Here is a 288,358-nt window from a genome sequence, read left to right as displayed (position 1 = left end):
GATGTCTCCAACAAGAACATTTTCAAAGTGAATGGGCAGAGATTGAAACCGTTCCTTGAACCACTTCCGCCTGACATTGAGGCAACCGATCTGGAGGATCCCGTCTGTGCGTCCTGATTGGTCCACCCTTGTACATAAACCAGGTTGAACGTTCCATTTTATTTTATGTTTTTCCTTTTCTGTACAATTCTTTCTTTTGCACTATTTCAACATTGAGGACACTGTTTAATTTAGGTTTAGGGGTGATAATCAGTATATACCCTTATAACATTCTATAATTGAAAACAAAACTCCTCCCTCTTTTTGAAAAAATGAAAAATCAAAATAAAAAATTAAAAAATGAAAAAAATCATAAAAATGGAGCTCATTTACCTTGAAAGGTTGACTCTTGTGCAAATATGTAATTTTTAGGAGTCTTAGTCTAGATATTTAGGCACCCCTGATTCTAGCACAATTCACATAGTGATAAGAAACTTGCACGCGCACGATCTACCAATACATGTATAGCCTCATCCTTGAGGTGTTCTATCGGAAGTTTTAGTTGCCAATCACTTTAGAATACTGAACGAAACTTGACTAGCTTGTTCTTTGGTTGGTTGGGATAGAAGGTGGAGGTTACATTAAGAAAAACAACCATCGAATTTAACTGGGTGCATCAAAAAGGGCTACCTCTTGCGAAGTGTCATGTAATTTTTTGTTTCTTTTTCCTTGTGTATCAAAAGTGTTTCCTTATTCCAAAAAAAAAAAAAAAAAATCAGAAAAATACAAAAAAAAAAAAAAAAAAAAAATCAAGTATTCAAATTCCATTTGTGTCATGTAAAGAAAATAGTTCTCTCTTATCCAAAAATAAAAGAGAGTAGTCAATGTAAATAAGAGTCATGTAAAGAGTCATCTTTTGTTTTATTGTAATAAGCAAGGAAGGGTGTATGCCATTGATGTACAACGCGAGTAATTGTGAAATACCCCAACTCATTCACAATTCTCGTAAAGTCCGGACAGCTAGCTAGATTTCGACCTCAGTTCTTAGCCTGAGAAACTATCTCTTGGTGATTAGTAGTCATAACATCGATCTTTCTTTACACATGTGTAGATACACTTTACACTCTTATCACATGTCTTTATTTGTTATCAGTGCTAGGATTGTGCCTTAGATAGCTAGATTGACATCTCCATTTTGCTGTGAGCTTAAACTGTCTTGCACATGTCACATTTGATGGAATCTGAGCTCATATTTTGTCCTAGAACTTTGTAGGTACGTTCTAAGCAAACCTTCACGAGACTTCACTCGTCCACTAGGGACACTTAGTGGTTTAAAAGGCTTAGTGCATACGCTAAATGCATTCGAGAGACCAGCGACAGTGGTATAGGTAGGATTTCCTTAGTTTTGTTTTACTTGAGGACAAGTAAAATTCAGGTTTGGGGGTATTTGATGAGTGCTAAAAAGTGCATATTTCTATATATTTTTCTTGGCATTTAACTCATCTTTTGTGCATTAATTCTACATTTTATCCCATATTCTGTATTTTCATTGTTTTCAAGAATAAATATTTTTATTAATTAATTTTGCATTTTTAGGTAATAAATAAAGTTTGGATGAATAGCGGAGCGAAAAGAGCAGAAAAGTAGTGAAAAGCCGGGAGGAATTACACAAGGAAGTCGCGAAGAATGTTGTGCACAAGACCAAAAGGCTAGAAGTGGGCTTGAAGAGGAAGAATTGTTCTTAAACAAGATATGGGCTTGGCATACCCAAGGCCCAAAACCCTCACCCAAACCCATTACCAATATCCATACCCGCATTCATCTTCAGCCGTCAGATTGGATCATCTCAGCATCCTACGGTCGCTTCATCGTCGTGCATCGAAGTCTGAAGCTCCTGTCAAACACTACAACACCTAACTCCATCTTGGACCGTCAGTTTTGATGTATTCCATATCCAACGGTCGCTCCACATCCATTTACATCACATCGTTGGATCTTTCCCTCATCCTATCATCCTACGGATTCCCCTCACAAAACATCGAGATTTGATGGGTCTGCTCAACACCCAAACAACCAAATACCCTATACCCAAAACAAACACACCCTAGCCAAAACCCATCGAGCCATCTCCTTCTTCCCCTCTTCTGCAACAGCGACGCTGTCTCCATCACCACCACCATAACCCACAAATCACTCAACCACCACCACTCGAGCCATCATCACTTCTAACAACCAAGACCTACCTTTCTAGCCACTTATAACATCACCTCCTAATCGTTTCATCTCACAGGAACCCTAGGTTAGGAGTTGATGAAATAGGTGAGGTTAGAGGATAAATCGAAGGCATGGGTAGCATCAGCAGACGACAAGGAAGCATGGGTGAGAGCTATCAATCGTTTTCAGAGATTAGGTAAGGATTTTTTGTAAAACCCTAATTTCATAAATTGGGGATTTTTGGGGAAAGTTAGTGTACGTCTAATTAGGGGCATGGGTGAAAGTTCTCGAGTAGTTTTCAATGTATTAGGTGATTTAATCTCACTTTTTGTTAGAACCCTAGTTCACTGTTTTGGGGATTTTAGGTTAAAAATTATTGTTTGTATAAATAGATGTGTGGGTGTGTAATAGAATCATCCTGGGCTAGCCAGTGAACAACATGCTTTGAGTTATAAATTTTACTTCTTAAAAATTGCAATATTAATTTGATACTTGATATATTTTCACCTTGACTGTGTATGTTGTTATGATGATATTTTTGAGTATGTCTACACCTGTGAAGATGATGATAATGGTCATGTATATGTTCTAGTTTCATCTGCTAGGGATTTGAGGAAGCCTTAACTTACTGTTATGTATTACACTATGATTATGTTGTTCTTGATTTATAAACAAGTTTAGGAAAGAATCAAAGTTAGTAAATCATCATTCTACTCTCACATTGTATGTTATGAATACATGGTATGTTATGAATACATTGTAGTTAGACTTATAGCATGTTGATAAAACTACAACTCATGTTCAACCAGACCACTCTTAATCCTTAGACTAGTTGTGTCTTAACCAAGACAATTAGTGCTTTGGAGTCATACTTTAGTTGATTTGATCTTTCTATAGGAGAAACTCCTTAGATGTAGAGAACCAAGAATGGAATCTTAATCCTTGCATCTTATAAGGCAAGAATAGCATAATCTAGTGAATACATGGTGTAAGTTAGAGGTGGACTTAATAACCCTAGTAACTCAATCCTTTTTATCAACTTTTGTCACTAGCTCCTTTGAATTCAGTTAACTTTTGAAACTTAGAGAACTTTAGCAAATCCTCCAAGTCACTGTGGACAAAACCCTTATTTACTTTTTCTTGCTTCAACTTCCCTGTGCACTTGCAGGCTATTTTAGGTACTTCTTTTCCTTTCTACCAATCTCTTATTACTATAATTGAAAATATGTTTTCATTTTCTGTTGTTACCATTAGAACTGATAATGGTGGAGAATTTCTCAATAAACGTCTTCATCAATTTTGTTCTGAAAAAGGCATAACTCATGAAATGTCTTGTCCCCATACACCTGAGCAGAATGGTGTTGCTGAGGTCAAGCACAAACACCTTATTGGTGTCACTAGAACTCTTTTGTTTCAATCTGGTTTACCCATCTCTTTTTGGGTTGAAGCTCTCCGCACAACTAATTATCTTATCAATAGATTACCTACTAGAGCCATTTCTTTTCAAACACCATATGAGCTGCTATTCAACAAACCAACTGATTACAACTTCTTAAAAGTATTTGGTTGTGCTTACTTTCCTTGTCTCAAGCCTTATACAACTAGCAAACTTGAACCTAGGAGCAAACAATGTATTTTTATTGGATACAGTCTGAGTCACAAAGGCTATAGATGTTTTGATCCAGTAACTAACACTATATGCATTTCTAGACATGTCTCATTCAATGAGTCTTCTTTTCCATATCAAAGTGTTGTTGCTTCATCTATTATTCCTTATTCAACTGTTTCATTGTCTGATTCTCCATCACTTTCACAAGCATCTTCTAAACCTAAGATTGCATCTCCCATAGTTACAACGAATGATCATAGCATGACTACTAGGGGAAAGAATGACATTTATACTCCCAAATCTTACTATGCTTCTAAACATCCTCTGCTTGTTTCTTATATATCTAGAGTACCAACTTGTATTTATGAAGCAAAGAAAGAATCAGTTTGGAATGTAGCCTTAGTGGAAGAATATACAGCCTTACAGAATGCAGGTACATGGTCACTTGTTCCTCGAGTTGATGGTCACAATATTGTTGGTTGTAAATGGGTGTTTAGAGTAAAACAAAATCCAGATGGGAGTATAGATAAATTCAAGACTAGACTTGTAGCTAAAGGTTATCATCAACAACATGGGATGGACTTTGATGAAACTTTCAGTCCAATGGAAAAGCCAACTACAATCAGACTTATCTTATCCATGGCTGTTCAGTTTAATTGGTTCATTCATCAGCTTGATGTGAGCAATGCTTTTCTTCATGGAGAGGTCAAGGAAACAGTTTACATGTCCCAGCCTCCAGGCTTTGTGGATAAGTACAAACCTAATCATGTATGTCTCTTGCATAAAGCCATCTATGGCCTCAAACATGCCCCAAGAGCATGGTATGATAAACTCAGCTCAGCTCTTATATCTCTTAATTTCAATAACTCAATTGCCGACTCTTCTTTGTTTGTTCATAAGGATGGTGAACAGCTCACAGTTTCCCTAGTGTATGTGGATGACATTATGCTTACAGGTTCTTCAGCAAATTTCTTGAAGTTTGTCATTACTCAGCTTCAGTTGCGATTTCCTATAAAAGATTTGGGTTCCATACATTATTTTTTGGGTCTTGAAATCACCAGAACCTGCAAACTCTCTATTTCTATCTCAGACCAAGTATGCTCTTGATTTACTTCTCAAATTTCACATGGAAGGGGCCAAGGCTTGTAACACACCACTTTCACCTTCTACTAAACTTTTAAAAACTGATGGAGTTCTTCTTGAGAATCCAACTGAGTATAGGTCACTTGTGGGAGCTCTGCAGTATCTAACTTGGACAAGGCCAAAGATATCCTTTGCTGTTAATTTGGTATGCCAACATATGCAACATCCTAGAGACACTCATATGGCTGCAACTAAACGCATCCTCAGATATGTAAAGGGAACTTTGAACTTCGGTCTACATTTCACAAAAGGAACAAGTTTCTTGTTAGGATTTTCAGATGCAGATTGGGATGGCTGCATAGATGATAGAAGATCAACAGGAGGTTACTGTATTTTTCTTGGCTCTAATGTGATATCCTGGTCATCTAAGAAGCAATCAACTATTTCCAGATCCAGTACAGAGGCAGAGTACAGGACCTTGGCTTACAGTGTTGCTGAAGTTGTTTGGATTTGTTTTCTACTTCAAGATCTTCATGTTCTGCTGCCTGGTATTCCCAGATTAGGGTGTGACAACATCAGTTCTATATCCTTAGCTTCTACTCCAGTCATGCACTCAAGGATGAAACATGTGCATTTGGATTATCACTTCATCAGGAAATTGGTTCAGTCAAAAGCTCTTGATGTGTTTTATGTTAACACTATTGACAAGATTGTTGATATTTTCATTAAAAGTCTACATGCTCCCAGATTTGGTTCTCTCAGAGACAAGCTTCATGTGGTTGCTTCACCCATTCGCTTGAGGGGGGATAATAACATGCTAACCAGTGGTGAAGGTTAAGCTAGTGTTGCAGTGCAGGTTAAAAAAGTGTTTCATGTGTTAGTCAGCTGAGCTGTTACTGATCTGTCAATGACCTATCACTCTCTCACACGTGTAACAGTTATGATTCGTTTGTGAATCTTCTTCATATATACTCTGTAATATACATACAATAACTGTAGGAATCAATTTTACTCTGCAGAGAGTTTTCTCTCTTTCATTAATGAATGCACTACCACTATTACTTACTTGTCGAGTATCAACACAGAGATTAGCGTATTCATCAGGATCCAACGACATCGCTATCGATTTGGGTTTTTTTTAGAAGAGAAAGAAGAAGAAAAAAAACAACAGAGTATAGATAAAGAAAGTTTAGGGCTTTTTTGTGTTAAGAAATAATTCAGGGAGGAATTAGCTATGGAGTTTTGGTTTTATACGAAGAATAGAAAGTAGCGATTAGGAAACTCAGAGACTCCCTAGTGAAGTAGGAATAAATACAAGTGTTGGTTCGGAGAAGAGACTTGGGAATCGGACGAGTTTAGGAATTTCCGAAATAGAAATTGCTTTCTTTCCCGCTTAAGCGTGTCCTGACCAGCTGTATCTTCGGAAGCAAAAATCAGACGGTGAGAATAACATACATACCACCAATTGATAAGGGGCTACCTAATTGGTTTTCATTTTCCACAGAATTTGTTAAAAAAAAGTACTGCCATGTTTAAACCATCTAGAGGAAGAGACTGTAACTTTTGCTCAACTAGTAAATCAATTCCAAACCAGTTAGTCATGGTGGATGAAGCATGGAGGAAGACAACTGAGCAAGCTCTTTGTTTGAACTAGAGTCATTTCAGTGTAGGCATTCATAGCTTGTCTCTGGAAGCTGCGGAAAACGCTGCAATAACAATGTCAAACCTTTGGTCCATTGACTGCTACCTGCAATCGTAAGCATAAAAGAACAAACATAACAACCAGAAGAGAAGTCGAACAAAAGGTTCCAGTTAACCCGAAACCACTCTGAATCCCGAAACAATATTAGAAAACTTACAAATCAATGCACTCTAAAAAGTCTCAATCACCATATTTTGGTCGAAATTCATCATAGCTATAACAAATTATGACGATAAATAGTAAAGTGTGTTTGGTTCTTAGATTATGTACAATATATATATATATGTATGTACAAGCACTGAAGGCGAAATAGTTTCTTTCTATATGCAAACAACCATATTGTTAACCATTTCGCTTCGGTTTTCTACTAATTTCTGCGTATTGGCCTCCCATCAGCTGCAAAACTTCTTCCCATAAACCTTCTGATGAAGAACATGACAAACTCTCCCATATCAGATTAGGGCTAGTGGCAGCTAAAACCCAGAAACCTGATTCAATCTCCTCTCTTAGCTGATTCATTTGCCAACCAGCATATCCAACAAAGAATCTAAAATCCTGAGGTTTAAGAATCCCTTTCTTTACTAAGCCTGCAGCTTCATCTAACCTGTTTCTAGCACCATAACAAAGGCCAGGAATGACCATTTCCAACCCAAGGCTTTGCGAACTTTCACCTGTACTTAACAAAAACATGCTAGCCTCAAGTGGACCACCAAAGTGCAAAAAACAATCTGCAAATGTGGTAGCTAATTTTTGATTAGTGGGATTCATGTCTTTAATTCTTTTCTGAAGTGGGCGGTTGATGACCAATCCGAAGGGTCCCTGGCGCGGATCTGTGTTTCCCGATCTAAGGAGAAACACTACAGTTCTTTCAAAGGTTTGAACACCATCAAGCTTCTCAGTTGCAACCAAGACACAACCATTTTCCAGTGCAGAAAGTGGGTGGGACCATTTTGAACCAAGCGGCATGGAGGATATACTTGAGCCCCCTTCTTGGGGAGTAGATCCAGAATCCACAACGAGTACCTGCATAAAAATTTCATGGCTTACTTTTTCATATCTTGAAATGTCTATTTTGTTGTTGGAACCTGTTCATTTTGATTGAACCTTCTAAAAATTTGCTTGAGTGCAATTATACTAAATGAACCATAGGGTCATAAAAGATGATTGTTATGTATGAGACACCGTATTTCTTTTTCTAACAACTAAAAAGTGTGCTTTTACTGAATAATAAAAAAAAAGGAAATCTAACAGGTTAATGAAACCGAATGGTACAAATACTAATTGTTCCTCACAAGGAAGACATTCATAGACCAAATAGTGTAAGAGTTCTGATAAAATGACCTTTTCAAGAAACTAATGAACTTTGGTGAATCTGTGATATCGATCTACAGCACACCAAAAAGTTCCCACTTATGTGGGGTGATCTCCTGATTTATTTTCTCTTGGAAACTCTAATAGGTTCCCTTTATTTGTTTCATATGTAAATATGACTAGTATTAAAAGAGATATAAACCCGGAAACACTTACCTCCTTTCTAGCAACAAAACCTGCTCTGACGGTCCTCCAGTCTAATTTTCCACGATTTGTTCCCTTTGAACCATCATCTGGAATAGATTGATCACCACTTTCTGTAATAAATTCAGTCTGAGAACAAACTTATTTGGAAACAAATTCTACACTAAATTACACATTGGTATTTGGTATGATATACTTATACAGCCTTGTCTAGATTTAACTTTATTGAACGTTATAAGAGAGACGTGTCCACTGCCCATAATCTAAAATTGCTTGAAATTTGGTGTGGTTATCAGCACCAACATCTATGCATAAATGCCAACCCTAACAATATTAGTTCAAGTAATCTTATTGGATGAAGCAAGGAAAGGTCTCCTAATTACCAAAGAGAAAAGTGTTCACTGATGAAGTGTATCTAACTCCCACAAGAGTAGTCCCAAGGGAACATTAGAGTAACTCTTACAGGTCAAACAGTATGGGCAAAAAAACAGCAACATCATCACTAAGGATAAAACATTCACAGCAAAACAATAAGAACAACAACCAAAAACGACCTGGGTCATTTTAACACAAACAAAAATAGTATCACAGAATCTGTAAAAGAAAATATTTTGTACATGTCAAACTCACCAAGCGAATCTACCAAAATGTTCCAAAACTCACTAAAACTTGCCAAACCCTGAAGCCTCCCTCCATTGGACAGATACAGGACTAGAATAGCATGATTATGAGCGGCGTCTATTATTATTTTTTTGATCCTTTTTCCCTGCCTTGTGCGACCTGTTGTCCACCCTATAAATTATCCGCCCTTTACTTGAATCATAACGATGATCTACTTCGATTTCAACTCTATCTCCCACTAATATCATAATTCTATTATCTCTGATTTTGGCTGAAATATAACCTAAAATCAAACTTTGGATGTTCGGAACATACCATTAGGAAGTGATTCAGTAATCAAACCTTGATGAATGCATTTTCCTTTGTTCATTTTCACTTTCACAACTTGTCCACCACCAGCTTCGATTACCTTTTCCTCTGCCCAAGCTTTTACATCGGTCTTTGGCAACTCAAACTGTTTTGGATGTTTAGGTTTGTTTGATTTGTGGAAGTAATCGTTGTTGTCTTTTGTTTGTCCGCCTCCTATTGTGATTGCTCTGATGGTGTTTGAAATCCTTCCAGTAGGTCTAAAACTAACAGACCTGGGTGGTGAGTGAAAACTAGCATTCGATGATGATGGGAATGGAAGCGATTGACTGATCAGATTTGCTATCGACATTTCTTTTAATTATAAGCTGGAACTTGAATGATCAAAGATTGGGTCCGGGTATATTAGAGGATTTGACTCTAATGAATCGCATCATAAACTCTCAATCGGAATCAGATGGCGAAATTTAAAGGTAGAAGAAAAGAACATCAGAACCTTAGAGAGATTCTGGCCGTGGATATATCTAAAATTGCTTGCAATCAGCACCAACATCTATGCCGACCCTAACAATATCAGTCCACAAGAGTACTCCCAAGGAAAGATTTAGAGTAACTCTTACAGGTCAAACCGTATGGGCAAAAGAAAATAAAAACAGCAACATCAACTCTTTGAACTAATAGCATTTACTTACATAATAATCACAAGCCATCTTAAATTCTTAACCTAAGGTAACATGACTGTTAAGAAGCAAAAATGCTTAAATACTTGGTCCACAAAATAAAAGGATCATGCATGAGTCATATAGCAGTTTACTAGGAATTTGTTTGATGGAGCAAGCAAGTGTAATCTTCTTGAATTGCATGAGCTTATTCGAGATATTACAATCATACGACTGGAGAAAGAAAGAAACAAAATCTAATCTACAAGATTAGATATTTAAGGGGAAAATGAAATTTCTTACCACCGGAAATGTGACTATCATCATTCTCCTCCCTTGTAGCTCTTACAATCAGTGATCGATTAGCAGGGAAAACTTTGACTTTTTTAGATACAGATTTAATATACCGAACAGGATTTTTATCTTCAAATTGAGTAAATCCAATCACCCTTATTGAATTATAAGAAAAGGGTTTTCGAATCATTGAATTTCTATGTGAAAAAGTAGCAATTGAAGGTGCTTGATTATAGTAATTGTTTACATGAAGAGAAGACGAAGAAACGTCCATGATCATACTTTGAAGCTGAAAATGAAGAATAAGAAAAAGAAGGTATTGTTTGGTAGGAATTTTATTGGCATATGTGGTTGTTTTTTGTTTTCCAATTCACATCAAAACGTTAGAAACAATGAAAGGGAAAGAAGTAAAGGCAAGGAACCACTTTTTCTAACCGACGGTTCACCAGCGTATTTAACACTACCATAATTCTGCTTAACATATAAAAAATGTAAAGTTCAAAGACCCTGTTGAGTTTCACTTTCAGTAGTAAATGCATGAAAGATTGTGGTCTAAGCTCCCAGCGGGGTTAGAGAAAATGCAACATTCTCAGAGTCAGTTAGTACTCGTGAGATATAGACTGAAACAGAGGCTTTGAATCTTTCCATTCTGGCAACCATAACATATTCTTTTTTCAGTTAGTCAGTGACTAAATGGACAAAGTCTAGATACCCTTTAATAATTTCAAAACTGGATTGATAATAGAGAGTAGACGATATTGATACTGTAAAAGAGAGGCCTAAATAAATGTTCGTGCAAGGAGAATGAGAAAGAAAAGAAAGCCAAGATCTAAACCTAAATAAATTCTGGTTTCTTACATCTAAATTCAGTTTTCAATCATATCAATTTAATTTAGACATGTATAGTGGCCCAAGCCTAGAACTTGAACTGTAAAACATCAGTTCGGTATAGTGAGAAAAATTAAAACTTTTTAGGCTCCAACCATTTGAGGCTCTAGATAATGCCTGGCTGGCCTAGTCTATAAGACTGCTCTGCCTAACACCTTACAAAAACTGGCAAGCTCCAGAAGCCCTCACCACCACCTCTTTCAAACATATTGTCAACCAAACATCCCTATAGAAGTACACAACTCACTACTTCTGGAAGGTTACCTCATCAGTTCTAATTTACAACTCATCGTGAGGATCGCGTGGTTGCTCATCGTCATTTGATGATGCAGTTGGTTCATCTTTGGAGGAATTCTCCTCAGAAGACGAGTTCTCAGTTTTTGGCTTCTCATTCTTGCTATCAGTTTCATTCTTCGGTGGTTTCTCAACCTTTGGCTTTGGTTTAGGGATCTTGTTCAAAGTTGCAACCTACATGAATTCAAGTCAGGGACTCTAAATAAGAAAAATTGAGAAAAAAGAAGTCGAGAGTTTTGATATATTTCAACTTAGGGAAAGAGAATTTGCTTACTGTAGTGTATACAAAAAGAATTTTACATTACCTTATCCCTGAGACTAAACACTTTGTCGTACACGTCTTCGGATGAAAATGCTGGTGTGTTAAACAGAGAAGTTCTGCAATGAAAGCAAGTTATTAGCAACAGATGAAGGCCTCCCCAGCATGCAGGATTAGTTCACTAATTTCATTGAAGACTGAAAAGTGCTATCACAAAACTATTAAGAAACACATACTTTTTCTGTTCAGTCTCCTTATCTGCCAACCATTTCTTGAACTTCTCAGCCTCACTTTGAACCTGAAAATATTATGGATCGCTTGAAAAGACTATCCAAGATATCCCTAGATAAAGCTAGAACAGAGAATCGAGAAGGCTGAAAGATGAGATGCTGATAGAATACCTCATCGATTTTCTCTTTTGGAAGCCAAGATTTGTTTTTCTCCCAATCACTTACAATCTGCATAATATGCAAAAAAATTCCTAGATTTAGTGCTGCTGAAAACAGTATCAGGTTAATATCGAAACACTGATTATATTTATAATTGTAAGAAAATTTAAGGACACTTCAAAGGAATAGCTACTGTGGAAGTGCCGATCATAAAAATAAAAAATGCATCAATTTTGGGTTGTATCTGTTGACTTTTCTTTTGCACAATCATGTTCAGCTTAACTTATTCTTTACTTAGTTTTATCTAGCCAGATTAATAATAAGCCGGATTAAAATAAAGCTCTGATCAAGTGTTTAAGATTAACTTAAGGGTAAGATATACTTTAGGTGTCTACCCGATCCTGATGGAAAGGTAGGATGACACATGGCTGTTGACTAAGACTCTATTCGAGCATGAGGAAATAGAAGTAGAAGTCCATGGCATAAACCTAGTAGCAAAGAAATAAATACTATGTATGACAGAGCTGTAGAACGTGGTTGTACTGTTTAAGATGTTTATTATGTTGAAGAACTTACATGAGATAAATCTGATTCTGCAAGATATGAGGTGATAATGGATATAAGGATAACATATGCGCTCTAGTTTAAGCTAATAAAAAATCATGTTCAGGTCCTGAATTATTTGTCCTAAACTGTTACTATTTTATTTTCTATGATACTTTGATCACCAAACTTCACAGCTGATCAACTAAGATCTACTCGAAACTTGAAATCCGGGTTTCAGACCAAGTACACTAAAATATTAAACGTAACTACTATTTTTGTGATGACCAAAAGCACACAGAATTGATGTGCTAATTCTTTTGAGTTCGACAAGGAACATCCTAGGCAACAAATGCACAAAGATCCAATTGGATTTTGTGTTCCAAATGCTCCAAACATAAAGCAAAAACTTAAGCTTCCAACCACCAGTTGACAGCCTAGATTATGACCAAGTACACAACCACTGAGGAACCATACTCAGACCTCGATATAACACTTCATCAACATGATCTAAAATTCTAATGACGGACGTTAATTGTTCAATCTGTTTTCTTATTCTTCTTTTGAACAATTGGCTAATACACCAAATGCACCTAAGTAGACAGATATATATAATTTCTACTCTTTAGGTTATCAGTTAATCACACAGATTCAAAGAGTTCTTACCTGTTGAAGTTCGGTAAGGTATATTCGAGCATGCTCAGATGCAGTTGGCCGTTCAGTAAGCTCACTCAATCTGCATAAAAAGTCGATATTTAAATACGTCCTTAGCACGCAATAGCATTAAGAAGATTTAAATGCAGCAACTAAACATTACTAACCTGAAAAATATGGGGTCGTATTTAGCTTTTAATAAACCAAGACGTTCTGTGAACTCTGCTGCAGAAGCATCTTCCCCATCAGTATACAACCATTCTTGCACCTGCAATATAAAACATCATAACATTAAAGAAAGAAAAAAGAAGAAAAAACAAAGTCGAGGGAGACAATAAAGGTTAGCAACGCAAGCATTGACTAACCTCTTCAAGCTTTTCGATCAAAGATTGGCGTTCCTCCTTGGTTGATATTTTCTCAATATCTTCGGCTGAATCGAGCTGGTATAAATAAAATGTCAGTAATGGAAGACTAACCAAGTAAGGTTACTGAATTGAATAAAATAAACTGACTGAAGAACATTGAAAGGAAAGGCGGAGCTAAAATTTGGAGGAAAAAAAAAAGTAGCGCTAGTTTTGTTTCGATAAAGGAATGCTAAAACTGCCCAAGATAATTGCTCCAAAAAGTAGCGCTAGTTTTGTTTCTATAAAGGTTTATTTTATTTTATTTGAATATTAAAAGGTTAATCTTTTCACTGATAAATGATAGTCTGGCCCGGAACTTCATTAAGAACTATTAAACCATGACACTGCTTTGAGGAGGAAATCAAAACGCATTACTAAGTTATGATTCAGGAGTTTCAGACCTTTTCTCTAGCAGTATAAACAAAGCTTTCCAAGTTATTCTTCAACTCTGCAGTTCTTCTACGCTCAGCATCCTTCTTATCCAGAGCATCCAACCTAGATTTAGCTTGAGATAGTGATTCATCCGACAGCAGCATTCCAGGGCCCAGAGGCTTCTCAATAATCTACAGTTATAAATTGGAAAACAGTAATTAGATGGAATTAACAACCGCTTCCAGACTGACACCGAGGTAAGGAGTATTAGAGACACCAATCACAACCAACTTCAGATGTTGAAAAGTTGTTAAATTTAGGTCATTATTGTAAAAGGGTGAGTAATATAAATTTAGAGGTAGCTATCCAGTTTGCACCTTTAGCGGTACCCTAAATGTTCTCTTCTTCAGCTTCTTTTCTGTTTCTATTTTTTCTTCACCATTGGAGCTGGATGTTTCATTACTACCACTATCTAAATTGCCAACGGTTTTGCTGTCTTCTGCTGAGCTCGTAGAGCCGGCATTAGTTGATGTGTTCGGAATCACAGTGGTTGAATTCTCGACAGTCAAGTTCTTTTTGGGAACATCTACCCATTCTGAAATCTCGACAGTAGCATCTGCTCGATCTAGAGAAAGTATTCCACTTCGACTGAGAGAGAAATGAAGATTTGCCTTGATTGGAGCAGAAAGATTGCGAGATGAATACCTAGAGAAACCAGAAAAGTAAGACGCTATACTTACTTTAAAGCATGTTCCAAAAGAATTACACCTCATACACTTCCTACAACTAAGCAAAGGTACAAAGACAGTTTAATTTAGTTATAATTCCATAAGTTGATTCTCTTACTTCTCACTGGCATCTGCCAAACCAGATACGGTGTAGTGCGCGAACTTATCAGAAGAAACCCCTGGTGGTAAGGCGCCTCCACTCTCATAACTGAGTGAAACCTCAAAATCCTTGTTATGGTTAATGGACCTGAAAAGCTGAATGACAGGACATAAGGATTGTTAGAAAGATGTCAAATGGTATGTCTCACCATCTGCTATGTCAGATCTAGTAAAAGTACTTCAAAACCATAAAAGTCCTACCTTGATAGGAAGTTTCTTCATACGTTGTACAAGTAACTCTTTAGTACTGTCACCTTCAATACCATGTAACTCCATTGTAAAACCATATGAAGAACCCTCAATCATTCCTAGCTTGCGGTTCAATTTAATGCCATCACTTAAGTTTGCGGCATGAAGCGCTGCACCAAGTACTATAGCTTCATCAGCATCCAGATGTTTGTCCAGATCATTTCTTCCAAGATATTCCTGAAGCTTAGCCTGAAATAAGGGGAACAAAAACCATATGAAGAACCATCAATTGCTCCTAGCTTGCCTATCAACTTGTTAACCAATGGCACTTGAAGTGAATCCTACTCTACAAATGCAAAGTGGAGCTAATAATATACCATACAGTAAATATACTGACCTGTAATTTTGGCACCCGAGTGTTACCACCTATGAGTTCTACTGCATATACATCATCAATCTTTAGACCAGAATTTTTGATCACTTCTTTCAGAGGAGTCAGAGATTGTTCCCAGAGGTCTCCACAGAGTTCTTCAAATTTCTCACGAGTTATTGAACTCCTGAAGAAGGGTAAGTAATTGACATCAACTGATTAGAAAACGATTAGAAAACAGAAGTAATTAATCAATGGAATTTTGCATGATCCTACAATAACCACTACAAGTTTAAAATTAAGAATCTGCGATTACTAGAGAAAACTCAAAGTCGAAGACATTTGGGTTTTTAATTAACTTCAGTATACAGTAGAGGAACTTCTTTGACCTTCATAAAGTGGCCTTTAGTGCTAGTTATTGTTTCACATATGGTATAGTTTTTCAAACATAACAGAGAAATTTTTACTTAAGATTTCCATGAAGTTGCTAACCTGAAATCGCGATCGTCATGAAGTGATTCAACTGATATTGGAGCCATTGTATTTGCACTTAAGATTTCCTTTGTGCGTTTAACCTGTTTTTTCAGTTTAGCCATTCCCTTGGGGAATTTCCGTACATCAAATCCACCTCCAACTTGATTATTGAACTCATCAGCAAAGTACTCGACTAATCGCATTTCCATATTTCTCCCCCCAAGATCTGTGTTCCAACTAACATCCTTTACCTGTGATAAGGGTTACAGGTTTCTAATAAGGGTTACATAAATCAACCAATTATATTTAGTGATGACAAAAAATCAAATCTCCTCAGAACTAATTATATTTCTAATAAGGGTTACATGTTTCATAAGATAACGAGGCAACTCCAATCATAACATGAAAGAAATGGAACAAACAACGGAGCACAAGCCACAAGGTAACAACAAGAATGCAAAAAACCAAAATGGTATGGACTGAGACGATATGGGAGTAAAATAGATACGTTACAGAGTACCCCGAATACACACAGAATTGTTTCAATGTGATTATTGCAATATTTTGTAACCCTAATCTAAAATGCAGCTAACCAAATAAGCACACAGAAGATATTAGTTACTTCTGATAAGTTAAATCGCTATATACTATGTCCATAATCCACTTAGTTTCCCTTGCAAAAATGAAGTTTTTTCACAAGAAAATCCATGTAACATTAACAACTGTCATGTTATCACCCAAAATTCACCAAACCAACAACAAGACATCTAAGCAGACATAAACAAAATACTCCTGACAAACAAAATAAAAACTTCATAACTGCAAGGCAACAAGATTTTTACCTGAAATTGGTTAACTGAGACTGTTTTCCCAAACTCCTTGGTGTTATATGCCGAAAAGTAAACAAGAGTAGCATAAGTAGTACTTGAACCCATATCATAGAACACAACATGTCGTGATTGATTAGAAAAATCTTTATCAATTCCATATTGTAGAGCAGCACCAGAATGTTCATTAATAAGAGCCAACACATTAATATTAGCTAACTGAGCAGCTTGAAGTAAACCTCTACGTTCAGCTTGACCAAAAAATGGAGGAACACTAATCACAACATCTTTAACCTTCAATTTGGTCTGTAATTCAGATAAACTCATACCATAACTAAGAATCATAGCTACAAATTCCTCAGGAGAATAAACCGTACCATCATCAGTTTTAATTCCAACACTTCCTCTTGAATCTTCAACTACATCAAATGGTAAATATAATGAATCAACTAAATTTTTAACATAGCTATAAGGTTTACCAATCATATCACGAACTTGTGAATAAACTTTATCAGGATATCTAGCTATAATCCCTGAAGCTTCTTCGCCTATTAATCGATCACCATTCGTGAATGCGACTAATGCTGGTGATTTCCTTTTTGACATTTCATTAATAGCTATTGAGATTGGTATATGACCTGGTTTTAGATTTACTACTGCTACTTTCATCCATTCTGAACCTAGATCTATACTTGATACTGCTGATTCTGATTCAAATGGAAAGAAACTGATTAATATGAAAAATGAAATTATGAACCCTGATTTTAACCAGACCGTTGCCATCATGGATCTGGTGGCTTCCAATTTTCTAGCAAAAAAGAACTTCAATTTGAATCCTCTGATGAAGACGAAGACGACCAACAACTAATTTCGTAACTGGTCTTCTTTCTCGTTTCCCTTTTTATATAAAAAAAAAACAGATTTTGAGATTTATTATTTATTTATTTATAAAAATAAAATCGATCGAAATTACTAAAGAGTGAAATTCACGTTCTAGAATTTAGTGTTGTTCTGGTCTGGGTTTAACGAAACGAAAGTGAAAATATGACGTGGTATCTTAGGTGGTGTATGATGTGGCGGATGATTATTGGTTGATTTATGTTCTGCCACATCATTACTGCGCTTTTCTATCTAGTCCTGGTTTTAGGACTCGATGAATCGGTTTTTAGTATATTCCGAGTTTAGCTTAAGTGGTCAAATTTGGCATCACTGACGTGTGAGCAAAATTTTTATTGGCCAACGATAACAATTATTACCACAGATCAATTAAGCGCTGCTAGATTCAGTGCCTAAGAACATTACCGGTGATTTATTTCAGCTCAAACAAAGAGGCTAAACTTTCCCAGAGCATTACTGCCAGAGTAAAAATTCAGTGAACTATTGTTATTTACTTGCAACTAAATGTTGTTGATAGATTCTGATACCCACTTCTTGAGTAGTTACAGAGACTATAGACTTACAGAAGGCAATCTTGTTTCATTATTTATTCAGATTGTTCTCTCTTATATTGGCATACAACACACGAAATTACATCAAGGTGTGAACAGGCAAGATTGATGTTTAAAGAACATGATTAAGTGCTCTCGTATCATTGGGTGATGGTGTATGGTTGTCTTAAAAGATTGACTGCCTGTTTAACTTGAATCAGTACCAAATTGCTTCTTAATGTCTTTGAATGAAACAGTAGCTGTGCCCCTCTTTTTCGCTTTCTGCTGCGATGGATGTTCCTTCCACCCTGTCATGTAGATCACCTACAATGCCAAACCACATAAAAAGAAAATGTTTAAGGGGAAACCATCTAGTATAAGATTATAAGGAACAATCCTCACTCGGATTTGAATAATCACTTTAAATGACCGTTTAACACCAACTGCAAGAAAACAAAAAGTTCGAGCAGAAGAACAAAGTAGGAATCTATATTCAATGATTCAAACATAATCAAAACAGATCTGCTGATTTTTGTCTGGCCATTTCAGTTTTAAGAAGCATCAATTTCAGTAAGCTAGACCAAATTGTTGAGCTTGACAATGCAGACAACAGTGTGATCAGATTATGTTTTCCTGCTAACTAACAAATTTACAATGAACACACAACTAATAAACCACCTGAAAAGTTGCGGGTATGGTTCCATCCTCAGCTCCAAACATCGACTGGTAGACAGAAGCAGTTGCCAATGCTGTTTCTCTATTTAATAACTATATCCATTTGCAGATAACAAAAAGTCAATGATGCGGCTGAGCTTTTCCAATACCAATCCAGAATTTAGGGAACACACTCACAGTATTCCTTTGCCAAAGAGCATTTGTTTCTCCCATTGCACGCAAATGTTCAATCAAGTCCAGAGCTATCACATAACGAAAATATGTATGAAATAATAAGGTTCGGTTGACGCAATATTGGTGTGACTAGCTCACTGGAACTGGAATAAGAAAGTTGTGGGGATACTCACCGCTTTCATATCTAACGGTGTATTGATCAACATCAACACCTGGAAGTGCAAAGCCGGCCCTTGTCAAAAGATTGCCAGCATCTCGCACCTAAACACGAGACACAAAAAGATACATGCTTGTAAACACAACAGCACAAAAATCAGTGCAGTGACAAACTAGAACCTAACAAAATAACAAATATGTCCCACTAAGATCACATTTCAGAATTATGGTGGTATTTACCTGTGCCAAAGGAGAAAGTCGTGGACTAATACCTCCCTCACGCTCAATTTGTGCTGCAGTGCATGCTATCCTTAGCTCCCTAATTGTTATCCCATTTAGAAGGCAAAAGGAAAACTGTTACACATCACAGATTTTCGAGCGAGCAAAAAGATTTTGGATAGGAAATAATCGAAGTACTTTAATGTTTCTCCACCAAGAATAGATGCAAGAAAAAGTCCATCAGGCTTCAACGCCAATCTGCACTGTCATAAACGTTTCAACTATTAAAGTGGTTAAAACATGTATATGCCCTTAAATATATGTGTGGAAATGTATTGTTACCATGGTTATACTGCCTTAAGATAACGCATGGATATCATCCAACAGTTGAATTCTTTAGACAATAGATAGTATCACCACCATGTTAATTATCCTAAAATATTAAATTATCCTAAAACTTAGACCACGTCTGTTAATAAGAATGCACTACCCATTAGATATCACCCCATAAGAATGCAAGTTTAGAGTGACCTGGTTTTTAATGGAGATGATTTTTATGATTAGGATATTGTTCTAAAAAGAAAATAAGACATCAAATAATTTCCAAGCGTGCCCACCAAGAGTTATAATGTGGTCCACTTGTAGTGGTATATCTAGATCTATTCGAAATTTAGATATCGATATACCACAACAAGTTGTCTAAACAGATAACAGAACTCGGCACTTCCGAAGAAGAAGATAGTTATTCACCCGAGCATAATATAAAATGCTTTTGCAACAGGGTATATAAGTGTACATACTTGTATCATCGCTCCTGGGAGATCATTTGTCCAATGAAGGCCCAAGCAACTGATCACCAGATCAAGAGAGCTTAAAAAATAAAATTTGTTAATGAATCAGTTGATGCATAAGAGATAAATATGAAAATCAAATAAAATATTAAATCTAGCTACTTTCCACTAAGCATACTTTTCCTGTAAGGGCAAGAACTCTTCATCACCAACCAGAAAAGAGGTTTCTATGCTGTCAGTAGATAAATCTGGCTCAGCATCTTTGCATAATTTAACCATGTCAAAAGATGCATCCATCATAATGAGTTTTTCAATGCCGCCTGAAATGAAACAGAGAAAAGACTTATCTCACTGCCATCAAGATATTCTTCTCTATTAAGGTACGACAAACAAAATGTATGCAAAGAGAGAATATATTGGAAAGATATATGATGTCCATCTCCAGAGAGAGAGAGAGGAAAAAAAATGAGTTATTTAAGCTCCAACAAACTCTCACCACGCCCACGTAACAACCGCCTAATAGCTTCCAAGGAGCCCCCCATATTTAGTGCTGTAGGAAATGTCCTCTTGCAATCCTGACGAAAGGTAAGCAATAAACAACTAAGTGACAACATTACAGAACTCAACACTTCAGGAGATGAAGATAGTTATTCGGACGTAACTCCGAACTCGTTTCTTGGATAATTACAGTCCAAGACCAGGTACAAAAGTAGAATGCTGAAATACATGCTTTTGATCATACATTTTAACCTATATATAAACTGAAGTACAACAAAGTAGGTAAGCAACTGAATAAATACCTCCAAACGATCAAGCATGTTTTCAGCAATTGTATCAACAAAAGGATCCTTGCGGCTCATCAACCATGCAGCTCGGTCACGCTAATAAGTAAAAGAACCAAACAACAATTACAAATTCGGACACCACGAAGATAATCAGATTTTATAAGATAACAAAAAGAGTTGAGCATGCATTGCGCAAAATTGGTATATCAATCTATGGCATAGATGAAAACATTTGGAGGTTGGAGCACTCTATTGAATCCATAAATCTTATAACAATCACATGAACCAAAACATCAATATATCAAACTCTCTAGTCTTCAGATAAATGATTCTTCTGTTGAATACTAGTGAGCACTTTATCTACACATGATTCATAACTATGTGAAGTTTTGCCATACTTGTACAAATTATGATTCACCAATCCATTTAAGTTAATAAACTAAGTAAGCAGTAAACTCATTTCAAACAAATATGGTGTTCATTGTAAGACATTGTCATAATTTGTTTTCAGTCCCAAACTATACGTCCTAAAACCCTAATAAATTGACACATTCAGAAACCTCTTCTCTTAAAAAGAATCACAGATAGGTGATGAGAAAACATATTAGCTAACAATTGATTCATCTAATGTTTTATCTACTTGCTAATAGCTCAGAGATAGAGAGAGAGACTAACTTGTCTGAATTTGAGCTGCCGATCAAAGATCTTAGGCCTAGAACTCTCGAAGCTATCTCCGCTGTTAGTACAGTACGAAGCTGATCTCCTCCTTAGAATCGTAGAAATGGATTTCGCCATTGATGAACCCCCTCTCATTTTTCTTCAATTCGGACTTTAGGTTTAAAATTTGACTTTCAGAGTGGAGAAATGGTGTCTAGTCTAGTGAGGAAACTGGGAAGAGTCAGAATAGAACAAAAAGAAAATGCGGGTATGCATCAGTTGGCCCTATTTGTTGGCACGGCCAGTACATTAGATAAAAAAAGACCCAGAGTGTAATAAATGGTCCTTGACACTGGCATTATTATGAAATTTAATGACAAATTTATAGAAAATCCTGAGAAAAAAATAAAGAAAACAATTACACATTCTTATAAAGGCTTGGCTGAAATGAAGTGCTCAAGGGCAAAATGGCTTTCCAGAGGTCTCTCTGTGACTAGGAATGGTGAAATGTCTCAACCTTCCTTCCTGTATCTTCATGTAGCCTTCGCATAAAAATGCCATTGAAAATTTATCTTCCACGACTCTATTCACATCATGCACAAAAACATCAGTCTCCCCTTCTTCTCTGTTTCTTGCCATCATCCCAGCGGTGTATATCGCACTCATCCTTCCTGGTGCTTCCTCGTGATACCCGGTCGGAGCATCAACCATGATTAAATCCCATTCTATTTCATAAATCTCATTTGGCATTCCTTTTAGAGATAGTTGGCAGGCAGAATGTCTTGGATCACCTACTAATTTGCATTCGTCGCGTTTGGCAAGTCCCATCAAATTGTCTGCCTGGTTAACTTTGTGGTCGTACTCGACGTGGTAAGATTCTAACATCGAGAACCTCTCTTTAATCTGTTCAATCCACGACTTGTCTTCTTCTAGAAAAACTGTCCGTCCACCGTGATTTAATGTGCTCCACATTAGACTGTCATGGCCTAAACCAAAGACTAGAAAGTTGCATGGAGATTTCTTTTCTAGTATTTTAGCGGTAACTGAAATCTCGCTATATGTTTGTTGAGGTGTGATGTTTGAGGTTGAGTAATGCATTAGAGCTTCCGCAATGGTTGATGGGATTTTGTTGCAGGTTTTTATGGGTTGATCAGAAGATGGGCACTTCGTTCTTGGTTTTACTACTTCAATGGAATTTGATTCTTTTGATGTTCCATTTCGTGAAATTGAAGTTGAATCTTGTGGCGAAGATGAGAAATTTGTTCTTAAGATGAAAATGAGAAGAAAAGCAAGAAAGATACCGAGAATGGTTAGTTTAAGGTTGGAGGGCAAGTTGGTTTTGGATGGTCTCATCATTTGATAAGGTGTATGTGCAACTGAAAGAGAACGAGTGGAGCTGCAGCTAGATTGAATCAAATGATTGTGAAGAAAAATTTGAAGTTGAAGGTCAGATTATATAAAACTTTATGTATTGAACTGGAGACCGCAGGCGGTAGTAGAGTGTAGAGATGACTTGAAGTTGAAGGAGAGTTGATGATGAGGATTGAGGAGAGTCTATTCATTGCTTTGGCTTTATATTATATGGAGTCGTAGATTGGCAGCAAAGAAAACATTAGATGCTTGAGAAAGACATAATAACGACTAAAGGGTTCTTATCGGTGGAGTGTAAAAGTATATATAATACTACTTTTTTAGGTATTTGGTGGAGCTAATTGATGTGATTTTTGAATGATGTTGTAGTAGTAATAGGTTCGTTGAGACTTGTGAAAGCAAAAGATTTTAGATTTATAAAACTTGAAAATAGAAAACTTATTACAAAATTAATTTCAAGATATTAAAAATAACCAAGACACCGATTCCACTATCACACATGAATAAATTACGGTAAATAATCAAAAACTCTAATTATCTTCTAAGTCCATTATTTCTTAATTCACAAATAATTAGGCATATTCTCAAACATTAATTGTATTCCCTAAGCATAGATTATCTAAACAAAGTATAACCTATCAAATTGAATCACAAGTAATTAAGAAAATCATGCAAACAATTTAAAACTCTGCAAAGCAGTGATTGAGTGAATTATAAATTATAAATTAGAGAGAATAAAATAGTTACCAATTATTCATGCGTGAATAGCTTCCTCATTGCCTTGGTTGTGGGAGAATTAGCTCATCATCATGTTGGAAACACACCCAAAATTCATTTTTATTGCTCAAAGGGTGTTTACAAAGATGAAATGGAGAAAAACTATTAAAAACCGGGTTTGTAACAGTTGTAAGTGTTACAAACAGAACTGTTACAGAGAACGATATATGTAAACTGTCACTGATGCTGTAGCATACGACCCTCACCCCTCTGTCGTTGTCACTGTTGATAAACGAGTGTTTCTGTGGGTCTTTTGTTCTTCGTGTTCTTCACAGCAGCAGAATTGGTGATTTCTGTAACTTGATTTTCTCGACTCTGTGATGCTCTGTAATCTCCCAAACTCTCCGTCACTCCGTTCTATGACCACCGAAACACTCTTTATATACTATACAGGGCCTAAAAATCGCTGTAATAACTCCATATAATCTTCATTAACTCTGTTTATTCTCTTCTTCCTGTCACGGGAATAATTTCCTTTTGCAGCTCCTACACGCGTCTTCATGTACTCTGTACACTCCCAACAGCATCATACACGCTCCATAAGAGTTTTAGCACGCTGAAAATACACACAGACCTTCTCAAAATATCGCAGAAGTTTCCCGAGAATGTGCTTGCCATGTTTAGTCGAGATTACATGAAATCTTCCCCTCTGATCGAATTCAAAGCACTTACCAATCCTGTTGTGATGTAATAGGCTGGTATATATCCAAACTAAGAGAAAAATCTAATGGAATCTCGTCCGAATCAGTGCCAGAAGAAATCGCAGGTGACTTGGTTAACTCTCCCTGTTTCACTTCGAACGGAATATCCAGCCTAAACACCCATAACACGCTTGTCTGTCCCAAAGGATTAAACCCATTTGATTACAGCCCTTTAATCTCACTGAAACAAGGTCAAATCGCAAACCCTAATATTGTTCTTCCGCTGCCAAATTTCCCGCCAAATTCTGTTGTTTAAATGTGGAAGAAGAAGGTCGCCCCCTATCCGTCTGTGGAGTGCAAATAGTAGGTGTCAAACTGAGGTGCCCCTTATCCAAAAATGAGAGTCTAAATAACACGTTCCTCCGGGTGCTTTAGACAATTTTTCGAGCTGATTTTTCCAAAAATGTTTATTTCCAAAAATACATAAAAACACAATATTAGTACAAAAATCGAGTTCTAACAAAACAGACATCGATGACAAATCAGACACAGAAATGTGTCTATCACTAATTCTGGTCTGGTGGAAGCAGAACTGAAAATGATTATACAAAAGAAATTAGTACTCCCCACCAAAAGATTAGAAGGGTTGGAACTGGGTTGCACCGACGCGGACGCAGACAGTATAAAATTCTCAAAAAACTAGGACGCTGACACGTATATACATATTATATTTACATATTATTTATATATACAATTATGTATTTATACAACAAAGTCAGGTATTTCGTTCCTAAAAATTAGAAAATGATGCTACATGCCCAACTAAGGGTATACATGATGTCATTTCCAATAACAAAACCCTAATAAAGACGTAAGCCTGTGTTTGATAACAGAGAAAGGAAACAATTTCATGGAATCAGTTTCCCGGGGGAGGCAAGGAAAGACTTTCCATGGAATTCCACGGAATTGAGTTTAAAACATACTTTAGGCCATGCTTTTATTGCAATTCCATGGAAACATATTTTTGACCAAACGACGGAAAACACGCTATTTTCATGGAAAGATGGTTAATTCCATGGAATTAATTCCTATCAAACACAGCCTAAATGATTGATCTAAATGTTTGTCTTTCTTCATTTAGTTAATAATAGTAAAAATAAAGGAAAAAGTTTAATTGAAAATGAAAAAAAAGACGCGTCAAACTCGAATTATTAGTGCGTCCATATCACGCGCGCGGGACATGCAAATTAGTGCGTCGGACACGCTTTGTGTCAGCGTCTCACACGCGTCCCATATCTGACGAGAGTCGGACGCGAACACTACTCAGAAAATGGAGCGTCTGGGCAACCCAGGTTGGGAGTCCTTTTATGACCATTTTTTATCGAAGAAAGCTTAACGTAAATTTGAAATTTCATAAAGAATTTGCAATTTCATAAAAATAATTGATTCTCCTATCGTCGTACAGGAAAGGACAAGAGTACCCTTATAATTAAAAACTACTTCCTTAATTATCCTCATCTCTATTTATATTCACGGCTACCACTTTTAGTCCAATTATTATAATTTCCTATACTTCCCATTTTCCTAGGGTGAAAGTGATACTTTCACCTAGTATCAGAAAAATTGATACTTTGGCGCCATGTCAGAAAAAGTGATATTTTCGCGCCGCGTTAGGAAAAGTGACACTTTCACTCCGTGTTGGAAAAATGATACTTTCACAGTTTCACTCCGTGTCAGGAAAAATGATACTTTCATTTCATGTCAGGAAAAGTGATACTTTCACACCGTCTCAGGAAAAATGATCTTTCACGCCGTGTTAGGAAAAATGATATTTTCATTCTGTGTTATCAAAAGTGATATGCCTAAATATATCATTCAAAAAAAATGCATAACGAATTAAGGAGCGACCACAAAGGATGCATAATAGTTTATACCGTCGTATTTTGGTTCATGCCTCCATTAACTTGGTCATGCAACCACTAAAACGATGTATATGCCTCAAAAATAACATTCCAACAAAAAACAGATGTATAATGCGCTATGCAGTCGACGGTGTTTCGTTTTTCTTCGGTCGGCCCTCCCCACCGTGGCAGCGATGTTCTAGTCTGAAAACGCAGGGGTACCATAATACACCACCAACCTTTTTTTAGGCAATCTGTATGGACAAACTCAATACAACTTCGAGAACTCAATTAAGGAATAATATCTAGAGTTATATCTCTCTCTTTTTTGAAATTAGAACGTTTACAGAACAAATTCCGTGAACCTAATTACAAAGAGATTACTTGGACTGTATTAAAGACCAATATCCAAGAATCAATCAAGTCGTATCCAACAAACTAGGTCGGATGTATCTACTATGATTGATTAACGCACAACCTGTGATATTTCAATTATAAAGATAAGAAACATAATGCGGAAAAAGAAATAACACAGACACCAGAAGTTTTGTTAACGAGGAAACCGCAAATGCAGAAAAACCCCAAGACTTAGTCCAGATTGAACACCAAACTGTATTAAGACGCTACAGACACTATCCTACTACCAATTAACTTCAAACGGGAATGTAGTTGAGCCATAAAGGTATCCCACCGATTAAGGTATATTCCCGCTCCTTACGCCTCTTGAATCCCAACAGGACTCTGCGCAATTGATTCCCTTAGCTGATGTCACACCAACTAAGAGTTGTGTTTGTACCATGAGTAAAATTGCCACATATAGGGCCGTAATGTTGCATGGGCCAATGTAGCTGTCATCCAATCCCGCTAACCAGTCAACCAAAGCAGCCCACCATCCTGCCCAGTATTACAAAGACCGGTCAATGGTCAAAGTCAATGCTCGGTCAACGGTGAAAGTCAACTGTTGGTCAACTGTCAAAGTCAGGTTGCACGTCGCACCTCTATATAATTTTCAGTCATATTGCCAGCAGTGCTGCTAACCAATTTCTAGCCAAGTACTTTGTCGCACGTCCAACCAGTTTCTAGTCATGCTGCTAGATGTGATGCTAACCAGTTTCCATCCATGTTGCCAGATGCGCTGTCAGCCAGTCTCCATCCATACTACCAGCCCATTATGCCTATCAATCATCAATCCAGTATGCCAGCATGTAGAATTAATTCTGGAGGCATGAATGAGCAGTTTCATGCAGAATTTAACATGGAGGCGTGAATGAGCAGTTTCATGCAGAATTTAACATGGAGGCATGAATGAGCAGTTTCATGCAGAATTAAACAGGGAGGCATGAATGATCAGTTAATGCCATTTAAATTTATATTGAAATTAGGTATTCAATTGTATAAATAGGGATGTCATGAGGGAAGAGAAGAGGTGCGAGCAATGAGAGAAAAATGCTATTGTAATTCTAATATCAATAAAATACCACTCCCCAAGGATTCGTCCGTGGATGTGGGCAAACCATGCCGAACCACGTTAAATTTGTCTATGTCATTCTTGACTATTTTCTGTTATTATCACTTGTTAGAGCATTGCTCGGTCGAACTCGTATGCGTTGCTATCTCAAGCATGTTTGTCAATGTTAGTGATCAAAACTATAAGTCTTGATTTCTAGTCTACTATAGCTAAGGTCTCGGACTAGGATAGAAAGTGCAGTTGAGCTCAAGAACTCCATGGAAATCATCACACAAGACGAAGGAATACTCAAGGAACCGGTGGATATTCATCAACTAAAATTTATGTGCATACTTGAACTTATCTATCACTCAAAAGTCTATCTACTATATCTCCTATCTTGAGACAAAAGTCGTTTTGCTATATAGACTTAGATTATACACATTTGGTATTTCGAGTCGAGTTTATCTCGCCTATCTATTTATTGAAACATGTGTTGGTAAGCTTTCGCTTTAACCAAGTTCATCTATACCTAGTGACGAAAGTCATGATATGTTTCAATCACTTAGAAAATTACTCTGACGAAAAATGGTTTGTGAATAACGACTATATAACGTCCTCTGAGAATGGTTCAATGATTGAAATGAGAGTTTAGACTATATAATTATTATTGCGGAAACACATATATGTATAAGTCATATTCCTTGAACCAAAGTTTGCGAACTTTGTTGATCAAGAGAACCGAAGTTGTTTGCATAGTTTGCGAACTCAGTCTGTGAACTCAGTCCGCGAACTGGCGGAGGTTCTTGTCCGAGAATATGTGCGGGAGTTTTGAAAACTTACTCAACAAGATCAGTCCACGAACTCAGTCCGTGAACTGGCGAAGTTCTCAAACCCGAGAATTTCTGCTGGAGTTTATGAACTCCTTCCGGGAACTTAAGTCCGCGAACCCAGTCCGCAAACTTGAGTAGGTTATGTCTAAAAACGATTGTTCTTGAACTCATCTTTATATTGATTAAGGAATGATTTTGCAAACCGTGGCTATAAAGTTCATGAACGGATTCTAGTGAATCAAATCGTTTTTGCTTCGATTGTGTCTTGTGAAGTTGCATAAGTTCTAAGCAATTGAACAACTCTCTAACTAGTTCATTTGAGTCATTTGAACTAGTTATGATGAATAAGAATATGGTTGATATGAAAGTAATCATATGGCTAACTGTTTGGTTAACTATTTTTGAACCAACTAATGTACAAGTTTGGGTACAGTTACACGAACCTAAAAACATGCATTGCATGTGTGTATAACAAGTTATGTTTTCGATCTAACGGTTGATAAATATTAGCTTGAATCTAATCAGGTTTTCATCTAACGGTGAATATTGAATGCTTTGTTACTAAGCTAACATTGATTCCAAACCCTGATTTGAAAGACTATATTAGGGAGAACTCTTAAAACTGGGAAACCTAATCCCCACACTTTATATGTGATACTAGTTATAGCTAGAGTCGATTCTCCTTTAACCCTCTGGTTTTCTTTTCTCAAACCGGGTTAACGACTTAAAGACTTCATTGGGATTGTGAATCCAGACCGATACTACTTTCTCGTAGTTGTGTGATCTGATCTTGCTATTTCTATCGTACGAGTACAATTGAAATAATTGGCTTGAGATTTCTATCTCCGATAGGCAAGATAAAAAGTAATCACAAACATCTTCGTCTCATCGTTTGTGATTCCATAATAACTTTTTTCGCTAGTCGATTAAGTTTATTATGAGGTGATTGATAATTCTAGGATGTTCTTCGGGAATATAAGTCCGTGTTATTAATTGGTTCCCGTTCACCTTGATTTATCAAAAGATGGAACAAAACTCATAGGTATATTCGTGGGAGACTGATTTATCTATTACAATAGACTTTTCTGTGTGATACAAATTTGTTTATTAAAGTCTTCGATTTTGGGTTGAAGCAACTCTTAGTTGTGGGTGAGATCAGCTAAGGGAATCAAGTGCGTAGTATGCTGCTGGGATCAGAGACGTATGGAGCATCAATGTACCTTGGATCAATGTGAGATTGATTGGGGTTCAACTACAGTCCAAATCGAAGTTAGTTTGTAGTAGGCTAATGTATGTAGCGGCATAATACAGTGTGTGTTCAATCTGGACTAGGTCCCGGGGTTTTTCTGCATTTGCGGTTTCCTCGTTAACAAAATTATGGTGTCTGTGTTATTTCTATTCCGCATTATATTGTGTTATATACCTGAAATATCACAGGTTGCGCATCGTTCAATAAATTAGAATATCCGACCTTTTGGGTTGTTGATTTAAATTGATTGACACTTAGATATTGGTCTTTGGTATCATCCAAGTTATCTCTCTTTGATAAAAACTCGCATATTTCTATTTGCTTGAGTATAGATCAAATCGAGAGATTGAGATATAAACTCTTTGATATACTTTTCTCTAGATTGAGTCTGACTGTCTAGTTGATTCTATAGAAAGTATATTGGAGTTTGTCCATACAGATTGCTAAGTGAAATATTGGGTGCGGTTGTTGTAGCCCCGCTTTTTCAATTGGTATCAGAGCAGGCAAACACGGTAAAGACCTTATAAGTCTGTGTTTGTAGCGATCTAATTATGGACGAGTCTATCTCTAATAACGTACCAGTTCATAAATTACCAGATGATTCTAAAAGCTTGGATTCACCTGAGACAACCGTCACATCTAACTCAATATCTAAACATTCTCTTGACGTAAAAACTGTTGATTGGGAAACTCTTCTAGAAGAACAGTTGGATGAACTTTCTGATGAAGGTGATTCAGATATTGATAGAGATGTTGATGAGGAAGTCTCAGAGTATGTTAAGTTTTTGGATTCATGGAATATGAACAAGATTACAACTTCTCATGTCACACCTCTTCTGACTCCTCTCTGTCGAGAAAAAAAGAAATTGAGAAGATGTTACGCAGGTGTTTATTTTTCGAATCGTTCTAATGAATCGATCCTCAAGGATTCTGAGGAAAACCTACGTATGAAGTCACTTGAATATGATAGTCTTTGTGAAAAGTACTTTTTGTTGGAAGAAAAACTTGCAGAATCTGAAGAAAGGTTTAACTCTCAACAAATTAGTTTTGATGACAGAGAAAGTGTTTGTCTCGCTCGAGAAAAACCCCTCGAGGCTGATTTAGCTGCTGCTCTTAATAAAATCAAGATGCTGGAAGATGACTTGAAAAAGTTCAATACTAGTTCAAGAAATTAACCACTATGCTAAGAGCAAGTAAAAATCATCCTGATACACGAGGATTGGGCTATAAGGGAATAGATGCTCCAAGTATTAGCAAAGAGGTAAAATTTTTCAAGGCTAGTGATTCTTCTCAACAAAAGGTTTCCACTGATGGAAAAAGTGAGATACCTTCACCGGAAGTTAAGGTTCAAAAGATCAAAGTTTATCAACCTCCAAATTTAGCACACACAGATCGAGGTAAGAACATTCCCTATGTTTGCCACTTTTGCGGAAATAAAGGTCACCTGGAAAGGAGATGTCGTTTCCGTGTAAGGAATGAGAAACTTCATGATGTTCTTGTTTGGGAATCACAAGAAGTTGTGAAACCAAGATCATATATTAAGACTGATCCTCTTAACGTTACAGGTTGTAACTGTCCAACCTTTAGGCAAAGGAATCAGTGCTATGATAAACCTAGATTTTCCTATAAACGTTGTACGAATCTTTTTCACAATCATAATGGTTATCAAAAGGATAACTTCGTAAAGATAAAGACAAGATCAGATACTCCCAATTGGAGAAAGACTAACTTGCAAAAGAATAGTCAATCTAATTCTCTTCCGAGAATTCTAGAAGAGAGTAATGAGAAGAAGGTTATGGTCGTTCCTAAACGCACTCAGAAGTGGATACCAAAGAAAGTCAATGATGCTTTGAGTGTGAAAAGAAATGATCTTCCAGAAAATTCCATGACTATGGAGAAGGCAATATCCATGATGTTGGAACTTAACAAGTTTTTTGGAAAAATGGAACTGGATGTGAAAGGTTCTAAAAGCGATCTCTGTCATGATAATCCAAAGGTCACTTGTGGTGAGAAAGACATTGTTCACCCCAACACAACTTGATTGTGTTTTAAGTACATCCTCACCAAGGAATGCCTTGTTATGTATACGGTGAGGGACGCACGAGAATTGGGGCACACAGATTATGTTCGGTAAGGCTGTAGAATTCAACTGGATTCTTCTAAAAAGGTATGTCTATAAAACTGAGCAAGATTTGTGTTTTTTTGATCCATGTACCTTGATTATTGTTCATTTCTACCTAACTTGATCTGTGTCTAAGGTTCTTAAGTGTTTAGGTTTGAAAGTAGTAGTTCGAGATGTTTGGACTCCATGGTACTCATACCTGGTATATATGCTTACCATCGTTTAAAATCAAACTCCAGGCATTTAAGTTCGCAAACCCGTGTGCATACTTGCCTGTAGACGTCGATATTCGGTGAACATGTTTTGGCCATAACTTCCTCGTCCGAACACGGATTGACCTAATTCTTTTTGCATTATCTTCCTCTTTCAATTATCTTCAAAATGGATATGAGAATTCTTTAATTTGGATGAGATAAGATTGGTTTTTGTCCCTTCTCTTGTTTTTGAGTGTTTTGCTCCGTTTCACCGCTCTTGTTCCACTTCTTTTAGACTTGGGCACTTGGATTTTTGGAGTACTATTATTCTAAGCTCATTTGTATCTTTTACAAGAATGTTGTTGGTGAATCATAAAGAAGGAAGTTCAAGAATGGATAGTAGCTCGCTTTACTATGGGATTCTTGAATGTTCACAATAATTTTTTGTGAACAACGGTGCATGGTTGCAATGACTTTGTATGTTCTTATTTGTTAAGAAAATATTTTTATACGCCTTTGGTAGCTATTCTTGGTGTAAATCCGGGCGAAAAAGATTGATTCTACCCTCTAGGGACAAATCATCTTATATGTGCATTACGAGTTTGTCTTGATACCTAGTAAACTTCTTATGAGAATTTATTCTTTTTTTTGAGAAGGATAAATAGAGTTTGGAATAGCCATTATTGTGATTACACATATCTATATCCAACGTTTCCATCTTCTTGTTTTTAGATTTACTTGTTTAAATTCTAAAATTGTTTGGAAGATGATTTTGCAGTATTAATCTTTATGGTTTTATATATTGCAATATTTTTATGGGATATGTGTGTTTACATCCGTGAACTTGATTGTCCCATACCTTGTCAAAAGTAAAGTCTTTCGTAAGTCGATATTTACATATTGATAAAAGAATGAATGGACTTTTGACAAGTACAAAAGTTAAGCCTATTATGTCAATTATTGATGGAAGATAGGTTAAAATCTTTTCTTTGCAAGGATTATGTCTATTGTATGTCTTTATGCAAATAATGATGGAAAACAGAATGAATCCTTGTGTATTCCGCATTATTGATCTTCCCTGATCCATATTTTTGTGTATTACTGTGAGGCTCCGTAATGTGTCTTATGTTGAGCACTTAACGACCAAGCTGATTATTTTATGATTAGCTTTGTTGTTGTTCCGTAAGGTACTTTATGTCGAGCATAATCAACTAAATTAATCATCTTGTTTGGTTATTTAGTTAAGGCTCCATAAGGTTTCTTATGTTTGAGCATTCTTGACTGGGTTGATTGTTTTTCATGATTAACTTAGTCATTGCTCCATAATTTCTCTTATGTTGAGTATGACCAATTAAATTGATTACTTTTTGTAGTTAATTTGTTTGTGTATTCCGGTTAGATTATTTATGAGTTTTCTTGTGATTAATCTAATGGAGTAAATTTGAGTCTCCATAAGTTCTCTTATGTTGAGCATTTCTGATTAAATCAATTATAGGTTCTCTTGTGGTTAATTTAATTGAGTATTTTTGGATTCAAATTCATATTCGTATGAGATTTGTTATGTCCAAAGAAATCCTTCTTTTCTTTTGAAATTAAGGTCGCTCTTGTTGTTCTTTCGGGAATGACATTTTATGGGGGAGAGTTCTTAATTGAACTTGTGCTTAATTGCCATATCTTTGTGGAGAGTGCAGCCGTGGAATATTATAGGGGTTATCTTGTATCTTTAAACTCCTTGATGAATGCATTTAGCTTCGGCTTTATGATTGCATCTAATGAACAAGTTGATACATGCTTTCTTTTGGTCATGAAATGTCTCTTTCGGAAATTTCATTAGGATCCCGTTCTTGTACCTTTGCCAATTTTATTGAAAAAAAGGGGGAGAATTATATGTAGTTCACACTACAAATACATATGGTTTTCGGATCATTATGTAAGGGGGAGTGGTTTCCATGTGAGATGGAGTATTGACTAAGAGGGAGTGATACATATCACCATAGTATTGTTGTCAAAGTTGTGATACAATTGAACTTTGATACTGCATAATGATATTATGTCACTGTACAACAATGATCGAGAACTCTGTTTTCTCATTGTTATAGCTACGGATTGTCAACAACGATGATGCTAAAATTACAACCTTTGGGATCATTGGATTACTTGGAAGTGACGAAGATTTCGAGTAATGTTGAAGATTATGCATGTGGAATAGGAGCTTCAAAAATGTATTTAACTTTTTTGTATTCCATATGTATTAATAGTTTTGCCACTAAAACTGACAAAGGGGGAGATTGTTAGAGCATTGCTCGGTCGAACTCGCATGCGTTGCTATCTCAAGCATGTTTGTCAATGTTAGTGATCAAAACTATAAGTCTTGATTTCTAGTCTACTATAGCTAAGGTCTCGAAATAGGATAGAAAGTGTACTTGAGCTCAAGAACTCCATGGAAATCATCATACAAGACGAAGGACTACTCAAGGAACCGGTGGATCTTCATCAACTAAAAGGTATGTGGAGACTTGAACTTATCTATCACTCAAAAGTATATTTACTCTATCTCCTATCTTGAGACAAAAGTCGTTTTGCTACATAGACTTAGATTATACACATTTGGCATTTCGAGCCGAGTTTATCTCGCCTATCTATTTCTCGAAATATGTGTTGGTAAGCTTTCGCTTTAACCAAGTTCATCTTTACCTAGTGACAAAAGTCATGATATGTTTCAATCACTTTGAAAATTGCTCTGACGAAAAATGGTTTGAGAATAACAACTATATAACGTCCTCTGAGAATGTTTCAATGATTGAAATGAGAGTTTAGACTATATAACCATTGATGGATATAAGAATTGTTGTGGAACACATATATGTATAATTCATATTCCTTGAACCAAAGTTTGCGAACTTTATTGATCAAGAGAACCGGAGTTGTTTCCACAGTTTGCGAACTCAGTCCGCGAACTGGCGGAGGTTCTCGTCCGAGAATATCTGCTGGAGTTTTGAAAACTCGCTCAGCAAGATCAGTCCGCGAACTGGAGAAGTTCTCAAACCCAAGAATTTCTGCTGGAGTTTATAAACTCCTTCCGGGAACTTAAGTCTGCGAACCCAGTCCGCGAACTTGAGTAGGTTATGTCTAAAAACGATTGTTCCTGAACTCATCTTTATATTGATTAAGGAATTCTTTTGCAAACTGTGGATATAAAGTTCATGAACCGATTCGAGTGAATCAAATCGTTTTTGCTTCGATTGTGTCTTGTGAAGTTGCATAAGATCTAAGCAATTGAACAACTCTCTAACTAGTTCATTTGAGTCATTTGAACTAGTTATGGTGAAGAAGAATATGGTTGATATGAAAGTAATCATATGGCTAACCATTTGGTTAACTATTGTTGAACCAACTAATGTACAAGTTTGGGTACGGTTGCACGAACCTAGAAACGTGCATTTCATGTGTGTATAACAAGCTATGTTTTCGATCTAATGGTTGATAAATATTAGGTGGAACCTAATCAGGTTTTCATCTAACGGTGAATATTGAATGCTTTGTTACTAAGCTAACAGTGATTGCAAACCCTGATTTGAAAGACTATATAAGGGAAAACTCTTGCAACTGGGAAACCTAATCCCCACACTTTACGTGTGATACTAGTTGTAGCTAGAGTGGATTCTCCTCTAACCTTCTGGTTTTCTTTTCTCAAACCGGGTTAACGACTTAAAGACTTCATTGGGATTGTGAAGTTAGACCGATACTACTTTCTCGTAGTTGTGTGATCTGATCTTGTTGTTTCTATCGTACGAGTACAATTGAAATAATTGGCTTAAGATTTCTATCTCCGATAGGCAAGATAAAAAGTAATCATAAATATCTTCGTCTCATCTTTTGTGATTCCGCAATAACTTGTTTCGCTAGTCGATTAAGTTTATTGTGAGGTGATTGATAATTCTAGGTTGTTCTTCGGGAATATAAGTCCAGGTTATTAATTGGTTCCTCTTCACCTTGATTTATCAAAAGACAGAACAAAACTCATAGGTATATTCGTGGGAGACGGATTTATCTATTACAATAGAATTTTCTGTGTGATACAGATTTGTTTATTAAAGTCTTCGATTTTGGGTTGAAGAAACTCTTAGTTGTGGGTGAGATCATCTAAGGGAATCAAGTGCGTAGTATCATGCTGAGATCAGAGACGTAGGGAGCATAACTGTACCTTGAATCAGAGTGAGATTGATTGGGGTTCAACTACAGTCCAGACCGAAGTTAGTTTGTAGTAGGCTAGTGTATGTAGCGGCATAACACAGTGTGTGTTCAATCTGGACTAGATCCCGGGGTTTTTCTGCATTTGTGGTTTCCTCGTTAACAAAATTCTGGTGTCTGTGTTATTTCTATTCCGCATTATATTGTGTTATATAATTGAAATATCACAGGTTGTGCGTTATTCAATCAATTAGAATATCCGACCTTTTGGGTTGTTGATTTAAATTTATCGACACTTGGATATTGGTCTTTGGTACCATCCACGTTATCTCTATTTAATAAAGACTCGCAGATTTCTATTTGCTTGAGTATAGATCAAATCGAGAGATTGAGATATAAAATCTTTGATATACTTTTCTCTAGATTGAGTGCGACAGAGTAGCAATTTCCAGCCAAGTACTCTGTCGCACTTCCAACCAGTTTCTAGCCATGCTGCTAGATGTGCTGCTAACCAGTTTCCATCCATGTTGCCAGATGCGCTGTCAGCCAGTCTCCATCCATACTACCAGCCCATTATGACTATCAATCATCAATCCAGTATGCCAGCATGCAGAATTAATTTTGGAGGCATGAATGAGCAGTTTCATGCAGAATTTAACATGGAGGCGTGAATGAGCAGTTTCATGCAGAATTTAACATGGAGGCATGAATGAGCAGTTTCATGCAGAATTAAACAGTGAGGCATGAATGATAAGTTAATGCCATTTAAGTTTATATTGAAATTAGGTATTCAACTGTATAAATAGGGAGGTCCCGAGGGAAGAGAAGAGGGGCGAGCATTATATTGTGTTATATAATTGAAATATCACAGGTTGTGCGTTGTTCAATCAATTAGAATATCTGACCTTTTGGGTTGTTGATTTAAATTGATTGACACTTAGATATTGGTCTTTGGTATCATCCAAGTTATCTCTCTTTGATAAAAACTCGCATATTTCTATTTGCTTGAGTATAGATCAAATCGAGAGATTGAGATATAAACTCTTTGATATACTTTTCTCTAGATTGAGTCTGACTGTCTAGTTGATTCTCTAGAAAGTATATTGGAGTTTGTCCATACAGATTGCTAAGATAAATATTGGGTGTGGTTGTTGTACCCCCGCATTTTCAGCCCTGTTTTCATCAACAACACCAAAATCATCGTGTTTAGTGCTTGGAAATATTTCTGGGTGCAAACATTGGCGCCGACTAAGGGGATTACGATAAAAGTGATCGTGTTTTCCCGTTGAGAAAAGTAGTTCTGGAAGCTTCAAAATCAGATGTTCTGGAAGCTTCAAAATCAGATTCATGATAAAGCAGTTTGGATGCCGTTAAAAACCATTACTGCAGTCCAGTTTGATCGCAATTGTAACAGCCCAGCTGATCACAGCTGCTGCAGGCCATATAATCGCAGTTACTGCAGTCCAGTTGATCGTAACTGTTGCAATCCAGATTCGCGGTTCGAGATTTGCAGAAACTATTATCTTCGGAAACCACTAAAACTGCATCATTACAAAGACTGATAAAACCGGTCCCAGGACGTTCGGTACCCACGATAAAAGATGGCGTAAAAATATCATCAAAGTTGTTTCAGTATATTCGATCCGCAACACGATTTGGTCCAATTTTGATTTCAATCGTTGCAGTCCAGCTCATCGCAGCTGCTGCAGTCCAGTTGATCGCAACTGCTCCAGTCCAGCTTCACAGTCGCAAGCCACCAAAATTGACTCACTGCAAAGATCGCTAAAACTGTTGGCGGGATGTTCGATCCACAACATGTTCAAGTCCAAGTTTGTCTAGTTTCCCGCATCTCTATGCGCTTGCAAACCCTAGGGAAAACTTTCAGAAAAAAGAAAAAATAAATAAAAATCAGGAGAAAGCCGGCGGCCATTCCTGTAATCGTTGCTGAAAGCCTAAAACAAAGATCGGTTGCAGGAGGTCTAAAACGCGAGTCAGTTGCAGAAGATCTAAAACACCCACGAGTTACTGAAAGTATAGAAAGGAACAGTTGCTAAAAGTCTAAAGCAACGCACAGTTGAAGAAAGTTTTTAACAAAAAAAAAACGACGTCAAAGGTCGGCGACCACCACGTCAGAGTCTTCTTCACCCACTTTAGTCGTGTCATCGTGCCACGTCAATGATCAACATGTGACACGTCAGCATCTGATCCAGTCAGCGGCTTCCACATCAGCATCTTGATCCAGTCAGCGACCGCCACGTCAGCAACCACACATCAGCAGCAAGGGCGTGCCACGTCAGCAACAAGAGCATACCACGTCAGCATCCGGTCCAGTCAACGACTGCCATGTCAGCAGCTTGATCCAGTCAGCGACCGCCATGTCAGTATGGTATTCCAGTCAACAACGACACATCAGCATCAAGGGCGTGCCATGTCAACAGCAAGAGCATGCCATGTCAGCATCCGGTCCAATCAGCGACTGCCACGTCAGCAACTTGATCCAGTCAGTGACCACCACGTCAGCTAGTTCAGTCAGCAACGCCACATCAGCACCAAGGGCGTGCCACGTCAGCGGAAAGAGCATGCCACATCAGCATCTTCGGTCCAGTCAGCATTGTCATGTCAGTCACGGCACGCGCACTTTAGGGAATCTTGTTTCGTCAATAACTTCTTCGTTTTAAGTCCGAATGTAGTGATATTTGGCTCATCGGAATCGTTTTTCAATTCCCTACAACATGGAGGTGAAAATCATGGGTTTGAAAAAATTTATTTTTTGAGGTTTCGAGCGGCGACGTCACACACGGTCACCGACTACCATCAAGTGAAAACTACATATCATATTCGATGTTCGCGAACACTGTTGCATCGAGTCACATGTTCGGTACTAGTTAACACTGTTGCAGTCCAGTTGATCGAACTAGCGTAGTCCAGTTATCCTCAAGAATGCTACAGTCCAGTTGATCGTAACCGCTGCAGTCCAGTTTTTATCATAACTGTTGCTTTCTAGTCCAGCTGACAAATCTAGTTGCCGAGTCAAGCTGAGACGCTAAAGAAGCAACACTAGTCATCGTCGCTGGAAAACATCAACATAGCCAGTGGTCATCCTAATCACCTCATAAACGAAGTCGCAATAACACTTTTAATATGGTACGTATACAATTTACATATTTTCGCATCTTTTCATATAATCATTCATAATTTTATTCAATGGGACACCTACAATGTGGATAGCATTTTCTCACGAGGAGATGCACACATTTCAATTCTGCGCGCATCTGGAATAGTGGGATTCCCCCCCCCCCCTCCCCGCATGAATTCCAGATAGCATACGGCTTCAAAATTTCATGCGCGAGTAAAATGCAGCAAGGAAGTGCACCCTTGTGCGAGCATTGAGCAACATGAAAATCACTATCTTATGGGGTGAGTTGCATATCACTTTAATGTGACTGACCATCACTTGGGGGCGAGATATGTAACACCTCATGGTGTAAAATAACTCTCTTGGGGCGAGCTGCGTAACACTCCATACGCTTGGGGGCGAGTTACATAGCACCTAAATGCAATGCGGAATTCAGCTTCTGAAAATTGAAACAAAAGTTAACCCAAACTTCTTAATCCTCCAACGAGTTACAGGATTAAGAGGGGGCGAGCATACACCCTAATATTTTGACGCAATTATTGCAATCAGTAATATTAAACTGCTACAGCTAAGTTGATCGAACTGTTGTAATTCAGTTTCTAAGCAACTGCTGCACTCATTTGGACGCAACTGATGCAGTCCAGTTTTGCTCAGCCATTCTGTACTCAGTTGGACGCAACTGATGCAGTCTGGTTTTATTTATAACTGTTACACCCAGGTTTATCGAACTGTTTAAGTATAATCCATCAGCAGCTGCTGCAGTCCAGCTGATCGAAGCTGCTGCAGTCCATCTCTGCTTGTATCTTCTGCAGTGCAGCATTGCTCACTTCTCCTGCAGTCCAGCTGACCGCAGCTGCTGCAATGCAGTCTTGATCGTCGCTGCTGCAGTTCAGCTGATCGAAGCTATTACAGTCCAGCTATGTTCGCAGTTCCTGCAGTCCAGCTGACCGCAGCTGCTGCAGTGCAGTCTTGCTCGTCGCTACTGCATTTCAGCTGATCGCAGCTGCTGCAGTCCAGCAATGTTCGCAACTCCTGCAGTCCAGCTGACCGCAGCTGCTGCAGTACAGTCTTGCTCGGCGCTGCTGCATTTCAGCTGGTCGAAGCTGATGCAGTCCAGCTATGTTCGCAGCTCCTGCAGTCCAATATGATCACAACTCATGCAGTCCAGCTTTGCTCAAAGCTGTTACCACCCTGTTTTGCTCATTACTGCAGAGGACAGTTTTTTCTGTGGGCGTCGCAGTCCAGTTTACCACAATAACTGCAATCCAGTTCCGCATCAACTATTGTGATCTAGTCGACATCGCTGTTGCTATCCTGATTCATATAACTATTGAAGACATATAAAGATCAATGTCACATCCATTAGCACAGCCAAGACCATTGGAGGTCCAACGACACACAAAGTCTGTTACCATCTCAACTACTAAAGGGTCACACCCTTTCGCTCGCAACTACCGCGGCTCAGTCCATAATTGACAGCAACTTAATACCAACAGCTACTACTACCTAGTTTGGTCGGAAATTACTGACTGTCTGCAAATTCAAGTTTCTTTTACAACAACAGCTCACACAGATTCCAGCCGAGTGACGTCAAATATAACTCATCTTTTCCAAACAAAAGTTACTAGTCAATTTCTGCGCAACTACCATAGTTCATTTTACATCAACATTTACGGCTCACTTTCAACACCACTCTTCCGTTGCAGTCCAGTTCAGCCTTCAGTCCTGTTTTTGCATACAACAATGGCTCATACTCAATTGTTTTCCACCGATCTTCCAATTGCAATAGCCTCACTTGGGGGCGACTTGGTTACGTTTTCCACAATCAATGAAGGTTGTTTTCTTTGCGCTTTAACAACAATAATTTACTCTTGAGGGGGTCTTGATTTCCACAAATGAACAAGGAAGGTCGTCATTTACTTCAAACGATAATAATCCACACTTGAAGGCGAATTTTATCATAGTCTGTTAATACAAAATGGAAAACTAACTTCTTAACCCCGCAACAATTTGTAGGTTAAGAGGGGGCGATGTTTGTACCATGAGTAAAATTGCCACATATAGGGCCAGAATGTTGCCTGGGCCACTGTTCAGCTGTCATCCAAGCCCGCTAACCAGTCAACCAAAGCATCCCACCAGCCTGCCCAGTATTACAAATACCGGTCAATGGTCAAAGTCAATGCTCAGTCAATGGTCAAAGTCAACCGTTGGTCAACTGTCAAAGTCAGGTTGAACGTCGCGCCTCTATCCAATTTTCGATCATGTTCCCAGCAGGGCTGCTAACCAATTTCCAGCCAAGTACTCTGTCGCACTGCCAACCAGTTTCTAGCCATGCTGCCAGATGTGCTGCTAACCAGTTTCCAGCCATGTTGCCAGATGCGCTGTCAGCCAGTCTCTATCCATACTGTCATCCCATTATGCCTATCAATCATCAATCCAGTATGCCAGCATGCAGAATTAATTCTAGAGGCATGAATGAGCAGTTTCATGCAGAATTTAACATGGAGGCATGAATGAGCAGTTTCATGCAGAATTAAACAGGGAGGCATGAATGATCAGTTAATGTCATTTAAGTTTATATTGAAATTAGGTATTCAACTGTATAAATACGGAGGTCTGAGGGAAGATAAGAGGGGCGAGCAATGAGAGAAAACTTCCACTGTAATTCTAATATCAATAAAATACCACTCCCCAAGGGGATTCGTCCGTGGATGTAGGCAAACCATGTCGAACCACGTTAAATTTGTGTCTGTCATTCTTGACTATTTTCTGTTATTAGCCCTGTTTTCATCAACAACACCAAAATCATCGTGTTTAGTGCCTGGAAATATTTCTGGGTGCAAACAAGTTGCTTCAACTCAATTGAAGACTTTAAACCGAATCTTCCTCTCACGGATTAAGCATATATATGATTTCCTTATATAATCAAATATTTTGATAAAAGGTGTGGAAATCGATAGCAATAGACAAAGTCTATCTAACCTCAAAATTCGGACTTATGCAACCTGAAGTGCAGCCTAGATTATTATTCACCACATACAAGTATAAAACTTGTGGAATCAACAAAGTTTGAGATGAAGAGAACTTTGATGATTTCTATCTATATTGATCGAGTGAGCAGCTCAACAATCGATGAAGATCAGGATACTCGAGTTATCAAGAGAAGATAACTGGACCTGGCTTCACGAATCCCTTTGAAGACTTTGTAGTCGCTAAACCCTAAAAGGGTTTGGAAGAGGACGACTCTAGACACAACTAGGACACACCAAAAAGTAGTGCCGGGATTCAAAGGTCTCAATTGCTTGAAGTTCCCCTTTATAGACATTAAAGTATGGGTTGATTTAGGTTTAAGTTAAGATAGCTTTGGAACCAAGCAATCAATATCCACCATTAGATGAATCTTTGAATCTGATTTACATAAAAAATATATACACTCAGGGTAGGTGAAACCGTAACCGAACCGTGTATAAACACTATGTTCAACATGGTTATCCTAAACTAGACGATTTGAAAATAAAAGCTTAATACTCATTTTCATGAACACTTAAGACATTAATCTTGAATCACAATTAGAGCTGGCAAACAAGCTAAAACCCGCGGGTTAACCCGTGCCCGACCCGTAAAAACCCGAACCCGGCTCGGCTGGTTTCTAAACAAGCCGGGTTCGGGTTGGAGAAATGCCGGCTTGTGAATAAACGGGTTAACCCGTCCTGCCCCGTGAAACCGCGGGTACAACCCGTAGACCCGTCCACAATAACTAATTAGTAATTTTTATATAATCCTGTCCGTCGGATTATCTAGGGTTAATCACATCCACACGATTAAGGTATAAAAGGCGAAACCCTAAAACTAAATGAAGAGATATCTTTCTTTTTTATCTCTCCCTTTTCTTCTTCTGCTCCTCCTTGCCGCTCCTTCCCTTCTTCTGCGTTCTTCAGTTGTGAATTGAATCTCGGATAAACAATGAATCATTTGGCACGATTCTCTGGAAGTTGGATAATCTTTGGATACTGAGAACCAAGTTGAATCTTTGGAAAAATCAAGGCACATACTGTTTTCTCGCTCAAACGGAGACCGGACTCTGTCCCTCTCTCAGAATATCAAGAATCTCAAAAACCCTTAAATCCATTCTTTCACAGGAAATCCCATTTCTCCTATCCATCAAATCCCTAAAACCGCTTAACCTCCATTACTCTTTAGGTTTTAGGGTTCATCTCTCAGTAATAAAATGCTTCTTTTCTGAGAGTATTATTCAACTACTAAGAGTTTTCCCAATTTCCTACTGTAATATTTGGAGTAAAATCAAGATTCACAAACAAATTTACGGTGAGCAATTCCATTTTAATTGTCATTTTCTTCTTGTATTCATCACATAATTTTCTGAGTTTCCCTGTTAAATTTAATTTCTTTGAGTAACAATGTTCTTTGAATTAATAGAAGTAGGGGTTTATCTTGAATCTTGTGAATTGGAAAAAAAAAGTATGGATTGAATTCTTAGACTGTTCATGGTTTTGTTATTCTTTATTTGATAAGATTCTGTGTGTTTCCATAACTTCTTGTATGTTGATGATAACTGTTTGTTTAAATTCCCCAAAGAGACATTATGATCATTCTTTATAGTTTGTGTTAGTTCTGGGTTTTGTGATAGAATTATAATAGGGTTTAATGTGATGAAATCATGAAATTTTGTAGTGATTGAATTCATTTTGTTTTAGATTTATGGTTGTGTTTGTTGAATTCCCTACTGTAATTTTGATGGTAGCTGATGTTTAGACTCGTTTCTACAGGTTAGTAGTGTGTGTTTGAGAACTTTCAAGTGTACTGATTTAAACTCGAGTCTGGCTGAATTCTAGGAAAGTTTCATTGCCTCGTCCACAGCCAGTTAATCGGTGAAGCTGTTGCTACCGGTGGTTGTCTACAGATCTGCAGACGAAGATGAACATGGAATCGGGGTTTGCTGTTGTTTGAAATGCATGTACTATAATAGTTTTGTTGGATGTATATGTATTTTTCAATTTCTGTTTATGTAATTTTCGATTTCTGGCGAGTTGACTCAACAAAAACCAGTTAACCCGTGAGCACCCGTGAACCCGCAAGCTTTACCCGGGACGGGCGCGGGTCGGATAAATGACCACCCGTGAAGAATTTCAACCCGCAAGCTTAGGCTTGTATTAACCCGTAACCCGCGGGTTGGTCACAAGCCAACCCCGTCCCGCCCGTTTGCCAGCTCTAATCACAATCATGTGATCAAATAATTATATAGCGTTTTTAGAGATTTAATGAAATGTTAATTATCTCATGGAAATAATTTAATCGCACTTGAATACAATCAACATGGTTAGTAGATGTACAAGTATAAATACCATTGTCGTTCGTGACTCAGGTCAGTCAGAGTACGTGTACCGGTTTGTAAACATTTAACCAAACCTAGCTCATAAAACTATTTAGGCATTTGTACCGGTTTGGATATCTTAAGACTACTACCTATTCCGGAGTCCACATAAATTTTTATTTTTGTGCGCCGGTATGGATACTTAAACGAAGTTCAGGAATACATAACTTTTCAGGTATGGGCCGGTATGAATATTAATGCGGTTCCCTAACCACAGTTCCTTTACGGTTTGCATATGGGTATGAATACCAATCTGGTTCACGAGTTAAACGTATTTTCACATGTTATGCATAAGTATATGTGTATCACAAATTTGTAAGTTGATATATAAATACTTTGCTGCTACGTGTACAAGTACATGTATTACGTTTCATATTTATAACAGTTTTCCCACTTTGTAAGACTGATAGCACTGTCTTGTATCTGAATCTATGGTAGTTATATATTTCTCTCTAAATCGATTCAAAACATTCTCGAATAACATCAATGACACATATTACTATTCCAGGCTATTTTCGAATGATAAGACTTGAATCATGATTTTGTTTCGAACAATAAATTTTCCTTAACCGAAATTCATCAAGTATGAACAAATGTTCATTAAGCTTAGTCATTATATTTCGAGAACTAATTATCAAGATAAACTTGACTCGAAATTCTTGTCTATCCATGATAGTCTAATTAGTTATGTGACATCGTCTCAAATGATAGAAAGTGAATATAACTTGAGAAATATGTGGTTCAGTCTTCACTTACCTTTTGTTGATGAAGTTCTCCAAAATCTTCGGTTGATCTTCGCCTTCAAACGGTAGAATGCAATGATGACTTCTGTAATCCACTGTTTCTCAACTACATTTCTATCCTAGTCCGAAATTAAGATATAGTTTTGACAACTAAATTTGACAACAAGATTGAGATAGAAACACTTGTAAGTTCGACCGAGCAATGCTCTAACAATCTCCCTTTATTCAATTTTAGTGACAAAACTATGTCGGTGTCACTGTAGTACAATGGTAAAGTCATTGGGTGATGATACCAGTGACCTGAGTTCAAACTCGCCAGCACCAAATTCTTTACCGATCAAAAAAAATATAGTGACAAAACTATAAAGATACGTATACATCATGTCTTGATTTCCTTGGTTTCTTCAACTCCTTGAACTCTGTTGTTGAAGATCCGTATCCATAGCTATAACAACTTTTGAAAACAAATATTCTCAATTGTCGTCATACAGAAACATAGTATTATTACTTCTCCAAAGTACAATTGTATCCAAATCTGAAGTAATACTATGGTGATATGTTTCTCCCCGTTAATCAATACTTACAGATTTTGCATAATTGGTGAAACATATAGATTATTGATTCACTCCCCCTTACATAATGATTCGTCAACATATGTATGTAGTATGAAACTACTAAATATTTCTCCCCCTTTTTGTCAACAAAATTGGCAAAGGTACGAAAATCATGGGGTCGTAATGAATACAATCAAAAGATATATGTCAAGTTTTAAGGAAGTTGGAGATACTACGTTATAACATAGTTAAAATACAACTCCTCATATCAACTTTATTTAGATGATATCACATAGTAAAAATACATATCGTCTATCTAGGAGATTTAAGATACAAGCATCCCTTTAAAGTTCCACAGCCACACACCCAACAAAAATATAGCAATTAAGCACAAGTTCATTTAATAACTCTCCCCCATTTGATGTCATTCCCAAGAGAACAACACGAGTGACCTTGCTTTATGAAAAATAAGGATTTTGTTGGACATTAACAAATCGCATGGATTTGTATCCGAGAATCGACTTAAAATAATCTCAACGCCAGTTACGGACAAAAAGATAATTTTGATCGATATGACTCAACATAAGAAAATCTAACGGAGTGTGTCAGGCACTACAAACATAGAAGTGTGATGACTAGTAGATCAATACTACGAGAAAATTAACGAAGAGTTTGTTCTATTTTCAGTTTATTAAAAAAACATAATACATTTAACTTCTGAGCATATGTGAAATATCAGCTCGATTCACAAAAAACGTAAAGGCACATATATTTCATAAGACATTGAGAAATACACAAGAATATACGTGGGGATCAAGTATTGCTATCATCTTATCTAAGAAACGAACTTGTAAATAACATACAAGTTGATTTGCTTCTTAGAAGGAAAGTTCATTCTTTTCCACCGGGATTTACACCAAGAATAGCTACCAAAAGCGTATAAGCAGATTTTCTTGACAAAGAAGAAAATGCACATATTTATAAATATATAACTCATTAAGAATCGTGCATCATATGTTCACATATAAACTAAGGAGGTCGTGAACGTTCAAGCAATAACCGAGTTCAATAACACTCAAGACTTAAACTATGAATCATGATCAAAAGAGATTTAGTGATCAAAGTTTTCTTAGAAGTGTTAGAGAGTGTTTTTATAATGCCAAACATATTATATAAAAAGTTTGTATATATGCATCTGAAAAATGTTTGGAAGGAACCCGACCCTAAGTTACGAAAGAAAGACCTAAAAAATAGTTAGTGAATCTTGGCCCTCATGGTACACGTACCAGTATGTGTACCATCCTTTTTAAAAAAAGTCCAGAAACCTTTTAGTACGTATACTAGTATGCATACCCCTTGGTTCACGAAATTCATAGTTTTCATGGTACATGTACCTGTATGTGTACCTCATGTATACATCGATATTCGATCAACTTGTTTTGTCCATAACTTTTTCGTACGAACTCAGAATGACCTCATTCTTTTTGTATTCTCTTTGTAATTGAATTCTCTTCAAGATGGTGATGATAAATCTTTAATTTGAATGAGTTAAGCTTGGTATTTGGCTTGTCTCTTTATTTTGAGCATCTTTGTTCCACTTCTTCCACTTTTCTTCGACTCGGGGACTTGGATACTTGCAATACTTCTATTCTTAGATATTTTTAGCACTTTGTAGCTACTTTTCGAATGATTCACCTAATAGAGACAAATAAGAGAAAACAAGAGTAATAACAAGAATACATGCAAGAATAACAGCGAACATGATATGTGCGCCCTAATTCTTCTGCCTTCATCACTGATTCACTGTATTCATACCAGGGCATTTCTTGGTGAGGATGTACTTTTAACACAATCAAGTTGTGTTGGGGTGAAAAATGTCTTGCTCACCACAGGTGGTTGAAACAAATTTTTCTGCATCTATGGATTTTTCACCATCTACAGTTTTTGGCATATTTCGTTTCTTCTTCCACCAATTCTTGCGTTGCACTTTTGGATTATCATGAAAGAGATCACTTTTTGACCCATTCATATCTAAATTCATCTTTCCCAAGAAATTTTTAACTTCCAAAATCATAGATTTTGCCTTTTCCATAGTCATGGAATTTTCCGGGAGATCATTCCTTTTCACACTCAATGCATCATTGACTTTCTTTGGTACCCACTTCTGAGTGTGTTTAGGAACAACCGAAACCTTCTTCCCATTATTCTCTACAAGATTTCTCGAAAGAAAATCGAATTGACTATTCTTTTGCGAGTTAGCATTTCTCCAATTGGGAGCATCAGATGTTGTCTTTGTCTTTACAACGATATCCTTTTGATAACCATTACAATTGTGAAAAAGGCTTTGTATAACATTTATAGGAAAATATAGGTTTATCACAGCACTGATTCCTTTTCTTAGTCAGAAATCAGCTTTTTCGACGGACCATGTCTGTCGTTAATAAGGATTATTGACAGTCCCATGCCGTCGAAGGTCTCATCGTATAAGGTGTAGAAAACGTTAATGATGGCGATATACTGTCGATAATTTCCAATAATAAACTACAGGCTTTACCTGTCAATAATCTTTGACGGGCAGGACTCGTCAATAATTCTAATATCCAACTGCAGCCGCTACGACGTTTTTGATAATGGTATAAATAGAGTGTTTTTGTAGCTTAATTTGTAAATAAAAGTAATAACATGGACTCTGAACATTTTTAACTCAACTTTTATTCTGACATATATTAATAAATTTCAATCCCATACAAATACTTTGTCGAAAAAGAAAACAGAAAAACCTAGTTTATTGCCAAAAAGGCCTGGCACTTTGTTTCTGCCAATCCATAACACCACCAAGCTTTCCACATCTTCATCATATAATTACGCATATCTGTTGGATATTTCTTTGACAATTACACTACATACATGTTCATTTACACCATCAACAACAGGAATAGAAAGAACAAAAGCATCATCATATCATAATGTTCATGCTAAATATCAGGCGAAATTACTGGACGAGGTGCAACTAAGATAATACGGAACTGGAAACCTTCCATGTCTTCAGGTCCCGGACGGGATACTGATGATGGAGGTGCTTGTACAGTTTAACTGCCTAGTTCTATCCGGGATCCAACATCGTAAGTCCACAGAACTACAACATTCATAATTAAGCTCGATACTAGTATAGATGTATATGAAATTAAGCGAATTGCACGGATTGATCCCTACACACATTGAAATGATAGAAAAAAAATGACCTGGGAAATCCTACATATTGCTTGGTCAAATGAAAATGGCAGGCCTACGGACTAAATAAATTGAATTGAACACAAGATAGATTGAATTGAACACAAGATAGATAAACAGATATATATTAAGGAAGGAGTTAGAATATATTACAATATGATAAGATTAATTGACAAGTTTTGTGCTCAATCGGTAAAAAGCCCTTAAATGCCTACAATTAACAAACAACATCCATCGAAAAATGTTTTATACCTACACAAATAGGTTATAACTTGAAGTTAGTACCTAGACTCAGGTACCCGAAAAATGAGGTGAACACTTACAATTCCCCGAGTTCTATATAGTTGGATCGGCTCCATGTAGGCTAATTAGATGAAGTACCCTAATAAAAAATAAAAAACAAAAAAATAAACAACAATGACAATGACAATGACAATCATGATCATTATTGACAACAAAACTTTCCTTGTTACTATTGCAATACTTACGATCTACGCAATCGCTTAAGCTTTCCATGAGATAATATCCCTCCATGTTGCACATTTGACAAGTTTCTGAAAAATCCCATTAACTTTAATCTGTAAGAAAGATCCTAGCATCAGTTGAAAAACATAACATAAAGCAGATATTACTACTAGCAGATGGAAGTTAAAAAAAATCAACTTACATCCACCCAAATTTTCATTTAGTAATCAACTCATCTGGAACTTATCTAGCATAACTTTCACGCAAGGACAAAATCATTCCAAACATCAAATTGAAAATGGAATAATATAACGTATTTGATCAGACCATAAGAATTAGAACCAAAATCTCGACTCACCTATTAGAAGTATTGCCGCAGTTTAGCTTCACCAATTTACATTTGAAAGATATACATAATTATTACTGAAAGTACGCCACTTACTCTGGGAGTACGTCGAAGACTTTATTTGTTCTTTAGAGTCCGTCAAGTTTTTTCTGGAATTACAATTCCACACACAAAAAATTACCACCCAGAATGATCCATTATATTCTGAGAATAGCAGCCTAAAGTCTGGAAAGTGAACATTATCCACACTAAGTCCAAACTAAGCTACCTAATCTATAGACCGAAGAGTAGACATCCATTCCCTAGTGTGCAGCTGATCGCCACTCCAATTTCAGACTTACTCAATACATTTCAACATAATGGTAATCAATCATGTTCCACTGAGCACAGAACGTCAATTTAGAATAACAGGAGAACCAGGCACAGAACTGGGCACACACCAATTATAGCACGGAGCACCAATCATGTTCCACTAGTTATAATTAAGCACACTAATTATAATTAAGCACACTAAATGTAAACAATATAAATATTAGTCCTACCTTCAACCAAAAATAGGAGAACTGAGATCATGGGTTTCCAAATCCTAATTTAGGATACATCAAAATGAAAATTTCCTTAACCTTGATAAACTAAAAGTAAAGAAAATAAAATCTTAAAAATAACTTCAAAATGGAACCTTAGATTTTAACTTGACTGCATTTATCCCATTGCAAATCGATGTAAAACAAGTACAGCGCAGATATAAGAGAATTGAGAAACTAAGCCCTATAAATCAACACAACACAACACAAGATGGGAAGAAAGTAAGAAATCTAACCTTCGAGATAGAGGAAGAGAGATCACTTTATTAGGGATTAAAGTGTTGTGAGATGGAGGAAGAGAGATCAATCTTAGTAAAAACCCTAGATAAAAATTTAAAAAAAAAAATCGGAGTCATTATCGACATGAGTTTTATAATCAAAATGATCAAGTTTTCGATCAATTACCTTCTGAGACATAACATTTGGAGATCCAACAGTAGCAGCAACATAATGATCCGTTGAAGAATTGATACGAAAAAATGGTACATAACGCATTTCAATACCTCTATCACTTTCTTCTCCTTCTTCTTCGTCTTCCATGAATTTCTTTACTGGTAATGCTGATTATCAATTGTTAAATCACAAAATCCATTGATATCAACTACAAATTTCCCTCTCGATTTCTCGCTTTCTGTACATCTAGGGTTTTGAGGAAGAGGGATCGAAGTGCGGCATGAGAGAGAAGAAGGAATGAAATGAGTTTGTGATTTTTAGGGCTTCCATTTCTCGAAATGAAAATACTCATATTTGTTAAGCCCGTCGAAAATCGAAGCCCAATAATGGATTTGTTGCGTGTGGATTTTCAACAAAGGTCAAAACCGTAAAATCATGATACTGCATGTTTCTGACACGGTTTCAAAAATACACGTGACGATTCATATTTTACGAGCCATGATGCATATGTCACTCGAAAGGCCTCTCTGGAGCGTTCGATGCTGCTCATTTCATCATGACCTCTATGTAGAATAACATAATTGGGCGGCTCTCCGTATGATTGAGAACTTAACGCCTTCAGGACGTCGGTGATACTCATTGTTCCCTGACTACATAGAGAGACCCGCCTCTACATAGAAGAACGATTGGGAGCTTCACCGTATGATTGAGAGCTTAACACCTTCAGGACGTCGGTGACACTCACTGTTCCCTGACTATGTAGAGAGACCGTGTATAGATTCAGGCGGCTCTCCATACATAATTGTTGAGAGGTCTAAACGCCTTCAGGACGTCGGAAACACTCTATGTTCCCTGACTATACACCTTTCATAACGGGTATGACGCTTTAACTGGCTAATATCCCTTCTGCAATAGATTAATTCTACTGTGACATTCACCACTAAATTCCTAGAAGATAATCTATTTTATCTCATTACTCTGATTTCATTATCGAATCCACGGATGATCTTATGGAATGGTAATAGATAATTTTATTACTCTGATTCTATGGTCGAATCCACAATCTCATGGAATGGTAATACTCGTTTTATTATTCCGAATCCATGGTCGAATCCATGGCTGATCCTATGGATTGATAATAAATAAGTACTCACCTTTATTACTCAGTTTCATGCATCATTCTCCACTGAATTTCATAAATTAGTAATAAATACTCAACAACAGGGCATCCAGACTATCACTGAGTAGGCCCTGAAATGGTGCAAGTGTACTCGACAATGATGCACGAACGAGCACCCAAATGCACGAACGAGCATTTGAAAATACGGACAAATGAGGAATCCTACACAAAATAGGAGAGAGAAAATAATATAAAAATAATAAAGAGGCGTCTAGGGACCGGGCCCACTCTCCGGCCGGTCATGCCACCATGGACGGTCCCCCACGCCTCTTCCCTTTATTTTTATTATTTTCTTATTTTCATGAACCCATGAAAACTCCTTCATTCGAGCAACTTTCCTTATTTGAGCAAAACTCACGGTTTCTCTAAATTTTCATTGTTTCATGAGAAATAATAATAAAATAGGAAAAGGTGTCGCAGGACCTGGCAACCTAGCAGGCCGGCCATTCCCTAGCCGTGGCCTTTCCCACACCTTACAATCCCTAGTCTTTCATAATTATTATTTCCCTCATCTCATGAAACTCCTCCCTTTGAGCAAAAAATCATGATTTCTTCATATTTTCTCAAATATTGCTCAAACCATGAAAAAGGCCAAAAAGTCAAACAGTCACATGACCGACTAGGCTATTCATGAAAAATATTAAAATATCGTTATTCTAATATTTTCAAAATATTGATGAAACGAGCAAAGTTCTACTTGCTTATTCCAGCAGAATCAAGAATTTCAGTCAAGGATCAAACTCTTCTGAAAATCCAAGATATTTCTCAAACGCACATCAGAAAATACTGAAACCCTCACGACTGAGACACGAACATTATGGTGACACGAGAATGCTCCCTTAACCAACCAAGGCCGTCCCTAAGGCTTGCAAGGAGCCTGTCCCACATGTTTTCATAACTTTGACCTAATTTGAGCAATCGCTGATATTGGGTCCAAACTCTTTCCAACCAACTTGGAATTTGCTCAAACGACCATCACCTGGTCCCACGACCACCAAGGGTCGGTCACATGCCCTCTTGGTCGGTCTCTCACTTCTCCATAAGTTAGGTTTTATCACCTAATGCTCAATCGAGCACTATTTCAATAAATGATTAAACCTGCATTTAATCATCTCTCCATCAATTGGTCAACAAACCATGATGCAGGCTCACACGAGCATCTGAGCACTATATGGACGTTCAATTATCCATGTAGCCAGTCCCCTTCACTCAGTAATTTATTTTCAATAAATCACCAATTGATCAAAATTAGGGTTTCGAACTGAATGCTCTGCAAATCACGATTTTGAGCAAGTTTGAATACCAATAATTTTATGTTGATCCAGTAATCAACATCCTAATTAATTATATAATATTTGGTCCACCTACCAATATTTTAATTAATATTTTATTTGGTCACGCTACCGAGCAATATTTGCTCAATTCATCAATATTGGTTCAACTATCAATTCATCATGGGTAATATTCGCTCAGAGCAATATTTTCCTAATTTATCAATATTCATCGTGTTGAGTTATTTATCAACATTTATTCAGGAACTCCACACAATCATCAAAGATATTAAACCTGAAACCCAAATTTTCACTCATTCCTCACCATTAATATCTCAGTGAAACTGCTTAACTCTCAACTTACTCTCTCTGTTCGTTATTTTTTCTTTTGAATGCCAGAAAAGGAAAACGTATTGAGAAAAAGAAGCAAATACATGCGCTCTAAATTGCTTACACGTGTCGAGTTTCAAACGTGTAAATAATCTAACTAACGCGTGTTAACAATTTAATGGATTGGTTCTCTGACTGTTTTGACTAACGGGTTGTTGATAGGGTATCAAATTTTCAGTGAAGTAGTTCACTATAGTTGATCTGGATATTACTAACTTGACATTTTGTTTGTGTTTGATCTTTGATGGGATTTGATGCAGTATTCAACTATAGCCCTCAAGCCCACAACGTAGTTCGGGTAAACGCGTTGGGATACAGATCATGCAAGACTCCAAAGGGTTCACAAGTGTTCAGGTCAGGGAAAGATCAGATCAAGCTCCAAAAGGGTGCAAATTACTTCATCTGCAACTTCGTTGGTCACTGTGAATCTAACATGAAGATTTCTGTCACCGCTATGTAATCTGTTTTACAGTAGTATGTTTCCATCTGCACTATGTTTTACGGATTAAGACATAAGAAGAGTAGCTATAAAATGAATCAATCCCCACTACTAGGAGAGAAAGAGAGACTGTGTAGTCTATGAGCTAGATGAGTACTACTGATGAAATAAAATCTATTATTAAAGAAATTATGGCTGCTGTTTTTATTAATTTTCGCTGATCGAAAAAGAAGTCTTGTCTGGTATAAATGCGCATTTGACATGGCTTAGCTACCTATGCAGCTATGCTATTTACATTATCGCCTTTCATGATTTCAGTTCAACCACAACTCAGATCCATCCAGAAGTCTCACGCACCAGTTTTTTTAAAAAATGTCCCATAGGAGAAATCGGGGAATTCTATAACAGCTCAACTGAGAGTAGTAACACAACCAAAAAGTAGAGTGAACCAATTTGTCAATTTTATTTGTCAAAGTTTTGACCTGTATTTCACATAGATGAATTAGGCTGGTCCATGGCCAAGGGCACCTTTCAGAATGTGACATATATAGGACGTGATTGTGGCTTAGGTCGGTTAAAATGATGAGTGGAAATAACAAAATCCCTACACCCTGAGAAGCAAGTTACATCGGGGCAGTTCACGAAGGAGTGGACCAACAATGTTTAATATTAGATGTGACTGTACTAAGATTAGCGTGCAATATGACACCATTGGATAGTGCTGGGGCAATTTTTTGGGCAGTGATCAAATTGGCATTAGAAACTCCAGCAAAGATGCTGTCAGCGTAATCACAACATGGCAGGAACTTTTGCAACATTACGGACCGTCCACAGATGTGCAGATTGAGATCATACGGAAATTTGAAGAGATCTGCTTAGAGTTTGCCCAAGATTATGCTCCGGCGTTTGATAGAATTTTGCAGGAACTGTGTGAGAAGAAAGTTCCGACCAAAGAGGCAATTCTGTTATGGGAATTTGAAAAATGAGGGCGCAGATGCATCTGATAAAATATTTGTTAATCAGTCAGAAAGCCTTATCGAGCGGTTAAGAAACACATGATGGTGATGATATTGCAACTGTTCTTCCTTAATCAACCAACTACGGTACGTATTTATTGTATTTATTCATCAACAAACTCAAAGATTCAGATAAAAAATTCCGCTTGTTCAGATAAAGTAGGAGATGGTGTCATACATTCTGAAATGTTTAAGAAATGGTTGTTACTTTATATCTGAGTGACATTAGGCCTGCCTAATCATGGTTAAATACTGAAATTTACCATGAAGAAAACACTTTAACAGTCTAATATATTTTACAACATAACACATGTATATGTATGACATTTCTCCAACTGAAAAGGCCTTGTTCTCTGGTGAAAATCCTAGTGGTTAAACTGGAACAATTACTTTTCTCATCTCTAACTGATATAATAAAAGTTTGTTAATTGATATCCGACTTTGACGATACCTACCTGGCTCCTTACCCTCCCTTGGAAGCAAGGGTGGATAGACAAATAATTTACAAGCACTTCCTATGAACAATAGATGGTCCAGTTTCATCATAGTCGGCTTTGGTAACATGTTGGTTTTGAGGGAAGACTACTTTGGCAAGTATGGCACCTCCCATCCACGCTGAATTCTTCGCCATGTTCTCAGGCATGTACTCCGGAGCCTGTTCATTATTGACAACGCAAATTCCACAAATGAAATTATTACTAGAGAAAGAAATAGATGGGGAGACAAAATTAATCCATTAAACAAAATTGTGGGGTTTTGTAATTTATACCAACTATTTATAAAATAACACAAAAAACGTACTGCATTCGAAGGTTGGGAAGCTAAGAATCTTAAAATATTAACAGATTAGATTTGACGACAACGATACCTTAACAAGAGTAGGTCGAATAGCTGAAGAGCAGAGATTAGCTTCTTTCTGGAACCTCTCTTCAAAGCCTAGACAATAGAGCAGCACACAAAAACATCAGTCCACAAGGCTGAGCTATTCTAATTTACTCAAACCCCCTATAAGAGTACATACTGATAAAGCACCTATGATGTTTTAACACACTCCTATGTGCAAAGCACACCGAAACTCCTCAAGTATATATTGCGCCCGATATATGTTAATAAAATCAATAAAGCCGTCTGTAGGACCAACCGATGATGTTAATAATTTCAACAGAAACTGATCAAAGAATCTACACTGCATGAATTTTTCCATGAAAAACCCATTCAACAGAGGCCAATACCTGAAGCAATCAACGTGTTGTGTGTATGCAATCAGGTGAAGTTAAAGAAGTACATACCAATCATAGACGCAGTGCCGCCACAAACTACTGTGCTTTCCAACAGCTGACGGTGGTTTTCAGAAGATACATTTGAGATACAACGGACAAGCTGCTCAACAATCCCATGCTCCTCCAATCCAAATATAGATGGTTGGAATAGAACCTCACCAGCAGTATACCTTCTTTCTCTATGGTTATCACCTAAACCATTAAAATGGGTTAACAAATTTTCACACCAAAACAAAGACAGGCTGCAAAGAAAAGAACTATTTTAACGTTCTACATTGGCTCCATTGATCAACGGTAAGTTATTTTCTTTGTGAAACAATAACCCAACCCTGTAACAGTAAATCTTCGGCACAACTATTAACACAAGCAACTCCCACATGGATCCCTCCAATAGTTATCCTTCATTCTCTACAGTTATACCGAATTTGACATTTTTGATGATTCAAAATGTGTATTTTTTAGATTCCAGTATTTGTCATACTCATTTCTCTTGGCTCAGAACATGCCTCCAATGATACTCTCTTTCTTAATGTTACTCCCCACTAGTCAAACTCTCCACTCCTTCGGATGTAGAGTCAGAAAGGCCAAGGTACTCTCCAAAAAAAAAGATGTAACCAAAATGCTAACAAAATGCTAACGTTACCAGCTTCTGAAGTATAACTGCCCCTTGGTTCAACATTTGAAAGGTTTCATTCAATTACTGCATTTATAGAAGTACAAATGCTTATATTATTATTGTGTTACGAAGTGGCATAGTTTGAATTACGCATGTATGTTTAAGAACGCATCTAACTGTTTCAGCAGACTTATGCAGAATGTCCCAATCTTTTATGTAAATGAAAAGAATCAATCAACATGAAGTTTAAAAGAGCTTGAGAAACACAGAAATGGACTGTTCTGCCTGGGATTGTCTGACATAACAGCAACAAGTTTCAAGATTCGCGATGCATGTGTGAACAATTTGAAATTCATAATATTATTATATTTAGTTGGATGTCGCTTTCCCCATCTTTTATTTATTTTTTGTCTAAATGCTATGTAAAAGAAATTATCATTAGCAAACCTGTCCATCTGGAAGCGTATGCTTTTCCCTCTGGCCGCGTAAGTCCGCGTACTTAGGTTGGTTATATCTAAAAATGATTATTCGTGAACTTATATTTATATTAACTAAGGAATCTAAGTTTGCAAACCGTGGATATAAAGTTCATGAATCGATTCAAGCGAATCAAATCGTTTTTTCTTTGATTGTGTCTTGTATACTTCTATAAGATCTAAGCAATTGAACAACTCTCTAACTAGTTCATTTGAGTCATTTGAACTAGTTATGGTGGAGAAGAATATGGTTAATATGAAAGTGCTCATATGGCTAACCATTTGGTTAACTATTGTTGAACCAACAAATGTACATGTTTGGGTACGGTTAACTAAACCTAAAAATGTGCATTTCATTTGTGTGTCACAAGCTAAGTTTTCGATCTAACGGTTGAAAGATATTAGCTTGAATCTAATCAGGTTTTCATCTAATGGTGAATATTGAATGCTTTGTTACTAAGCTAACATTGATTGCAACCCTGATTTGAAAGACTATATAAGGGAGAACTCTAGCAACTGGGAAACCTAATCCCCACACCTCCTGTGTGATACTAGTTGTATAAGATAGAGCTGATTCTCCTTTAACCTTAGGTTTCTACCGAAACCCTGTAGGTTAACGACTTGAAGACTTCATTGGGATTGTGAAGCCATACCGATACTACTTTCTTGTAGCTGTGTGATCCGATCTTGCTGTTTCTATCATATTGAGTACAATCGTAACGATTGGCTTGAGATTGATATATTCGATACGCAAGATATAAAAGTTGTCACAAACATCTTCGTCTCATTGTTTGTGATTCCACAATATCTTCTTTCGCCGCATCGATTAAGATTATTGTGAGGTGATTGATAATACTAGGATGTTCTTCGGGAATATAAGTCCGGGTTATCAATTTTTTCCTGTTCACCTTATTGATTTATCGAAAGACGGAACAAAACTCGTAGGTATTTCTGTGGGAGATAGATTTATCTATTACCGTAGACTTTTCTGTGTGATACATATTTGTTTATTAAAGTTTTCGACTTTTGGTCGTAGCAACTCTTAGTTGTGGGTGAGATCAGCTAAGGGAATCAAGTGCGTACTATCCTGCTGGGATCAGAGACGTATGAGCATAACTGTACCTTGGATCAGTGTGAGATTGATTGGGGTTCAACTGAAGTCCAGACCGAAGTTAGTTTGTAGTAGGCTAGTGTCTATAGCGTCTTAATACAGTAAGTGTTCAATCTGGACTAGGTCCCGGGGTTTTTCTGCATGTGCGGTTTCCTCGTTAACAAAACTTATGGTGTCTGTGTTATTTCTTTTCCGCATTATATTGTTTATCTTTATAATTGAAATATCACAGGTTGTGCGTTTGAATCAATCAATTAGGAAATCCAACCTTTGGTTGTTGATTGAAATTGATTGATACTTGAACATTGGTCTTTGGTACCGTTCAAGTGATTTCTCTTGTATTCGATTAGACTCGCAGATTCCTATTTGCTTGAGTAAGTATTGAATCGAGAAAGTGAGATATAACTCTTTGATATACTTTATTAAGATTGAGTCTAGTTGATTCTCTTGAAAGTATATTGGAGTTAGTCCATACAGATTGCTAATTGAAATATTGGGTGTGGTTGTTATACCCCCGCTTTTTCAATATTGTTTCTACCAGAACCCCTCATGATCCTTTGATAAAGCCTACCAACATGGGCTAGAACTTAATCCTGCTAAATCAAAAAGTCACCCAAACCATAAGGGTTCACAACATTATGAGATCGAATATCAAGGTAATAAAACCGAAATCAAACATCACATAAACATCTATAACAATAATAAAGCATTCAAGCACATGCTATATATGTAAATCAAAAACTATCACAATAAAATTATAAATCAAATAAATTTATTCATAATAGTTTTATTCATCATAGACTTAATACAATCATTGAAAGAAATCAAAAATCGATGTTTATTTTTCTAGATTAAGTATTACATCATATAACTTAATCACCAATGGTGCTCTTGTTGTTCACTGAGGTTTATTTAGTGTTCAAACTTTTGAAGCATGTCTCAAGAGACTTGTCAGCAACCACTTCCTGTTTTTCAAGTTCTTCAACTAGAACCTTGAGTTCAGCAAGAACTCCTCTTATTTGAATAATTCTTTCTTTGATCCAGTCTCGATGTTGAACGACCATAATGAGATTGGTTCTATGTTCTTCAGTTAAATCTTCCTCACTACCTTCATACGATGAAAGCATTATATCACAGGGTTGTGATATCGTAGGAGCATAATCGCACCTATTTATAGTCCCTTGTTTTCCTTTTTCAAGGTAACAACTCAAATATGAAAGTTTTTCTACACAAGAACCGAAACAAAAACCTAGACTAAACTTACAAAGCTACTATCGCAAGTTCTGAGAAGTCATAGAGTTAAGGTTAACTCACCTTTTGCTTTTATAGAGTTTAGCAAATCATCGAAATATGCTTTCACATTGATGTCACTGGATATCTCTAGATCCTTTTTGAGTCTAAGCACTAGACTTTCATAGTTATCTTTGTCTAAGATTAAAACTGGATTTTTTTTCTTAGAATCTGTTTTAGATAACTTCCTTTTGGATACCTTCTCAGATTTTGGTATCAACTTGTAGGTGGATTTTGAATGAAGGTTCTTCATTTCTAGTGCCATTGCATCATTCCATCTTAAAACATCAGATCTCATATCCCCTTTGATAAAGGTATCACCTTTTCTATTATTTTTCCTTTTGGAAAAGTTTCTTTTAGGATATGATTTTGAATTTTTGTAAAAATTCGTTTGTCTCACAGGATAATGATGATCTGAGAGGTTTTTGGAGATGACACTGTTCAATTCTTTAGATACAAATGATAGAGCATTTTGTATCTTTAGGATTTTACAATCCCGTTGCATATGACCTTTATCTCTACAATAATAGCAATCTTTATTGAAAGGAACAAAGTTTTTAGTTTTACCTTTATGAGATGTTCGGCTACTATATTGGTCCTTGGTTGGAGTCTTCTTCTGACTGCTTCTGGAGATGGTTTCTGTTGGAATCTCAATTGAGCACTTGGGTGTCTCAGACGTACAAGTTTGTTCAGGTGGATTTTCTGGGGTGAATGAGCTAACAGCCTTTACGAATTTTACTTCCTTGTTGATTGACAACGTACCAAATCCATCATATCCTAATCCATGTTTGTCTCCATGACTTCTTCTCGCATCCAACATGGAAGATAAATTGATTGTGCTATCATTGAGTCTTCTTAGCCTTACAACTTCCTCTTCTAAGACCTTGATTCTTTCAAGAGCTTCAGCAAGTTGATCCTCAAAAGGATTTATTATGAGGAAATCCGACTCATGTTGTTCGTTACTCGTTGATTGTTGAGAATTAAACTTTGCTTCTAACTCAACAAGTTTCTTGTTCAACAAGTAATGTTTCCTGTTGAGATTCTCAAACTCAAGAGTTTTTGAGTGTAGACTTTCTTTGTAGTCTTTAAGTAGATATCTGGAATTCTGATATCCATAGAAGAAACCTGAAAATATTTTTCTTAGTTTCATATTTTCTCTGCTGAGAGGACCAAGGAGTCCAATTACATCTGAGGAAGACAGTTTTTTTGAGGAGACTTCTCCTAGTACTGCGGAAAATTCAGATAGATCAACTTCAACATCTTGATCAATTGCTGAGTCACCATCTTTAGAAATCTCATCAAGTTGCTTTTGTAGGCAAGTTTTCCAATCACTAGAGTCTACATTATAGGGGTCAACATGTTCAGTAGATTCACAGAAGATGTTATCTTCATGTTCAGATTTTTCATCTTGACTTACGTTAACTGAATCACACATTAGATTCATTTTCTTATATGTTGGATCGCACCAAATACAGATTGTTAGATCTTTTCGTGTTAACCTACTCTAATACCAATTGAAAAGGCGATGGTACCCAAACATACCTCAAGCTAAAACATTTCCTACCTATAAGTCTTTTCTCCGAAAGTGATTGTCTATGGACTGAGTCGAGACAATACAACTAATTGGTTCACACTTCATGTGATTGTCTATGGATACGAGATCGAGAAAATACAACAACGAAGTATGTTTACTTGATAAGAGGTTCGGACTTAACCAAACACAATAGGATTACTATCAAGTAAATATGAATTAATGTTTGTGTAATTTAATTTAAATTATAATAACAACAATTATAATTGCGTAAAATAAAAGTAAATGACATAACAAGATTTTATTAACGAGGAAACCGCAAATGCAGAAAAATCCCGGGCATGCTTGCTGATGAAATGATTTCTAACTTGCTGTATTTCTTGCAATGTCGCCGCCCATCTGCCATCGTACCATATTGCAATCCCAAAATAGCAATATCACTTTCGCATCAACTAGGACCCTTGTCCTATGCTTTGCTATTAGATTTCAACCTATCTTGTCATTGCATACATTAGGATAAGTATGCTACTTGCAACATCTCCCCATGAACTAGCTTTACATCGTAAATAAAGAGGCAAGACTTTATAAACGAAAACACCTTCATTCATCACTGCTCTTACATAACAAGATCATGTACCATCATATGATTGATCCACCGGTCACTTTTGGAAAGCTAAAACTTCATTAACAAAGCAACTTGCTTATACCAAAGAAAAGTATATACAAACTTGAAGACTCAAATAAAAGTCTGTACAACCCAAACTCTACACACAGATTTTGCAACAACCAACAAACTAAATCTATGCAAAACAAGATCAGAAAATGCCACATTCTCTGCACTAGGTGTTGCTAATGGAAACGACAACACACCTTCTTGTTTTTAGATTAGTTTCTATCTTTTTCGAAGTGTGCAACAACTTCGCTGCGTGGACTCTTCCTCGAGCCTTCACTTCGTCCTTCACGAGTCTTGCTAGAATGACTCCCATAGTCATCCCCAACTGATGCACTGAGTTGCGCCTTGAGTGGAAAACTTCTAGAGAAATGCAAACCTCTGCAAATGAAACATCCCCTATACTTCCGGGCCGAAGGGAGTAATTCATCTTCCTTTGGTTCAAGCTTACACTTACTGCCACTAGATTTTTCCTTTCCTTTGGCCTTACCTTCATGACTTTGCACATCTTCAGTTGATGTGCAATTGGTAAACTCTTTTACCGCCTGAATAGCCATATGGATTCCCTGAATTTTGCGCTTCTTGAGTTCAGAAATAACCCAAGCTTTCGCACCTCTAAGAAATTAGAACATCTGATCATCTTCACTCATGCCATGGACTTCTTGCACCAATGCAAGGAAGTTTTCAGCATAGGCCTGTGGTGTACCTGTGATTTTTAGCCTACGTAAACTTTCTTTTGCAAACCAAGCACCATTGCTTGGCCAGAACTGACATCTCAGTCCATCTTTCATGTCATTCCATGATATAGGATTGGTATAACCAGCAGCTTCATCTTCTTGCAGCATAGTTCTCCACCAACCCTTTGCATCACCACCAAGGTAATTGCCTGCGAGAGTTACCTTTTGTCCTTCCCCAGTTCCATTCGCCTCAAAGTATGCCTCAACATCATACAAGAAATTCTCAATTTATCTAGCATTTCTGGAACCAGCGTAAACTCTTGGCTCGGAGATAAGATCAGCGCTTTCTCCCTGCACCTTTCCCCCTGCAAACATGCCATCACTGATTAACTTGCGAATATTTGACATGTCCTATGACATTTGCTTCGCATGACTTGTTAGTATGGTCTTCATGTCACTGAATTGCCCCTTCAATTCAGTCACTTCAGCATTGGTTTCGCAATTCAACAAGGTTGCATCAGACACCTTGTCCTAGACTGCCCCTACCCTTTCGTCAAATTCTTTAAACCAATCTGATGTTCTTCCTTCAAGTATGTCTAGCCTTCCCTTATCTTCAGAAACAAGAGGAACATCAATGCCATATGCACTGAAGTCAATGGTTAAATCACCAAGATCAACATACTCCTCAAGCTGATCGAACGTACCCGGTAGTTCTTCGTCAATCACCTTCCCATTAGAACTCATTTCTAATGCAAAAGCTCTGAAAATAACGCGCCACTTACTTGCTCACAGGAAAATAGCTTAAGAGAGAAAGAAGTACCAGTGTATTATCCAACAAATACACTTGAAATGTGTACCAAACACAGCTCTGATACCCATATTGTCACACCTTCAAACATCCCAGATATTTTCTCGCGAAAGTGTAACCCGGCAGCACAGTGGTTCTGCGTATAAAACTTCGCCCACCTGCACTTTAGCCTTATAAGTTTGCACCAATGCAAACATCCAACTCTTCAGTTCACTAGCGGAAGCCTTTAGCCTTCTTTCTCTTTACTTAAACTTCTTGAATGCACCCCATAATGCATTCAATTCATGCCATACTTTGCTAACAATAATCAGTCTACCAAGAACACTTAGAACATGACACAATCATCTCATTTTATTGCATCAAAGGGAAGAAATACAAAACTTGCCCACTTAGGGACTTGCAAAGACTTGTTCACCTTGAACCAAGCCTTAACCTTACAAAAAACTCTCTCAATTTGAGTCTCACACTCTCATGTGATAGCCTGCCGAATTTCCCATGCCTTAGGATTATTTATACAGTATCTAAACTTGCCAAACCCGTGCACAACCATTGTACACGCAAGGGACAACCATTTGTCCTATGAAGCAGTTGCATAACCGCCATTGACTGTGCTAACTGGACAGTTCTCTTCTAACTCGTGCCAATCATCCAACACCTGTCTTTTTCAGTTAGCAACCTTCTCCCACGATCATAAACTCCCTTTATAATCGTTCTCTCTTTGTCTCGCGTGTTTGGCATGCTTGTGAAGCTCTCAACCAACTCGTAACCGTTACTTGAGCTGTGTTGCACTACAGTTTGTGTAACACCGGACTTTGGCCTTAATCTGATGCCATCCCTCTTGGCCCTGCCAAATTCTTGCTCTAAGCTCATGCACCTACCATACTTATGCTTTCATCATCAATGCCTACTCCTTAAACTCACTCTAGTTACTCATGCATCATATATGCTTCACTACGCCAATTAGATTGACAACAACAATACAACTCTTGCATTACCAACTTGTTTGCGCTTGTCCAAGCTTTGGCCCTGCCTGGAACTCATGCATAGACTAATCCTTAGTCTATTCAACTTTCTTGCATCGTCCTTGAGTTTGGGCATACTCAATTCCACGGACATGCCAACATGCCACTTGCCACCATGCCAACTCGCATGTTGCATGTTGCATCTTGCAACTTTGGCCTAGTCGTTCCTTCGTCATAAAGAAGATCCATTGTGTCGGTCAATAGCTTCATTCCTTAGCTAAATGTCTTTGCAATGAAGTGCTGCTCCTACACTTCATTGGCCCTGTAGGGTTATGCCATTCTTGTCACTTAACAGTCTATACAGTATACCGCTATTATGGCTTACGTTGCACTATTATGGCTTTGTATTGAACCATTAAGACGGAGTACTAACTTGGCCTGCAACTCTGTGATGCACAATAATTATGCTCACTTGCAGGACGGTCATAGATAACAACAATATGGCATAATAAGTTACCTTTGATAGAGATTTTGTTATGAATGAGTTACCAATGACATAGGTGAACTAATATGACACAACTGATGGTAGGTAGAAGTAGTGATAAAGTTACCAATTGAAGTAGAGGCCACACCAAAATGTTTTTCGGATGTGAAATGAGAATGGTTGATATAAAACTCACCTAGAGATGAGAAAAAAGCTAGCGTAAAAGAGATAGATTCCATTGTGATGTATATGAACACATAAGCTGAGAAACCCATTGAATATTATTAATATCTGATCACCCCGCTTATATAACATTGTAGTTTCACTCGGAATCCCATATATTGATGGAATCACCATTGCCCACGTGTCACTTACTAAATTGCTGAATAACTTGAATACCATGAGTCTGCCAAATCCAACTAAAATTCTTAATGATTGGAGGAGGATCATGTTTTGAATCATAGAAAGAAAAATATTTACTCTTTAACAATTGGTCCTAAGGTTTAACCGGCTTATGAATCAAGTCCCAAGCTAATTTTGCTAACATCGCAGAGTTTTAATAAGTTACTCATATCAAACCTAAACCTATTAACCTTTTTGGAAGTATTATTTTGCTCTAAGAAATAAAATATTATGACAAGGAAAACTGTTCTACCAAAAGTTTTCTTTTTTGCACTTGTAAAGACTTTAAGTCTAACGACTATTTGGGCCTAAGAAATTTATTTTCTTAGGAAATAAAACCAAATTCCTAAAATTTGGGAGGCATAATGATAGACACATTTTTGTCTGATATAATCTCACTTGTATATATTGTTAGTGCTCGATTTTGTATTTATTTTGGCTTTTTATGTCTTTGTAGGTGTTTTTGGAAAAATAAGATTTTGCGGCGAAATTGGCTCGAAAAGTGTTTTTTGCGTTCATGGGAGGACATTTGCTATTCGGACCCTCACTTTGGATAAGGGGTAACCTAATTACTAAGGGGCATCCCATTTCCATCCAGCTGCTAATCGCATCCCTACCCTGGATAAGGGGCAACCATCTTCAACATTTCAAAAACCAAGTTTTGGCGGGAAATATCTTGGCAGCCGAACAGATTTTAGGGTTCTTGATTTGGAGGAGTTTGAGGTCGATTAAACCTCTGATTTTCATAGTATAGACTCCTTATGGGTCTAGGAATCTGATATGGGTGTTGAAATCGATTAGACTGGGCTCAATCGACGGATTTTTATCACAACAGAAATATATGGAAAGTCACGTGTGTGACCTGTTTAGGGAATTTTAGAGAGATTAAAATGCTATGAACCTTCCCAAAGATTTGTATCTATCTAAGGAAGAGTTTAGAATAAAAAGGAAAGCTCAGAAACGTGTAGAAATTCTAAAACAAGAAATTGCCGCAACTTTGCCGTGAAGAGAAGGGAAGAGATTTTGGAAGATTTGGGAGAGATTTAATCGGTATTTTTGATATAAATAGATTGTTTGGGTCATATAAAAGCGGTTTCGAGAGTTTGGGGACCTGAGGAGAGCCAGAGAAGAAAAAAATCAGAGTTTTACCAAACTCTGTTTTTGTTGCTGCTGCACAGCTCAAGAACGCGAAGAACATTGACGCACGGAAAACAGTCGCAGAACAGTGTCGTTGTTCAACAGCAAAAGAGTAGCAACGTTTATATACAAAATTTAATCATTGTTCCTCTTTGTACCAGAGATCTGTAACACTTTTACGCTGTTGCAAATCAGCTGCTTTACACCTTTCACTCTTTTAATCAACTTTTGAGCAACAAACATATATTTTGAGCAAGTGATTAATATGAGGAGCTAAACCCCAACACTGGGATGGCGGGGAAAGCCATATTTCATGCGTGTGGTAATTATGTTTAATTCTTTTTATGACTTTTTCCATTTATTTAATCGTTTTATGATTTTTCTTAATTAGTTGTGAAGTCGTATGATGATGTATGCTTGGTCTAAGTGCTTTTGATGCATCATGCTAGTGATTTACAGTTAATCTTTTTAAAATATATTGTGGCAAAGAATTAGAGTCAATAAACTAGAGCTATAATTGTCTAAGAATTGATTGGTGAACCACATGATATGAGGTTTGGTGGAATCCTAAGTCCCAGTTTCTCCGATATTGATATCATCTTTTTGTATATATTTATTAGGGTTAATATTTAAGTCTAGAATCGAGTCTACACAAGTCCGAGTTGAACGAACTTCTACTTATCACTTTCAAAACTACATCAATTTTTGGCGCCGTCAACGCGGATTTGTATTTAGATTTATTTTAGGTTTATTTTTATTTTTATTATTCTTTTTTGTTCCTTTTTACGCGTTTTGTTATTTTTCGATTCTTTTCAGATTTGGTGCGAAGCTACAAGGAAAGAAAAAGTGCTATTAAAGGAAAGCATCGCCAAAGAAGGAAAGAAAAGAGGAATCTGAAAGGAGCGAAGAAGAAGATTTTGTATATAGTTATTTTGTTTATTTTTAGAAACTGTAAATAGGATTTTATTTTTGTAATTTTTATTTTCCTTTTTGGACTTTATTTTTGGACTGGACATTATTATTCTTTTGAAACCCTAAGGAAGGGTTAAAAATTAAATATAAACTGTTTGCAGGGAATGACGACAGTTACGATACTGTCTCGGCCCCTCGGGTTCCTACACTGACATTGGAGTCGGTGGCCTGAGTCGACTTCAACGGTTCATCGCCCGTCTGGTACGGGAGGTAAGACTCTATACACCCACGAATCCCCTGTCAGTGGGTTTTATTTTGTGTGACAACTCACACCCCTGCAGTAGAATGTCGAACTGGTATTACAATAGCCAATACAACGAATATCCGACTGATTTTCAAAATGGACGTTACTACTTTGACCATAGTGTGAATAGTGGTTGGGAACATCATCCTTTTGAAGATTATGGTCCATACCATGGTGAGCCGAATTACTATCCACATACGCACCGGTCATATGAGCAAAATTCTTATATTTCTCCTTTAGAAGAGTCTCTCAGGAAATTAGAAGAGTCGACAAGCTGAGATGAATAACTTAGTTTATGACGAAAGAAAACTTTCTATAGAGGAATCCCTCAAGCTGATAGCTGAGACGAACGAAAGAATTGCTCGAAATAATCTTAATTTTCAATACAGTGTCTCCAATAATACCCTTGAAAATGAGGATAGTTATTTGCATAAACAGGATGACGAGGATAAAATTGGTTACACTACTTGTTGTTTAGATGAGGTTCAACCATTTTCATGTTATTATAATGATTATGATGAGGATAGTGTTGATGAAGAATTTGAAATAAATAATACTGATCAGGAATTTGCTACTCCAACTGAGCTTAATAATAATATTATTTCTAGTTCAAATCCAAATAATTTTAATAATTATTCACCTATTCAAAAGGACTAGGATTTGACTAGAGATACCCCCGTTTTAGACGATGTAGTATTTCCTTTTGATTACGAAGCTAATAATGGTTTAGAGGAACGAGTATATTTTGATTCTAGCGATTTAGAAACAATAGACTTAGAAAAAGAAAATGAACTCGTCGAGATGAGTGAGGATGTACCTGACTTAGAAGAATCAATTGACCATTTTCATGAATTAGATGACCTTGAAATTAGGGAAGTTGTGACTAGTCTTTCTAGAGACACTGAAAACTCTAAGTTTGGGGGTGATTATCATTCTCCATGTGATTTAACTCTTAAAAAAGGTCCCTCACTTGGGACTTGACATATGTGCCTCAACCATTTTACAAGATTATCTTCATACACGTTTTCCTGAACCTAGTGATGTCCACAAGAAATTTCAGTTATTAGAAACCCATCCTCTGGTTGATGTGGTTTACCTAGGCTATGATACCCAGATTGACTTTGTTTTCCCACCAAATATTTTTCTTCCAAATGTGGGAATGTTTGATTTTCAAATGTGTCGAATATTAAGTTTTGAGACTAAACCTAATTACTTTAGGAGATTAGGGTCGACATACTTGTTTAAGGAAGATCACCACTCTCATTGTGGTCAGCTGTGTAAGTCAGATCTGATTGACTTAGAGGATCCTCAATTATTCAGGTTATTATTATGTGCTTCTAAGTTTTTATTTGAGTTTTTCCAGACTCTAGAACCTGAACATTTGGATCTAACCTATAAGGAAATGCAACCCATGAAAATATTTTATTTATACCCAGTTATAGATCCTGAACCTGAATCAGAACTATATGTAGTTGTCTTAAACAAGAAACTAGACAAGGGTGTGCTTTATTTGTTCATTTTCTTGGCATGTTGCAGATTCCTTTTACTTGTGATAGCTCTATTTGGTTTTGATGACCCACAGATATTTCGGATTCTATGAGGTGACTAATCCTTTCTTAATCTGGATGAAGACGTTAAACTTAGCACTTCTTGGGAGGTAACCCATTCTCATGCAACACGGTAATATCTTTCCTTATCTCTTTTGCTTCAAATGGTAACAGTTTCTCCTTGTTCATGCTTTTAATTTGATCTTTAGAACATTGAGGACAATGTTAGATTTAAGTTCTGGGGTATAGGAGAAACTTTTTAGTTGCACAATTAAACTCCAGAGCCTAGAAATTTATGCCTATTAAGGATGGCACTAACCAATCTAAGTGGATGGAAGCATTTGGTTGTAGGAGTTGAGGAACCAATCTGACTAGATGGAAACATCTAAAGAGTCTATTCATAAAAGCACAGAGCTCAGGTGTTAAAAATAACATGATAGTTTCACCATATCTCGTTGAGTCCTTTTCACTTCTGTTTTTATTTTGTTTTGTTTTTAAACTATGTTTCTCTAAGTGATTAGGTGGGGCTCACGATTCAAGTTGTTACCAATGCTAGGGTGAATTAGAGTGATTGAGATACAAAAAAAAAAAAAAAAGAAGAAAAAAAAAGAAGAAAAAAAAAAGAGAAACTGAGACGAGACCATCAGACCAACTAGAATAAATTCAACAAAGTCGGCCACTGGAACCCTTGTATATGCCAGTTGTGTTGACCTAGAGTTAGGATTATCAATCACTGGTTCCCTTGTATATGCCAGTGTGTTGATATTAGTCAGACTAGTATCTCAGTCCATTAGGATAGGTTCATTGTAGCAGAGCCCTTCAGACAGATATGAGAAACACCGTTCACCTAGTAAACATCAAAACCATCTATGTTTTTCTATATCCATCTTCTTGATCTATCCATGTGATTAGTTTTGACTCCGGATATTGATGTCCATAATGCGACTATCTGAGTAGAGCTCTGTCACTTCATATGAATTTTAGTATGCTTGAGTGCGAACTCGTGTACAACAATTGTAATTTCGCATCAGGGTACTTCCTCCTGTAGTCAATAAGTATGCCAACCAAGGAGATTCTTTAGTTCCTTCCAAGGTTCTGTGTAGATAGCTAGGGTCTGGAGTATAAAGGTTTTGTGGGTATACCTCTGGTAAGCCCTCCGGAGACAACACTCCACAACTAGAGACACCTAGGAGTTTAAAGGATTATTGCATACACTAAATGCAATCGACGATGCCTGCGACAGTGAGTTAGGATTTTATTTCTATTTTATTTTTGCTCGAGGACTAGCAAATAATAGGTTTGGAGGTATTTGATAGACACATTTTTGTCTGATATAATCTCAATTATATATATTGTTAGTGCTCGATTTTGTATTTATTTTGGCTTTTTATGTCTTTGTAGGTGTTTTTGGAAAAATAAGATTTTGCGGCGAAATTGGCTCGAAAAGTGTTTTTTTGCGTTCATGGGAGGACATTTGCTATTCAGACCCTCACTTTGGATAAGGGGTAACCTAATTACTAAGGGACATCCCATTTCCAGGAAGCTGTTAATCGCACCCATACCTTGGATAAGGGGCGACCATCTTTAACATTTCAAAAACCAAGTTTTGGCGGGAAATATCTTGGCAGCCGAACAAATTTTAGGGTTCTTGATTTGGAGGAGTTTGAGGTCGATTAAACCTCTGATTTTCATAGGATAGACTCCTTATGGGTCTAGGAATATGATATGGGTGTTGAAATCGATTAGACTGGGCTCAATCGACGTATTTTTATCACAACAGAAATATATGGAAAGTCACGTGTGTGACATGTTTTAGGGAATTTTAGAGAGATTAAAGTGCTATGAAACTTCCCAAAGATTTGTATCTATCTAAGAAAGAGTTTAGAATAAAAAGGAAAGCTCAGAAACGTGTAGAAATTCTAAAACAAGAAATTGCCGCAACTTTGCCGTGAAGAGAAGGGAAGAGACTTTGGAAGATTTGAGAGAGATTTAATCGGTATTTTTGATATAAATAGATTTTTTGGGTCATATAGAAGCGGTGTCGAGAGTTTGGGGACCTTAGGAGAGCCAGAGAAGAAGAAATCAGAGTTTTACCAAACTCTGTTTCTGCTGCTGCTGCTGCACAACTCAAGAACGCGAAGAACATTGACGCACGGAAAACAGTCGCAGAACAGTGTCGTTGTTCAACAACAGAAGAGCAGTAACGTTTATATGCAACAGTTAATCATTGTTCCTCTTTGTACCAGAGATCTGTAACACTTTTACGTTGTTGCAAATCAGCTGCTTTACACCTTTCACTCTTTTAATCAACTTTTGAGCAGCAAACATATATTTTGAGGAAGTGATTAATATGAGGAGCTAAAACCCAATACTGGAATGGCGGAGAAAGCCCTATTTCATGCGTGTGGTAATTATGTTTAATTCTTTTTATGACATTTTGGATTAATTTAATCGTTTTATGATTTTTCTTAATTAGTTGTTAAGTCGTATGATGATGTATGCTTGGTCTAAGTGCTTTTGATGCATCATGCTAGTGATTTACAGTTAATCTTTTTAAAATCTACCCTGACAAAGAATTAGAGTCAATAAACTAGAGCTATAATTGTCTAAGAATTGATTGTTGAACCACATGATATGAGGTTTGGTGGAACCCTAAGTCCTAGTTTCTCCGATATTGATATCATCTTTTTGTATATATTTATTAGGGTTAATATTTAAGTCTAGAATCGAGTCTACACAAATCCGAGTTGAACGAACTTCTACTTATCACTTTCAAAACTACATCACACAAGCTCTAGTTTTTTCTTGTTAGTTGACCATGGCATTAAGATTTTAAACTGATTTGAATTCGCTTATCATAATACTATTTACAATTTCATAGAAAGTGAAGATTTTATAAATCATTTTGAATTTTGTAATGGAATTTCCATATTGCCTTTTGACTCGCTAGCTTGTCTTAGTAAGATATCGCCCGTCTCAACGAAATCTCAAGAGTCTTGGCGGGATTCTGGATTGGGTCTTGTCTTGCCCGGATTGAAAGACTCGTCTCAGTTATGGACCGAGACCGAGGATTTCGGGAAGATCTCGGTCATCTCAATTGAAATTCACTACTTAGTGTATGATAACAATTATCTTTAAGAAGCAAGAAAATACCAAGTTACCTCTCGGTGAGATAACAATTATAGACTGGCTAGTCGGGAGGAAAAGAAAAAAAACACTAAACCAATTTCAGGATCCGCTGAGTTAGAAAAATTAGAAAACAACTGGTAAAAGCAAAAGCCTATGTCAGGATTTTTTAAATTTTTTACTTTTACATGCGTTTATTGTTCATATTTACTTTTATTTATTTTCTTAAAGTTGTTCTTGATGTTTATGGGAGAAATGAACGTTTGTAATATGCCCCAAAATGCACCGCAATTCTGGGAATATGCCCCAGGATTCCAATTCTCGGGATATGCCCTGCCCCGTAATTTTTCCGTCCAAATATGCTAACTAGTCAATATGTGCGCACATGTGAGTTGACGCGTCCGACAGAAAGACAGACTCACCCGACTCACCCTTCTACAATCCAGGGGCCAAAAATGAACATTACCCGATTATCTCGTTTGATGGAAATTCCTTGTTAAAAAACCAAATCAAAAATCATCACAGATGGTCGTAGAGATTCACAGATGGTCGTGGAGATTGAGATGGTGATGTTGATGCCGATGTCTATGGTAGTGATAAATTTCCGCTCGCAATAGAATCAGCTAATTTCTGCCCGCAACAAATATGAACTTCTGCTCCTTTGACATCAACACTAAATGAATATCCATCTTATTTCCCAAAAATCATTACAAAGATATTATTTATGATATAAAAACATCATCCGTTTCCATGAATTTGATATTGAAAAAATAATTATGAAAAATCCCCAATTGCATATATGAACCCTAATTTCATCTAAAAGCCCTAAAGGTGGGAATTGATGAAATCAAACTCATGAAACCAAATTTCGACGTGATCAATAAGTACCATTCATCATCAGTTGCACGAAAAAGTTGAAAAACACGTTCAATCGTAGTGGTAATGACCACATACAGTTGCATATATTGATTACTTCCAAGTGCAACAGTGTTTTTTCTTTAACCTTCTCTGTTTCCTTTCTCATGGGTTTTGATTTTACTTCCCACGAATCAGTTTCTTCTCTCAGGAAACAAATCTTCCTTGCTTTGTTTTTCTACCTCAGGAAACAAAAGATAACAAAAAGGAGGTAATACGTGTGTTGAAGAAGGAGGTGATAAGTGCGTGATATTTTTATAGGCTAAAAGTTTCAATTTTATCATCTCACGAGATCTCATTTTTGAGATTTTGACCGGTCAAGGCAAGATAAATTGACTACTTAACCAGCTTTGACATAAACCGTTATCTTGGGGCATATTCCCGAGAATTGGAATCCTGGGACATTTCCCCAAGGTTACAGTCTATTTTGGGGAATATTACCAATTTTCTATATAAAACAGAGTTTTTTCGAGCGACGTGGTTAATCGGACTCCTGGTTGATTCTGGCCCCACCATTTTAAATTTCAGCCAATAGAATTTCAATAGAATCTTTTGGACCCACAAAATATTATTTGACCAATCACATTTTAGAAAATAATTTCCTAAAATTACTAAATCTTATTTAATCTAAAAAACATATCAAAACAAATATAAGCAACTATAACACTACAAAAAAATAAAAATATCATCATGATAAAATAAAATGTTCATCATGATTTCATCGTAAAATTAAATCGATCATATGATTAAAAAAACAATCATATAAATAAAAACAATTATATAAATAAACCAATGTCCAATTTACAGTTTTTATAATAAAATTTCCCTAATTACATCTCCAAACTACGGGTAAAAGAAAAATGCTTACAATTACAAGGTATTAAATACCTAAAAAAAATTATAAGCATGAACCTGAATTAAATAAAAAATTCAGATCAGCGATTAAAAGAAAATACCTGATTTGTGGGAGTCACGCGATAAGCCATGAATCTGTAGCAACATGATAATGGAGAAGGATAGTAGTCTTCAGATTAGGATTGCATCGAGGGCGAATGCTGGAGTCTAAGGTCGGAAGGCCTTCGGTCAATGCTTTCCACAAGAAAAGTTGTATGTTTGATGGATACGACAGTATCAACAGGAACTTAGATGGTGGTAGAAGTGTTCGATGCAATTGACTAAAGTTACTAGTCAGGCCATTGTATCTCGATGCTGCGGAGAATTTCCCAATTGATATCCATATACTTCTTTGTCTTTTGGCTTGATCCATAACTTGAAATTGAGTCTTCCGCTTTGGTAGAGTCTTGAGGTAGAGTCCAATATCCGCCCTTAAAGGATTAGTGCTAATAATAATGCTAATACTGCTATTACATAGGTTACTAAAAACTGACATAAAGATACAGATTCAAACTAGACTTAACTAGGGAAGGAAGACTAGAATAAGCTAATAAAAATTACAGGATTGGGAAAGCAAAAGAAAGATACTAAATATTAAGACCTCTACAATAGCTCTTGGCCTAAATTATACCTAATACAAAAGACTGAATTAAAATCCACCGGCCCATTGAGATGCATCTAAAGGTATAAAGATAGATTGTAAGTGTGTGGTCTTTAAAACTTCAAGTTTGAAATGAAGTTTTTGAATCTTGATCATGTTCAAAAATTAGTAGAAGGTTTATTTGATGAAACTGTTGTTGTAGATGCTTCGTACTTTCAATTCGTTAAGGTCTAAGTTGTTATATCCTCAATTCTCCCGCAACTATACTAACTACAACACATGTTCATGATATGGAATGTGACAGCAATTTCTCATGAGATAGAGATAAATCTGAGATGATTAAAAAAGGGGTTTAGTAGCTGCAACAAAACTAGTTCAAAAAACAGTTGATTCTTGAATTCAAAACCAAATCAGGAGAAGAATCAAATCTAAACAAATAAAAGCTAACCAATTCTTTCGACAGACAAATCTAGGAAAATCATTTAATAGAAAACATGCATAGCAAGGGAACCAGAAACCAGGGCACATAAAAAGGAAACCAGCAATCAAACAACAACTCCATACAGCAAACAAATACTTCATACTCCAAAAAGAAGAGTATACTTCTAAAAGAGGAACAACAGGAGGAATGGAAAAACACTTGCCTTACATGGATTTACTTTTAATGAAAATAAAAGATACATGAATCTTTTTCAATAGGAAAAGGTTATTTTACTTTTTATCAAGGCTAATTTATCCATAAAAACATACATGGATTTACATTTTATCAAGGCTATTTTACTAATCCAGAAGTTAGACACAGAGAAGAAAAAAATGTCGAACAAATGAAAAACTAAGAACAACTCAGGCACAAAGCTTACAGGGAAACATCAAACCCAACAAAATAAGGGAAAAAAAAATGTATGCACTAATAAGGATACTATAAGGTAAATATTATTGGTAAACAAAATATAAATTAAGAAAGTCCTTGACTTTCATGGCTTGAGCTTGCCAAAAGTAGTACCGTAGACAAAAATAACTAGCAAAAAATATAAAAATCTCAAATACTTTCAAATATTGATTAATACTATTATGTTAATATCCAAATCTTTTTATTAATGGGTAAAGTGTCTCTTTATATAAAGTCTTTGGAGCGTAAGGCAAGCCTCAACTTCAACGCCTTTTTTTTTTTCTAATGGAGGTTTTATTTATTGTTTATTTTTCTTTTTACGATTTTTTATTTTGTTTTCTGATTCGCGATCTGTTTTCGTTTTGCAGGTATCCTAGATTTTATTAATTGTTTGCTTTTCTTTTTACAATTGTTATTTTGTTTTCTGATCTGTGGGCTGTTTTTTTTTTTTACAGGTATCCACAAATGTTATATCCATGGGATTTATAATAGATTTCCAAAAATAGGTATCCGTAAATCTTATATCCATGGGATTTATAATAGATTTCCAAAAGGAAAAAATGGTAAATTTCCGTCTTCTTAAAAACTTGGTACATGAATTTTTTTTACGATTCTTATTTTGTTTTCTGATCCATGGTTTGTTTTTGTTTTGCGCATATCCGCAAATGTTATATCCATGTGATTTATAATAGGTTTCCGAAAGGAAAAGAAATGGTAAATTTCTGTACATGAAATAAGATGCACATGGAAACAAATGCTCTATTATTTGACCTTTTGTTAAAGGGAGAGCAAAAATAGATCCGAAAAATGTGAGAATGGTAGTCGACTCTAAATACATCGATTCAATATATTTTTCTAAATCGGACAAAAATAACTTTGCTAAATATACCTACTGACCAAGTCACCAAGGTCCACGCCGCGGCCACCACCACCATCTTCATTATGAATTAGTTGTTAATCAAAGTTTCACCAGAAACTTCATATGTAAATTGTGATGCAAATTCCATCATCACGATCCTCCACCACCACCATCTTCATTATGAATTAGTTGTTAATCAAAGTTTCACCAGAAACTTCATATGTAAATTGTGATGCAAATTCCATCATCACGATCCTCCACCAGTAGAACACTTCGCATCTTCTAACTTTATGCAATATGCATTTATCCTTCTCAAGTTTTTCTCATTCAAGATGAATACCCCGGATTATTATTTAGAAATAGCACTTAGATTGTTCCTCTTCGCACACTTTTACAAATAGTTGTTACTTCAAGTATGAGATATATTCCATACTTCCATTCTAGGATCCATGGTAATAGTCGCCTTTCATCCTAATGGCCTTGGTAAAGCAGTTAAAGAGATTCCATTATATTTGTAGGTAAGATATTCTGGCACGGCCCCTAAAATCCCAACTGTCTGGAACTGATCCGACAAAATCCGACATGACATTACCAAGAATGACTTCCATTTTTCATGGTTCCAAGAACCTGCGTCTAACGAGGATGGTCAATTAATTTCCTACACTCCAGAAGAAGATGGTCATTCAAGAATATTCGTCCTGGTGAGAATGAGAATAGGGAAGGAGCCAATATTTTTACAAAAATTGTTCGTAGTGAAGTTAGCATCATTTCCTACTGTCTGTGCTAATGGACTTCAATATTAGCTAATATTACCATGATGTGAATTTAGTTTTTGATTGAGGTTGTGTAATGTATCATCGTTTACTGAACTTTCTGTTAATAAAATGATTTAAAGAAGTTCACCCAATAACCATGACTCACTATGATTTCACTGACATCAACGAAAGACATGTTTTGTTCATCAGGATTACAGCTTCTTGTTCCAAATTAGTTTTCTAAATCTAAGGCCTAGCACTTAATAATAATAATAATAATAATATGTAATCGCACAAAACGGCACTGTAAATGAATGGATTATAATCAGTAAACAGTTTCCTATCAAGATGCGAAACAATGGAATTTTTTTAGGTCCAATCATAGCATTGATGGTCATTGCCAACTTACGGCTACCATCAACGTGGCTCGGACCAGAGAGTTATTTCTGGATTTGCAGTTTTGCTGTTCATAGAAAAATCCAGATCCGCTAATTCAGAAACCAATAGAAATTTTAAGAAATCGAAAATTTACATCATCAGAAATCAAGATTAATCTCATACACAGTTTTTACACTGTGTCAGAAGGTGTCCTAAGCTAATAACTGAGAATTCACCATCTGATGTTTAAATTTTCTTCTAAAAAATTCCTAAGAATTGAGATTAAAGAAAAACAAAAATAAGGGCTCAGAAAGAACGTAGCGATAAGAGATAATATTAATTTGGGATCATCTTTAAATCACCATTGACCTCTAGAATAACAATACAGAAGAATTAAAAGAAAAAAAACTACAATCTACAGACTGTGAACTGATTTTTGGGAGGAGGGGAAGAAGAAGCGGCGACGAAAAGTGAATATGAATATAAGAGATAGTAATAATCGTAGTGTGGAATTTATAGTCTTATGTTTGGCAAACCCTAAAGTAGGTTTTCTATCTCAGCCGTAGGATCACTCCATGATCTCACCGAGACTTGGTCGTCAAAGTAGAGACAACTTGACCAATGATTCTTGGCGACCTACCGTAATGGTAATAAACTCATTGCTCTTCTCTGGCGGGACAATGTTGCATTGTGGGAGTTCACCTCAGTACACCAAGTTGGGACCTCTTTCGCATTTATGGACCTCCTGCGTATCCCCAGAGGAAATGGTTTCTGGAGAAGCATATATAAGTGCTACTACTATCAACCGTCCATGGTGTATAATTAGAGTTCTCAATGTCTTAGGGTCCATTTGGCACACAAAATTTTGTATTACATGTAGTTGGTATTCCAGGTAATTGCAACTACACAACATTCAAATCACATGCAGTGAGATTTTTGTGTTTGGCATGCCATGAAAAAAAAAAGTGTTCGTAAATTACTGTTCGTACATTTTCTGAAAAACTATTTTATTAAAATATTAGTTTGTTGAGATTTAGATTAAAAGGCAGAAACTAAAAAATCTTGATTAATCTAAATTTTGATTATCAATACCTAATATTGACCACAATACCTTGTTAATTTGCAAGATATATCGTTATATATATGATAGTATTTATCTTAGATCTAATAAGTATCATATGTTTCCATCAAAACCCACAAAGGAAAAAGAAGATCTAACTAGATTATACTCCAATTTAAGAAGTTTCTTATACTATTGTTTCAATATATATTACATCTTCTCTGTGATTTGGTTACGCCGTAAGCGATTTTCCATCCGGATTTTCATAAGTTGCAGAGAGTTTTAGGGAAGAAGAAGGATTTCTGAAGAAAAAAAAAATGATTTAATATAAGTAGGTCAAACCAGGTCAAGTGTAGTTGGACAAGCGTAATTGGGAGCAAAAATGGGCAACATTGGATTACTTCATAAAAAGGTCTGCATTCTATTACCTCCTTTGGAGGTAGTTGAACTACCTGGTTAATTGCAATGTCATGCATTCGGGTCATGCCAAACACCAAAAATCCGAATGCATCCCCCAATTACATCCTTCGACTGCAGTCCCTCCTCCAACTACACTGTGCCAAACGGACCCTTAATGCATTCTTATGAAAAACATGGTGGCTCTACAGATACTATTATTAGCTATAATGAGACCAAAAGTATGATTAGAGAAAGAGACATTTTGGATTTGGGTTATGGTAGTCCTACCTTCACATGGTCTAACAATGCTACACAAATATCTCCAATATTTGATCAGAGACTTGATAAAGCTCTATGGAATATCTAATGAATGCTTCTTTTCCCTGATATAGCAGTTCTACATCTCTCCAGAATTGAGAGTGATTATGCTCCCGTCATTCTAAATACAATGGGGAAACCACCAAAAAGGAAACCCTATTACAAATTTGAGTTTTACTGGACTGATTATCCAAATTTCAATGATGTTTTGAAGACAAGCTGGGATGACTCTACAGGAGATACAACTACAAAGATGTGGGGGAAAAACTAAAGAAGTGGAGCAGGAAAATTTTTGGTGACACAAGGAGATAAACAGAAAATGAAAAACAAAAACTTATTGACTTGTAGGTTACAACTCACTTGACTGACGTAAGAGAGGAGGAGAAAGCAATCTGCAACAACATCGCCTGTCTTGAGAAGAGAGATATATAAGATATTTTGGTAACAAAGAAATAAATCCAAATGGGTGCCTTCCATTGAAAAGAACACTCGGGTATTTCACGTATATTCATAGAAGAAGCAAGAATAAAATCTTTGCTCTGAAAAATCATGAAGGTGAATGATATCTAATCATGAGAATATAAAAGAACTCTCATTTCTCAGTTTCAGTCCGTGTTTACTAAAGATGTGAATATATTTCCTAATTCTTTTATATTGGATCTTACTAATAAGTTATCTCAAGATGATTGCAGACATTTAAGCTCAATACCAAGTGCCGAAGAAGTATTTGATGTAATCAAAAATATTGGGTCTCTAAAACCACATGGACCACATGGGTATCCTACTTTGTTTTACAAATAAATATTGGAGATTGTAGGGCTAAAAGTTGTGCATCTGATTCAAGATTGTTTCAGATTCTCCTCTTTACCCTAAGATCTAAATCGTACTTATTTAGCCCCAATACCGAAGAAAAATAATGCTAGTTGTGCAGTGGATTATAGGCCAATTTCTTTATGCAATGTACTATATAAAATTGTCACTAAGATCATAACCAATAGACTGACTCCTCTTTTAGACAGTCTTATTAAAAAAATCAATATACTTTTGTACCAGACAGACAAATTCTTGACAATATAGTTGTTTCAAAAGAAATTTTCCACTTTATGCATACCTCAAACAATACTCAAAGATCTTTTAATCTTGATCTTGATATGAGTAAGGCATATGATAAGATAAAGTGGGATTTTCTTAGTTAAGTTTTGTTAAAAATTTGACATAACTGACAGAGCTCGCATACTCTCATAATGAACTGTATCAAGACTCCATCTTTCATTATACTACTAAATGATCAACCTGAAGACTTATTTATGAGTAAAATTGGGATCAAACAAGGATGCCCTCTATCACCATATCTGTTTATCATATGTTCTCATACTTTGAGTGTAATTATAAACAGAATAGAGGCTGAATGCATTTACAATGGCTACAAAGTTAATAGATGGGCTCCCAGTGTTTATCATATCATGTTTGTAGATGATACTATGCTTTTTGGCAACATAGATACTAGCACAATTAACTCCATTTTCCACTATTCTGCAAGAGTACCACAAAGTCTCAGGCCAACTGGTAAACTATACAAAATCTTTAATATATTTCAGCAGGAATGTACTTGCATCTTATGAAGATGAAATTGTGTCAACTCTAGGAGTCAACAGAATAGGAAAATAACAGAAATATATGGGGGGGTGAAGATTCTACAACGAGTTTTAAGAGTCTCTCACTTCAATTTCTTATTGAAAAATTTGAACAAAAACTTTCAAGGTGGAACATAAACTCATTGTCTCGTGCTGGAATGACAATTCTTATATAGTTAATTTTAGCTCTTATCCCTGTATATTATATGTCTACAACTCTTATCCCTAACGCCTGAAATTGATGTTCCATAAAAGAAAGCGTTTCACCGTTACTCCCTGTATTTACCGCCTCATCCTTATGACACTTTCTTATAACGGGAGCAGTGTACGCCGCACGTTGTAAACCGCAAAACCAATACCCAATGAGCATCCCCCATTTTGTGACATGCGTTTATGTCTCGAGTGTTTTCGTGGAAAACATGTAGCACGTTGTTGTTGTCTGGCAAGTTGAGCTTGGGAAACTTGCCGGCTCGGTGGTGACCTTTGACGGTCAAGATTTTGCATCTTAAGAGGAAAGGTAGTCGTTGATTATTGCAACCCTTTATTTGGTAGCCAGTGGCATGAAAGCATGATCAGTATGTCTTTAATATGGCCTAGTTAGGGTTTTGGCTTTGTTTAGGCGCGACCAAACTAGGGCCAAAGGTTTCCATGCGTTAGCTGGTAACCTTGGACGGCTAAGATCTGCACCTTAGATGAAAAAGTGGCCGTTGTTTGTTGCAGGCCTTCGTTTTGGTAGCCGCATAGGGAAGTCCGGTATGGCGTGGCCAAAACTAGGGTTTTGGGCCAAAGGTTACCATGCGTTGTTTGGCAACCTTGGACGGCTAGGATTCGCATCTAGGATGGAAGGGTGGCCGTTGATCGTCGGACGCCTTCGTTTTGGTAGCCACATAGGGAAGGTCGGCATGGTATGGCGCGGCAAGGTGGTTGGCATGCCATTGGCACATGTGGCATGGCATGCCTTGGCGTGGCCAAAACTAGAGTTTTGGGCCAACGGTTACCATGCGTGGTTTGGCGACCTTGGACGGCTAGGATTTGCATCTAGGATGGAAGGGTGGGCGTTGATCGTCGCACGCCTTCGTTTTGGTAGCCGCGTAGGGAAGGCCGGCATGGTATGGTGCGGCAAGGTGGTTGGCATGCCATTGACACATGTGGCATGGCATGCCTTGGCGCGGTTTGGCGTGGCCAAAACTAGGGTTTTGGGCCAAAGGTTACCATGGGTTGTTTGGCGACCTCGGACGGCTAAGATTTGCATCTAGGATGGAAGGGTGGCCGTTGATCGTCGCACGCCTTCGTTTTGGTAGCCGCACAGGGAAAGCCAACATGGTGGGGTCAAGTAAAATGGCGCAGATGGCTTGGCATAGTGGGTCCAAGGGTTTGGCACGGACGACTTGGCATGGTGGGGCCAAGGCAAGGTGTGGTTGGCTTGGCATAGTGGGGCCAAGGGTTAGGCATGCCATTGGCGCATGGTGCGGCTAGCATGGTTGGGGCCAAGGTAAGGTGCGGTTGGATTGGCATGGTGGGGCCAAGGGTTTGGCATGCCATTAGCGCATGGTGCGGCTAGCATGGTTTTCCATTGGCACAGTGGTACGGCTGGCATGCCTTGGCGCGTAGATGTGGCTGGCATGGTTTGCCATTGGCATAGTGGTGTGGCTGGCATGGTTGGCATGCCTTGGCGCGGAGATGTGGCTGGCATGATTTTCCATTGGCACAGTGGTGCAGCTGGCATGGTTGGCATGCTTTGGCGCGGAGATGTGTCTGGCATGGTTGGCATGCCTTGGCGCGTTTTTCCATTGGCACAGTGGTGCGGATGGCATGGTTAGCATGCCTTGGCACGGTAGCGTGAGAATTAGGGTTTGGCATAGATGATGTCGGTCAATGTTAAGGGTTCTGCCGTGGAACATGACACATAAAAAAAAGGTACCATGGTAATTCTTGCGTAGGCATGCTGATCGATTCAATAAATATGCTAATGGTCATAGTGACGTCATGTCAGATGTGCGGTTTTACGATTTTAACCCTAAGCTAAAAACCACCATCAACATTAAGTCCTCTGCTTAGCTCAGAAAGGGAGCATCGTTGCGAGGTAAGCATAAGACGGTGACAGGCTAGGACAAAAACCGAAACAACAAGTCGTGAAAAGATGGTCAAGAAGGTCCGACTAACCTTTTTCGAGAGGTAAAGAGAGTTTGTGCTTCCCGTGTTGGCGGCCTTGCATAAATTGTACTGGTGGTGCAGACCGTGGAGTGGTGAGATGAAAATCGGCGGCTTAGTCTGGCCATGCATCACCTTGGCTGGGTTAGGGAACATCATGACGCTGGCTTGGAAAGTTTTTTGTTGTTTGGTGTGATGATAAGAGAAGCACACAAAACACTTGCAAGTATACAAGGTCAAGATTTATAATATAGTGATGAGTGGGGGTTTGTCCACAGGGAGAGGAGCATACAAGAAGTCTTCCTAGCTAACAATGGTGACAATGCACTATGGCAGTGAGCAAAGCAAGGTAAATGGCATGAACCAAGGATGCAAGGTAAAGCAGTAAAGAAACAGCTAAGAAAACAGCAAGGTAAATCAGCAAAGAACCAAGGCTTGGAAGCCAAGGGAAAGGTGAGGATTGTGCACTGATTTCAGTGCACAGTAGGCTTCAAAGTGCAAGAAAAAAAAGGCAAGAAAATAACTGATCAGGAAACAAAATAGAACTGAATAGAAGTGACTGCAAAGGGATTGGTGGTTAAGCCAAGGCTTAGGATCCACCTTGTGTCCTAATCAAATGACATGTTTCTAGGTTGTGTTTGTTCCTATGCATACATCTAGAAATAGAAGAATACTAAATTGCTCACTAGTTTGCCCCTAGCATTGGCTGTCTTTTGACAGTACAACCAATCACAGGCTCTATGAGCATTGGTATCTCCCATTTGCTCAAGCAAAACAGGGCAACATGAGAACTATCCTAGCAACCTGTCAAATGACAGTACACAAGGCTTCAACTGAGCCTTAGCTTAGTGCTATTTAGCTCATGCTAAACATGGATAAAGCAATAACATTCATCATATGTGATAATTCAAACACAACTAGCAACATTTGAGATAACTAAAAACATATGCAATTTTCAACTGTTAACTGATAAGCACTGAAATTGAAATTCATTAAAATTTTGTGGCAAATTCTCTACTGGCTAGTCCAGAGAGATACCCAGTGTCTTTCACACACTCCACACAACACCAATTTATACCCAATTACCCATTTCCAATTTTCCCCCAAAATCAGTAGAACTAGGGTTTGGTGAAATTGATTTACCTACTGTTGATGAGATACTCGCTCCATCTCGTCGACCCACTCTTCTCCTGCTTCTTCTCGTTCCTCTCATGCTCCAATTGTTGCTTTAATCATCACTTATATCCCCAATTTCTCACCTAGGGTTTCAGTGAGCAGAGAGATGAGAAATTGGAGAAATTAGTGATGCTAAAGAGATGGTACGTGATGGTGATGATGGGCTTAGGTAGAGTAGAGTTGGGGAGAAAATAGTGGAGTGATTTGGGGTGAGGTGGTGGTGATGGAGACGGACATGGTGGTGGTACGGAGTATGGTGGTTCTGCAGAGGGGGTGATGGAGGAGATGGGTTCGATGGAGAAAGGGGAAGGGTGCGTTTGTTTGAGGTCTAGGGTGTTCGGCACTTGGGTGTGAGGCGAGTGTCGAGTTTGATGTTCGCGACGCTGAGCCGTGGGATAGGGAGATGAAAGATCAATCGGACGGTGAGATGAAGTGAAGCTTGTAGCGACCGCTGGATTATATAATACAACAAAATCAACGACGCCAGATGGAGTTAGGTGTTGTAGTGTTAGGCGGAGATATCAAACTTCGATGCACAGCAAGGGAGCGACCGTCGGATGCTTCTGAGAACTGATCTGACGGCTGAAGACGCAAGCGGGTATGGGATTTGGGTTTGGGAAATGAGTTTGGGCTTGGAAAACCTTGAGCCCACTTCTTCTTTAAGAACAACTTTCTTCTTCTTGAGCCCATTTCCAGCTTTTTGGACGTGCGCTCCATTCTTTGCGGCTTCCTTGCGTAATTTCTCCCGGCTTTTCACCACTTTTCTGCTCTTTTGCTCCGCAACTCATCCAACTTTATTTATTACCTAAAAATGCAAAATTAATTAATAAAAATATTTATTCTTGAAAACAATGAAAATACAGAAGGATAATGGGATAAATGTAGAATTAATGCACAAAAGATGAGTTAAATGCCAACAAAAAGGGATAAATATATACAATATTTGGCACTCATCAAATACCCCCAAACCTGAATTTTACTTGTCCTCAAGTAAAACAAAACTAAGGAAATCCTAACTATACCACTGTCGCTGGTCTCTCGAATGCATTTAGCGTATGCACTAAGCCTTTTAAACCACTAAGTGTCCCTAGTGGACGAGTTGAAGTCTCGTGAAGGTTTGCTTAGAACGTACATACAAAGTTCTAGGTCAAAATATAAGCTCATATTCCATCAAATGTGACATGTGCAAAACAGTTAAGCTCACAGCAAAATGGAGATGTCAATCTAGCTATCGAAGGCACAATCCTAGCACTGATAACAAAAAAAAACATGTGATAAGAGTGTAAAGTGTATCTACACATGTGTAAAGAAAGATCTGAAGTCATGACTACTAATCACCAAGAGATAGTTTCTCAGGCTAAGAACTGAGGTCGAAATCTAGCTAGTTGTCCAGACTTTACGAGAATTGTGAATGAGTTGGAGGTATTTCACAATTACTCGCGTTGTACATCAATGGCATACACCCTCCTTGCTTATTACAATGAAACAACTAAAGATGACAAATTACATGACTCTTATTTACATTGACTATTCTCTTTTATTTTTGGAACAAGAGATGATGGAATTGATAAATACTTGATTTTTTGTATTTTTCTGATATTTTTTTTCTGAATATATACATCGTTTTTTTTTTTTTTTTTTTTTTTTTTTTGAAAAGGAAACACTTTTGATACATAACAAAAGAAACAAAAGATTACATGACACTTTGCAAGAGGTAGCCCTTTTTGATGCACCCAGTTAAATTCGATGGTTGTCTTTCTTAATGTAACCTCCACCTTCTATCCCAACCAACCAAAGAACAAGCTAGTCAAGTTTCGTTCAGTATTCTAAAGTGATTGGCAATCGTAACTTCCTATCAAACACCTTGAAGATCGAGGCCATACATGTATTGGTAGATCGTGCGCGTGCAAATTTCTTATCACATGTGAATTGTGCTAGAATCAGGGTGCCTAAATATCTAGACTAAGACTCCTAATAAAAATACATATTTGCACAAGAGTCAACATTTCAAGGTAAATGAGCTCCATTTTTATGATTTTTTCATTTTTTAATTTTTTTTGAATTTTGATTTTTAATTTTTTTGGAATTTTTCAATTTTTTCAAAAAAGGAGTTGTTTTCAATTATAGCAAATTATCATGGTATCTACTCTATACCCCCAAACCTAAACTAAACATTGTCCTCAATGTTTCAAAATATGGAAAGAATTATAAAACAATATATGAAGAGGAACATGCTGAGTAGAGTAAAAGGAGAGAGAATACCCGATTGTACGGTGGTAGCTCGATTAAAACTCCGTTATTTCAAGGCAAAAATCCATCATATTAGCAGTCACAATGGATGAGCACAAAATATACACAAAAGGAAATTTAACTAACACATTATCTACAAGAAAATTTTGGTTTTTAATGGGATTGGACTTTTTGGAAAAAAAAATTGGTTTTGTTGGGATACATTTGGTTTTGATGGGAAAACGAAAATTTTGGTTTTTAGGGAAACATTTGGAAAACTGTTTGGTTATTTAGGGAAAGAGTGGACCAGTTTAGTCCACATAGACTGGGTCCTCCAGGTTGGTTGTTTCAATGTCGGGTGGAAATGGCTCAAGGAATGGCTTTAATCTCTGGCCGTTGACTTTGAAAACGTTCTTGTTGGAGACATCCTCCAGCTCTACAGCTCCATGAGGAAAAACTGTGCGTACTAGGTACGGTCCCTTCCATCTGGAACGCAGTTTTCCTGGAAAAAGATGTAATCGGGAGTCATACAGCAAGACTTTCTGACCAGGAGTGAAGGATTTGCGCAGAATACGCTTGTCATGAAACATCTTCATCTTTTGCTTGTACAGCTTGGCACTGTCATAAGCCTCATTTCTCAATTCTTCCAACTTGTTGAGTTGAAGTTTCCTTTGAATTCCATTCGTCCAGAGAAGAAGTTCAGCTCTTTGATTGCCCAGTAGGCACGATGTTCTAATTCCACAGGTAGATGGCACGGCTTTCCATACACTAGACGATAGGGGGACATGCCAATTGGTGTCTTATAAGCTGTTCTATAGGCCCACAAAGCATCATTCAATCTCAATGACCAATCTTTCCTGGACGGGTTGACCGTCTTCTCCAGAATGTGCTTAATTTCCCTATTAGACACTTCCACTTGTCCACTAGTCTGAGGGTGGTACGGAGTAGCAACCTTGTGAGTTATGCCATACTTGCGTACTAAAGACTCAAAGTACTTGTTACGAAAATGTGAACCGCCGTCACTGATGATAGCTCTAGGGGTACCAACACGTGAAAATATGTTCTCCTTTAGAAATGAAAGTACCACCTTGTGGTCATTTGTTCTGGTTGCTATGGCTTCTACCCACTTAGAAACGTAATCAACTGCGACTAGGATGTACAACTTGCTGTCAGACATGGGAAATGGACCCATGAAGTCTATCCCCCAAACATCAAAAATCTCCACAATCAAAATGGGGTTCAATGGCATCATGTTTCTCCTCGAAATGCTTCCTAGCTTTTGACAGCGTTCACAAGCAACACAATAATCATGGCAATCCTTGAACAATGATGGCCAATAGAATCCACACTGCAAGATCTTTGCAGCGGTTTTCTTGGCACTGAAATGGCCTCCACATGCTTGGTCATGACAGAAAGATATCACATCTTTCTGTTCAGTGTTGGGGACACATCTCCTAATGATTTGGTCTGGACAGTACTTAAACAAATATGGGTCATCCCAAAGGAAATGTTTGACTTCAGCCAGGAATTTAGAGCGGTCTTGTCTCGACCAACGTGAGGGAATCCTACCTGTAGCGAGGTAGTTAACAATATCAGCAAACCAAGGAAGGTCTGAGATAGACATCAGCTGTTCATCTGGGAATGATTCTCTAATCAGCTCACATTCATCAATAGACTCTAAAGTTAATCTAGACAAATGATCAGCAACCACATTCTCACATCCTTTCTTATCACGGATGATACCCGCATCAAGTAGTTTCAGGATCTCTCCTTTGACTACATCTCTCATGTTAGGGTTAAGTCTCCTTTGCATTTCCCTCGATGGTTTGGCATTCTCTTCAAGGTTAATGTGGTGCATGCAAATGGTGGGACTAATTCCTTTGAGATCTGAGATGGTCCATCCTAAGGCCTCTTTGTGTTCCTTAAGTACTTCTAAAAGCTTACTTTCCTGTTCCGTGTCTAAACATGATGAAATAATGACAGGTAAAGTATCAGAAGAACCTAGGAATGCGTACTTCAACGTACTAGGCAATGTTTTCAATTCAAGCTTGGGTGGCTCAACAATGGATGGAATAAGCTTGGAATCAGAGAATAGGGGTTGTTCCACTTCATATTTCCTTTCCGTGACGTCCATTTGAGGTACATATTCGAGCAGAGATAGGACGTCACTACAGTATGCATCATCATAGGAATCAGGGTTAAAGTTCTCCATACATGCTTGAAAGGGGTCGACGGATAGAATGTTAGTCAACGAATCTTGCATTAATCCTTCAATCATATTAACTTCATGCACATCATCATCATCAAGATTCACAGGTTGTTGACTAATATCGAACACATTCAATTCTACCGTCATGTTACCAAAAGACAGTTTTAACACTCCATTCCGACAGTTGATGATCGCGTTGGACGTAGCCAAGAAAGGACGTCCTAAGATGACAGGAATGTGACAGTCTGGGTTTTGTACAGGTTGAGTGTCTAAGACAATGAAGTCTACGGGAAAATAGAATTTGTCAACCTTGATCAAAACGTCTTCGACCACTCCACGAGGAATCTTGACAGATCGGTCTGCCAGCTGTAGAGTGATAGATGTTGGTTTCAACTCCCCAAGACCTAACTACTCATAAACAGAATATGGCAGTAGGTTAACACTTGCACCTAGGTCTAATAACGCTTTATTGACCGTGTGTTCTCCTATAGTGCAAGAAATTGTTGGACATCCTGGATCCCTAAACTTGGGTGGAGTTTTGTTCAGAATGATGGAACTTACCTGCTCAGCTAAGAAAGCACGTTTTTGCACATTGAGCTTGCGCTTTTGAGTGCACAAGTCTTTGAGGAATTTGGCATAAGCAGGGATTTGCTTGATTGCTTCAAGAAAAGGAATGTTGATGTTGACTCTCTTGAACAGATCTAACATCTCATTGTAATGGGTACTTTTCTGTTGATAGATCAATCTTTGAGGAAATGGGGCAACAGGAGAATGAGTTGGCAAAGGGACATTCACAGCAGTAGAATTGTCAGATTTTCCAACTTGCTCAGATTCTTTGGTTTTCTGGGGTTGTGGAGACAGCGTGGAATTTGTATCAGATTCATTAGGTTCGCCCACGTTGTTCTCGATGACTTTACCACTTCGGAGGGTGGTAATGGCATGGACTTGATCGGGTGAGGTTTCAGTGCAGGATGTTGTGCCTGTTTGAAATATCCTCTTTGGATTTTGTTGGGGTTGGCTCGGAAGTTTACCCTTTTCTCTCTCACACATTTGATCCATCTTTTGATCTAGATTTTTCTGACTTTGCATCAAACTCTGAAACATTTCCTCTAGGGTGGATAATCTCTTGTCTGTATTGTGTTGAGGATATGATTGTTGTTGAGAGTTTGATTGTTGTTGAGGGTTTCTCGGGTGTTGATAACCTTGATTGTTCTGATATCCCTGATTGCTTTGATAGCTCTGATTGGGTTGAGATGGTCCTCCTTGAGTGGGTCCTTTTGACCATGAAAAGTTAGGGTGGTTTGTCCATCCTGGGTTGTAGGTCTGTGAATAAGGGTTATGCTCTGGTTTTTGAAACATGGCATGTGCCTGTTCAAGCCTAGACTCCTGGACTGCAAGCAAATCGGGACAATTTTGGAATTGATGGTTGGGGTCGTTACAAGCGGCACAAACAGATGAAGCGACATGTTCTCGGAGAGTAGTGGTGGAAGGTTTTGAATTTTTATGTAGTTCTAACTCTTCTAATCTCCTAACTATTGATGCCATGTTTGCTCTACCCTCAAAATCCGCTTCAATCCTAAAAGCCTTTGCTTCGGATGTAGTCTTTCTGGGTTCACGGATGGATTCCCACTGTTGCGTCTTTTCAGCTACTTCAATCAAGAAGTCCCAAGAAGCATCAGCAGTTTTGTCTACGAATAGACCATTACACATCGACTCAACCGTTGTTCGGGTGGACACATCTAGACCTTCATACAAAATTTGCACAAGTCTCCATTTTTCAAAACCATGATGGGGACATTGGAGCAATAATTCATTGAATCTCTCCAGGTATCTAGCTAAGGTCTCACCCTCTAATTGCACAAAGCTATTCAGACTTTGACGAATTGTCGCAGTCTTGTGGTTCGGGAAAAACTTTTTGAAAAACTCCTTTATGAGGTCATCCCATGTCATGATGGATTGAGGCTGTAAAGCATAGATCCAGGCCTTTGCTTTATCTTTCAGGGAGAAAGGAAAAAGCCTTAACTTCAGGGTTTCGTCGGTCATTTGAGTGAAACGCAGAGTTCCACAAATTTCCTCGAATTCTCTCACGTGGTGGTACGGGTTTTCATTCTCAACACCTCTAAAAATAGGAAGCATCTGTATTGTGCTAGATTTCAGCTCATAATGGCCATTAGCCTCGGGCAGCAAAATACAAGAAGGTTGACTGGCTCTAGTTGGGTACATATAATCCTTGAGGGTACGTGGTTCTCCCATTGTTTCTGGTTGATCTGGACTGTCTCCCTCAGAACTTAGAATTTCGATAGGTTCGTCTGGGTTAATTCTAACAAGTCTGTTTGTCTGGTCTCTGTAGGTCACAATCATGTCCTAGTAGGTACCTAACATTTTAGTCAGAGCAATCGGAAACAGTTTTGGCCCACCAGGGTTATGAAGATTTTGGTTTTGAATGGGTTTTGGTTTAAAGAAGGGGTTTTGTTTTTGGTTTAAAAAATTTTGGGTTTTTGAAAAAAAAATTTTGAACTAAACCTAGCATAAATTAGCACAACTCATAAAAGAAAATAAAAACAATAATAATAATAATTAAGACAAGCCCATAAAAGAAAAAAAAAAAAGAAAAATAAAAGAAAAATAAAGAAAAACAAAAAAAATAATTACAGTCCCAAATATAAAAAAAAAGAAAAAGAAAATAAAAATTATTACAATCCCAAATAAATAATTAAATTAATTATTACAAGCCCAAATTTGAATTTAAATGAGGCCCAAGTGGGTTAACTCATGGGTTAGGCTTACTTGTTTTTGGAGGGAAGCCCAAAAATAGGCTTTTAGTCCCCTTTTAGTTGCACAGCCCAGTTGGGCTTTATGATCGTCCTAAACAGCTCACGTCCAAGCCCAGCAGCAGCAGCGAAGCCCAAGAGCAGAAGTTGCAAGCCCAGCAGAAGAAGTTGCAAGCCCAGAGAAATTGAGGTTACTGAGCCCAGCTCAGTTGGTTAAAGCCCAGCAACAAAGGTTGGATCAGAGCCCAGCAGCAGAGGGTGCACAAGCCCAGTTGACAGCTTCAGTTGGCAGCCCAGCAGGCTTGGCAGCAGCAACAGCAGCAGCAGCAGCTTGGCAGAGGAAGCACCAACAGCAGCAGCAACAGCAGGCTTTGGCTTTGGCTTGGCAGCAGCACCAGCAGCAGCAACAGCAGCAGCAGCAGCTCAGCAGAGAAGGCAACAGCAGCAGCAGGCTTTACAGCAGCAGCTCAGGTAACAGCAGATGGCAGTACCACTCCCCGGAAGCGGCGCCAAAAACTTGGTGACAGGCTAGGACAAAAACCGAAACAACAAGTCGTGAAAAGATGGTCAAGAAGGTCCGACTAACCTTTTTCGAGAGGTAAAGAGAGTTTGTGCTTCCCGTGTTGGCGGCCTTGCATAAATTGTACTGGTGGTGCAGACCGTGGAGTGGTGAGATGAAAATCGGCGGCTTAGTCTGGCCATGCATCACCTTGGCTGGGTTAGGGAACATCATGACGCTGGCTTGGAAAGTTTTTTGTTGTTTGGTGTGATGATAAGAGAAGCACACAAAACACTTGCAAGTATACAAGGTCAAGATTTATAATATAGTGATGAGTGGGGGTTTGTCCACAGGGAGAGGAGCATACAAGAAGTCTTCCTAGCTAACAATGGTGACAATGCACTATGGCAGTGAGCAAAGCAAGGTAAATGGCATGAACCAAGGATGCAAGGTAAAGCAGTAAAGAAACAGCTAAGAAAACAGCAAGGTAAATCAGCAAAGAACCAAGGCTTGGAAGCCAAGGGCAAGGTGAGGATTGTGCACTGATTTCAGTGCACAGTAGGCTTCAAAGTGCAAGAAAAAAAAGGCAAGAAAATAACTGATCAGGAAACAAAATAGAACTGAATAGAAGTGACTGCAAAGGGATTGGTGGTTAAGCCAAGGCTTAGGATCCACCTTGTGTCCTAATCAAATGACATGTTTCTAGGTTGTGTTTGTTCCTATGCATACATCTAGAAATAGAAGAATACTAAATTGCTCACTAGTTTGCCCCTAGCATTGGCTGTCTTTTGACAGTACAGCCAATCACAGGCTCTATGAGCATTGGTATCTCCCATTTGCTCAAGCAAAACAGAGCAACATGAGAACTATCCTAGCAACCTGTCAAATGACAGTACACAAGGCTTCAACTGAGCCTTAGCTTAGTGCTATTTAGCTCATGCTAAACATGGATAAAGCAATAACATTCATCATATGTGATAATTCAAACACAACTAGCAACATTTGAGATAACTAAAAACATATGCAATTTTCAACTGTTAACTGATAAGCACTGAAATTGAAATTCATTAAAATTTTGTGGCAAATTCTCTACTGGCTAGTCCAGAGAGATACCCAGTGTCTTTCACACACTCCACACAACACCAATTTATACCCAATTACCCATTTAGGGTTTTCCCCCAATTTTCCCCCAAAATCAGTAGAACTAGGGTTTGGTGAAATTGATTTACCTACTGTTGATGAGATACTCGCTCCATCTCGTCGACCCACTCTTCTCCTGCTTCTTCTCGTTCCTCTCATGCTCCAATTGTTGCTTTAATCATCACTTATATCCCCAATTTCTCACCTAGGGTTTCAGTGAGCAGAGAGATGAGAAATTGGAGAAATTAGTGATGCTAAAGAGATGGTACGTGATGGTGATGATGGGCTTAGGTAGAGTAGAGTTGGGGAGAAAATAGTGGAGTGATTTGGGGTGAGGTGGTGGTGATGGAGACGGACATGGTGGTGGTACGGAGTATGGTGGTTCTGCAGAGGGGGGTGATGGAGGAGATGGGTTCGATGGAGAAAGGGGAAGGGTGCGTTTGTTTGAGGTCTAGGGTGTTCGACACTTGGGTGTGAGGCGAGTGCATCGATTTTTGATGTTCAGCGAGACTAAGCCGTGGGATAGGGAGATGAAAGATCAATCGGACGGTGAGATGAAGTGATGCTTGTAACGATCGCTGGATTATATAATACAACAAAATCAACGACGCCAGATGGAGTTAGGTGTTGTAGTGTTAGGCGGAGATATCCAACTTCGATGCACAGCAAGGGAGCGACCGTCGGATGCTTCTGAGAACTGATCTGACGGCTGAAGACGCAAGCGGGTATGGATTTGGGTTTGGGAAATGAGTTTGGGCTTGGAAAACCTTGAGCCCACTTCTTCTTTAAGAACAACTTTCTTCTTCTTGAGCCCATTTCCAGCTTTTTGGACGTGCGCTCCATTCTTTGCGGCTTCCTTGCGTAATTTCTCCCGGCTTTTCACCACTTTTCTGCTCTTTTTGCTCCGCAACTCATCCAATCTTTATTTATTACCTAAAAATGCAAAATTAATTAATAAAAATATTTATTCTTGAAAACAATGAAAATACAGAATGTGGGATAAAATGTAGAATTAATGCACAAAAGATGAGTAAATGCCAACAAAAAGGGATAAAATATATACAATATTTGGCACTCATCATTGTTGGCGCGGCAAGTCATGGCGCGGCACAATAGTGCAAGTCATGATGCGGTTTGGCGAGGCAAGCATGGCGCGGACGGTGGTGCAAGGCATGACACGGTTTGGTGAGGCAAAGCATGCGCGGACGACTTGGACCAGTAGTGGCTTGTCTTTGAGGGCATGGTTAAGTCTCGGTGCTGGCGGCAGAGAAGTAACACTGCGGGCAAGCGTGTCTTAAACATGTACTTCCACGTTTTCTCACCAAACCCTAATTTACCTCACGTGGCCAGGCATTCCCTTATGTTCGCTAGTAGAAAACGGTTTTATTAGAATCTGATATCACGCCTCAACCCGCGGCTGGTAGGAGGCTTTCCTTTTCGGGACCTCATCGCTCTGCTGGTTATAAGAGATGATCTTGAATCCTTCATTTGCACAGGTTGTGCTGAAATCGTGTCTATCCTCTATTCTTTCTCTGGTTTTGTGGCGCATAATGGGATCTTCCAATGACAGACATGTCTCCAATTTTTCGTGGAGAAACTTTGGAATCGACGAAAACTAGTCTTCTTCTCATGGGGAGGCGTTGAATAGAATTGAATCTTTGTTTAGTGAAGCTGGTGAAATCATTCGGGACATACCTTTGGAGAAAGAACAGGAAGGCGGCGAAGCATCCCAGTGCGTTGGGAGGATTTGGTGCAACAAAACCTCTTCACGACCCACTGTTAGGGCGGGACAATTTGCTTCTCAGTTGAAACGGCGGAAGACCGATCTTGTGAAACTTTTAGGGGAAAATCAACGTATCTCCCCTGTCCAGGACGGTGTCATAACCCTTGATTATGATGAATCGGTAAATTCTCCTCGAAAGGTCGCTGAGAAGACTTCCGAGGAAGATGATGATGTTGCGGTTGATGAAACTGAAACAAATTTTGGAGAAGACGGCGAAACTGTTGTCGGTGGCATTGGAGAAGTCGTGATGGAATATGCTGGGTTGGTTGCGGAGGCGGATGTCAGTAAAAATACGGATGATGTTGCTGCTGAGACGACTTCCGGGTGGGATGTTGAGGCTGCTATTGCTGATGTGGCTTCCGGATGGAACCTTTGCTGCCCGAAAGATTGTTGGGGAAAGTGTTTGAAAAAAAGCTCTGACCGAGGCATTGGAAATTCACACATTAGCTTTCTATGACTAGCTTCTTCTTCTTTTTCTTCTTCATTGTTTCTATTCGTCGCTTAATTGTCTTGATGTTTTGCAGACTTATTTTTTTTTTACATTCCTTGTATTCGCGGCGAAGTTAGGGTTTCTTCAATTAACATCCTGCTTGCGGTTTCTGTCTTCGAATAAAACTTCTCATTTTTTTTTTGAAATACCCAAGCCTTCCCTTAGAATGGGTTGGTGTTTTTGGTTATGATTCGATGGTTAATGGCTTCTCAATGATGTGGATTTGTTTGGTATATTTTTCTGAGATTTGGAAAACTCATTCGGAAAGAAATGTATGCCTTTTGAATAAAAACGAAACTCTAAAGAAGAATATAAACGGTGCATTCATCTTGGGGAAAAACAGATATCAAGCGGGAGGAGAAATTGCTGAAGAAATACTAAAGGGAGAGTGCTGGAAGAGGGTAATACAGCGTTTTAGGGATTGAAAAGCTTGAGCCATCGCGAGTGAACTATCACACCTCCCAGCTTGTCTGTGTTGATGAGCTTGCAGTAACCTCCCAAAAGGACGTCTGCCACCAGATATGGCTCGTCTTCTTTTTCCTTGGGTGAATCGGTCCGAACAACTATCTTTACCGTCATCTTCCCAACTTGAAACGAGTTCACTTTGACCAACATATTTCCGATTTGAAACGAGTTCGGGTGTTGTGTAACCGTTTGAATCTTGGTCTCGTCAGTTTCGATGGCAGCTTCCAAATTCTTTACAAAGCGTTTGAATGGCCCAGCGCCCCACTCACATCTCTTGACAGCGTCCGCGCCAGTAATCGCGCTGAGTCCCCATGATGGAATAGGGGAAGAAATGAATGGTTGTAGAGAAGATCATTCGGCCAAACTTACTTGCGTTTGGAATCTAGGAGTTAGCACCAACAAGTCATCTCCAGGTGTCCGGGTTCTATCGGTAACTCTCCGATGCGGTAGCAAGTGGGACGGTTTTTTGGAGATTCTTTTGGGCGTTGACATCGGTAGAGGGGATGTTCCCAATTTCGCCTTGTTGTCGAGTACCCACAAGTGCCCCAATATCATGTCGTAACCCAGTTCTTTGAAAATGTGGAATTTTCTATGCGGTGTATAGCGTCTCTCATCTTGATCTCGAGGTTAATTTAGCAGTGCGCGTTCAAGGCTTCCCATCCCGGGTTCTTAATCACGAATGGGGAATGGGTAGCCTCTTGTTTCGTAAATCCCGCAGCTTTCAAAGTCTTGAAAGTAACAATGTTGAAGTCAGAGGTCGTGTCGATTAGCGTGTTGTCGAATTCAATACCTCTTAAATAGGACGTGGTCAGCAGTCCCCAGTTGTCCTTTTCGATTCCGCTCACTGAGAGAGCTTGGGATCTTGACGTGGCTTCCGTGGAGGAAAAAAGCCGTTTTGCCCGACACGACACGATTGAGAGCCGTGAAGATATCTTGGCGCTGCACCTTGGAAAGGTAGAGAATTTTGCATACGTGATGCATCATGGATCGCACAGTCTCGTGCACGGAGTCCCCAAAGACTCCACAATTCCTCGTCGAAAGTGGGTCTCGATGTACTCCCTCGTTTCCTAGTTGAAGTTCCCCCGCTTCTATCTTTTCTTTGAAGATGTGCTTCAGTCTGTTGCAATCACTGTTTGGGTGGTGAACAAATCTGTGGTAGTGGAAATATTTGGGGTTTGCCATCTCGACCTCAGTCGGTGGGCGTCTGGGAGATGGTAGTCTGATAACATCATCTTGAATCCATGCTTCTAAGAGATCGATCACCTCCTCAATGGGAAATGGTAAATCCAGGGTATTTCCTTCAGCTTCGTGATGACGCATGTGAGCTTTAGCGGCGGCCTTCCGCGGCGGAGTTGCTCGTCATGCTGGTGCTTCGCGTTTAGGCTGCTGGTATGCAGCTGGGGCCTTCATTTTTCCTCCTTCGTTTACTATGCTCATCGAGGAAGGATCAGCGTTGTACTGTTTGTTGATGAGACGTCTATTCCCGTGAGTTTCGCGTACGTCTTCGGCTCTGGTTGGTCTAGCTCTTTCTAATAATGCTGGTGCTGTCGTTGCTAATCGCCTGGCAGCCTCATGGAGATCAGAGAATATCTGGAAACGCAGGTTCTCTAGCAAGGCGCGGTAAACCGTTGATGCATGAATTCACCAGTTGTTGCTCGGTCACGTTTGGGTCATGACAGTCTAGTGCTTGAACCCTGAATCTCTTAACAAAATCATTTGGTGTTCGTTGTCCCGTTGGTACATCCTTCCTAGGTCCGAGAAGGTAACTTGTTCAGACACAAAGAAGTACTTCTTGTAAAATGCGGTAACCATGCCACACCAGTTGGGGATGTTGTTTGACGCGATGCTGTTGTACCATGTGTACGCTCTTCCGGTAAGTGATTTCAAAAACTCCCTCAGACGAAGAACGTGATTGTATTCATGTTCTCCTAGGGACTCCAAGAAGCGAGAGACATGCTCACGTGCATTTCTGGTGCCATCGTACAAGGTGAATTGAGGAGAGGAGTATCCTTTTGGAAGAGGAATTATTTGTATTTCAAGTGGGTAAGGAGGTTGATGCTGATGCATGTCTATTTCATCATTCTTGATTCGATTCCGGAGAAGTTGTTCCAGATCCTCTCGTGTGACAAAATTGAACGACTGACTTATTTCCAATGGGGTTCTGGAACGAATCTCCTCGTCCGCAGAGACGCGTTCCGCCGAGGTGCTAGCGTCGGGGGTGTTGGAGGCGTTTCTAATCGTCTCTAGAGGGCATGACTCACGCGGCAGCCGCTCTGTCAGGGATTTGAGAAAGACGAGTACTTCTTTCTGTGTCAATACCATATTCGTCCGTGCTCTAGCGAGAACCTCCTGCCATTCCATCAAATCAGCGATGGTGATATAGGGCCTGCCTCCTCTGGTTCCTCCGATTTCTCGTCCTGTTGGTGGGGTAGTTGGAGTCTTAGTGGCGGTTGGAGGTTCCATGTTTGACGAAGCGTTAGGAGCGATAGCGGCAGCTCTGACCCTGGTGACTGGTGGCGTAACGCCTGAAGGAACACTTTCAAGACTGTCAGGATTAGCAAGTTGCGCAGGGACATTAGAGGCGGAAGCGGCTCTGTCCCTGGTGATCGGCGGTGTTACACCTGAAGGAGTGCCTTCGGTGTTACTGGGGTCAGTAGGTGGCGTAGTGATGCTGTTGGAAGTAGCGTCAACACCAGGGACAAGTTCTGCGTTGGTGTTCTCGACAGCTGATCCGGATCTGAGTTCCACCATGTTGGAGTTGCAAGTGAAAGGTGATATCAGAAATTTGGAAATCAATATTCCAACCGAGAGATTGATCTCCCACTGTGGTTGCCAATTGTTTGAGGGTGAAAAAAATTTCTGCTGGTAGTGGTAATTTCGTGTGATGTGGGTGAGAAACAAGTCTAAACCCTAAACAATGTACTGCAAGGGAGTACTTTAGGTTCCAGAGATCAATCTGTACAAGTCCGGCCTAAACCAAGAAATGGCCGTTTCATACTTGCTTCGGTCACAAAGTGGAGGAGAGGGGTTGGTTTTGGGGAGGGAAACAAAAAGATTGTTGAGACCAGAATAGTTGATTCTGGAAGAGTAGTTGTTTTGTATCAGAAAGCGTAAGCTAACAGATGGGAAAGCTAACAGGTGATTTCTGAGTGTTGTATGCTCATGACCAAAAAACTTGTTTTCGGTGGAAATGGGTAATGCCTATTTATACAAGTCGAAGTGAAACGTACTCTAGTCTCATTAAGAAATGGAAAACGGGTGAGTAAATGGGAGGAGGTGGTAACCGGTAACGCCTGGAATTGATGTTCCATAAAAGAAAGCGTTTCACCATTACTCCCTGTATTTTTTACTAACCGTCCCATCCTTATGACACTTTCTTATAACGGGCGTAGTGTACGCCGCACGTTGTAAACCGCCAAACCAATACCGAATGATCATCCCCCAGTTTGTGACATGCGTTGATGTCTCGAGTGTTTTCGTGGAAAACATGTAGCACGTTGTTGTTGTCTGGAAAGTTGAGCTTGGGAGACTTGCCGGCTCGGTGGTGACCTTCGACGGTCGAGATTTTGCATCTTAAGAGGAAAGGTAGCCGTTGATTATTGCAACCCTTCGTTTGGTATCTAGTGGCATGAAAGCATGATCAGTATGGCTTTAATATGGCCTTTTTTAGGCGCGGCCAAAAGTTTGGGTTTTGGCTTTGTTTAGGCGCGACCAAACTAGGGCCAAAGGTTTCCATGCGTTAGCTGGTAACCTTGGACGGCTAAGATCTGCACCTTAGATGAAAAAGTGGTCGTTGATTGGTGCAGGCCTTCGTTTTGGTAGCCGCATAGGGAAGGCCAGTATTACATGGCCAAAACTAGGGTTTTGGGTCAAAGGTTACCATGCGTTGTTTGGCAACCTTGGACGGCTAGGATTCACATCTAGGATGGAAGGGTGGTCGTTGATCGTCGCACGCCTTCGTTTTGGTAGCCGCATATGGAAGGCCGGCATGGTATGGCGCGACAAGGTGGTTGGCATGCCATTGGCACATGTGGCATGGCATGCCTTGGCGTAGCCAAAACTAGAGCTTTGGGCCAACAGTTACCATGCGTGGTTTGGCGACCTTGGACGGCTAGGATTTGCATATAGGATAGAAGGGTGGTCGTTGATCGTCGCACGCCTTCGTTTCGGTAGCCGCGTAGGGAAGGCCGGCATGGTATGGTGCGGAAAGGTGGTTGGCATGCCATTGGCACATGTGGCATGGCATGCCTTGGCGCGGTTTGGCGTGGCCAAAACTAGGGTTTTGGGCCAAAGGTTACCATGCGTTGTTTGGCGACCTTGGACAACTAGGATTTGCATCTAGGATGAAAGGGTGGCCGTTGATCGTCGCTCGCATTCGTTTTGGTAGCCGCAAAGGGAAAGCCAACATGGTGGGTCCAAGGCAAATGGCGCGGATGGCTTGGCATAGTGGGGCCAAGGGTTTGGCACGAACGTCTTGGCATGATGGGGCCAAGGCAAGGTGCGGTTGGCTTGGCATGGTGGGGCCAAGGGTTTGGCATGCCATTGGTGCATGGTGCGGCTAGCATGGTTGGGGCCACGGTAAGGTGCGGTTGGCTTGGCATGGTGGGGCCAAGGGTTTGGCGTGCAATTGGTGCATGGTGCGGCTAGCATGGTTTTCCATTGGCACAGTGGTACGGCTGGCGCGGAGATGTGACATGCCTCGGCGCGGAGATGTGGCTGGCATGCCTTGGCGCGGAGATGTGGCCGACATGGTTTTCCATTGGCACAATGGTGCGACTGACATGGTTGGCATGCCTTGGCGCGGAGATGTGGCTGACATGATTTTCCATTGGCACAGTGGTGCGGCTGGCATGGTGCATGCCCTGGCGCGGAGATGTGGCTGGCATGGTTTGCCATTGGCATAGTGGTGCGACTGACATGGTTGGCATGCCTTGGCACGGTAGCATGAGAATTAAGGTTTGGCATAGATGATGTCGGTCAATGTTAAGGATTCTGCCGTGGAACATGACACATAAAAAAAAGGTACCCTGGTAATTTTTACGTAGGCATGCTGATCGATTCAATAAATATGCTAATGGTCATAGTAACGTCATGTCAGATGTGCAGTTTTACGATTTTAACCCTAAGCTAAAAACCACCATCAACAAGTGTATAAATAAAAACTCTGCTACTTGGTTTCAGAAATCTCCGCTAGAGAGGAGTAAACTCATCTTGAAATGTAAATTTCTCAGTTTCTCTAATCAATTGAACATCTACGTTCTCATTGCTTGTGTGTTTACTTATCGTGTTTGTTCTTGTTCTGTGGTCAAGGCTGATTACTGCTGCTTTTCGGTTCATACACTAGGTTCTTACCCTTCTTTCTTTGCATGCTCTTCCATGTAAGCTGATATGTTTATTATCCTAGAAATGCTTTAGATGTTGACATTCTGATAGAGGAAAAAATTCTCTCCATCGCCAGTTTTATTCTTTTTATATCCATTACATATTGCTACTACCTAGTTGTTTCAAACTTTCTATGCAAGTGCATCAGCTTATATACCAATTAACATGAGTGATCAATCATGCAACAATTATCTGTTATCAATGGTCAGAAAATCCAGTCCAGTACACTGTCATTTAATTCAAAGTTACACTCTCTATTTTGGTTACTTGATCATGTGTGAAACTCAACTATTTTGTATGTTAAATAGTTAAAGTGATTTAAAAGTCTTGATGTCACTTACTGTGGCAAACTGGTGACACTTGAATGATGCTTCCCTGCCAAAGCTGGTGCCCGCATCTATTTTTTGTTTCTCTGAGTGTAAACAATTCCCCATCTCTTGATTATTTCGTTGTTGTTTTGTGTGATTTTTCAGTGTCGTTCATTTCAACCTATTATTTGTTGATTGTTTTGTTGCTATTCGTGTGCTGATTGTAATTCGTCGTTATTGTGTACAGTTTTTGTCAAATGGCGAATAAAGAGACGGATGGTGCACAAAGTTTTTCTAGAAGAAACAAGTTATTAAAAATTGAAAGTGATGTTCATACTTGGTGGGATGAGGGTGATGTTTTTAAGGCAGAATCTTGTGAAAAGCCTCCAAAACTAGGTGAAAAATTCTTTGGAAATTTCCCTTATCCCTACATGAATGGATTACTTCATTTTGATATTGCATTTTATTGTCGAAGCTCGAATTCTCTGCTGCTTATCACCGATTGAGAGGTGCCAATGTACTCTTGCCTTTTGGTTTTCACTGTACCGGAATGCCCATTAAGGCCTCTGCTAATAAGCTGGCCCGGGAGATTGAAAGATTTGGAAATCCACCTGTATTTCTGTCGAAAGAGGACCAAATTGTTAACAAAGTACAAGAACCAGAAGTTGATACAAGTGGAAAAACTGAACCAGATAAATTCAAAAGCAAAAAGTCCAAGGCTGCGTCGAAATCGGATGGTGAAAAGTACCAATGGGAGATTATGAAAGAGTATGGACTCTCAGATGCTGAAATTTCTAAGTTCCAAGATCCATCTCATTGGCTCATCTATTTCCCTCATGTTGCTAAAGAAGACCTTAAGGCATTTGGCTTGGGTTTCGATTGGCGCCGATCCTTCATCACAACATATATGAATCGTTATTATGATTCATTTGTCAGGTGGCATATCGGGAAATTGAAGGAGATGGGGAAGATTGTGAAGGATTTGAGGTATGCCATCTACTCTCTCTCCGTTAGATGGACAACCATGTGCAGATCATGATAGGGCATCAGGTGAAGGTGTGCTGCCACATGATTATACCCTGATTAAAATGAAGGTGGTTGCACCTTTCCCTGCTAAAATTGGAGCTTTGGAAGGAAAGAGAGTGTTCTCAGCTGCTGACACATTGAGACATGAGACCATGTACGGGCAAACAAATGCCTGGGTTTTGGCTGAAGGTAGATATGGAGCCTATGAAATCAATGAGACTGATGTGTTTGTCGTTACTGAGAGGGCTGCTCTTAACCTTGCATATCAGAATCTTTCTAAGATCCCAGAGAATCCGACTTGCTTGGTTGAGCTGATTGGTCAAGATTTGATTGGTTCGCCTCTACGGTCCCCTCTATCTTTTAATGAGATCATATACACACTTCCAATGATGAATGTCCCAAGTGATAAGGGTATTGGGATCGTCACCAGTGTCCCAAGTGATTCTCCTGATGATTATATGACTATGAATGATTTGAAATCAAAAAAATCTCAGAGAGAAAAATTTGGTATGAAGGAGGAGTGGATAATGCCTTTTCAGGTTGTACCCATAATTAACATCCCTGAGTTTGGGGACAAATCATCTGAAAAGGTATGCATGGATTTGAAGATCAAGAGCCAGAATGAGAAAGAGAAGCTTGCCGAAGCAAAGAGGTTGACTTACTTAAAAGGGTTCACCGAAGGAACAATGCTTGTTGGAGAATTTGCAGGTATGAGGGTCCAGGATGCAAAGCCATTGATTAGGAGCAAGCTTCTAGAAAATGGCCAGGCGGTTAGTTACAGTAAACCAGGGAAGAAGGTTATGTCTAGATCAGGTGATGAGTGTGTTGTGGCTCTTACATATCAATGGTACATCACATATGGGGAAGAAGAATGGAGGAAAATGGCTGAGGAATGTTTGTCCAATATAAAACTCTACCATGACGATGTTAGGTTAATGCCTTAGGATTAACCTTACAGAACACTAATAGTTCTTTGGATCAACGTAGAACTAAAGAAAACATAAATAAGATGCACTAAACGAAACAAGAAAGACACGAAATTTAACGTGGTTCGGAAATTTCCTACGTCCACAAGCGGCTACGATCAATTCTTATTATAGAACCAATTACAGAGAATTAAACCACAACTGTGAGCAGCAGATCGCTGTTCACAAACACAAAACTAATTCTCTATGAACAAAAGTTCTAAACCCTAAAATTCTCTAATTGTGAGAACTTCTCTAAACTGTGTTGTGTGTGTGTTTTTCCTTAGGACTTGTACACCTATTTATATAGGTTACAAACTTGAGTTCCAAGTATAAGAGTTACACTAGGAAACCACAAAATTGAGTTCCAAGTATATGAGTTATACTAGGAAACCTCAAACATAGCTAAATCAGGAAACTCCCTAACTTAGGCAAACAAGGAAACCTCTAGAAGATTCTAGACATTTTAGACTCTTCCTAAAACATTGATCGAATTTTTATATAATGGTGAGAAGGTTGTCGTTCACTCGGACTTGATGAGATTGATTTTAAGAATTAATAAACTAAAATAAAAGAAAAATATATAAAAAATATTGTCACAAGATGAAGAGAGGTATTGGGACTAGGATTTCGTCGAATTCATAACATAGGGTTCAATTTATTTATCCTCAACAATTAAAGCTCAATAAATAAAATTAACATGGACTCTGATTTTGCCAAGGTAGATTCTTAAAAGATTAGTTGTAAATCCTAAGCATGATGTATCAAAACATTTAAGCTAAGCATACTTCATCAAATTAAATGACAACCAATTAATTCAAATCATATTTCAATTAAAATTAATGCAAAAGTCTTAAAAAGAATTAAATAATTCTACCCATGTATGACACTCGTATTCCTCCGTCGTCCCAGTGTTGGCGATTGGCTCATCACGTCGAAAACACACTTAAAATATTTATTCATGGCTCAAAAAGTGGTTTACAAATGATGAAAATGTGAGAAAATTATTAAAGCAGTGATTTTCTTTTCTCTCCCAAACTCTCCCAAATGTGCTCTCTAGCTCTTTATTTATACACACAAATACACATCACTCAAATATATTCTTCCATAACTCCAAAATCTTCTTCTTTTTAATTAAAAATATCTTCAAGAATTTTTCCTTCTCTTTATTCTATATATGTCTTTACTAAACCCATATCTTCTTTAATTCGCAGAATAAAATCCAAGATAAAATCTTCTAAGGATATCTTTCTTGTTTAATACAAGATAACTTCTTTTTTCTTCAAAACTTCATATTTGTATGGCAAGAAGATATTCTTATCTTAAATATAATAAATCCTTTACCGTTGAAACCAAATTTCCCGACAATTTTTCTTTTCAAATCAAGGAAGAAGATGGAGCCCCCTTAACCAGTAATGGCGTGCGATTAGCGGTTGGCTCCCTGGGGAGCCCCTTATCAGTTAGGTGCCCCTTATCAGTTAGGTGCCCCTTATCCAAAGTTAAGAGTCCGAATAACATGTGTCCTTCTGGTGCCTATACCAACTTTTCGAGCCGAATTTTTCAAAAATGTTTATTTTCCAAAAATACCTACAAACACATAAAACACCATAATAAGTAGAAAATCGAGTACCAACAATACTGAAAATTGAGGACAATTCGGTCACAAAAATGTTCTATCAAATACCCCCAAACTTATTATTTGCTAGTCCTCGAGCAAATCTAATCTTGAAAAATAAAAATGACTACACTTAGCACGTGCAACAAGCCGTTAAATCGCTAGGTGGCCCTAGCGGCGGAATGTTGTCTACGGAGGGTTTACCAGAGGTGTACACACAAAACCTTTACTCCGGACTCTAGCTATCTACGCAAAACTTTGGAAGGAACTAAAGGATCTCCTTGGTTGGCATACTCTTATTGACTACAGGAGGAAGTACCCTGATGCGAAATTCCAATTGCTGTACACGAGTTTGCACTCAAGCATACTAAAATTCATATAAGTGACAAAGCTCTACTCAGATAATTTCTGTACATCATAACCGGAATCAACCAATCACATGGAAAGATTAAGAAGATGGATGTAGAGAAAAGTAGATGGTTTAAAGTGAACGGTGTTTCCCATATATGTCTGAAGGCCTATGCCAAGATGAACCTATCCTAATGGACTGAGATACCGGTCTGACTAATATCAACACAACTGGTATATACAAGGGGACTAGTGGTCGATAAACCTAACTCTAGGTCAACACAACTGGCATATACAAGGGCCCAAGTGGTCGACTTTATTGAATTTATTCCGGTTGTTCTGATGGTCTGGTCTTTTTTTTTTTTTGGTATCTCAATCACCCTAATTCACCATAGCAAAGGTAACAACTGGAATCGTGTGCCCCACCAAATCACTTAAAAAAACACAGAAGGATTAGGATTCAACGAGATATGGCGAAACTACCATGTTTTTTTTAATTCTAACACCTGAGCTCTGTGCTTTTATGAATAGACTCTTTAGATGTTTCCATCTAATCAGATTGGTTCCTCAACTCCTACAACCAAGATGTTCCCATCCACTTAGATTGGTTAGTGCCATCCTTAATAAACATAAATTCCTAGGCTTTGGAGTTTATTTATTGCAACTAAAAAGTTTCTTCCATACCCCCAAACTTAAATCTAACATTGTCCTCAATGTACTTAAGATAAAATTAAAAGCGTGAACAAGGATAAAATGTTACCACTCGAAGCAAAAAAGTTAAGGAAAGATATTACCGTGTTGCATGAGATTGGGTTACCTCCCAAGAAGTGCTAAGTTTAAAGTCTTCAGCCAGACATCGGAAGGAATTAATCACCTCACAGAATCATAAAGCAGTAGTCGGAATGAATGTGGGTCATTTGGATCAAAAAGTGCTAACCACAAGAAGAGGAAACTACAACAAACCAAGAAGACATCGAACATACCCTTGTTTAAGAAAACTACATCTAGTTGTGGTTCAGGTTCAGGCTCTATAAAAGAGTCTAAATAAAAAGATTTCAATGGTTGGATTTCCTCAAAGGCATTCTGAAGATCAGTCTGAAGAGTCTGAAAATAATCAACTAAGAACTTTTAAGCGCATAACAAAAGCCTGAATAATTGGGGATCCTCTAAGTCAATCATATTTGACTCACACAATTGACCACAATGAAAGAGGTGGTCTTCCTTAAGAAAATGTTTCGACCCTATTTTCCTAAAGTAATTAGGTTTAGTCTCAAAACTTAATATCCGACACATCTGAAAATCATATGTTTCCACAATTGGGAGAAAAGTTTTTGGTGGGAAAACAAAGTCAATCTTGGTATCATAGCCTGGGTTAACCACATCAACCAGAGGATGGGTTTCTAATAACTGAGCTCTCTTATGGACACAACTAGGTTCAGGAAAAAGTGTATGAAGATAATCTTGTAAGATGGTTGAGGCACAAATGTCAAGTCCTATACGAGGGAACTTTCTAAGAGTTAAAGGTAAGGCACCAGGAAAGTGATAATCACCCTCAAACTTAGAGTTTTCAGTGTCTCTAGGTAGACTAGTCACAATTTCCCTAATTTCTAAATCATTAGATTCCTGAAAATGGTCAATTGATTCTTCTAAGTTGTAATCAGGTGCATCCTCACTCATTTTTACGAGTTCACTTTCTTTGTCTAAGACTGTTGTTTCTAAATCGCTAGACTCAAAATAAACTCGAAACTCTAAACCATCATCACAATCATATAAAGGATTATCAGAGAAAGTTTCTAGTAAAGGCTCATTAACAAAGGTGTTAATCAAAGTTACTTCCTCCGATTCACTGATAGGCACATCTAATAATGGATTATCCAACACACTGCAGGCTAAAGGATCATGAACTACATCGTCTAAAACGGTGGTATCCCTAGTCAAATCCCCATCCTTTTGAATAGGTGAATAATTATTAAAATTATTTGGATTTGTACTAGAAACAAAACTATCATTATAAAGCTCAATCGGAGTAACAAATTCCTGATCACTATGCCTACATATTTCATGTTCTTCATCAATACTATCCTCATCATAATCATCATTATAATAACATGAAAATGACCGAACCTCATCTCAACAAGTAGTGTTACCAATTCTAACCTCTTCATCTTGATTATTATAAAAATTATCCTCATTTTCACGGGTGATATAGGAAAGAATGTATTAGCAATCACGAGTAATTCGAGATTCTCTTTTTTCCGTCTCTAATTCAAGCCTACGTGTTGACTCAGCAAACTCACGTGTTGACTCAGTTAACTTACATGTTGACTCATCTAACTTCCTGAGGGTATCTTCTAAAGAAGTTTCACTCATTTTTACCTTTCTTTCGTCCATAACTAAGTCATTTGTGTCCGCTAACTTATGTGTCGACTCAAGTAACTTACGCGCTGACTCAAGTATCTTACGTGCTTCATCTAGAGGAGAGAAATTATAAGAATTTTGCTCGTATGACCGGTGGGCATGTGGATAATAATTGGGCTCACCATGGTATGACCCATAAACTTTAAAAGTTTGGTGTTCCCAACCACTATTCACACTATGGTCATAAAAAGAATAATGTTCATGTTGCTCAGTCGAATAATCATTGTATTGGTTATACCAGTTCAACATCCTAACTGCAAGGGAATTCTAAACAAACACAAAGAAGGCTGACTCGACCACAACAAGCCTATTTTATCTAGCAAATAAAAAGCATGATGGCTCCCTTAGATTGTTTCTAGACCAGCCTTTATTCTTTCGAAAAGGAATTCGTTACAATATGAGCAAACCTCTCTGGAATCAATCCGAGTTAAAGTAAGTTGAATAGAGACGAGGGAAGCTCAGTGGAGCTTTGATTCACAAGGCCTCACCGGCGTTACAAGGCGGCGTATTCAACTCACATAAACCATCATGAACTTCAAAGTATGCTCAAAAGAGTAACCAATATTTTCCGAACGACTTTCCTAATAAGCTCGTTACCCTATCGGTCTCATTCTAGTCCAAATTTTAAGGCTTAGGTTCGCGTAGGTTACGTGTTCCTAAGGCGGGCCAGAAGGAAACGGTGATGAAATCCGAGTCCTTGTCTTGATTTGGCCAGGACTTGCCCTTTACTAGAAAATTGAATCCGATTTCAGGTCCTCAACATATATGCATACAAAATCATCCAGTAAACCCGCTGTCCGGGGATTCGCGGGTCTTTAGAATTCTTACCTCCCGTTCCAGACGGGGGATGAACCGTTGAAGTCGACTCGGGCCACGACTCCTATGTCATGTACGAACCCGAGGGGCCGAGGCGATATCGTAATCGTCGTCCTTCTCTGCAAACAGTTTATTTAAAACTACCCTTCCGTAGGGTTTTAAAAATAAAGTCCAATGTTCAATGTCCAAAAGAAAAGAAGAAGAAAAAAATGTCCAAAAATAAAATACTACAAATATAAAAACCTTAATTACAGTTTCTAAAAAAATAAAAATAAAATTATTTATAAAATCTTCTTCTTCACTCCTTTTGGATTTCTCTTTTCTTTCCTTTTTGGGCTTTTCCTTTCTTTTCAGCACTTTCTCTTTTCCTTTAGCTTAGCTCCAAATCTGAAAGCAAACAAAAATACCAAAACGCGTAAAAAAGAACAAATAAAATAAAACCTAAAAACAAATCCGCGTCGGCGGCGCCAACAATTTATCGAATTTTTATATAATGGTAAGAAGGTTGTCGTTCACTCGGACTTGATGAGATTGATTTTAAGAATTAATAAACTAAAATAAAAGAAAAATATATAAAAAATATTGTCACAAGATGAAGAGAGTTACTGGGACTAGGATTTCGTCGAATTCATAACATAGGGTTCAATTTATTTATTCTCAACAATTAAAGCTCAATAAATAAAATTAACATGGACTCTGATTTTGCCAAGGTAGATTCTCAAAAGATTAGTTGTAAATCCTAAGCATGATGTATCAAAACATTTAAGCTAAGCATACTTCATCAAATTAAATGACAACCAATTAATTCAAATCATATTTCAATTAAAATTAATGCAAAAGTCTTAAAAAGAATTAAATAATTTTACCCATGTACGACACTCGTCTTCTTCCGTCGTCCCAGTATTGGGGATTAGCTCATCACGTCTAAAACACACTTAAAATATTTATTCATGGCTCAAAAAGTGGTTTACAAATGATGAAAATGTGAGAAAATTATTAAAGCAGTGATTTTCTTTTCTCTCCCAAACTCTGCCAAATTTGCACTCTAGCTCTCTATTTATACACACAAATACACATCACTCAAATATATTCTTCCATAACTCCAAAATATTCTTCTTTTTAATTAAAAATATCTTCAAGAATTTTTCTTTCTCTTTATTCTATATATGTCTTTACTAAACCCATATCTTCTTTAATTCGCAGAATAAAATCCAAGATAAAATCTTCTAAGGATATCTTTCTTGTTTAATACAAGATAACTTCATTTTTCTTCAAAACTTCATGTTTGTAAGGTAAGAAGATATTCTTATCTTAAAGATAATAAATCCTTTACCGTTGAAACCAAATTTCCCGCTAATTTTTCTTTTCAAATCAAAGAAGAAGATGGAGCCCCCTTAACCAGTAACGGGGTGCGATTAGCAGTCGGCTCCCCGGGGTGCCCCTTATCAGTTAGGTGCCCCTTATCCAAAAATGAGAGTCCGGATAACATGTGTCCTCCGGGTGCCTATACCTACTTTTCGAGCCGAATTTTCCAAAAATGTTTACTTTCCAAAAATACCTACAAACACATAAAACACCTTAATAAGCAGAAAATCGAGTACCAATAATACTGAAAATTGAGGACAATTCGGTTACAAAAATGTGTCTATCAAACATAGATAACATAACAGACGATATACGCAATGGATTTGAGCACACCTTGAGCTGGTTGAATAAGTGGGGTTGCTCCCGCTCTATTGGCTTGGGGACTCGTATTCCTTTTGACGAGTAGTTCCTCGTGGAGTCCTTGTCTGATTCCACACTTTACATGGCATATTACACCATTGCCCATATGTTGCAAAATGGGGAAATGTATGGAAGAGATTCATCTTTGGTGAAACCGGAGCAGATGACCGACGAGGTTTGGAAATATATTTTCTGTGATGGTTTGTATCCTAAATCATCAACCATCTCTCAATCTGTTCTCCACAAGATGAAGCAGGAGTTTTCTTATTGGTACCCATTTGATCTTAGAGTCTCTGGGAAGGATTGGATACAGAACCATCTGACATTTACTATCTACAACCACACAAAGATTTTACCCCAACATCACTGGCCTCGTGTTTTTCGATGCAACGGCCATATTATGCTCAACTCTGAGAAGATGTCCAAGTCAACTGGAAATTTCAAAACACTTCGCCAGACAATTGAGGATTTTTCTGCGGATGCCACAAGGTTTTCTCAAGATGATGCTGGTGATGCTATGGATGATGCCAATTTCGTCTTTGACACCTCACCATCTGCGATCTTGCGACTCACAAAAGAAATCTCATGGATGGAGGAAATTTTGGAATCTGAGTCTTCACTCAGATCAGGTCTTTCTTGTTAGAGCATTGCTCGGTCGAACTCTCATGCGTTGCTATCTCAAGGATGTTTGTAAATGTTAGTGATCAAAACTATAAAGTCTTGATTTCTAGTCTATTATAGCTAAGGTCTCGGACTAGGATAGAAAGTGTAGTTGAGCTCAAGAACTCCATGGCGATCATCATACAAGACAAAGGACTACTCAAGGAACCGGTGGATCTTCATCAACTAAAAGGTATGTGGATACTTGAACTTATCTATCACTCAAAATTCAATCTACTATATCTCCTATCTTGAAACAAAAGTCGTTTTGCTATATAGACTTAGATTATACACATTTGATATTTTGAGCCGAGTTTATCTCGCGTATATATTTCTCGAAATATGTGTTGGTAAGCTTTCACTTTAACCAAGTTCATCTTTACCTAGTGACGAAAGTCAGGTTATGTTTCAATCACTTTGAAAATTGCTTTGACGAAAAATAGTTTGTGAATAACAACTGTATAACGTTCTCTGAGAATGTTTCAATGATTGAAATGAGAGTTTAGATTATATAACCATTGATGGATATAAGCATTGTTGTGGAAACACATATACGTATAAGTCTTATTCCTTGAGCCAAAGTTTGCGAACTTTGTTGATCAAGAGAACCGAAATTGTTTGCACAGTTTGCGAACTCAGTCCGCGAACTGGCGGAAGTTCTCGTCCGAGAATATCTGCTGGAGTTTGAAAACTCACTCAGCAAGCTCAGTCCGCAAACTGGCGAAGTTCTCAAACCCGAGAATTTCTGCTGGAGTTTGTGAACTCCTTCGGGAACTTAAGTCCGCGAACCCAGTCCGCGAACTTGAGTAGGTTATGTCTGAAAACGATTGTTCTTGAACTCATCTTTATATTGATTAAGGAATGCTTTTGCAAACCGTGGGTATAAAGTTCGTGAACCGATTCGAGTGAATCAAATCATTTTTGCTTCGATTGTGTCTTGTGAAGTTACAATAAGATCTAAGCAATTGAACAACTCTCTAACTAGTTCATTTGAGTTATTTGAACTAGTTATGGTGAAGAAGAATATGGTTGATATGAAAGTGATCATATGGCTAACCATTTGGTTAACTATTGTTGAACCAACTAATGTATAAGTTTGGGTACGGTTACACGAGCCTAGAAACGTGGATTTCATGTGTGTATAACAAGTTATGTTTTCGATCTAACGGTTGATAAATATTAGCTTGAATCTAATCAGGTTTTCATCTAACGGTGAATGTTGAATGCTTTGTTACTAAGCTAACATTGATTGCAAACCCTGATTTGAAAGAATATATAAGGGAGAACTCTGGCAACTGGGAATCCTAATCCCCACACCTTACGTGTGATACTAGTTGTAGCTAGAGTCGATTCTCCTTTAACATCTTGTTTTCTTTTCTCAAACCGGGTTAACGACTTAAAGACTTCATTGGGATTGTGAAGCCAGACCGATACTACTTTCTTGTAGTTGTGTGATATGATCTTGTTGTTTTTATCGTACGAGTAAAATTGAAATAATTGGCTTGAGATTTTTATCTCCGATAGGCAAGATAAAAAGTAATCACAAACATCTTCGTCTCATCGTTTGTGATTCCACAATAACTTGTTTCGCTAGTCGATTAAGTTTATTGTGAGGTGATTGATAATTCTAGGTTGTTCTTCGGGAATATAAGTCCGGGTTATCGATTGGTTCCTGTTCACCTTGATTTTATCAAAAGACGGAACAAACTCATAATTATATTGGTGGGAGACGGATTATCTATTACAATAGACTTTTCCGTGTGATACAGATTTGTTTATTAAAGTCTTCGATTTTGGGTTGAAGCACCTCTTAGTTGTGGGTGAGATAAGCTAAGGGAATCAAGTTTGTAGCATCCTGCTGGGATCAAAGACGTAAGGAGCATAACTGTACCTTGGATCAGTGTGAGATTGATTGGGGGTTCAACTACAGTCCAGACCGAAGTTAGTTTGTAGTAGGTTAGTGTCTGTAGCAGCTTAATACAGTGTGTGTTCAATCTAGACTAGGTCCCGGGGTTTTTCTGCATTTGCGGTTTCCTCGTTAAAAAAATTCTGGTGTCTGTGTTATTTCTATTCTGCATTATATTGTTTATCTTTATAAATGAAATATCACAGGTTGCGCGTTAGAATCAATTAATTAGAATATCCGACCTTTTGGTTGTTGATTTAAATTAATTGATACTTGGATATTGGTCTTTGGTACCATCCAAGTTTATCTCTCTTATATTTAAATTGAGACTCGCAGTTTGCTTGAGTAAGATTTTGTTAGAGCATTGCTCGGTCGAACTCGCATGCGTTGCTATCTCAAGCATGTTTTTCAATGTTAGTGATCAAAATTACAAGTCTTGATTTCTAGTCTATTATAACTAAGTCTCGGACTAGGATAGAAAGTTTAATTGAGATCAAGGACTTCATGGAGATTCATCATACAAGTAGAAGAACTATTCAAGAAACCGGTGGAACTTCTCGAAAAAAAGGTATGTGAAAACTTGAACTTATATGTTATTCAAAAGTATATCTACTCTGTCTCCTACTCTTTGAGACAAGAAGTCGTATGTTATATATATAGACTTGGGTTATACACATTTCGTATTTCGAGCCGAGTATACCTCACCTATCTATATCTTGAAATATGTGTTTGTAAGCTTTTCGCTTCGATCAAGTTTATCTTTACCTAGTATGTTTCAATCATCTTGAAAATTGCTTTGACGAGAAATGGTGTAACAACTATCTAACGTCCTCTAAGAATGTTTCAATGATTGGAATGAGAGTTTAGATTACATAACCAATGATGGACATAAGTATTGTTGTGGAAACACATATGTGCATAAGTCCTATTCCTTGAACCAAAGTTTGCGAACTTTGTTGATCAAGAGAAATCGGAAGAATGGAGTTGACAAACTAGTTGCATGAGTACCAGTCCGCGAACCGGCGGAAGGTCTTTTGCCGTGATTTTCTGCTGGAGTTTGTAAACTGTGCCCGGTTGCTTAAATCCGCGAACCTAGTGTGCGAACTTAAGAAGGTTATATAACTAAAGATGATTTCTGAACTTAAACTTAAAAAGACTAAGGAATGCAGTTTGCAAACCGTGGCTATAAAAGTCCATGAACCCCGATTCAAGTGTATCAAATCATCTTTGCTTCAATTGTGTCTTGTGTTGTACATGAGATTTCCTTGCAATTGAACAACTCTCTAACTAGTTCATTTGAAGTCATTTGAACTAGTTATGGTGAAGAAGAACATGGTCGATATGAAATGCTCATATGGCTAACCAATTGGTTAACTATTGTTGAACCAACAAGTGCAAAGTTTGGGTACGGTTAATAAACCTAGAAACATGCATTGTTAAGTGTGTATAACAAGCTAATTTTTCGATCTAACGGCTGAAAAATATTAGCTTGAGTCTAAATCAGGTTTTCATCTAACGGTGGATATTGATTGCTTTGTTACCAAGGCAAAACCCTGATTTGAAATACTATATAAAGGAGACATCTAGTATTATGCAAACTTAATCCCCATACCTTACGTGTGATACTAGTTTGCGTGCTAAAGTCGTTTCTCCTTTAACCTTTGGTTTTCTTCTTCTAAAACCAGGTTAATGACTTAAAGACTTCATTGGGATTGTGAAGCCAGACCGATACTACTTTTATCGTAGTTGTGTGATCTAATCTTACATCTGCTACCGTACGAGTACAATCAGATTGATTGGCTTGAGATTGATATCTCCGATAGGAAAGATATAAAAAGTAATCACAAACATATTCGTCTCATTGTTTGTGATTCCGCAACATCTTGTTTCGTTACCATACGATTAAGATTGTTGTGAGGTGATTGCTAACTCTAGGCTGTTCTTCGGGAATATAAGACCGGATTATCAATTGGTTCCTGTTCACCTTGATTATTATCAAAAGACAGAACAAAACTTTTATAGTTTTTCTGTGGGAGACAGATTGATCCTTTGATAGACTTGTCTGTGTGAGACAAAAATTTTTTTGTTAAAGCCTGCGATTTTGGGTCGTAACAACTCTTAGTTGTGGGTGAGATAAGCTAAGGAAATCAAGTGCGCAACATCATACTTGGATCAGAGGCGTAGGGAGTAAAACTGTACCTTGGATCAGTGGGAGACTGATTGGGATTCAACTGCAGTCCAGTCCGAACTTAGCTTGTAGTAGGCTAGTGTCTGTAGCGGCTTAATACAATGTGTTTTCAATCTAGACTAGGTCCCGAGGTTTTTCTGCATTTGCAGTTTCCTCGTTAACAAAATTTCCGGTGTCTGTGTTATTTAATTTTCCGCATTATATTGTTTTATCTTTATAATTGAAATAATACAGGTTGTGTGTTAGATCATCAATTAGAGTAATCCAACCTTTGGTTGTTGATTGTCATTGATTGATCCTTGGATATTGGTCTTTGGTACCATCCAAGTTATTCCTTGTGTTTGATTACAGACTCGTTGATTTCTATTAGCTTGAGTAAATCAAAACAAGAGAAGATATTAACTCCTTGAGATACTTTTACCTAGATTGAGTCTGACTGTCTAGTTGGTTCTCTAGAAAGTATTTCCGAGTTAGTCCATACAGATTTCTAAACGAAATATTGGGTGGTGTTGTTAGACCCCCGCTTTTTCAGCTTGGAGTAGGCTAGTGTCTGTAGCGGCTTAATACAATGTGTGTTCAATCTGGACTAGGCCCGGGGTTTTTCTGCATTTGCGGTTTCCTCGTTAACAAAATTTCTGGTGTCTGTGTTATTTCAATTTCCGCATTATATTGTTTTATCTTTATAATTGAAATAATACAGGTTGTGCGTTAGATCATCAATTAGAGTAATCCAACCTTTGGTTATTGATTGTCATTGATTGATCCATGGATATTGGTCTTTGGTACCATCCAAGTTATTCCTTGTGTTTGATTAAAGACTCACTGATTTTTATTAGCTCGAGTTAATCAAAACAAGAGAGAGATATTAACTCCTAGATATACTTTAATCTAGATTGAGTCTGACTGTCTAGTTGATTCTCTAGCAAAGTATATGGGAGTTAGTCCATACAGATTTAAGTGAAATATTGGGTGGTGTTGTTATACGCCCGCTTTTTCAATTGGTATCAGAGCAGGCAAACACGTTTAAGACCCTACAAGTCTGTTAGAACACTGCTCGGTCAAACTCGCATGCATTGATATCTCAAGCATGTTTGTCAATGTTAATGATCAAAACTATAAGTCTTGATTTCTAGTATATTATAACTAAGTCTCGGACTAGGATAGTAAGTGTAGTTGATCTAGAGGACTTCGTGGAGATTCATCATACAAGTGGAAGAACTACTCAAGGAACCGGTGGAACTTCTCGACAAAAAGGTATGTGAAGACTTGAACTTATCTGTCACTCAAAAGTCTATCCAATCTATCTCCTACTTCTTGAGAAAAAGTCGTTTGCGATATATATAGACTTAGATTATACGCATTTGGTATTTCGAGCTGAGTATACCTCGTCTATCTATATCTCGAAATATGTGTTGGTAAGCGTTTCATTTCGACCATGTTTTTCTTTACCTAGTGACGCAAGTCATGCATGCTTCGATCATCTTGAAAATTGGTTTGACGAGAAATAGTGTAACAAATATATAACGTCCTCTAAGAATGTTTCAATGATTGGAATGAGATTTTAGATTACATAACCATAGTGGACATAAGTATGTTGTGGAAACACATATGTGCATAAGTCCCATGCTGTAAATCGACTATTAACCAAGTCCGCGAACTCAATCCGCGAACTACCGAAGTTCTCAAACCCAAGAATTTACGTTGAGTTATCAAAATATGTTGCGTGAGCCAAGTCCGCGAACCCAGTCCGTAAACCAGCGAAGCTCTCGAACCCGAGAATTTCTGCTGGAGTTTGAAAACTCTTTCCAGTACTTCAAGTCCGCGAACCTAGTCTGCGAACATGTATATGTTATATATCTAAAGATGATTTCTGAACTTAACTCATAAAGACTAAGGAATGCTTTTGCAAACCGTGGCTATAAAGTTCATGAACTGATTCATGTGAATCGAATCATCTTTGCTTCAATTGTGTCTTGTGTAGTACATGAGATTTCCTTGCAATTGAACAACTCTCTAACTAGTTCATGTGAGTCATTTGAACTAGTTATGGTGAAGAAGAAAGTGGTTGGTATGAAATGCTCAAATGGCTAACCTTTTGGTTGACTATTATTGAACCAACAATGCACACGTTTAGGTACGGTTTACAAACCTAGAAGCGTGCAGTTCATTTGTGTATGACAAGCTAAGATTTCGATCTGACGGTTGAGATATATTAGCTTGAATCTAAATAAGGTTTTCATCTAACGGTGGATAGCATTTGCTTTGTGATCAAGGTGAAACCCTGATTTGAAAGACTATATAAAGGGACATCTAGAAACTCTACAAATTAATCCCCACACGTCCGTGTGTTACTAGTTTGTAAGCTAGAGTCGATTCTCCTTTAACCTTTGGTTTTCTTCTTCTAAAACCAGGTTAATGACTTGAAGACGTCATTGGGATTGTGAAGCCAGACCGATACTACTTTTATCGTAGTTGTGTGATCAGATCTTGCATTTTCTATCGTACGAGTACAGTCAGATTGATTGGCTTGAGATCGTGAGAGTTCTCCGATAGGAAAGATATAAAAGTAATGACAAACATCTTCGTCTCATCGTTTGTGATTCCACGACGTCTTGTTTTGCTACCATACGATTAAGATTGTTGTGAGGTGATTGATTAACCTAGGTTGTTCTTCGGGAATATAAGACTAGATTATATTGCTTTCTGTTCACCTTGATTATATATCAAAAGACGAAACAAAAACTTTAGGTTCTTTTTGTGGGAGACAAATTTATCCTTTGATAGACTTGTATGTATGAGACAGATTTGTTTATTGTTAAAGCCTGCGATTTCGGGTCGTAGAAACTCTTAGTTGTGGGTGAGATCAGCTAAGGGAATCAAGTGCGTAGTATCCTACTGGGATCAGAGGCGTAGGGGTGCAACTTTACCTTGGATCAGTGGGAGAATGATTGGGGGTTCAACTACAGTCCAGTCCGAAGTTAGCTTGGAGTAGGCTAGTGTCTGTAACGGCTTAATACAGTGTGTACTCAATCTGCACTAGGTCCTGGGGTTTTTCTGCATTTGCGGTTTCCTCGTTAACAAAACTTCTGGTGTCTGTGTTATTTCTTTTCCGCATTATATTTTGTTATGTAATAGAAATAATACAGGTTGTGCGTTAGATCAATGAATTGGATAGTCCGACCTAACGGTTGTTGATTGATATTGATTGATCCTTGGATATTGGTCTTTGGTACCATCCAAGTCTATCTCTCTTTAATCGAGACTCGCAGTGCGCTTGAGTAATATTATATCTAGAGATTGAGATATAAACTCTTTGATATATCTTTTTATTGATTGAGTCTGACTGTCTAGTTGATTCTCATAAAAAGTACATTCGAGTTTGTCCATACACATTTCTAAGTGAAATATTGGGTGGTGTAGTTAGACCCCCGCTTTTTCAATTGGTATCATAGAAGGCAGACATGTTTAAAGACCTCAAAAGTCTGTGTTTGTGGCGATCTGACTATATGGAATATAAAGTCTCAATTGACGCTTCACCAGGTTTGAAAAACAACCGTAGGAAAAAGTCTGATAAACTGGTTGCTCGACAAAAGAGGTTATAAGAACAAATACGGATCCATTATGGTCTTGTTACAGAAATTGCAACTCTTAAGGATTTGATATCTTGCAAGAGTCTCTCGTTAATTCAGAGAAAATCCAGTTGCTCCTTTTCAAAGAACAATCACAATTTAGATAATGTTCAACAACCGTTTGTTGAAAAACTGACATGACTAGGTGATGTAGTTTTTTAAGTGGTAAATAAAGTTCGTTCAACTCGGACTTGTGTAGACTCAATTTCAGACTTAATAATAGAAAACAATAAAAATAAAGAAAATATATACACAAGGTTCGTCACAATGTCGAGAGATTACTGAGACTCAGGATTCCACAAAACCTCATACCATGTGGTTCAAAAATCAATTCTTAGACAATTATAGCTCTTGTTTATTGACTCTAATTCTTTGCCAGGGTAGATTTTAAAAAGATTAACTGTAAATCACTAGCATGATGCATCAAAAGCACTTATACCAAGCATACATCATCATACGACTTCACAACTAATTAAGAAAAATCATAAAACGATTAAATTAATGCAAAAAGTCATAAAAAGAATTAAATATAATTACCACACGTATGAAATATGGCTTCCTCCGTCATCCCAGTGTTGGGGTTTAGCTCCTCATATTAATCATGATCTCAAAATATGTGTTTGTTGCTCAAAAGATGATTAAAAGAGTGAAAAGTAATAACACAGACTGTTTGCAACAGTGTATTGGTGTTGCAAAACAACTGTTACAATGGAACTGTTACAGAAAACTGTTGCTTTATCGCTGATTTTAAAACCTTAGAATAAGACTTCCATGAAAAGCTTAGTGTTCTTCAGTTGTTAAACAACGACACTTTTCTGCGACTGTCTATCGAGGGTCAATGTTCTTCAGCTGTTCTTCTTCTTCAACAGCAGCAGCAACAGAAACAGAGTTTGGTAAAGCTCTGATTTCTTCTTCTCTGACTCTCCTTAGGTTCCCAAACTCTCGACACCTCTTTTATATGACCCAAGACATCTATTTATATCAAAAATACCGATTAAATATCTCCCAAATCTTCCAAAATCTCTTTCCTTCTCTTCACGGCCAAGTTGCGACAATTTCTTGTTTTAGGATTTCTACGCGTTTCTGAGATTTCCTTTTCATTCTAAACTCTTCCTTAGATAGATACAAATCTTTGGGAAGGTTTACATCGTTTTAATCACTCTAAAATTCCCTAAAACAGGTCACACACGTGACTTTCCATATTTTCTTGTTGTGAGAAAAATCCGTCGTTTGAGCCCATTCTAATCGATTTAAACACCCATATCAGATTCCTAGACCCATAAGGAGTCTATCCTATGAAAACCAGAGGTTTAATCGAACTCAAACTCTTTCAAATCACGATTTCCAAAACTGCTCTTTAACTGCATTTTTTCCCCCGCCAAAATCCTTTCTTTTGAATGTTGAAGATGGTTTCCCCTTATCCAGAGTAGGGGTGCGATTAGCAACTGCCTGGAAATGGGATGGCCCTTAGTAATTAGGTTACCCCTTATCCAAAGTGAGAGTCCAAATAGCAAATGTCCTCCCATGAACACAAAAAAACACTTTTCGATCCAATTTCGCCGCAAAATCTTAGTTTTCCAAAAACACCAACAAAGACATAAAAAGCCAAAATAAATACAAAATCGAGCACTAACAATATATACAATTGAGATTATATCAGACACAAAAATGTGTTATCACTAGGAATCACTCAGACAAATATCAAAGATCTGTCCCATATGGCTGTTCGTTCGATCCTCCACAACAAGCTTGTATGTCATTCCTAAAGAGTGTGGAGGTTGCATATAATCCTTGCAAGAAAAATATACAACCCCTTGTTACTCTAAAAGGACATGCAAAGCTGTCAGGAAATTCCAAACAGAAAAGTACTGATGGTATGGGTAACCTTGCTTCTTGTCCTACCTCTCCTCTTCAATGGTGTAGTGACAATAGTTGCAGACTTTTTGTACATGTGTTTGGCGACTCTCCTTTGTGTTTATCATCCACCGTTTCTAAATATAGAGGAGATTCTACAACGAAAGAACAAACTCTGATTGGTTGTTATTCCTCACGTTTAGAACCAGGAAATACTGATATAACTCTGAACAATTCCTCTTGGAAAAAATCAATGAATGATGAGTTAGATCTACTTCATAGGCATGTCATGTGGGATCTTGTACCAAGTCGGTCCCAAATATATGATAGTGGTTCTAAATGGACATCCAGGAATGAGGATGATGATGTAGCTTCTGTAAAAGTTAATATCAGGATTGTCTCTCGAGGATACTCACAATTTGAGGATTTTGAGTTTAAAGAAACTCCTGTTTCCATGGAGTGTGCTGAGTCCATTTAACCTACTAATAAATGTCGTAGGTCCTATATGATGAGTATTTCCAGGGACAAAAGAAGGAGGATCTCTGCTCACATAACTAACCTTGAAAAATCACGATGTGATAAAAAAGGGGAGATTTTGGCTCACAACGTCTCTATCTAACCCTATTGACGTTCGCATCCTCATTCTTAACTTGAGAAAATGGGAATTTGCGTCTTTTTAACTCAAGTAGTGTTTTTTAAAATAGTCTGTTAATATCCATATAAATCCTTAAATCTACTAAAGTTGTTGTGTTTCAGGGTTTGAGGCATTTGTAAACGTGTTCTTCAAGGAATACTAGTTCATGGCTCCTGTAACTAGAAGCCGTGCAAGCAGGAATGCAACTGAAGCAGATTACGTACGTCTGTGTACAAGAATTTTCTCTACAAGCACGAAGAAAGTGAAGGCAACAATCTTTAATAAAGATCTCTCCTCGAACTGGTTCGTTTCCTTTTATCAAAGTAGTGCTGATTTCAGGGACCTGATAAAAGAATTCATCAGCAAGAGAAACGATTTAAAATCTCAAATCGCTTCATCTTTGGAAGAACTTGTGTACTATGAACGAATGATGGCATCAACAACGGACACTGTTCGTAAGCTAATAATGGAACTCAGTAAGTTGATACTTATTCCAAAAGAATTGGAATAATTGGATGATCCTATTATCAACAGTTTCTTAAATAATGAGAAGGAGTTTTCTGTAGATGCCCTAGGATGTCTTCTTTTTGATTTAGTTGGAAGAATAACTAGTGCTCTGAATAGCGATGATTGTGACTACATATAGCTATTATTTTTCATCTTCTTGTTTATTTTTTAGGTTTTGGTTTAAAATTCTAAAAATATTTGGAGGATGATGGTTTGCAATATTTAATCTTTGGTTTGTCATATTGCAATGTTTATGGGATTTGTGTGTTTACGTCTGTGAACTATGTTGTCCCATATTTTGTCAAAAGTAAATTCGTTCATGATCGGTATTCATGTATTGATTTAAGGATGAATAGACTTTTGAAAAACACAAAAGTTAAGCCTATATTGTCAATTCTTTGATGGAAGATAGGTTAGAATATTTTGTGAACAAGGATAAAGTCTATTATTGTTATGCAAATAATGATTGAAAATAGAATAGATCCTTGTGTATTCCACAGTATTGATCTTCTTTGATTCATATCCTATGAAATACTGTGAGGCTCCGGAATGTGCCTTATGTTGAGCACGATACGACTGAGTTGATTGTTTTTTAGCTTGGTTGGTTGTTCCGTAAGGTATGTTATGTTGAGCATTTGTAAACTAAATTAATCATCTCGTTTGGTTATTTAGTTATTTGCTCCGTAAGTTCTCTTATGTCGACCAAAACAAATAACAATTAAATTGATTACTTTCATGATTAGTTTGGTTGTTTGTATTTCAATTAGATTAATTATGGGTTCTCTTGTAATTAGTCTAGTTGAGCATTCATATATTCCATAAGATTTTTCTTGTGTTGAGTATATGAACGACTATCCTAATCATTTTCTAATGTTTTTGGCAGTCATATGTTTCGTAAGTTTACTTATGTTCAGCATAAACAATTAAGTTGATCATCTTGTGTGTTTAATTTGTTTGCGTATTCCAATTAAATTAATCATGGGTTTACTTGGGAATAATTTAATTGAGTTGTTGGATATAGAAAATCACTTATCATGGTTTTTGGAGAGTTCTTTTGAACTTGTGCTTAATGGTCATATCTTGAGGGGTGTGCGGCTGTGGAATTTTAGAGGGGTTATCTTGTATCTTTAAACTCCTTGATGAATGCTATTAGCTTCGGCTATATGATTGCATCTAAATTAAGATGATGTGCGTCTTTTCTTTTAGTCATGAAATGTCTCTTGTGGAAATTTCATTATGATCCCGTTCTTGTACCTTTGCCAATTTTATTGACAAAAAGGGGGAGAATTAATATGTAGTTCACACTACAAATGCATATGGTTTTCGGATCATTGTGTAAGGGGGAGTGGTTTCCATGATCGAGATGGAGTATTGACTAAGGGGGAGTGATACATATCACCATAGTATTATTATTGAAGTTGTGATACAATTGGAATTTGACACTGTGTAGTAATACTATGACACTTTATAACAATGATCGAGAATCTCGAGTTTTCTCATTGTTATGGCTACGGATCTTCAACAACGGTGATGCTAAACTTACAACCTTTGGGATCATTGGAGTACTTGGAAGGACGAAGATTTAAAGGAATGTTGAATATTAGACTTATGAAATATGAGCTAATAAAGTTTCATTATCTTTTTTGTATTCCATATGTATTGATAGTTTTGTCACTAAAATTAACAAAGGGGGAGATTGTTAGAGCACTGCTAGGTCAAACTCGCATGCGTTGCTATCTCAAGCATGTTTGTCAATGTTAGTGATCAAAACAATAAGCCTTGATTTCTAGTATATTATAGCTAAGTCTCGGACTAGGATAATAAGTGTAGTTGAGCTCAAGGACTTTATGGCTATTCATCATACAAGTGGAAGAACTACTCAAGGAACCGGTGGAACTTCTCGACAAAAAGGTATGTGAAGACTTGAACTTATCTGTCACTCAAAGTCTATCTATTCTATCTCCTACTTCTTGAGACAAAAGTCGTATGCTATATATATAGACTTAGATTATACACATTTGGTATTTCAAGCCGAGTATACCTCGCCTATCTATATCTCGAAATATGTGTTGGTAAGCGTTTCGCTTCGAACATGTTTTTACTTATCTAGTGAGGCAAGTCATGTATGTTTCGATCATCTTGAAAATTGCTTTGACGAGAAATAGTGCAACAACTATATAACGTCATCTAAGAATGTGGAATGAGAGTTTAGATTACATAACCATAGTGGACATAAGTATGTTGTGGAAACACATATGTGCATAAGTCACATGCTGGAAATCGGCTAGTATCCAAGTCCGCGAACTGCCGAAGTTCTCAAACCCGAAAATTTCTGCTGAGTTATCAAACTAGGTTGCGTGAGCCAAGTCCGCGAACCAGAGAAGATCTCCAACCAGAGAATTTTTTCTGGAGTTTGAAAACTCTTTCCAGTACTACAAGTCCGCGAACCTAGTCTGCGAACTTGTATAGGTTATATATCTAAAGATGATTTCTGAACTTAACTCATAAAGACTAAGGAATGCTTTTGCAAACCGTGGATATAAAGTTCATGAACCGATTCATGTGAATCGAATAATATTTGCTTCAATTGTGTCTTGTGTATTACATGAGATTTCCTTGCAATTGAAAAACTCTCTAACTAGTTCATGTGAGTCATTTGAACTAGTTATGGTGAAGAAGAAAGTGGTTGGTATGAAATGCTCAAATGGCTAACCTATTAGTTGACTATTATTGAACCAACAATGCACACGTTTGGGTACGGGTTACAAACCTAGAAGCGTGCAGTTCATTTGTGTATGACAAGCTAAGATTTCGATCTAACGGTTGAGATATATTAGCTTGAATCTAAATCAGGTTTTCATCTAACGGTGGATAGCGTTTTCTTTATGAGCAAGGCGAAACCCTGATTTGAAAGACTATATAAAGGGACATCTAGCAACTCTACAAACTAATCCCCACACGTACGAGTGTTACTAGTTTGTAAGCTAGAGTCGATTCTCCTTTAACCTTTGGTTTTCTTCTTCTAAAACCAGGTTAACGACTTAAAGACTTCATTGGGATTGTGAAGCCAGACCGATACTACTTTTATCGTAGTTGTGTGATCTGATCTTGCATCTTCTATCGTACAAGTACAATCAGATTGATTGGCTTGAGATCGTGAGAGTTATCCGATAGGAAAGATATAAAAGTAATCACAAACATCTTTGTCTCATCGTTAGTGATTCCACGACGTCTTGTTTCGCTACCATACGATTAAGATTGTTGTGAGGTGATTGATTAATCTAGGATGTTCTTCGAGAATATAAGAACGGGTTATCAATTGGTTTCTGTTCACCTTGATTATATTTCAAAAGACGAAACAAAAACTTTAGGGTTTTTCTGTGGGAGACAGATTTATCCTTTGATAGACTTGTCTGTGTGAGACAGATTTGTTTATTGTTAAAGTCTGCGATTTTGGGTCGTAGCAACTTTTAGTTGTGGGTGAGATCAACTAAGGGAATCAAGTGCGTAGTATCCTACTGGGATCAGAGGCGTAGGGGTGCAACTGTACCTTGGATCAGTGGGAGACTGATTGGGGTTCAACTACAGTCCAGTCCGAAGTTAGCTTGGAGTAGGCTAGTGTCTGTAGCGTCTTAATACAGTGTGTATTCAATCTAGACTAGGTCCCGAGGTTTTTCTGTATTTGCGGTTTCCTCGTTAACAAAACTTCTGGTGTCTGTGTTATTTCTTTTCCGCATTATATTTTGTTATATAATAGAAATAATACGGGTTGTGCGTTAGATCAATCAATTGGATAGTCCGACCTAACGGTTGTTGATTGATATTGATTGATCCTTGGATATTGGTCTTTGGTACCATTCACGTACTGGTAAAAGAATGAATGGACTTTTGACAAATACAAAAGTGAAGCCTATATTGTCAACTATTTGATGGAAGATAGGTTAAAATATTTTGTTTTCAAGGATTATGTGTATTAATTGTCATTATGCAAATAATGATTGAAGATAGAATGAACCCTTGTGTATTCCGCAGTATTTCTCATCCCTGATCCATATTTTATGTATTATTGTGAGGCTCCGTAATGTATCTTATGTTGAGCCCTATACAACTAAGTTTATTTATTAGCTTAGTTTGTGTTCCGTGAGATACGTTATGTCGAGCATATTGAACTAAATTAATCATCTTGTTTGGTTATTTAGGTATTGATCCGTAAGTTTTCATATGTCGAGCAAAACAAATGACAATTAAATTGATTACTTTTGTAATTAGTTTGGTTGTGTATTCCAATTAGATTAATTACGGGTTCTCTTGTAATAAATCTAGTTGAGTATTTTCGTATCTCCATAAGTTCTCTTATGTTGAGCACAATCAATTGAATTGATCACTTTTTGTGTTTAATTTGATTGCGTATTCCGATTAAATTAATCATGGGTTTACTTGTGATTAATTTGATTGAGTTTTTGGATATAGGAAATCATTCTCATGGTTTTTGGTGTCCAATAAAAATCCTTCTTTTCTTTCGAAATTAAGGTCGCTCTTGTTGTTCTTTCGGGAATGACATCTAATGGGGGAGAGTTCTTTTGAACTTGTGCTTAATGGTTATATCATGAGGGGTGTGCAGCTGTGGAATTTTAGAGGGGTTATCTTGTATCTTTAAACTCCTTGATGAATGCATTTAGCTTCGGCTTTATGATTGCATCTAAATTAGTTGGTATGTAGTTTCTTCCTTTTGTCATGAAATGTCTCTATTGGAAATTTTATTATGATCCGGTTCTTGTACCCTTGCCAATTTTATTGACAAAAAAAGGTAGAAGTAATATGTAGTTCACATTACAATTACATATGGTTATATAGGTTGTTGAAAAAACGGGGGTCTAACAACGCCACCCAATATTTCGCTTAGCAATCTGTATTTGCACCCCTACGCCTCTGATCCCAGTAGAATACTACACACTTGATTCCCTTAGATGATCTCACCCACAACTAAGAGTTGCTACGACCCAAAATCGCAGGCTTTAACAATAAACAAATCTGTCTCGTACAAACAAGTCTATCAAAGGATAAATCTGTCTCCCACAGAAAAAACCTAAAGTTTTTGTTTCTTCTTTTGATATATAATCAAGGTGAACAGAAACCAATTGATAATACGGTCTTATATTCCCGAAGAATAGCCTAGGTTAATCAATCACCTCACAACAATCTTAATCGTTTGGTAGCGAAACAAGACGTCGTGGAATCACAAACGATGAGACGAAGATGTTTGTCATTACTTTTATATCTTTCCTATCGGAGAACTCTCACGATCTCAAGCCAATCAATCTGACTGTACTCGTACGATAGAAGATGCAAGATCAGATCACACAACTACGATAAAAGTAGTATCGGTCTGGCTTCACAATTCCAATGAAGTCTTCAAGTCATTAACCTGGTTTTAGAAAAAGAAAACCAAAGGTTAAAGGAGAATCGACTCTAGCTTACAAACTAGTAACACACGGACGTGTGGGGATTAATTTGTAGAGTTTCTAGATGTCCCTTTATATAGTCTTTCAAATCAGGGTTTCACCTTGATCACAAAGCAAATGCTATCCACCGTTAGATGAAAACCTTATTTAGATTCAAGCTAATATATCTCAACCGTCAGATCGAAATCTTAGCTTGTCATACACAAATGAACTGCACGCTTATAGGTTTGTAAACCGTACCCAAACGTGTGCATTGTTGGTTCAATAATAGTCAACCAAAAGGTTAGCCATTTTAGCATTTCATACCAACCACTTTCTTCTTCACCATAACTAGTTCAAATGATTCACATGAACTAGTTAGAGAGTTGTTCAATTGGAAGGAAATCTCATGTACTACACAAGACACAATTGAAGCAAAGATGATTCGATTCACATGAATTGGTTCATGAACTTTATAGCCATGGTTTGCAAAAGCATTCCTTAGTCTTTATGAATTAAGTTCAGAAATCATCTTTAGATATATAACCTATACAAGTTCGCAGACTAGGTTCGCGGAATTGAAGTACTGGAAAGAGTTTTCAAACTCCAGCAAAAATTCTCGGGTTCGAGAGCTTCGCTAGTTCGCGGACTGGGTTCGCGGATTTGGCTCACACAACATAGTTTGATAACTCAGCAAAAATTCTCGAGTTTGAGAACTCCGGCAGTTCGCGGACTGAGTTCGCGGACTTGGCTACTAGCCGATTTCCAAAATGGGACTTATGCACATATGTGTTTCCACGACATACTTATGTCCACTATGGTTATGTAATCTAAACTCTCATTCCAATCATTGAAACATTCTTAGAGGACGTTATATAGTTGTTACACTATTTCTCATCAAAGCAATTTTCAAGATAATCGAAACATACACGACTTGCGTCACTAGGTAAAGAAAAACATGATCGAAGCGAAATGCTTACCAACACATATTTCGAGATATAGATAGGCGAGGTATACTCGTCTCGAAATACCAAATGTGTATAATCTAAGTCTATATATATATAGCATACGACTTTTTTCTCAATAAGTAGGAGATAAAATAGATAGACTTTTGAGTGACAGATAAGTTCAAGTCTTCACATACCTTTTTGTCGAGAAGTTCCACCGGTTCCTTGAGTAGTTCTTCCACTTGTATGATGAATCGCCATGAAGTCCTTGAGCTCAACTACACTTACTATCCTAGTCCGAGACTTAGCTATAATAGGCTAGAAATCAAGACTTATAGTTTTGATCACTAACATTGACAAACATGGTTGAGATAGCAACGCATACGAGTTTGACCGAGCAATGCTCTAACAATCTCCCCCTTTTTTCAATTTTAGTGACAAAACTATCAATACATATGGAATACAAAAAAGATAATGAAACTTTAGTAGCTCCTATTCCATAAGTCTAATCTTCAACATTCCTTGAAATATTCGTCCTTCCAAGTACTCCAATGATCCCAAAGGTTGTAAGTTTAGCATCACCGTTGTTGAAGATCCGTATCCATAACAATGAGAAAACTCGAGATTCTCGATCATTGTTATACAGTGCCATAGTATTACTACACAGTGTCAAAGTCCAATTGTATCACAACTTCAACAATAATACTATGGTGATATGTATCACTCCCCCTTAGTCAATACTCCATCTCGATCATGGAAACCACTTCCCCTTACACAATGATCCGAAAACCATATGTATTTGTAGTGTGAACTACATATTAATTCTCCCTCTTTTTGTCAATAAAATTGTAAAAGGTACAAGAACGGGATCATAATGAAATTTCCACAAGAGACATTTCATGACTAAAAGAAAAGACGCACATCATCTTAATTTATATGCAATCATATAGCCGAAGCTAATAACATTCATCAAAGAGTTTAAAGATACAAGATAACCCCTCTAAAATTCCACAGCCGCACACCCCTCAAGATATGACCATTAAGCACAAGTTCAAAAGAACTCTCCCCCACTTGATGTCATTCCCAAGGGAACAACAAAAGCGACCTTAATTTAGAGATAAAAGAAGGATTTTTTATTGGACATTAAAAACCATGATAAGTGATTTTCTATATCCAAAAAATCAATCAAATTAATCACAAGTAAACCCATGATTAATTTAATTGGAATATGCAATCAAATTAAACACACAAGGTGATCAACTTAATTGTTTATGCTCAACATAAGTAAACTTACGGAACATATGACTACCAAAACCATTGGAAAATGATTAGGATAGCCTTTCATATACTCGACACAAGAAAAATCTTATGGAATATATGAATGTTTAACTAACTAATTACAAGAGAACCCATAATTAATCTAATTGAAATAAAAACAACCAAACTAATCACGAAAGTAATCAATTTAATTGTCATTTGTTTTGCTCGAAATAAGAGAACTTACAGAGCAAATAACTAAATAACCAAACAAGATGATTGATTTAGTTTACAAATGCTCAACATAACATACCTTACGGAACAACCAACCAAGCTAAAAAATAATCAACTTAGTCGTATCGTGCTCAACATAAGACACATTACGGAGCCTCAAAGTATTTCATAGGATATGAATCAAGGAAGATCAATACTGTGGAATACGCAAGGATCTATTCTATTTTCAATCATTATTTGCATAACAATAATAGACTTTATCCTTGTTCACAAAAGATTCTAACCTATCTTCCATCAAAGAATTGACAATATAGGCTTAACTTTTGAGTTTGTCAAAAGTCTATTCATCCTTAAATCAATACATAAATACCGATTATGAACGACTTTACTTTTGACAAAATATTGGACAACATAGTTCACGGACGTAAACACACAAATCCCATAAACATTGCAATATAACAAACCAAAGATTAAATACTGCAAACCATCATCCTCCAAATATTTTTAGAATTTTAAACCAAAAACCTAAAAAAGAAACAAGAAGATGAAAAACGTTGGACATAGCTATGTGTAATCACAATAATTGCTATTCCAAACTCTAGTAATCCTTCTCAAAAACAAGAATAAATTCTCATAAGAAGTTTCCTAGGCATCAAGACAAACTCGTAATGCACATATAAGATGATTTTTCTTTAGAGGGTAGAATCAATCTTTTTCTCCCGTATTTACACCAAGAATATCTACCAAAGGCGTATAAAAAGATTTTATTAAAAAAGAAGAACATATAAATTCATTAAGGACCATGCACCATAGTTCACATAAAAATGATTGTGAACATTCAAGAATCCCAAAGTGATGCGTACTACTGCCAATTCTTGAACTTCCTTCTTTGTGATTCACCAAAAACATTCTTGTAAAAGCTACAATGAGCTTATAAGAGTAGTACTCCAAGAATACAAGTTACCAAGTCCAAGAGAAGTGGAACAAATGCAACGAAACGGAGCAAAACACTGAAAAACAAGAGACAGGACAAATACCAATCTTAACTCATCCAAATTCATAAATTCTCATCTCCATTTTGAAGAGAAATAAAAGAGGAAGAGAATGCAAAACGAATTAGGTCATTCTGAGTTAGGACGAAGAAATTACGGCCAAAACAAGTTTACCGAATATCGACGTCAAGTATGCATACGGGTTTGCAAACGAATTTTCAAGTCCGCGAACTTAAACCCCTGGATTTTGATTTTAAAAGATGTTATGCATACCTGGTAGGTGTACCATGAATTCCAAACATCCCGAACTACTATTTTCAAACCTAAACGTTTAAGAACCTTAAACACAGATCAAGTTAGGTAGAAAAGAATGATAAGAAAGGTACGTGAATAAAAGCACAAATCTTGATCAAGTTTATAGACATTCCTTTTTATATGAATCCAATTGAACTCTACAGCCTTACTGAACATAATCTGTGCGCCCCAATTTTCGTGCTTCCCTCACCGTATACATAACAGGGCATTCCTTGGTGAGGATGCACTTACAACACAATCAAGTTGTGTTGGGGTGAACAATGTCTTGTTCACCACAATTGACCTTTGGATTATCATAAAAGGGATCACTTTTAGAGCCTTTCACATCCAATTCCATTTTCCCAAAAAACTTGTTAAGTTCCAACATCATTGATACTGCCTTCCCCATAGTCATGGAATTTTCTGGAAGATCATTCCTTTTCACACTCAAAGCATCATTAGCTTTCTTTGGTACCCACTTCTGAGTGCGTTTAGGAAAAACCAGAACCTTCTTCCCATTACTCTCTTCAAGATTTATCGGAAGAGAATTGGATTGAGTATTCTTTTGCAAGTTAGTCTTTCTCCAATTGGGAGCATCGGATCTTGTCTTCGTCTTTACGAAGTTATTCTTTTGATAATCATTACAATTGTGAAAAGACTTCGTATGACGTTTATAGGAAAATCTAGGATTATCACAATACTGATTCCTTTGCCTAAAGGTTGGACGTTTACAACCCGTAATGTCAAGAGTGTTAGCCTTAACATATGGTCCCGATTTAATCACTTCTTTTGACACTCAAACAAGAATATCATGAAGTTTTTCATTCCTTATACGAAAAACGACATCTCCTTTCCAGGTGACCGTTGTTTCCACAATAATGACAAATATAAGGAACGCTCTTACCCGGATTCATGTGTGCTGGTTTTGGAGGTTGATATACTTTTCTCTTTTGAACCTTAAATTCCGGTGAAGGTATTTCACTTTTTCCATCAGTGGAAACCTTTTTTTGAGAAGAATCACTAGCCTTGACAAATTTTAGCTCTTTGCTAGTACTTGGAGCATTTATTCCCTTATAGCCCAATCCTCGCGTATCACGATGATTTTTACTTGCTCCTAGCATAATGGTTAATTTGCTTGAACTAGTATGGAACCTTTTCAAGTCATCTTCCAACATCTTGATTTTATCAAGAGAATCAGCTAAGTCAGCCTCAAGGCGTTTTTCTCGAGCAAGATAAGCGCTTTCGCTGTCATTGAAACTTGCTTGCTGGGAGTTAATCCTAGTTTCAATTTCTGCAAGTTTCTCTTCTAACAAGAATTATTTTTGATAAACACGATCACATTCAAGTGACTTTCTACTCAGGTTTTCCTCGGAATCTTTGTGGACTGATTCGCAAGAGCGATTCCGACCATCAAGACCTTCGTAACTCCTTTTTAATTTCTTGTTTTCTCGACAGAGAGGAGTCAGAAGAGTTGTGACATGAGAAGTTGTAATCTTCTTCATTTTCAACGAATCCAAAAACTTAACATACTCTGAGTATTCCTCATCAACATCTCTATCAATATCTGAGTCACCTTCGTCAGAAAGTTCATCCAACTGTTCTTCTAGGAGAGTTTCCCAGTTATCAACAGTTTCTACATCATGAGGATATTTAGATATTGACCCAGATGTGACAGTTCTCTCAGGTGAATTCAAGATTTGAGAAACATCTGGTAATTTTTTAACTTGTACGTTGTCAGAGATAGACTCGTCCATCATCAGATCGCTACAAACACAGACTTATAAGATCTTTAACGTGTTTTCCTGCTCTGATACCAATTGAAAAAATGGGGGTCTAACAAAACCACCCAATATTTCTCTTAGCAATCTGTATGGACCAACTCCAAAACACTTTCTAGAGAATCAACTAGACAGTGAGACTCAATCTAGGTAAAAGTATCTCAAGGAGTTAATATCTCAATCTCTCAATTTGATCTTTACTCAAGCAAATAGAAATCTGCGAGTCTTTATCAAAGAGAGATGAACTTGGACGGTACCAAAGACCAATGTCCAAGGATCAATCAATATCAATCAACAACCGTTAGGTCGGATTTCCAATTGATTATATCAAACCCACAACCTGTATTATTTCTATTATATAACAAATATAATGCGGAAAAAAAATAACACAGACACCAGAAGTTTTGTTAACGAGGAAACCTCAAATGCAGAAAAACCCCGGGACCTAGTCCAGATTGAATACACACTGTATTAATCCGCTACAGACACTAGCATATTCCAAGCTAACTTCGGTCTGGACTGTAGTTGAACTCCAATCAGTCTCCCACTGATCCAAGGTACAGTTGCACCCCTACGCCTCTGATCCCAGCAGGATACTACGCACTTGATTCCCTTAGCTGATGTCACCCACAACTAAGAGTTGCTACGACCCAAAATCACAGGCTTTAACAATAAACAAATCTGTCTCACACAGACAAGTCTATCAAAGGATAAATCTGTCTCCCACAGAAAAACCCTAAAGTTTTTGTTTCTTCTTTTGATATATAATCAAGGTGAATAGAAACCAATTGATAATCCAGTCTTATATTCCCTAAGAACAACCTAGATTAATCAATCACCTCACAACAATCTTAATCGTATGGTAGCAAAACAAGACGTCGTGGAATCACAAACGATGATACGAAGATGTTTGTGATTACTTTTATATCTTGCCTATCGGATAACTCTCACGATCTCAAGCCAATCAATCTGATTGTACTCGTACGATAGAATATACAAGATCAGATCACACAACTACGATAAAAGTAGTATCGGTCTGGCTTCACAATCCCAATGAAGTCTTTAAGTCGTTAACCTGGTTTTAGAAGAATAAAACCAAAGGTTAAAGGAGAATCGACTCTAGCTTACAAACTAGTAACACACAGACGTGTGGGGATTAGTTTGTAGAGTTGCTAGATGTCCCCTTATATATTCTTTCAAATCAGGGTTTCGCCTTGCTCACAAAGCAAACACTATCCACCGTTAGATGAAAACCTGATTTAGATTCAAGCTAATATATCTCAACCGTTATATCAAAATCTTAGCTTGTCACACACAAATGAACTGCACGCTTCTAGGTTTGTAAACCGTACCCAAACGTGTGCATTATTGGTTCAATAATAGTCAACCAAAAGGTTAGCCATTTGAGCATTTCATAAATACCACTTTCTTCTTCACGATAACTAGTTCAAATGACTCACATGAACTAGTTAGATAGTTGTTCAATTGCAAGGAAATATCATGTACTACACAAGACACAATTGAAGCAAAGATGATTCGATTCACATGAATCGGTTCATGAACTTTATAGCCACGGTTTGCAAAAGCATTCCTTAGTCTTTATGAGTTAAGTTCAGAAATCATCTTTAGATATATAACCTATACAAGTTCGCAGACTAGGTTTGTGGACTTGAAGTACTGGAAAGAGTTTTCAAACTCCAGCAAAAATTCTCGGGTTCGAGAGCTTCGCTGGTTCGTGGACTTGGCTCACGCAACATAGTTTGATAACTCAACATAAATTCTCGGGTTTGAGAACTTCGACAGTTCGCGGACTAAGTTCGTGGACTTGGCTACTAGCCGATTTCCAGCACGGGACTTATGCACATATGTATTTCTTCAACATACTTATGTCCACTATGGTTATGTAATATAAACTCTCATTACAATCATTGAAACATTCTTAGAGGACGTTATATAGTTGTTACACTATTTCTCGTCAAAGCGATTTTCAAGATGATCAAAACATACATGACTTGCGTCACTAGGTAAAGAAAAACATGATCGAAGCAAAATGCTTACCAACACATATTTCGAGATATAGATAGGCGAGGTATACTCGGCTCGAAATACCAAATGTATAATCTAAGTATATATATATAGCATACGACTTTTATATTAAGAAGTAGGAGATAGAATAAATAGACTTTTGAGTGACAGATAAGTTCAAGTCTTCACATACCTTTTTGTCAGAAGTTCCACCGGTTCCTTGAGTAATTCTTCCTAGGGCTGTACAAGACCCGGTCCATTTTACCTGTACCGACCCGGAACCGGAAAAACCGGACTCGTACCGAACCGGAACCGGAGTAGACGGGACAGGTACCGGTTCTTAAAATTGAGAACCGGAGTAGACCGGTACTGGTTCTGGGGTGAGTCCCGACCTGTCCCGGCCCATATGTCCCAGTTAATTTTAGTCGTAGATTTTTTTGGGAATCTTACATCCTGACCGTCCCTCATAGGTATAACCCTATCTCTAATTTCTATCGACTTTCATTTCAGTTTTCTTTTTTTTTTCTTCTCTGAAGACTGAAGAGCAGCAGTCGTTCTTCACTACCATTCATGATTCACCAGTGACCAGTCACCACCATCATCGATTCGTTAAGGTATAAACTAGGATACTTGATCTTCTTCTTCTTCTTAGATTTGTAAGTTACTTGTAACTCTCATGGGATTTGAAATCGATTATGGAATAAACTAGGGTTTGAAACTTTGAATCGTGTGATACTGGGTTTTGAAATCGATTTAAACTAGGAGTAACAATTATTTTGTTACTATTAAGAATCTAAGATTGAAATAAGGTTTGATTTGAAATTGAATTAGGGTTTGATTTGAGATTGAATTAGGGTTTGTATTTTGTGTTGACTGATTTATATGATTTGTATACCCATGTTGAGATTTGATAAGCAGTAGACATGGATATATCATATATCATATATGTTAGTTTTTGTTTTTATCAATTCCATTCCCAAAATCTGTGATGTTGAGTTGAGTTATTGTATAGTTAAAATTACTTAAGCTAATTGTGTTCAGTGTCTCTGTTTCTGCCTAGTTGAATTGAGTGTCCTGTATCACCTACAATTACTTTAGTGGTGGTTCTTATGTTTTGGTGAAGCTATGTAAGAGAAATTTGGTTTATCGTTATATGGGGTTTATAAAAAAAACTATGAAAATCTAATGTACTGTTGGAACTGCTGTTTTTGATTGTTTGTTGTGAATTTCAATTTAGTTAGATTCTGAAGTATATGCAATTTATGCTATTGCTAGTGGTTGAAGATTATGTGATAACACAGCTCGGTGTGCTGGTAGTTACAAGATTTGAAGCTAGTGAAATGTTATTGGTGGGTAATTTTTCGTGTAGTTGTATTTGTTTGTATTATGTCTTTTCTGTTGCTGTGCATCCCATACCTAGGTGAATCCATGTAAAAAAGTTCATGGATTAATTTTGTTAGTTCTGTTTAATTGTTTTCATTGAAAGTATGCAATTGTGTATTTAGTATGCAATTGTGTGTTGTCTTTTTTAATTGTTTTCATTGAAAGTCAGATATGATGTTTTTATGTAGTTGTATGTGGTTAATTTTGTTAGTTCTGTTTACTTAACTTGCATTGCATCTTTGATCAATTTTGTTAGTCAGATATGTTGTTTTGAAGTCTATAAGGCTAATATACTGCATATAATGTTCTTTACTTCTCTTGCAGGCCTTTGAGGTGCTAAATGGGGAAGCGCAAAGCACCAGATGATTCCAGTAATAGCATTGTTGTTGTTCCTACACCAAGTTCAACTCAAACTCCAAATACAACTGAAGTTGGATCATCCTCTCAAGCTGCATCTAACACAGATGATGGAACTGAACCTACGCCAACAAGTACAACTGAAGTTGGTGACAGCAAAAAGAAGCATGGTAAAGTGAGATCTAAAGTTTGGTTGGAGATGACCGGGATAAGTGACGTTCAAGCTGAATGTCATCATTGCAAGGGATTGTATGCTGCTGACAATGACGTACATGAAACTTCTGGATTACATAAGCATTTGAAGAGATGCCTTAAAAATCCAAACAGGAAGGTAGAGAAAGACAAGGGACAACAAACTCTGTTGATGCCACGCCCAAAACCAGGTGAAGATGGTAAACTTGTTGCTCATTCTTACAGCTATGAAAAGTTAAGAAGGGCTCTTGTTGAGTGGATAATCAGGGATGAAATAGCTTTTAGAGCAGTAGAAGGGTCAGGTTTTGTGGCAATGATGCAGGTGGCAGAGCCTAGATTCAAGGTTCCAGGGCGTATGACAATTTATAGGGATGTATTGAAGATGTATGTACAAGAGAAGAATAGCCTAAAAACTTATTTCTTGACATCTAAGCAGAGGGCATCTTTGACAACGGACACATGGACATCACCAAATAATTATAACTATATTTGTGTAACCGTTCATTATGTTGATCAGAACTGGAAGCTACAAAAGAGAATACTCATGTTCTGCCAAGTTGAAGGTCATACTGGTAATGCAATCGGTGAGAAGCTGGTGGATTGTTTGAAGGATTGGGGTCTACAAGATGTATTTGGTGTCACTCTAGACAACGTCAGCGCAAACAAAGTGGCTATTGAGCATTTGAAGAATGTTGTCATTAAATGGACAGGATCACCAATTAGAGCCAAATATTTACATGTAAGTCCATGTTCTTGCTCTTGTCAAATATTTCTTTTTGTGCCAAATAGAGCCAAATATTTCTTTTTGTGCTGCATTTTTAAGCATTGAATTTGACAGTATACTTTTTGTTTTGTTCTTTCTCTAGGTGAGGTGTGCAGCCCATGTTCTTGCTCTTGTCATAAAAGATGCAGTAAGGCTCTTTAATGTATCAGTTAGAAGAATAAGGTCAGTTGTAAAATACGTTCTTAGTTCTCCTTCTAGGCACGAAAAATTTAAACAATGTGCTTCTCTAGCAAAGGTAGATTGTAAGAAATCTCTGATTTTAGATGTGTATACTAGATGGAATAGCACTTACTTGATGTTAGATGCTGCTGAAAAATATGAAAAAGTTTTTGCAATGTTAGCACAGATTGATAAGGACTTTCAACAGAGGTTTATCTTTGAGCAAGAAAAAGAATTTGTTTTACCTACTGATGCTGATATTGAAGAAGCTATAGCTAGTAATGTTGTCATAGAAGACGTGTTTGAGGATATGGAAGAAGAGGAAGAGGTTGAGGATATGGAAGATGAGGTTGAGGAGTTGGATCCAACAAGCAAGAACAAGGCAAAGCAGAATAAGAAGAAAAATATTCCTCGTCAACATGCTCCTTATCAAGAAGATTGGAAATATGCTAGAGGTATTGTGAAGTGTCTAAAGGTATTCTTCGATGCTACTTTCAACTTTTGTTGCATATATACAAGTCACTATTCATATGTTCTTATGGCAATTGTTACTCATCAATGAACAATTAGTAGAATTTAGAAACAATGTAGCATCAGATCCTTTTATTGCTCGTACGTCTCGTCTAATGTGTGCTAAGTACCATAAGTATTGGGGTGTGTATGAATCAATGAATTCTGTAATGTTTATTGCTCATCTGTTAGATCCAAGAGAGAAACAAAAGGGTTTGGAATTTACTCTTAATTGTTTGTATGAGAATAATACATGGGAGGTTGAAAGAGTTATGAGAAAGGTGAAATTAGAATTTGAGGAACTCTTTGAAGATTATAAGTCCTTGTATTCAGTTCATGAGGAGGGGTCAAGTAGTGATGCTCATATTGTTGCTTATCCAGTTAGTGTGCAATATGTTGGTCTGTTTGCTAGAATTAAATCAAGGAGGAAACAACATTGGGACACCCCAAGTTGTGTTTAAGAGGCAAGAACAACTGAGCTCGACAGGTATTTGACAGATGTGATTGAAGGTGGAATGCGTGAAATAGTTCAGCCTGACCATTTTGATATATTGGCTTGGTGGCAGGCTAATGCAAGCAGGTATAAGATACTTTCATACATGGAAAGAGATATATTAGCCATGCATGTGTCTTCAGTGGCCTCTGAATCAGATTTTAGCACCGGGAAGCGCGTGCTGACTCCATGGAGAGCTTCTATGTATACAAGGACAGTCGAAGCATTGCTTTGTACACAAAGCTTTCTTCAAAAGCCCATTTCTCTTGATCTTCTATGTGACTATATACCTGATGATGCTGTTGAAGATGAGGCAGGTAATATATTAGGTTTTCTTCTATTTAATAGAACTTACTTTTCAAGTTTTCTTGTATTGCTTGCTTACTTTCTTGTTTTACTTTTTTGTTCCATGTTGCAGCCATATGGGATTCTCTGCTAAAAGAAGCTTGATGTAAACTCCGTGTCAGTGCAGCCAGTGCCATTGTTCGAGAAGTCCCCCATCCTTTGCAAGGATTTCTTTTCATTTCTTGTCGCAGACTTATGGAAATGTTGTTTTTAGTACTATGTTTTAATGTTGAACTTTGAACTTAAAGTGTGATACACTTATTCTGTGATGTTTTAAACCTTTGTTATTTTGAACTTTGTAATGTTGAACTTAGTCTTAGACTCTTAGGTTGTTACTTTACTGTCATACATACTATATTACTGTGTGTTTTAAAATTCAGGTAAAAAACCGGTACCGGAGTGGAACCGGACCGGTCTTACCGGGACAGGTACAAGTCCAGGTACAGGTACAGGTACAGGTCCTCAAATTGAAGAACCGGTCAACTACGTGTACGGGTACCGGTTCCAACAGAAAACCGGACTGTACCGGCTCATGTGCAGCTCTAGTTCTTCCACTTGTATGATGAATCGCCATGAAGTATTTGAGCTCAACTACAGTTACTATCCTAGTCCGAGATTTAGCTATAATAGACTAGAATTCAAGACTTATAGTTTTGATCACTAACATTGAAAAATAATGCTTGAGATAGAAACGCATACGAGTTTGACCGAGCAGTGCTCTAACAGTTCACACTACAAATACATATGGTTTTCGGATCATTGTGTAAGGGGGAGTGGTTTCCACGTGAGATGGAGTATTGACTAAGGTGGAGTGATACATATCACCATAGTATTATTGTTGAAGTTGTGATACGATTGAACCTTGACATTGTGTAATAATACTATGACACTGTATAACAATGATCAAGACCGATACTTTCTCATTGTTATAGCTACGGATCTTCAACAACGGTGATGCTAAACTTACAACATTTGGGGATCATTGGAGTACTCGGAAGTGACGAAGATTTCGAGGAATGTTGAAGATTAGACATGTGGAATAGGATCTACTAAAGTTTCTTTATCTTTTTTGTATTCCATAGTATTGATAGTTTTGACACTAAAATTGACAAAGGGAGAGATTGTTAGAGCATTGCTCGGTCAAACTCGCATGCGTTGCTATCTCAAGCATGTTTGTCAATGTTAGTGATCAAAACTATAAGTCTTGATTTCTAGTCTATTATAGCTAAGTCTCGGACTAAGATAGAAAGTGTAGTTGAGCTCAAGGACTTCATGGAGATTTATCATACAAGTACAAGAACTACTCAAGGAACCGGTGGAACTTCTCAAAAAAAAAGGTATGTGAAGACTTAAACTTATCTGTCACTCAAAAGTCTATCTACTCTATCTCATACTATTTGAGACAAGAAGTCGTATGCTATATATATACTTGGATTGTACACATTTGGTATTCCGAGCTGGGTATACCTCGCCTATATGTATCTCAAAATATGTGTTGGTAAGATTTTCGCTTCGATCAAGTTTATCTTTACCTAGTATGTTTCAATCATCTTGAAAATTGCTTTGACGAGAAATGGTGTAACAACTATATAACGTCCTCTAAGAATGTTTCAATGATTGGAATGAGAGTTTAGATTACATAACCAATTATGGACATAAGTATTATTGTGGAAATACATATGTGCATAAGTCATATTCCTTGAACCAAAGTTTGCGAACTTTGTTGATCAAGAGAAACCGGAAGAATGGCTTGTTGCCAAGTTCGCGAACTCAGTCCGCGAACTGCCAAACTTCTCATCCCGAGAAATTCTGATGGAGTTGACAAACTAGTTGCGTTAGCACTAGTCCGTGAACCGGCGGAAGGTCTTTTGCCGAGATTTTCTGCTGGAGTTTGTAAACTCTTCCCGGTTGCTTAAGTCCGCGAACCTAGTGTGCAAACTTAAGAAAGTTATATGTCTAAAGATGATTTCTGAACTTAAACTTAAAAAGACTAAGGAATGAAGTTTTCAAACCGTGGCTATAAAACTTCATGAACCGATTCAAGCGAATCAAATCATCTTTGCTTCAATTGTGTCTTGTGTAGTACATGAGATTTCCTTGCAATTGAACAACTCTCTAACTAGTTCATTTGAGTCATTTGAACTAGTTATGGTGAAAACGAACATGGTTGATATGAAATGCTCATATGGCTAACCAATTGGTTAACTATTGTTGAACCAACAAGTGCATACGTTTGGCTATGGTTAACAAACCTAGAAACGTGCATTGTCAAGTGTGTATAACAAGCTAAGTTTTCGATCTAACGGTTGATAAATATTAGCTTGAATCTAAATCAAGTTTTCATCTAACAATGGATATTGATTACTTTATTACCAAGGAAAAACCCTGATTTGAAAGACTATATAAAGGAGACATCTAGTATTGTGCAAAACTAATCCCCACACCTTACATGTGATACTAGTTTGCGTGCTAGAGTCGTTTCTCCTTTAACCTTTAGTTTTCTTCTTCTAAAACCAAGTTAACGACTTAAAGACTTCATTGGGATTGTGAAGCCAGACCGATACTACTTTTATCGTAGTTGTGTGATCTGATCTTGCATCTTCTATCGTACGAGTACAATCAGATTGATTGGATTGAGATTGATATCTCCGATAAGCAATATATAAAAAGTAATCACAAACATCTTCGTCTCATTGTTTGTGATTCCACAACATCTTGTTTCGCTACCATATGATTAAGATTGTTGTGAGGTGATTGATAACTCTAGGCTGTTCTTCGGGAATATAAGACCGGATTATCAATTGGTTCCTGTTCACCTTGATTATTATGAAAAGACGGAACAAAACCTTTTAGGGTTTATCTGTGGGAGACAGATTGATCCTTTGATAGACTTGTCTATGTTGAAACAGATTTGTTTATTGTCAAAGCCTGCGATTTTGGGTCGTAGCAACTCTTAGTTGTGGGTGAGATCAGCTAAGGGAATCAAGTGCGCAGTATCTTGCTGGGATCAGAGGCGTAGGAGCATAACTGTATCTTGGATCAGTGGGAGACTGATTGGGGTTCAACTGCAGTCCAGTCCGAAGTTAGCTTGGAGTAGACTAGTGTCTGTAGCGGCTTAATACAGTGTGTGTTCAATCTGGACTAGGTCCCAGGGTTTTTCAGCATTTTCGGTTTCCTCGTTAACAAAATTTCTGGTGTCTGCGTTATTTCAATTTCCGCAATATATTGTTTTGTCTTTATAACTGAAATAATACAGATTGTGCGTTATATCATCAATTAGAGTAATCCAACCTTTAGTTATCGATTGTCATTGATTGATCCTTGGATATTGGTCTTTGGTACCATCCAAGTTATTCCTTGTGTTTGATTAAAGACTCATTGATTTCTATTATCCTGAGTTAATCAAAACAAGAGAGAGATATTAACTTCTTGATATACTTTAATCTAGATTGAGTCTGACTGTCTAGTTGATTCTCTAGCAAAGTATATTGGAGTTAGTCCATACAGATTGCTAAGCAAAATATTGGGTGATGTTGTTAGACCACCGCTTTTTCAGATTTAAATCAAGAGATAGAGATATAGACTCTTTGATATACTTTTCTCTAGATTGAGTCTGACTGTCTAGTTTATTCTCTAGAAAGAATATTTGAGTTTGTCCATACAGATTGCTAAGCGAAATATTGGGTGTGGTTGTTAGACCCCCGCTTTTTCACTTCTACTTATGCAGATAAGGTAAGGTATTTTTGAATGAGATAAATATTGCTGTCACTGAGACTGAGAAGAACTTCGATGATTATATGTTCCAGGACGCTCTGAAGACAGGGTTTTATGACCTACAAGCTCCTAGGGATGAGTATAGATTTTCGTGTGGAATCGCTGGAATGAACCGCGACCTATTGTGGCGATTTATGGATGTTCAAACACGGTTAATTGCTCCAATTTGTCCACACTATGCTGAATATGTATGAGTTGATGGTGGTTTTTAGCTTAGGGTTAAAATCGTAAAACCTTAGTCGAACAGTGACGTCGCACTTGAATAATAATGTCTCCACTAGCACATTTATTGAACCATTCAACATGTCTGCGTAAAATTACAGGGTACCTTTTTTATGTATATGCCATGCTCCACGACAGATCCCTCGGCACTGACTGGCATCATCTCTACACATGCCAGCCACGCATGATATCCAAACGTGCCAATGGCATGCTATGCCGGCCACATCTCCGTGCCAAAGGCATGCCGACCATACCAGCCGCACCACCGTGCCAATGGCATGCCATGCCAGCCATATCTCTGCCCCAAAGGCATGCCGACCATGCCAGCCGCACCACCGTGCCAATGGCATACCATGCCAGCCACATCTCCGCGCCAAAGGCATGCCAACCATGCCAGCCGCACCACCGTGCCAGTGGCATACCATGCCAGCCACATCTCCGCGCCAAAGGCATGCCGACCATGCCAGCCGCACCACCGTGCCAATGGCATGCCATGCCAGTCACATCTTCGCGCCAAAGGCATGCCGACCATGCCATGCCAGCCACATCTACGCGCCAAAGGAATGCCGACCATGCTAGCCGCACCACCGTGCCAATGGCATACCATGCTAGCCACATCTCCGCGCCAAAGGCATGCCAACCATGCCATCCGCACAACCGTGCCAATGGCATACCATGCCAGCCACATCTCCGCGCCAAAGGCATGCCGACCATGCCAGCCGCACCACCGTGCCAATGGCATGCCATGCCAGTCACATCTTCGCGCCAAAGGCATGCCGACCATGCCATGCCAGCCACATCTACGCGCCAAAGGAATGCCGACCATGCCAGCCGCACCACCGTGCCAATGGCATACCATGCCAGCCACATCTCCGCGCCAAAGGCATGCCAACCATGCCAGCCGCACCACCGTGCCAATGGCATACCATGCCAGCCACATCTCCGCGCCAAAGGCATGCCATCCATGCCAGTCGCACCACCGTGCCAACGACATGCCATGTCAGCGACATCTTCGCCCCAAAGGCATGCCGACCATGCAAGCCGCACCACCGTGCCAATGGCATGCCATTCCAGCCGCACCACCGTGCCAATGACATGCCATGCCAGCCACATCTCTGCGCCTAAGGCATGCCAACCATGCCAGCTGCACCACCGTGCCAATGGCATGCCATGCCAGCTACACCTCCGCACCAAAGCCATGCGGCCATGTCTCCATGCCGCTGGCTTGCAACAATCAACGTCCACCCTTCCTTCTGAGATGCAAATCTCAGCCATCCAAGTTCGCCACCAAACGAGTGGCAAATTTTGTCCCAATGCCAATCCCTAATTTTGGCCGCGCCTGAACTATGCCAAAACCCTAATTATTGGCCGCGCCTAAAACTATGCCAAAATCCTAACTTGGCCGCGCCTAAACCATGCCAAAGCCATGCCGTCCATGCCTCCATGCCGCTGGCTGCCAAACGGAAGGTTGCAAAAATCAACGGCTATCCTTCCTCCTGAGATGCAGAACTCAGCCGTACAAACTTGCCACCAAATGACTTGTGGAAATCTCTTGGCTACAGTGCCAACTCTTGGCCACGATGCAAAATCCCTAATTTGTCCACGCCAAAGCCATGTCGGCTATACCTCCATGCCGTTGGCTGCCAAATGGAAGGTTGCAACAATCAACGACTATTCTTCCTCTTGAGATGCAGATCTCAGCCGTACAAACTTGCCACCAAACGACTTGTGACAATCTCTTGGCTACGGTGCCAACTCTTGGCCATGGTCCCAAAGACCTAATTTGGCCACTCAAAAGCCATGCCAGCCATACATCCACGCCGCTGGCTGCCAAACGGAAGGTTGCAACAATTCACGACTATCCTTCCTCCTGAGATGCATATCTCAGCCGTACAAACTTGCCACCAAACGACTTATGGCAATCTCTTGGCTACGGTGCCAACTCTTGGCCACGGTGCCAAAGCCCTAATTTGACCATGCCAAAGCCATGCCGGCCATGCCTCCATGCCGCTGGCTGCCAAACGGAAGGTTGCAACAATCAACGGCTATCTTTCCTCCTAAGATGCAAATCTCAGCCGTACAATCTTGCCACCAAACCAAACGATTTGTGGAAACCTCTTGGATGCGATTCCAAAGTTCCACGGTTTGTGCCAAACCCTAATTTTGGCCGCGCCAAGAGCATGCACGAGCCGTGCTGGCCATGCCTCCATGCCGCTGGCTGCCAAACGGAGGGTTGCATCAACGGCCACCCCTCCTTATGAGAAGCAAATATCAGCTGTACAAGCTTGCCACCAAACGACTTATGCCAATCTCTTGGGTACACTGCCAACTCTTTGGCCACGACACACACTTAGCTATGCAAATTCTTTGGTCACGGCACCAAACCCTAATTAGCCACGCCAATAGCATGCGCAAGCCATGCCAGCACCGTGACCATGCCACTGGCTACCAACGGAAAGTAACCACAATCAACGGCTAACCTTCCTCCTAAGATGCAAAATCTCGACCGTTGAAGGTCACCACCGAGATGGCAAGCCTCCCAACCTCAACTTTCCAAACAATAGAAACATGTTACACAAAACACTCGAGACATCAAAACATGTCACAAACTGGGGGATGCTCATCAGGGTATTGGTCTGGCGGTTTACAACGTGCGGCGTACACTACGCCCGTTACAAGAAAGTGTCATAAGAGTGAGACGATTAGTAACTACAAGAAGTAATGGTGAAACGTTTCCTTCATTATGGAAACATCAATTTCAGGCGTTACCCGTTACCGCTTTCTTCCATTTACTCAAGCGTTTCCACTTCTTACGAGAACAGGGTATGTTTCGTTGCGACTTATATAAATAGGTCTCACCTATTTCCACCAAAAAGAGAAGAAGTTTTGGTCAGGAAAATACAACACTCAGAAATCACTTGTTAGATTTCCCATCTGTTAGCTTTCCACTTTCTGATACAAGTCGTCAAACAACTACTCTTCCCGAATCAATTATTCTGGTCTCAACACTCTCTTCGCTTCCCTCTCTAGACCAACCCTTCTCCTTCACTTTGTGACCGAAGCAAGTCTGGAACGGACATTTCTTGGTTTAGGCCAGATTTGTAAAGATTGATCTCTCGAATCAAAGTACTCCCTTGCAGTACATTGTTTAGGGTTTAGACTCGTTTCTCACCCACACACTCGAAATTACCAAAATCAGCAGAAACCTTTTTCACCCTCAAACAATTGGAGACCATAGAGATTAATCTCTTGGTTACAATATCAATTTTCAATTTTCAAATTTATTTTTCAAACGCCGTATGAAGATGGTAGAAGCAAACAATTCACTCGGGAATCAATGGCTCAGTTATCAGTTATCACACGAAGAAGAGTGACTGGGGAATTATCGCGGCGTAGCCCATAAAACTATGGCGGACATGCCCATGGCTAGGGTTTGCACCAACAAAAGAAGAGCAAACAGAAAGAAGAAACACGAAGATACGTACTTGGAATATGTTTGCCCGCTTTATTGCTACCACCCCCTCGTTAGCACCTGGACATGGAAACAAAGCCAATAATACGAGGTAAAGAGGATTGGTGACGCCTTTCATGGGCATAGAACTTTTTGGAGTTTGAATGGAGGAAGGTTTCTTGTTTTGGTCTATACACGGAAAGAGGCAGCCAAACCCGCGCTGGCAAAGCTCCACGACGCCAACATGCCGCGGCCAAGCTAGCGCCAACAACTTGCATCCTAGCTAGCACCACGACCGACGCAAACAAGCCACTCCCAACACCAACAGTCCACGTCATATCTAGCAGCCGTCCCTGCCATTTCATGATCTAGCCAGCGCCATCTTTTCGCTCCACATCCATCCAAAGTCCAGTGCCATCTTCTCCGCTCCAACCAGCCAAAGCAGCGCCATCCTCACTTTTCGAAACATCTTCATGGCTCAAGCACTCCGTGATTAAAACCGCGCCATCTCTGCACGATACACCTACGATCACCAGAACAAGAGCCGCTTCCGCCACCCCAACGTTTCTTCAAGTATGACAACTCCAACCGTCACTAGAGCCGCTGCTAATCCACCATCAGGGAAAGAGACTGGAGGAGCCGGAAGAAGCCGACCTCCTTTTACCACTGATGAATTTATGGAAAGACAAAAGGTTCTCGTAAGGCTCAGATAGACGTGTCTATAACTCAAAAAGACATACCTATTTCCTCAAGAAACTGACGAAGCGGGCACCATAAGAGTCACGTCAACCCAAGAGGGAGCTGACAAGGAATACTTTTAACATCCGGCGCAGGCACTTCAGTAGGACGTGCGTTTATAAATGAAGAGGCTTGCTTTTCTCTTGAAAGCCCAGTAGAAGAGAATCAGCAATCCAATTTCATTACACGTAAAGATCATGAACGACTTCTCCAAAATCGAGGCAAAGGAAATCAACAACCTTCCTGAGTTCACAGAGACCCTCTCCCCGTCAGGAGCTGCATGATTTCTGGGGACTTCGCCCACAAAATCGTGCAGTCTATGATGAAACATTTATGTGAGGTTCTATGTTTTTCCAAGGTGTAGCGTCAAGACATATTTGCATCCCTCAACCGCACTGCATAAGGAAAGCAGTTGTTTCCAGCCAGGGAAGCTGTTCCCAAACCCCAACCTCTCCTGGAAAGCATGATTGATAGATGAAACTGAGGACTCCTAACCACTGTTCGCTTGAAGGGTGTCAAGTTTGACAGCACGCTGATTGACACAGACGCTCCGCTTCAACGTCCTTCAGCAGCGGCTCCGCTTCAACGTTCACTCCAGCAGCCGCCCCACTTCAACGTCCTCCCGCAGCGGCCCCACTTCAACGTCCTCCAGTAGAGGCTCCGCTTCAACGTTCGCTCTGGCAGCCGCTCCGCTTCAACGTTCGCTTCAACCAGCCGCTCCGCTTCAACGAAGCTTCAGTGTTTGGCTCCTTAAGTTTCAACATCCTCTCCAAGAGCCGAAGCCGCTTCAACGCCGCTCCCTCCTGCTAAAGATCGTACCGTGGCAGCCACTCCTTTCTGCAAAGGGTCGTTCCACCACACTCCCCATGTCAAGGATCATGATCGCATCCAGCTAATCTTCGTAGTCATGGTCACCTTTTGATCCATCCCGCAAAAACTCGTGATCATGGAAAGTTTTCTCGCTTATGCATCCAGCCAATCCTTTTACTTCCATGGGTGCCCATACAATTCCATCCAACCTACTTTGTTCCCACGACAATGTAGTCTCTTATGATTACATCTGCTACCAAGAACTGTTGCTGCTCATTTTCCGATACCAGCTAGAGCTCCACTGCAGCAGAAATCACTACAAAGATCTACACGGAATCCCTTCACTGTCAAAGCTTAGAAGGCACAGTCAACCAAAAATCCATACCCACAACAAGGTCATCTACCCTCCAAGGGTGTAGCGCAAGAATATTATCACCTCTTTGTCTAGAAGACGCCTTCAACACTTTACGAGGCCGCGGCGGATCCTAAGCCTGCTCAGAGGAAAACGGCTTAAGAAACTAATGAAAAATGCGACTGCGGACTGCTCATCGCAGTCCATCCCGAGGATCATTAAAGACTCATGAGATAACTCCAGAGACGCAGCTGAAACATATTCTTGAAGAAATAGAGGGAGCCACGATAAACAACATAATTCTCTCATATATACCTCTTCGCTATCCAGATTATTTCGTCCATGTTATATCCTGAGCATCCCAGCGTCACATCCAGAAGAGTACAATAAGCTTGTATCAAATCCCGTGGACATGGATTCAAGGAGATGCAATGAAAGTATGATACACATGGGTACTACCAGCATGAGACGCTTTCACCCCCCTCAACCTGGTTATTTCTGATTTCAACATCATCACTGCCGAAGCTTTACGAGCCACATGAATTTCTCAACATGAAGTCGTACATGTGCATCGAAGACTCCAAATGCATGACACAAAGATACATTCACATATTCGGCCATGCCATCGGAAGTAACAGAAATATAACTGGGGATTTCTCACCACATCCCATTCCATACGATAGTCCAAGATTCAGAAGCTGGTTCGAAGGATGTCTATTGGAACAAAGTCCTTGAAGACTTGATAGCAGCACATCAGCAACAGATTGTCTCCCAACTCATTTATTTCGTCCCGTGGCTTCGGAAGAACTATACAATCATCCACAACATATCATCATCGCGATTAGAAGGTCTAGACACTGAACAACCTAAAGTCAAGGATGGACCGACAATGCAACCACAAGATCCAAGTTTATCCTGACATGATCGTTGCTGAACATATATTTCATCCATCCATCCCAAGAATGCAATGGAGTTTGGTAAATTTTGGAATCCACTGGAGAGACACTGCAGAGTAAAGCACGGATCAAGACGAGCAACAGAAAACAGAAGAGGGTCGATACCTCTTTTCGTGCGGATGGAGTTTCTAGAGTTTGAACAGAATAAATATTCCTTCTTGATCCATGAACGGGAATAGATGACTGGGCGCGACTATGCCACCTCGGGACCGCAACATCCCTACTGAATTCTTCATGTGTTTTATTATCGGGCTGTTTTCACCTCCTAATCGAGCTCAAAACCTAAATTTTCCACGTGGGGAGATAATAAATTCCTTTCTGACCGAAATGGAGGGTCGACCGTCAAAATCCGAGTTCGTACGAGAATTCTACAACGATTCTAGTAAGGGGCGCTACTTAGGTTTCGACACGACAAACCCTAATTTAGACAAAGTTGCCATCATTCCACGGAACTGAAGCAAGTCATCACCCTTCCACGGAACTGAAGCCAGTCGTCATCCTTCCACGGAACTGAAGCCGGTCGTCACCCTTCCACGGAACTGAAGCCGATCGTCACCCTTCCACGGAACTGAAGCCAGTCGTCATCCTTTCAAGGAACTAAATCCAGTCTCCACCATTCCACGGAACTGAAGCCAGTCGTCACCCTTCCATAGGATTGAAGCCAGTTTCCATCCTTCTACAGAACTGAATCCAGTTGCCATCGTTCCACGAGCCCGAAACATCTCTCCTGAATTCTCTCTGAGTTTTACTGTCGGACTGTTTTCACCTCCTAAACGAGCTCGAAACCAATATTCTCGCGTGTTGAGATAGGTAATTCTTTTTCGATCGAAATGGAGGAGCGGACCGTCAAAATCCGAGTTCGTACGAGAATTCCACAACGATTTTAGTAATAGGCGCTAATTAGCGTTTCAGCATGCCAAACCTTAATTTAGACAAAGTTGCCAGGCGCCATCACCACCGTTCGATAGCCAAAGTTCCAGCGCCAGCAACTTGCGTTATTTCCAGCGCCAGCATCTTGCGTCCTTCCAGCGCTGGCAGCTTGCGTCCTTCCAGCGCCAGCAGATTGCATCCTTTCCAGTGCTAGCAGCTTGCGTCCTTCCAGCGCCAACAACTTGCATCATTTCCAGCGCTAACAGCTTACGTCCTTCTAGGGATAACAGCTTGCATCCTTTCCAGCGCTAGCAGCTTGCGTCCTTCCAGTGCTAGCATCTTGCGTCCTTCCAGCGCAACTTCTTCACCCATAGCCCATGGCACCAACAGTCCGCATAACGAGCGGAAGCCAACAAAAGACCATGCCAAGCCTACACCGGCGGCTCCATATAACGCAAAGCCTACGCCAACAACTCCGCATTCCCTATCCTAGCCAAGCTGACGCCAACTGTTTGCATCCCGGCCAGCACCCACCTCTACTACTCCACGTCCTATCTAGAACCATCACGAGCAGATTTTACGCAGAGCCACCAACACAAGAATCACGAATTTTCCTTACCTCCCTAAAAAGGTTAGACGGATCTTCCTGACCATCTCTTCATGACTTGCCGTTTCGATTTTGTCCTTGTCTATCACTATCTTATGCTTACCTCGCAACAAAGCCCCTATTCCGAGCTAAGAAGAGGACTTAATATTGATGGTGGTTTTTAGCTTAGGGTTAAAATCGTAAAACCTTAGTCGAACAGTGACGTCACACTTGAGTAATAATGTCACCACTAGCACATTTATTGAACCATTCAACATGTTTGCGTAAAATTACCGGGGTACCTTTTTTATGTATATGCCATGCACCACGGTAGAGCCATCGGTACTGACTGGCATCATCTCTACGCATGCCGACCGCGCATGATAGCAAAACGTGCCAATAGCATGCTATGTAGGCCACATCTTCGCGCCAAAAGCATGCCGACCATGCCAGCCGCACCACCGTGCCAATGGCATGCCATGCCATCCACATCTCCGCGCCAAAGGCATGCCGACCATGCCAGCCGCACCACCATGCCAATGACATGCCATGCCAGCCACATCTCCGAGCCAAAGGCATGCAGACCATGACAGCCGCACCACCGTGCAAATGGCATGCCATGCCAGCCACATCTCCGCGCCAAAGGCATGCCGACCATGCCAGCCACACCACTATGCCAATGGCATACCATGCCAGCCACATCTCCGCGCCAAAGGCATGCCAACCATGCCAGCCGCACCACTGTTCCAATGACATACCATGCCAGCTACATCTCCGCGCCAAAGGCGTGCCAGTCACATCTCCGCGCCAAAGGCATTCCAACCATGCCAGTCGCACCACCGTGCCAACGGCATGCCATGCCAGCCACATCTCCGCGCCAACGGCATGCCGACCATGCCAGCCGCACCACCGTGCCAACGTCATGCCATGCCAGCCACATCTCTGCGCCAAAGGCATGCCAACCATGCCAGTCGCACCACCGTTCCAATGGCATGCCATGCCAGCCACATCTCCACGCCAAAGGCATGCCGACCATGCCATCGTGCCAATGGCATGCCATGCCATTCACACCTCTGCACCAAAGCCACGCCGGCCGTGCCTCCATGTCGCTGGCTGCCAAACGAAAGGTTGCAACAATCAACGGCCACCCTTCCTTATGAGATGCAAATATCAGCCGTCCAAGTTCGCCACAAAACGCGTGGAAACTTTTGGCCCAATGCCAAGCCCTAACTTTGGCCGCGCCTGAACTATGCCAAAACCCTAATTTTTGGCCGCGCCTAAAACTATGCCATAATCCTAGCTTGGCCGCACCTAAACCATGCCAAAGCCATGCCGGCCATGCCGGCCATGCCGATGGCTTCCAAACAGAAGGTTGCAACAACCAACGACTATCCTTCCTCCTGAGATGCAGATATCAGCTGTACAAACTTGCCACCAAACGACTTGTGGCAATCTCTTGGCTACGGTGCAAATTCTTGGCCACGGTGCCAAAGCCCTAATTTGGCCACTCCAAAGCCATGCCGTCCATACCTCCATGCCGCTGGCTGCCAAACGGAAGGTTGCAACAATCAACGGCTATCCTTCCTCCTGAGATGCAAATCTCAGCCGTACAAACTTGCCACCAAACGACTTGTGGCAATCTGTTGGCTATGGTGCCAACTATTGGCCACGGTGCCAAAGCCATGACGGCCATGCCTCCATGCCGCTGGCTGCCAAACGGAAGGTTGCAACAATCGACGGCTATCCTTCCTCCTGAGATGCAGATCTCAGCCGTACAAACTTGCCACCAAACGACTTGTGGCAATCTCTTGGATACGGTGCCAACTCTTGGCCACGGTGCCAAAGACCTAATTTGACCACGCCAAAGCCATGCCGACCATGCCTCCATGCCGCTGGATGCCAAACGGAAGGTTGCAACAATCAACGACTACCCTTCCTCCTGAGACGCAAATCTCAGCCTACAAGCTTGCCACTAAACCAAACGATTTGTGGTAACCTCTTGGCTGCGATGCCAAAGTTCCACGATTTTTTCCAAACCCTAATTTGGGCCGCGCCAAGAGCATGCACGAGTCGTGCTGGCCATGCCTCCATGCCGCTATCCGCCAAACGGAGGGTTGCAACAATCAACGGCCACCCCTCCTTCTGAGAAGCAAATCTCAGCCGTACAAGCTTGCCACTAAACGACTTATGCAAATCTCTTGGCTACACTGCCAACTCTTTGGACACGGCACACACTTATCCATTCCAATTCTTTGGTCACGACACCAAACCCTAATTAGCCACACCAAGAGCATGCGCAAGCCATGCCAGCACCGTGGCCACGCCACTGGCTACCAACGGAAAGTAACCACAATCAACGGCTAACCTTCCTCTCAAGATGCAAAATATCGACCGTCGAAGGTCACCACCGAGCCTGCAAGCCTCTCAATCTCAACTCTCCAAACAATAGCAACATGCTACACAAAACACTCGAGACATCAAAACATGTCACAAACTGGGGGATGCTCATCAGGGTATTGGTCTGGCGGTTTACAACGTGCGGCGTACACTACAGCCGTTAATAAATACAAGAAGTAATGGTGAAACATTTCCTTCATTATGGAAACATCAATTCCATGCGTTACCCGTTACCGCTTTCTTCCATTTACTCAACCGTTTCCACTTCTTACGAGACCAGGGTACATTTCGTTGCGACTTGTATAAATAGTTCTCACCTATTTCCACAAAAAAGAAGAAGGTTTGGTCAGGAGAATACAACACTCAGAAATCACTTGTTAGCTTTCCCATATGTTAGCTTTCCACTTTCTGATACAAGTCTTCAAACAACTACTCTTCCCGAATCAACTATTACCAACCCTTCTCCTTCACATTGTGACCGAAGCAAGTACGGAACTACCATTTCTTGGTTTAGGTCGGATTGTACAGATTGATCTCTCGAATCAAAGTACTCCCTTGCAGTACATTGTTTAGGGTTTAGACTCGCTTCTCACCCACACACTCGAAATTACCAAAATTAGCAGAAACTGTTTTCACCCTCAAACAATTGGCGACCACAGTGGGAGATTAATCTCTTGGTTACAATATCAACTTTAAAGTTTCAATTTCATTTTTCAAACGCCGATATAAGGATGGTAGAAGTAAACAATCCGCTCGAGAATCAATGGCTCAGTTATCAGTTATCACACGACGAAGAGTGACTGGGGACTTATCGCGGCGTCTCCCATAAAACTATGGCGGACATGCCTATGGATAGGGTTTGCACCAAAAATATAAGAGCAAATAGAAATAAGAAACACAGAGATACGTACTTGGAATATGTTTGCCTGCTTTATTGCTACCACGCCGCCGATAGGACCAGGACATGGAAACAAATCCAATAATACGAGGTAAACAGGATATGTGACACCTTTCATGGGCATAAAATTTTTTGGAGTTCGAATGGAGGAAGGTTTCTTGTTTTGGGCTATACACGGAAGAGGCAGCCGGACCCGCGCTGGCAAAGCTCCACGGCGCCAACAGGCCGCGGACAAGCTAGCATCAACAACTTGCATCCCAACTAGCACCACGATCGACGCCAACATGCCACTCCCAATGCCAAAAATCGATGTCATATATAGCAGCCGTCCCTGCCATTCCATGATCTAGCCAGCGCCATCTTTTCGCTCCACAGCCATCCAAAGTCTAGCGCCATCTTCTCCGCTCCACAACCAGCCAAAGCATGATGTAGTTTCTAAGTGGTAGTAAAGTTCATTCAACTCGGATTATGTAGACTCGATTTTAGACTCAAATTAAAATAGAAAACTTAAAAAGAAATTGTATTCAAGTTTATAAGAAGCACTGAGACTTTGGATTCCACCAATCTCCAATTTTTATGTGATTTAATCTAGTCAATATTTATGCAACTCTTTACGTTTAAAGTGATTCTAATATTTTTGCCTAGACAAGTAGATTCTCAAAACAATAGTTGTAAATCGAAAACATGGACCATCAAAAGATTTAACCTAAGCATGAACCATCAATTGAGAACACAACCACTTAATCAGAATCATATATTCGATTTCAGTTCAGTGCAAATAATCATAAAAGAATTACGAAAATTAAATAGAATTTACCACATAATAATTGGAAAAATGGCTTCCTCCGTCGCCTCAACAATGGGGTTTAGCTCCTCATATTAATCACTTGCTAAAAATATTTTTTTATGGTTCAAAAGTTGATTAAAAGATGAAAAACTATAACTCTGAATGTTTGCAACGGTGTATTGGAGTCGCAAAACGAATGACTGACTGTGACAAAGAAGTTACTGTAGAAGAGTTACAAATTTGAGACCCTGTTCTTATTTGCAACGGATGTTCTTCAGCAGCAGCAACAGAAATACGAGTTTCCTGCAACTTGATCAATTCGCCTCTGTAGTGTTACAAACTCCTCTGCGACTGCTCCAATAACTTCGTTTTCTTCCTTGGGACTTAAACACACCTTTTATACTACTCAGAAACCTAAAAATAGCGATTAATTCTCTCTTTTTCTTTTCGTGCAAGCCACGGAAATAATCTCTTCTGCCGACTTCCTTAATCGTTTCTGAGACTTTCAAACCATCCTAAACTCTTCCTTAGATAGAATACTACCTTAGGAAAAAATATCACGCGTTTAGTCTCCTGGAATTCCTAAAAAAATTCCACAAAGTTTCCGTGCAAAACTCAAACTCTGTTTCCTTTTTCCGGCTTATCCAGCCCAATTCGATTGATTCCAGCGCACATACCAGGCCTTTTTAGTTTAATCACGTCCAGAAAATTTCAGTGATTGAATCTCACTAAAAAATCTTCGAAATCCAATCGAAAGTTTGGTTCTTCGCTGGTTATTTCTTCCCGCCTTTTTCTGAATTTAAACGAAGAAGATGACCTCCCCCTATCCTGTGCTGGTATCCCTTTAGCAGCTGCCTGGAAATGGATGCCCCTTAATAATTGGTCAATCCTTATCCATTTGAGGGGTCCGAATAGCAAGTGTCCTCCGGGGTGCCCCGCGCAACTTTTAGAGCCGATTTTTCCAAAAATGTTTGTTGGCCAAAAATACCTACACACACATAAAACACCATAATAAGTACAAAAATGAGCACTATCAATATATAGAATCGAGACAAATTAGACACAAAAATGTGTCTATCAAATACCCCCAAACCTATTATTTGCTAGTCCTCGAGCAAAAATAAAATAAAATAAAATCCTAACTCACTGACGCAGGCATCATCGATTGCATTTAGCGTTTGCAATAAGCCTTTAAACCCCTAAGTGTCCCTAGTGGCGGAGTGTTGTCTCCGGAGGGCTTACAAGAGGTATACCCACAAAACCTTTACTCCAGACCTTAGCTATCTATGCAGAACCTTGGAAGGCACTAAAGAATCTCCTTGGTTGGCATACTTATTGACTACAGGAGGAAGTACCCTGATGCGAAATTCCAATTGTTGTACACGAGTTTGCACTCAAGCATACTAAAATTCATATAAAGTGACAGATCTCTACTCAGATAGTCGCACTATGGACATCAATATTCGGAGTCAAAACTAATCACATGGATAGATCAAGAAGATGGATATAGAGAAAAACATAGATGGTTTTGATGTTTACTAAGTGAACGGCGTTTCCCATATCTGTCTGAAGGCCTCCGCCAAAATGAACCTATCCTAATGGATTGAGATACTAGTCTGACTAATATCAAGACAACTGGCATATACAAGGGAACCAGTGATCGATAATCCTAATTCTATTTCAACACAACTGGCATATACAAGGGTACCAGTGGTCGACTTTATTCACTTTTTCTTTTCTCTTTTTTTTTTTCTTTTTTTTCTTTGTAACTCAATCACTCTAATTCACCCTAACATTGGTAACAACTTGAATCGTGGGCCCCACCTATCACTTAGAGAAACATGGTTTAAAAACAAAATAAAATAAAAAAAAAGTGAAAAGGACTCAACGAGATATGGTAAAACTATCATGTTATTTCTAACACCTGAGCTCTGTGCTTTTATGAATAGACTCTTCTAGATGTTTCCATCTAATCAGATTGGTTCCTCAACTCCTACTATCAAAATGGTTCCATCCACTTAGATTAGTTAGTGCAATCCTCAATAGGCATAAATTTCTAGGTTCTGGAGTTTATTTATTCATACTGCAACTAAAAAGTTTCTCCCATACCCCCAAACTTAAATCTAACATTGTCCTCAATGTTCTAAAGATAAAATTAAAAGCATGAACAAGGAGAAACTGTTACCATTTGAAGCAAAAGAGATAAGGAAAGATATTACCATGTTGCATGAGATTGGGTTACCTCCCAAAAAGTGCTAAATTTAAAGTCTTCAGCCAGACGTCAAATACCACAAAATGGCTAATTACCTTTCAAATCATATATCAATAGTCGAAACAACTGTGGGTCAACAAAAGCAAATAAAATTGCCACAATTATCAGACAACTGCACCAAATCAGAAAAATGAACAGACATAGCACATCCTCATCCAAGGTTTCCTGCAAGACAACTGGGTTTTTCTGTTGTGCCCATTTGGGCTTCATATGAGTGTCTTGACAAATTGACTCATTCGAACAACAAGTCTTTATAATTTCCTCCTGGACAATATCAGGAGGATCCGGTTGCGGAGTCGGAAGTGACTCTAGTAATACCTCAGGTACACTAGGCTCGAATCCCAAGTTAGGGACTTATAATGGAGATAATTGACCATTACTACCCCCAAACTTAGGGTAGTCAGTATTCTCGGACAAACCTCTAACTATTGCTTGAATTTCTGGATCCTCAGAGTTTTTAAAATACTCAATAGGTTCTTCTAGTTCAAAAGTTTGGTCACCTAACTGACTTAAGAGAATTTCCTCATCAAGTTCATCTAAGGAATCACCAAATAAAGTGTCGTCCCAATTATCCCGAGTTAGATCCTGAACTAAAGTGTTCATCATATTCACTTCTTCTAAATCATCGGAAGGTTGTCTATTAACATTAAAGACATTTAGTTCAGTGGTCATATTACCAAAGGATATGTTCATAAGTCCGGTCCTACAGTTGATGACAGCGTTAGCTGTGGCTAAAAATGGGCGACCTAAAATCATCGGTATTTGAGCACTAGGATCCTGAACAGGCTGAGTATCTAGAACAACGAAATCCACTGGATAAATAAATTTATCAACCTCAATCAGAACATCCTCTATGACACCACGAGGTATTTTGACAGACCTATCAGCTAATTGCAATGTCATTTTAGTCGGTTTCAACTTACCAAGACCTAGATGGTTGTATACATGATAAGGGAGTAAGTTCACACTAGCTCCTAAGTCAAGCAATGCCTTATCTACTGAATGATTACCGACCACACAAGATATGGTGGGGAATCCAGGGTCTTTATACTTAGGGGTTTTTTGGTTCAGAAGGATTGAACTTACCTGACCAGCTAAAAAGGCTTTCTTATGGACATTAAGCTTACGCTTTCGTGTATAAAGGTCCTTAAGAAACTTGGCATAAGCATGCATTTGCCTAATTGCTTCTAATAAAGGGATGTTAATGTTTACCTGCTTAAATATCTCTAGTATTTCGTTGAAAGTCGACTCTCTCTTTGTTGGAGCTAACAACTGTGGATATGGGGCTTTGGGTACAAAATGAGACCTGTCGGGAACCACATTGGCATCACTAGAAATTTTATCGGTTTCTTCAGTTAGTGGCTCCTTCTGGGGATCATCTTGGGAACTAGAAGTTGGATCTACAGTATGTCCACTATTAGGCATGGCTACCTTATTGTCTACCGTTTTACCACTCCTAAGGTTTGTGACAGAATTCACTTGATTAAATGGTTTTGCACCTACTTCATTAACTCCTATAGGGTTGGGTATCGGTTGACTAGGGAACTTACCTTTTTCTCTTAGAGACTCATTGATCAGACTAACCTGGTCTTTCAATTCAGAAATGGCCTGACTATGTTCTTGTCCTATCCTATTACTAGCTTCTATGCTTTGTGAAAGCAATTGACACATATTTTCAGTATTTTGAATAAACGAGGTGAGAGTTTCCTCTAGACTTAAGAGTTTCTTATCAGACTGATTCTGAAACTGAGTTGATCCTGAAGTATTCTTAGTATATCCAAAACCTGGGGGAACATTAGAATTACTAAACTGACCTTGGTCCTTAGACCATGAAAGGTTCGGATGGTTTCTCCAACCAGGATTATAGGTTTCTGAATATGGGTCAAACTTCTGACGGTTATCAAACCTAGTGTTATTATAGAGAGCATTGGCTTGCTCTTTATTATTCTGGCATTCCCAAAAAGGCTCTACTCTACCACTAGTGTGACCCAATTCTAAAGCTTCTAACCTTTTTGCTATAGCATCAATTTTTGCATCTGATTCATAGCCTCCTTCTACCCTATTAACGTTTCCTCTACCTAGAAGAATTGTTCTCTTGGGTTCCCTACAATATTCCCATTGCTGGGTCTTTTCAGCGATTTCATTCAAAAATTCCATCGCCGCATCAACAGTTTGGTTTTCAAAACCACCAGTGCATAGAGACTCAACCATGGTTGTTGTCGAATAATCTAAACCCTCATAAAGGATTTGAACTAGCCTAACCTTTTCTAAACCATGATGAGGACATTGGGCTAATAAGTCATTGAACCTTTCCAAATACCTATATAACGATTCTCCCTCCTGTTGAGAAAATGTGCAGATTTGCGTCCTAATAGACGATGTTTTGTGCCTAGGGAAAAACTTGTTCAAAAAGGCAGATGTAAGTTGTTCATATGTTTCTATTGAACCGGAAGCCAAACTATATAGCCACGATTTGGCTTTATCTTTCAGGGAAAAAGGAAATAACCTAAGTTTCAAAGCATCATCATCAAGGTCTCTAATCTTTAGGGTACTACAAATTTCCTCAAAATCCCTAACATGGAAGTATGGGTTTTCATTTTCTTTCCCTAAAAAGATTGGGAGCATCTGTAGGGTCCCAGGCCTAAGTTCATAATTTGCTTCAGTTCCGGCTAACCTGATACAAGAAGGACGAGTAGTCCTAGTTGGGTTCAACAAAGCTTTCAAAGTTGCCATTGCTGGCACTATCGGGATATTTGGGATTCTATGCAATCACAAAACAAGGCTGACTCAACCAAATCAAACCTAATTTTCTAGCAAACAAAAAGCATGATGGTTCCACTTAGATTGTTTCTAGACCAGCTTCTATTCTTTCGAAAAGGAACTCGTTACAATCTGAGCAAACCCCTCTGGAATCAATCTGATTCAAAGTAAGTTGAATCGAGGCGAGGGAAGCTCAGTGGAGCTTTGATACCCAAGGCCTCACCGGTTACAAGGCGGCGCAGTCACGCATTAAACTCACAGAAACCATCATGAACTTCGAAGTATGCTCAAAAGAGTAACCAATATTTTTCGAACGACTTTCCTATTAAGCTCGTTACCCTATCGGTCTCGTTCTAGTCAAAATTTTAGGCTTAGGTTCGCGTTTGGTTTCGTTTTCCTAAGGCGGGCAAGAAGAGAACGGTGATGAAATCCGAACTCTTATCTTGTATGGCCAGTCCTTGCCCTTTACTAGGAAATTAAAGAATCCGTTTCCAAGTCCTCAGCATATATGCAAACGAAGGAATACAGTAAACCCGCTGACAGGGGATTCACGGGTGTTTCGAAAAACTTACCTCCCGTACCAGACGGGCGAAGAACCGTTGAAGTCGACTCGGGCCACGACTCCTATGTCATGTACGAACCCGAGGGGACGAGGCGATATCTTAATCACCGTCCTTCTCTGCACACAGTTTTTATTTAAGCCAACCCTTCCGTAGGGTTTAAAAATAATAATGTCCCAGTCCAAAAATAAAGTCCAAAAAGTGTCCAAAAATAAAAAGAAAAATTACAAAAAATAAAACCCTATTTACAGTTTCTAAAAATAAACCAAAATAACTATATACAAAATCTTCTTCTTCACTCCTTTCGGATTCCTCTTTTCTTTCCTTCTTTGGCGATGCTTTCCTTTTATAGCACTTTTTCTTTCCTTGTAGCTTCGCTCGAAATCTGAAAAGAATCAAAAAATACCAAAGGCGTAAAAGAGAACAAAAATTCTAAAAGAGATAAAATAAATCTAAAACCTAAAACCTAATACAAATCCGCATCGGCGGCGCCAAAAATTGATGTAGTTTTTAAGTGGTAGTAAAGTTCGTTCAACTCGGATTAAAGTGATTCTAATATTTTCGCCTAGACAAGTAGATTCTCAAAACAATAGTTGTAAATCGAAAGCATGGACCATCAAAAGATTTAACCTAAGCATGACCCATCAATTGAGAACACAACCACTTAATCAGAATCATATATTCGATTTCAGTTCAGTGCAAATAATCATAAAAGAATTACGAAAATTAAATAGAATTTACCACATAATAATTGGAAAAATGGCTTCCTCCGTCGCCCCAGCAATAGGGTTTAGCTCCTCATATTAATCACTTGCTAAAAATATTTGTTTATGGTTCAAAAGTTGATTAAAATATGAATAACTACAACTCTGAATGTTTGCAACGGTGTATTGGAGTCGCAAAACGAATGACTGACTGTGACAAAGAAGTTACTGTAGCAGAGTTACAAATTTGAGACGTTGTTCTTATTTGCAACGAATGTTCTTCAGCAGCAGCAGCAGAAATACGGGTTTCCTGCAACTTGATCAATTCGCCTCTGTAGTGTTACAAACTCCTCTGCGACTGCTCCAATAACTTCGTTTTCTTCCCTGGGACTTAAACACACCTTTTATACTACTCAGAAACCTAAAAATAGCGATTAATTCTCTCTTTTTCTTTTCGTGCAAGCCACGACAATAATCTCTTCTGCCGACTTCCTTAATCGTTTTTGAGACTTCCAAACCATCCTAAACTCTTCCTTAGATAGAATACTACCATAGGAAACAATATCACGCGTTTAGTCTCCCTGGAATTCCTAAAACAATTCCACAAAGTTTTCGTGCAAAACTCAAACTCTGTTTCCTTTTTCCGGCTTATCCATCCCAATTCGATTGATTCCAGCGCACATACCAGGCCTTTTTAGTTTAATCACGTCCAGCCCAGCAAATTTCAGTGATTGAATCTCACTAAAACATCTTCGAAATCCAATCGAAAGTTTGGTTCTTCGCTGGTTATTTCTTCCCGCCTTTTTCAGAATTTAAACGAAGAAGATGACCTCCCCATATCCTGTGCTGGTATCCCTTTAGCAGCTGCCTGGAAATGGACGCCCCTTCCTAATTGGTCACCCCTTATCCATTTGAGGGGTCCGAATAGCAAGTGTCCTCCGGGGTGCCCCGCGCAACTTTTAGAGCCGATTTTTCCAAAAATGTTTTTTGGCCAAAAATACCTACACACACATAAAACACCATAATAAGTACAAAAATGAGCACTATCAATATAAAGAATCGAGACAAATTAGACACAAAAATGTGTCTATCAAAGCAGCGCCATCCTCACCTTTCGAAACAACGCCATGGCTCCAGCACTCCGTGGTCAAAACCTCGCCATCTCTGCACGATACACCTACGATCAATAGAACCAGAGCCGCTTCCGCCACCCAAACGTTTCTTCAAGTATGACAGCTCCAACCGTCACCAGAGCTGCTGCTACTCCACCATCAGGGCAAGAGACTGGAGGATCCGGAAGAAGCCGACCTCCTTTTATCACTGACGATTTTATGGAAAGACAAAAGGTTCTCGTAAGGCTCAGACAGACGTGTCTATAACTCAGAAAGAGATACCTATTTCCTCAAGACACTGAAGGAGCGACCACCATAAGAGTCACGTCAACCCAAGAGGGAGTTGACAAGGAATACTTTTAACATCCGGTGTAGGCACTTCAGCAGGACGTGCGTTTATATATGAAGAGGCTCGCTTTGCTCTTGAATGCACAGTAGAAGGGAATCAGCAATCCAATTTCATCATATGTAAAGATCATGAACGACTTCTCCAAAATCGAGGCAAAGGAAATCAGCAACCCTCCTGAGTTCACAGAGACCCTCTTCCCGTCAGGAGATGCATGATTTCAAGGGACTTCGCCCACAAAATCGTGCAGTCTATGATGAAACATTTATGTGAGGTTCTATGTTTTTCCAAGGTGTAGCGTAAAGACATATTTGCATCCCTCAACCGCATTGCATCAGGAAAGCAGTTGTTTCCATCCAGGAAATCCGTTCCCAAACCCCAACCTCTCCTGGAAAGCACGATTGATAGATGAAACTGGGGACTCCTAGACACAATTCGCTTGAAGGGTGTCCAGTTTGACATCATGCTGATTGACGCAGACGCTCCGCTTCAACGTCCTTCAGCAGCGGCTCCGCTTCAAGGTTCGATCCCACGACAATGTAGTCTCTTCTGATTACATCTGCTACCAAGAACTGTTGTTGCTTATTTGCCGATACCATCCAGAGCTCCACCGCAGAAGCAATCACTACAAAGATCTACACGGAATCCCTTCACTGTCAAAGCTCAGAAGACACAGTCAGCCAAAATGACATATCCACAACAAGGTCATCTACCCTTCAAGGTTGTAGCACAAGAATATCATCACTTCTATGTCTAGAAGAATCCTTCAACACTTTACGAGGCCGCGGTGGATCCCAAGCCTGCTCAGAGGAAAACGGCTTCAGAAACTAGAGAAAAATGCGACTGGGGACTGCTCATCGCAGTCCATCCCGAGGATCATGAAAGACTCATGAGATAACTCCAGAGACGTGGATGAAACATATTCTTGAAGAAACAGAGGGAGCCACAATAAACAACATAACTCTCTCATATCTACCTCTTCGCTATCCAGAGTATTTCTTCCATGTGATATCCTGAGCATCCCAGCGTCACATCCAGAAGAGTACGATAAGCTTGTATAAAATCCGGTGGACATGGATTTAAGGCGATGCAATGAAAGTATGCTACACATGGGTACTACCAGCATGAGACGCTTTTACCCCCCTCAACCTGGTTATTTCTGATTTCAACATCATCACTGCCGAAGTTTTACGAGCCGCAAGAATTTCTCAACATGAAGCCGTACATGTGCATCGAAGACTCCAAAAGCACACCACAAAGATACATTCACATATTCGGCCATGGCATCAGATCTAACAGAGATATAACGGGGACTGCTCATCGCATCGCATTCCATACGATAGTCCAAGATTCAGAAGCTTGTTCGAAGGATGTCTATTGGAACAAAGTCCTTGAAGACTTGATAGCAGCACATCGGTAACAGAATGTCTCCCAACTCATTTATTTCGTCCTGTGGCTTCGGAAGGTTTCTACCATACAATCATCCACAACATATCATCATCGCGATCAGAAGGTCTAGACACTGAACAACCTAAAATAAAGGATGGACCGACAAAGCAACCACAATCTCCAAGGTTAGCCCTGACATGATCATTGCCGAGCATATATTTCATCCATCCATCCCAAGAATGCAATGGAGTTTGGCAAATTTTGGATCTACTAGAGAGACACTGTAGATGAAAGCACGGATCAAGACGAGCGACAAAAAATAGAAGAGGGTCGATACCTCTTTTCGAGCGGACGGAGTTTCTAGAGTTTGAACAGAATAAAGATTCCTTCTTACTCCATGAACGGGAATAGATGACTGGGCGCGACTATGCCACCTTGGGTCCGCAACATCCCTCCTGAATTCTTCCTGATTTTTACTGTCGGGATGTTTTCACCTCCTAAAAGAGTTCAAAACCTAAATGTTTCCGCGTATGAGATAGGAAATTACTTTCCGATCGAAATGGAGGAGCGAACCGTCAAAATATGAGTTCGTACGATAATTCTACAACGATTCTAGTAAGGGGCGCTAATTAGGGTTTCGGCATGACAAACCCTAATTTAGACAAAGTTGTCATCATTCCACGGAACTGAAGCAAGTCTTCACCCTTCCACGGAACTGAAGCCAGTCGTCATCCTTCCACAGAACTGAAGCCGGTCGTCACCATTCCACGGAACTGAAGCCGATCGTCACTCTTCCACGAAACTGAAGCCAGTCGTCATCCTTCCACGGAACTGAAGCTAGTCTCCACCATTCCACGGAACTGAAGCCATTCGTCACCCTTCTACGGGATTGAAGCCAGTTTCCTTCCTTCTATGGAACTAAAGCCAGTTTCCATCGTTCCACGGGCCCGCAACATTTCTCCCGAATTCTCTCCGAGTTTTACTGTTGGACTGTTTTCACCTCCTAAACGAGCTCGAAACCAGTATTCCCGCGTGGGGAGATAGGAAATTCTTTTCCGATCGAAATGGAGGGGCGGACCGTAAAAATACGAGTTCGTACGAGAATTCTACAACGATTTTAGTAAGAGGCGCTAATTAGGGTTTTGGCATGCCAAACCCTAATTTAGACAAAGTTGACAGGCGCCATCACCACCATTTGGTAGCCAAAGTTCCAGCGCCAGCAGCCTGCTTTCTTTCCAATGCCAGCAGCCTATATCCTTCCAGCGCTGACAGCTTTCATCCTTCCAGCGCCAACAACTTGCATCTTTCCAGCGCCAGCAGCTTGCATCCTTTCTAGCGCTAGCAGCTTGCGTCCTTCCAGCGCCAGCAACTTGCATCCTTTCCAGCGCTAACAGCTTGCGTCCTTCCAGCGCTAGCAGCTTGCATCCTTTCCAGCGCTAGCATCTTGCGTCCTTCCAGCGCAACTTCTCCACCCATAGCTGATTGCACCAATAACACGCATACCGAGAGGGAGCCAACAAAATCCCTTGCCAAGCCTACGCCAACGGCTCCATATCACTTCAAGACTACGTCAAAAACTCCGAGTTCCCTAGCCTAGCCAAGCTGACTCCAACTATTTGCATCCCGGCCAGCAACCACCTCTACCACTCCGCGTCCTAGCTAGCAACATCACGAGAAGAATCTACGGAAAGCCACCAACACAAGAATCACGAATTCTCCTTACCTCCCGAAAAAGGTTAGACGGATCTTCCTGACCATCTCTTCATGACTTGTCGTTTCGATTTTGTCCTTGTCTATCACCATCTTATGCTTACCTCGCAACAAAGCCCCTATTCCGAGCTAAGAAGAGGACTTAATATTGATGGTGGTTTTTAGCTTAGGGTTAAAATCGTAAAACCTTAGTCGAACACTGACGTCGCACTTGAGTAATAATGTCGCCACTAGCACATTTATTGAACCATTCAACATGTCTGCGTAAAATTACCGGGGTACCTTTTTTATGTATATGCCATGCTCCACGGTAGAGCCATCGGTACTGACTGGCATCATCTCTACGCATGCCGACCGCGCATGATAGACAAACGTGCCAATGGCATGCTATGTCAGCCACATCTTCGCGCCAAAAGCATGTCGACCATGCCAGCCGCACCACCGTGCCAATGGCATGACATGCCATCCACATCTCCGCGCCAAAGGCATGCCGACCATGCCAGCCGCACCACCGTGCCAATGGCATACCATGCCAGCCACATCTCGGCGCCAAAGGCATGGTTGGCCGCACCATCGTGCCAACGACATGTCATGCCAGCCACATATCCGCGCTATAGGCATGCCGACCATGCCAGCCGCACCACCGTGCCAATGGCATGCCATGTCAGCCACATCTCCGCGCCAAAGGCATGCCAATCATGCCAGCCGCACCATCGTGCCAATGACATGCCATGACACCCACATATCCACGCCAAAGGCATGCCGACCATGTCATCGTGCCAATGGCATGCTATGCCAGCCATACCTCCGCACCAAAGACATGCTGGCCATGCCTCCATGCCGTTGGATGGAAAACGAAGGGTTGCAACAATCAACGGCCACCCTTCCTTCTTAGATGCAAATCTCAGCCCTCCAAGTTCGTCACCAAACGCGTGGAAACTTTTGGCTCAATGCCAAGCCCTAATTTTCGCCGCGCTTGAACTATGCCAAAACCCTAATTTTTGGCCGCGCCTAAAACTATGCCAAAATCCTAACTTGGCCGCGCCTAAACCATGCCGGCCATGCCTCTATGCCGCTGGCTTCCAAACGGAAGGTTGCAACAATTAACGACTATCTTTCCTCCTGAGATGCAGATCTCAGCCGTACAAACTTTCCACCAAACGACTTGTGGCAATCTCTTGGCTACGGTGTCAACTCTTGGCCACGGTGCCAAAGCCCTAATTTGGCCACGCCAAAACCATGCCGTCCATACCTCCGTACCGCTGGCTTCCAAACGGAAGGTTGCAACAATCAACGGCTATCCTTCCTCCTGAGATGCAGATATCAACCATACAAACTTGCCACCAAACGACTTGTGGCAATCTCTTGGATACGGTGCCAACTCTTGGCCACGGTGCCAAAGCCCTAATTTGGCCACGCCAAAGCCATGTCGGCCATACGTCCACGCCGCTGGCTTCCAAACAGAAGGTTGCAACAATCAACGACCATCCTTCCTCCTGAGATGCAGATCTCAACCGTACAAACTTGCCACCAAACGACTTGTGGCAATCTCTTGGTTGCGGTGCCAACTCTTGCCCACGGTGCCAAAGCCCTAAATTGACCATGCCAAAGCCATGCCGGCCATGCCTCCATGCCGCTGGCTTCCAAACGTAAGGTTGCAACAATCAACGGCTACCCTTCCTCCTGAGACGCAAATCTCAGCCGTACAAGCTTGCCACCAAACCAAACGATTTGTGGCAACCTCTTGGCTGCGATGCCAAAGTTCCACGGTTTGTGCCAAACCCTAATTTGGACCGCACCTAGAGCATGCACGAGTCGTGCTGGCCATGCCTCCATGCCGCTGTCCGCCAAATGGATGGTGGCAACAATCAACGGCCACCCCTCCTTCTGAGAAGCAAATCTCATCCGTACAAGCTTGACACCAAACGAATTATGCCAATCTCTTGGATACACTGTCAACTCTTTGGCTACGACACACACTTAGCTATGACAATTCTTGGTCACGGCACCAAACCCTAATTAGCCACGCCAAGAGCATGCGAAATCCATGCCAGCACCGTGGCCACGCCACTGGCTACCAACTGAAAGTAACCACAATCAACGACTAACCTTCCTTCCAAGATGCAAAATCTCGACCGTGGAAGGTCACCACCGAGCCGGAAAGCCTCCCAAGCTCAACTTTCCAAACAATAGCAACATGCTACACAAAACACTCGAGACATCAAAACATGTCACAAACTGGGGGATGCTCATCAAGGTATTGGTATGGCGGTTTACAGCGTGCGGCGTACACTACGCCTGTTACAAGAAAGTGTTATAAGAGTGAGGCAGTTAATAAATACAAAACGTAATGGTGAAACGTTTTCTTCATTATGGAAACATCAATTCCAGGGGTTACCCGTTATCGCTTTCTTCCATTTACTCAACCGTTTCCACTTCTTACGAGACTAGGGTACATTTCGTTGCGACTTGTATAAATAGGTCTCACCTATTTCCACCAAAAAAAAAAGAAGTTTTGGTCAGGAGAATACAACATTCAGAAATCACTTGTTAGCTTTCCCATCTGTTAGATTTCCACTTTCTGATACATGTCGTCAAACAACTACTCTTCCCGAATCAACTATTCTGGTCTCAACACTCTCTTCGCTTCCCTTCCTATACCAACCCTTCTCCTTCACTTTGTGACCGAAGCAAGTCTGGAACGACCATTTCTTGGTTTAGGCCGGATTTGTACAGATCTCTTGAATCAAAGTACTCCCTTGCAGTACATTCTTTAGGGTTTAGACTCGTTTCTCACCCACACACTCGAAATTACCAAAATCAGCAGAAACTGTTTTCACCCTCAAACAGTATGGAGAAAGCTCTTGAAGAAGGATGGCTTCGTCATAAAAGCAGGTTGGCCCATAGCTGGCATACCTGATCTTACTTTGAGGAGAGACAACATGTATTTACTAGACACAATAGCCACTATGAGAAAGTTGCTCGAGAAACATATATCATGGTCGAAAAAACATAATAAGAAGGAGTCGCCAGTTACCCTTCTAAGTACAGAGAACAAACCCACGAAAGGGCTGATCTATGTCAACGGGCATTATGACGGATGGAAAGCTGAGTGATTAAATATTCTCCGAGCCAATTTTAACACTGAAGCACACCAATTCAAACCTGATTTAGAGATTCAATTAGCTTTGAAGCAGAGTGATGTCAGACAGCAAATAAATTTTAAGCAAGTAGAAAAGCTTTGCATGCCATTTTTAAAGTTCAAGAAGGATGAGGCACTTTCAATTGGTATTCAGGCCTTGGATTTGAAGCTACCATTTGGAGAGATGGAGGTTCTCCGGGAGAATTTGGAGCTAATCAGAAGACACTTGGGTCTTTAGCAAGTAGAAGTGTTGGATGATTAAGATTTTCTGAATCTGGTGGTGTATCAGCCATGAGTGAAAATCTCATGTCTGTTAATGTATGTGATGGTTTGAGTTTTTTCATTCACTGCTTTTTTGGTTAATCTTAATGTACAAATTAGTGGTTGATTTTTGAATCAAAACATTTTTTTTGAATGTTCCAATCTAGGATGGGATTTCTGCTAGTATGGGTTAACTCACAACTGCTATACAACAGAAAAATGGTCAACAAAACATAAATCTAAGGATAGGATTTTTACTGAAATGCTTTAGCGCAAACCAACAGAATCAGCAAAATGGGTAGAAGGTATGAATTCTGTAGTGTACAATGTAGAAGAAAAATACAGTAATATGGTTTTGAGCAGTTTTGTTTGACAGCATAGATTCTTAGGTAGTCTAGGTTTCCTAAATTGGAGTAAAGTGTGGTTTCCTGATTGAAGTAGAACTTGGTTTCTAAGTAATCACCCTATTGTATAAAGAAATGGTATTGATCATATAAAGAAATCTTACAAAATAAAAACACTGACAGCCTTATTTATATAGATACACAGACACAAAGACAGGATGTCATAACTGTCTCAACAGACAAGAAACACTAAGCGCACCAGCTCACCTAAAGGGCTACCAACAGACTTATAAAGAAAAGGGGCACCACTACACATAACTAGAATACACACTCTCATTATCCCCCCTTAAGTTGAACTGGAGATAATACTTTCAACTTGTCACGTAAAATATCAAAACGAGAAGTGCATAATACCTTGGTGAAAACATCAGCAACAAGAGCATCAGTAGAGATAAAGTAGACTTGGAGAACCTTAGACTGAACTAGCTCTCTTATGAAATGAAAGTCAATAGCAACATGCTTCATCCTGCTGTGAAGAACTGGATTGGAAGCAAGAGACAAAGCACCTATGTTGTCACAAGCAAGGGATGGAGTAAGGGATTGAAAAACATGTAGATCCTTAAGAAGTTGACAAACCCAGAGAACTTCAGCAGCAGTGTGGGCTAAGGATTTGTACTCTGCCTCTGTAGAACTTCTTGCAACTGTAGGCTGCTTCTTTGAAGACCAGGACATAGGACAAGAACCAAAAAAGACACAGTACCCACTTGTAGAACGTCTATCATCAGAGTTACCAGCCCAATCTGAGTCTGAATATGAGGACAAAGCAGTCAAGCCCTTGTTTAAGACAATTCTATAATCAAGTGTACCCTTTAAGTACCTGAGAATCCTCTTAGGAGCCATTAGATGAACATCTGTAGGATTACTCATATGCTGACAAACTTGATTCACGGCATAACAAATTTCAGGTCTGGTCCAAGTGATGTACTGTAATGCACCTACTAGTGATCTATATTCTGTAGCATCAGATAAAGGAATACCATTATTTTTGCTCATTTTGATAGAAGCAATAGCTGGAGTACTACAAGGATTTGAAGCAATCATATTTATCTTCTTTAAAAGATCTAATATATACTTGGTCTGAGATAAATGCATGGCTGAGCTATTTCTCTTAATTTCTAGACCCAAGAAGTAATGAATATCTCCCAAGTCTTTAACAGGAAAAGACTTAGAAAGAGTGGATATTACCTTATTACAGAAAGATGGAGAAGAGCCTGTAATTAAGATATCATCCACATAGACTAAAATGATGCATAACAGAGGACCCTGCTTGTATATAAAAAGGGATGTATTAGCATAAGAAGTTTGAAAACCAATAGCTAGCAAAGAATCCATGAGCTTTTCATACCATGCCCTGGGTGCTTGTTTCAACCCATAAATAGACTTATGAAGTTTGCAAACATGATGAGGATGATCTTTGTCTTCAAAACCAGGAGGTTGAGACATGTACACTGCCTCCTGAAGATCACCATAAAGAAAGGCATTGCTTATGTCCAACTTCTTAACCTGTCAATCATTATGAACTGCAATAGATAAAATCAGTCTAATAGTAGTGGGTTTTGCAACAAGACTAAAAGTTTCATGATAATCCAACCCTTCTTGTTGATTGTAACCTTTCCCATTAATCTGGATTTGAACGTTTCAATACTGCCACCAGGATGATGTTTGATCTTAAAAACCCATTTACAACCAACTAAATTGGTAGCTTCAGATGGATCTACCAAACTCTAAGTACCAGTAGACTGAAGAGCTGAATGTTCAGATATCATGGAAGGAAGCCAATTTGGATGTTGCATAGCTTGCTTGTAGGATGCAGGAAGAGACTCAAATACTTTAGATAATAAAGCTATATTCAGAGCAGGGGCGGAGATAGAGTAGTGCAAGGGTGTGCACTTGCACCCCCTGCCCAGCTAGCTCCAAAGCCCTTTTAAAGCCCAATTAAACATACAGTGTCATATACAAGCCTATTTTTTGCTATTTTGCACCCCCTAAAAAAAATTTGTACCCCAAGGAAGATTTTTGCACCCCCTACTTACGAATTCTACCTCCGACCCTGCTTTGTGGCTCTCGAATGTCTTATTCCCAGTCCTCAAAGCTTCTTAGGTCTGTTGATTCTATCCCAAGCCATCCAACAAATTCTTTTTCTTTCTCTGCTAGCACCGCACATAAATTCCCTCATGATTTTCACATTTTCTTTTCTGCTGCCACTGGGATTTGTAATAGTGCCATGAAATAAACTGGTAGGCTTGCCAACGCAGTGTTAATTAGTATTTGATCTTTGAGCTCTTGATAGAAATCTTCTCCTCCATTTTGCTAGTATTTGCTGAAAATTTTCTACGATAGGTTCCCACACTGAAATCTGCTTTACTGTTGCTCCAAGAGGCATTCCAAGGTACTTGAGAGGAACCTTTTCTACCTTACAATATATAATGTTTGCAATTTCATCTACATTGTGGCCTGCACGTATGTTTTTTTCCAGATTTACTCTTAACCATGTAATGACTTCATAGAATTGAAGAATAAGCACTAGATTTTCTGCCATCTCCTCTTTTGCATCTAGGAAAATCAATGTGTCATCAGCAAATAGTAGATGTGACATACTGATTTTGTTAGGGTACCGACCCTAAACTCGTCATAAGCCCATGGGTAGAACTCAACTCGAAAACTGGTTGACTAGATGAGGGAACTCATTGACTTATAAACTACCAATTAAGCCCCATCTAACCAATGTGGGACTAGGATCCCAACATCCCGCCACGCTTCCAGAACCAACGTCCTCGTTGGCCCACTCTATCGACACTGACCCGAAGGTATCCCTTTTTCTTATGGCGGCTTCACTCCCCTATCAGTATTCAATGCGGGTGACAACTACGCCCATACATAGGTGCCCTAACACTTTAATCTAGCCTATAGGTCACCCCTTCCATGGAGAGGGCACGAGTCGTGGTGGTTGGATTTGATACCAAATATTAGGGTACCGACCCTAAACTCGTCATAAGCCCATGGGTAGAATTCAACTCGAAAACCGGTTGACTAGATGAGGGAACCCATTGACTTATAAACTACCAATTAAGCCCATCTAACCAATGTGGGACTAGGATCCCAACAGATTTGGTTATGAATATTAAACCCTGATATCATGTTAAGAGCTTCTCCTTTTCTTAATAGTTTTGTGAGCATTTGTGCTACAAGGATGAATAAGAAAGGGCAAAGGGCATCACCTTGTGTCAATCCTTTCTGATGTTTGAACTTTGAGGTGGTACTTCCATTAATTAGAATAGAAGATGATAAACACCAGTATATCCAGCTTCTCCATTTCCCCTCAAAACCAGAACCTTCAAGAAGTGAATCAAGACAATTCCAATTTACATTGTCAAAAGATTTTTATTTGTTGACCTTTGGAAGCACCCCGATGCTCTGAAATCAGTTTAGGTATCACTGTCTTGAACCTATTTGCCAGAGTTTTTGAGATTATCTTGTAAATACCTCCTACTAGACTGATTGGCATGAACATGTTTGGTCTATTTGAGTCTTCCTTCTTGGGTATTATCCAGCTATTATGCCTCTTTCTGCATCCTCTTACCAATACTCTTTGATGTTTTGATGGCAAGATTGATAGGCTTTTAGGTTGGGAACACATAAAACCTAAAACCAGATATTCCACCTGCTTGTCCTGGCAAGCCTGCAGCAGCACAGAAAGATGGTATAGGTGGAGAGGACATAAAGCGCATGCACGAAAAATGGGAATAGACACTGATATCTCAGCAAAAGCGCTGCGGGTGGATAGTGGCAAACAAGACTGAACGTGAAACTAAACTTCGGTTTTTATACTTTCATCACTGTAGTTCTTGTAATGTCTCTGCTCGATGTCTGGGAATTAAAGATCTTTTCCATAATCCATTTTATTTTCGTAGAATCTAACTTCAACTATTCACATCAAAAGAATAAAACAATATTGCAGAATCGAAGGTAATTATATCAACAACAAAAAATGTCCGAACATGTATTCTCATTTGGGTTTTGACAAACAATTTATTCATGGCTGCTCTTGGTAGTTCATCGAGTCCTAACTCGATGCCATATTCAAATAAGGTTAGGACTACATATCGAGTCCCTTAAGGTCGAAACATGATTCTAACACGTCACACACGCGCTTTCTTTCCAAGAGTCAGCTTGCTCGAACAGAGATAAAGCTGACAGTTCCTGAAAAGTCTGAAATGTACAATTTGATTCTTTCCTTTTCCTTCATATGCACCAATACATTACAGTATTTATCTAACTACAGATTGAGATTATGGTTTCCTAAAATAATTGCTGAATTCATAACTTGTCTGCAAGCTGTGGAAAACGCTGGAATAACCATGTCACACCTTTGATAGCTACCTGCAATTTTAAGCAAAACAAAAAGAAGACATAACTGACGGGAAAGAAGTATCACTGTACTTGCAGAAAATAAGATTGCATCCCTTAAAGTAGTAACACTAATACTCTAAAGATATAAACTAATACAATGAAGCATAAAACTGCTTGATTTCCGACAAGGGTGAAGAGGGAATTGGGGTACATACCAGAGCAGACTCCCCAGGCTTGATAAATGGTTCGACACTGTCTCTCCCGTAACTGAGTTCGTAAACAACAGAAAGACAGTTCAGATACAGCAACTAAGCATAAAAGGTTAAATTTATGATGATTAATGATTATTATCTCTTTCCTATGAAAGAGTCTGCTTAGTGGTATATGCATGAAAATGAGAACATATGGCAAAATAGCAATGAGCATGTTACACAGTTAGATTTAAATTGGTGGGACAGGAGAAATGTAATACACCTACATAAGCTTCGACTAATAAGATAAGTGATTATTATTGTTGTGTGAAGATGATGGTAATTGGTAAATCAAACAAAGCAAACACAGAGAGCAAACATAATGGAAAAGGGCAGTTGGGAACAAGGTTTCCGATTACACCAATTCTAATCATAGAAAGTTTCAACAGACCATATTCATTTTTATGGAATGTAAAAGGTTGAAAAGAAAAACGGAAACACCATTTTGCAACTTACATTATCTGCTTCTTCCCATTTACTACCTCCAACCGGTAAAAGCTGCACCCCTTGCTAAATGGGAAAGGCTTTCCCTGCCATGCTGTTCAATGAAAATATTTGTCACCATTAGCAGATTGATGTTCTTAGAAGTTAGAAACAAAAGGAGGTGAAAAACCCAAGGCCATATATATGCCAGATTTTTATTAAAAAACTAACTTAATAAGTTCCCATTTCCATTAAAAATACTTGTAAATTTTTATCACACCCTACATTAATATGTGGACTAGATAGGAAAACTGTGTCTTATGCTCTTCCTCTATTCCAGATAAAAATAAAATAATCTACAAGGTAAATTGCACAGGGTTATTTTAGATAGAATCGAGATAAAACTAAGATGGTTTTCCATTTAACAACTTCCCCTGCGGTAACAAATGCTAACAAGACAAAGTAATCCTGTACATACCTAAGTGCCATGTAACTCCAACAGCTAGAGAATCTTCATTAGATATGTCGTCAATAACAAACTGCAGATCTTTGCTGATAGAGTCGGTGAACTTCTTGAAGAAGTCCAGAATGGCCTACATCATTAGTTGGTTCAAATACTGTAGGAACCAGCCCATAAATAGCAAAAACAATAAAAAGGTAAGTCTTTGGCAGGGCTTACGCAACCTCAAGACAGTATAGGAGTAGCACTTCTCAGCCTCAGGGGATATGACATAAAATGTGGGACTCCAGTTGCATGGGTGGGTCTGGACTTTTAGATATCATATACACGGACACCTTTATCCCTCCTCACTGTATACACTATTTTGTGTCTCTCGCTGTTTTTTCTCTCAAATGCTTCCTTCACGGGAAAAAGGATTCATAGTAAATCAGGTCAGAGTGATTTCACATTGAAATGATTTTCAAACCTAACAATTCAGGCTGCCAACCTAACCGAAGCTACTTTTATAGAAGTCAATCTCTCTTTCTCTTGTTTTTTTATTCAATTGACAATCAACAGATTTAAAAGAACATAGTAAGATGTGAAGCATAAAGACTAAATAATAAGAAAGTTATTCTTTACCATTTATGTAAAGATGACCGTATGGGTGTATGCAATAGATTTAGAAACAACAACAAGGGATAGTGGAGCCAAGTTACCCTAAATAAGCCGACATGACAACTATTCAAAGCAAGACATTATTCCAGTTATAACCAAGACCTATTTGAGTTAGATGAAACAACTAAAGATGCTAAAAATTGTTTTCTAGGACATAACCAATATCAAAACAGCGAACGAGAACTGCTGGTTGCTCTCCAAATTGGTTACTACAGTTGCGTAAGAGAAAGAAATCAATAATGTTAAAATCGAACCATTTGGATATAACCATTTAAAGTGCTTCAGCTAAAACTTATCTCCCGTATTACTAATTTACAACAAATATCAGCAAGGAGATATCAAGGCATGTGCTACTAAGGCTAAAGGCATGTGTGCATGCGGCCATTTTCATGGAAGTTGAATATGTGAAGCCGTGCTTAGAATAACACAACATGCAGGGCTAGCATTCAGAATGTCTGGTCAGGCAGTGGGTAAACAGGAAAGAAGGGTGGTTTCAGATTTTCATTCTTTAGCTATTAGGAGGAGAGGGTCCAAATACTCCTTGATTGATAGCTGCCCCAGTTCCAATTAAAGATCTGGTGCATTTCAAAGATAAATATTGAAATGGACAACCCACTTAAATGTTTGGAACATTATTGTTAGTAACAGCAATTAAGACATACATAAAGGCTAAACACAAAAATATTGTTACTCGATATACACTCACTTAACAATTTCAAAGACTGCAATGCCTGCAAGGCTCCCACAGTTAGGATAAGCGTAACCTCAAACCTTTTTCAATATTTTCGAACTCATATGCCTACTTTAGGGTGAATACCCGTTGAAGACATGTGTTAGTAGGACACTGTAAGACTTCTCTACCTGGACAGTGTCAGAAGGTAGGAATATTAATGGGAAGTTTGGTTTCATGTGTACTTGATTGAAGTGTTTAACCAAACTCTCTTTAATATCAATTTTCTTTCACTCAGAGATACAAGTATAGCTTTGAATGATAAAGCACAGAAATTTCGGCCCCTGCGATGCCTATAAAGATAGCTTTCTCTTGAAGAATATTCCATACATATACCGGTTTTGCTAACTTGAGACCGGGGTCAAAAGCTAAGGAGAGTCGAGTAGCCCACCTTCTACATTGGTTTTTATTATAATCTATCAGCATCATATAATTCTATGTAACAGAACCGATGTGAAAGCACTGAAAGTTCTGCTATTTAATGCTCGTTATTGAGGTTTTTAATTTTTGTTGAGGACCTAATTTAGCAAGAATACTTGTAAGAGTGCAAGAACGGCACCATTAACAGTGTCAAAAAACAAACACTACCGAATCTAAAAATGCACCATTGATGACGCATAAAAGTCACCCTCAAAAAAATAGGATAAGCACCACTTATGTTGCAGAGAAACTACAAACCTCACAAGCACAAGATAGTCAACCATAAAAATATGAGTAATTTCGAGAAGCTCATCCATTGTGCTCACTTCTAACAATCAGTATAATCAAGCAGGAAGTAGCTAGCCTACAGGACCAGTCTACAATGGCGAGACTAACAACATAAATATGCTAAAAATCAGAGCATGGAGCACACCATAAGAGCTTTCCTGAGTCTTTCTCAATCGATAGTTGATACCAGATGCTTGCAAAGTTGACGGTCTCTTGGCATCATTGTATACTTCTTAACTACGTTCCTACTGGTGGTGATCTCTGTGACATTCATGACGCCTTTCCTACATCATTCAGTACCAATGTTCTCTGCATTACTAATGGCTTTCTCGCACCCTTACTTGTACTTGGTACTACTCCTAATCAACAACCCCATACTCAAACAGAAGAAAGTAAAACTAAACAGAGAAAGAAGAATTTGGTTTCATTCCAACTCCATAAAACTACAGGATAAGGGTGAAAACACTATTGTCAATACCCTAACTTCATAAATTTCTTTGTTCTAAGATACTTTACAACTAATTGGGAGCTTCCCTTAACATTTTCAAGTGTTGGCAATGAATTAAATTGCCACCAAATCTTCCTTCTGATTTACCTCTAATTTCTACCAAAACAATTTCCCAATTCATCCATAAAAGAGAATTCTAACAAAACAAAGCAGAATTCGTACCTATAAGATAGAGAAAAAGATAGGAAACAAAACCTTGCGTCCGACGAAGGGTTGAGGAAAGATAAGATCCTCATAAACACAGTTTTCAGCAATAAGACCTTCAACCGAAGCTAAATCATGTCTATTAATTCCATCATAGAATTTCCTCACAATATCTGAAGCAGGAGCTATTGACCCTTTCTCGTCTTCATCTTTTTGTACCGTTGTTGAATTTTGTGATGATGAAGCAGATAAAAATGTAACTAGCGTTTTAAAACCCCGTTTTCTCGACGATTCTTTGGTTTTAATTATAGAAGAGAAATTGCAACAAGAAAGGTTTCGTGAATTGTGAAGAAGAGATGGAGATGTGATGGAAGAAGTAGTAGGAAATAACGAAACACACTGAACCATCTTTTTTGTAGTTCTTCTGAGAAATCTAAGTCACTTAACAGTGTATGGCCGTCAAGCCTTCTTCAGCTGAGTCTAAAAAGAAACAAAAAGATTTTGGAGTCTGTCAGACAACCGCACGATCATCACAGCAGGCCAAGGCCAAGCTGAGAACGATCATCTACAGCCACAGGGCCTACAACATAGGCCTGTGGCCATTAATCACGCTCTGATCGTGCGGTCCTGTTTCATCAACCAGACTGTGGTTCCTGTCTCCTTAGAACTCAAGGATACGGAAGTACGAGCCTATAGAACAGATCCTGTTCAAGTAAGGTCGTGCCCAGATTCCAAATTCCACTTTCTTTAAACCAGTGTCCATTTCGCAGTGTTGTCAGTGTGGGACTAAGAAATGAAATGAAAGGAGTCTACTCTAGACACTTCTAGATAAACTTTACAAGGTCCCGGGTTCGAGACTTGCAAAGCCACTGTAATATACCAAATGCGCCTCACTCATAAATGTGGAATAGAGTTATACCAGATTTTAGTGACTGTGGCACAACGAAGCAGTGTTTTAACTGGAACCTTGGTTAGTATTTCCTCCATGATTAAATCATGATCAAGGCACTTATTTCTTCTGTATGCTCTTTTCTTCTTCACTATTGTTGTTGTTGGTGGTGCAGTACTGGTGGTGGTGGACATGGCTTTACTTCTTACAGGAACAAGAAGGCTAACTAGAATGTGTCTATTGTTTTGGATTGCTGGTATATATGATGCAAGCAAAATTGAGTGCCTGATAAGCAAAATAGAAGTTCAAAGAAAAGCAAAAATGCCCTAAGCGGACCATAAAAGGGGATAAGTGAGGCTGTAGCATGATACTTCCACTCAAACCAGAATCTGTTTTTTTTTTTTAAGATCATTCAAACCAGATTAAGTGTGTATAATAACATCACGCAAGTACAGAGTAAACAATGACAATTAATCATATTTGACTTGACTGCAGTCCTACATATCAGGACATCAAAACAGACGGATGATTGATCAATGCAAAAATATTTCAAGATAAATGAATCCTGGTGCAGATTCTGACCAGCTACATGTCATATTGTATGGTGTTCTGAAGACTTAGCAAACTATAACAAAATCGAGCTATGCTACGAGTTTAACCAATATAAACCTATCGCAATTTCATAATTCTAATCTCTTGTAATGATAGTAATCCTTTAAATTAAGTAAGAACAACAATTATTGCATGATCACCATATGCACATACATAAGTTTTAACACTTATAAAACCCTTACTTCCGTTTTACCAAAAGTCGTCGCAGGAACACTTTCCTTTTTCAAAACAGTGAAACCGCTTGGTGTCACGAGAGATGATTACCCTTCCGACAATCGTTGAGATAATCTTAAATGCGTTATGGCAATCCCCACAAGTTCTGAGATCCTTGAATATAAGAATTTGGCTGCGAACAGGGCTACTTAAGAGCCGAGAAACCAATGGCAACCTTTCACTATGGAAAAGAAGTATTGTGGCTTTATTTTCATCCTCAACATCATGCAATGCAAACCTTAATTCAGGTATATAACCACACTCTTTCATATGTGCACTCAGCGTCTGCAGGGCATATAATTCATCACTATTTGCTTCGGATGTATCCCCTGCCCGAAACTGTTGAACCTTATCTTCTAATCTTAAAGGTTTACCTGGATGCTTTTCGTTCTTCTCAGCTATGACATAATCAGAGGGGTTCACTGGCAGAAGACCTTCCTTCGATTCGACATTTAACCGTGAGGGGTCTAAGAGAGCAACGATACTATCACAAAGGTCCACAATTTCCAGGTTCCCATGAAGTCTGCAAAGATTCATCAAAGTTTCCCAAACATCAATACTTGGTTCAACTGGCATATTTTCAATGAACTCGAAAGCCTCATCTAAGTATCCTGTACTTCCCAACATTTTCACAACACCCACATAATGATCCATGGAGGGTGCAATACCAAAAACTTTACTCATCGACTCAAAGTGCAACATTCCTTCAGTAATGTCACAAAGGGTACTACAAGCGTAAAAAGCCCCAAGAAACATTTAGCCAATCGGGTTTTCCTCCTGCCTCCTTGAATTCAGTGAACACATCAACTGCGTCTTCTCCGTATCCATTTTCTGCCAGACCAACTATCATGGTGTCCCAAGAAGTCAGATTTCGAGCAGGTATCTTTCTAAACAAATCATGAGCATCAGACACTTAACCACATTTCAAATACATCTCTAATACCTTATTCTGTACGGTGGTTACCGAAGAGAGCTTTGTCTTCATGAGATGATTATGAATCAATTTTGCCTCTTCTTTAGCAACAACTTCCCCAATAACCTTCAACAACTGATAACACCGAGGCAAACCAATTTCAATACCCTGTTGATATAAAAAATTCAAAACTCTCAGAGCTTCCTTCACATTTCCCTCATTACAAAAACCATCCATCTTCTCAAGAGTACCCTTAAACTTAACTTCATCTTCCGCACTGTTCACTGCATAATTTCTATTGATAATGCGCTGATGATTCCTATTAGCTTTAAGTAAATGTTTTCTGTAAGAGGACTCATTTGGCCCCTGTGGAGCATAATTCCCTCTATAATGACCATTTAGATTCCGTTCAAAACCTCTGGAGTTATAAGGGTTTTGTTCTAAGTTATGTACCTCATTAGGGTTGTGTGCGAAATTACTATGAATATACGAGGAATTTTGGTTCTTCCGCGGTTCATTTTGATACCCATTAGTGTTGTATTGGAAATTATTGTGAACATAGTCCCTAAGATTACCTCTGTAAGCATTTGGTGTGTGATTTTGAATTTGAAACCCACCATATGTAGTCTGCTGAAAATCATCCCCCTCTAAACCATACCGATTATTAGTTGGTTGAGTTTGATAATCAGTTCTTCCAGCAGCAACAGTCCTAATGGTCTTAACTCTATTCAAAGAATTAATGTAACTAAAACCGAGATTTGATTGACAGAAGTTTCTGACCTTAGGTATTATACTGATAATTGTAGCTCTTTTCCTCTCCATTATTACAACGACGATAAAACAATCAAAGAGACAATGATGCTTGCAGATGAGATCAAACTGATATGATTATGATGTAAAGAATTGATAGGAAGAAAGATAACACAAGTAAAGAAGTTGTTATTAGGGTTTGTGAGCGAATAATTTCAATAATTTTAATATTAAAAGAGAAAAGAAAAGGGATATAGTAGAAAGGAACAGTAAACAAAAGAAGTCGCTCTAGTTTATTAATGTCGGAACAAAAGAAGTCGCTCTAGTTTATTAATGTCGGAATCCAATCTTGTCCACACTCTTGATTTGGGCATCCCAAATAGGGCCGGCTTTGGCCTTGGGCCGGAATTAATGAAGCCCAAGGGACATTATAAAAGAACCAATTTGGGACCAGCCTTTTTTTTTCGGACCATTGTTTTATTTTGGGTAAGATATTAGAAGTAAATCTAGGTCACCCCTTATCTAGATACTTATTATAATACCTAAATTACCCTCATGATAAATTTTGGGTAATGATTAGTTAGTGTTAATATTAGTCAGTGTAATGATTAGTGAAAGTGAAAAATACTAGAACCCTATACTATATGGGTTCAATATATAGAAGCCCCACTAAATGGATCATACATTGTCAACTCCATACTTTCAGAAAATGATATTACTAGGCCCAAGATATCAAATTTTCTTCAGATCTGGCCCATAATTAATTATTATGAACTATAATAATGGCAACACTACTCTTTAGTATATATACAAGAGGAATATATCAGAAGATATTTCATTTCTTTATTCTCTTTCTCTCTCTTCTCCATCTCTTTCTCTCTCGGCTCCAGCGTTTCAGATTTGTGAAGAAGAAGAAGAAGAAGACGAATCGATCCAGTAGTTTTTGCAGCTGATCATAAGTTAATCTTCAAATATGAATCAATCATTCAATCGATTTCATTTGAATCTAGGTTTTAGTTGGTTTTTAAGCTGCATCATGTTTGGTTTTTGTTGGATCGACTGTTTTTTTGAAGATTTTGCATCGAATCTAAGTTTCAGTTGATTCGAAGCAGCAGGAATCATTTCCGATTAGTTTTTTGATTAGGTTCATCATTCTTACTTTTCTTAGTTCGATTAGGTTTTTGATTTTTATTTTGATTGATTCTGTTCAGATATGAGAAGAAGAAGAAGAACCTGTTTTTTTTTTAAATCAATCGAAGATCTTCAATGTCGTTTTAAACCTAATTACTTACTTTTTATGCAGATTCAACAATGGAATTAATAAGATCTCCAACAACAGCAGAAATGAAATCGTCGTATGAGAAAAGATCTTAAAATCAATAAGATTTCTCTCATTTTTTATTGAATCAACAGGTTTTAAATCTAGGTTTTGTTGGTTTTATTGTTGTTGAAGCACTTAACTACATTTTGAAGCAAGATTTGAATCGATTCAAGCACTTAAGTAATGGCTAATAGTTGCAATTCTATGAATAAATTCTACTTTACCGTAGAATAAGTGGAGAATTTTAGTTTTGTGTTGTCAATATTAGCTAATGGAGTCAACTGATAACTTGTTGGTATTTTTATTTTGTGTATTTTGGATCTTGTCTTATACATGTTGAGTTTGATTAATGAATCTGTGTTGGTGGTGGAGGTGCAGGTTCTGGAGGAGGATGAGGAGGCGGTGGCGATAGAGATGGTGGTGTTGGAGCAGGTTTAGAGGACGATTTGAAGTCAGTGGTGGTGTTTTTCAGAATGAGAAACTGATGTAATGGTAGAATGAAAATTACATACTATATGGTCAAGGTTATTACATTACATCCACTACCTTGTTCTTGATGGTTCCCCAATGAAACAACTAATTCTCATAAAGTTGATTTTGTTTTTATTAATTTTTAGTTAGTTTTGGAGTATTTACTGATTAATTAAGACTGATTAAAGCAGATTATTTGCATTAGCATGTTCCTGAAGTACATAGCAAGGAACTAGTTTCCTTCACCAAGTACCAAAAGCATTTGACAACTATTTTTTTGGAGAAGTTGCTATATTTTTTGCATTAGCTTGTATGTATTGTTTATTTAAGCTTATAAAGACTGATTGCTTGTTGTGATATTTCAGGTTTTCGATAACTTCATAAAAGCTAATTGGTTATTTATGGTATTGGTCTTGCTGGAATTGGAGTTGAGCCTGAATACACAAGTCAGATGCATGTGTAACTCTCAATTATACTAGGTAAATGCATATATAACTTTCAATTGCACTAGGAAGATGAGTGTGTAGATGGTATGGTTAATAATATCGTATCTACTTGAGGCTTAGAAGACTTAGGGTATGTTGGTAAGAGTTATACTTGGACAAATAACAATATTGGTGCTGGAACTAAACACTCTAGAATTGACATGGCTTTAGGAAATGTAGACTGGAATCTTAACTTTCCTAATAGGAAGCTATATCACCTTAATCAAGTAGGGAGTGATCATAGCCCTATCATGTTAGTCACAGATGCTACCACACCTAGTTGTTGGAAACCTTTCAAGTTCTTTTTAACTTGGCTTAATGATTCTTCATGTAAAACTGTCATTTCCAATGCTTGGAATTCTTATGTTAATGGCTCACCTACTTATCGACTAATAAGTAAATAACACAACACCAGAAAGGAATTATCTCTTTGGAAACATTAATCAAAATGTAGACAAGCTGCAAGAAGATTTAAAAGTGCTTCAGGAGCAACTTCAAATTCAGCCAATAAAGAATAAATAAGCAAGTTAAATCATGAATTATGCAAGTGGCACAAGATCAAAGGAGAATATTATCATCAAAAGTCAAGGGACAACTTCATCAAAGATATGGACAACAACAGTAAATACTTTCATACCAAGGTCAACAGTAGAAAATGCAGAAATAATATAGATTCTATTCAAGACCATGAGAATAAATGGCTTCAAGCAAGAGAGGAGATTTCTGGTCATCTTACTATGCACTTCAAGAACATAAGTACTTCTGTTAATCCTATTCTAGATGAAAATCTATACAATGTTCTTCCTTCCATAATTTCAGATGAAGACAATTTGGCTCTTACAAGAATTCCATCAAATGAAGAGATTCATAACAAACTCAAAAGTATGGAAAATTGGAGTGCACCTGGTCCAGAAGGGTTTCAAGCTGGTTTTTATAAAAGTCAGTGGGATATAGTTGGGGAAGATGTTTGCCTAATGGTGAAAAAGTTCTTTGAAAGTAAGCACATCCTCAAACAAATTAACAAGACTTATATTTCTTTAATTCCAAAGAAGAAAAAGGCTACCAGTGCTGCTGATTACAGACCCATTGGTCTATGCAATACTTTTTATAAAGTTATATCTAAAGTCATTGTTAACAGAATGAAGCCTCTAATGGAGAAAATAATTTCACCATTTCAAGATGCTTATGTCTCTGGCAGATTGACAAGTGATAACACTGTGATAGGTCAAGAAATCATTCATTCAATGAAAAAAAAGAGAGGTGACACAGGTTGGATGGCTTTGAATCATGACATGTCCAAAGCTTTTGATATATTGGAATGGCCTTTCTTGATTAAAGTACTTCAGTCCTTTGGTTTTTCTGAGAATTTTTGTGATCTGATATTTCAATGCATAAGTACTACTTCTTTATCAGTTTTGCTGAATGGTTCTCCTTGTGAAGAATTTCAGCCAACAAGGGGTATTAGACAAGGTGATCCTCTTTCACCTTATCTTTTTATTTTAGCAATGGAATACTTATCAAGACATCTCACTCATGCAATGCAAGTTAAGTCAATTATTGGTATTAAAATGGCTAACATTTCACCAGCCATTAATCATTTGCTATTTGCAGATGATTGCTTGATCTTTACTCAAGAAAACCATACTTCTGCTAATAATCTACTGGAATTACTTCACAGTTTTAGTACTCAGTCTGCACAGGTTATAAATTTTGATAAGTCAGCTGTTCATTTCAGCAAAAAAACTAAACAAAAAGTTGTTGAAGCTCTAATTACTGGGAGTCAAGGTTATGAATTCTGAAGAGAGATACTTAGGTTCTCCTCTATTGCTTGGATATTCAAAGCAAGAATCCTTTAAGTCAATATCCTATATGCATAGAATTTTATATCATTTAGCTTCTCATATGCATACATATCCTACTGCTAGCTTAAATCCAACTATCTCGTGCATAAAAAGTTCTACTTCTAACTGGAAAACTCCTCCAGTAGGTGTTGTTAAATTTAATGTCGATGGTTCTTTTGATTATGAAACTAGCAGATATGGTATTAGCATTGTAATACGTGATCACTTAGGTCAATGCCTTGGAATCAAAGGGAGTCATGGAGATGGAGCACTAAATCCAGAAGCTGTGGAGTGCATGGCAGTACGAGAAGCTTTATTTTGGGCATTGAGGAAAAACTTTTCAAGTATCCAAATAGAAGTTGATGCCAGACTAGTTATAGAGTTCATCAACGAAAACAGTTCACTCATTCAATGGGAGAACAAGAACCTAATAAAGGAGATACAATATCTAATCTCCAAATTTTTATTTTGTGTCTTTATTTCTGTTTCTCGTGATGATAATCAAGTGGCTGATAAAATTGCCAAGACTGCAAGATTATCTTCAACTCAGTTTGAGAATTATGTAAACTTTGATTCCGATGTTCGGGGTCTTCTAACAAAAGATCTCGAACATAGTTAAGCAATAAATTTCTTTTTTATCAAAAAAAGGAAAGATGCGTGTGTAACTTCTAGTTACACATGCTAAGAAATTATTGTAAATAAATCTTAAAGTAATACATGTATTTTATTTTTTATTTTTTATGTTATGTCTATTTTTTTGATATGTAACTTCTCATTACACATATCATATGGATGTGTAACCTCTGGATACACATATGTCATATGCATGTGTAACTTCTGTTTACACATGTCATACGCATGAGTAACCCTTTCATTCCATACCCATGTGTAACTTCTGGATACACATGCTCGTTGCATGTGTAACTTCAGACTACACATCCATATATTATTGGTGGGAGGCGATGGTCGGTGGTGGTGGCCGTCGACGGCGGTGGTTGGTGGTGGTGGTCGTCGGAGGTGGTTGTTGTTGGTGTTGATTGGTGGCATTGGTGGTCGGAGGTGGTTTGACGGTGGTGGTTGGTGGTCAGAGGTGGTTGGTGGTCGGAGGTGGTTGGCGGTGGCTGTGGTGGTCGGAGGTGATTGACTATGTTTTAAAATTCTGGGCCTAAATATAAATTTTATTTAATGGTGGGCTTGACAAGATGCATAAGAGTATCAAGGTCTTTTAATATTTTGGGGCCTAGATTTAAACTTCTTTTAATTAAGGGCCTGATATTATGTGTTATCCATGGGTGGGGCCTTAGCATAATTTTCCCTTAGTGAAATGATTAAGTTAAAGATAATTAGTGAGATTAAAAAATTATATGCGTTCTTTTAAAAAGAAGTAGAATTATCGAGAGAGTAAAGTTGGAGAAGATGAAGAAGAAAAACATGGAAAATAAAAAAAATTTGAGTTTATTAAGCTTGAGTATTCAAATGATGATTCAATTGATGATAGCTCATCTGAATCTTCATCTCCTTCCTCTCCTAGAGTGTTTGTTAATCTTCACAATGATCCGGATATGAGTTATTTCTTAGATGGTGATAGTATTCTTCCCCAAACTCAATCTCAAGATGAAAACGATGGATTTTACCAACCACAACTGGAGGAAGAGTATTTGGGTACCCAGGTATCCTTCAAACTTAGATAATGTTGGTTGAATTGCTCCAAATTTTCAAAAAAATGTAAAATTTTAAAGTAGACTTGGGTTTGCTCGGTTACCTCATGTGAAGAATAGGTAACCGAACTCATCTGAAAGTATAGTTCGGTTATTTTTTTCCAAACACGCAAGTTATCGAACTCGCTCTTAATGGAGGTTTTCAGTCGTTCGGTTAACATACATGTTACCGAACTTTGTTTATAGGATTTACAGAGTAATGTTCGGTTTGCCCGCAATGTTGCCGAACTTTAGGGTCTTGAAGTTTGGTTAGTTCGCAACCAATAACTAACCGAACTTTACGTAAAATAAGATTTTAATAAGTGTACAAAGTTCGTTGGTTCGCAAACTTCATACCAACCAACTATCTAACTGAACTTTACGTAAAATAAGATTATACTAAGTGTAATAAGTTCGGTTGGTTCGCAAACTTTAACCCAACATCATATCTAATCGAACTTAACAAACAAAAAAAATCAAAATTTTCAGGGGGGATATTCGGTTACCTAGTATAAACTGTATACTTTTGTTGCTTGTTCGGTTACATGTCAAATTGCTTTCCCAACCGAACTTGTAATTCGGTTATTGCGATAAAATTATCTGTTGTCGAACTTGTTTATGATTGCAATTGATGTTGTTCCATTTCTTGTAGATTGAATGCCAACCTATACCTATGCATGATCAACCTTCTCCGGTTGATATGTTGTTCGAAGATACATCCCATCACCATGTCAATGCTTTGGTATTTGATCAACCTATTGATGCGAAGAATTGGGCTAGAGAGCATGCCTGATGCGTGTCGTAGGTGATCAAATTAATTCACTTATATTCTACTTTACTAATGAATAATATAACAGTAAATAAGGTTCGTTCCCACGAAGAGCAGGGAAATTTAGTTGTCAAAAAGTGTCACAATGGGGGGTTTGTTTTAGATTTTGGAACAAACTAAATAACAAAGCAATCGAAAGTAATAAAGTTTGCAAGCAATGGAGAGAAATATGATCATGGAATCCTTCTTCGTTACTAAACATTCATCAAAGTAGCATATCCAATCACAGATTATTACCAACCGTAGGAAAGCATCTAGCGCAGTGTTATCCTCAAAATTCCTTAAGTCACTGGACACTGAAGCGCTCGAATGCCAGATTCTATTATGTAAACCACCTAGAAGTAGTGCACTCTAAGTGTAATTTGGTCGAATGCTTTATATTTTGTGAATTTAGGTCAATCCTAGTAGTTGAACTCTTAGCGCAAGGTTCACTTTCTAGTGTTGTTTCTACTTGTGTTGAGAATTATTCAACAATTACGGATATCTTAATTCTCTAGTAGCATTAGGTTAACTAATGAACTAGTTCGATTGTCCACCTAAACAATTTATCAATCAATCATAATATATTAGTTATAGTAAAAATGATCAATAACCATGTGAAGAATTAAAATAGATGTATATGCTGAATCAAATCATGTATTAGAACTTAGAATTCATCCCCAATCACTAAGAAGGTTTGCTACTCATGGTACTAACAAAATCCATGAGTTTCTTATGATAAAAAGGAAAAGAAATAATCACGGTGATGAATTGCTCCAAAACCCTAGCTTTTCTTCTATTGAGTTCTCCTTTTCCAATGGCTTGATAAAAGATTAAAAAATATCACTCAAAAATATTAGAAGTTCTCTTAAATAGATCTCCAAATATCGGTGCACCCGTGCTCGGAAACCCGGTCAAAAACATATAGCAAGTTTGCAAGAACGCTTCACTCGGATAGTAAAATCCAGCCCAACTCCCACTCTCAGTTGTCATTATCCTGTCGGTTCCCCAAGACTGACAGCTTATCCTTCGCCTGATTCTCCCGCAGACAGATACCTCACCCGTGAGAAATAATTTCCCATGGATTTTCATTTTTCTCCCGTCAAAATCACGGACACACATGTCACCGTGAAATATAAAAGTTCCGGGATTTTTACTTCTCGACCAAAACTTCCTCGGATGATCTGGTGACCGTGAGTTTTTAATTCCCCTGGATTTTAAACTTAAGATGATAACTCCCGCGTATACCAGGGTCTCCGGGAAAAATATTTTCTTCTGGATTTTTACAACTCGATCACCAGCTTCAGCACTCTTACCTTCTTTCTCGTACTCATCTTCTAGCTGTCAATAGTCACAACAAACCACCAGCTCCATTATCTGTTTTCGACAAAACACATTATGCTCTCTTCTCAGTCGATCCATCCATTACAGACTCTTGCTCGAGTTCTTCTCGTTTCACTACCATCACTGTTGCAGCAGACTCGACTACATTCCATCCCTCTCTGATGTTTCTTCTCCGCTTCTCAGCAAACTCCAGTTCTCATTCATCGAGAACCACCCAACACCAGCAGCTTCATTTTTCCTCTATCTGCAATACTATCATTCTCTGCCATTACTCCAAGGTCAATGCAACGTCCCCTATTTTCACCACTGCATCATCGACTGCTCTTACTCGAGCTTCTTCTCTATTCCTCGGCTAAAGTCTCCCATTATTCGCAACCTCCATTAACAGCAACCTTAACTCGCTGCCATCATCCATCACAATAACGATAACTCACTTCTCGCTGCCAAGATTAAACACAACTCACCTTCATCTCTGAACTGCTCCTATATTTAGACGAGAAACTTTGCTAGCTGCACTGCAACTAACTTCTCCATCACTGTCACAAAAGCAGCGCATCAAAACCATTACCCTAACGGAAGCATTTCGATGCTCGAGCCTTTCTCCGCCTCTTCCCAACTTGTCTGCGATCATCCACAGCTCTGTACCTGACTGTCAGCATCACCAGAACTGTTATCAAAACTTGAGCAACACAATGTCTTTTCGATCTCTAAATCCTTCCAACTCGATCTGAGCTCATTCACAGCTCCATCGACCTGCAGTCGAGTTTTCCTGTCCATCAGTACCCGTATTCTCGATTCAAGTTGGAGAAGAAGATGATGGCCAGCCCTTATAATCATCCTGGTGCCTTTAACAATTGCCTTTCAACTGTCTGTCTTGCAAGACTGACAATTCAGTTTTCTGCATCATTCTTCTTGAACTGTCAGTACCGGGGAACCGACAAGCTCAACTTCTCGTCTCGCCCATAACTTCTTCATACGGCGTCGGAATGACTCCATTCTTTCACCGTCTGCTTCGTCTTTTCGTCCTCTTCAAGGTGATAGCAAGGACTCCCAGGTTTGGATGAGTTTACTTGGTCTTTGGTACTTCTCCAATTATAGCTAACTTCTTTCTTTGCACAATTAAGTGTTGATTCGCTTCTTTTGGATGATTCACCTAGCAAAACATAAATAAAACAAAACAAACGTAATATACAATAAATTTGCAAGAAACTAAGCAATTACTCGCATGGTTTCGACACAAAATATATGCAAAATATGCACTTAAAAAATTCCCACACACTTGCCTTTTGCTAGTCCCGAGCAAACTATCTAAAATAAAACAACTTATTATCGTCGAAGTCACGGTTGCACTTAGCATGTGCAACAGGCCTTTAAACCCCTAGGTGTCCCTAATGGACGAGTTATAGTCTCGTGAGGTTTTACCAAAGATATACCCACAAAACCTATTTTTCCAACTTAGTAGTTCTCCCGAATGACAGCATCCAACGCACTAAGAAGACATAGAGATTTTTTATACTAGTCGTACGAAGTTAGACATATATATGAACACAATCTCATCCTTAAAAGTTGAGAGAGAAATAACCATCCCTTATCGAAAAAATCCGGGTTCGAGAGTGATCGAAAGTCTCGATTCTGCCTCACCAGAAAGAGTTTTATGAAGTTGCTCTCAATAATAAACAACTTTTTTATGGGTCACACATGTGTCCAGGTAGGAATGAAGAGAGAATCTTGGGACACGTTGAATAGTAGTAAGGCAAAACCTTCCGAATTGTTTTGAAAACCCACATCTTTTATCATTTTGAAAACCCTTTTAATTTATTTTTCCGATGATCTCTAAGAAAGGAAATCAAACACTTAACGAAGGTGGGAATATGCTTACTTACCTCGTTATCCATTCGACGTGCAGTTAGCACCACTCTCACAGCATCCATAGAAACGTCTTCGGTCTTCAATCATTGTCTTCATCTTCGTCTTCGGTCTTCAACTCTTGAATTTCGTAGAATCTTGACAATGTAACTCTTTTTCTTCAAATCCTTATGGCTTGAAACTTCATTATGGATATTCCTTCTTTCCCATTGGCTTTATTGAAAGAACAAAACTAAAAACAAACCAAAATTTGATACAACACATTTTTCTTGTCTTGTCTTTTTTTTTTAATTTTTATTCTCTTTTTTTGTTTTAATTGGGACAAGAAAAATACACAAATACACAAAATGAAAACAAAACAAAAAGAAACAATAAAACTAATAATGAACCTAACAAAATTTTCTCTTGTCTCTTTTTTTTTCTTCTTTTTTATGACAAGCGAAAATAAAACAAATAAAGATAAAATAAAATTGCAAGTACAAAGGTCATGGTGTAAGTACTTTACCGTTTGATTCTTCACAACTTGTATGTAAACTTCTTGAACTCTCATCTTGATAATTATCGCTCTTGTACACAAGTCTTCAAATATAAAAAATTGATATTTAAAAGGAATATCCAGATGCTATATGAGAAGCCATATTCTTTGTTGTTCTCTTGAATACAGTTGCTGGGATTTCTGAGTTAGAATTGCATTATAAGTGGATTGAATAGAGAAAGAGCCATTTTTTGTAAGAGGCCATCTCAATGTATCTGTTGTAGGTTGAGGAGGGATCCTAATTGTATTTATCTGAGAAATCAGATCATGATTAAACAATTGTTGAAGAATATCTTGTCTCCAAACTATATTCTGATGATCAATGAGAGAAGAAACCTTTAGATCAGCCTGATGAATACTTGCAGAGTTCATAATATCTTGGAGAGATTGTATACCAGTCCAATGAGCTTTAGCAACTTCAATTCTAGACCCATCCCCTACCTCCCAGATATGAAATTTTCTTATCCACTGTAATCCCTGTTGAATTCCCTTCCAAACCCAAGTGTAGATGGTGGATTTTCGACAAAGGGTAAAATCGTAAAACCAGAATTATACATACTCCTGATCTGGTAATCAGATGAGTATTGAGGCTCATGTCTCTCATCGAAGCATGAAAGATCATGCCACAAGAATCTATGACTGAGAATACTGTCTCTAAGAGTATTTGTAGATGTGTAGTCTCTCAGCTGAGGCAAAGATATATCTCATGAGTACTGAGCAATTTCAGTAATTACTTCTATATAGAATCGAACAATTGGATGGCTCCTAGACAGCTTGCCTGCTAGTATAGAGCAATAACGTCTTCAGGATGTAACAATGTTTTCCCTGATTATATAAAGAAAATATGACGCTTCAACAAGCTCATATTACTCAATTCTCAGATAATTAATGCTCCCAGACAGCATGCCTGCTAGTATAGATCCATCAATTAATCATCTCTAATCCTTAAATTCATTAACTGAATATTCAGGAATATTACGTTCTTCATAATATTTCGTTACTTCAATTCGTGGTTCATCCCAGCAGAATTCCATGGGTTAGTGATAAATATTCAACGTACGGGCATCTGAGCCGCTATCGAGTAAGCCCCGACCAAAATGGTGCAAGTGTACTCAGAAATAATGCACTAACGAGCACCTGAATGCACGAACGAGCATTTAAAAATACGAACGAATGATGAACCTATGCAAAATAGAAAGAAAAATAATAATAATAATAATAATAATAATAAAATATTAGCTAAGGAGCTAGGAGACTGGGCCCACCGGTCGACCAGTCATGCCGTGGCCAGTCCCACACCCAATTCTATATTTATCATATTTTTATTGTTTCCCTTGATCTCATGAAAATCCCGTCATTTGAACAAATATCCTTCATTTTAAGGAAACTCCTCAGTTTCATGTTGTTTCCTCCGTATCAAAGAAATAATAAAAATTAGGAAAGGTATCGCAGGACCAAGCCTACTAGTCGGCCGGTGATGTCGTGGTTGTGTCCTGTCTCACACCTTGCATTCCTTGATTTCATGATATTTCTTTCACATTAAGGCTGAGTGTAGTGGAGGAGGGGACTCATGCGTTGTACAGTGCTTACACGTCAGTGGGAGGAGATTACTGAGTGGAGTGGTGAGGGGAGGAATTTGAATATGGGAGAGGTGGATGACATCGCCTGGGCGAGTCCCACCAGGTCGCCCCTCAAAGCGACGACAACCACATCTCTTGACCAGTCAACAAAAATTTAGGCGACGCTCGTTATTCACTATCTTGCGGAATTATTCTTCCTTCCCCTTCCTTCAACCTCGGTTTTATTTTCCCGTCCACGTTCTTCTTCTCTAGGGTTTTTAAGTTTCTTCTTCTCTAGGGTGGAGTAATTCTTCTCATTGATCTGTTTAGTTGTATGGGTTTTGTTCATCACGGGATGGTGAACATATGGTGTTAATCAATTTGATTTTAAAAGCTCATTGAGGTATGTATTTCAAATCTAATGTATGTTAATCCAATGGTGTTAATCAATTTGTTAACCAAATCTATTTTGATTGTAGTATTTCTTGATTAAAATTGATTATTATGATGTAAGTAATTGTATGGTTCTTGGTATGTTAGGGTTTTAGGGTTATATGAAGCATGAGAGTAATTGGGCTTGCAAATAACAATATAGGGATTTTTAGAATTGTTCTTTATATTTTCATAAAAATGTTACTGATTTAGAATTGCAAACACGATATGGGAAATCATTTGTGAACTATATAATGATTTTTGTAGTTTTAGATTTGTTCTTGATGAAATTTAGAATTGTTCTTGGTGTTTGTGGAGATTATTAATGATATTTGTAGTGCTTGTCAATCATATTAATTTTTTGAATTATTTTTATTTGAATTGTTCTTGTTATTTATTTTTAATTGCCAACGCATATTAGGGAGTTATTATTATGTTTATTATGTTGGGATGAAAGAATTATTAGTGGTTTATAATGCTTGTTTAAATATGGTTAGATGTAAATGAAAGAATTGATAATGGTTTACAATGTAACGCTTGGTTACCTTTTAAACTTTTCAATTTGGATGAAAAATTTATAATCATAAATGGAGAATGGGAGTAAGACATGTTTTGCTTGTTTTCATTGTAGTGAATTCCCATGTCTACAAGTGAGATTTTGTCTAGGAGGGGTGATGAAAGCCATGTAACTAAGGTTTGTTTGACACCAGATGCACCGGATAGGGGTTTGCAATTTAAAACAAATTGGTGTTTGGTGAAGAAATTTTATGACATAGTGGTGTGTGATAATCCTCAAGCCCTTGATGTTTTAAAAAAATGTGGTTTTTCTTTGTTGTTTGCATTGGATTTATCAAATGCGGATTGTAAATTAACGGAAGCACTTATGGAGATATGGTGGAAGAAAACTAAGTATTTTCATTTCCAGGAGTTCGAGTTAGGAATCACACCATTAGATTTTGTAAGGCTAACTGGTATTCCACTAGGTGGTGGACGAACGTTGCCAAAAATTCCTCCTGGTTTAAAGAAGATAAATTATTTAGGATATGATAGCACGTATCTTGCTGGTGTGAAGGAAAACCGGGATGCAAAAGCACTTGCCTCTAAGCAAGAGCCTATAGAAGTTGGTAAGGGTGAGAAAATTGGCAGGTGGGATTCTTTTGCTAGTGCCATCCCACATAGTTTTCTTGCACACTACATTAATAGTAGGGAAAATGAAAACAATAGGCATGTATGGGTAGAATTGACAAGAATTTTTTTATTATGGTGCATTGGTAGATTTCTAATAGGCAACACCACGACAAGAGTACATAAAGGATGGTTAGAATTGTTGAAGAATCTTGATAATATGGGCGAATATGATTGGGGTAGCGCCGCATTAGGAAATTTGTATGATTGCCTTGACAAATAGACTAGTTTTGAGCGAACTGAAATGGGTGGCATGTGGAATATTATAGAGTATTGGTACTACTTTTATTTCCGCAATTTCCAACCACTTTTGAGAATAGACGGTGCTTTCATCGATAATCAGTGCATGTATCCTGCAATTTCATTATTTAACAAGGATAATCTTCGTGATCAATTTGATAGCTTCAGGCATTCACTAACTTCAGCCCCACAACAGATAAACATGAGAAGTATAGAAGTTGTAATATGGCAGCCTCGGTTAGATGATCAATACACTAACTTTCCAGAGGTTGTGGTGGCAAATAACTTATCAAAGAAAAGACTTGTTTTCTATGGCTGCAAGGGTGAGAGGTTGAGTGCGTACCTTGGTGAGAGATTCATGCGGAAGATAACTGGTGCAATAGTTATCCCATTTGATCCCCCGAATTTAGATTCTGTCCAGGAGATTTACGTTGAGGCCGTACATCAATACTGGTTGAGTTCTTCCGATTTTTACCATGCATGGTGGAAGGAAAAGAGTTTCGGAACTTGGTATCGTGATGGAGTTACACACACGTACAGAATCATGATCTAGTTAATATTACGCGTCTATGCCGACCATCCAATCCACCACCCGACATGATGTCTCAGTCCTATGGAGATTATCCTGTTGAGGAGTCGGTGAATGAACTACCTTTAATCGATTGGCTCTTCCCTATTTACACGAATGGTGATCTTACAGACTTGGTGGTGCCGAGGCCCACACGTTATCCCAATAATTTTGATGGTATTACCGCCGGACGGGTAAGTATGTTACCTTGATTTTATTTAATTTTACTTATTTGTTGGAATAAAATTTATATTTGTTGAGGGCGGGGAAGATGGATTATTTTTTTTTGTTTTTTTTTTGTTAGGAGGAACTGTTGAGCAAATTATTCGAGCAACAAATGTTTATTAGTGAAAGTAAAAGAATTGTTCAGGAGCATGCAAGAAAGTATTACCTTCGTGGGAGCTCTTCTTCTTCTTCCGGTTTTACCATCGGCGAGACGCCGACTTGTAGTAGTTTACCCCAATTCCCAGAGGAACAGACAATACACGACACCTTTTCTCAACAACAAGGTGTTGCGTCAACTTCCCAACCGTCAGGTATGTTTAATACTGAAGGATGTTACTTTCCGGTTGAACAAACGCAAGACCCCTATGCAAGTATGAACACCGATTTGGGGGCTCATGAAGATGTTCCAACGGGTATGAATCTCAACATTGGTCTTTCGATGGATGGAACTTTTGATACGGTGTTGGATACCCCACCTAATTCATGAGGTTCGAGCGAAATAACAAGTTTGTTTAACTAGTATGTATGTATGTTAAAGAACTAACTTTTTATATTTGTAGTTTTCTTCTTTTCCATCTTTAGTTTGATGTTGACTAGACGTATTTGGACATTTTGGTATCTATATAATAATCTTGCAATACACCTTGTGGTAGGGGTCTTAAGTTGTTCTTTTGTGCGTTAGTGGATACTGATTTCTTCCAAACTTTCGATCAATATGGTTCTTTTAATAGTGTTTGCAGGGTATCCAATACAGTATTGTACTCAACAACGCCGACATGTGGTATTGAATTTGAAAAACAACCAACTTGTATCATTGTCGTTTACCCAATAAAAATGTTGTCTCTTTGCGTTTTTCGGGTTTCAACGTCTGGTGTATTCTCAATGATTCCTTTAATAGTGTTTGCAGGGTATCCAACAGAATATGGTAATGAATAACTCAAACCTGCTTTGTTGATTTTGCATAACAGTCAACTTTAATTTTTATCGGTATCCGAATAAAAGTGTTGTCTCTCCGTGTTACAAGTATAGAAACGTCTCCTTCAGCTTTTATAGCTTGTTAGGATTCCGAAACTAATGTAATTATTTATTGATATTTGTAGTTTTCCCACATAAAGTATTGTCCCTCCAACTTGTAAATTTTCCAACCTCTAGTTCGGTGAATATTGTTTGTCGGCATGCAGAAAAAGGGGTGTTACTTGGTTTAAAAATATAAGTATTTTTCCCAATAATCAGTACAACATTACAACTATTATTCAAATTTAAAGTTATAACCGTTTTTTCCTTTGTGTGTATATAAAGAGGATACCCTCTTTATATCATACACTACCTTATTAAAAAAAAATCTTTGTTCACTGTTAATTGTTTTAATTTTAAGATGTCAACTCCATCATCATCAACTATCGAAAACATACTTAGACGATGCAAGCGACCAACCAAATCAATTACTGAAATGGAAGAAGAGATACAGAAAAGAAGAAAAGAGAAAGGTTCAAATGCAACTTCTTCTTCATCAGCTAAGAAACGAAATCCTATAACTTATGAAAGCATAAATTCGACAGAGGCTATTAAAAAATATGAAGAGAAAATGACATCAAAGAAACGAGGTCAAGACCAATTCCAACTAAGGGAAAGAATGAAGCAAGTCGAGGAAGAGACGGAATGAGTTAAAAATTATTTCATAGTCAATGATCTTTCCGAAGAACAACAACACGGGGGTTTTTCTTGGCACCAGGTCCGGGACGGTCCTTTCGTATCAAGTTCGGGCGGTGACCGGATAAAACCACGGTTTGATTATGAAGCTTCCCACGTCTGTGACAGATTCAATCATGTTAGGAAATTGTGCACAAAGTACAATGAGTTTCTCACACGGCACAGAGATCACCGGTATGCGGCCCATGATGCATATACCAAGTGGAGGAAAGAGTCGTTTTATCATTTTTGAGGCTTCCCTGATTTTTCAATCTCGGAAAAATAATTAAAGAAACTTAATTTTATGTTTTTTTTTAAATAATATCAGTGTGGTAGTCTGGTACTGTTCTTGTTTAAAAACCCCACCTAAGTTATAAGCAGTGATCCTCTAAAAATATCGAGGTGGGGCTAATATGTTTAAGAGATTAGTTTTTTATATGAGTATTGAATGAGTATCTCTATTATAAGAGTTGTCATTAATTTTATGTCTTTTCCTCTATTGTTGCTTTGTATTTTGTCAGTACCTGGGGACCCACCTTATCATAAATATACTTTATTTTTCCTATTACAGTCGTGGTCCACCATTTTTGTAAGTCTCGTATCCTTTCTATATTAATGGGACTCTATGTAGGATGTCGGTCACCACTGTGTAGTTTTAATAATTCAAGCATTTTGTATTCTGAATTACCTTTATAGCATCACATCTATATAAACCCTTCTTCTCAGTGTAACATCCTCATCCTAAATTTGTGTTGTTCCATTATTTATTCCAGTAAGAATCACCACCGAAATGCCTGCCTTTACACTTGCGGAGGACTATTGTCTGGTCCAAATTTATTGTAGAGTATTTGATGAGGAACATACTCCAACGGGAAGGCAATTTTGGAGTCGAGTTACCGAAGGTTTTAATCGTACAAATGCCGGTGATACCAATATGAATCGCACGCAACTGCAGCACCAGATATGCGGTTAGGAGGTTTTGTGTGCTTTTTAGGAAGTATGTTGTTCTGACAAATGGTAATTTGGATCTTGCAATGGACATGTATGCAGCAGCTCAGATGCGTCCGTTTTTACATATTAGCTCAAATGAAATATTTGGTACCCGTATATAGAATCGAATAACGGGGTTTTTGGGTTTTTTATTTTATTTTAACGTTGTATTATTTAAATAACAGGTTTTGTGGGTGTATCTCTATGTAAGCCCTCACGAGACCCAACTCGTACTCCAGGGTCGCCTGGGGGTTTAAAGGATTGTTTCACTGGCTAAGTGCAACCGTGTTCCATGGTAAGCTGTCATGTTTTAATATATCTGTCATGTTTCTTTTTTCAGAATCTTTTTTCGATAAATGTACCAGATTTTTTTGCTTTAATCAAAAGTTGTTTGTTTTTTATATATATTTTTATTTATATCTGACTTGCGAACAGAACCCTTTGCATAATTGAAGGTGCAATGAGCAATTGGTTTGTGCAGCGTGACATTGTGTTGTCACAACATTGTATGGCCCGCAAATTAATAATGTATGTTACCCATGAGTTATTGATTAAAGATTTTTCGTGGGGTTGTAGTAATGAGGTTCAAACTCTCAGACTTGTGAAGGTGAAGGATTTTTAGATTTATAAAAATTATATACAAAAATATTGACAAATTGGTAGAGAGGTACTGAGACTAATGATTCGGCCAATCTTCATAACATAGGGCTCAATGATTTATTCTCAACAATAATCGCTCAAAACATAAATTATATGGACTCTTATTTTGCCAAAGTAGATTCTCAAAACATTGATTGTAAATGTTAAGCATGGAACATCAAATCACCTAAGCTAAGCATGACCCATCTAATCAAATAACAACCAATTTAATTAAATCATATTTCAATTAATTTTTAATGCAAAAGTATTAAAAAGAATTAACAAAATTACCCATGTATGAAGCTCGGCCTCCTCCGTCGTCCCAGTGATGGGTTCTAACTCCGCATATTGGAAACACGCTCAAAGGAATTTTTCATTGCTCAAAAGAGGTGTACAAATGATGAAATGGAGATAATAATGAAAATCGGGTGTTTGAAACGTTTATAATTGTTGCAAACACCGTTACAAAGAACGATAAATGAAAAGTGTTGTAGTATACAGAATACTACGACCCTCAGCTGACAGTCGTTGTTACTGTAGTATGAACGACTGTCTCTGGTTGTCTAATGTTCTTCGTGTTCTTGAGTTGCAGCAGCAGAAATGGTGGCTCTGCAACTCGATTTTTCTTCACTATGTAGCCTCCAAAGCTTCCCCAAACTCTCGACAACCTCTCTGTAGCACATTAGGAACATATTTATACGTAATTGAACCATTGAATCTCCTCCATTAACTCCAAATAATCTTCATTTACTCGGCCATTGAAGAAAAATATTCCGGAATATTTTCTTCCCTGAATTATCTCTATACACGTCTGGAGCTGTAAATGGTGAGTAGATTTTCTTTGTTTATCTCAAACACACTTCAGAATATAGCCAAGCCTCATCCAAACACGAGCAGCACACTTCCAACTCATCAAAACCCTGTGAAATATTTTCCATGCACGCGTCTGCTCTGATTTCATCTGATGGATTTTCCAGCCAAATTTGATCGCATCCAACACCCATATCCTTCCTGTCTATCCCAGCAGAAGATACCCAATGAGTTTCAGCCATTGAATCGAACTGAAACTCCTTCAAAAATCGATTGGAAAATATGCCAGTAAATAACCAAATTTTCCCGCCAATTTTGGAATTTGAATTTGGGAAGAAAACTGGCCTCCCCCTAATCCAGTTCTGGTGTCCCTTTAGCAATTGGGGCTGAAATAGTAATTTTTGGATGGAAATAGTAATTTTTCTTGGTTCCTCCGGGACATTTCTGTGACGTTTCCAGTGCATTTTTGGGGTTCCTTTAATACTTTATCTTGGGGGTGTAAAACACCACTTTTTGAGCCCATTTCGCCGCAAGGGCTTATTTCTCTAAAATTTCCTACAAGAACACCAAAAAACACAATAAGTACTTAATCGAGTCTAACAATACAGAATATTGAGAACAAAATAGACAGATAAATGCGTCTATCAGTTATATGTACTCAATAATTCGTATAACATTTATTGGTCTTTTGTATTTTCCTTCAATTATTTTTTGCATGATATCCATGAATAGGGGAATGACAACTTTATACGTTTTCACAGGTAATCCTATGAGGTAGTAATGCTATATAAACAAAATGACTCAACCATACTTTCTCATCCCAAGGTTGTCAAGTTTCAAAACTTTTTTTTGCAACAACATTCACTACAATGGCGTATACAATTGAGGAAGATAATGACCTGGTTAGAAGTTTTTGCAAAATTTCAGATCTGGTCCCAATGGCGGGAAGGAACCAGACCGCTATCCAATTCTGGGAACGAGTTAGGGATGAGTTTGTGCTGGTCAATGACAACCAAAACTAGAGGAGGGTGACCTCTCTACTGGCTCGCTTAAAAATACTGAAAAGAAATTGTATGATGTTTAGGTATTCTATGTTTCTCGCGAATGGTGACCAGGTGGTTGCGCTAACCATGTATGAAGCAGAAATGAAGCATCCTTTTATAAATTTTTCCCCAAACGAATTATTTGATACTCGTATACTATAATAAATACTGTAAGATGTATTTTTTTTTCCTCGTTGTATTCGTATAAAAACAGATTTTGTGGGTGTATCTCTAAGTAAGCCCTCACGAGACACAACTCGTCCTCCATGCTCACCTGGGGGTTTAAAGGCTTGTTGTACGGACTAAGTGCAATTGTGTTCCCCGCGAGAGTGGCATATTTTAATAAATTTGTATTGTTTCTTTTTTTGGAATCTTTTTTCAATAAACGTACTAGGCTTCCTAACTCAAACCAATAATACCTGATTTGGATCCTTATTGTGTTGTCAATTCATTTTGCTTCATAAAACAGTGACATCAATAATTCATAAACCTTGATAAATAGGATCGTTATTTTCACAATAACACACATCCAACCAGCACATCTTATAAAAAAAAAAATCACTCTACAAAATATGACATGATTACTCAAAATAATGCACGATAAATGATGACAACCCATGGTTGCAAATTCTAAATATTATTAATTTATTAACTCCAGCCTAAAATTACCCTTAAATCCATAGTGGATTTTTACTATAAATTTGTGAAACAAAACCCACAATTGAATTATCCCTGAAGGTGTAATGTTATGTACCATCTACCACCAAATCCAGTTTTTCAAAGGCACCCTTTCGAAGATTCATATATAATTACCACCAAAAAACATTGTCACGATGCCACGGTTTTCAATGGATGAAGATAATGCTCTAGTAATAAGTTATTGTAAGGTTTTAGATCGGGATCCTAATCCACAAAATCCTACAATGGGTAGAGCGTTTTGGCTTCGAGTTAGGGATGACTTTTTGATTCAAGTTGGGAATGATAACATTTGGTATTATGGCTTACGTATCCAACACCGCGTTAGCACGCTGAGAAGGATTTGTTGTCGTTTTCGGAAGTATCGAGTTCTTGCAAATGGTAATCGTGCTCATGCGATGGCCATGTATGAGGCGGAACAAGGGATGCCTTTCAAATATTTCGTGGCGATTTTTTTTTTGGCACTTACATTTAAAATCGTAAGGTGTTTATGATGTTTTGTGTGGTTAATCATGTTAGTCCATAAATGGGAGAAGAGGTAATAATTTTGATGTGTTTGGTTTTCCTACATATTGCAAAGATGTAATTGACACATTTTTAAATGACGACTTCCATTATAAACATCGCAGTACACTATAAAAAAATATTAAAAACCTAACTCACTTTCGTAGGAATCACGGTTACACTAAGCACGTGCAACAAGCCGTTAAACCCCAAATTTAACCCTGAGGACGAGTTTAGTCTCGTGAGGGTTGATAACATATTGACCCACAAAATGTACACTAAAGGAAATTATAGTTTTAGTCTCCACTGGATGAAGCAGAGGAATTGTCATGCGTTTCATACTCTGGGATTTTGGATACCATGAAATAATAGCTTTCATCAAATGTGAATGCTTCACCTTTTTCCTCTAAATAACCCGCTTTAATGAGTTCATGCTGCAACAACACAAGTAAATATACTTAATGTCATAATTTAAAATCAATAAATTTAACTCTATCCGAAAGATATTATAAAATACTTACAAATTATTTAGGTGACATTCTAACATGGCTATGTCTGGTGAGCCGTTGTTGAATCTCTATAATCACAAATGCCTTTTTGGATAATCTGGTATCTATCATGAATTTGTTCAAAACTTCTTCTCTTTGGATTCCCATATTCCCGTATATATTGGTTATATATCTTTGCCCAAAAAGTTTTAGGCTCTGGCGTTACAGGAGAGAGATCTGCTACTCGAGATTCTTTGTACCATGTTTTCGTGATTTGCAAATCTTCAGTTGAATCAAATGATCCCATTATTGTCTTCGTATAAAGAGTTATGAGCGGTTATGAAGTTCTTCTAATTACTGAAAAAGTTCTAGGATACCGAAAAGTGCAGTGTGTGAAATACATTTGGGTAAACCCTGCTTTTATAAGATCCAAATTACTAATCCGTGTGCAAATGGTTAAAACAGATCCAATTCACTTCTAAGAGAAATACTCTTTACACACCCTAGTTACTTTTCACTGACACCCCTTGTTCACGTTTATAAACGCCCTTTACTGTTTTAAACACCTCTTGGATGATAAGGAGAGACCAATCTCGTGCATATGAAAGATATTAGAACGACCCTTGGTTGTGTTAAATCAATATGTAGATATATGTTGTCAAAAAGAAGTGTTACAAACACATGAAAACTCTGCAGATGATTTGATCACTCAAAATAATGCACGAATAATTAGGACAATCCAGGGTGGAAATAGAACTGGGGAAAATAATAAAGACACTTCTCAAATATTTTACCACCATTATTCAAATCGCCCTATATTTTTCCAAAAGTCATTTACTGTGAACTAGGGACACTTACTATTTATCTAGCGACCTTTACTATTTATCGAAAACCACTACATTTCATTGACACAACATCGCGTCTTCCCAAAATATCAATAATCTGAAGAAAAAAATGGTAGTTTTGTGGTATAACCAAACACATGGGGTTACAGTGTAACATTTATTACAAAAGATATTGGTAAGAGTAAAAAGTTATTCGATGAAAACACCTTATACCCTAACTAATTTTGAAATTCCACTCAAACACCAACAACTATGAACAAAGCACCCTGATTCAAATCACCCAATCTTTTCCCAAAAGGGATTGACTATTAACTAGGGACCCTTACTATTTATCTAGGGACCCTTATTATTTCTCGAAAACCGAATGTCTCGAGAGGAGAAAATTTTTAAGGCTGAGTCTTTTGTACTCGGCACTAGAATACTCACCACTACATCTGTGGTGAGGTCGATAACATACTTTATGTCAGTGTTTTTTTCCCACTCATTATTCCTATTTTAGCCAACAAATTCACTCAGTCCTCTACAGTAATTAGGAAGACAAACAGATTTATACTCTATATGTAATTAAAGAATGTGCTTTAGTAATGAAGAAGATTTGGGGGTTTTGGATCATGGATTTCAGTTATAAATCAAGGTCCACCGGGAGAATATGAAAATGAACAATCATCTTTTTGGCGCCGTGTTTTTCAGTCATTCGAAGATATTACCGCGAACGAAAACAGGAGAACAAAGATGTCTGTCAAAAAAAGATTTGATTTGATCACGTCCGAAATTGAAACTTTTGTGACATTTTTGCTCGACGTTAACATTAGTCATACTCAATTGTCATATGAAGCTCGCGTAAGTAAACATATCACCTTAATAATCACCTCTGAATAATCAAAAAATTTCAATACTTATTCATTTTATGTTTTTACTTTTTTACAGAAAACAACAGCTCGCATTGAATTTCGTGCAGAATCAAAGAAGCCTTTTAAGTATGATCAATTGTACGAGCTCTTAAAGGACGTAGTCCCGGCATACAATGTAGAGTGAATACATATGTGTAATGACATTGTTGTTTTCAGCATCAATAAATTTATTAGATTTACCAGTAATCACCGTCATTGGTATTTATGATGGCCGTTGGTTGTGTTAAATTGTAAAATGTAATTTTTTTAAATTAATTTTGTCTGTAAAAGATATGACCTGACAAATTAAAGTTCCATTTTGTACCAAATAATACCAACCACATGGTAGGATAGGAAAATATAATTGAGATTATGTAAATAATATTATGTTTTGGATCGAGATCGGGATATTCACTATGGTTTGTTTATTGAAGGAAAATCATGCGAAACGTAGATATTCGGAGGCAACTAACAAATAATTCGAATTCTATGAATGTTATTTACTTCTCAAAGAAAGGATTTCTAAGTTCAATCCGAATGAAATATGCCGTGAACTAGGTGAATCTAGCGATGAAGATGATTAATTCCATTGCCGATGGAGTTAAGGTTTTGTTGTAAACCTCTTGTAAACCATCCCGAGACCCGACTCGGCCAACATGGACACCTATTGGTTCAAAGGACTGTTCCACCGTTAAATAAGAGTTGTCATTGGTCATTGTAGTGGCTAAATATACTATCTTGTATTGTTGTTAGAAATTATTCAATTAAGTTAAATTTTTTTTAGTACCCGGGACATAATATCATATGTTCTGCGTTGCGTTTTTAATTTTTATTTGATACTAGCGAGGAACTTAAATATGTTATTGGATGAGTTAGGCTTACAATTCTTTTATCGATACAAGGAGAGCACGAATTAGATACATAGAGCAAATTTTGCCATATGGTGTAACGGGGTGTAACATTAAAAAGGTCAAAGAAATATTTAAAATAGGCGAGGTGGGTTTAGTCGCTTGGACTTTCTGGGAGATGTCACTGTGGTCGCCTACAAGCTATGTCAGCAACATCGCTGAGTTCAGAAAAAGCGATGCCTTGTGCCTCGCTAAAGCACTTTTTCTGGCGATGTCCAAGACCTCGCCTATATTTAAATCCCCGCTCACATCCACTGAATTCGAGCAGAGAGAAAATCGTTGCATTTGAATTAGACTTCTAGCCATGTCGGGTTGTCACTATCATCCCCATGTTTCTCTTGACACCACTCAGTCTAAGGAAAAGATATAAAATTAGGGAAGACTCGCGGGTCCGGGCTCTAGCCGGCCGACCATGCCCTAGTCGTGGCCGGTCCCACACGCCCTTATTTTATTATTATTATTATTATATGTTTCCTTCAACCCTTGGAAACTCCTTCACTTCAAGGAAACTCCTTGGTTTCAACAAACTCCTTGATTTCATGATATTTTCCTAAAATCATGAAAATAATATAAAATTAGGAAAAGTGCCATGGGACCGGGCTTATTGGACAGCCGACCATGCCTTGGCCGTAGCCGGTCCCACGCTTCATGATTCCTTATTTTATTATTATTACATCTCACAGAAATTCCTTAACCTTATGAAACTCCTCAATTTCATGGTATTTCCTTCACATCAAGGAAATTACATAAAATTGGGAAAGGTGTCACGGGACCGGGCTCGCTAGCCGTCCGGCCATGCCCTAGCCGTGGCCGGTCCCACACCTTGTAATCCTTATTTTATTTATTATTTCCATCGTCTCATGGAAATTCCTCATTTCAGCAAAACCCTAAATTCTTCATATTTTCTCAAATGTTGCTCAAATGCGCATCAGAAAATATCAAAACTCTCAGAACTGAGACACGAACAGTTTGGTGACATGAGCATATTACCTTGACCGACCAAGGTTGGATTTTTGGCTTGCAAGAGGCCGGTCCCACACATTTTCATCATTTGACCTAATTTGTTCACATTAGGTTCAAACTCTTCCAAATCATTTGGAATTTCATAAGACGATTGTCAGTCGGTCCTTCATCTCTTCATAATTTATTAGGTTTTATCACCTAAGGTTCAGACGAGTATTATTTTCAATAAATGATTAAACCAGCATTTGATCATGTTTTCACCAACTGGTCTTCAAGAGACTTTGGTATTTTGCTCACTAGAGCATCTGGGCGTTACATGGTCGACTCATCATCCCATGTAGACGGTCCCTCCTTCACTCCGCGGTTTATTTTCAATAAACCATCAATTGATCAAAATTAGGGTTTCAAATCCAAAGCTCTGCAAAACATAATTCTGAGCAGATTCAAACACTAATAATTTTACGTTGATCCCGTGATCAACATTTTAATTAATTATACTTGGTTCAGTTTCTAGTATTCTAAATTAATATTTTATTTGGTTCTGTTACCAATAATTCATCAAACGAGCAATATTTGCTCAGACTAAGGAATATTGGTTCAATATCAATATTCAACAATCCATCGAATGAGCAATATTTGCTCACCTTAACTATCGAACATTTACTCCAGAATTATACCTCTGTCTCAACAGACACGTTCAATTCATGAGTCTTAGAACATTTCCAAATCACGTTCGACTCAGCAATACAAAGACTCATCGTCTCATCAAGTCATCAACTGACTAACTAAAATCACGAGACATCAATCGTGTCACACGGGGGAATATTAACTATGGTTTTGGTATCGCGGTCTACGACACGTATGTTCATACACACGGTGAGAATGTGAGCAAGTCGTGCAATCAGTTGGAGGAGTTAGCATAGTAGTGGATGGAAAATCAACTAAGTATCCGCAAGATGAGCAACTGGTTTTAATAAAATTTCCACTTCCCCACTCTTTGACTTCAGCAACTGTCACACTTCATGGGATCAAGGTGTTTACGATTCTAATAATATAAATAAGTCTCTAAATCATGATTGAAACAACGGACAATCTCTGGTCGAATAGACAACAAGAGATTAAGAACTCGACGTCTGAGCAACTACTCTCAACAGAGAAAAATTCAATCAATCATAACTTATCTTATTTATTTACGCAGAATACACAACACACCTACAATCTTTGATCACCATTGATCTCACAGATTTCTCAATTTCCCTCCTGCAGATCGACCCATCCTATCTTTTGACTGAATTGACTCTGGAACGGCCATTGTCTTGGTTTAGGCCGGAGTTATATAGATTGATCTCTCGAACTTAAAGCATTCCCTTCTTGCGGTGTATCTGTGTGAGGTTAGACAGTTTGCTTGGTTCAAGGAGCTTCCTCCGCACGGTCGTCTCCCCAATTCCTTAAAAAACAGTAAATCGTTTTTCCCCATCTACAGATTGGCGACCACAGTGGGAAATTAATCTCTTAGTTGCAATCTCAATTCTCACAAAGATGGTCGGTCTTAAGTCTGGTTCAGTTACCAATTCGGGTTCAACACCCGACTCTAACATCGCAAGTTCTAATAGTACTGCCACCGCAAGTATTACTCCTCTCAACGTTGCAGGCTCTAGTGGTACCGCTAATACCACTCCTCCAGCCAGCAATGTCATACCACATGTTACTACTACTCCTCCGAGTGTTGGTGCTCCAGTGATCACTCATGTCAATGTTATAAGTAATGCTACTGGCACTATCAATAATCCACCTCCTAGCGAATCTTCTGAAGAAACTAGAGGAAATCAGCCTACCATAGTTGATCTCATGAAGGTTCAGACTAAAATGGCTGCAAAGCAGAAAGAGTTGTATGCTTATCTCAAAACTCTCACGGACAAGCTTGCGTCTGAAAAAACTCAGACTCAACACGAGAAAGGAAAAGCTAAAGAAACATCTTCAACTGTTGATCGTGAAATCTCTCCAATCCATGTTTTAGATGATGAAGAAGTCTGCAAAGCTGCAAACGACCCACCAGCAAAGGAACCTGCAAGTTTCATCACTCGAGAAGACCTGAAGCGCTTTTTAGAAGATCGAGGAAAAGACAAGACATCATCTGTCCACCGTCACCAATCTCCGTACCTTGCTGCTACATAAAGGATTCCTCTGCCAAAAGGTTATACCTCTCCAACGTTCATTCTTTATGATGGAACGGGCAATTCTCGAGAACATGTTTCTCGGCTTCTGGAATCACTGGGTGAATATGAGCACAACCATGTCGTCTGTTTCAAGGAATTCTCAAAGTCTCTGACAGGCAGAGCATACACATGGTACAACAACATTGCACCAGGAAGTATCACAGGTTGGGGAGAAATGATTAATGCTTTCTACGGAAAATACTTCTTCGTCTAAGACCAGATTACTCTCTCTAATTTAGGAAAAATGTCTCAGAAGAACAATGAACATCCGAACAATTATGTGTAGAGGCTCACAGTGCAAGCTTTGGATTGTCATGACCCGAATGTCACAGAACAACAAATGATGGACTTGTGCATCAATGGAATGATACCGGACTATAGAGTCTTGCTGGAAAATATCTGGTTCCAAACTTTCTCAGAGCTTCATGAAGCAGCCAAACGATCAACGACTACTGCACTTGCTTTACTGGAAAGAGCAAAGTATGCAAGGTCGAGGAACCTCGAAGCAGCCGACACCTAGTCCACAATCAGTACAACCTCCACCCTTCAACAAACGCTGTTGCTGAAAGGAAAGCCGAGACACAACATCAGAATGCTTCTCCAACATTCCAGGCTCCTTTAAAGGAGTGATCAAGTTACTAGAAGTCTGGTTCAAGATGGTACAATCAAATTGTCGTTCATCGGGAGAGAGATAATTGAAGAAGAAATGGAAAATCTCCGGTATCGTCGCCTTCATAGGTTCATCGATCATCCAACAAGTAACTGCAATATTTTTAAGCACATCTTCAAAGAGAAAGTTGATCCCTGATAGCTTCAACTGGGGACTGAAGGAGTACACAAGAATCCTCTCCAGTCAGAACTTTTACACTCTGAACAACCAGTCAAAGAAGCAGTTCAATCGTTGATCGAGCATATCTGTGAAATTGCTCTATCTGTATAAGGCACAAAGGAAATACATGTCCATAACACCGAATTACATTGTGTCAGACGTCTGTCCATCCCGGAAATATTCCTTGAACCTTCATCCACAGACAATGAGATGCACGACCGAGGACTGCTTACCACATACCATATAAGAGTTAATGAGTTCGGAAGAATGCTGATCGATGCTGACACCACCATCAACATCATTTCACTGAAAACCCTCAGAGTCGCAAGTATCACTTGACAAGAAGTTACTTGTGATCTATCTCAATCAGAGACCTTGAAGGAACACTCGGAAATACTTATGGTTATATCAACATAAGTTCAACCTCGGCAGAAACCAAGTTTCACACATACTCAGGAAGATCCAGGATATGACATGTTCTTCAGACGAGCGTGGATTCATGCTGAAAAGATGGCTACTGACAAAGCACCTTTGGTCGCACATCTCTCCAATGAAGAAAATTCTGATCCAGAAGATTTGGCGGGTATTCCGTCATCAGAGTACTTGGAGGAATTTCGAACTTTGACGAGGTTGAAGCAAAAACCTGCAAAGATGCATAGACATTCATCAAGAGGTTGCGCATTCGTGCAAGTCTCATTCCTCCAATGTCTATGTCATTTATTTCCTCACATGTTATCCTAGCATGGAGACTTAATATGCTAGCAACTCTGCTATTGCAAGAAGAATGGTAGCTTCACCGCATTAGTATTTTACCAAGTGGTTGAATCTGACACTTCTCCGGATCGAACACCGAGACATTCATTACTGAGATGATGTCCAAGCCTGACAAAGAACACTTTGGACGTAGCCTTGCAGGAGTGTTCATGTGTGCCACAAAATCAGAAAGCTCTGATGTCTACACAAGTATTGAATCCCACTACTGCAACGAAAGGAGTGTTGAATCAACAGAATCTACTCAGGGCCGAGATGATCAAACCTAAGATCTTAAGGGATATGACGCTTCAACGCTCAAGCATCTAAGAAGCGTTCAAATTTTACTCCCAATCAAAGAGTACGCCTTCTATAATGACGCCTCTAGCTTCAACACAAATATCTCGACAATGACACACTGATTCAACACCAGCACGATCAAAGTGTAACTGAATTTATCCCATGATAAGACTTCTGAAGCAGATGCAACATCATTCATCCGTTGATGGCACAAACTCCTTCAACATACACCGGGGACTTGATCTTGTTGGAGAAATCAATTCTATTTCAATAAATGTTAACCACATAACAAGTTATTGCAACCTGATGTGATTCCATGCAACTTCATCAACGAGTCTCTCTACATCACAAGCCCCTGCACGACTGAGGAACTTCCTCTCTTCACCGATCACATCCAGAATGGAAACTGCCGCTGCTATCTACCGCAACAACATCGATTCCATGACAAGGCACTTCACAGTATAGGTTCGGGAGAATTTGGGTTAAACCCTACACCCTTATCTTAGGGACGCTCAATTCATCAATTAGTTCGTGAATGTAAAGGCTCACTGGATGAAGGAGTAAAGTCTATGGATCTAGCCTTTTCGGTCTCTGGAGCAACTCCGACCATAGTATCGGCATCAACAAGAATTTCTAGAGAAAATTCTATCGTGATCCAGCATCAACGACGGTCTCAGGGGAAACATCCTCATGACCAGCTTCATCAACTATCCGTTCTCTGGAGTGTTACTCGATGGATCGGACTTCTCCAAGCACTAATGATTCATATCAAGGTGTGTAGACATGAAATATGTTCACATAAATTCTTTCCGAAGCTTGCACAACAGGTGGGCACAATCCCAAGTCTTCTACAAGATGTTCTCATCACCTCTACAAATGAGATACAACATACTTCATCCCATGGGTTTACAAAAACGTACCAATGAGTGAGTAATAGGACAATACTTCCTCAACGAAAGATGTTCTTCTATGTCTCTTCTACAACATACCAAAAGGGCGCATCAATCAGACAAACGAGTTGAAAGATATGGCCTGCACACTCAAGTTCATGGAGTCTGAAAACTTGCACGGGATTACAAGTTACAAATGTGAACGATTCGTTGGATGACCTAGACAACTCCAAATTGGGTTATTCTTTTCTCATATGATAACTCAGTCTCTTGGCTTCAAAAATTAGGGTCAAGCACCAAATTCCGACGACGTATGAGGTTCCTACAGCCTCCAAAGCATACAATATGCAAGCAGAAATTCGTGGACGGGATTCATAACCTCTACAGTCGATCGATGTCCACTAGGTCTTTTCGCTAAGTCCTTCACCAAGGTACCTCCTACTTCGACCACCTAGGAGTTTACATCAAGTTTTTTGTATCTGGGTCATCTATCTAGGTCTTGCCAGAAGAAGGAAAAAGAAAGGGAGAGATTTAACAAAATACTGGGGACTGACAGTCCACTGATCATGACGATCAGTTCACAGTCCAAGACTCGTGACTGGCACCAAGTTCACATACGCTAATCATTCATCATAAAACAAATGCTACAACCAAGACATACAACCATGGTCATTACATCATCCCCTCTTGAGAGAAACCTCAGTTAAGGTCCCGTGACCAAGGTTTCAGAAGTGATGTTTCTACGACTGACATAAACAAGATGGCACTGCAAGCACCATGCTCATGTATCAATCACGGATCATGATCTCAAATGCGTCAATGACATTAAAATACTTCACCAAACGTTCAAGACATAAGCAAATGGTCTAAAAACACAACAGGAGTGTTTTACAACAAGCTCGTCTGAGATGATTTTACACTATCCCGTACAAAGCAGCGAGCTGGGAGAAACTGGTGAAGAATCTAGGGATGAGTCGTATACCTTTCTCTTCATATGGATGTCCTCTACAACATAACCAAAATTCACAACAATTAGATAAACGAGCAAAGAGATGTGGCTGAAACATTGGACTATATGCCAGCTGAAAATTTTCTGAAAGTCTCCTGAAAGTTTATTGTTTCGTCGATTTCGGCCCCTAAACGTGCTCAAAAGCCGAAACGCTTCTTTGATAAAGCTTGAAAATTTTCTAAGGATAAAGAAACATGGGTAGATAGCGAAATCCCGACATCGGACTACGAAGATTCTACAACAATTTTGCTAGAAGACCTAACTTCTGAATTTTATGATGACGAATTATGACGAAATTATTCATTCATCAACATCTGAATCAGGAGCTACACCATCAACGCGAAGCCGAACTTCATATTCAGACGATAATCTCACTTGCTGAAGTCGGCGGTGCTCCGTACGATGAGCAACTGGTTTTGACACGATTTCCACTTCTCCACTCTTTGACTCCAGCAACTTTCACACTTCATGGGATCAAGGTGTTTACAATTCTAGTAATATAAATAAGTCTCTAAATCATGATTGAAACAACGGACAATGTCTAGTCGAATAGAAAACAAGAGATTAAGAACTCGATGTCTGAGCAATTACTCTCAACAGAGCAAAATTCAATCAATCAGAACTTATCTTATTTCTTTATACAGAATACACAACACACCTACAATCTTCGATCACCATTGATCTCACACATTTCTCAGCTTCCTTCCTACAGATCGACCCATCATCTCTTGTGACCGAATTGACTCTGTAACGGCCATTGTCTTGGTTTAGGCCGGAGTCCTACATATTGATCTCTCGAACTTAAAGCACTCCCTTCTTGCAGTGCATCTGTGTGAGGTTAGACAATTTGCTCCATTCAAGGAGCTTCCTCCGCACGGTCGTCTCAATTCCTTAAAAACCAGTAAATCGTTTTCCCCATCTACACCAAGTACCCTTCTTCTTAATTTTCCCATAAAGAGGATCAATATTTCTGAAATATCTAGCTTGCAATAATTGAACCCATTTAGCTTTTGTCTCATGAATCATTTTCCATGCCAACTTTGTTAATAGAGCTTCATTAAAAAATTTGGTATCTTTAAATCCCAATCCTCCCATTCTTCTTGGTTTTTTTAATTCTTTACATCCTATGAATTTACAAACTTGTTTCGAAGCTTCATTCCACCAGCAATTCCGTCGTAGTGACACAAGTTGCTGATTTATCTGGAATTTTAAGACATCCCAATTGAAATTGTGCAATAGAAGCAACATCAGCTTGAATCTGAGTAGTTATCCCCGCCTGATTAACCAACTTTCGTTGCCATAACTGCAACTTTGAATCCATTTTCTTTGTTGTTTCTTCAAAACGAACATTCTTATTTCTCCCAATAAATAAGTTAATACCCAAATATTTCTCATGTAATGGCATGCGTTTCATCTTAGTCTCTGCAAGAATATTCTGAACAGCAAAATCACTCATATTTTTACTAAAGTGAATACTTGATTTATGAAGATTAATCATTTGACCAGATATATCACGGAATTAATTAACAATATCCATTAAATTATGCAGAGACCTCATTGAATCTTTTGAGAATAATATACAATCATCCGCGAAAAAAAGATGAGAGATTTTCGGACCTGTTTTAGCTGGTTATAGAGGAATAATGGATCCATTCTGTTGAGAAGTTTGCACCATTCTACTTAGAGTTTCCATGCAGAGAATAAAAATATATGGGGATAGAGCATCACCTTGACGAAGACCTCTTGAAGGCATAAAAGATGCAGACGGAGAACCATTTAACAGAATATAAATAGTTGAAGTACTTATACATTGGTTGATGAGATGACACCATTTCTCGCTAAATCCTAGCCTTTTCATAATGTTAATAATAAAGCTCCATTCCATTCTATCGAACGCTTTCGCCATATCCAATTTAATTTCCACTGCTCCAGGAAACATTTGAGTCCTCTTCATATAAGCAATAACTTCATGGGAATTTATAGTATTATCCAATATATTTCTTCCTGGAACAAAAGTTGTTTGTCACGGAGATATAATATTATTGATATGCTTCTTCAATCTATTAGCTAGTGTCTTAGAAATTACCTTATACGCAATGTTACATAGACTGATAGGACGAAAATCTGATGGAGTCTTTTTTTTAATTTAAACCCCCTAAATCTTCGACTATGGCTACGCCAATGAGAATGAAGTTGTTGTAAAGGTTTTAAATTTCTGAGATACGCCAGAAATCATTAGTTTTAGTGACATCAAATGAGTCCAAAGCTACAACTGTTGGAAAAGCGATTAATAAAAATACTTTTTAAAGATTTTAATTTAGTGTTTCTTTTGTGAATGAAAACTTATTAGTCCCACATAGTGGAGTTTCCACTCTTTAGTTGTTTTTAAGAGACTATATAAGATTTTTAGTCCCACATATGGGAGGAGCTCTTCTTAACTTGAGTTTGTCAATTATATAAACAAATTCACTTCTTTTGTAAATGGATGGAAAAAAGGGGTTGCTCTATATTCTAGAGGGACCCCTATATGGTAAAGGGGTTTCTCTATATTTTAGAGAGACCCCCAAGGGGATTCTCTATATTTTAGAGAGACCCCCAAGGGAAATATTTTGTATTGCTTTCTTTAGCATTCGCGATTTTCCTTAATGTTTTTTCGGAGTTGCCAAGCTCAAGTTGAGCATCTACTACATATGCTAGTAGTAGGTGTATTAGGGTGTTTTATCCTGGAGATATCCGTCCTGTGAGGGCTATGGCATCACTCTTGAGTGTAGCCGGACGCTAATGTCTTAAGGACAGCGTGTTGAACACGCGACTCACTCTGTTTTCCAAATTTTTGCCCTGTTGCTGTTGCGGAGATATGGGGAGCTTGTTCGTTTCGTCAAAGCAATCACTTCTACTATAAAGGAGCTAAGTATCAATAACTTTTTGCTTATTTGATTTTTCTTTGTTTTTGATTATTGCACCCAACAATCTTAAGACATTAGTTATTTGTAATAATCGAAAATGGTTGGTCCTGTGAATCATGGATGTTAATTGTGGAGTGAAAAACAAAAACGAATTTTTGGTCAGCTGTAGAGTTTCGAATTTATCTCTCAACATAGAAGGAATTTCGATGACCCCTTTTGACACAACGTAGTAGACATCCTGATAGTTACCCGCTTAAAATTTCAGAATTTTTAGAGTTGTAAAAATATTTTTTTGATATTTTACAAAACAGAAAAACGTTTCTGAAAAATTCTGACGAGCAGAAATTTGTTGTTAACTAAATTAATTTTTGTGGGGTAACCATGAGTTTTTTGAAACGCTGATTCAAACGAAGTTTGTATATCTAGATGTGATCTTCAAAACTCATATTTTACTTTCTGATTTGGAATTGTGATTTGTGAATAAAGGTGTCATCTCCGAGGGACATGGCTAATAGCCGTATGTGGTTGGAAACAAATCTTCCAAAGATGGCAAAGGTGAGAACATCGAACGCAACACTAAGCGTGGTCTTCATAATAAAGGTATGTTTCGTAAACCTGGATCTAGCATTACTTTAATTAAGGGTGATTTTTATGTTTATAAATTCCTAGCCATATGGCAGTAAATTGTAGACAACGTAAAAACCTTAATAAGTAGTAAGTTAATGCTAATTTAGTTGAAACAAACTAGAACGAGTTCAGTGGCATGTTGTCGGAAGCTATTTTAATAACCAATGTGAGAGATATTGATGGGTGGACTTTGAAGCCACTAAGCATGTTTGCTGAAACAGAGACCTGTTCACCTCCTATTAGAGGATAGGGGATGTCGAGAAACTCTATATGAGTAAGTCATATGCAACAGAGGTTGCATAAAAGGAAAAGGTCGAGCAGAAGCTCATATCTGTAATATTCTCACATTGAATGAAGTTTTCATGTTCCGGGCATATGCAAGAATCTTGTATCTTTTTATGTTGTAGATGGTAAAAGATTGAAGATCTTAAGTGAATTTAGAAAACTTGTTGTAACTAAGGGCAGTGATTTTTTAGGCGACGGTTATAAGACTTAGGGTCTTTATAAGCTTAAAATAAAATCTGATAAAATGAACATAGTTGATTCTTGTGCTTTCTTTTGTGTGACTTTGACATGTAAACTATAAGTCAATGCATAAACTGGATAGCATAGGCTACGTACCCAAATTTAATTTGGATATTGAACACAAAATTTAAATTCGCGTAGAATCAAAATATGATAGAAAACCTTTTAGCAAAATGTTCATAGAAATTCTAAACCCTTAGAATTAATTCACTCGAACCTAGTTGACATGAATCCGGTTCAAACTAGAGGTGGTAAGAAATGGTTTATTACTTTTATAGACGACTGTACTAGGTATTGTCATATATATTTGCTTAGAGGTAAGGATGATGCCTTAGAAGCCTTTAATATGTATAAAATTGAAGTTGAAAACCAAATGAATACTACCATTAAAACCATTAGGTCTGACCGTGGTGGTGAGTACAAAATTCCGAAAGGAGATTTATGTGTAAAACATGGCATAATACACGAAGTTACCCCTCCTTATTCACCTCAGTCGAGTGGTGTAGCTGAACGTAATAACCGTACCCTTAAGGAGATGATGAATGCCATGTTAATTAGTTCAGGATTACCTTCGAACTTGTGGGGGGAAGCTGTCCTCTCAGCCTGCTATATCCTGAACAGAGTACCTTTTAAAGGATCAGATAAAACTCCATATGAACTGTGGAAAGATAGACAACCTTATTATGCATACTTCAAAGTGTGTGGGTGTTTGGCTAAGGTTTCCATCCCTAAACCTAAAATATAGGACCCAAAAATATAGCTTCGTCCATAACATTTACCGAAACCCCACTCTGCTAAGAAGCTTCATTTAGTGAAATGGACTAAGTCCGTCTAGACCAGACTTGGGATCATGCTAGTTTACCTCCGGGGAGTAAGACCATAAGATGTAAATGAGTCTTTAAGATGAAACGTAAGGTAGATGAAACTGTGGAAAAATTATGAGGTTAGGTTGATATCTAAAGGATATAAACTAAAAGTAGGTGTACATTTCCTTGATTCTAATTCGCCCGTGACAAGAATTACTTCCCTTGAGATGCTAATTGTTATTACTGACATAAACAACTTAGAGATACATCAGATGGATATTAATACAAATTTTATAAAGCCGTGAGTTAGATAAAGAAATTTACATAGACCAACCTGAGGACTTTGTAGTGAAAGGTTGTGAAGACAAAGATTGCAAGTTGAACAAATCTTTGTATTGTTTTCAAATAAGCACGTAAACAGTGACATGATAATTTGATCATGTGATAATGAGTAATGGATTTAAGGTAATGAATCTGACAAGTATATTTGCAAGTAACTTGTTAAGGATGCCTATGTGATTGTATGTTGGTATATTGATGATATGCTTATACTTGATATAAACGTAGATATAATTAATTCCACTAAAACATATGCTGAATGAGAACGTTGACTTGAAAGACTTAGACCTTATTGATGTAATCATAAGGATGAGGATTATAAGATAATCTAACATTTATAGTCTTAGTCATTCTCATTATGTTGAATTTGTGCTTATGAGATACAATCAGTCTGATTGTAAGCATGCCTTACTCCATACGATTCTTCTTGTAGATTAGAGAAAAATAAGAGTAATGGAATATCTTAACTTGAATACTCAAGAGTTATAGGATGTATGATGAATTTAATGAACTGTAAGAGTCCAGACATTACCTATATTGTGAGTAAGTTAAGTATATATACTTGTAGTCCAGAACAAGAGCATTGGGATGCGCTTAATAGAGTATTATGGTACCTAAAATACTCTATTACCTTTTGTTTTATTTATGAAAGGTATCTTGTTGTCCTTGAGGGACTTTGTGATGCAAACTGGATAGTTGACTCAGAGGAGTCTAAGTCTACGAGTGGATATGTTTTCACTCTAGCAAGAGGGTTTATTTTTGGAAGTTTTTCAGACAAACATATATTTCTCAATTCATTATGGAATCTAAGAGTATTGCGTTAGATAAAACACGAGAGGGGGCCGAGTGCCTAAGATGCTTTTTAGAAGACATTCCTCTCTGGCATAGGCCTGTGCCAGCTATATCTATACATTGTGTTAGCCAAGCTATAATAGTTAAAGCTAAGTAATAACTAATCTCAATCGGCGTTATTTCCATTGATTGGCTAAAGTCCAAGGAGAATTTCGCGCAACCTTTGATGAAAGGTTTGTACAAAGAGATAGTTAAAAATGCATCGAGGGGGTTGGGGCTTAAGCTCATATATTAAACTTACCATGAAGGATACTCAACCTTGCTGACTGGAGATCCCATGATCAAGGTTTCGAATGAGAAACTAATTTGTGGTGGGTAAAGGTAAACACTATCAGATATTTTCATTCTCTGTCCCTTCCCTATGGTGTAGACGTGATAGTGTGACTGCATGTGGAGGATGACTTTTTAATAAGTCTTAATGAGTTCTATAGTTTCAATTTAAGATTGAAGTGGGGTGTAGCAGTAAACACTCTTGATGGATATCACCTATCTGAATGGGGAAGTGGGTCGCTTCCTATGAGAATATGAGCTTATACTCTAGAGCATTCTGAGAAACAGGATAAGTCCAGGGCCAAAACGGACACAACGACACGAGCTTGGCAGCAACCTAGGAGATATCATGCGTGGTTATTATCACAGATTACACCAAACACTAGCAGTTCAAGACATCACGTTCACTGTCTAGCAAGTAGTTCCGGTAATCTCTCACTAAGCAAAGGTTCAAGACCTCATGGACACCTCTGCCTATAGTGGTATTTCCTGTTTTTCGTTTTTATCTATTTTTAATTCATTTTGAGAAAATGAGTTTTATGTTGTTTTTATGGTATTGGTATTACTAGTTCTTAGGACCTAAGGGTCACTAAGGATTCACTAGTTCATGATTTTTCACTTTGGTGAAAGAAACCTTTAGTCTCACTTGTGAGAAACTAAAGATGAAAACTCTCTATACTATTATAATTTATGCAATCCATAGTATGACTCTGGGATCAACACACTACTGTGTGAAGGAGAGGACGTTGAAATGGCTAGTATGAATTCAACATGCACGATCTGTCTGTCTGTTCAGTCAGTTCGGGTCGTGAGATTGCGTTGTTGATTTACCAAGATCTATCTGTGTTTTTCACGTTTTATTGAGTTTTCATTCATGTGGGGGATTGTTGGAAAAGCGATTAATAAAAATACTTTTTAAAGATTTTAATTTAGTGTTTCTTTTGTGAATGAAAACTTATTAGTCCCACATAGTGGAGTTTCCACTCTTTAGTTGTTTTTAAGAGACTATATAAGATTTTTAGTCCCACACAGGGGAGGAGCTCTTCTTAACTTGAGTTTGTCAATTATATAAACAAATTCACTTCTTTTGTAAATGGATGGAAAAAGGGGGTTGCTCTATATTCTAGAGGGACCCCTATATGGTAAAGGGGTTTCTCTATATTTTAGAGAGACCCCCAAGGGAAAATATTTTGTATTGCTTTCTTTAGCATTCGCGATTTTCCTTAATGTTTTTTCGGAGTTTCCAAGCTCAAGTTGAGCATCTACTACATATGCTAGTAGTAGGTGTATTAGGGTGTTTTATCCTGGAGATATCCGTCCTGTGAGGGCTATAACTCTTGAGTGTAGCCGGACGCTAATGTCTTAAGGACAGCGTGTTGAACACGCGACTCACTCTGTTTTCCAAAGTTTTGCCCTGTTTCTGTTGCGGAGATATGGGGAGCTTGTTCGTTTCGTCAAAGCAATCACTTCCACTATAAAGGAGCTAAGTATCAATAACTTTTTGCTTATTTGATTTTTCTTTGTTTTTGATTATTGCACCCAACAACAACATCACCAGATCGTGCATATGAAATATTTGGCAGAATTCTTGAACTGCAGTGTTGGTTAGGAAGGTCATGGAATTAGAGTTTGGTGTTGTGGCCGGAGCTTTCTAATGGCTTGAGTTGCAGTCGCTAGTTTAGGTGTTGCTGGTGATGATTTGAAGTCTAATTTGATGGATTTGCAGGGATGCAATGCACACGGTGGTGATTGAGAAATGAACTGAAGGGAAGATGCGAACAGATATGAATCTATGGTTAATGGGGTTATTGGCTCGCTGTGTAATCGATGGTGAAAGGATTTAGGAGATGGATTCTCTATATTTTAGTCTGCAGGTGTGCATGAAAATAGAGTGAAGCTTTGATACAACTGTTGCAGTCAGTGAAAATGGAGATAGGTTATATGGGTATGGCTGAATGTAACCAGTAGTGATAAAGTGGTCTGAGAAGGAGAAGAAGGTTGACAGCGAGAGGCCGGTTGCAGACTACAGTTGAATTTGAGAACGAAGTGAGGTTGTGCTGGCTGTACTAGTCATATATGGGGTCAGTGAAGATGGAGTTCATGTTACTCTCCCTATTTCATAAGATTTGAGGCTATACAGAAGACGAGATGGATTGGAGTTTGATGGAGTTGAGGTTCTTGACCAAGAAATACACACAACAGGCGATGAAGAAAAGTGATTCAAGATGGTTTTGGGTTGATGCTGTGAACCGCAATCTGATCGGTGGTGATGGCTAGAGTTAGAAGACAGAAACTGGAGCTCAGGTGGTTGAGTTGACCGGGCATGGAGGTGTGACGGACAGAATGGCCGATGGCCAGACTTGGGCAATGTTCTGATTTGGAATTCGGTGGTGCCGGAAAGGATGATGTGGCATGCTTTCATTGGTTGGTAATTTATTTGTGACGTGAGGAAGAAAAGAAATAAAAAGAACTCAATCTTAAGGAGGAGGAGGAGGAGGAGGAGGAGGAGGAGGAGACGGCCACAGTGCCGCAACTAGAATATGGTTTGAAGTTTTCATTTCGATTTCGTTTTTTTGGCTTTGCTAGTTTTTATTCAGATATGTTTATGGTTTTTGAGAAAGCCATATCTTGCTAGAGCCATGTTAGGGTGTTGATAGAAACCAATTTATTTATATAAACTCTACAATGATATTTCTAATAATGATTTGATTGATTAGTATTTTCTCTTCATATAGCTTGGTACTCAATCGTTTATGTGATTTTCTTGATTACTTATGCTTTTCAATTGATATCTCGTGTTTTGGTTAAATCCCTTGACGTAGTATGCTTTAGGATTGATAGGTAATGCTTTAGAATCGCTACCTAAGAAGCGAAGGAAATTACAGCGGAGAAACTTTATAATTTAGAATTTAACATACCATCTTCCGAGACATGAGATTGATTTCAAAATTTGTCTTGAGTAATAAATATAGATTAGTAGAGTTGATATGATTGAATTGGTGGAAATCGAAAACCCTAATAACCCTCTCTCCATTTTGGTTACTTCTTGTTATTTATTATTTCATTTTTGTCCGAATTTCTGAAAACTCTCAAAAACATCGTATTGTTGATTACTTAGTTTTTGGTATAGTTGGTTGAGTATTTCACACTCCCTGTGGGAACGAACCGCATTTGCTATCTATATTACAATGGACCTGTGCACTTGCGGACACAACTACGTTTCATTTAATCATTAATTTTGGTTATATAAAATCTACATCAACGTACAATGTAATGTGTGTATCATAGTAGCAACCAATTTTCACATCAACTTTAATGGCAACTAGAACTTTTCCTGGCCAAATTTATGCACTTATGGAGTGAAACCACGAGACATAAATTCTCTAAACCATTGAGATATATCTGGATGAAACTTAACATATATTCACTCTAAAGTAATTGAGTTGAACCCGATTTTTGTTACGTAATAATGCTACACCACTTATTAAATTTCTCAAGACTCAATGTCTAAGCTCTGTATGTACTAAGGTCTAATTACACCAAAGGGTGTTCATGCATGAACTATTACCTAACTTTGTGTAAACTTACAGTGAGAATGAAGTTGATTGCATATATAAACTATTTCTAATGAATGTGGAAGGAAGCATATCCTTGGAAAATTAATATGTCAATCTAGTGAATTGTAAATCACTGGAACTTCAATTACTGAATTCATATTAACCCCAACAATGAACTGATTGAGATTGATTCATAAAGACTTTGACATAACCATAAGGCATATTGGTTGTGAAAAGATGTTCCGTTTTGAAGTACAAACACGGGCATAACTTCATTTGAGTGTACGAGAAACTGAACTAATAGAATGCTAAGTTACGGCATCTATCATAATCAGTGATTTCTAAAGTTACTAGATTTGCACTGCCTCTCCCTATTATGCTTTAGAGTAAGAAAGCACGTCACTCATCTTACAAAGTCTTTATTTACACGATTGAGACCATCCTGTTTTACTTAGATGCAAATGGTAAATAACTCATTTTTCAAAGAATAAAGTTTTGTTAATTAGTGAACATAAATCCATGCAAAATGCAGACTATTCAAGTGATTTATGGCTTTGATGGATGATTCGACGCATTGAATCAGTTATTGCTCACAACAAATGATGCATTTAATTTTTGTAAAACTCCTAGAACATATTATACAATGCAAAGTGCAAAGGCTCACCACCCTTGTTAATGCTAGAGAATTTATATGAAAAGGACTTGATGAATATTGCATAATGGTCTCGCGAGGTTACAAGTAGTGTCTAAGGAATAGGTTATGCGTACCAACGTACCTTTTTATTTCTCTGAGAATATGCAATATTACACGCATCTTTACTTAATTAGTTTTAGAACCAAATGTTAGTCAACCTTTTCTTCGTATTAGTTGGTAACTGAATGTAAGCCTGACATTCGTGTTCTTACGCATTTTTGGTTGCACTATATATGTGCCATTACAACTCCACATCATACTATGATGGATCTTCAAAAATGTTAAGTAGTTATGTTGGAAATGACTTCCCAACAATTATTCGCATTTTAAAACCTTTTTGCAGGAGATTTCTTGCCACTAGATTGGCGGGTTGTCACTTTAATGAGACAGTCTTCCCGTCGTTAGGGGGAGATAAGAAAAAGTATTTTCTAAGGGAACGACAGAAATTGTCGTGGTGTCTTCCCACTGTGTCTCATATTGATTCTTGTACTCCACAAATGTAAATGTGAAGTGACAAATAATAATCAATTATCAGAATGTACACTGATGTCTATAAAGTGATGAGATCACGCATACCAGCTGCAAACCTACCTGCAAGGTTACGAATCCTTAATAAGGGATATACACCACTAAGGTGTTACAACTACACTTAGTAGAAGTGTAGTTGAGGCCATGGATCCATAAAGGAAGTTGGAGAGACCACTTGGTTCGATCAATCCTCATCTAGAAAGGAAGTAGGTGAGTAAGGCACAACTTATTTACATCATCATAAATCATCTCATAAGATTGTCTCTGAATATGTCCATGAATCAAACTGGAGGACGCTCCGAAGTTTAATGATTCCAGAGAACAATGACATCCCAAGTGGATTATGAGAATGCGCACGAGTCAATGAAAAGATCATGTGAGCATATTGATGATTAATTTCATATACACTTGCTTAAGGTAATAGAGCAAGATGAGATCGAACCAAGCTCTTTGTTGCTTAATTTCAACGAAGAGCATATTTGGCATATACAATACAGGTAGAACTTGGTTCTTTGACAAATATACTGGTATTTGGTGTGGTAGTGCTAACCAACCAAGTGTAAAGCCTATTGGACATACATGATTAATTTTTCACAAAGCATAATGAGAAGAAAGCAGTCTTAAAGTATAAAGACTCTCCTTGTGGCGCGAGGTTTCTCATAAAGCCATGGAATTGTTCTCTTTTAATAAACTTCATAGTGTTCCGCTACTCAGTTAGCTTGGTAATTTCAAAAGGACTTGAAATGAAGCATATGTATGTGGTTGTTACGTATCTCTGAGAGAATCAAGAGATAGAGGATATTTACAAAAAGTACTTGATAGCCTTTTGTTACCCAAATCTAGTGACTCTAAACCACAAAGTGTGTTTACAGTCAGAAAGAACGCTCACTTATAGATAGAAGCAATCATGCAGATGTGGTATACCCATCTAAGTGGCTATTTGATTTGGAGGAGATAGAAAAGTAAGTTATTTTTCCTTGCGTATTCACAAGAAAGTTCCTGATTTGGAATTGTAGCTATCTGTGTCGATGGTACAGACATGATGGGTACTTTTGATGTAATAAGAGACCTTAAAATCTATTTAAACCCGAATTTGAGATGAAAAATCTGGGGAAAGCTCGACCGAATACTGAGCTTGTGGTATATTATTCCACCAGTTGCATATGTCTAAAGTTATCAGGAAATTTAATAAAGACATGTATCCTGATAGCAATCCCATGATTAGTCGAGGTTCAAATGTAAGTAAGTGACCATTTCTTCTAAAGGAAGATGACGAAGATGTGTTGGGGATGAAATTCCTGTATCGAAGTACAATATATGCATTGTTGTACTTAGTATAGTAATATACTCGATTAAATTTTACATCCTCAGGGAACTTGTTAGCTAGGTATAGCTTAGCGCCGACGCAACGTCATTGAAATGGTATGGTGAACGTAATCATGTACTTAGAAGTAACCATTGACATGAGTTTATTTTATCCCTGCAAAGACATAAAAAGAAATGCTAAAAGAACTGCAATCCAAAGGTTGTTGATTCTAAAGGAAGAATAATCTCTTCTCCGACGAAAGTAATCAGGGGGAGATATGGTAGACTATTTTCTAAGTCATTATCGATATTCAGTTTCGAAAAGTACGTGACTAAAATAACTATCTGGAACAACTCTGAAAGTAATCAGAGGGAGATGTCGACATCAGGGGAAGGATCAAAGGATATGATGTCGACATATTTTACTTCGAAATTGAAGATGTGTTGTACTATTTTTCCCTTCGATTGAGAATAGTTTTTCCCAAAGGGTTTTGTTACTCGACACGGTTTTTGGCGAGACAACACTAAAAACATCAAGTATGTTGAACGTTGAAGACATAAATATTGCGTTGATATTACTGAAAATATCTGAATCAAAGAAATGAAACGTGATAGTATGTTAAGCAACGTAACTTAAGGAATCAACAACAAGGTCTTATAAACATTAAAGTCACCAAAGTAAAGTATGATAAATTTCTTTTGACTAGATTAGACTAATGGAAATTGTCTGTCATCAGGGGGAGCATCTAATGGTGTGTTGCACTATTTTCCTTCACCGAGGTGGCTTTTTCCCACATGGTTTTGTTACTCGGCACAGTTTTTAATGAGACAACAACAAACACCGGGAATGTAATTTCCCAGCTAAGGTTATTGTCTTTACCGTGAGGATTTTCTTCCTTAAGAGTTGTGAAGCAACTAGTCCACATCAACAGAGCAAAGTGATCATCTGTAACTGATCACCTACTTGCATCTGTCACGTTGTACTCTTTTTCTTTCGTCAAGGTTTTGTCTCACTGGGTTTTTCCTTGTTAAGGTTTTAATGAGGCAACATATTCAAGTCGAACTATATTCTAAGTTTGCTTAATATTATACTCTTTCTCTTTAGTTCAGGTTTTGTCCCTCTAGGTTTTCCTGACGAAGTTTTAACGAGGAAATTATATTAGACTCGTTGATCTTTGAAAATCTTATTGCATGTGATGAACTATATGAAGTACGTGACAACATGTTAAGTACTACATGTGAAGAGTTTTACTAAGGTTTTATCCCACTGGGTTTTTCCTTGTCAAAGTTTTAATGAGGCGATCGATTTCGGCACAAGTCATCAAGAAGAGGATGATATTTGAAGAACTACATTTAAAGCACTATATGTGAAGTACTTTGTGTAAAGCTTTGTTATTGAACCGCACAAGGGGGAGTGTTTAGGACTTGTGGCCCATGGATGTGTGGTTCATTAGATAACTAGGTTTTCCCTTTTATATATATAAAGAACATTTGTATGTATGTGACCCCTGATGCCTCTTTATCAATAAAAGTATCTTCTCCTTCTCCATCTCTATCTCTTGCTTTAACCCAATTGATACTACAAAAACAATGAGTTTCTAGTAAGGACTTTAAAAGGTAAAATTAACCAGGGTATGACTGCACATAAAGTGCGATTGTGTTTGTTTACTAGGTATGACCTGGGAGTTAGTTGTCGGTAGTAAGTGATTGCCAAATTTTCTTTTTACTTGTTGTGGTGACGGCACTGATTTCGGCTTTGCATTTTTTGTGTGGATAAGCAAAACAAAGAATCCAAGTTTTAAGCATTTTTAATCATTCATGGAATTGGAATCAGATTTATTTTATTTTTACTGTTGTTACGAGGAGACGTAAAAAATCTGGTATAAGTCTCCCAAAATTTCTTTGAATCTTTGAATTCCATTATAAACCCGAAGTTTCTATCCGTGTAGGTACAATATTGTATGTTGATGCTGAGGCATTGTGATATGTAATCAGGACTGTATGTATGAATTGAAATTCACTTTTTTCTAGGGGAAAAAAGAGAGCTGAGCTTAGTGTTGGAAGACCATACTACAATATCTTTTTGTGCTACGGCGTAAAAAGTAACGTAAGATTTATCTAATTGGACCATCGCTCAAATGGTTACATAATAAATGCTACAGCGAACTCTAAGATCACCGAAAGGACACAATGATTAGATAACCAATCTCAATAAAATCTGTAGCTTTTTAGTGTTGTAATCAACACTTCCTAGTTTGTTCCTAAGTGCCAAACCAACCGTGAATACGCGTCAGTGAAGAATCCAATTTCGACATTGTATAAATATCACAATCTCATCAAATTTAGTAGTAAGGGTGGTATTAGACTAAGTCCTATGGTCATCTAATCTAGTAGTTTATCTAGTAGTCCACGTCAGTTTGGGTAATCTCTTAAGTCCTATGGAATTGTTAATCTAGCCGATAGTCCTTGAATGGAATAGCGCTTGGCGCTGAATAGTACAACGCAACATCCTGACGCTGTACTATTTGGCCACTTTTTGAGCGTTTCAATCTCGCTGCTAGTTGAACTGCGAGCACTTGCTAGGAGAGAGAAGTAGATAGAAGTAGTGTTAACTTTTTTCCCACACTTTTTTCTTGATTTGCAACACTTTTTGGCCAATCTAGCAGCTCAATCTAGCCCATAGGGGTTAGCATTACCGTTGCCACTCCCGACTTAAACTAAGTCCTATGGGCTAGATTGAACTGTTAGATTGGCCAAAAAGTGCTGCAAATCATGAAAAAAGTGTGGGAAAAAAGTTAACACTACTTCTATCTACTTCTCTCTCCTAGCATCTGCTCGCAGTTCAACTAGCAGCGAGATTGAAACGTTGAAGGATTCAGCGCTCCAAAAGTGGTCCCAACGCTGAACAATTCAGCGTTTACCTGGACGTTGTTCCATTCAGCGTTAGCTGTCGATGCTGCACCGTTCAACGCTTGGCCTTTTTTTTCACCAGCGACTATTTTTTTTCCAGAATTTCATTTTATAAATGTTTGGCAATTTTTTCCAATGGTTGTTTGTTTCAAATTTGAGAATTTATTCCATTACATTGCAAAACAAGATTATTTTTTGAATAAATTAAAAAAATACATTAAAATTAAAATAAAATGGCTCGTGAAATTGAAATTAAAAAAAAATACATTGAAATCGAAATCTTACTTCTAAATAACTTAAAACATACAAAAAAAGTACATTGAAATTGAAATTCTACTTCTAAATAACTTAAAACATAAAAAACTACATTGAAATTAAAATCCTACTTTTAAATAACTTAAAACATAAAAAACTACATTGAAATTGAAATCCTACTTCTAAATAACTTAAAACATAAAAAACTACATTAAAATTGAAATCCTACTTCTAAATAACTTAAATTATTACTAATATATCACTTTAGTTTACGGGATAAGGTCCAATCCATAACGGGATAAAATCTCGTTCTTCCATATTTTGTAGACGGGTTTCTCCCATTCCTGTAATTCATCCAAGGGTTGTCGTAGGATCTTCATGTCCGATTCTCTTTGCTGCGTTTGTGCCAAGATTGAAGAGGTTTTCATGTTCTTCTTCAGATACTCTTCCTCTGTTTCATACTTGGCCACTCTTTGTGCTTGTGCATTTTCAAGAAGTTCGATGAGTTTATCCATTTTTTCATCTGATTTCTGCGATGCTTTAGACTCACGAGCCCTTTTCTTTGCTTGATCTCTCCCTTCACTTCTAACGTCATCTGTTTTTTCGAAATAGCGTCTTCTCTTTGATATGTCTGAGGTTTCAGAATTATGAGTAGATGAAGTGCTACCAAACCTTGCCATATTTTCCAAATCTTCATCCATATTATCAGCTTCATTTTTTTGAGTGGCTTGAGTCTGTTGATTAGGTTGATTGGAAGTACCAGTTCCATCATCATTATTCACCGTTGGGTTGTAATAGAGTCTAAGAAGAGATCTAAATCCGATTGTATAGTTGATCTAAATCCCTTTTGATTCAACTACCAGAAGAGTTTGCTATTTTGACAGAATTAAATGAACACATGGTTGACTTACATCAACACTATAGATCGTCACATTCACTTCTAGGTTTCCGCATGTTCCACGGTTTTTACAATAACACGAACTAATGTTACAGCCGCATCAAGTAACAGAAACAAGTATATATATATATATATATGACATATTGGGTGTGCATCGCCCGGCTCTTTTTATTGGCCATCGGATTGACCTTTATTCTTCTTGGTTAGTTTCACAGGAAATGTAACTGAAAAGCGAAGTGAGTTAGGTATTAGGTATTATCACTTCAACGGCTGCGATTCATTGTTGGATAGATGATATAAGGGTTAGGGAATCCTGGGCGGGTGTGCGGGTTGGGTTGGGTGACAGAAGTTTCTACCTGCAACCGACCCAAAATATGGTGGGTTCTGGCGTGGTCACCCACTGGCAACCCACGCCTAGGAAGGTTGGATCAGGTGTGGGTATTTTTCGGCGGGTGTGGGTTGGATCGGCGGGTTGGGTCAGTTTTGTGCAGCCCTTCACTAGAGAGTTTTTTTCTTAAGTTTTTTTTTAACACGGCACGTGGGGTTAAGGAGACCCCAACCAAACTAACAGGTTACAAAAGAAAACAAACAAAAAACCAAAACAAAAACTCTAAAGAAAAATAAATCAACTAGAAAACACAAGTCTATTACTAGACCTTCTACACCCTATAATACACCCTTCCGGCTTTGTCATCTTCAAGAATCTTCTTAAAATCATGAGAGAACTACTCAAAGCAAGTCTTATGGTGGAATAATTCTATCTTCCAAGTTCCATGACACACCCTGTAATACACCATCCCACGAATTCATGGAACATATCTTGGAAAAATTGTGGAAGACTCCAATTTGGAAGCCACTAAACTTGACATTCCACAATTTTTTCGCACTTGGAATAGGTTGGATTCTACCATAAGACTTTCTCTCAGTGGCCAACTCCACAAATTTATGAGTAGGGTGGCGTTTAGAAAGGAGATCAGATGTCTGGTTATTTTCACGAAAACAATGAGTAATCTTCACAGAAGTGAACTTCGACAATAAAGCCATAACCCTTGTCCAAACTTGGATGCCATTCCGGGGGGTTGGGATCAGCACTATTAAGCATCTGGCAGACAATCAAAGAATCACTCATCTTGATCTATCCCTTCTCCAAATTTATATCACTCATCTTGAGCTAGACTTCCTGGATAATAATGTAACTAACAACCTCAATAGAAGAAAATTTGGAGGCAAAGATTCTAGAATTCCTTTCCTTCCGAATATGATAGATGAAACTATTCAACACCATTCTTCTAACAAAAGAAACTAAGTTGTTACCTTTGAAGTTCTCAGCACATCAGGCCACTTCTTCAGTCCAATTATGACAAGCATTTCTACTAAACCCCATCTTGAGAAGAAGTCACAATTGATATATTGTTTATGGTATTGGAAATTGGACAAAAGGTAGAACATGAAAGTGAATGGATATATATATATATAATATATAATCCTTATTCTACAAGAAATGCACTTCTCCGTCTATATATTAGGGACGGAGAGAGTATAACAATGACTTTCATCTTCATCTACCACCGTCCTCCTTCTCCCATCTCTATTTTTCCCTCGGATCAATACCTAATAGGCTATCTAGATAACACATCAGAAATAGCTTTTCGACTTTTAGAAGTCAAAAGTCAGAGTCAGTTTGGTATCAAATTTCAAGACGGCTTCTAGAAATCGTAAGGTTAACTTTTTGTGAAACAAAAATAATTTTGCTTATGATTTTTGCTTTTTGAGAAGCAAAATTCGGAAATAGATTTGTATATCCAAACACACTATAAATTGAATAATCTACCTATTCGAAGCTCTGTACTACGATGAACCTTATATATTACCATCATTACTAGTATATATATATAAGATGTATTGTTATTTTTTTTTTGATCGGTCAATAGGAAAGGATTTATTGAAGAAAAAAGGTATTTAAGGGGGTGGTACCTTAACCCAATAAATGCAACCGACTCAAAAAAAAAGGAGACCAATTTTTTGAAACGATCACCCAAAGAAAAGGAAAAAGAACAAAGAGTCAATTGAGAACAATAGAAACAAACATCAATCGACACTTTTCCATAATTGTCCCCCTGGATTTTACAAAATAACTATAATATGCTTCATTTGTTTAACTATTTACGTACATTTCAAAGTTTCCTATAACAAATTTTAGCACTAGGTTTTTACATACTATAAGGTTCTATGAAGTATTGATGATATTTTGTGGAGATTTGAGGCAAGTTCTGTTCTTTTTGTCACAAAAGACCCTAAAAATTCGTGCGGCCTCCGGCCGCCATTGGTGCTAGCTTCCCCTTTATATATTTGTCCTTCCAAATTGGAAAGTCTGGCTTGGCTAGAATACATTCTAGAACTAGGAGGACCATTCATCTGGGGATCCAAAGTATATTTGAGTTCATCTCCAATCTCCTAACAGCAATACTTCTTTATAATATATGCAGCCTCTTTTATTCCCTTTCAAATCCAAGAGGGTCTAAACCTGAGTTGGAAGGCTGAGACCCGCAAAATGTTTGTGTTTCGATATGTCAAGCAGACACCTTTGGAACCCACCAGAAGTTCATTCGGAGAACCCATTTTCCTAGTTAACCTCCTTGGTATAGGGAGGATATGTTTCTCAAACCATGGCGTGTATCATTTACACATTAACGAGGCAATTTGTGTTGAAAAAGGATTTTAGGATGGTAAAAACTTTTTTATTCGGACGCAATCAGTCAGAGAAGTGATGAGAAATCTGTATTTGGTTGTGGTAATTGCTACGAATGGAGATTTCCCATCGTAGATTGAAGTTGCTAAAACCTCGAAAGAGTATCCACTAAGACATTATGCTGCACCTCGATCAAGATGCCCTAAGTTTCGTTGTCTCTCTGTTCTAACCAACCATGTGCACGTAGATGTGGTCAACTGCCAAATAAAAAACGCAGAAGGAAATTTTTGTGCTGGTAACAGCATCCACAGTGGGCGAGTATAACCAAAAATTTGGGATGAGATCGTAACGCAGTGGGACGGAGTAAAGATTAAATCCCACCCAAAGATCAAATCCCAGATCATATTTGGTCGCGACCAAATACCAAATCCTAATATAGTCGGGCGTAAATTTAAAGTACGCTTGTTGCTGGGCGGACACCCAACCATCCGCCCGTTCACTTACTCATCAGGCGGGCACCAAACCATCCGCCCCATTCAAAATGAAATTCATCAGGCGGACACCCAATCATCCGTCCGTTCACATTTCGTCAGGCGGACACCAAACCATCCGCCCCATTCAAAATGAAATTCATCAGGCGGACACCCAACCATCCGCCCGTTCACTTACTCATCAGGCGGACACCAAACCATCCGCCCCATTCAAATTTCGGGCGTAAACCAATTTTACGCCCCATTCAAGCGTACACCAAATTTACGCCCGTTTTCGTGCGGTGATTAATTTTACGCGCGACCAAATTTGGTCTTCTCCCCATAACGTCACAGTACAGATTAAACTCATATTTAGTCTTTTTTTTTTGGTCTTTGATCTTTGAGTTTAGTTGTACCATTGCAGTCGCTCTAAATAACTACATCTCTATCTCTATTATTCGCTGATTACCGTAAAATATATTGAGACTCAATGGACCCATACCCTCCTTATGCCCAACCTTGGGGTTTTCTTTCCATTCCTATTTCATTCTTGCTCCCTAGATTTGTGAGCTTTGATGTGAACATATAACCTTCACCAGATCCCAGACTGATGATCCGAAAACAACAACTTTTAAAGAAGGTCGTTTTTGGTTCTATCTAAATCTTTCCGGTCATATAAAACAATAGTCCCATTTTGGGTGATTTTATAAAGGGTACCCTATAGATAGTTCAATTACCTATATATTCTTAATACAAAAATTTAAAATCAGTTTTCTAAAAAATCAAAATCAGTTTCCCTTAACATCTCTTCTTCTTCCTCCTCTAGCCGAACTCTTCCCCTCCCGCGAAAAAAAAATTCATCACCGTGATTAATTGTCGATTCGTAAAAATTTGATCGTCGATTAAAACTCAACTACATAATGACTCGTACAGAGAAAAGAAGGGACTAGGCAAACCAAATCGTCTTCTACTCCATCAATTGAAGAAGAAAAACCAATTGAAAATGAAGGTGTAGAAACTGAAAATCAACCACTTGAACCAGAAATTGAACCAACTGCATTTCCAACTCCGGAAATGAGGATAAGAAAGTAAGTTTTACAAACCCAATTTCCTATTTGCTGTTTTTCATCGATTAAATGACAGTTACGGTGTTGGGTTCGGCTCAAAATTGAGTTGCGTTTTTAGCCGAACTGTACTTCACAAAAGCTTCATGTAAGTGTATATGAACAGTTCGGCATGAAATTTCATGAAATTTCAAGCCGAACCTAGTCACAAATAGAGATGCATAGGGGTTCGGCGTATTCGATAATCATAATATGTGTCGAACCTAGCACATTTAAGAGGATCGGCTATTACGATATTCACATTATGTGCGGAACCAATACAAAATTCTTACCCCAACAATTATCAGGAATATAAAGGATCAGGTTCGGCTTATACAATACTTATGTAAATAGCCGAACCATATACTACCAAAAGGTTCGGCGCTTACGATTTTCTCAATATAAGCCGAACCTCACATAATTTTTCTTCCAGATCATACATGATTAGGTTCGGCTCATTATGACATTTTTAAACAAGCCGAACTAGGGCTACAAAGTGGGTTCGACTCACAATAATAACAGTTTCAGCTTGCCGAATTGTTCATTAGTTGTCAATATCCAGGTGGGTTCGGCTGATAAATTAAGCCGAACATATTCCAGACTCTCTGAGCCTTGGTGAAAAAACACAAATTTTTTATGATTTTAAGCTACAAAAGTGAGATTAAACATAAGATAGAAGTGTATCCTCCTCATCCATTGAATCAAATACAAGCCTTTTTTTCTCATTTTCCCCTTCTCCTTCTCCAAAAAAATATAACTTTTTTTTCCTTACTCAAAAATTTTCATGTACACAAATTTATAATTAAATAATCTTAAAACTAATCACTAATTATTAATCACTAATTAGAATTATTTTGACTAATCATTAGTATTAACACTAATCCTAAAAGGGTAGATTTGTCATTAACAAAAATATTTGGTTAAGCGGCTTCTGATTTTGCTATTTACAACCATTTTTTTATCTTTATTCAGTATGTCCCGAAAATTTTACGTATGCCTAAAACCAGCCATCCTTATAAACAGGTTTTATTTTCTTTTTCTATGCCAGACTAATTTTGTCATCTTGTGTTAACCTAGAGCTGACAATGACATTTTCTGGATTGCCTCATTCATCCTTGGCAAAAAGACCCCACATCCATCTTCAAACTCTACTATTATTACTGGACACACTACTAGTCTTACTCTAGCTAGCTAGGATCCAGAGATCAGAGAGAGAGAGCGCATTACAACACGCGGGAAAAGAGACAATTCTAGATGTACCGGCGATCAAATCCCGCAATACATCCCGCACCTCACATGTTTTGTGGGACCCACCCCTGCAGTTCTCCAACGGGGCTCTCTCTCGGGAGAAAGCCCCGGTACTCGTAGCATTACTCCGGGAAAAGAAAGAAACACTTTCTTTTTTCTATAAAGCCTGAGTGCGGACCGGAGGAATGGAAATTCTTGTTTCAGGTTTCCTCATCAGTATTCCTCAGTTGAATTTTTAGTAAAATGTGCAAGTGGGAATTATATAATTGTCCTTCCTTTTCACGAGTTTCACAAATATCCTTATAAAACAATAAAAATATCCCTCTCCATCCAAAGCCCATTAGGGATCCATTAAAGATTGTACAACATTACAAATTTATCCTCATGTTAATTATGTTTTTAAAGAAAAACGTTTTTCATTTTTAATATCAATTTTTTATCTTCATCGTCTCCACCTCAAATCCAGCGCCACCTCCACTAATCACGCCACCAGTTCTATCATCACCTCTTATACTTCCCCCAAATCCACCACCACCACCGGTTCTATCACCACCACCTCCTAAACAATCTATGTAGATCGATGAATCAACGGGAATTTCCGCAACTACCACCACCAGCTCTGTCGCCGCCATCGCCACCACCACGTCCTCCACCATTAACTGCAGATCTATAAATATAATTGATTTAGGTTTTGTCCCTGATGGATTAGTAATGTTTTAAAGAAAAATCGCTCAATTTTTTTTAAACTCAGATCTCAAAATCGAATCTGCACCACCATCATCTTCATTGCAGCCACCAGCACTAACACCATCATCTGTATCTTCGACGCCATCACCATTAATTACTATCACCACCATCAACATCACCACCATCACCATCTCTATCTCGATCTCCATATTTTTGTTTATTTTTCATATCTTGGAAATTATTGATATGGTATGAATATCGATTTTTTGAAGATAAATATCTGTGATCTTAATACCAATCAACGTGAAGATTAAATGGAAAGGTAAACAATTAATTTAATTTTTAAACCTTGTGATTTTGATTTTGATTTTGATTCAGCGAAATCAACGATTTGTACATGATTGTGTTTCAATTGTTTACTGGTAATAATTTAGGTGATTTTGTGTTTATTTTTGGTGGTGTACTAGTGGTAGTGGTGGTGGTGGTGATTTGTGGCAGGTGTAGTTGTAGTGGTCTTCAGTTTTTATGGATCAACTACAGTTATGGGATCAACTCCTGTTGTTGACAACATTTCTTATGGGATCAACTACTGACTCTTATTGTTTGATGTGGTGATGGATGATGTTATAGTGGAGATGATGGTAGTGGTGGTTGTGAAGGTGCTAGTGGTGGCTTTTGTTGGGATGGTGGAATCAACAATGGAGATTGACTTATTTTGCAACTATTTTGGCTTCAGGAGAAGATTTGGGAAATACTACATTGGGGATTATGTATGTATCAGGTACTGAAATCGCCAACAATGCATGATATTGATAATTTATGGGATCAACTCCTACTATTGATACCATTTTTAAGGGATCAACTACTATTGTTGATACCACTTATGGGATCCACTCCTGTTGTTGACACCGTTTTTATGGGATCAGCTACTGTTGTTGACAGCATTTCCTTGGATTAGTATAATTATGCCATACATTCTGATTTTTTTTTATGAATGTTATTCTTGTGTTTCTTAAGGATATGTCAGTTTGCAGGTTTATTGGTTTTTACAGGAAACATGCTTATATGAATATGCTGATCTCATTTTTTTTGGATCAACTTCCATTGTCGATCCCACTTAAAGGGATCAACTTTTGTTGTTGACCCATTCACTGGGATCAACTTTGATTGTTGACACAATAAAAGAACTGGAATATGTATTAATAAACTTATTTTTGAACTTTTAATTTTTGGATCAACTTCGGTTGTTGACGCCAAATTTTGACGGCGGTGATGGTGGTGGCGGCGGAAACAGCGGCGAAGGCAACAACGGCGACAGCAGCGGTGACAGCAATGATAATGGTGGTGGTGAAATATTAGTGGCGGTAGGGTGGTTGTGGTGGTGGATTGGTGGTGGTGGCGGTGCTGGTGGTGGTGGCAGTGCTGGTGGTGGTGGAATGACGGTGGTGGTAGTGGCCGTGAAATAAGAAAAAATTTGTTAATGGATAAGGATAAGGTTTGTAAATGAAAATAATTATAAGTGAGAGTGTTAATGTAATCTATATTTTAATGGATAAGGTTTTTAAATGATAGGGGTATTTTTATTGTTGTATAAGGGTATATTTATTGGGTGTCAAAATTAAAGGTATTTAATTAATATACTCAATGTACAATTAGTCATGGACCAGACGTGTACGAATGAGATACATGGAAAACAAAAATGATGCATTGACTGAAGGTGGACACCGAGTTGTGCACCGTAAAAAATTGTGTGAGGCGGTGGTGGGGCCCACTCATGCCCCACCCCTATTCCAATGCAGAGAGGGTGACCTTGAGACCGTCAGATCTCCTCTCGGTGCACAGCTCGATGTCCATCTTCGGTGGATGTATCATAACCGCAAGGAAAAGAATTTAAACATGATAAAATCAGATAATATTAGGTGTGTTTATCACAATTTGGTTAATGACGAATCATAATGTAAAATTTTTAATATATCGGGCGGCTCTAAAAGAATTGCACCAATGGCTTTGAGATTCTGGAGATTTGGTTCGGAATACAAAAAAAAAAGGGCAAATTAATAAAGTGTCCTGCTTCAAACCATATAATTAATAAACCGGCGAAGCTTTTAAATTCTTTTAGAAACTGGCCTTTCCGTTAGAGTTGACACCTGGGCCCACCAGATCAGTCAGCTGCGTTGAATAAGTCAAACTCGGCACGAGAATTTACTACTGTGCCCTTGCCCATTTAAAGACGCGTGTGGTGTAATCTCTCACCACACTTTCTATTTCGTCCTCTCTTCTCCCTCGTTCTCTTCTCCCTCGTTCTCTTCTCCCAGTTCTGAAACTAGGGTTAGGTATTGAAGCTGTTTGAAAAGAAAAAGAAAACTGATGTTATTGAAGTTGTTTTTGTTGAAGACATAGATTTTAGTGAAAGACCATAGTGTATTTGGAAGAAAAGTTCTACATATTTAGGGATTCAGAGATAGTGGTGATACAGTGAAGATGAGGTACAAACCGGAATTGAAACTGTCTGAATCAAGGTAAGATTAACGAAACCCGTGACTTAATATATGATGAAAATCATTGTATTGATAGTTAATTGATTTAATTGATCGATTGATTTTTAGGGTTTCTGTTTTTTTTCCTTTGTAATTAGGGTTTATTTGAAACCAAATTTTTATTGTTTAATTGGGGTTTAATTTTCGTGATTGGGTGTTTTATTTTAAGTAGTATTGATTAATTAGGTTTTCATTGGGTTTTCATAGGTTTATATCTGATTTTGTTTCATTTGTGTTGCAGTCAGTTCAAATTTAGGAATATCAGTGTATATGCGGAGCCAAAGAATGAGACTTTGGTATTTCCTGATTGCCATAGAGATGAAACAGAGTTGATGACACTTAAGTATATGGTGTATAAGGGTTTGTCTATGGATGTTAAAGAGAAGTTTAATTTATATTGGTTTAAGGAAGAATGTCTGCCACTGCCATTGTTAAACAATGATGATTTTGATAATTTTTGGGAGGATTCTTTTGTAAATGAGGATGGATGTATATGTTTGTGGATGGGGATGAAAGACATAGTGTTTGAGACTCCAAAGACTACACCAAAGAAGAAGACAGTTAGTAAGGGAACCACCCCTAGAAGATCCCCAAGGCTAAAAGTGTGAATAAATCAGTTGAAGGTGCATCAAGAAAGCTAAGTTTCGTGGATGTGCCCATGTCCAAACATTCTCAGGCTAGTCGCAGTGGTTGCAGTCAGTCAAAAGCTACAAATGAAGTTAAGTTTGTTGAAGATGTGGACAATATTCAGCTGGAAAACACCAAAGAAGATGAATGTCACCCAATTGAGAATCCAGAAGCTCCTACAGTATATGACAGTGATGAAGACATTGAGTATGGGTCAGATGAAGAAGAACAAGAAGAGAAAGAAGAAGAAGAAGAAGAAGAAGAAGGCAAAGAAAAAGGTATATTTCATTTATAACTGATTTCATTTATTATAATTTGTAACTTATTATATGGTACTGATGTTGATCTTGAATGTGCAGGTAAGGATGTGGATGAAAGACCTGCTTACATGGATGACTTTGATGATGATTTTGGTCAGTACATGAAGGGTGAGCATGATGTATATCTTTTCCCTGAAGAAGAAGTTTTTACTCCAGTAGATCCTAGCAAAATGGAGGTAAAAACTAGATTTTCAAATAAGGAAGCATTTAAGAAACATCTCAGGGGTTATTGTGTTCTTAATAACTGTCAATTTATTTTGGATAGAAGTGCTCCCTCTAGAATTAAGGCTGAGTGTAGGTTTAAAACAGAACATGATTGTCCTTGGTTTGTGTATGCTAGCAAGAAAGAGGGTGAGAAGACTTTTGTTCTTAGGAAAGTGAATTTGGAACATAAGTGTGAAGGGGATCCCCAAAATAGGAATAGATCTGCTGATCCTCATTTTGTAAAGGATTTTGTTCTTGGTCAAATGAAGAATAAGCCTAAAAAAGTTGTTCCAGACCCTTATAAAATCAAGGAAGACTTCTTAGCTGAAAAGAGAGTAAATATACCATATCAGTGTGCATGGAAGGCTAGGAATCTAGTTTTAGAGTCATTATATGGGAACTATAAAGAAAGTTACAATGAAGTACCAGCATTCTGCAAGATGTTTACTAAATGCAATGATGGGTCTGTTGCTAAGTTCACTTTTGACACAGTGAATAACACCTTTGAAAGCATGACACTCTCATTTGAACCTGCAATGAGGGGTTGGCGAAAAACATGAAGGGGAGTTATAGGGCTTGATGCCTGCCATCTAACAGGGGAATATGGGGGAGTATTGATGGCTGCAACTGCACTTGATGGACAGAATGGGTTAGTAATGTTAGGAATTATGGTATGCAGAGCTGAAACAAAGGAAAATTGGATCATTTTTTTGAAGCATTTGAAGGATGCAATATTAGCACATCCAGTGAAAGTGGCTTTCATTTCAGATAGGCAAAAAGGTTTATTGGAAGCTGTTGGTATAGTGTTCCCTGGCCATCACCACAGATACTGTTGGAGGTAACTTTCTTGTCTAACTTTGTTTCTTGTTTCTTTTGTTTGTCAGATCAGATAAAGGCCTTATGTTAATTGCAATGTGTTAAAATGCAGACATTTATACAAAAATTTCAAGAAGGATTACAAGGGTCTTGAATTATATAGTTCTTTGTGGAATGCAGCAAAAGCATACAAAGAAAAGCATTTTCAGGTTTGACAGTTCACAACAGTTCTTTGTTATTGGTTTTATGCACTGTTTGACAGTCAAGTTAAGCTAGTTTTTGATTGGCTGTGCAGGAACATTTTGACAATATTGTGAAACAGAGTGCTGCAGCTGGTGCTTATCTCAGTAGAGAAGATCCTGCTACATGGTCCAGGGCCTTTTTTAACCCTATTCACTGTTGTGAACATATGAACAACAATTTTTCAGAGTCTTTTAACAATATGATCAACAAGATGAGAAATAAACCAATTATAATGATAGGAATAATGTATGCTAACTTAGTGATGGGTACATGGTACAATAGGAGGACTGAATCTGCATCATGGGTAGATGGTAATTTGGTTCCCCTGTATGCATGCAGTGAGTGCATTGCATAGCATAAGGCCACAATGGAGAAAGTAAGATTTCTCTTTTTTTAAATCTGTACCTTGTCTCAGAACTTATTTATGCAATTTCTAGGCCTTAAATGTATCTAGCACTAACCTTTACATACTCTGTTTGAGCAGGTACTGCAGTGATTACTATTCAGTGGAGAACTATAAGGCCACATATGCACCAACTTTTGCACCACTAGATGATAAAAGTGAATGGGTCCAGGTACTTTTTCTTCTTAAATTTGTAACTATATGCCCTATTTATATTCTCAACTACATTGATATAAGTGCATTTACAAGAAGAAGGGAATGACATCATTTGTTCTTGCAGCCAAACATGAACAAGAAGATCTTGAACCCTCCTCACAGTAGGAAACCAGGAAGACCCAAGAGCAAGAGGGTAAGAAGTTATGATGAACCTCGTGTTGAGAAGACAAAAAGGAGGTGTGGGAAATGTGGAAATGTTACTAACCACAACAAAAGAACATGTGCTGGTGGTGAAGTGGGATCTAATCCAACTGCAAAGAGGCAAAGGACTGAATGTGATGCACAAAGCTTCACCTTCAGCAACATAGAGCCAAGTCAGACCACCAGAGTTAGGGGTGCAGCTAAGTCAAACAAGAAGAAGAGAACGACATCATTTGTTGGTGAATGTTTTACAGGGCCTGGCAGTCAGCCTTTGGCAACACCATCTTCTACTCCAGCTTTCACAACACCTATGAGTCTGCCATCTATATCACCATCTTCTACTCCACCCTCTACAATAAATAACCTTTATCAGAACTTCTTTGGCATTGGATCTGTATCTCAGAATATAAAACAAGGAAAGGGAAGGGGAAATGGAAAGGCTAAGAAGAAATGATTTGAGATCCGTTTTCTGATTTTTTGTGTTTAAGAAGACAATATTTTTTTATTTTGTAGACTTGAATTAATGCTGAATCAAATACTATGGTTCATGTCTTATTTATTTTTATTTTTTTGATCCATTGAGTATGACAAATTCCGACCATTGCAATGAGTCACCGAGTTGACTCGATACTGGTTTGGTTACGAACTCAGACGAGGGTTAAGTCGTCTTTTACCTAGCAGGTTAACTTCCACATAGCCAGTTAACTACCTAAATCCGTTTTTTGAAAAAAACGGGACGAAAAATGTCAATATCGGCCAGTTTATATAAAGATTCAAAAAAACGGCCAGTTTCTTAAATATGGTTCAAAAAGGTGGTTACTTTATTAAAAATCCCAAAAAAAAATGAACAAGAACAACAATAAACAGAGGAACAATGGATAAAAATGTAGTACTAATGTATATATCTCTTTGCACATAATAGTACTCCCTCCATTCCTAAATAATAGGTTGGTTTTTATAAATAGATGTTTCAAAAAAATAGGCCGGTTTCCTAATTGGGAAAGTCAAATGTTACTTTAATTTTCTGACACCACTTTTCTCTTAACTTCTTTTGATAACAAGGGTCATGTGGACCATTTCATTTCACTTCTTTTATTGACAAGTGTCATGAGGACCACTTTCAATGATTAGTTCTCTTAATTTCCTTAATTTTTTCTAAAAACAAAACCAATCTATTAAAAAGCAACGGAGGGAATAGTAATTACAAATACTTAATATTGATTATGTTATGTTTTTAAAGCAACCAACTAATAATTAATCGAAACAAAATTTAGCAGACATGAAAGAAATGGGGTACTTAAAAGAGTTGGAATATGTAAACCTAACAACTTGACTATTCAATAATGGCCTCCCATTGTTAATCTCTTGAATACATTAGGATTAACAATCTTCGCTGATGCAAACCAACCACAATGTACATGTATATGCCTTGGTACACAGCTTGATGACATACATGTATTCACTATTTGTACTATGTATTGCGGTATTCCTGTTGATGATGAATCTTTGCTTTGTGATATACTTATGTCTCTGCTTGTACAGTGTTCTATAAAAAAAAAAATTACTAGTCAAACTTCAAATTCATCAAGAGATTTCCATTTTGAGATTACCAGCACAAAACAAGATGAGGATTTTGTTTACCATTTGATAGAAGCTTCCTGTTTCTTGAATGTGTTGGCATTGACTCATTATAAGCTTGCTGTGAAAGATGAAGGTTGCACCATCTTTGTCTCGTACCCTGAATAGAAGATGTACCCTCTCAGTCCAAGATTAATTAAGCTATTTGTAATTTGCACAAATTTGAAGGCAAGGAAGAAAGGGACTATATTTAAGTATATTTTACAATTATGCCCTCATATATAATAACTGGTAAAATTTAGAAATGATTTATCTCCTAAATTATACCACGGTTTTTCGTAAACTTTATACCGTTGGAAAGCATTTTAAGACACTTACTTAACGAGTATAACCATGCCTATCAAATTATACATATTTCTTATATTAACAATAATCAATTAAAAAGGTTTTTGAGAAATGACCTCTTGATTAGTGAAATAGGAATCTTCATCAAGTTGCAGTTGTAGTGAAGTAAGTGGAAGATATTAGAAGCACCCATATGATGATTTCTTTATGAACGAAGAACAGCAGAACGTAGATAAAAAAAGACTAAAGAAATGAGTTCTGTTCTTGTTGTCAAGACAAACAGTAAAACGTTATATGTTGTGATTGTCAAGTCCTTGTTGTAGCTATAAAGCTTTTTCTTATTATTGTCAAACATGTACGACTCTCTCTCTAATTTTTTGATTTCTCTCCGGGCGACATCTTCTCTGGGTTTGTCTGGTAGTGCCATAATGGCTAGTTTAAGCGGGAATTCCTAGTCGGAATTCATGTTCCATTACTGTTCTTATTTCTCTATTTTCAAATGACAAATTCTCAACCCACTTTCTATCAATCTAGTATCTAATTCTCCCTCAAATGTTTGGTCTCTACGTAATCCATGCTGCTCCGACAAGTTTACCAAATTCTAAAACTAATCAGTTCACCTGTAATCCAAAAACTACCAGTAACATTGAAATCATTAAAGGTTTTGTTCTGGCTCAAATCACTGAAGATACAAGTTTGGAAATTGGAACTTCCCCTTTCATGAAGAAAAACCACCAACAAATTCATAACATAAATGTCAATGTAACTGTCTCAAACTCAATGTCACTGCAATATCTAATAAATTTGGAAGAGGAGAATGTAATCTCTACCATCTCAGTACTTTGGAGCAGTACCCAAACAAGAACCTCAAACACCCAAAGACACTCTCTCTGGATTCTTTGAAAAGCTTTTGCAACTGGAGTTTGAACAACCTTCGTTATTAGCTACACTTTCAGTGGAAGTTCCTAAACAGGTTTGATTTGGTATGTCCTCCTCATAAGTCAAACTATATTTCTATGTATCTAATCTCTAAGGCCTTACCACAAGTTATTCTCAACTTACTACAAATCTTATTTCGTCACAATTCGCTCTTCATCAGTAGTCTCAATCCTAACATTTCTCTATCTTGCCTAAGAAATTACAATAGCAATCAAAACATTCTTTATTTCCTAACTAAATTTGTTAATCATGCTCTAATAGGAATCATAATTAATCTATGGTTTGGTTCTCAGGGAAACTCTAATATTTTCAAAAAAAAACATAGATTAACCAGATGTTTCAATTTCAATACCACATTCAAATTAAGATACCAAAACATCATCCATTACCTGTCTTAATATAGTCATACCCATCAAAACATCATAACAAAAATTAACAAAGTCACATGTTTTTCAAAAAACACCCTAATTGGTAGTACTATACTTTGCAAAATTGAAAACCCTCAAATCCCTTTGCAATTTGTTGCTAATCTTACCTTTCTAGATAGATCTAGACTGCCCAGATCCCCCATTGCGCCTCCCTTGGTGAGCTCTCCCGGCATCCCTTCCTATGAGGCGCATGGGAGGATAATCTCGACCCCGTCTTTCTCTTGTAAGTACTCTTGCAGGGACATGGAACTCTTGCAGGCTCCATTATTGGTGCTGGAGGTATTGGCTCTGACTCTGGTCCAACTTGAGGAGGATTCACTTTCCCAAACCCAGCATTTGCAATGACAACAACTTCAGTAGCAATTAGACCAACTAAAGGACACAACATGTCAAGTTAAGGGAATATCACAGCCTGAGGAGGAATGAGAATTGGAGCATTTCTACGAATTGCATCTCTGACAGGCTAAGGCATTACATCTGCAAAAAAACCTTGACGCACTCCACCACACACCACATATTGATCACCAACAAGTACTACGCCTTCATTCACCACAAAATTCTCATGCCTGGGATGAGTGGGAAACACAACCCAACCACCATCCACACTCCACATTGGATTTGCATTTGTAATTGGAGAAGGTTTTTGTTCCTCTTTGCCACCAGCGGTAGGAGTTGTATCATCCTCAGCCTGAGAACCGCTCCCACTTCCAACTTCATGAACACTTTCATACCTTCCTCCGCTTCCTACTCTCCCACTCCCACATTTTCTTCTAGCATTTCTCTGGCCATTTGGTGAAATGGTGGATCTCTCAACATGCAACTAGACAGTGTTGAACACAACTCATTATAAACAAAATCTATTGATACACATGATCTTATGTGATAAAGTTGCTTACCTGATCGGGATAAGGAAGATTAAATCTTGGTCTCATCACAACTTGCCCTTGACCTGGAGGGATTTGATCATACATCTGTTCCAATTTCACTCTTTGATTATGACGCAAAATTTCCCAATGCCAATGAAGTTTCGAGTGTAGTTTATTGCCTCCCTTCCATTTGGGAAGCCAATTCCATAAGGAAAACTAGAAATGGGTATATTAAGATTATACCAATCTAAAGTATGCTCCATAAGTATCTCTGGTTCCACCTTGTAACCAAACTTCGTTGACTTTCATTAGGTTTTTGCTTTTAATTGTATGACGTCTCCACTCTTGGTCTCAGCAAATTATTATACAAATAAGTCTCGAGTACGTCCTTTGGAGTTCATGAAACGACGAGATTCATGATTCTCGCAAAGCATCAAACCATTTACAAGCTTCTCCCTTTAAGCTCACGGGAAATTACTAGCACAAGACTTTGTCTTTTCGTTACCATTGTAATACCGTAAGTTTTTAACATTCAATATGTTGCACAACATTTCCTGTTCCATCAAAGATGCTGGACAAAGTAGGCAAAGTGCATTTCAGAGGTAATTCTGCATTTGAGATCTCAAAACTGAACTATGATCGTTTTGCTACTTCAAATGCCTATGCTAACTGCACTCCACTTTCACGGCCTCGGGATCCACTCATCACATCTCAAAGACCTCTTAATATCGCTTCATTCATACTTTTCTCCTTCGCCTTTTTTGTTTGTTTCTTAGACCTTCAGCATGTTTTCTCGCGGCTCGCTCTTCGTCGTCTTCGCTATGATCATCTCGTCGTTTCTTCGTCAAACTTCTTTGACCACTCATTCTCAATTTGTAATCATCATAATTCGTGCTTCGTTCTTTATTGAGCTTACGGTTCTCGTTGATCAATTCTGTATTTTTATTTACGAGGTGTGCTCGTTCTTACGTTAACGTCTTTCCTTTATCTTTGTACTCTCTTCTCATCATCCTTATGAACGCTTTGAGCATGATTGTCTCTTGGTTCTTCAGCCCGGCGTCCTCCTTGAAGTTTCTGCGTTGGCATGCTTCTTTTTCCTCATGTTTTCAACTCGCGTGCTTTTTTGTGGCATGGTTGGATTTTCTTTATCTATTTTTGATGCCATTTTTACTTATCAATACCACCCTCAAACAATATATTCAATAAAATGACGTCTGAACTTAGATATGATACTAGAATCAGTGTGACTGCAGATCTAAGATTCTAGAAAAAACTTGATGATATGTGAAAATTCTTTACACAAACTTGATAAAATACAAAGCAACACACCTAAGAAGTCAAATATGTATCCTCACAGTGAAATCAGATAAGAAACCCGTAGAAAAACCTTAGATTTATACTTATTTCGAAGAACAAAGAACTCATGTAGGATAAATCCTTTATAAACTCCAAGCTGTTTCTAGCGCCAAAATATAGTTGCAAGAAAACCCAAAACTACACCCAAAGAACGAAACACAAGATGTAATTCATACATTAAAACACATAAAAGAACACTTCAACACATGATTTCACTATTATGTATGACGATTACCAAAGAATGAAATTTAAAACTTAAACACTTAGACTCTGTCCCCCACTCTTTCACATATGCCTTACAAAAACACTCAACCCTTACTTTTCCCTTTTTCCTTCCTTATATACAAATTGGATAGTGGATGACAACTAATAAATTTTTCTACTTTGCCGGTAACCCCGACGACTGTGTTAGGAGCTTGTCTGCTCTCACGTGCAACTCTTTTCTTGGGAAACAATTTACTCTCACTGTTACTCCTTTTTCTTGTATAACAATTTATATTTGCCAATAACTTCTTCTTGCTTGTCGATATTCCGAGCTTCGTTGAATACCTCCTTCTCGCTAATTCATGTTTCTTCACTGGAGTTATGACTCCTCTGTTCGCTCATTAAATGCTCAACCGCCAATTAGTATTGCCTTGTCAATCCTTCATCAGAGCTTTAGACGCATCTCTCATTCGTCAGTTTCTCGAAAGTGACAAAAGTGCTTTACAAGAATTTTGCTAGTGCTCGCCATGAATACTCCTCACAGTTATTTAAGTTCTCAAATTCATCACGTGGCGAAGTGATTTTATACACTCGCAACTTAAATCATATGTATCGAAGAAAATATGTTTGGCGACTGTGCAATCATATATATCCATGCCAGCAATAAATAGATTGTTGGTGTTTTTTACCCCTGAGTATACAAAAATACTAACAACTTTTCTGCAGCGTAAAGACGCAAAGGTGAATGTGCTGGTACACAACATAAATGGCAAACCAGAGGTGATTGTTACACATAATGCCAAGCCAGAGGAGCATCAGCAATCACTCCGACCATTACACACCTACAAAAGAAGAACACATAGACCTCCTGCAAAACTGCCAGAACATCTCCAACTCCCAAATACTCCAGATTTTGCAGCATCATCACCATCTCCAAAAATCATAAAGTATGTCTCGATTGCGGATTTAGAACAACACAATGAGAGGATCAATCAATCAGCACCGGCGTTTGAGGTCCCCACAGAAAGATGAAGGAAACCAAGATCAACCATGGCTCCTCTAGCCAACCAGCAACACCAAACCACTATCTCGACACCAATTGGACAACCAACGCGATTTGTTGAACCAGCTACACCACCATCTAAGAACAATGGAAACAACAGAGACACCAAGGGCAAGAAACCTGCGTGGAAGCTTTCTCTCACTGATGCGATTGCAACGGCAGAGGAATCGAACTCTAAGCGAGTTGTTGGCTCAGGCCAACACTCGCGCGAGACATGAATTACTTGGCTTGGAACTGCCAGGGATTTCACAACCCACTGACAGTTTCGAAACTGCGTGAATACACACGCAAGTTCAAACTTGATTTACTGTTTTTATCGGAAACCTTAGATTCTAGTTCTCATATGTCTTTTTTGCAAACTTTTCTAGGATTTCAAAGTTGTTTTTCTGTATCTTATAACGGGCATAAAGGTGGCCTCTGCTTTATGTGGACATCCCACCTTAATGTCTCTGTTTTAGTGGCTAACCAAAGTATTTTGCATGCTTACATTGAACCTATGCAAACTCAATCACAACAACCATGGTTTTTTATTGGAATGTATGGACCTCCACAACCTTCTGCTAGAAGGGATCTTTGGCAGAATTTCAATCACTGCATCACAACTCCAACATTGCCTTGGTTACTCATGGAGGACTTCAATTAATTCATCGTCCAGCATGAAAAAAAAAAGCAGACCTGTCACCAACAACCAAGTCAAGCACTTTACCAATTTTATTAACACATATGCTCTCATTGACATGGGGTTTCAGGGTGATCAATACACTTGGACAAATAAGCATACGAACACCAAATTCATTATGGAACGTTTAGACAGGGGTTTAACGACACAACAACGGACATACCTACACCCTCAGGCACTTATATGACATTTGCCAAGAATTGGATCAGATCATACACCGTTACTTTTGCAAGAGAAAGCCATGTCTAGGGCAGCAACAAAAAGTTTTCGAATGGAGCATTTGTGGTTTCTTCATCCGCATATGAAAGATGTAGTGTTGGCTTCTTGGCATGAAAGGAGTGAAGAGAACCTGTCTCGAAACCTACAGGTAAAAATGGAAAACACGGCTCAAGCTTTACAAAAATTGCACAAAGAAACCTTTGGCCACCTACCCCAGCTGATACGAGATGCCGAATTTCAAATCAAACTAGCACAATCCAAATGTGCAACAACTATAGGAGCGGAGCTTCTCTTCTGGCTTCAACATGAACATGAGACTCTTAATTCACATCTTATGTTACAGAACTGCCATGAAACGTATTGGAAACAAACAACAAGGATAGATTGGCTTAACAATGGATATCTCCATACAACCTTCTTCCATACCAAAGCAACTATCCGCCGAAGAATCAACCACATCCACCAAATACAAGATGACAGTGACTTATGGATACATAATCAACAGAACATTGCAACCATTTTTGTGAACTACTTTGAACATCAATACAGGGCCCCACCGACAACACTAGAAATGGAGCTATTCAATGGAATTTTGACAAGAATATCTATCAATCAGTGCATGGCTTTAATGAAAACTCCCACACATGAGGAAATACACAAATAATTACTTAGAATTGGATCAGAAAAGGCACCAGGGCTTGATGGCTACACAAGTAAGTTTTTTAAGGTTTTTTGGGACACTACCAATCAACAAGTCATTGCACTAGTGCAAAACTTCTTCGAAAATGTAGAACTTGATCAACCTTTTAACCACACCATAATTACATTGCAACCAAAAACTGAGAACCCAACCAAACCAAACCAGTTCAGACCGATTGGAATTTGCAATTTTGTATACAAGATCATCTCAAAACTACTTGTGGACGGAGCTAGACCTTTACTTCAATTCATGATTAGCCATTTTCAAAGTGCTTTTGTGCCAAATAGAGCAATTCATGACAATATTTCCATAGCCACTGAGATGTTCCACCACATAAGAACTTCACCACCGACAAAGCATCCCAAAATTGCTCTAAAACTAGATATCCAAAAATCATATGACAGCATTGATTGGGGATTTGTTAGACATGCTCTATGCACTTTGGGGTTCCCGGCCAAGTTCATTGAATATATCATGTTATGCATAACAACAGTTACATATTCTGTGAATATTAATGGCAGGACTCATGGCTTAATCCGCCCGCAAAGGGGGCTAAGACAGGGAGACCCCCTATCACCATACATCTTTATCTTATGTGCATAAATTCTATCATCCAATCTGGCACGTTTAGAATCACAAAAGAAATTGAAGGGGCAGACAATCTCCACAAAGGCGCCTCCAATTCTGCACTTGATGTATGCAGATGATTTGCTCATCACATGCTCTGCAGACCAACAAACTTATGACAACCTTAACCAAATTTTAGGCTCATATTCATCTTCCGCAGGCCAACACATCAACAACCAAAAATCCATACTAATACACCACCCCAACACTTCACCACATACAAAAAATTGGCTTGCGAGCACTTTCAACAATCAGACCAACCATGATCCACCAACATATTTTGGAGTGCAGTTTAAACAAGGTCGAAATTCGTCACAAATTTTTGCACAGCTACTTCAGAGATTAGAAAGAAAAGCGAGAGGATGGATAGCTAAGTGTGTAAATCAGGTTGGTAGACAACTGATCATAAACACTTCACTACTTCCAACGGCAAATCATCTGATGATGACCCAACTGTTGCCATGTCATGTGCATAAAAATATAGATAGAATTTCAATAAACTTTCTTTGGGGACATGACAAGGATACAAGGAAACTACATTGTTTTGGATGGGATAAAGCAAACTTTCCAGTGGAACGCGGAGGTTTAGGGATAAGGAATAACAAAAACCAAAATTATGCATTGTTAGAGAAGCGTATCTGCAAAATTCATACAGCACCAACAACAATCTGCAACAGCCTCTACACTGCTAAATATCTGGGAAACCAACTGCTTTTCCCAATCACCAATTCACCTTCACCGGCAGCGAGTGAAGCTTGGAAAAACTTGCATAAGGTGGCTCTTTTTTTCAACAAAACAGTGTTATCCAGATTGGAAATGGACAGTCTACGAGAATAAAAGATAATTGGATTCAGTTACACGAAGACAACACCATAATGGGAGGTTGGGCCAATGATATGGTAAGTACTCTTATTGATCCATACGTTTTTTCTTGGAAACTAGATTTGGTGAACCAATACTTCCATCCACCTATCAACAATGCAATCAAAGGCATTCACTTACCGACTCCACCAATTCCGGACAAAAGAATCTGTATGCATGAAAGATCTGGCAACTATACTGTTAGGAGTGGATACACGGTGCTGATTTCATCATCAACAACAATAACCACAACAACAACCAATCAAAACAACACCATGGCATCATCAGTCCAATACAACACCCAGGACTACAAAAAAAAATCGGAAAGCAAATTGCCCGCCAAAAATCAAACTTTTCTTGTGAAAATTCAGTCACAATGGTATACGCACGTTTGAAACTCTATGCACTCGGAAAATCACCAACACCAACATCTTCCCAATCTGTACAACTCAGGAAAAAACGGTGCAACAATGCTTGTTCGAATGCCAGCTTGCAAAACAAACTTGGGACATTTTGTGCGATTATCTCAACAACAGGATAGGAACAAATGAAACCAATCCATACGACGGATTGAAGCTCCCACCACATCCAGAACCTAACACAATCTATCACCAGTAAGGAAATGTGTTAGGCACAAATGTTGATGGGACACAACAACGTCAACAGAGAGGCTACAATCATACCCGCAACAGATCCATCATACATTCTCCGAACCACTTAAAATACGTGTTGAAGCTGTCAGATACAACGGGTAATAACTTTGGTTTATGCTGCTATACAATATGGAACATATGGCCGTCCAGAATCGCCAGAGTATACAAAAAACAATCCAAACGGCAAGGCAGATATTCCAGGTAGGATTGATCTTACACCAAGAATACAACTGGGAAAAGAAACACAAACTCATACTAAACACCACACTATGAAATAACACTTAACCATCAATTAAAAAGGTGTTATGGATTAAGTGGAAAGCACCGGCAAACTCTTGGCTCAAGATAAACACTGATGGGGCAAGCAGATCAAGCCCAAATGGAAAGCCAGTAGCAGCAGGAACGGGGTGGATATGTAGGAACTCTCAAGGAGGGGTGATAATGGCTGCGACATTACCTGTTGGAGCGGTAACAACATTGGAAGAAGATACATGGGCAATGGTACAAGCAACAAAAAAGGCGGTCACTGAAGAATGGGTGCATATATGCTTCGAGACAGATTCATAGATATTATTGCGATTACTCCAGAAAGACAGCAACGCCAACACAACACAACACCATGGATCATTCACAACATGATAGATGAAATCCAAAGGCATCTACAGCAAATTGGCCAATACACATTAACACACATCTATAGGGAAGCAAACCAAGCTGCAGATGGACTGGCGAACTACGCTACGGATATCCAATCACAGATAGGAGGCTTAACAGGAACATACATATGGGAGAACTCATGTCCGACCTCCATAAATGTAATTCTGTGGGGCGTTTGTACCCCAGAGCAGTCACCTATTAATAAAATTGACATCTCTTTTAATTTTTATTTTTTTATATATACGGTTAGATTAAGCGAGTGTTATAAATAAAGAAGCATTTTTTACTTATTTTTCTTCCCCGCAAAAATTCTTAATCGAATATTAAATATCCAAAAAAAAAGCTTTCGAGAAATGGGTTGTTCTTCATTATTGGTCCACCATAATTATTGACATGAAAATGAAGCTAATATTGAGGCATTTGATGACATTTTGAACCCACTTTCTTCACTTGTAGTTTGGCACATCGATTTCACCAATTTTGATAACTTTGGGTGGTTGTTTAATTTAAACCATCGACCTAACCAAATAGATTTCTATTTAATATTCATATTATGAGATTATTAGTTTCATCTAGTTTGATGGGGTCGAAATTTATAAGTTCAGAAATGGAAAGATGTTGTACTTTTACAATGAATCGATAGACATAGTTTAGTAGTTTCTTAACCTGGCTAAATTGGGCCTAGGCCAATTAATTTGGGTCTACGATTATAGGGCAAAAAAAATTATTAAGAGATGAAACAAACCTTTTATCAAGTACTAATACTATAAATGTGTCCCCATTAAATTCTAATAATAAAATTAAAAACTTAAAAACTAAAATCAAAATAATAGCTTTAACAAAATCAAAACTAAAATCAAAATCACAAAACTAAAAACTTAATTCAAAATCAAAATCAATTTAATTTCCATTTCCAGTTCAACTGATTCTTCTTCTCAGCCAAGTCCTCTAGACTAGGTTTTGGTAACGTGCAATCGCTCAAAAATTGAAACTCTTGAAACCAAATTTTTCCGAGTTTACCAGAATCGGTTAACATTAATGTACATGTGATCTGATTGCAAATAGAAACGGTTTATGTTCATGCCCACAAAGACTGATTGTCCTGGATATGTTTTCTAATTCGAGAATTTGAACCAGAATCGGTCAATGTTAATGTCCACATATCCCGATTCAGTTACGGTAGGGATAACCATTTTTCTGTAACTATTTTCTGTTGGAATCGGATTATATGTGTGTCCACAAAAACCGATTGTGTACTATTTGAATTCGTAACTCCTTAGTCCATAATCGAATTACATTAGCACTTATAAAAACCTATTGTTGATGTAATGCTAGAATCGGATTTTATATGTGTGTCGAGTAAACGATTGTTGTAAGGAAAAAAATTTCCAATTTTTCTGTATCTTTTTTTTTGTTAGAATCGGGTTACATGAGCACTTTTATAAACCGATTCATGTTGTGCAATGTCAATAATCAGTTTTTATGTGTGCAATATCAATAATTGGTTTTTATATGTGGATCGTGTAAACCGATTCTGGTTATATCCGAATTAAAAATGAGTATTAGTATGATTTTACACAATTTCAAAACGAGTATGATTTCATATTCAATCTCAAAATGAATAAGAAATTTATACGCGAACTAAAATCGAGTATGAAATCATACTCATTTTTTGATCGAGTATGATTTAAATTATTATTATTTTTTCAATAATCGGTTTTTTGTGTACATGTGTAAAAAGCGATTCTGTTTTTTTTTTTGTGAATTGAAAAAATCAACCTAAAATCAGCTTATGGGAGCATGAACATATATCGATTTTGGTTTGATTTTTTTCGAAAAAATAAATAAAAAAAATTCATGTTTTTTTGATGATGAATCAAGATTAGTTGATTTCTAGTTTAATTTCATTAAACCTCAATTAATCACCCGATTAACACTACTTAATTTAGAGGTAAATTAGCCATTACGTAAAATATTTGGATAAGGGGTTACTCTTGTTGTCCTATAGTCATAGGTCCAAATTAATTGACCTATGCCCCAATTTAGCGCATAAAAAATAAGTAAAGAAAATAAAAAGGTTGAAGGTGAAGGCGGAAGTAAGAAAGTAACTTGAACAAACCTAATAAAAGAAAGAAAAAAAAAAGGTGATGTTTAGGATCAAAGCCATTTTCGTGATATCATGATAGAATTTTTGGATAATCTAAAAAATGCTGTTCCAAGAACAACTGAAAGCAACAAGAGAAAACTAGATAATTAAGCTTATACCCTAATGACTGAAATAAAGATAAAGTGGAGTTCACATTGACACTCCTATTACACTTCCTACTTAATGCAGTTAACAACGACCTATAATATAAATAGATAAAATATCGAGAAGAGCCCAATATGTAAGAGTTAGAGCATCCACAGTGGGCGATCAAATCCATTTATTTGGTCGAGGAACGAGACACAGTGGTACGGACTAAAGACTAAAATCTGGACCAAAACCCAAATTTCAGACTATATTTGGTCTGGGACCAAGACCAAAACCAAATTTGGTCGAGCGGAGATTAAAAGTTCGTCGGGAGTGGGGCGTAAGTATAAAATGCGCCTGACGAAAGTTTTTGAATTAAAAAAAGAAAAAAAAATGAGGCGGACATTATATGTCCGCTCTTTGAATTTTTTTTTTTTTTATTAAAATAGAGAAAATGGGGCGGACATACTAGAGTCCGCCCCTTGAAAAGTTGTTTTCAAATTTTTTTTAAAAAGAATTGGGCGGACATACTTAGTTCGTCCCATGAAAAAATGTTTTATAAAAAAAAGAGGGACGAACATATAGTGTTCGCCTGATGAAAGTTATGTGGGACGGATATTTGAGTTACGCTCGATCAAATTTTAGTCGGGTACCGTTGCTTGTTGCCACGGACTAAACCTAAAATTTGATCTTTTTTTTGGTATTTGGTCTTTGGTTTTGATCGCACCATTGCAGTTGCCCTTACATACACGCAATGGTCTATTTTTCACTTTTTCAAAAAGCTTAACCATGTATTCCGGATGTCCAGTAAAACCATATGATATCATGAACTGCTCTAAAATATTTTCTCGGTTCACAAATCCTTGTACAATCCCCATTGAATGAATTATCTTAATAATGTCCGGCCTTAGTAGATTTTCACAGGAAACCACAACCATAAGATAGATATCTGAATTTTTAAATGGTTGCTTATGTTCGTACCTCATGTCACAGAATGTTCTGAGAACATTTTTGTATTCTTTATGAATAAACTGAGAACTCATTTTATCTTCCAAATTGTTTTCATTGGACTTGGAGTGAACCCACTGTCGTCGGTACCTTCACCGTATGAACAAATCGTAAATATCATCATTATAAAAATTAGAAAGAAAAAAAAACAACAAAAAAACAAACAAATTATAATCTAATTTTGGAGTGAACCCATTGTTGCCTTAACCTCTGTGATCGATTAATTTAATTTCTTAGTTAGACAAAACAAAATATAACCATACCTTGAAGAACAAGATAGTGCTGAAGAAGGAAGAAACGGCTTCCGCAAGCTTGAAGCAACATAAAGCATCATTGTGTGAGAGATTCGTGAAGAACAGAGTTGCAACAAGGGAATTTTTTTTTTTTTTGCTCTTCTCTATCTCTCTCTTCACCTTTCTCTAACTCGTTTACTTCATCTCTCGTTCTCTGGTGTTTTTTCTTCTTCTACGTTTTCTTCATCTCTCGTTCTCTAGTGTTTTTTCTTCTTCTACTGTTCTACAGCACTTCAATAATTACTCCCGTAATGATATACGAACTCAAAACTGCATCCGACGTGGCGCCTAACGTGGCAATGAAAGAGAAGCAAAGCGTCTGAATAAAATCCGTTGATTTAGATTGGTTACTATTTCCTCTTTCACTCGCTCTAACCTTCAGTAATTCTAAACGGGACCACCACAAAAACCGTATCCTATGTGGCATATAAAAAAGCTGAAAACACACGTCTGATATTTTGGCAGGTGATTCCGAAAAACTGTCTGTTGATCTAGATCCGTCCATTTAACAACACTAAAAAGCAACAAATGTAGTCCATTAGATCTAGATCCATCTACATCTCCCCAAGTGTCTGTAATCTCTTGCGGTAGACAAACAAGACTACCTCTCTTTATTCCCCAGTTCCATACAAATCACCATGGTTATGTGCGTTTGAATTTCCAATACAATTTGCTACAATCATTCTTAAGATAGGTCAAGTAAGATAGGTCATACTTTCGAAATCGTGATTCAGGTAAGAATAATTAAGAACCTACTAATTCGTTAGATCGTGTGGATTAATTTATTATTGTTGAAGATTTTTGATTCATCTTCAAAATTTCTCCTCTTTTTTTTAATTTGTTGAATCTAAACATATTAATTCGATGTCTGTGTAAATTGATGGTTCGTTTTGCATTCCTGTTTTGTAAGATATGTGATTTGTTGTTGTGCAATTTCTGTTCTGAGAATCTAGGGTTTAATTTAGATCAGGGGTTTTGACGGATTTGTATGATATGATTTCGTATGTGTTAGGCTTAATTTCTTAGTTTGACTGTTTTTTGTTAGTGGGAAACTCTAAAGAGGTGAATTAATGCTTGATTCATTGTATGTTTGGCTTTTATCTCTGTTTCAGTGAAATCAGTGAAAAATTGAGGTAGAAATCGTATGTCACTCTAACGTAGTTTGGATTACCTGTAACTACATTAGGTGATTAGAAATTGTTCCTTTGTGGTACCTAATGGTGACTTGGCTACTGGAAATATACCTGTTGATGATGAATTTACAGCTTTTGGATATGTAATACTCTTAGATATGATTTACACAATATACATAACACTATGGAATTATAATTTACATGAAATTTTGATTACATAGCTAATGATTTCCATTTCTAAAGAGAAGACAAAAGTAAGTTGGAATCTGTTCCCATTGATGATTATGAACAATAAGTTGCCAGTTCTATTCGTCTGTTAATACGGATAGGATAGCTGATTATTGAAATACATGTGTGCATTAGATTTGACACCCTGACCATTATGTATTATTTTACTCAAACATGACCAATTCCAATTCAATTTCCTGTTTCACCATTATACTAATTTCCATCAGACTATTTAACTAATGCTGCACTTCCTATCTCAGGTTGCTTGTGCTTTATCTGATAAACCAAAGGAGGACCTCTTTGTGTACATAGATAGAGGAGATGATGATAATCAGTTGGAAGCCGTGGAGTACGTCGAAGAATTGTACAAATATTAGAAGCTCGCTGTGGTAGTTCTCTCTAGTTTTAGTCCAAAAATCATACTTTCTCTTTCGGTTCCCATTTCTATGTTAAATAATGATTTCTTAATTAGCATCAAGTACTGCTGTAGTTAGTGTATCACTGGAAGTCTTTCATTATAAAGTCGTAACAAATAAATTTACTCCAAGTCCCAACTTTATCGTGTGTGTTTTCCCATGGAAAGGTATAAATGTAAGGTCATTTGACAGCTCTAGCTTTAGTAGCTGATTTGTCACAGGTACCTTGTCGATTCTGCTTCTTCTGTTATCTTTTGTTCAATACCACTGAAAAAGGCTGACTGTATTCTGTGTGCCAAATCTATGGAGTGCGTTAGGTTGGTTGAAATTAATGTTGGGAATTATAAGTTCTGAGATAATGCTTTTTGTACGATCTCAGTTCATTAAGATAGTTATGCCAAATAGTGACTCAGAACCATATTGTAGTGATAAAAGTAGTTGTATGTGGCTTACAGTAAAGGATGATGACCATTTTTGTTATTACGAGCCTATCTATATGATAGAACGTCAGACAGACTTGTATATGAACCTATCTATATGAGATTTTTCTCAGTATTACGAGCTATATCAGTGGTTTACTTCTCTATGGTTCACCATTTCACCGAAGTGGCTAATATATTTACTCTGTGATGCGGTATGGTGTTGTAGGCATCTCGGAAACCTCGTTATGTTTCACAAAATCTTAGGGCTCCAGTGTATTTACATAAACCATCAACATCATTGGTGGAAGAAGCAGACTGCAGTATTCCTTCTCTACTTCCCTTGTTTCTAGCGAGGTAGATTTCTCAAAAACTCCATTGTCCTGTTTCACCATCGTACTAATTTCTGTTAGACTATTGAAGTAATGCTTTTGAATCCTCTGTCTCAACACTCTGACCAAGAAATTTGAGAGGTATAATCGTTGCTGAAATGATACATTTCAACAAAAGCAAAGAATCTTTTACTGTACAAACTAGGGCTGCACAAAACCGACTCAACCCACCAACCCACCTGAAATTACCCGTACCCGATCCAACCCACCTGGGAGCGGGTCGATTATGGGTCACAACATCAAAACCCATCGTATGGTGGGTCGATTGTGGGTGACAGCTTCCCTCACCCGACCCAACCCACCTAAATATTTCTAAGTTAATACTAACCCTTAGATTACCTGTCCCAGATGAATCACAACCGTTGAAGTAATGATATATAATGCCTAAACCTAATCATCGCTAACTTCTTTTCACTGAAAACTGAAGAATCTTCAATCAGTTGAACTCATTTCTTGTCATTGTTAGTTTTATCACTTTGCATGCAGTTTGCAACTTTGCACCTACTTCTTACTTCTTTGAATTTTAATTGTCATTTGTTTACACTTGACTTGGGGTCAGCTTTTTGATAAAAGCTATTACATCCAATCTGTAAGAGTCATAGTTATTTGTATACAGGTAAGTCTATAACTGTAATGTAATGTTCATTGTATTTTATGGTGGGTAACCCACCACCCACTCGATCCAACTCACTGTAATGTGGGTCGGGTGAAAACCGACCCATTTTTATGTTGGGTTGGTTGCGGGTGACAACTTCTGTTACCCATCATCAGTGGGTTGGCTGGTGGGTGAGGCAAAAACCGACCCAAACCGACCCATGTGCAGCCCTAGTACAAACACGAATGATTTGTTTATCCAGATGTTTGCTGAACGATTTGTTCATCTATTTGAGAGATATAATATTTGCTGAACGATTTGTTCATCTATTTTGAGTAAGTTGCATATTAGTTTATCCAAATACTTCCGTAGTTTATTGGTTTGCATTGTTCCACAGGAGGTTTTGGCTGTTGCAATTGGTAAGCATGTTTAAAAAATAGATACAACTGGAGTTGGAAAGGGTCAAAAGAATTCGGCAGAGGAACCTCTCAAGTGTTCTGTTGAAAATTTCTGGATGGTGTCCAATTGTTCGGTAAACATGAAACTGATAAATGTGCTGCTCGTGCATTGATGTCACTACTTAGTGGCCAGGGAGTGAAACTTGTCCGTCCTTTGCTCTTAAGGTGAAAATTTTAGTGTCTATACTCTTCTGTTGTTGTCGGGGTTGCTCTATGTTTAATAATTTATCTTTTGTATGTTCCTTAATTCTGGTCAATGTACTTGTCTGTCTGTCTGTCTCCGTCTCAGTTCATCAATACGTCTCTGTTAGAGTTTTTGGTATAATGCCTTGCCCTCTTTTGAGAGATAATGGCCATATATATTATTATAATTTTGGTCAATTAAGGAGAATATCCTGTGACCGTAAATAAGGTAGAGTATCTTCTATTACACCCCCTTAGTCTGAGCGGGAGAGGAACAAACGCTAAGACTAGAACAAAAATTAATAAACAATTGTCTTGGAAGACCCTTGGTGAAGATATCAGCGTATTGATGTTCGGAAGGAATGTGTAAGACACGAATATCACCAATACGAACCCGTTCACGAACAAAATGAATGTCAATCTCCACATGTTTTGTGCGTTGATGTTGGACCGGATCACCAGACATGTAGACATCACTCACATTGTCACAATACACTAGAGTGGCCCGTTGTAATGGCATATGTAACTCAAGAAGTAAATTCCGGAGCCAGGTCGTTTCAGCCACAACATTAGCGACACCCCTGTATTCTGCTTCAGCACTGGAGCGAGACACCGTTGCTTGACGTTTGGAAGACCAAGAGACAAGATTGTCTCCAAGGAAAATGCAGTAACCAGATGTTGATCGGCGTGAGTCAGGACAACCCGCCCAATCAGCATCAGAATAGGCGGTGAGGCCAGAGATGTTCGAAACCGAGAGAGACAAACCATGATCAATAGTGCCCTGTAGGTATCGAATAATGCGCTTAATGGCTTGCATGTGTGGCTCCCGAGGGTCATGCATAAATAAACATACCTGCTGAACCGCATAAGAGATATCCGGTCGAGTGAAAGTGAGATATTGTAACGCTCCGGCCAGACTACGATATAAAGTAGGATCCGAAAGTGCTGGTCCAGAAGTAGCACTGAGCTTAGAGTGCGTGTCAACCGGAGTTGCTACTGGTTTGCAGTTCGTCATGGATGCACGAGCAATGATGTCCTTTGTGTAGAGTGACTGAGATAAAAACAACCCTGAAGAAGAACGAGAAGCAGTAATACCCAAAAAATGATGTAACGGGCCAAGATCAGTCATAGAAAATTCCAGTTTCATCAGGTCGATAAACCGGGCTAGGAGAGCATCAGTAGAGGCAGTGAGTATGATATCATCAACATATAGTAATAAGTATGCAGTTTCCCGGCCGGACCGGTAGATAAATAGAGATGGATCACAAACACTACCCCGAAAACCACAACCTGTGATGAAAGTCGCAAACCTCTGGAACCACGCCCGAGGCGCCTGTTTGAGACCATAAAGAGAACGGTGAAGGCGACAAACATAATCAGGTCGAGCAGGGTCAACAAATCCCGGAGGTTGATGCATATAAACTGTCTCAGATAAGTCCCCATGTAGGAAAGCATTCTTAACGTCCAATTGGTGAATCAGCCAAGATTTTGATGTGGCAATGCTGAGAACGGTACGAATGGTGGCAGGCTTAACAACCGGACTGAAAGTCTCAAAACAATCAACCCCAACCTGTTGCGATTTACCATTGGCAACAAGACGGGCTTTGTATCGCTGCAATGTACCATCTGCATTAAACTTGTGACGAAATAACCACATGGAACGAATAACATGAGATCCAATAGGTCGTGGTACTAGATCCCAAGTGTTAGTTTTTAACATAGCAATAAACTCATCTAGCATGGCCTTGGTCCAGTTGGGATCCCTAAGAGCATAAAGGTGAGATTTTGGCAAGTTGGAGATGTGATGTTGTGTCTGAACATTGAGGTTCAATCTGTGAATGGGACGGAAGATTCCACGAGATGCACGAGTGACAGGACGAGAGGGGTTGGCTGAAGTGCCAGGCTGAGCAGAAGATGAAGGCGTGACTGCCTGGATAGTGCAGTCAGGCGCTGAAGTGGTGCAGTCAGACGCTGTTGCTGGTGTTGAAGAGGTGCAGACAGGCGCTGAAGTAGTGAAGTCAGCGCTGTTGCAGGTGCTGAAGAGGTGCAGACAGGCGCTGAAGTAGTGCAGTCAGGCGCTGTTGCAGGTGCTGAAGTGGAACGACGATGAGGAGGTGTGTAGAGCTGTATTGCAGGAGACGGAGTATGTGTAGTGGCGGAAGATGGTGGAGCAACGTCAGGGCGTTGTTGTGCAGTAGATGAAGAAACTGATGTAGCAGCGGAAGGAGGCTGGACAGTAGGATTAGGAGAGGTTGGGTAACTGAAACGAAAGGGAAGGAGAGTGGAAGATGTTGTAGAGGAAGAGTCCTGACAGTTTGATGAAGTAGAGACAGTGTTCTTGAATGGAAACACGTTTTCATCAAAAGTCACATGACGAGACAAGATGATTTTGTTAGTGGCTAAGTCGAGACATCGATAGCCACGGTGACGGGTTGGAAACCCAAGATAAACACACTTAGTAGAACGAGGAGAAAGCTTATGAGTAGTGGTAGCGGAAAGATTGGGGTAGCAAAGACAACCAAAAGTACGGATATGAGAGTAGGTTGGTTGACGTTGATAGAGAATGGACACCGGAGAAGAGAAATTTAGAATTTTGGAAGGAAGAATGTTGTGGAGGTAGACGGCCATGTGTAAGGAGTCGGCCCAATATTTGGGAGGGATAGATGCATGAGACATAAGTGTGCGAGTGATGTCATTGACACGACGAATCATTCGCTCAGCTTTGCCGTTTTGAGAGGAGGTATGAGGGCATGAGAAACGGAAAACTAATCCATGTTTGTGAGCAAATTCATGAAACGATGAGTTGTCGAATTCACGACCCATGTCACATTGAAAAGATTTGATTTCACGTTCGAACTAAGTTTTGACGAAGGAACGAAATTCCAAGAACTTGGTATAAACTTGGGATTTTAATTTGAGAGGAAAGATCCATAGATAATTTGTGAAGTCATCTAACAAGATAAGATAGTAATTAAAACCAGTCTCAACATGTAATGGTGAGGTCCATAAGTCGCTATGAATGATATCAAAAGGAGCAAAAGTAACAGAATTTGATTCAAAAAATGGCAGACGAACATGTTTACTAACTTGACAAGAATGACAAAGTTTGGTAGACTGAGTTTTATTACATTGAATGGAAGAGTTTGCACGTAAATTATCTAAGATAGCTTTCCCTGGGTGGCCGAGACGGCTGTGCCAAATGTCATGAGAGCACACGGCAAGGGATATAGGATGAGACAGAGACGATGTTGAAGGTGATACGGCAGAGGCAGTAATAGGATAAAGCTCCCCGGAACTGTTACATCGAAGGAGAATCTTCCTCGAATTCAAATCCTTCACAGAAAAACCAGACGGATCAAATTCAACAGACACATGATTATCAGTGGTGAATTTACGAACAGAAACCAAGTTTTTGATTATGTCGGGAGCAACAAGAGTATCTTTGAGTTTTAGGGTGCGGGACGGAATATCTATGAACTTGGTACCGGAGGCAGTGACTGGAATACTGTGACCATTGCCAACCAAGATGGAATGAATATTACTAGTATTAAAAACAGTATTCAAAGTACCTGAATCCGCAGTGAGATGCGATGTAGCACCGGTATCCATATAGAAAGCATCGTCAGGTGAGTGTAAACTCATGGAGCTGTATGCTTCGGCAATGTCACTTGGTTGAAGATATTACGTGGATGGAGTAAGGTATGCCTGTGCACGTCCAACTCCAGATGTTCGACCGCGTGACTGACTAGGACGGCCACGGCCTTGGAAGGAACCGCGGCTGGAAGGTTGCTGCCAATGTGTTGCCGGAGGTGCTGTAGGATACGGACAAGGTGGTACTGCCCATTGTGGTGGACAGTGGATGTTGTACGTAGGATGAGGTGCACCGTAGAGCTGATAAGGGGACGGAGGTGTTGGCAGCAAGGGTGGTTCGGTGGCTGGAGCAGATGAACGATGACCACCACGTCTGGTATGACCACCACGCTGTGAGCGCTAGTTGTTGCGATCTGTGGTTGGAGCTGCAGCGGCAAGAGCCGTAGGTGCAGACTGTGATTGTTGTTGGGAGCGTCGAATCTCTTCGGTACGCAGCTGGGATCGAGCGGCATCAAACGTCGGCATTGATTGTTGGATAAAAGATGCTACCGTGTTGTATTCCTCCGGAAGGCCGTTGAAAAGTTGGATCACAAGGCGTTTGTCATCCATGGGAAAGTCAAGATCAAGTAATCGATCGGACAGGGATTTTAGCTTATCGCAGTAATCATCAATACTATTGCAATCAATAAACTTAAGATTGACAAACTTACGTTCAAGAGTCGCAGCGCGGTTACCTTTGTTGTCTTGAAAAAGCTTCTTAAGATGATCCCAAAGTTCTTTAGCAGTTTTGCCAGATTTGAGGACGGTAAGCATTAAATCCTTGGCCATGGTGGAGAACATCCACTGTCGACAGAGAGCGTCGAGTTGGAGCACGGTGTCGGCGTCAACATCTGCAGGGGGTTTGTCTTCGTTGATGAGAAAAAGAAGGCGATGAGCCTGAAGATGGAGTTCAAACAGAAAAACCCAAGATGAGTATTCATCCTGTTTGATGTCTAGGATAATAGGGATTACGATTTTGATGTTGTTGATAGCAAACGCCGGATGGATTGTCTTTTTATCTCCTGCCATTGTTGATTTTGGTGAGGTAAGTGAAGAAGAAGAAGAAGAGGATCGGCTATTAGGTCGATACCATGTTAGAGTTTTTGGTATAATGCCTTGCCCTCTTTTGAGAGATAATGGCCATATATATTATTATAATTTTGGTCAATTAAGGAGAATATCCTGTGACCGTAAATAAGGTAGAGTATCTTCTATTAGTCTCCATGTTAGAGATCAGTGTATCTTCTTACTTATTTTTATCAACTTCATTCTCAATAGGGTCACTTGTGCGAACTTATTATTGTGGTAACCATGATTATTTATGATTTTGATATTGCAGGATAGTGAAGGTTAGCTACAGAAGAAGGCGTACAAAGTACTCTTCCATTAGTCTTGGGCTTTTCAGATTTAACTTCACTCTACAGCGGTCTGAATGTTGTAAAGCTTTTAGTCCGAGTAAGATAACTTAGATTTACCACTGTTGAATGTCTTGTAATTAAAGAACACTTTTTTTTTGCTCTTGTTTAGGAATTGGATTGGGTGTGTGTAGTTAAACAAGTAGACTCAGCAAAAATATGTATCTTCTCTATTTTGGTATATTTTTTGTACAATGACTTATTTCCCATTTATGTAATTTTGGATTGTTTACATTAATTTTGAATTTCAATTACACGTGCAGAAATGGAATATACTGTTTGTTTAAGGTGGAGTTGGGTTGAAAATTTAGAGGAAATATCAAAACTTTTAAAACCTTATCTTTTAAAAACATGGTCTTTAGATCTCAACTTTTCAAAATTTATGTTCTTTGCATAGGGTAAGATCACTCTTTAGATAACGAAAAAAGTCAAGGAGAGAGAAAGAGTGGAATGGGCGATTTTCTGGCGACGCCGACTTTAGTTAAGGGTTTTTTTCTTCAGCTTTTCCTTCTGATCTTACTTGCCGTTCTTGGTTGATCTCTTCTGGTTTAGGATTAATGATTGGTGTTAGTTGATCTCTGCTCTCCTTTCTTCTTTTTTCCTGTTTGTTTTTCTAATTTCATGGATTCAAGTTCTGGTGGTGGTTTAGGGTTTGTTAATCAATTGGGTTTGAAGTTTTCTGATTCTACTATGGGGAAGGTACCAGTGGTAGTCGTCCTCCTAGTACAGGAAGTTGAGCTTCATTTGTTACTAAACAGCGAGTTTGAAAATTTCCTAAGCAATGATATTTATATCTATGGCGATTGGGAATGTTTTAAAACATCAAGAGGGAGTATGCAAAACTACTCAAATTTGGATTCAGGATAGGTACGCATACCTAGTACGCGTACCATGGATATCCGATGTTCTGGAATATAGTTAGGTACGTATACCATGAATGTTCTGAATTCGTGAATGGGGGGAGGTACGGATACCCAGTACGCGTAACTCAAGGGCCTGAGTGCATGAATATCCTTAGGGTATGCGTACCTAGTATACGTATCTTGGACATCTGAATTCACGAACTAGTTAATAGGTACGCGTACTCTTTCGCATACCTACCCAGTACGAACTAAATAGATGCTTATGACTTTCACAACTATGTTTAGCATTGCTACAACTCTCTTGAACACCTCTAATATATCTTTGATCACTAAAACACCTTGAGTATGTGCATCATTATTTAAGTCTTAAGTGTTTAAATAAACACGATATTGCTTATTAGTTCTTAAAGCATACTTGCCATGAACTATCATTATGCACAATTCTGGTACTTTGGACCATAGTGTACATTCTTTTATGTGATTTCAAGACAAACTTCATACATGCTTACATGAACTCCTAGCAAGAGTTCCATCTAAACAGATGAAGTGTTTGTTTGAATCTCAAGTTATCTTGGCTTGGATTCTTAGCAACCATAGTCTTGAAAGTCTATAAAAGGAGAGACTCAACTAACCAGGAAATTTAATCCCCGACACTTTTGTGTCCTAGTTGTTCGCTAGAGTCGTCCTCTATGAACCTAGGGTTCCTATGAGAAAGATAATTAATTTTATGACTTAAAGACTTCACTTAGGGATTCGTGAAGCCAAGTACGACTATCTTTATTACCTTGATAATTCGTGTACCCTGATCTTGTTTTTTCTATTATCGAGGTTATAGTAATCTCTTTCAGGAACAAGATAAATAGAAATCACACAGTTCTCTGGTCTCAGACTTTGTGATTTCTCAAGATAGAAATCTAAAACTCTTCTTGTTAATCGGTTTAATATTGTTCTTGAGAGGTGGTTAATAATTTGGGCTTCTCAGCTAACTGAGTGTAGTGTTCTTGATTTGTGGGGTTTGCTAGCTTTGTTTATTGCAAATAAATTTCCAAGCCTTGATCAATTCGATCAAAAGGGAAATAAAATAGGCTTATCTGTTAGAGGCACATTGGTATCAAAATTCTTCACTTTGGCTGAAACAACTCTTACGATGTAAAGGACGTCCGCTAAGGGAATCAATCGCGTCCAACCTTGCGAGGTTCAAGAGATGTAAGGAGCACGACTACAGCTGAATCGCTTGGAGGGTGAATGCAGTCTAAATTATTTTGTAGTCCAAATTATAATAATAAACTAGTGTCTTTAGCAACTTAATACAATTCAGTGTTCAAATTTGGACGACGTCCCGGGTTTTTTCGGCAGGTGCAGTTTTTCTCGTTAACAAAACTCCTTGTATGTTGTGTTTTTCCTTTCCATATTATATTGTTCAATCTTTATTGTATGATTAGCACAAGTAGTACATAATCAATCTTATTCGATAAGTTCGTACTAATTATGGTTTATTATGAGATTCGTTCTTGTACAAATTCGTATCTTGAAAGGATAGATAACAAGTTTCGTACTAGCAGAATTCAGTTTCTATTTATTTGGATACGACTAGATTGATCTTGGATATTAATTTTTGAGATTGTCACAATTACTATTAGGTTCACGAACTTTATTGTCTTCACTTTCTGATTGTGAAGAGAAAGAGATATAAAGTATATATACATATTATTTAATGATCTTTAATTAGATCCACTTGTAATTGTATTAGGTTTTCTCCATAAAAGTTGCCGAAAGAAAAAGTTGGTGGTGTACTTAGTACCCTTTCCTTTTCAGCAATATCTAGCTAATCCCAAAGCAAAAAGAGGTAAGCTTGAGAGGCTAACTGCAATGATGAAATTCTGATTGATAGACTTGAAACTAGTATTTTGAACAAATATTTATTTTAGCACTTGAATTTGGTGTAACCCAAATCCCTTGTGAATATATACTTAGTATTTTTGATTTTTTTCATATTCATGAACATACATTTAGAAATTTTTATCAATCTCATTAAGTTCATATAAAAATATTGAATTAGAGAATGCTTCTCAATTTTTCAATGAGGGGGAAGAAAATATTTAAACAGATGAATGTAGCTAACCACACAGACAAAGTGGTGAATATTTTGGATTTTGTGTTTTGATTTTGAAAATAAGATTTTGAAAATAATATATTTTCGGTAATGATTAAGGCGTGGAATTAAAAGGTAACGTTGTTGTAAAAAGAACTTAGAGATTTTCCTGAAATGGTAAATGTAATTATATCATTTCCAGATTAAATTGATGTTTCCTCCAAGTGAGATTGTGAGTTTTTTAATTGATGTTGTGATTATGATTCTCAATTATGGTATGTGGATGAGAACGATTATGGCTGTGACTAAGATGCAGGGAGCTAGGTTTACACATTTTCTGAATCGATTTAAACTCATAACGACTTAGGCCTTATATAAATAAGCTTAAAATGTTAGTTACCATGCTTTGAACAGTAAAGATTTTGCTTCTAGAGGATTGGCAAAAACTAATCACAAGAAGGCTTCTTTGAATCTTTCTAGGAAATGGTTTTCTAGAGCCAAAGGTCAATGGTTAGATAATGGTGAAAGAAACTCTAATTTTTTTCATCAAAAGGATTCTTATAAACACTAAATAAACTTACTAAATTCATTGTTGATTGATGGGTAATGTGTCATGGTAAGGAAAAGATTAATGAAGAAGCAAAAAACTTTTATGTGGATATTTTCAATGAAGCGGTGAATGTCAGGCCCTCTTTTGATGAGCTTGATCTTCCTAGTCTTAGAGTACAACAAAGTATTATGTTGGAGAAGCCCATTGAAGAAGCTGAAGTGAGGCAGGTAATTTGGAGTTTTGGTAAGAAAGAATCTTCTGGTTCAGATGGATATATTATGGAATTTTTTAAATTTGTCCGGGACATCATCAAAGTTGATGTAATGGAAGTGATGAAAAAATTTTAGCACGTTGGCAAATTAGACCGGAGGTTGAATTGCCCAAATATAATTCGGGTCCCAAAATGTGATAGTGCTTCTTCTGTGCACTCTTTTAATTAATGGAATTTACAAAATAATTTCAAAGTTACTTGCTGACAGACTAAAACAAGTACTTCCTTCAAGCATTCCGGAATTTCAAGGAGCATTTATTTGATTTTTAGTGCATCTGCCTTTATTTGATTTTTTAATACATTTATCTTGTTTTTTTATGTTGATGGATCGGTGGTTTTTTTTTGTTATACCATACAATGATTGATCTCTTTTGTTATCCTTTTGGATATATATGTTAGATCTGTGTACCCCAGGCATGTTAGTTTGGACTGGATCTTTGAAGCATTTTTGATTTGTTTTGTTATCTTTTATGCGTTTGTTTACTTTTTTTATACTAGCTATGTTGTGTGTGTCTGCATGTAATATGCGTTGATATATTGCCCCTGTTTGATGATGATTTTGAATTTATATGACAAATAGTCATGTTTGATGTTGATAAAGTATTCTTGGTTATCCAGTAAAATTTCATTTGTTGGTAAATGTAGGTAGATATTGTTTCCTACTAATTGGGATGTAGTTGCATGGTTGTGTTGTATTGTTGTTATAGTTTTTTGTTAAGCTAAATTATCCATGATATCCATGTCGTATTCAGAGAAGGAACCATTTAGGAATCAATAATATGAGAGATAACTTGCTCTATAAAGACTTTTCAAAGAGAATAACAACACTTGTAGGAATATGCTTAGATTTTGTAGATATACATTCCATAGAATATATCAAATTTTAGAAAGGGTGAGTCAGCGTACCAGAGCAAGTGGCTATATTCCTTCTTGTCATAAGGCACGACACAAAAATGAGGCACATTTCGTACGATGTTTTAAGGTCAGCTGATACAGTACATCGATACTTCCATCATGTACTGCTTGCCATATTAAGGCTTGGTACAAAATAGGTAAAGCCTACTCGCGTTATTTTTTGACCATTAATGGGGATAGGAAAGATTGGCCATGACATACTTTAAGGTATCAATTCAGTAATTTATTTACATAGACACACGGCTGGGCCAATACGGGAAGCAGGGAAAGCCCCACTTCTGGGGAACAAGGCCCAGGGGAAAAAAATAGTTGTTCTGCTATTTGGGTTCTTGTTCAAAATAAAAATATTTTAGGAGTTGTGTTGTATACCAGACAGAATACTGAATAGTCAGTGCTAAAATGGAAGTGTTTTACCTGTTCCATCAGATAATCATTACCGACGGGATTACAAAAGAATAAAAAAATAATCACAGCTATTAGGATTTAGGAGCGAAGTTGTAAAGGTTTTATAATTCCCATCTTCAATCTCTCACTCTTCTTTTTTATGCTTGTATATGTCCATTCTCTTGATAGTTCGCTATTGTTATTGTTCGATCATTGTAGAAAGAAATGATCATTGATGTAATTATGGGGGCAACAAAAAAAACTGTACGCCTCAGAGAAAAAACAATTCAGTACCGTCCTGCGTTAATGTATGAAGATCGATATTTGACTAATTTCAAATGTTATATATATGATTGCGTTGGTGTAATACACGGTATATACATGCCCCCAGCCGTCCTGGTATGATCATGATTCTTTTTCTTTTTTTTGCTTCTCTTTATCAGGAGCAAAGGTTGAGATGCTACTTTCATCTAGGGAGTTTCTATTTGAAGCTTCATTTAGATCGAGATCGACTCTAGTCTCCACTATGTCAGGTTGTGATTTTCTTTTCCTGCACAAGGATTCAAAACTAGAATTTTTACATAATCGTAAAAATTTGAATGATATGCCAAACATAATAGGGAACTTCAAATAGGGAATTCATTATATTTCCACGAATTTTTATTTGGTTCCCAAACACGTGTGGAATTCGCATAAATCCGAGAATTCCAAATTCCATGGAATTAGAATTATAGGTCCCAAGAAAATACAATTTCTGCATCCAACCCCACCGTTATCTTGCCTTTTTGAGTCACGAAAGACATCCAAACCCACCGTTAATAAATCTTTCTCTTTTGAGCCACAAAAGAAAAGAAGCTAGCTACCAGGGAAAAACCGACAACTGACGGCTTGATTTCCAGCTGAAATTAGCCGTAGGTTATTGAACTTGTAGGAAATACCAATTGGTCCTAGGAATAATATATTAGAGAGAGTCTAGTCCAATGGACCTAGTCAATTGTCTGTTTGGTCCTATTTGGTAATATAAATTATAGTTTGGTCCTAGAAATTATAGTATGGTCCTAGGATGATGTCATGGATGATGTAATTGTCACCTTGTAGTGCCAAAAAACCCTTTTGGGATCATATATATACAAAAAAGGAGTAGAAAATATCTTATTTTCAGATTTTCTTTTTCTCTCCTCTATAATTCAATTTCAGATCTAGTTTTTTTTTCTCCATTTTTTTTTCTTTTTTCTTTTCCGCTGTTGTTTATGTTGCAGACAATGAATCTTGATATGAAGATTTGATCGACTACTGTTTGAAGACGACGAAGATGATAAAAACTTTCTCGAGATCTGCTGTTGTTGAAGACGGTGATTGTTGTTGTTGAGGACGAAGATGAAAAACGATGAATATGATAAAGACGACGAATAAGATGATGAACGGCTGAGTTTTAGGGTTTTTTCTTCTCTGCTGGCGTTGATGTTGTTGATGATAATGTTGAATTCGATGAAGATGATGAAGACGATGAAGTTTTGTGTTCTTTTTTTGCATTTGTTATTTGTTGCTGCTGTTAAAGATGATGAATACGATGGTATTGTTGTTTGAAGATGAAGATTTATATGTTTTGTTGTTGCTGCTGCTTAAGATAAAATCGATGAAGATGATGAAGAAGATGAAGATTTGTGTGTTTAGGTTTTTATATGGAGTTCATTTCTGGAATGGACTCTGTTTTTTTAGGGTTTTATATGGAGTTCATTTCTGGAATTAACTCTGTTTTTTTAGGTTTTTATATGGAGTTCATTATGGAAATAAATGAACTTTGTTTTTTTAGGTTTTTGTATGGAGTTCATTTCTGGAATGAACTCTGTTTTTTTAGGTTTTTTATATGGAGTTCATTTCTGGAATGAACTCTGTTTTTTTAGGTTTTTTATATTAGCTCATTTCTGGAATGAACTGTGTTTTTTTTAGGTTTTTTTATATGGAGTTCATTTCTGGAATGAACTCTGCTTTTTTAGGTTTTTATATGGAGTTTATTTTATGGAATGAACTCTGTTTTTTTTTAGGTTTTTTATATGGAGTTCATTTCTGGAATGAATTCTGTCTTTTTTAGGTTTTTATATGGAGTTCATTTCTGGAATGCACTCTGTTCTTTTAGGTTTTTTATATGGAGTTCATTTCCGGAATGAACTCTGGTTTATATGTTTTCTGAAAAAATAAGTAGAAATTAACAGAAGTTCATTTTGACGAATGAACTACTACAAGAAAAAAAGTAAAAATTAACACGAAAACGTACTTTTATCTGTTTTATATTTTTAAATTATGGACCAAACAGTAAAGACATTTTCCAAAAGACTAAACGGACATGGGCCCAACTAAAAATGACCGAACGATATTTTCACGTTGAACTTATCATGGTAGGGTAAGTTATTGAACTTCATCATGGTAAAAATTAAGAACGTACAAGTAAAACTTACACCGAATGCGGTCCCACACCAAAAAGCTAGTCCTCCGAAAATTGTGTACCAAAAGAAAGCCATATCGAAACGAAATCCGTCACTGACCTAATACCGAATCTAGTCCCACAACAAAAAGTTACTTCTTATCAAATGTGTACCGAAGAGAAGACAAATACCACCAAAACCTTTCTCCATCAAAACGTGTATTTGAAATTCTGCTTCCTAACGTAGGTGCATGCCAACGGTGGTATGGCCATTATCACCGCCCTTCACCAAGCTTCAAAATTCCTTATAAAGAATACCTGTCGGTCAATCAGCGTTCTTTCCCCCGAAACTTAAAAAGGGAAAAACCGGTCAAACATGATATCGATTCGTAAAGTTTTTTTCTTCATTATTATCTAGTTATGATAATAACCAGTCTTGTTCACTTTACAATATTCAAATCAATCATCATCTGACAACATCAGTTGAGGAATCTTGTGTGCGCGTGTGCAGCTGTTTTCCTCTCCTCTCCCAGTCCTAACTCCTAATCATGCTTAGCTAGCTTTTCCATGAAATTCTTTTATAGTCAGTGCTGCTACGTACTACAAGTCTACATACATAGTCCATCACTATTTCGCACAGAAAAAACTGAACTTGGTAAACTTCTCTAGCTCCATCGACTTGCGTACGGGCTACCAAAAGGATCCTGTAATGATACCAGCGTGATTGTGATTTGCTGGTGTGAACTAATTCCATTACCTTATTAAAAATGCTTCGATCGTGTCTTTTGAATCCTGCATAGGGACATTTTTTTCCAAAATTTTCATAGCGCATCTGGATATTAGAAGTAACAAAGATAATTTATTTCATAAAAAGTCAACTTTTTTATTTTTAAAAGTTGTTGTGAAATTCTACAGACGAACTGCATAACGTCGTAATTTTACGAATTTTTCTTTTATCAGTGAACTAAATATCATCTTAGGCAGTGCCGCTGAAAATTGAATCAAAATTTAAGCTATCACGAAAAAGATATTTTTATCTATTATTACAATGTATCGAGCCCATATTTCGTGACCTTTTATGGACATAATATTTGAGAAGAGTAGTATATTAGCACCATATACCCCATGATCGATACTCCCTTAATTAGTAAATGTATTTTATCTGTGAAGTGGAGATGATGATGATGCTAATTTTGTGATTAGATTAATTCCAAACCTCACTTTATTATCCAAGATGGATGTTCCTAATTATCACTTAGGAAAGCAGCTCCTGTCGGTGTTACACGTGTCCCTCGAACAAAAGCCACATTTGGCGTCCAGCTGGAAGTATGAGAATCTATGAAGCTTCGTGACACGTGTATTCCTGTGCAAGTATGAGACTGACGTTTCATCAATAATAAAGGAAAAAAAGTACCATGAGACTGAGGTCTTGAGAAATTTCGTCTTGTGCGAATGTAGGTCCTTCCTGTTAATTGGTTACCAGCCTTTAACCGAGTATGTTTTACTGCGCACTTGAACTATTCAAATTTGACTTCGTGAAACCGTTAATCGACCTCAGTTTCGCAAACCGTTGAGGGCCTTCCCCGTCAGTCACTACACTTGCTAGCAATTGCACAAAGTCGACCTCAGTTTCGCAAGCTCACAACCGGTTACTTGAAACTTGAGACCCGAGATGGGTATTCGGCAACTGTTGGATATCTGGTTAATTTCATTTTTGGTTTCATCTGGAGACAGACATCTTCTAAAGTTGCATAGCACTAGAAGATCCCGTAAAGATGTAAGCTTTCTTTCGGAATCAAAATGTTGAAGCTGTAAAAGGATTAGTTACTTCATTTACGTAATGTCCTGTTTTGTTCAGCGCTCTAATCAGGATTTGATGTTTTTAGCTTTTGGTCGTAATCTCTTTGTTGATTTCTGGTAAGTATTAATATAACATTACTTTTGCCGATCCCAAAAAAAATTCTTGATATGGACTTATGGAGTGCCTCCTGTGTGTTACCTTTACTTGGAATGGGGTATATATTATCTACTCTCTTTTTCTTCCCTGCTTTATTTGGTCTTTCAAGTTTCTTTATCTTTGAAGAAATTATTCATGCTTTACATTTCCACTAATTTTTGAGCTAATTTAAAAATTATTTACTGTAAAAGATATGTCAAAAACCGTTTCCTATCCAGAAACATGATCAATTACTTAGAGAAAAATGAGAAGAAAGAAAGGCGACCACTTATGCATCACGATGGCATATTATTGGAACCCCTCTTTTCCCTGATATGTGATATTGCTTCATCTGATATACGTCTCTTTTTCAGCCAAAAACAAAAAGTGGTATATCGCTTCACTTGAAAAGTAGGCCTAAGTAACCATCAAACTTTTACGTGACACCCACCGGATTCCAAACTTTGCATGTCAAGGATCCGGCCTGTCAAATAACCAAAGGGTTCTGAGATAGCCACGTATGTCTTTTGATATGGTTTTGTTATTGTTGCTGACACGGTCAACAGGTAGCAACCGGTACACGTACATTACCACAGGCATGAGTCAAACTTCTTTTTTCTCACATAAGGTGACGTTGAATTGACATGAGTCACCACCATACCCAAAAATGGAGAACAGTAGTAATCTAGCTGGTTTATCAGAAAGGAACTGATTTACCTTAAAACACGTCAAATAACATCATCCACCTTTAAAACTCCAAAACCCTAAATATTATAATAATATTTCTCGACACAGAATTTAACACCACGCACCAATTACAACACGTTCACTATTTTCGTTATATTGATTGATAGATTTTGTTTCAGATTCGTTCTCTTCTATTTCTTCCTAGTACAACAAGTACTTACGAGGAAACACGCTTCATCTCACTCACTTCCGCCCCCACAGCCATATCTCATCTCCACTACTCACTTCCACTGTTAATCTTTCTCACCCTATATATTCAAATCAGTTTTCAATCCAAACACAATATATCATCATCTCATCAAGTTATTTCAATATCCATTAAACAGAGCAACAAAGGACTTCACCATTTTATTTATATCTTACTACTACATGGATCATTACGACGGCAATGTCATTGGAGGCAGTATGGAAAATATACCAGAAGGTCGACAGATTGGAGTACCAACTTACAGAGGAGTTCGAAAAAGGAAATGGGGGAAATGGGTATCAGAAATCAGAGAACCTGGAAAGAAATCAAGGATTTGGTTAGGAAGTTTTGAGACACCGGAAATGGCAGCGACTGCTTATGATGTTGCGGCGTTACATCTTAAAGGCCGTGAAGCTCGGCTTAACTTTCCTGAGTTGATTGATATTTTACCTCGTCCGGGTAGTTCCAAAGCTGAGGATATTCGATCGACGGCTCATGCAGCTGCTGCAAGGCTTCTAGGAGATCGGAATGCAAAAGTGAATACTAGTAGTACTAGTTGCGGCAGCAGCGTGAGTCACTCGGTTCCAAAAACGATTCGGCTCTCACCCAGTCAAATTCAAGCGATTAACGAGTCACCACTTGACTCGCCAACAATGTGGTGCAATTTCAATGATACAGTACTGACCGAGTCGCCCTTTAGTTGGACTCATGATACTGGTTTGTTTAGTGATTGGGAAGAAATTCAACATGAATCTCTCTGGAGCTAAGGACTGGACTGGACTAAGATGATTCACTACTCCTGGAAACAAGATAGTTACAGTAAACCTTATCTAATTCGTTTGCCACTTGGCATATTCTTTGCAATCGTGATTGATGGTTAGCCATTGGTTCGATTGGATATGTATTCCGTTCCTTCGTGAGCTTACTTTTAGCAGCTCATCAAAATATCTTCTTCTGCTTAATCCACTGCATTTTTTCTAACTAATTTATGGGCTTGGTGGGGCCATAATAAGGGTATAATATTATGAAGCCCATTTGTATTTTTGCTTTGCTTCCTCTCTGAAAGAGAGGTGCAAGAAGAATTTGAGAATTATTTTAATTTTGTAGGACCAAATTGAATTCTTAACCAAATTTATTTAGATGTTGTTTTCATCATAGTCTTTTTCTTTAGCTCTCAATCTTTAGGCTTATTCATTGTATCATGTAATGGGAAATGAAGAAAAAAAATTCTTTGATATGTTTGTATTGTTAATAACAAGTGGATATTTTGCTCAATCGTTAGTGAATATTAGTTATTAAAATTTTAGTAGTTGGTTAAGGGGGTCCACAACGTCAAATCACAATATGGTAGAGTGTTGAACTTTGAAGAAGCTGCTTGGAAGGGACTCGACTTCTCCTGCCTGCCCCAACTTATAAACCAATCCTTTTAACAGCTGTGTCAAATTCACAGTTTTCAAACCAGTGTTGTACTCTCTTTGGGTATATCCCTTTTCTTGTTGAATAGGCCGTTTGAATTTCTGTCCAGATAGGTGTCGCACTTTTTATCTTTCTTCTTTGAGAATATTTGTCAAGGTTTGGACTTTGGAGCAAAACAAAGATCGTCCATGATATGAAAACTTATTTTCTCGAACCAAAAATGACATTCTTGTAGATGAGTTACTGGGGAACTACTGTCGGAGTCCCAACATCCCTCCTCCCTTCAGACACTTCTTATTTTCAAGCTGAAAATTGGGGAAAACGGAGAATGATGTCATTTGCATCCTCCCGGATAGACTCGTCAGTAAAATGACCCTTCCATTTGATGAGCCAGCGTGTGATAGGCTAATTGTTGTGCTTGAAAATTCCCATTTCAAAATGGTCAATAGTTACAGGCAAGTTATCTGTAATAGCAACATTTGCTCCCAGTTCATGCTTCAAAATTGGAACATGAAAAACTGGATGAATTCGGCAATGTGTAGACGAGGTCAATTTATAAGCAACATCACCAATCTTTTATAGAACACATAATGGACCATAAAGTCTTGGCGATAGCTTTCAATAGGATTGGTGTTAGAGCACTGCTCGGCCGAACTCGCAAACGTTGCTATCTCAAGCTTGTTTGTCAAGTTTAGGTGATCAAAAATATAAGTCTTGATTTCTATTCTACTTATAAATATGTCTCGGATTAGGATAGAATGTGTAGTTGAGCTTTACACTTCACGGCATTCATCGATTGAAGACGAAGATCTACTGAGGAGAGCCTGGAGGAACTTCATCAACAAAAGGTATGTGGAGACTAAAGCTTATTTATCACTCATAAGTCTATTCTATTTTATCTCCAATTGAGACTAAGTCGTATAGCTATATAGACTTTACATTATATACATTTGATATTTCGAGCTGAGTTTAACTAGCTTGTATCTTTCTCGAAATATGTGTTGAAAAGCTTTTTTCTTTAACTACGTTCATCATTATACTTGACGAGTTTAGTTGGAAACGATTTATTTGTTGGAAACTGAACAATGAGTCAAAAGATGATCATGTGAAAATTGCCTTGAAACATCTTACATGATTTGTGTAAGATGGTCATTTGATGTAGACTCAGAATATTTCGCATTGATCATTAGATCACTTGAAAATTACTTATAAGTTAATAGTTTGTGTGAGACAGCTATTGTCGTCTTCTAAGGATGTTTCAATGATTGAAATGAGAGTTTAGAACAAATAACCATTGTCTGGATATAGCACAGTATGCATACCAGTATGCAAACTGTTGTAGTGTGATTTAGGTCCGGGTACCAAGTAAGCATACCAGTATGGGAACGGTTTTTACTGTCAAAATCCGGGAACCAAGTTTGCATACCCATTTGAAAGCGGTTTCACCTGAGTTGCAGTCCGGTACGACAGTATGAATACCCGTTTGCGAACTGTCGGACAAGACCAATGTCCGGAACTTAAGTTTGCGTACCCGTTTGCAAACTAAGTTGGTTTAAGTTCTAAAATCGGTTAAGTATGATTTCATACTCATGAACAAATACATATATAAATTAGGGAATGCAATCTTTGCAAACCATGGCTTAATATTCATGAATTGATTCTCTTGAATCAATCCGATTTTGTTTTAATTGTGTCTTGTATACTTCTATGAGAATATAAACAACTCTATGAGTAACACAACTAGATTCATTTGATTATCATTTGATCTAGAAGTGTTAGATGAATGTGGTTAATACAAAAGTGTTCATATGGCTAACTTCGGTTAACTATTGTTGAGCCAACTCAATATACACGTTTAGGTACGGTTACCCATATCTAAATGAAATTATATTTCATTTGTGTGTAAAAAGCTAAGACCATCTAACGGTGAAGAGATATTGCTTTGGATTTAAGCAAACTTAGCATGAATCTTAAATCAGGTTTTCATCTAACGGTGAATATTGATTGCTTTATTTCAAAGTTATCAAACCCTGATTTGAAGACTATATAAGGGAGAACTCTCAAATGGGAAACCTAATCTCCACACCTTCTATGTGATACTAGTTGACTACTAGAGTCGATTCTCCTTTAACTTAGGTTTTTCCTAAAACATTATAGGTTAACAACTTGAAGACTTCATTGGGATTCTAAAGCCAGACCCAACTATTTTCTCTGTAGTTGCGTGTTCTGGTCTTACTTGTTTTATCGTATTGAGTACTATCTTCTCTAGGATTGGCTCGAGATTTATCTTCGATAGGTAAGATATAAAAATTAATCACAAATCTCTTCGTCTCATTCTTTGTGATTCCTTAATAACTTGTTCTACTACCATATAGTTAAGTTATTAATTGATATTTCTAGACTGTTGTTAATGATGGTTTTTAGCTTAGGGTCAAAATCGTAAAAATGTACATATGACATAACGTCACTATGACCATTAGCACATTATTGAATCAATCAGCATGCTTTCGTAAGAATTACCGGGGTACCCTTTTTTTTACATGGGTCATGTTCCACGGCAGAACACTTAACACTGACTGACATCATCTATGCCAAACCGTAATTCGCATGCTATCGCGCCAAGGCATGCCAACCATGCCAGCCGCACCACTGTGCCAATGGAAAACCATGCCAGCCACGTCACCGCGTCAAGGCATGCCAACCATGTCAGCCACACCACTATGCCAATGACATACCATGCCAGCCACATCTTCGCGCCAAGGCATGCCAACCATGCCAGCCGCACCACTGCGCCAATGGCATGCCATGCCAGCCGCACCTCCTCGCCAAGGCATGCCAACCATGCCAGCCGCACCACTGCGCCAATGGCATGCCATGCCAGCCGCACCTCCGCGCCAAGGCATGCCAACCATGCCAGCCACACCACTGCGCCAATGGCATGCCATGGCAGCCGCACCTCTGCGCCAAGGCATGCCAACCATGCCAGACGCACCACATGTGCCAATGGCATACCAACCACCTTGCTGCGCCATACCATGCCGGCCTTCCCTATGCGGCTACCAAAACGAAGGCGTGCGATGATCAACGGCCACCCTTTCATTTTAGATGCAAATCTTAGCGGTCCAAGGTCGCCAAACAACGCATGGTAACCTTTGGCCCAAACCCTAGTTTTGGCCACGCCAAACCGCGCCAAGGTATGTCATGCCACATGTGCTAATAGCATGCCAACCACCTTGCCGCACCATACCATGCCGGCCTTCCCTATGCGGCTACCAAAACGAAGGTATGTGATGATCAACGACCACCCTTCCATCTTTGATGCAAATCTTAGCCGTCCAAGGTCGCCAAACAACGCATGGTAACCTTTGGCCCAACACCAAAACCCTAGTATGGTCGCGCCTAAACCACGCCAAGGCATGCCGACCATGCCACATGTGCCAAGGGCATGCCGCGTCATCCACCTTGTCGTGCCTAAGCCATGCCCGCCTTCCCTTCACGGCTGCCAAAACGAAGGCGTGCGACAATCAACGGCCACCCTTCCATCTTAGATGCAAATCTCAGCCGTCCAAGGTCACCAACCAACGCATGGTAACCTTTGGCCCAACGTCAAAACCCTAGTTGGCCGCGCCTAAACCACGCCAAGGCATGCCGACCATGCCACATGTGCCAACGGCATGCCGCGCCATCCACCTTGCGGCGCCTAAGCCATGCCATGCTGGCCTTCCCTTCACGGATGCCAAAACGAAGACGTGCGACAATCAACGGCCACCCTTCCATCTTAGATGCAAATCTCAGCCGTCCAAGGTCACCAACCAACACATGGTAACCTTTGTCCCAACGCCAAAACCCTAGTTTTGGTCACGCCCAAACCGCGCCAAGGCATGCCGGCCATGCCACATGTGCAAATGGCATGTCAGCCACCTTACCGCGCCATACCATGCCGACCTTCCCTATGTGGTTACCAAAACAAAGGCTTACGACGATCAACGACCATCCTTCCATCTAAGATGCCAATCTTAGTCGTCCGAGGTTGCCAACCAACGCATGGTAACCTTTGGCCCAAAACCCTAGTTTTGGTCACGCCCAAACCGCGCCAAGGCATGCAGGCCATGCCACATGTGCCAATGGCATTCCAGCCACTTTTTCGCGCCATACCATGCCGGCCTTCCCTATGCGGTTACCAAAACAAAGGATGGCGATGATCAACGGCCATTCTTCCATCTAAGATGCAAATCTTAGCCATCCAATGTCGCCAACCAACGCATGGTAACCTTTGTCCACACCCAAACCGCGCCAAGGCATCCAGCCATGCCACATGTGCCAATGGCATGCCAACCACCTTGTCGCGCCATACCATGCCGTCCTTCCCTATGCGGCTACCAAAACAAAGACTTGTGAAGATCAACGACCACTTTTCCATCTAAGATGCAGATCTTAGCCGTCCAAGGATACCAGCTAACGCATGGAAACCTTTGGCCCGACGCCAAGCCCTAATTTGGTCGCGCCCAAGAAAAGCCAAAACCCTAACTTTTGGCCGCGCCTAAACTAGGTTATATTAAAGCCGTACCGGCCATGCTTTCATGCCACTGGCTACCAAACGAAGGGTTGTAATAATCAACGGCTACCCTTCCTCTCAAGATGCAAAATCTCAACCGTCGAAGGTCACCACTGAGCCGACAAATCTCTCAAGCTCAACTTGCCGAACAACAACATGCTACATGTTTTCCATGAAAACACTCGAGGCATCAACACATGTCACAAACTGGAGGATGCTCATTGGGTATTGGTTTGGCGGTTTACAGCGTGCAGCGTACACTACGCCCGTCATAAGACAGTGTCATAAGGATGAGGCGGTTAGTAAATACAGGGAGTAATGGTGAAATGCTTTCTTTTATGGGACATAAATTCCAGGCGTTACCGGTTACCACCTCCTCCCATTTACTCATCCGTTTTCCATTTCTTACGAGGCCAGAGTACGTTTCACTTCGACTTGTATAAATAGGTCTTACCTATTTCCACCGAACAACAAGTTCAGGTCAGGAGGATACAACACTCAGGAAATATTTGCTAGATTTCCATCTGTTAGCTTCCCACTTTCTGATACAAGTTGTGAAACAACTACTCTTCCAGAATCAACTATTCTGGTCACAAGACTCTCTTCGCTTCCCTCCCCAAAACTAACCCTTCTCCTTCACTTTGTGACCGAAGCAAGTCTGGAACGACCATTTCTTGGTTTAGTCCGGATTTGTATAGATTGATCTCTCGAATCTAAAGTACTCCCTTGCAGTACATTGTTTAGGGTTTAAACTCGTTTCTCACCCACACACCCGAAATTACCAAAATCAGCAGAAATCGTTTTCACCTTCAAACAACTGTTCATCTGGAATATAAGACAGGATTATGAATTGGTTCATGTTCACTTTAATTTATCAAAAGAAGGAACAAAAACTTCATAAGTATTTCTGTGGGGGACTGATTTATCTATCATTAGATGATTTAATAACATCGGAAGACATGTCCATTTTAAAAATAGGTAAATCACTAATGGAGAAGGAAGAAATAAGATTGATAACTAATGCAATATTAGCTGTTTCCTCTTCTTCGGAATCATATAAATCGGAGCTCTCATCTAGAGTTACAGCCAGATCCTTGCTTCCAATGTATTTCTTAAGATTGGGACAGTCTTTAGCAATATGACCAAACCCTTTACACTTAAAGCACCGCGGCTGATATTCATCATCTATTTCATGATCCTTTTTGACAGGAACTCGATCATGTGGACGAGACGATCGATGCGCATCTTTTATGAACCTCTTATTTCTTTTCTTTAAGAGATCTCGGAACTGTCTAATAATCAATGATAATGATTGTTCAATTTCATCATCGGAATTTTCTGCAATATGTTCATTTGAATCATCCATCTGTCTATTCCTCTACATTGGAGCTTTCGGAACTTTTGCAGCTTTAAAAGTGATTCCTTTTGTTTGAATAGACTGTGATTCATGATCAAAGATCTTTAACTTTTCCAACAAGTGTGCTTCGTGAGAGTGTTGAAAGATAATTTGCTTCTATAATTGCATGCTTCTTAGAATCATATCTAGATGGCAACGACCTGAGAATTTTGCATATTATATCCTTTTCATAAATAGTCTTTCCAAGAGAGAAAGAAGCATTAATTATCTCAAAGAGTTTAATATGAAACTCTTCAAAAGTGTCGTTGTCATCCATTCAAAGGTTTTCCCAATCGGATGTGAGATTTTGTAGTCTAGCAATACGGGCTGGCTCCTATGGGCGTTCAGGAGCAATACGGGCTTCTTCATCTAGATAGGCACGTCATGCTGAAGCACTCGCGCCAGGCGTGTTTAAGGTACTCCTTGTTGGTTCCAGGGGATGTCGTGACTCCTGTGGCAATCGTTCTGTTAATGTATTGAGAAAAGTAAGCACATATTTCTGAGTTGTAGCCATGTCCGTTTGAGCCTTAGCAAGAACTTATTGCCCCTCCATCAAATCAACAATGTTAATATGGGGTTGGAATCCTCTGATTCCTCCAGCCCCTCGTCCTGATAGGGGAGTAGCAGCTGCTCTGGTGATGACTGTAGGCGTTACACTTGAAGAAATGTTGGGGTTTGCGGCTGCTCTGGCTCTGGTGATAGGAGATGTCACGCCCGAGGGAATATCTCCTGCTCCGCTGGCATTGGTGGTAGAGGACGTAGTTCCACAAGATGCATTGATCGTATTGACAGGCTGTACGGTAGCGCCACTGACAGGGACATCAACGCCAAGAGTGTTGTTAGTGCTAGTTCCATCGAAATTGGTTGCCGATCCAGACCTAAGATCCATCATTTTGAAATCAGGAAAATCGAATTGGGCATTGGAAAATTGACTTCACGACCGAGAGATTAATCCTCCCACTGTGGTCGCCAGTTGTTTTGGGGTAGAAACTGATTCTGCTGTTTTTGGTAATTTTGGGTGTGTTGATGAGAAACGAATTCAAACCTTAAACAAATGCACTGCACAGGAATGCTTTTAGATTCGAGAGATCAATCTGTAAGACTCTGGCCTAAACCAATAAATGGTCGTTCCGGATTCAATCCGGTCACAAGGTGAAGGAAAAGGGTTGATCTTAGGGAGGGAAGCGGAGAAGGTGTTTGAGATCAGAGTGTTGAATTATGAAGGTGTGTATGTTTATGACTTGTGTATCAGAAAATGGTTTCTTGCTACTTGTGTTGATAACACTTATGTTATCTGTGTTGAAATAAGTCTAAAACCTATTTATACAAGTCATTGAGCGCACCCTGATCTCTTAGGAAGTGGAGAAGTGGGTTTGTGCCAAAGGTGGTGATCATCGTGTTTCCGTTATGAGGGAAGACCGACTACACGTCCGCCGTCTACTCTCATTACTGTTAACTGTCCGCCTTTCCTGACACTTTATCGTAATGGGCGCGTTGCAAGCCGCACGTTGTAAATCGCCGGACCAATACCCCAGTAAGCATCCCTACAGTTTGTGACATGTTTGATGTCTCGAGTGAATGGGTCAAGTCATGTGACTTGCCGCTAAAATCAGCACGTAGTGCGTTTAGGCCAAATAATGAATTATTCGCAAAACCGATATTTAAAAGGCGTTGATTATAGTCGATGTATGTAAAGCATCGCTTTCGAATAAGCAGCTGAAAGTAATCGATGTGTTAGAAGCATCGCTGTTTTTGAGCTCGATCGAATCAGTCACGGATTGAGCGTCTTAAAAGCAGCACGACCGACCCTCTTTGGGTGATCGTTTGAAGACCCTAGGGGTGAGTTATCATCTAGTAAATCACTCCCTGTAGAGGAACGGCGGTCGTTTACCACGATGCTACCTTGTTGGTTTTCTGAAAATGAATCTACACCATCCAACTAGCTAGGCTAGCAAAGTTGAATGGATGAGATGATTTGCGGCATCTTCATGATGTTGTTGACGCAACTTAGGGTTTAGGGGCTGTGCGACCAACCCCTTTTGGGTGAGCGATTTGAAGCATTGAGCGTTCGTCGACCAGGTCGATCGATCATGTACAAAGGTGGGTTGTCGGCGAGCATGCTGACATATCCTGGGCCACCTAAAATTAGATCTAAGTCACTCAATTTGGTTGGTGAAGATGGATGGTCGTGATCGTTTTGCGGCGGTAACATATTCCGCAAACACCAATTAGGGTTTTAAAAACGGCCACGTACACCCTTGTTTGATCGAACGACTTGATGCATTGAGGACTTGTTGCGGGTAGGTCGATATACCAAGAGAGGAGTTGGGCCGCTAATGAACTCTTTGGTATTTCTCCGCTCGTTCGAGATGTGATCTACGCCGTCCAATTAGGCTGGCTAAGTTGAATGGTCGTGATTTATTTGCGATAGTTATATAATGCCGCAACTCGAATTTAGGGTTTTAGAATAGCACGTTTGCCCTAGTTTGGGCAAGCGATTTGATATCCTCTGGTCTTTCTACAAGCAAGTCGATCGAGCAGGAAAGAAGTTGGGCCGCCGGTGAGCGCACCGGCACCCTTTTGATCGTTCCAGAAAAGATCTCAGCCGTCCAACAAGGCTGGAAAAGTTGGACGGTCATGATGTATTTAAGACCCTTTTTAACGGTCTTATCTCGTTTGAGCTTGCGCGAACACCCATTTTAGAGTTGACGTTCGGAGTGCTTGGGAGTTAATTGAATAGAACTCGATCAATTAGGGAATTAGTGGGCCCTCCAGTGGTCACTACGGTGATTGCCTAGTTCTGTCAGCAGTGGTCTAGGCTTGCTGAAATACGCGGCTAAATTTTGTGGCCGTGATCGTTTCTGAGACTGATATTAACAGTCTAGATTTTCTCTAAGGAATTCAAGCGTGATCGAGCTAACTTAAAAGTGCGCCGATACGAGATTCTCATTGTCAGACAGTGATGCAGCCTGTGTGAGTATTTTCATGCAGATCTCAATACTGGCACTTCGGGAGATTCATGCTACTCTGCTGAGAGTGAACACTTCATCGTCATGTGATATCAATAATGAGAGTTCGGCTGAGAACATAACATATACAAATACTAGGAAAGTCATGTATTAGTTGATAATGCTGGCAAAAATATAATTCACAGAATATCTGGTATTGCTAGTATGAGCACTATTCTGAGTGAATTTCATATATATATATATATATATATATTGAATTTCTGAAGAGGTTTTTTGCACTTGTAACTTTTCAAATGGCTTTTGTTCCTTTGCAGGACAACAAAGTATTAACATACAGGGTTTTACAGTTTTGACCCTGAGCTAAAAAACCATGATCAACATTAAGTCCCATGCTTAGCACGTAATGGTGAAACTATTGCGGGGTAAGCACTAGATGGTGATAGACGAAGAAATTCGTAAGAAGAGTCCGGCGTACATTACCCGGATAAAGGCTGACTCGGTTCTTGAGTAAGACACATTTCCTTTCAGCGCACGTCTGTTGTCTTCGGATGGATAAGTATCTACTTTATTGCCATCCCGCACCTGGAGCCTTTATACACGGCAAGTAGAGACTCCTTTTCTTCCCGGGATCTTGCTGATTTGCAGAATATAAAGAAGACGCTGAGCCTCTCTCCCATCGCAGAATTGTTTTCTTCTTTGTTCCAGCTATTGCTCCATGTTCATTATGCGGTTTGGTTTTGATTGATGATAACGAATTTTTTTTATACATATACCAGCTGTTGGTATAATCATAATGTCCCATTTTGCAGTGTATGATGGGAACTGCCGGTGATGATCACTCTTCTACTTCTCCAGAGAAGAGCTTTGAAGTCGAAAAACCCAAGGATAGTGCGTCTGAGGAGGTGATGGCCAAAATAGATCCTCCGTTTCGTGAAGATGGTCGTGCCATTCAGGGTATGTCTCTTCTGCACCTACATCTCATTCGGGAGCGTGTTCAGGCTTTCTTGGCTTCAGTTGGCATGGAGGAAAAATGGAGGCGCGATGAAGCGTTTGAACCGCCAAACACGAGAGCTGAAAGGTTTGCAGCTCGGCTAAAGCGAAGAAGGATCGAGCATGAGCGGCACTCCAGTGAAAACAAGTATGATTACCCTGTCCGTAACGGGATCATCATCCTCGATTCTGATATGGACGAACCAGAGTATCCTCAAAAGGATGTTGTGGCAGTTCCTGAGGGAGAGGTTGAATTAGTTTCCGTGGAGGGTATGGAAGCATTTGCCAGAGGGAACACTGAAGTGGCTGCCAAGGAGATCATGGTAGCGGCATCTAGAGAAGATGTCGAAACAGCTTCCAAGGATGATGTCGGCGCATCTCCTGGAGGGAATACTGAAGCAGCTGTTGAGGAAGGCGTCGCAGCGGTATCAATAGGGGAAGTCGATGCAGCTTCCGGAGAGGATGCAGTAGTGGCTCGCGATGAAGGCATTGAAGAAGATTCCAATAACAGCTCCGGTGAAGATACTGTTGATCCCTCCGATGACTAGACTTCCCTTTGTTGCTTTTATTCGCACTTTTCATATTTTGTAGACATCTCCCTTTATACTTAGTAGTTTTGTAGCTGAGCTTAGTTTTCATTGGACGATTGATTTTGATATTTATTTATTTTTTACGATATCTTGAGAACCCTAGTTGTAGCATTTCCAGTAGGGTTGCAATAGAATCTCTCTGTTCCATCAAGTCGTACGGCCGAAAAGAACGCAATTATTCATAAATGGTGATGCGTCCTTATGTGACCCTTCATGATGATTGCATGTAACCCTAAAAACAATGAAGGGGAAGCAATAATGGAAATTATAGATTGATCACGAACGTGTCTGCCATCCAATTAATAAAGTGTTGCAATCCACTTAACCGTGTAGCGATTGAGAAGTTGTTTTATTGTTGGAGTGGAATGTTCTTCAGAGTACGAGGTTCTTTCCCTAATAATCATACGACTCCTTTGCCTCTTTTCTCTATGCATGTACTCCTTTAATGTTTTCTCAAAATATATGAGATGTTTCTTTCTGATTTGAACTGATGGGTAGGTGAGGGTTTTAGGTTTGTTCAAGGCTTTGTGTCATGATTCAGGAGTAAAGAGATTTCTAAAAGGAAATAATACTTCGATAACTGACAAATTGAAACCCTAATTATGAATGCAAGCAGTGCAATCATTTTGGAGGAATTACAAATATTGCATGAAAGAGGAAATTGTTGGAAGAAATACTAAAGAGAACGCTGGAGAAAAAGGTAGCACAACGTTTTAGGTATTGAAAGGTTTGAGCCATCGTGAGTGGATTGTCACGCCCTACAGTTTTTTGGCATTGATGAGCTTGCAGTACCCGCCTGAGATAACGTCTGCCACCAGGTATGGCTTATCTTCCCTTCTTGTAGGTGAATCAGACTGAGCGGTCACCTTCACTGTCACATCCACAACTTGAAATGTGGTCGCCTTCATTACCAAATCTCCAATTTGAAATGGGTTTGGGCGTTGTACAACTACTTGATCCTTGGGCTTGCCGTCTTTGACCGAGACAGATTCTAAACTTTTAACAAAGCGTTTGAAAGGACTAATATCCCATTCACATCTCCTAGTGGCGGATGGGTTGTTGATTGGAGCGACTCCCCGAGACTTAGCGGAATGAGGAGTGACTGGTTGCAAAAAGGGTTGTTCGATAATACTTACTTGGGTTTGGAACCTTCTAACGTATGCTGATGGACTCTCTCTAGGTAATTGCGTCACACTGGCCAGTTGTCGATACGGCAACAGATAATCTTCGGGATTTGATGACTTGTTGGTAATCCTTTCAGGTATAGACACTGGCAAAGGATACACCCCTAACTTTGCTTTGTTGTCGTGCACCCACGTGCGCCCCAGAATCATATGATAGTCTGGGTAATCTTTCACAAGATGAAAATTACCGCGTGTTAGAGTGTCTCCTATCTTGATTTTGAGGTCGATGTACCCATAAGCGTCTCTAGACTGTCCTTCAGAATTTTTAATTATGGTTGGTCAATGAACAACTTCGTGCTTCAAAATCTTTGCATCTTTCGGGGCCTTGACAGAGACAATGTTGAAATTAGATGCTACATCAATCAGCGCGTTGTCGAACTCGACATCCTTCAAGCAAGCGATGGTTAGGAGTTCCCAGTTACATCTCGCGTTTCCCGGGAAGGATTGGGGTTCAGTAGCGACTTCCTTAACTGGAAAAAGACGCCTGCCTGATACGACACGGTTGAGAGCCCCAAACATGTCTTGACGCGGTGCCTTAGAGAAATACTGAATTTCACATAAAGGTTCCATCATAGACTGCACAGTCTTGT

At 38.4% G+C, this 288,358-nt stretch overlaps 12 protein-coding genes, 2 long non-coding RNA genes, 4 other non-coding genes and 1 pseudogene across 21 annotated transcripts; 6 read left to right on the top strand and 13 right to left on the bottom strand.

Annotated features, from left to right (window-relative positions):
- Positions 1 to 6,679: 6,679 nt before the first annotated feature.
- Positions 6,680 to 10,400, bottom strand: LOC113283333 (UPF0301 protein Plut_0637-like). Of its 4 annotated transcripts, none has more exons than XM_026532555.1 (4): positions 9,039 to 9,963; positions 8,733 to 8,894; positions 8,115 to 8,215; positions 6,680 to 7,610 (listed from the first exon to the last, which is right to left on the bottom strand). In XM_026532555.1, exons 1-4 carry the CDS (start codon positions 9,379 to 9,381, stop codon positions 6,930 to 6,932), a joined length of 1,287 nt encoding a protein of 428 aa, XP_026388340.1. In that variant the 5' UTR covers positions 9,382 to 9,963; the 3' UTR covers positions 6,680 to 6,929. The 4 variants fall into 4 exon arrangements, with proteins under 4 accessions (XP_026388340.1, XP_026388341.1, XP_026388342.1 ...); XM_026532556.1 differs by having other exon boundaries at positions 8,733 to 8,882; XM_026532557.1 differs by having other exon boundaries at positions 8,733 to 8,882; positions 9,066 to 9,963.
- A 387-nt stretch (positions 10,401 to 10,787) lies between these two features.
- LOC113283332 (heat shock 70 kDa protein 17-like) lies at positions 10,788 to 17,445 on the bottom strand. The gene is made up of 14 exons (XM_026532554.1): positions 16,548 to 17,445; positions 15,724 to 15,956; positions 15,259 to 15,418; positions 14,874 to 15,110; positions 14,632 to 14,768; positions 14,163 to 14,490; positions 13,815 to 13,976; positions 13,375 to 13,449; positions 13,177 to 13,277; positions 13,022 to 13,091; positions 11,825 to 11,881; positions 11,660 to 11,721; positions 11,470 to 11,542; positions 10,788 to 11,338 (listed from the first exon to the last, which is right to left on the bottom strand). The coding sequence occupies exons 1-14, from the start codon at positions 17,316 to 17,318 to the stop codon at positions 11,150 to 11,152; spliced, it is 2,655 nt and encodes an 884-aa protein (XP_026388339.1). The 5' UTR covers positions 17,319 to 17,445; the 3' UTR covers positions 10,788 to 11,149.
- A 440-nt stretch (positions 17,446 to 17,885) lies between these two features.
- On the bottom strand, positions 17,886 to 21,602 carry LOC113283330 (putative methyltransferase At1g22800, mitochondrial). Its single transcript, XM_026532552.1, has 11 exons — positions 21,435 to 21,602; positions 20,775 to 20,855; positions 20,471 to 20,549; positions 20,153 to 20,294; positions 19,984 to 20,053; positions 19,382 to 19,446; positions 19,205 to 19,283; positions 18,982 to 19,069; positions 18,812 to 18,876; positions 18,638 to 18,727; positions 17,886 to 18,283 (listed from the first exon to the last, which is right to left on the bottom strand). Exons 1-11 carry the CDS (start codon positions 21,570 to 21,572, stop codon positions 18,167 to 18,169), a joined length of 1,014 nt encoding a protein of 337 aa, XP_026388337.1. The 5' UTR covers positions 21,573 to 21,602; the 3' UTR covers positions 17,886 to 18,166.
- Positions 21,603 to 21,685: 83 nt separating this feature from the next.
- LOC113283331 (glucuronoxylan 4-O-methyltransferase 1-like) lies at positions 21,686 to 22,958 on the bottom strand. Its single transcript, XM_026532553.1, has one exon. The coding sequence runs from the start codon at positions 22,770 to 22,772 to the stop codon at positions 21,873 to 21,875; it is 900 nt and encodes a 299-aa protein (XP_026388338.1). The 5' UTR covers positions 22,773 to 22,958; the 3' UTR covers positions 21,686 to 21,872.
- A 26,349-nt stretch (positions 22,959 to 49,307) lies between these two features.
- Positions 49,308 to 51,318, bottom strand: LOC113283329. Its single transcript, XR_003327436.1, has 4 exons — positions 50,999 to 51,318; positions 50,830 to 50,914; positions 49,687 to 49,776; positions 49,308 to 49,580 (listed from the first exon to the last, which is right to left on the bottom strand). It is a non-coding gene; the product is annotated as an uncharacterized LOC113283329 (long non-coding RNA).
- A 26,302-nt stretch (positions 51,319 to 77,620) lies between these two features.
- On the bottom strand, positions 77,621 to 77,753 carry LOC113285035. Its single transcript, XR_003328549.1, has one exon. It is a non-coding gene; the product is annotated as a small nucleolar RNA snoR74 (small nucleolar RNA).
- Positions 77,754 to 77,809: 56 nt separating this feature from the next.
- LOC113285046 lies at positions 77,810 to 77,962 on the bottom strand. Its single transcript, XR_003328559.1, has one exon. It is a non-coding gene; the product is annotated as a small nucleolar RNA snoR2/U65 (small nucleolar RNA).
- Positions 77,963 to 78,057: 95 nt separating this feature from the next.
- LOC113285004 lies at positions 78,058 to 78,153 on the bottom strand. The gene has a single exon (XR_003328522.1). It is a non-coding gene; the product is annotated as a small nucleolar RNA snoR31/Z110/Z27 (small nucleolar RNA).
- A 24,024-nt stretch (positions 78,154 to 102,177) lies between these two features.
- Positions 102,178 to 169,476, top strand: LOC113278018 (annotated as a pseudogene).
- Positions 169,477 to 173,855: 4,379 nt separating this feature from the next.
- LOC113283328 lies at positions 173,856 to 178,837 on the bottom strand. Its single transcript, XM_026532551.1, has 5 exons — positions 178,186 to 178,837; positions 175,406 to 175,520; positions 174,961 to 175,042; positions 174,469 to 174,520; positions 173,856 to 174,283 (listed from the first exon to the last, which is right to left on the bottom strand). Exons 1-5 carry the CDS (start codon positions 178,540 to 178,542, stop codon positions 174,221 to 174,223), a joined length of 669 nt encoding a protein of 222 aa, XP_026388336.1. The 5' UTR covers positions 178,543 to 178,837; the 3' UTR covers positions 173,856 to 174,220.
- Positions 178,640 to 178,856, bottom strand: LOC113285072. Its single transcript, XR_003328578.1, has one exon. It is a non-coding gene; the product is annotated as a small nucleolar RNA U3 (small nucleolar RNA).
- A 172-nt stretch (positions 178,857 to 179,028) lies between these two features.
- LOC113279927 (pentatricopeptide repeat-containing protein At2g25580-like) lies at positions 179,029 to 180,604 on the bottom strand. The gene is made up of 2 exons (XM_026528567.1): positions 179,829 to 180,604; positions 179,029 to 179,308 (listed from the first exon to the last, which is right to left on the bottom strand). Exons 1-2 carry the CDS (start codon positions 180,602 to 180,604, stop codon positions 179,029 to 179,031), a joined length of 1,056 nt encoding a protein of 351 aa, XP_026384352.1.
- Positions 180,605 to 180,761: 157 nt separating this feature from the next.
- LOC113279926 (pentatricopeptide repeat-containing protein At4g32450, mitochondrial-like) lies at positions 180,762 to 181,583 on the bottom strand. The gene has a single exon (XM_026528566.1). It carries the CDS (start codon positions 181,581 to 181,583, stop codon positions 180,762 to 180,764), a length of 822 nt encoding a protein of 273 aa, XP_026384351.1.
- Positions 181,584 to 237,624: 56,041 nt separating this feature from the next.
- LOC113279925 lies at positions 237,625 to 238,361 on the top strand. The gene is made up of 2 exons (XM_026528565.1): positions 237,625 to 237,735; positions 237,995 to 238,361. The coding sequence occupies exons 1-2, from the start codon at positions 237,698 to 237,700 to the stop codon at positions 238,359 to 238,361; spliced, it is 405 nt and encodes a 134-aa protein (XP_026384350.1). The 5' UTR covers positions 237,625 to 237,697.
- A 440-nt stretch (positions 238,362 to 238,801) lies between these two features.
- On the top strand, positions 238,802 to 239,464 carry LOC113279924. Its single transcript, XM_026528564.1, has one exon. It carries the CDS (start codon positions 238,802 to 238,804, stop codon positions 239,462 to 239,464), a length of 663 nt encoding a protein of 220 aa, XP_026384349.1.
- An 823-nt stretch (positions 239,465 to 240,287) lies between these two features.
- Positions 240,288 to 241,177, top strand: LOC113279923. Its single transcript, XM_026528563.1, has 3 exons — positions 240,288 to 240,339; positions 240,448 to 240,538; positions 240,647 to 241,177. Exons 1-3 carry the CDS (start codon positions 240,293 to 240,295, stop codon positions 241,175 to 241,177), a joined length of 669 nt encoding a protein of 222 aa, XP_026384348.1. The 5' UTR covers positions 240,288 to 240,292.
- Positions 241,178 to 255,924: 14,747 nt separating this feature from the next.
- Positions 255,925 to 259,361, top strand: LOC113283327. Its single transcript, XR_003327434.1, has 4 exons — positions 255,925 to 256,166; positions 257,054 to 257,430; positions 257,858 to 257,985; positions 259,013 to 259,361. It is a non-coding gene; the product is annotated as an uncharacterized LOC113283327 (long non-coding RNA).
- A 3,885-nt stretch (positions 259,362 to 263,246) lies between these two features.
- On the bottom strand, positions 263,247 to 263,915 carry LOC113279922. The gene has a single exon (XM_026528562.1). It carries the CDS (start codon positions 263,913 to 263,915, stop codon positions 263,247 to 263,249), a length of 669 nt encoding a protein of 222 aa, XP_026384347.1.
- A 10,775-nt stretch (positions 263,916 to 274,690) lies between these two features.
- LOC113278017 (ethylene-responsive transcription factor ERF021-like) lies at positions 274,691 to 275,823 on the top strand. The gene has a single exon (XM_026526962.1). It carries the CDS (start codon positions 274,851 to 274,853, stop codon positions 275,433 to 275,435), a length of 585 nt encoding a protein of 194 aa, XP_026382747.1. The 5' UTR covers positions 274,691 to 274,850; the 3' UTR covers positions 275,436 to 275,823.
- The last annotated feature ends 12,535 nt before the right edge of the window (positions 275,824 to 288,358 follow it).

Source organism: Papaver somniferum, chromosome 5 (assembly GCF_003573695.1).
Source record: "Papaver somniferum cultivar HN1 chromosome 5, ASM357369v1, whole genome shotgun sequence".
In the NCBI taxonomy this organism is placed as follows: Eukaryota; Viridiplantae; Streptophyta; class Magnoliopsida; order Ranunculales; family Papaveraceae; genus Papaver; species Papaver somniferum.
Note: the sequence above shows the minus strand (reverse complement) of the source record. Positions and strands in the feature narration are given on the sequence as shown.

Coding starts and splice junctions, on each gene's coding strand:
- LOC113283333 (XM_026532555.1), bottom strand. CDS start 9,381: ATGTCGATAGCAAATCTGATCAGTCAATCGCTTCCATTCCCATCATCA. Junction 8,895..9,038: donor TACTGAATCACTTCCTAATG/GTATGTTCCGAA, acceptor GATAATTTATAG/GGTGGACAACAGGTCGCACA. Junction 8,216..8,732: donor CATTTTGGTAGATTCGCTTG/GTGAGTTTGACA, acceptor AATTTATTACAG/AAAGTGGTGATCAATCTATT.
- LOC113283332 (XM_026532554.1), bottom strand. CDS start 17,318: ATGATGGCAACGGTCTGGTTAAAATCAGGGTTCATAATTTCATTTTTC. Junction 15,419..15,723: donor CATGACGATCGCGATTTCAG/GTTAGCAACTTC, acceptor ACCCTTCTTCAG/GAGTTCAATAACTCGTGAGA. Junction 14,491..14,631: donor TTGGCAGATGCCAGTGAGAA/GTAAGAGAATCA, acceptor TGGTTTCTCTAG/GTATTCATCTCGCAATCTTT.
- LOC113283330 (XM_026532552.1), bottom strand. CDS start 21,572: ATGAGAGGGGGTTCATCAATGGCGAAATCCATTTCTACGATTCTAAGG. Junction 19,447..19,983: donor TCCCAGGAGCGATGATACAA/GTATGTACACTT, acceptor CGTTTATGACAG/TGCAGATTGGCGTTGAAGCC. Junction 19,070..19,204: donor GACTTTCTCCTTTGGCACAG/GTAAATACCACC, acceptor TCTCGTGTTTAG/GTGCGAGATGCTGGCAATCT.
- LOC113283331 (XM_026532553.1), bottom strand. CDS start 22,772: ATGATGAGACCATCCAAAACCAACTTGCCCTCCAACCTTAAACTAACC.
- LOC113283328 (XM_026532551.1), bottom strand. CDS start 178,542: ATGGTTCAGTGTGTTTCGTTATTTCCTACTACTTCTTCCATCACATCT. Junction 175,043..175,405: donor TGGAGTTACATGGCACTTAG/GTATGTACAGGA, acceptor TTCATTGAACAG/CATGGCAGGGAAAGCCTTTC. Junction 174,521..174,960: donor AATGGGAAGAAGCAGATAAT/GTAAGTTGCAAA, acceptor TTACGAACTCAG/TTACGGGAGAGACAGTGTCG.
- LOC113279927 (XM_026528567.1), bottom strand. CDS start 180,604: ATGTTTCTTGGGGCTTTTTACGCTTGTAGTACCCTTTGTGACATTACT. Junction 179,309..179,828: donor TGTTCCTGCGACGACTTTTG/GTAAAACGGAAG, acceptor TTTGCTTATCAG/GCACTCAATTTTGCTTGCAT.
- LOC113279926 (XM_026528566.1), bottom strand. CDS start 181,583: ATGGAGAGGAAAAGAGCTACAATTATCAGTATAATACCTAAGGTCAGA.
- LOC113279925 (XM_026528565.1), top strand. CDS start 237,698: ATGAGGTACAAACCGGAATTGAAACTGTCTGAATCAAG. Junction 237,736..237,994: donor TTGAAACTGTCTGAATCAAG/GTAAGATTAACG, acceptor TTTGTGTTGCAG/TCAGTTCAAATTTAGGAATA.
- LOC113279924 (XM_026528564.1), top strand. CDS start 238,802: ATGAAGGGTGAGCATGATGTATATCTTTTCCCTGAAGAAGAAGTTTTT.
- LOC113279923 (XM_026528563.1), top strand. CDS start 240,293: ATGCATGCAGTGAGTGCATTGCATAGCATAAGGCCACAATGGAGAAA. Junction 240,340..240,447: donor ATAAGGCCACAATGGAGAAA/GTAAGATTTCTC, acceptor CTGTTTGAGCAG/GTACTGCAGTGATTACTATT. Junction 240,539..240,646: donor ATAAAAGTGAATGGGTCCAG/GTACTTTTTCTT, acceptor TTGTTCTTGCAG/CCAAACATGAACAAGAAGAT.
- LOC113279922 (XM_026528562.1), bottom strand. CDS start 263,915: ATGGCAGGAGATAAAAAGACAATCCATCCGGCGTTTGCTATCAACAAC.
- LOC113278017 (XM_026526962.1), top strand. CDS start 274,851: ATGGATCATTACGACGGCAATGTCATTGGAGGCAGTATGGAAAATATA.